Source organism: Thermobia domestica, chromosome 6 (genome assembly GCF_964235325.1).
Source record: "Thermobia domestica chromosome 6, izTheDome1.hap1.1, whole genome shotgun sequence".
NCBI lineage: Eukaryota > Metazoa > Arthropoda > Insecta > Zygentoma > Lepismatidae > Thermobia > Thermobia domestica.
The window spans coordinates 8,794,996-9,064,774 of NC_137459.1; the positions used below are offsets into that span (position 1 = coordinate 8,794,996).

The following is a 269,779-nucleotide window of genomic DNA, read 5'->3' on the forward strand; positions in this document are numbered from 1 at the left end:
GTGTTTCGTAGACTTCTTCCTGCTATGCAGTAAAGAGATTATTAATTTGTCTCAGAGTCATATACACCTTTAAGAATTTTCAGTTTTTATCATATCGTGCATTTGCAATTGTTAGACATTTGAATCGGACTTCAAAAGTTCGTTACTGACTTCTCTATGCCCGTCAGTGTGTGTTTCCTATTTGTTACTCTTTTTTTTTTAATTTTCAGCCCTCCATTCGATAGAACATCAAAAACTACCTGAGAAAGTGATGGAATTTTTCGCGTCAATCTTTCCGTTCCCGAGATATTGGCCAAAAATGGCCGATATCTGGAGATTTAAAAATCCATATCTCGGTAACCATAAGTTATACACTGAGAAAAATCTGTTCTTCTGACAGCATCATATAGTACAAATATACGGGATCCTCTTGGTTACTACAGAAATCAGTATGGAACATACGTTATTCATATGCTAAATACGCACTGCCATTAGGCTAGATGTTACATCATGTGTTGCAGGATGGCTGACATCTAGCAGTTTTCCGTATATCACATGCATATATTTATGTTACATTCCTCAGCTATATGTTATATACGTTCATTTGTATGTGAGATACTGACCGCCTACATTGTTTCATACGGAAAGTACGTATAGAGGGAACATTTATACGGAAAGTATTAAAAAACACGCGTTTTCAGTTATACGTCTGTTATACGTTACGTACAAAATCTACAGGAATTACACATGTAACCTACCTTTTTAAGTACTCCACCTACATTTTTTTTTTCTCAGGGTAGAGAGTTGATATTGGTGTTTATCAATACCTAAGAGAATGATTAACATTTTGGTACCAAATAGTATTCGGTGGTTACTGGCCAACTGGGCACTGGTTTGGCCAGTGGCCGCCAGTTAATATTGGTTCCATAATATTTACCATCCTCTTAGGCATTGATTAACACCAATATCATCTCTCTATGACTTACTGTTCCGGAGATATTGGTCAAAAAATAATTTCGAAAGAGATCCTATTGGTATTGATCAATATCTAAGAGGATGGTAATCATTTTGGTACCCAATAGTAACAAGTGTTCACTGACCAACTGGCCACTGGCTAACTGGCTACCGTTTCTCAGATATTGGCCAAAAAAGGCTCGAATTTCGGGAGATTTATGGAGCCATATCTCTAGATTAGGTCATAGAGAGATTATATTTTGCGATTTTTTGCAAGAAACAGAAGGTATGGATAAAAAGATTTACTTTTATATATAGGAACAATCACAGTTATCCTTCCCGCCCCATCTCTCCATTTTTTTAAAGTTCGTTCTGGCAGTGCTCTTGGAGCATTCTCGACATTCTCCCGATTTTCCCTGTTCAAGCACATTATGGGCCCCAATACATAGCACCTCTGGAAAGCTTGTTTCATGCTGAAGAGAATAAACTATAAACCATGACTTTCCCATGAAAAGTGTTGATGCAATAGCTATTTCACTGCGAGTCTACGATTTTCTTTATACTAACAGGGCAATGGGCCGCAGGGACTTACTCCGATGTCCATGGCACCTAATTTTGTTGTGCATGAACATATCTTTGTACTGTTTATCGCATGGACTAGGTTTGATTCGGATGACATGTTCATGTCCTTTCCTTGTCAGTACCAATAAATGTCTAGCCGATGTAGAGTAAGCATTCAGCTGTTGGCTAATCGTTGCATCGGAAAGTTGAACATTTGCATATACAGACCTTCAACATTATCAGTTGCGAAATCTGAACAAAAGAAGTAGATCTATTGTTGGAAAATTCTCTTTTGTCTCAATCTGTGGTTTCTACGGAGTCCATGAAAGTAATTCCTTTTCTTATTTTGAACGTAGGATATTGCGCATATTAATGGTGACGAATGGTAAGTCATACTTAAATTAGCTTAACGTTTCTCGAAATATCAACCCCTGCTATTGGCCAACTACTATTTATTTGTTTCAGAAAGACTCGGCTAGGAGAGAAACATTGTAGAAAATTCTTGCAGAATTTGGAATACAGAAAAAGCTAATTAGATTAATTAAGATAAATTTAAACGAATTCCAAAGTAATGTCCGGGTACCAAAACTCCTGATCACGAGCTTTTCAGTCGAGAATGGCCTGAAACAAGGAGATGCGTTGTCGCCATTATAGCGTTATTATTCAGCTTTGTTCTAGAGTATGTTATAAGGAAAATCAAAGATAGCAACCAGGGCCTAGAGTTGAACGGTATTCACCAGGTTATGGCATATGCTGATGATGTAAATTTAATAGGGGATGACAGGAGAACAATAGAAAGAAATGCAGAGATCTTATTAAACGTTTGCAGGGACATGGGTTTAAAAATAAATGCAGACAAAAATAAATACATGGAAGTTCGTCGGGCTCGTAATACTGCAAATTATGAATGCGTTAAAATACCAAATAATACTTTTGATAAAGTTGATACTTTCAAATATCTAGGATTAATATTAACAGACAAAAAACATATTCACGAAGAAATTAAATGTCGACTAAAAGTAGGGAATTTGTGTTATTATTCAGTTCAGAATATTTTGTCGTCTCGAATTCTGTCGAGCAATTTGAAGCTTAAAACACGTAATTAGGATTTATTGCTCTTTTAATTCCGTTCCAGTAGGAGGTAGTTATTCAGAGAACTTTGTTTAATGGTAACCATAAATCTCAGGTAACTTCAATTTTGTTTTATTATATTAATGTTCTATAAATTTTATTAGCATTTTATAAAATATTTAATGTGTTAAAATATAGTATATTGATTATATAATTTAATATAGAAAGTAATATATAATTATATTAGAATATTTCATAAATTTAATTAAATATTTATTCTTTCTGAATTAAATCAAGTATTGTCTGAGAAAAGTTTTGTATTTTCACTGGCTTCTTCATGCATACAAGACAAACATAAATATGATATTGCAAAAAAAAAAAAAAAAAAAAAAAAAAAAAAACCTTCCCATTTCCCATTTTACGTGCAAATGAGGAGGTTCATTAGCTTATTTTTAAGTAAGAAAAAAGCAACATAATTAACCTTGGGCTATTGCTTCCCTTTCGTAAGTTGTGTGAAGTTATTTAAGAACAATCTACTTCCGCATATTCGTGTGGATTACACGAAACCTCATTGTCATTCAGTTGTTGGAGGATCATGAAAGCGTATCCAACGGAGGGGACCTCCTCTTCCTTGGTACGTACCCAACACCACTCAATGCTCTCGTGGCACGCGAATAAACAAAAGAAACAACACAATTATTGTATCTCCATGTAAACAAAATTAAAACAAATAAATGCATATGAAAAACAAGGAAAAAATGAATTTTCATTCATGAAATTTTTGTTTTGGTGCTGCTCATATGCAATTAGTATTTTCTTTTAAAAAAAACTAATATACTTTCTCTCCAAGTCCAAACAAAACCGCTAATTTTAACATTTGAAGCAAAGTGCTAATAGACTTTTTAAAGTTAATTTTTGCTAACAGTATGAAAATCCGAATAATTCATATAATCAAATACTATAGTTTTATGTTTTAACCCAATATTTTCTAAGATTTAATTGTGCAAAGATACCTTTCCTTCCTTTTAAATTGAAGAAGACAACAAGAATTTTAGGAAATCCAAAAATGGATCAAAAGATTGCGATCTTAGCCAATAATTAGTTTTTTTTTTTTTTTTTTTGGATCAGGGTCCCTAAATCGAGTTTTCGTATTTCTACGGAATAAGTGCATCATATTGAGTTAAGTGATAGTTTGGATTTGCTTACACTATATGTAGTTCTCCAGATATAAGACCTACAAGAAAATCCAGAAATCTTGTAAGTATAACGTTCCACGATAATGCTCGTTAGGCTAAGGTAAATGATTGATTAAAGCAAGTGAATGATGATGGAGGAATCGGTGGAATGAGAGTGTGGGAGAAAACAGGAGTATCGTGAGTAAACCCACGGAAACGAAGTTGTCTACCACAAACTTATTTGAACCACGGATCCCATACACCGTAGGTAAACATTCTACCACTGAACCACCATGTCCCCCAAATTGAAGAAGGCATCTTAACCAAAATTGAAATAGCACTGACCCAGAGACGTACGCAGGAATTTATTTCGGGAGGGGTCCAAACACAATTTCAGGCTAAATTATATTAAAAAATGTGAAATAGCCCCTAAAATTAGACTATTTTTTTTTAAAAAAGTCCCGATTTCGGGGGGGTCCGGACCCCCAGGACCCACCCCCTGCGTACGTCCCTGCTCTGACCTTATTATCATGGATTAATGTAACATATTGCCTTTGTCTTTGACATTTCTGATTTTAAAAAAAAAATGACCTACAAAGGGGACAAAAGAGTTAGCTGAAAGTATTATTCCCATTGCATTGACAAAGACCACAGGATATGGCGTATTAAGAAATAGACAAGTATAGCTGTGATGGACCATCATCTCCGTTCCCTTCGCGCTCTTTCTTTCTGCATCTCGTGCTAAGAATGCTAACAGAACCTAAAATCAAGATACATGTGTTCCAGATTTAAACATTAGAACAACAGAGATACAACAAGCGTTCAGTAACTTTGGCACAAATTTTTATAATATTGTTATTAGTTGCTTCTTTGTTGATTTGCTGAACACGCAGCCAAAAACTAATGAACGTGGAGAAAAGGAGATACACACCGTAGAACCGTATATTCCAGAACCTAACCGAATAGAAATAGAAACCGCTATAAAGAAATTAAAGAAACACAAATCTCCGGGTGTAGATGAAATTCCGGCTGAATTAATTTTACTGGAAGCGAAAAATTGTGGAACAACATATACAAACTTATTCTCCTTATCTGGAACAAGGAAGAATTGCCACAAGAGTGGGAAGAATCAATCATTGTTCCAATTCACAAGAAAGGCGACAAAACTGACTGTAATAATTATCGAGGCATTTCTCTTCTGTCAACATCCTATAAAATCCTTTCAAATATTCTATTAGCAAGATTGACCCCCTACGCAGATGAAATTATTGGAGATTATCAGTGCGGATTTAGACGGAATCGATCAACTATCGACCAAATATTTACCATTCGCCAAATACTCGAGAAAAAGTGGGAATACAATACCCCGGTACATCAACTATTTATTGATTTTAGAAAGGCTTACTCCTCAATTAAGAGAGAAACATTGTACAACATTCTTATAGAATTTGGAGTACCGAGAAAGCTAGTTAGATAAATTAAGATATGTCTAAATGAATCCCAAAGTAAAGTTCGGGTAGGAAAATTTCTGTCCACGAGCTTTCACGTCGAGAATGGTCTAAAACAAGGAGATGCGTTGTCGCCATTATTATTTAACTTTGTTCTGGAATACGCTATAAGAAAAATCAAAGATAGCAACCAAGGCCTAGAGTTGAATGGTGTTTACCAGGTTATGGCATATGCTGATGTAAATTAAATAGGGGATGATAGGAGAATAATAGAAACAAATGCAGAGGTATTATTAAATGTTTGTGAGGACATGGGTTTACAAGTAAATGCAGAGAAAACTAAATAAATTGGGAAGTTCGTTGCGATCGTAATACAGGAAGTTATGGATGGATTCGTTAAAATATCAAATAATACTTTTGATAAAGTGGATACTTTCAAATATTTAGTATCAATATTATCAGATGAAAATCATATTCACGAAGAAATTAAATGTCTACTAAAAACAGGGAATTCATGTTATTTATTCAGTTCAAAATCTGTTGTCGTCGCGAATTCTGTCGAGGAATTTGAAGCTTAAAATATATAAAACGATAATCATGCCTGTTGTTCTGTATGGTTGCGAAACATGGTCGCTTACTCTGAGGGAAGAACATAGACTGAAAGTATTTGAGAACAAGATCCTGAGAAGAATATTCGGACCCAAGAGGAACGGGAATGGGGAATGGCGGAAACTTCATGACGAGGAACTACATAATGTATACGGTTTACCCAACATTGTTAGGGTCGTCAAGTCTAGGAGGCTTAGGTGGGCGGGTCATGTAGCTAAAATGGAAGAAAGTAGTAACGCTTTCAAAGTCTTAACTGGAAGACCAATCGGAAAACGACTATTAGGAAGACCTAGGCGCAGATGGGAGGACAATATTAAGATGGATCTCGCAGAGATTGGAATACAAAGTAGAAACTGGATGCAGTTAGCTAAGGATAGAATTCAGTGGAGAGCTTTTGTGAACGTGGCATTGAATCTCTGGGTTCCATAGGCCATAGAGTTAGTTAGTTAGTTAGTTAGTTATTGTTATTAGTTGCAATATGATGAAATTTTAGATGAATATACTTTGGTCTTTTGGCTACAAAACCATGTCACTCAATGTAGCCCTTTTGGAGCTCATCCGTGGCTAAGCGGTTAGCGTACGCGCCTTTGGCGTGGAAGACCCTGGTTGGATTCCCGGCGGGAGCTCCTGTGGTTCGGATTCCACGTTAATCAGTAGGTCCACGTGTCATATAGCCTCGCTGCTGAACGGGACGTTAAAACCAAAATCAACTCAATGTAGCCCTCCTCTGCTGTAACGCATCTCGTCCAACATTCTTTCCATGCATTGATTTCACTTTGATAAAATTCAGGTGGCTTACTTTTACAAAATTGTTTCACACATGAAATGAGGGCTATTCCCCTTGGCTCGGCCTACGAAACATGCGTGAAGATTTTTTTTTTTTTAAGTCGGTGTACACGTTATGGGATAATACTTAAACACACATACAGTACTAACGATAGGAGATGTTTAGAAATTTCACGGTCTAGCTGTAAAGACAGTCGTAGATCCATATGCAATTTACATGGATTCACTGAGGAGGTATATATATATATATTTTTTAAACGGAAACAGAATCATTTAAATCATTGTAACTAATGTCGAAGTTACGTGCAAGGGCGGCCCTAGGCAATTTGCCGCCCCGTACAATGGCATCATTTCACATCCCCTTTTTCCCAGAAAGAACAAATCTTAAAAACCATGATTATAGGTATGCTACACCATCATGAACAACGAAGGAGTGTGAAAAAGTACTCACACTCAGAAAGGCCTACACACTACTAATACAATCTCGTTGTGTCTGATTTTTTCTTTCTTTAAATAATTTGTTATGTTAGTGAAAGATAAAGCAAATACACCTGCAGAGGAAAGATGGTAATGTTTTTTTATAGAATTCAATATCGAACTTCAATTTCAATATATCAGTCTGCATTTCCAGTCCAACTAGCTCTTTTATCTTTATTTCTTGATTTTCTTTCTACATGTTAAAAAATTAAAAAAAAAAAACTTGTCCCCACCTTCAATGATAAGGAACTTGTTTGGGACAAAGACAAGACTAGTTTTCATATAAAAACTGTGATAACAAACTAAATGGAACAGGTGTTCGCTACTGTTCGAGAATTGTGTTCTTGTATTTGACAACAATCAATTAGTTCATCGTAGGATTTGTTTGACCATTTCCTTTAGCACTGTCCATGTGACCTTAAACTAACGCGACCTAAACATGATTTTTGAATGTAATATTCAAATAGAAGGTCAGGTTCGAAAATTTAATTACAATCATGATGTAGTCTGTTTCCAACAAGAAATATTTATTTTAAATAATACAGTTATGACAGATTTTGTCGCTCCTCGAAACTTGCCGCTCCCTACAAATGCACGTATTGCACATGTGGTTGAGCCGGCCCTGGTTACGTGCAAACATGCCGACAGCATATTAGAAACACGGAAATGTGCGACGTATTCAATAGAAGTTAGTTCATGGATTAGCACAGTTGGAAACACTGCCTGTAAAGGCAGTATGGATGTAGCACAGCAAAGCACGTGAAGAAAAAAAAATGTGCGGATGTTTTTCTGTTAAGCTTAAGTGGATTGTGAAGGAATTATATAATGTCTCTTTATGGCATATTGAAAGTGGTATTTTTTCATGTAATATAGAGAAGAATGTGAAGTCATCATTCAGAAAGAAATGCGTCACTGTTCAATTTTCACTAACGCGTTTATTTTTTTCTTATATATATATATTACGAGAAAATTACTCTGTACTTCACATTTGCATCATTCTTTTAGTAATAATGGAAATAAAGTAATTTTACTTCAGGAAAGAGAATCTGCGCTCAACGGAACCTTGAACAAGCCTTCGTCCTCTTCGTTGATACCTCACTTAGAGTCGATTATTAATGAATATATCCAACATGACGCTTATCAACTCCTAGGACTACAGTCTGAGATGTGGTCAGCCAGATGAGGTAAAGCAGCACACCGTCTCCCAATGTCGTTCATTCCAGCTTTTTAAACCAGCTTTAGCTACCTCTTAATTTCAAGATCCCCCTTCTCCCGATATTGTTTGATGATTTGGAAATCGATCTGAAACAAAGACTTGTTCTAGCCATTTGGCTACACGGGACATTCATATTGTAGATAGATTTACACAACTTGAAAGGGAAAAAATGAAATTTTTAAGTTTTACGTCCCACAATTATGCCGACTAGGCTAAAGGAGACGGTGATAATGAGAAAATGAATGAAATGGTCCAATGAAGAAAATGGGAGGAAAAGGGAGAACTCCGAGAAAACCCAGGCACACGGTGTTTGTCCACCACAAATCTCACTTGGCGCGAGCTGGGTTTGAACCAAGGACCCCATGCACCAGAGCCACTGAGCCACCTAAGCGTTTTTTTTTTTTTTAAGATTTGTTCTTTCTGAAGAAAGGGGGCGGCCTAGGAAGTGTAGTTTTTGGTGCTCAGAACGGGCACTAAACTTCAACAAAGAACATCGTCTGCGAGGAACAGATTTAGTAAGAGCTCAACTAGGTTTAAAGAAAAAAAATCATACTCAAGCCCAACTTGGAAGTTGGGAAGTGTCACAAAATCGATTAAATTTAAATTTGTATCAGTAATTATCTAAGCCAGTGAATTCAACCTGCTTTACATTATAACTTTTGAGGGACAGGCAAAATTAAAATATTAAATATATATACTTACGAATTATAACGAAAAACATATCTACCAAAGAGAGTTTTTTTTCATATTGTTATCACGTGCCTCGAACTGGATTTTTACTTTGTCACTTTGTTTTCTGTCGCAATTTAACTGAAGGTTTGTGTCCTCTACGCCATTGTTCACGAGCCACTGTCAGTGAAATGTAGAAAGAATTAAAACTAAGTCAATTGTTGACGTTTTAGCTGATGCCATGGCTGTTTAACGGTCATATAATTTCGCTTGAACTGTGTATGATTTTTATACACAAGGCACATATTAAAGATATCGCTTGTGTATGAAATAACATACACTCAGCCCACAAATAAGGCGCCATGTGTATGAAACGTCACACACATGGAAATCAATGTGTTAAAATGCGTGGGGAAAGGGAGTTCAAAACTTATGCCAAAAACAGCATACCTCTCGAGCCCTTCAACATGGGAAAATTAAATTTCGCAAATACTCCTCGTTAAAAATAAAAGGACACGTTTTTCAACGTTCTGAGCTCTCTCGTGGCTAAGTGGTTAACGTACGCACCTTTGGCATGGGAGACCCGGGTTCGATTCCCGGCGGGAGCTCATGTGGTTCGGATTCCACGTTAATCAGTAGGTCCACGTCTCATATAGCTTCGCTGCTGAAAGGGACGCTAAACTAAAATCAACGCAACTCAACTCAACTCTGAACGTTTTGAAAAATTTCGCTTTTGAGGACGTAAAACAATCAATTGATATATATATCACCAGTGTTAGAGCTCTTGCCTCTGGTGCCTGAGGTCCTTGGTTTGATCTCGGACAAGTAAGTTTGTGGTGGGCAACATCGTGTCCGTGCGTTTTTTTCGGAGTACTCCCGTTTCCTTCCACATTCACATTCCTCAAATTCTTCCATTATTATTTACTTGCTTTAATCATCATTTCCCTTAGCCTGAATGGCATAAACGTGATGGAATGAGTAGAATGTGCCGATATTGGTAAAAATCTTCGAAGTACAGCTCACAGATGACGAGAAGAACGCTAAAACAGGGAAGCGGGGAAAGGTTAACGACACGGTCAGTCCATTTTCGGTTTTTGAGGTGTGGTCTATACTTAGATGTCGTCTGTTACTCCGGGTAGTTATCTGTGTGCTATTCCGTGGTCTCATTTGAAACCCCCGTGCGAAAAGTGGGCGAGCCCATACCTACGTCACACTACTTCTGCTAGGGTTCTTTTCGTCATCTGTGAGCTGTACACTGTAGTACCAATCATTTGATGAAAACCAACGAAGATCCATATGTACTCAATAGACATCCTATGAATATAATTCTCGTTCGTGTTACGGATAAAGTTATAATTTTCGTAATGAGCATACGATCGATGAAATGTTCACTAGGCTTCCGTTGGTGTTAGGAGTTTTTCAAGTTTCACGAAATAAGATTAAAGTTCTGGTTTTACGTGCCATAATTATGCCTTTTCAGGCTAAGGAAGACGACGATTAAAGCAAGTGAATAATAATGGAAGGATTGGTGGAATGAGAAACTGGGAGGAAATGGGAATACTCCGAGAAAACTCACGGCCATGATGTTGTCCACCAAAAGCTTACTTGGCCTGGGATTGAACCTAAGGACCGCACGCATAAGAGCTATTCGCCTTCGATATTGTATAGAACTGAATCATATAAACTCGCCAAAATAAATATTTAAGCCTCCATCCGCCATAAAAATGCGAAATTCCCAAAACTTTGTCTTATTTGCAGTCTAGGATGCACGGAGGACATTTATACAAAATTTCAAGCTTTTACGTCTGATTATCTTGAAAATCTGCCAAACGATAAAAGAAATTACTTATCCCCCCACCTACCCTTAGGATAGGTAGCCTATTTCCAAAACCTCGCCTTATTTCCAGCCTGAGGTTTTTATAAAATTTCAAGGTTCTGCACCTTATAATTTTGGAGATTTGACAAATGCAAGTATTCAAATCCGCTTATTCCCCCTTAGGATAAGTATTTCGCAAAACCCCGTCAAGATGAACATTTCCACAAAATTTCAGTTTTTAAGTTGTGCCAATGAGTGAATCAGTGAGGTTGTCAATGGATCTACTCTTTTATATGTACAATACATAGATTTACAATTTACCATGCTATAAACATTGACATCGAAACAGGAAAGACCATAACGGCCGTGTGCATCATCGAAGTTCATATGACTGTTCGTGTAAAGAGTTCAAAATTGAAATTTCTAACATCAACGTAGTTCAAGGAATTTTCTTGCACCATTAAAACTCTAACTACAGCACATTTTAGTTCAGCACTGTACACCAGTGGTTCTCAACCTTCTTGAGACGAGTGCTGAATTCGATTGTTCTGAGCGCCCCACCACAACCAGCATCATCTTAATTCAATTCAACCATATACAAGGGTTTGGACCAACCAGTCTAAAAAAACACAAAAGGTTTCAATTCTTAAAATCTCCCTTGAAGAATATATATATATATATATATATATATATATATATATATATATATATATATATATATATATATGTGTGTGTGTGTGTGTGTGTGTGTGTGTGTGTACTAGCAGAATATCCGTTCTTTGCACGGCAAGAATATGTTCCATTTTTGACATAAAGGCTGAATTTGGATTTAAACGGCTTTGTTGGAAGTGTCACTGTTCGTCTCAACAACCCCGAAAGCTACAAATTCGACACTAATATTGATCATATTCGATCACTTTTATATATGTATCTCCCCTTCCCCAAATTGCGGGATTGAATTTGGATTTAAACGGCATTGGAAGTGTCACTGTTCATCTATGTGACTCCAAAAACTTGAATTCGACACTAATATCTGTCATTTTCAATCATTTCTAGATATCTATCCCCCCTACGTTGTACCGTCAAAGTGAAATGATAAAAAACATCCCCAGACACAAAACTCATCTACAGTGGCGTATTTACGATTTTGTTTTGGAGGGGGCTTCGCTAACTTTATTCTTGGAAACGAAGATTCTGCAGATATTTCATTTACTTTATTATAGTAAATAAGATTTCGGGGGCTTAATCCTGGAAGCCCCCTAAATACGCCGATCGAGATCGGTCGGGTGGTTCAAAGAGTTATTAAGTCACATAGTCACTTTTATATATATATATATATATATATATATATATATCAAGCGAAAGGAAACTTGTTTCTACAATTTGTATTTCATTATCCATCTTTTCCCTTACTTTTCCCTTATATCTCTTGGGGTTCTCTTCTATCAAACGCTCCCCAAATAGTCTGTCGTCTCGCGCCCCCATTCAAAATGAGACTGCCCCCCCTGGAGGGTCACTACCAAGGATGTTATAAAATAGAGGATCTGCCCATACAACAAAATCGTGAAGTCATACGTCACAGCTTCGCCACACCTACTCTGCTCACTCCACGCCACTAAGATCAGAATGTTTCGAGCCAACTCAGACGATGCTCGTTTTTTTTTTCTTTTTTGGCTTCATTGAATTCATATGATGAAGATACGTATGGTCAGATTCTCTATTTTATAACATCCTTGGTCACTACTGCCCACGTTGAGAGACTACTGTAGAAACAAAGATGAACGAAGTTAAACCTCGAAAATCAGCATACACCACTTCATCGACAGTTAACGTATAACGTTGTTCAACAGTTAAACCTCGTTGGTGCACACAGCCGTGGATATTGTGGAAAAAGAGATAAACGATGAAGCTAATGTTCCTGTCTTTTTTCAAGAACTTTTCAAGAAAACAGTTGTAGGAACACGATGACTCAGAACGGATCGCCTTCCTGACTAAGCAGTTAGCGTACGCACCTTTGGCGTGGGAGACCTGGGTTCAATTCCCGGTTGGAGTTCATATGGATTGGATTCCACGTTAATCAGTAGGTATCGTGTCATATAGCCTCGCTGCTGAAACGGACGTTAAAATTAACTCAACTGTGACTCAGAACGCTCACCTCTGGTGCGAGGGGTCTATGGTTTGTCCCCGGAACATGTGGACTTACAGTTGATAACCCTATACCTGCGGGCTGTCCCGTTCTTCTCCTGTGTCCTTCCATATCTTCATTGGATCGCTTATTTCATAATAATTTACTGCCATTAGGATTTTTTTTTTTTTTTAGCGTACAGAGTATAATCCTGGAACATTAAAAAGCTCATGTTAAGAAGATTTTAGTGTTCAAAATAGTATTTGGTCTAGGAATTAATTCGTGCGGTTTTACAAAAGATGGCGTAACTAGCTTATTGTCCCATAGTTTCGTTGATCCAAACATGCGTTGAAAACTACTGTCATTGAGCATCTTGTTTAGTATATGTCAGTTGCTTGAAGCGGAAACAACAACATTTTTTCTTCAACTGAAAATGGCGCATTTTGTGCCTGATAAAGTGTTTTTGCGGGGAGTTATTCTTCATTGCTTTAACATGAAGAAAAGTGCTACCGCAAGTCATCATATTTTAGTGGAAGTGTTTGGTGACCATGCTCTAGCTGAGCGAAACGTGTCAGAAGTGGTTTGCACGGTTTAAAGGTGGTGATTTCAGCTTGGAAGACCAAAAGCAATTTGGACAGCCAAAAGAATTTGAAGATGAAGAATTGAGAGCATTGCTTGATCAGGATTCGTGTCAAACGCAGGACGAACTTGCAGAAGCATTTGGAGTTGAGCAAACAACAGTTTCCAAACGTCTCAAAGCCATAGGAATGATTCAAAAGATGTCTTATTGGGTTTCACATGAATTGAAAAGAAATACGTTGAAAGAAGAAAAACCGTTTGCGAATTGCTGCTTCAAAGACAGAAAAGGAAGGGATTTTTGCATCGAATTGTAACTGGTGATGAGAAGTGGATTCATTACGAGAATCCTAAACGAAAAAAGGCCTGGGTGAAGAAAGGTGAACCAGGTCCTTCACAACCGAAACGAGATATTCATTGTGCAAAGGTTATGCTGTATATATGGTGGGATTTGAAACGTGTGGTGTACTATGAACTTCTGAAACTTGGTGAAACTATTAATGGACACCGCTATCGACAACAATTAATGCGTTTGAAGCAAGCTCTGGCCTGAAAACGACCAGAATGGAATAACAGGCATAATAAACTTATTTATCAAGATGATAACGCTCGACCACATGTCGCAAAACCGGCCAAAACCTATTTGGAAAATGTCGGATGGAAAGTGTTACTCCACCCGCCATATTCACCAGACACTGCTCCGTCTGACTACTACTTGATCGATTGCATGAATAACGATTTGATTGGACAGCGGTTCACTTCTTCAGAAAATATCGAAAAATGGATCTTTGATTAGATTGCGTCAAAAGATGAGGAATTCTTTCGACACGGAATCCGTAAATTGCCTGAAAGATGGAAGAAAGTAGTGGCTAGCGATGGACAATATTTTTGTTAACGTATTCATTTACTTTGTTTTTGAAATAAAGCTTCAATTTTTATTAAAAACCGCACGAATTAATTCCTAGACCAAATACATTTGTTTGATAAATTCCTATTTTTAAAAATCCACATGCATTCTTGTGGTTAAAAGGAAGCATTATTGTTTAGTGTGACTGTTTTGAGTACTAGCATAATTGAAAATTAAGTAGTGATGTAGCTGTTTATACAGATCACGTAGTTATTACTGTGTATCACGACCTGTGTATTTCGGCTTGTTTCAAAAGGGAGAAAATATTGTAAAATTAATACTAAATTTATTATCACTGTGTTGTCAATTAAAACAATAAAATACGTTGGTAAATTCCTTTTAAATCAGCTATCTTCTTTCTGATTAGATTAAATCGAGAATGAAGTAATAAAACAGAACCTATCATAGACAGCTGGTAGTTGTTCTTCCTCCTAGTGCGCGAGAAACCGGAATTAGCGTGGGAGACGAAATATTCATCATCCACCAGTTATGAACAAAGTTGTCAGACCTCACCAAATGAGTTTCGTATCGGAGTTTTCAGCGTATAACGGAAGATCTTTATACAAATCTCAAAAGAAATAAAACGAAAAACAGCAAATTTTATTACAATTTCATATAATCTGACTTCATACTTAGTTCTTGTTTAAAGTTTCATGTTTTCGACTACGAATTCCGTTTGATATTCATGTGAAGATGTAACAACATATAAATCCGCTGCAAACGAAATTCAGAGACGAACGTGATCGCACTTGGCTATAAAAGTAGTGAGTGTGCTACACTGTAAACAATCAGACTAGCTCCACCTCCTGCTTTAGACTACGTCTAACGCAGTGTTTCAACGAAAAACAACGAATCAGATATATATTTATTACTTTCTTTTTAAAAGCAAAATGCATTATACTTTCCACACATATTTTATTCATGTAAAGCGTTAATCTGATGATTTTGTATCGAAAATAATATCGAACATACAGAAGAAAATATTGCTGGAAAAATCAATTTGGCAACGTTGAGTCGCCATATTGGTATTGCGAAAGAACATACACTTGTTGATCTCAAAGCAAGCAAACTCAAGGTGGAGTCTTGTGAGTGGTGAAGGAGCTTCGACAGTGTGAAAATGTCGAACGGGTCTGTGTCACCGTCAGACGTAGCTGTAGCAAGATTATGCCATATTGTGAAGTGGAGTGATTTTGATGGCTATGGGTTTAATCTTCACGCGGAAAAAGGCAAACCTGGCCAATACATAGGAAAAGTCGACGAAGGATCACCTGCTGAAGCTGCTGGTCTAAAACAAGGCGATCGTATTGTAGAAGTGAACGGCGTCAATATATCAAACGAAAACCACAAGCAGGTAGTGCAGCGAATAAAGTTAAATCCCGATGAAACACGGCTGTTAGTAGTTGATTCGGAAGCTGACAAATATTTCAAGTCCAAGGGAATTGTCATTAAAGGTACTCTACCAAATGTGCGCTATATGAAAACCCCACCGAGGGAAGGTGCCGTAAACGGTGATTCGGAAGACACACATTCACAAAAGTCAGCCAAGAGCAGGGGCTCAGGTGAACGTGGGGTAAGTTTTGTATATGTATATTATGTTAAACAATGTTATTCAGTAAGTATAAGTTTGTGAAATTTCGCAAGTTTTTAATAACGTGAAGATTGGTGCAAGGACGATTTTGTAGGTTAGGGGTCAATATTTTTAAAAAGGTCGTCAGTCCAGTCACGACCTATTTTCCGTGTTAATATTCCAGGAATCAAAGAATAACAGAAGAATTTGTGTAACTTTACAGTGCATACAAAATGCCACTCAATATAAATTGAATATTTTTAAAATAATCTTCATTTTTGCTCAATGCGTCATTCAAAGTTTTCGTCGTTGGGATTAACTGAATATGTATTCGTTGACAGGAACATATAAACAGTGACAATTTCATTAGTAGTACACAAATACTTTGACCTTTTTCGTGGGTATATGGTTAGCATTCACGCTTTCGATGCGGAGAAACTGGAGTTCGATTCTAGGTGATCTGGATCTCACATTAACTTCAGGTCCACGGCTCATATAGTATCCGTGCTGGAACGTTAAACTCGACGCCAGTAACTAAAGCTACAAAGATGTTTTAATCTTTGGTTTGCAGGATATTTTCAAACTTGAAAAATGGAGGAATGATTGTTGAGATTGACATTGTCACCGGGGTCGAGGACTGAGCTTGTATCTAGATGCAAGGGAGCGATATCAAATAGATAAAAATTACTATCGTATTGGATATTAGTGCGTGGTAACTACTATTCGGAATTTTATTAATATTAATTCATTATCTTAGAATCAGATAGCTCAAGTATTATTACATAATTGATGTAGAAGGAGCTTGTTATTAACGTGACAATCGTAATATTGTGCGTTACCCTTCAAAATTTTAACTGTATGCTTACAGCAGTTTTATAATAGCTAGACACACACACATATATATATATATATATTCTTTATATAATGTAGCTATAAAAAAAAATGTTTCCTTCTAATTGTCTTAAAGACTTATATTCTATAACCAACGTAACACACAAGGCAATACTTATTGTGATCTACCGGTGGGTATTAAAACTGCAGGGAGTGGAGGCAGGCGAGAGGGTTGATATCCGGGAATTCAAGGGAAGGCGTTATTTGAATTTACTTCATTTGAAACCTCTTCATTTGAACATGCAATCCTCTTTTGCAGCAGAAATGTTATTGTATTATACAGTATGCACTGTTTCGGGATGAATGATACTGTTTATAATTTCTTTACTTCAGTCTGTTCGTAAGTCCAGGTTGTTTCCTTCTTTCCTGGTGAATTTATGAATGTGGGCCGTAAATTTCGCAGATTTGTATTCCGAAAAAGTAACGTACAGAAATATTTTTTTACTGAGTTGTAGGAAAATTTTGTCTGATTTTGAACCAACTGTATAATAATTTTAAGGTAGATGGGAGGCCGCAGTAACATAGTAACAGCGCTCACTTCTAGTGCGTGGGACACCTGCTTCGATTCTAGCTCGCACCAAGTGGGCTTTGTGGTGGACAAATACCTTTTGTGTGTTTCCTCGAAGTTCTCCCGTTTCTGTCTCCTTTCCCCGTTCCATATTTTATATATTATTGTCACCACAGTCAACCATAAACATAGGACGTGAAACTAAAATAATAAAATCGACATTGTTTAGAAGAAAGTATTGAAGGAGGAGCGGAAAATAATAGATGGGTATAATTCTCCGAGGCGGAGAGTTATATCTCGCCGAAAAATCCGTTCACAAAGTAAGACCTTTTCAATAATAGGCTATTCGTATAATACTTGTTCTCAGTAATAAGCTGTGCTCTCACAAATCGTATTGTTGGGATCCACTTGTTTATCTTTTTAGGTCGAGGTTTTTGATGTTACTTTAGTAGGTTATCAGTTATTAGACGGCTTGATCTATCGAACATTTTTTGGAATTTAGTTGTAAATTGCTTAGCTATACTAGTCTGTATGTATTATACTACTCTGTAATAATTGTAATGAAGCTGTTTACTTCGTAACTACAACCATAACAAGTCTTCGGCGCAAGAGAACTAGGTTCGATTCCCTGTGGAAATCAATGATTCGGGTTCCATGACAAAGTGTAGGTCCGTCTGTCAGGTTCTTGGCTTACACGGTGAGTCAATCAACCAACTATTATAGTGAGTTTTGTAATGATGATAACTCAGTTTTTTTTTTTTACTGAAGCTGGTAACCCTGTTAGAAAACTTACGGTGCGACCCGGTTATTTTGGAAGCAATACAGTTATTAATCGTTAATTTAGTTACTGATCGTGAAGCATATGGAAAACGTCAAACTGAGTAGACCTAATCAAACGCGACGTCCATAAACAAAACTATGCAGGTTTTTGAATAATACCTACTTTCCACAATTTAATTTTGAAACTTGCCCCCATCTCATCCATTTGGATGGTGACTTTTTTATTTTTTATATATAACCAATATTTGGACTTCGCAATTGAAAGTTTTAAGATAACCACACTGTTATTACTTCGTAGTATACTATATTTCACCATCTCAAGTCAGGAATCAACGCATAGTTAGGATTTGATGCAGCTTTTTACCTTTCTTTATCCTGGGCCTGACTTTTAATTTCTTTGTGTTTTTTCTATTTTTATCTTCTGCCATTTGGTCCGTATTACTTCAATCGCAGCCTTCCGGCACTGTGTTTACAATCTATACTGTACTTAAATACGCAAAAATAAATGTGATTTTGCTTTATTTTGCTAATTCAAGTAAAAAAAAAAAAAAAAAAATCTCCATGGGAATTTTGATCCATCGGCATCTGATTAGATGTTTGTTTTTCCTGTCTCCTGTTTGCTTTTCTCGATTCACGGTGCGCTCCCTGAAGAATGAATGATAGTAAGTTCGGAACTCTCTCTAATGTAATTATCCGTTCCACTAGATTTGGAATGTCGTGGCAAAGCCATACCATGAAGGTAATGTTTTCGTAAACAGCTGTGACAGAAGCTTTGACCTTCAAACTACGCGTTGATAGTTCTAATAGCCAAAATCTCCTTAGGTGACCGAGAGATAACACTTAACCACAACATTTTAAGCACTTACCTTCGTTTACAATGTTCTGTATTTAAGAGCGTTATGTATAATACTGCGTACGTAGCATGAATTAGACTTTGAATGGACTAAGCCACGTTTGTATCATAAATTTTTACGCACAGAAACGTTTTAAAAACAATACGGATTTATATTTCTACAAAGGAAGATAATTTTTGTTGAACCTCAGCTGCTTTCTAACGCCTGTTCAGAGTGAAACAATAACATAATCATGTATGTTTTTCAACATACGTTATCTAACCCAAAGCATATTCATATGATACCAAAGAAAATACCTGCTCCGTTAATGACAGTTTCATTTGTAATCATCAATATTTCCCACAGCTTTTCTTTTTACGACGACTCACATTACCACTTTATTGCATCTCTCTCTAATTTATGTGATGGATGTTATGGACCTCGCGTGCTCACGATATTAACAACTTCGTTCCTGAAAGCAACCACACAGCTACGTTTCCACATCACTTCTTTAATGTTATTTTCAGGATTTTATATATTGATTTTATCCTTATATTGTGAGTTTTAGTGGTTTTTACACGCGCACCTTTTGAGTTAGGTTAATAACTAGTTAGGTTAATTTTGATTCAACGTCAAATAAGAAAATTGTTAGATATGTGCAATAATTAGTTTTTAAATTGTGGTGGTTTTTGTTTAGAGTAAAAGTTCTAACAATGCAAGATTAAGTTGCTTTTCAGATAGTTTTAATAGGCTGTATACAGGGCCGGATTTACCCCCCCCCCTCCCCTTCGTTGTAAATATACACTATTAAAGTGACAAGCTAGCAGTGAAAATAGCAAAACTTCTCGAAAGTTTCTGCTTTCTTGTTTTCGTTTGGAGCTTAAGAGAAAGATTAGTTTTGTAAAAACAATAGTTTAAGTGAATTTCCTCAAGGTTTGAAGGAAAATGATTTACCGAGACCAGGCACTTAGCATTTCCAGGACAATATCTTATTCACACCAGATACCTCAAGGCATTTATAAAAAAAATTCAAATGTACTGGTATATATATATATAATTAATTGTCTTACATAAAATAAACGTGTCATGTTTGTCCTAAACTAAAAGAAATTTTCTATATTTGAATCAGCTTGAATTTATTAAAGATAATTTCGTAGTTTCCGAGTGTTGAAAATTGTCACTTAACACTGCGAAATTAAAACCTAAATAGTAAAGAGGACGTATCAAATGGTTTTGCTGGTAACCAATTGTAGTGTAATAAATGAGCTCTTATATATTGTTTATCAAGCACCGTTTCCTGGATGGGATACATAAATTGGAGATGATGTACAATCTGTGCCAAAAGTAGTTGCACTTGTAATACTGTTACATGAGTAATATAGGTCTATCTTAGATTAATCAAAGCACATGTACTGTGCAAAGGAATTTGGTACTGGTGGCATATTGAAGGTTGTTCTCGAACGTAGATTCAGTAACGGGTAGAATTTTGGCGCCAATAGTATGAATACTGAAAAATAGTGGTAGATTACATTTGTAATTTCCTTGTGGAGTCATTTGTCAATATAGTATGCCCTCTTGCTATAAAATAAGTAATTGGGGAACGTAACATCTCAGAATTAACAAAGTGCCCTGAAGTAAGAACGGTAAAATGTGTTGAGGTCTTGATTCCAGTTAGAAATCGGTGAACACACTATACCATTATGTGTTAAGTGGGTAAACTTAAGTATACTAAGCTTCTTAAAAGCGTTAAATAAAATCACAGCAGAACATCACTGAAACACTCACAGAAAATGAATAATAATCGAGAACTTTTCCTCAGGCGTGCCTTCTGTGAATCAAATTAAATTTTGTAAATATTGCATTAAATACGCAACAGTCGACATGTACGTCATTGAGAATAATTACTTTGTGTGGTAATGTTTCATTATTTTGTGACTGATGTATGAAAACAATCTTGTGTATGAAAGCTGCAGCATGATATAGTTGGCCTGTAGCTTACATGTCATAGAGCTGAAATAATTTGCTTTGCCAGCTCGTAATAATGTTAACACCTGTTTCTGAAAAATAGTACGCTTTTGTATTTGATGTTTTATAGTTGTTTGATATGTGCAGCAGCTGTGTTTTTTAACGTTCTTCTTTCTCTTTCCTAATGTTAATTCTGAATTTGCTTTTTTCTGCTTTTCAGTTGTCTTCATTTTTCTTTGCCTTTGAAATCATCATTGTCCTAGTGGTCACCTTTATGCTATATAGATTGGGTTTTCTGTCAGTTGTTAGTTGTATGGCTTGTTGTAATAGAGATTTACATTTGTGTTGTAAAACTTGAATATTTCGTGTCGGGTAGTTATATTTTATGTTTTGGACACATACTAAGTATAGACACTTTGGTTTCTAGTGAGCTCCTTCTTGGCTAGGCGATTAGCGTACGCACCTTTGGCGTGAGAGACCCAGGTTCGATTCCCGGAGGGAGCTCATGTGGTTCGGATTCCACGCTAATCAGTAGGCCCACGTCTCGTATAACCTCGCTTCTGAACGGGACGTTAAACTCAAAATTAACTAAACTAGAAAGCCTCGAACCGAGGAGAGAAAAAAATATGAGACAGTGGATGGAGGTCTTCCGACAGTTTTTTTTTTTTTTTCCTCAAGTATTGCTACAATATATATATATATATATATGGTTTACCCAACATTATTAGGATCGTCAAGTCTAGGAGGATTAGGTGGGCGGGTCATGTAGCTAGAATGGAAGAAAGTAGAAACGCTTTCAAAGTCTTGACTGGAAGACCAATCGGAAAACGACCATTAGGAAGACGTAGGCGCAGATGGGAGGACAATATTAAGATGGATCTCGCAGAGACTGAAATATAAAGTAGAAACTGGATGCAGTTAGCTAAGGATAGAAGTCAGTGGAGAGCTTTTGTGAACGCGGCGTTGAACCTCCGGGTTCCATAGGCCATAGAGTTAGTTAGTTATGTATATATATATATAATATGCATTCTAGTTTAATGTTGGAATTGGGTGTCTGGGGGGGGGGGGGCACTGGAAGGAGCACGGGAACGGCCCACAGAAAGTTGAAGCATATAAGTCTGGGGAAATAAGACCTTGAGGGCAGAAAAATGTTAATTTCCCATCTCGGTACATTCCAATTTATTAAGCCTTTGGCGTGGGAGACCTGGGTTCGATTCCCGGGGGAGCTCATGTTCGGATTCCACGTTCGGTCCCGTGTCATATCGCCTCGCTGCTGAAAGCAACGTTAAACTCACAATCAACTCACCTCAATTTATTAACGTACATCCGTATTAGCCCTTTGAGGACTTTGCATAAAAATATATTCTAAAATCGATTCTTGGCTTCTATCTTACTAAGATTATAAAAAGGGACACGGCGGCTCAATGACAGTAAGCTTACCTCTGATGCATAGGGTCCCTGGTTGGATCCCCCTTCAAGTAAATTTGTGAACAACATCGTGTTCTTAGGTTTTCTCGGGGTACTCCTGCTTTCTTCTAAATTTTAATTCTGTCAATTCCTCCATCATCCGTCTGCCTTATGCTTAAAAGGCATAATCGTGGTACGTTAAGCTGAAATATTTCACTTCCTTTCATTTTCTAATTAAGATTATCATCAGGGTTGGCAAAAACCATGGTTTTCATTGAAAAAAAAAGTTTTTTTTTTTTTATTTAAACCCGGTTATTTTGGTTTAAACCAGGGTTTTTTGGTTTAAATAATTTACTCTATGTATTTATATTACATATGGACAGAAATTAGTTTGTTTCGTCTTGGTGTTATTATACAACAACAAGGTTATGCTGGAAGGGATCACATAAGGTTAAAACGGAATCCAAACCGCTTCTCGGCTTCATCCAAGAAAAATTGCCCATTTCGACACGAAACCGGGACAAATTGGTCACAAATGCGATTGCCGACTCATTCACGAAGGACTCCTGATAAAAATACGTTGTACTGATCTTTACATAGGCCTAGTTGTTAATATAATTGTCAAGAGTCATTTCAGAAAAAGATAAACAGCTACACAAGTAAAGACATTTTACAATTATATATAAATCGGGAACTCCCGCCTTAGCCATTGAGAAAATCCTGTTATTACTTTAAATGTCTAGTGTTAAGGTCAACGTATCATAATCACTACGCTAAAACTGTGGTATTAAATTACAAATTCGGTATGTAGATATCATTCAATAAAATTAAAACAAAGTCAAATCGAAGCTGATGTTGGAAGCTGCGTAGGCAGTTGATAAATTTTGCCAATTTCTATCAATATATTTAAGCAACCCTGGCTTCTTTATAAAACAGGCATTCAGGCAAGTAGAAGTATATAATTTGGTTTCGTTTCGTATGTTTAGGCTTAATATCCTTATGAAATACCAAGGTTATCACGGAGAAGACTTTTGCTTAAAGGGACACCTCGAATCGCTACTTGGTTTACACTTGAAGGATGGGTTGTGGTTCAACCGAGAATTGAACACGGGACCCTTTGATTAAAAGGTGAAAAGTACATAAACTTAATGCAGATGGTTTCATATGTGGAGACGTCACCATGAAGTTCACACGATTTAAAGCATTTTTCGCTTTTTTGAAAAACCAGCCGGTTTAAACCAGTCAACCCTGATTATGATTAGACTATTCCCATGTAAAGATCATTGTTTATAATTTGTCACTATTGCTTTTGTTTATGGTTTCATTTTGAAACCACTGATACTCGTAATGACTAATATTGGGATGAACGTCAATTGTTGAGTATAGAATTGTATTGAAATGCTTGTAAATTATTTTTTTGGGAATCCATATTCACTTATTTTACATATTATTTACTCCAGGAAAAACCAGAGGCTATTTGCTGTTTATGGATTATTCTGCATTAGGTGCTATGTGCTCCTGAAACATTTTTGCTATGTGCTCCTGAAACACACGAAAAGTAAATAGTTCGAAAGAGGAAGAAACAATGTATGTTTCTACAAATTGGATGATTGAAAGGAATACATAATTTGTAAGAATAAATGTGGGCACTAGACCTACTTGCTACACAACACTATAAGAGTTAAGTAAACTGGAGTCTAGTGAACTAGGTTAGTTGAATTTCTGTACAGTAGATGACACCCGTAATGAGTGTTGGAACATGGTTTCATGCCGTAACCACTTGGATACAAATGCTTGATTGTACAAGAATGAAACGAGCAACATTGACAGTTCTGTATGATTTATAACTACAACCAATATTCCTTCTTTACTTGATTTGAATTGGGTGGTTGATTCGATTACAGTTAGCATCAGTACCGAGTCTATTTGAGAGTAGGATGTACAGTTAACATGAAATCCAAACCACATGAGCTCCTACCGGGAGTCAAAGCTGGACCTCCAGCGCTAAAGGATGCTACATGAATCATGTAGACACAAGAGAATTCTGTGTTTAGATTTGATCTGACAAGTTGTAGAATAAAGCATTCCCTAAAAGGTGAGTCTGATTTTAACTTTACAATTAATTTTCATATTTCGTCATGGATTCGTTATGGTAAAAGTCATTGTGAAAGATCCGAGAATACTCGGTGCCAGGGCTTCTAGTATATCCCCAATTATTAATAATAATTATTCAGTAGCAAAAGTGGATTTCTTCCTTTTTTTCCATCAATCAGTAGGTCCCGTCTCACATAGCCTTGCTGCTAAAAGGGACGTTAAACTCAGTCAACTCAGTATTGAACGATTCTCGGTGAAATCTAAAGTTAGGATAATCCATTTCTACGGATCTAGCTTTCTCCTTCGGAAGCGTGTATATATATATATATATATATATATATATATATAGGGGTTACGTTAAATATGTGAGAGTTAATGTTTTCTGTAGGAATTAAGATCACGTGATAAAAAGACAGATCCGAATCTACGTACAGAAAATCATGGTAGCATATATATTCTGGGTTTGGAACAAAACTCATAAATGCAATGTGATGAAGGTAGAAACAAAAGAATAATTCACTAGTCTTTGAACTCGCAACTAGGCCTACCAATTTTTAAGTTCAGTTTCAAACGTAATTAAAATCTTTGAGGACACTCGCTTCTAAAAATGAAACAGCTTTTTCAGGACAGTCATTCTGAGTGAGGTTTTTTCCTGGATTTGGGGACACTCGGCCAACCAAGCAAATGCCAAGATGGTAACTAATAATGTCTCAGACCGTTTCCTTTCTTCTTCCCACTTTTCCCGAATAGCGTGTTTGCCGAGGGACATCATTCCTCGTACTTAAGGCCATGTTCACAAATATGTATAAATAAATGAATGAAACCTGTGATGTGTTTGATCTGTCAGAAAAGTGTTACGAAATTGCTTTTTTGTTTTCTGATAGATATTTCCAAAGTGCATAGTATATTTTTATTAAGTAATTTCAAATGGACGTTTGACTAGATTTGATTACAGCTATCGATATCGCACAGAATATTGTTTAGACGCGCAAGGAAACTTTAACAGATAGATCCATTCATTACAAAGGTATATTGTACGGGACGGGTAGGCACTTTAATTGGTAACCAGCGTATGTCCCGCGTGTTATCGCGGTCATTGTCATCTCTTCCTCTGCCTGTGTTCCATTTCTATTCCGTCTTTGATATTGAATGCAAGTGAATAACACAATTTGTTGGTTGTGCCGTCAATAGTTTCGGTGATCTGGTAATAAAACTACTACTTCCCTGTTAGGGTTTGCTGTTTCAAAATTCCGTCTAATCTAGATCCTACGATGCAACAACATTTATACAGAGTTTCAAGGTTCGCCGGTGTATAGTTTCGGAGGTCTGGTAATATATATATATATATATATATATATATATATATATATATATAATAATAAATAAATAAATAAAAACTCCCTCCTCATGCCATTTTAGACAGCACAGTTCCCAAAACTAGTCTTATTTGGGGTGTAGGCAAATTATCCCAATACATACATGCTGCTGAAAGCGACGCTAAACTCAAAATCAACTCAACTCATACATTTATTCCAAAGTTCTGCAGTTTCGGAGGTCATAATTGTAATAAATAAATAAATAAATAAAATATTAATTATGATAATAAGTAAAAGAAGTCAGTCCTGCTTATCCCCTTAAAAGTGCAATTCTCAAAGCCTCTCTTTAAGATAGACATTTCAATCAAAATATAATGAGAAAAGAATTGGTCGACCCAAGTGCTATGTTCCTTTTTCTTTTTTTTTAAAGTAGTTTTGAAAATTTCCTCACTTTATCTATTTTATGAATACTAAGTGGGAAATTAAAATACATTAGAAACGGAAAATACAGTTTCATGTGCTGAAGTTGAGGGACTCTTGAGATGGCCCAGGGCCCGCGGTGGCTCAGTGGTAGAGCGTTCACCTCTGGTGCTTGGGGTCCCGCGTACGATCCCAGCCCCCGCCAAGTGAACTTCGTGGTGGACAGACACAGTTTGCGTGGGTTTCCTCGGTGTTCTCACGTTTCTTCCCACTTTCTTCATTCGACCATTTCGTTCATTTATCATAATCACCGGCATAATCGTGGGACGTAAAACGCAAAGATTTCATTTCATTTCTTGAGATGGCCTATGTTTCTCATATTTTAAAGCCCCCACTTTGTTACTCAGGATATACATCTTAAAGTAATGTAACAAAAACCCAGGTCAAGCGAAATGTAACTGTTCTCAAAAATGTGAATTCTGAATAGGTCAGTTGTGGATTTGTATACCGGACAAACATACAAATCTATATTCTGCTTTATAAATAAGATTTTACTATGTAGTTGTTACCATTTTCCAGCCTGTACTTAATTCGTGATTCTGTAATGTATGTTTCATTTTCTTTTAGCAGGATAATGAAGAACAAGGAAGTAGTGCAGCTACAACTCCATGCAGTGAGCGCAAAGGAAGCGTAGGGTCTGGCCAGGATCAGTCTGATTCTACAGAGCAGGTTAGTAAATTGAAGTTGATTCAATAATGAACCACAAATTATTATTTAAAATACTTAATGAATCTGTGCAACGGACGTGATCAAATGATGTTTTGTATATATATATTCGTAGTCCAGTGTATTTAATATATTAGTTTTATATATTTGATTAGCTTTTGGCTAGAGGGGCTTCTCCCCCAGGCTCCACCATTTGCTTGTCCTATGGCCTCGCATCCCTTATGTATCAGCTTTTCCATCAAGAATGGGTTGCATGTAGATTTCATGTATTTGTTTTTAATATTTTCTGAATTTGGCCAGATGGCTTGGCCTACGGCCTCGCACCTCTCAAACCCACAATTCTACCGAATATCAGGTTCCTTTTACTATTTGAACTATCTAAAAGATCAGATTTTGTATCCCAAGAAATTTTTACCATTTAAACAACATAGGAATTTCTCCATCCCCCTTTAGGCCCCTTGAAAACTAAAACTATTCACTTTTGACAATTTTCCTGTCGGTTAGTCCCGAAAAGCTACAATCATGTCAAATTTCAACTTTCCACGTCAACTGGAAGTACCCTTTTATGTTATGTCAGTTGATGTAGTTTTATATGTAGTTAGGATTTTAGATAAACTTTCATTAGTATTTTGTATGTATGTTTCTTTTCCATGGGGACGGACAAACACACGCCCGCCCATGCCAAATTTCATCACAAATCAGTTGAGCTTAATTTCTGTTAACGTCTGGTATTGTCCAAAGATACGACATATGTCAATGGATAGAACACATCGGAAAAGGTGAATTCTTACGCGTAATTTTTGAGAAAACAGAGAGAAAGGAATTTTTGTGTCGTTAAAATTTATACCATTCGTTGGCAATCGCATAAAGTTACTAGCTTTTATTCCCCTGGAATAATTTTATTATTTACTAGCTGAAAATACCAATTCTTTACATGGGTGCTGTATTAGGAAGTCAGCGCCTGTAGAATTATCACCATTCACCTCAGCGACCGCGAAAACTATGAATTTGACACTAATATCGTTCATTTTGAATTATTATTACATGTTTCGGTCCCCCCTGTCGGAAATGACCCTCGGCCCACAGTCAAATGGGGTAAATTTGGAAGTTAATGCAGTCGGAGGTTTACCATTGATCTCAGCGACCGCGAAAACTATGAATTCGACACTAATATCAGTCATTTTCTACTCGTTTTTCATGTCACGGTAAACTCCCCCCCCCCCCCCTGAGACTCCCCTGGTTCGAATTTTGAGAAGAAAAAAAACGCTTCGTCTTGGTCTGGGACCTGGACCAAGGTACTCGTGACCCAAATTTGGTAACCTTTGGTCCGCTCGTCTGGTCGCTAGGCCGCACAGAGACATGGACACAAACACACTTTATTTTATTTATATTAGATGTTTTATTTATATTAGATTTATTTATATTATACTGTATAAGAAAATTAGTGCGGTAACAGATTGTATGTAAGGGTTCTCCGGACAGTGACACATATACTACTTATAGGTACACACGCACTCACACTCTCTCTCCTGAGACAAAGAAATCATAGAATAGCTTTGACTGCTGGTACATTAAATATCTGGTACGTCAGTGGAAATTAGGAATAGTATTGATTCTTCTCTATAATAAATAATGGATTGCTGTGTAAAATGCAATTAACACATTACGATTGTACACCGTGCTATGAAGTAGTCTTCGAGAGTCATATCTGCGAATGATAGTTCCACGTTCCTCAAAAGTTTTTAACATGATTTTATGATACATGGTATTGCAACTTACGAACAGGTTCTTATTGCTAGGGAACACCTTAATTTCAGTTTCTGCAGCAGATAGAAAAAAAGTGATCATACACAATTTGAACTAACTTTTCACAAAATCAGTTGAATTGTTCAACAGATTTATATATTCCTATCATATAAAAACTGCCATCAATGTGATTTGAATCACTTTTAATAGCTTCATTGAAAGCATCGATGCATAAAAATTGCCTCACTCAAAGCCAATCACTTAATTTAGTAAAAAGAAAGTCTAATAGAACCGTGTCTTGGAAAGAAGTTGTTATTGTAGCATAGGTGTATAATGGCTCATAATCACCTGTCGATCAGCCGGGCGCAGCGTCCTGATTCTTTTAGTGATATAAACCCTGTTCTTTATTTACAAATATAATCGATGCGGATCTGTCACTTGCGAGAAGTAATCTGATTCACTGTCATTCTCATTTGGCCGGTATTTTTAAGCGCACACTGCCTCTATAATGAACTTCATACAGCGTCTTACTTTCTGAACGTAGTGAGTGACTCTTATGGATAGGTAGTATAATGTGTTTTTAATCAAGAGCTTGAGTTTGCGTCATTGTGTCAACGCACGATTAAATGACCCATCACCATGACACGCTACTATGATACAATCGCCTGAAGAACAGTGTGCATACATATCTAGTGTCAGTAACTTTGGAACAAATGAACCAATCTGGATATCTCCGTAACTGTAACTTCATTCTTTTCTAGGTCGAAAGTAATTCAAGAGTTCAAGTATTGTAAAGTGTTGAATATTCCTTATTTGTTTTAAAGCTGTTTGCGACAATTGTTAGTGGTGGGGCAGCGGTGGCTCAGTGGTAGAGCGCTCATCTTTATTGAGTCCGGTCCCTTGTTCGGTTCAAGCTGCCGCCAAGTGGACTTTGTGGTGTACAAAGAATATGTACGTGGGTTTTGTTGGGGTTCTCCCGTTTCCTCCCACTTTTTCCATTTCACAATTTCGTTTACTACCATTATCTCTGTTGACTTCTAACTATAATCGGGGAAAGTGTCTGTGGTGTTTTTTTGTATGTTTTTCTATAATTGTTTTCCAATGAGTTCAGTTATTTACGTCATTTAGTCCGAACTTGTTTTCAGTGCCACATTTTTTCTCTTCGTGAAAATTGTTTCCATTGCCCCGTAGCGGCCGCTAAATTCAGTACGTAGGGGGATACTTTTAATATGAAGTGTGTTAGATTGATGTGATGCGGCTTGGGATACGTTAAGTCCTATTTTGAAGTAACTCTAGTGGAGTTTACCAATCACTGCAACAACATATGTTGTATTAGCTGCAGTATTGAGTCTTTAGCAACTGATAGTTATTAAAATGGGGGACTTGAGGGAGGATTTCTGTATTTTAGAAGTAACGGGGGAGACATTGGAGAGATCTCATGAGTTGTGAAGGACCAGAAGAAAAAATCTTATTTAAGAATGGGGGCGAGAGAGAGAGAGGGGGGGGGGGGGCAGACAGGCAAGCATGGTTTACGAAAACAAAATCTTTAATTTTGAGGCCCATGCTTAAGTCAAAAGAGACTGCTGTTTGAAGTGCATGAACCTGTATAAGGAGAATGTGGGATGAAATTGGAGAACTTCTTGAACAGATGCTCAGAATGGTAATTCTTTTTGGAATGAATTAAAAATTGGCATATAATACATCTCGAGAAAAGTTACAAGTATCTTTCCAGGAAGAAATCATTTTCAATTTTTGTGTTCAGAGTTCTTTGCAGATAGAAAACAAATAACGAAAAAGGCAATGTTTTCAAAACACTTCCTGTGACCCTAGAAAGTGTGGAAAGAACGATAAAGTTGGAGTTGCCAGTGTCGATACACTAAGTTGTTTCAGAGAAGTAGGAATGGATTAACGTAAGAAACGTTGGAAATTAATTGAAAAGATGTGAATCGTGTTAGCTGTAGTCTGCTTTTCGGATCGGTGTCCTCCGTGTTTCTGTCTTGTCATATCCACTGTAACACCACATAGCATCATAACGGCTTCTTTCGGCGGCCTCGGGCTCGTTTCCCATTTATTTCTGTAGCATCTACACGGTGAGCTACGTATTTTGAAAGTGGTGTTCTACTACTTGTATTATCGGTGGCTTTGTGGTAGAGCGTTCACCTCCGGTGCGTGGGGTTCCTGGTTCGATCCCAGCTCGCGCCGTGTGGACTTTGTGGTGGACAAACCGTGCTCGTGGGTTTTCTCCAGTTTCCTCCCACTTTCTTCATTCCACCATATCACTCATCTCTCATCATCACCGTCTCCTTTAGCCTAACCGGCATAATCGTGGGACGTTAAACTTAAAGATTTCATTTCATTTTTTCTACTACTGGTATAATTATTACTATTCCCCGATCACTTCATTCTTAATTTTTGTCCTCCCGCCTCACTTCACCCATCCACTGCAGCGACTTCATCTCCGCAACGTTCAACTTCTGTTCCTCTCTCTCCTTCGTCATCCAACATTCTTCTCCGTATAATAAGGCAATCTCACTACTGTTTTGTAAACTCTTAAGGCGTATTAGTACCCAAGGGTCATACAGTACTCCTGCAGCTGCTCTCCATGTAGTCCAACCGTTGCTAATTCTGCTGTTGACATCTTCTATTTCTGCATTTTTCTCGAGTACTGATCCCAAGCACTTGAATTTCTTTGTCATTACCGCCACTTCCTCGTTCAGTCTTATTCTTGCATTTTCGATTACATTTTACCTGAAAGGACAATATAAATATTGTCTTGGTGTTACTAATTCTAAGCTCTCTGCAGTCCTTTGTATCACGTAGGTTTTCTCACCTCAATTAAGATAAAGTATGTTTCAGACCTGAGGTGCCACTATTACTTGTAATAAGGTGTTCTTTCTTCTTGTAGAAAATATTCAGGATAGCGGATCGTATGCTTCTGACACTTGTAGGATGTTCTTGCCTTCCTTGTTTCTGTTTTCCAATCCATATATTCCATATATTCTTTAATATCCTGATCTTGATCGTTCTATATAACCATTTAGGTCTCCTGCTAGAACAAACTTCTAATGTAATGAACAATTCTTTAAAGTACTATATTTAAACTCCTTAAAGGAAGGGGTCCCGGGTTCGATCCCAGCCCCCGCCAAGTGAACTTCGTGGTGGACAAACACCGTGTGCGTGGGTTTTCTCAGGGTTCTCCCGTTTCCTCCCACTTTCTCCATTCCACCATTTCATTCATTATTCATCATCACCTTCTCCTTTAGCCTAACCGGCATAACCGTGGGACGTAAAACTCAAAGATTTCATTTCATTTCATTTCATTTTTCCTTAAAGGAAAACTTAGGAACTTATCTCCTTATCTCAGAAAGTAACTGCTGTGACAAGTTTTAGATTTTGTAAAGCAAATATTTTATATTAATTTAGAGCTCATTTCCAAAGGATTGTTTATTTCTTCCCGAAATACATTCTTCAACGTTATCTTTGGGATAAACTCTGTCGATTATTTAAAAAAAACCTGGGTTGTTTCATAGTTGTATAAACTTCTTATTAGACTTGAAACTGGTATGAAAATATAAGAAGGCCAAACAATTGAGTGCTGCTAAAGTTTGAGCTTTTGCTGTCGAAAAAAATAAATATCCTCTTCTGAAATCAACCTTACTTTGAAAATATTACTTGTTTAGCATACACCTTGCATAATATATTTTCTTCTTGAATTGTTAACGTCTCTCAGCTTCAATCCATTGTTTCAGAAGGTAACTTTTAGAAGGTTTTTCGGGCCCATTTAGTTGTAGTGCGACATCTTTGTCCAATTTTTGTCCATTTTTATCCTGTGTACTATTCAAGTTAACAAAGGAGGACCATTTCAAAATTTCGGCCACTTCGATCACCTCTAGTGCGACATCTTCAAATTCGAATTTTAATTAGCTCAGGATTTGTCCAATTTCCGTACATATTTGTACCATAAAAAAAATTTGTACCATTCAAATTAACAAAGGAGGACTATTTCAAAATTTTGCCACTTCGATCACCAGGAGTGTGATATCTTTAAATTCGAATTCTAACTAGCTTAGAATTCCCTATTTTTTGTAGACTTTTGTACCACCAAGATAATTGAAATTCGAATTTGAAAATGTCTCACTACAGGTGATCCAAGTGGTCAAATTTTTAAATGATCGTTCCTGGTTTATTTCAATGGTACAGAATTGATTCTTCGTTGTACAAAAATGTTCTAAAATTCGACACAATTCTGAGCTAGTTAAAATTCGAATTTGAAGATGTCGCGTTACAGATGATCGGAGTGGCCGAAATTTTGAAATGACCATTCCTTGTTTATTTGAATGGTACAATTTTTTTGGTTAAAAAAAAAAAGTCAAAAAATTGGACAAGATTCTGAACTAGTTAAAATTCAAGTTTGAAGATATGCACTACAGGTGATCGAAGTGTCCAAAATTTTGGAATTGCCCTCTTTTGTTAATTTGAATGGTACAAAATTTTTTCATGGGTGAAGAAAAATGGGCAAAAAATGAACAAAATTCTGTTCTAGTTAAAATTCTAACTTGAAGATGTCCATCACCTACAACTAAATGGACCCGATTTTTCTTTTGGTATTCTTATACTGCCACACGACCACACAATTTTAAATCCACACACACGCAACAGTAGCAACTTTAACTGCCGAGATGAGTGTCTCGGAAATTTTGTTGTAGGTGATTTGACATCGTTATTTACATCTTCTTCCAAAAAGCTGACATTCATGCATCATTGCCGGGAGGATGAATCACTTACCCTTTTGTTATTCTCCTTTCACACGACCTTGGAAAATATTCTAAACCCACAACAATGAACCATTTAAAGATCTTGAGTCTATTTATATTAGAAACTTGAAATTCTATTTATAAGAAAAGTTGTTGGACGTTAAAAATTATCAATTTGGTCGTTCCTTTAAATATGCATTTATATGCAATAACAACATAAACATGCACTAACCTCCGAAATATGCAAATATATGCACTATAAAACTCGGCTCTTTTACCCCAAATTACCTGAAACGAATTTCTGTTTAAAGATCATATCCAATTTGTGGTATATAGACTGTGAGTATAATCCAAGTTTCTCTTTCTCGTATGAAATTTTGACTATGACTGTCGCTTACTCCCTTCTTCATATTCTTAAATAAAGCAGTTCCATTGGTCAGCGCGTCGCTTCTGAGGTACGTTCTATCCTTTTTCTCACTCATATTCCTTTTTCGATCCATATTTGATTTGTCATTTTTATATATATATATATATATATATATATATATATATATATACAACCGGCTGGTAACCTGACGCCAACCCCCAACATGCAGGATCAGGATTGCGTATCGAGGGTGTTCCTATCCTAATTTGAAAGTACTATTACTACTAAAATTTACCAAAACTATTATTAAAATTACAAAAATTACTAAAAGTTAGAAAACTGCTACTGAAAGTTAGTAAATTACTTGTTCTAAATTTGCTAAACTAATAAGTATAATGCAAGATTCCCACCTCCGATGCTGGTGCACTTCACGTTCACCTCTGGTGCATGGATTCCCTGGTGAACTTTGTGGTGGACAAACACTGTTCGTGGGTTTTCTCGTGGTTCTTTCGTTTCCTCCCACTTTCTTCATTCCACCATTTCATTAATTTCTCATCACAGTCTCCTTTAGCCTAGCCGGCATAAGAGTGGGATGTAAAACTCAGATTTCATTTTCTATTTCAATTGCACCATAGGGATTATTAGAACTTGAATATTTTCTCGGAAACCGTTATGAACCATTGCGTTATTAGAAATAGTTCATCACTGCCTTATAGTGATTAGTTTCTCCTTTATGTCCAAGACCGCTGATTAGTGATGGTATAGGCGGAAGGGGGACAACAACAAAATAATTAGAATTTATTATATAACTTTCAAAATGGGTAATTAAAGTTGACAAAATTCGTGAAAAAAATTGAATATGCTTTGTCTTTATATGACGGTTGATTTGCCACTATGGACGTAGTACTAGATAGATAGGAGTTTTATTTTAATGCTTAGAATTAATCGTCCTGGCAATTCGTTAAGACTCAAAAACATAAGCTGTACCAATAATATGCTGCTCCATGTAAGTATAAAATGGAAAGCTAGGAACTGTAACCGCTTACCGGAAAATAGTGAAAACATTCACAGCACAAGGGAAATATTCTAACCAAAAATTTTTATTCACTTTATTTTTACTTTCTCTTTTCTGCCAATGACTGGCCTTTAATTCATGGTTAAACAGTATTTATTTATTTATTAAATACTGCCCAATGAATTGATTTAGAAGTTGTGATTGTGCACAACCTGGAACGCCATATTTCAGACGCTTGTATAAGAGGCCAGGTCTACCATCGTATTAAATTTGATCTCGATTGAATGAGTTTTGTTGGACGCGTACGACATACAGAGGACATTAATTCCGAAGTTGATCATCCACTTGGTTTTCGACCTTAACCTTTGTTTCTTAGGTTATGTACAGATTAACTTTAGGGGGCTTCAGTCTACGTACACGATAAGAAGTGTTGTGCAAAAGACACTAACCAACTTGTGTTAGATGACCACTAAAAAGCACGAATGCTATCTAATCAGGGCAGGAGCGCAATAAGGGAGGCCTGAGCGGTAGCGAGGGGGTGCGTCCATAAGAAGCAGGCGCGTCAACGAAGATGGGTATACACTTAATCGAGGATAGCGCAGAACGTTTTGTATGACATAACATTACTTACCTTACATGTTGAATTATATATTTGTACGTTACTAAAGACGATATAGTTATTATCCCGATGTTTTTATTGCCTTGCATATTTCTGTTCCAAAGTAACGTAACACATTACTAACGTAAATTTCGCGGTTATGTGGATCTCGTAACTCTTGAATTTTTCTCTAGTTGCGCGTCCTGACTTAACAGATGTGACTTTAGCTACTTCCACTTTGCACACTGTGATTGTCAGCTACCTTATGGGCGAATCTGTGCTTTCGACTTTTATTAATGTATTTACCATGCGGTTACCTTGCGCAACCCTTCCCTTGCCAAATAGTTCCATGTTTATAAACGCTTATTAAAAAAAACAAAACAGTAAATAAATAAACACACTTTTCTATCCCGTTACATATTATCAGGCACACAAACAAGCAAATTATCCATTGTTTTCCGTTTTTCCGTTAAATTTTTCAAAACTTTGCTAGAAACGGACGACCAACTTTGAAACTTAACCCATACAGTGTGTTAGTGAACTATACGGACAAGCTGTAAGAGATGATTCTTCACTTAAAAAAACCTCATATGAAGAGAATGTAAAGTACGTAGTTTCAGAGCTATGGCCATACAAAAGCTTGGAAATAATACATTGGAACACGTATTTTGAACGCGAGGAACTTTGGAGTACGCATCCATATCAGCGTAAACGAAATAATACCTATGCAGTCAGATACATATTTTTCAGCAGTGTACAGTGAATGCACAAGGGATTCTCCACAGGGCATATTCTCAGACATGCTCCGAACAGAATTTCGAGGTATGCTCGGGTTTTAAGATCGGTCAGAAATAAGCCTTGACAGCAACGATCAGAGTGCGTCGGCGGGAGGTTGGAAGGGTTTGGGAACGGATCCTTGTGTCCACAATGTATTATTTTCATGCTTTTGTACAACCGTACCTCTGAAAATATGCACTTTTCGCCACGGGTCCATGTGAACTTTTTAAATTCTGATATGAAGAGTCACCTCACACTTTTCGCGATGTAGTTCATTAACACCCTGTATTGTTTTTGTCTTTTGATATTTCAGATGACAAATCAGATAAAGAACAAATGTGAATAGTGGACTCCTTCGCTAAATGCTTCATCAGACGAGGGGGGGGGGGATGGGAGAAAGGAGGACAATATAAAAAATTGGGAAGTACATAAATAAGGTGTCCAGTTCATAGAAAATGTAATGTCCTGACACTGTTGCCCACTTTCTTCATTCCACCATTTCGTTCATTCCTTATCATCGTCTCCTTTAGCCTAGCCGGCATAACCATGGGACATAAAACTTAATTTCTTTTCATTTTCTTCGTCAAAAATTTTAACCCGCCTTTGAAAGAGTAGTTGAAAGAAAAGTATAATACAAATGAAAGAAAATGAAGAATTAAAAGTATGTTGTAAAAAGCAAATATTCATGAAAACATAATTTACTCCTGACGTCTTAAGTTACAAGTTGTGCGAAGTAACTGTACATGGCCTAATGTAGTTTGTTCATTCTTTCCAGACGAATTCTAAAGTGTCTGCAAATGGAAATAGCAATGGTGTTGCAAACACAGGAACTCAAAATGGCAGCCTAAATTTAAATATGTCAGCCAAGGAATTACGTGCCAAGTTGGCAGCTCGGAAGAAGTATGACCCGAAGAAGGATACAATGGATTTCAAGAAAAAGTACGACATTGTACAAACACTTTAGAAAAGAACTAAAAGCATTTCTGCCAGCGAAAAGTAAACAGAACAGGCGGTATTCTGTGTATGTATCAATCGAACGATTGTATAAAAAAAAAAATTGAAAGTATTTTTTTATCAGGTACATGAAAACCGTCCATATTTAATTGTAATACGCTAGTGTGTGCCTTTATACATATATATATCCATTGTCGTGTTGCAGAACATAAAAGTAGCCTAAAGAACGTAGCACACATTGTGCCAAACCACTTTTAAATGACGAAAATCAGGTACTTCAAAATTTGGACCAGAGCTATTGCTATCGTTTCTGGAATTTAAAAAGACTTACTTTATCTAAATGTATATTCCATTCCATTACTGTAATTTTTGATAATCTGTATATTTTGCTTACTTATGACTGTGCCTTACTTGGAAATCAAAGACAATTAAAAAAAAAGTTTACAGATGTTTGTATATAGGAATAAATATAAGTTCATAGACAGAAAAAAAAATGAAAGTTTGGTTGCCAGTGTTCAGTAATCCTCCTCAAAGAAAGTTTCTAATGTACGTGCCTGTAATGCTAGAATGTACATAGAATTAAATAGAAGTCTTTTGTAGGATGTGTTTTGCTGGCATATAGTGTGTACTGAGTTCGTAGGTTTGACTGAATGAATGTAATATTTCTATTGTTTTTATATAAATATATATATAAGTATGTAGACACCGGTATTTGATCTGATTTTTAAAGAACTATTTATAGACCAGTTTTCTGTTGATGAAATACCGGGTTTATAAACAATGACCTTGAAAAACAAAACTTGTTTTTTCTCTTTCTTTGCTACTAGTAACTCCAGAAGTAAAGTATTCACTTAGGTTTCAGATAGTAGTTTGGTGTTCTAATTTGTTACCAGTTCCAAAACTAATTGGGAATTGAATTCGTAGTGAACGTCGGATTTTTCCACTCAGGAAATATTTAAATTCTAGTTTCGGTAGTTTATCCGTCCGGTGTCTATAAACGAAAGCGCTAACTCATAAGATTGTTGAATATGAGGGATTTACAATATGATACCTAAGTCAGATGCATTTATTCACATAGTGCGCATAACATAAAAATGGGTGTCGAAAGTTTCCCGATTGAAATTTGGTTAACGATCCACTTTGTATAGCAACCGTAATTTCAAGTAAAATAAAACACGAATGTGCCTTAATCTTTAATCTATAGGTATCCTATAGTATTTTTGGAAGTTTTTTTTATTTTTTTATTTTGAGGAACTTCGTTAAATACACTGATGTTGTGCCATATAGGTACAAATTCTCGTATCTTTTTCCCTGTTCAATGATGGGCAGGTGATAAGTGAATTAAAAGTGTTATGTACGAAAGCCGTTGTTTGTCTTAAACATTACTGGGTTTCAGGGTTTAAGAGAAATTAGTTCACGATAAAGCAAGCACAAATTCTTCCATAAAAGGTGTCTCTTTTGATCTGTAATGAAAGTAAGTAGATATGTACGCATTGAAAATCAGATGTAAAAGTAGCCAAAGCACTGACTTAAGTGTTTGTAAACCGTAGTGCATGGAATAAATTTCAAACACACAGACTTTTAGTTAATAACGTTATTCGTTACAACGAAAATATTTTGTTTTCTTACGTTTCTTCAACATACTTAAGATCATGAACGTGGTAAGTATCCAAAATCATCAGTCAATAGACAATAAGCCGTTGCATTGTAATAAGTCAATAGACGTTGTAGAGCAGCTACTCTTAATAAGTAAATATACAGGCAGCTCCTGTGGTACATGGGGACAAATTATTGCTGTGACAATAGAACTTCGTAGGGTTGGGTCTCAGTTGTTCTCAGGTTATGAACATGTTGTAAATGGTGACGTTGTTTTTCTTGTACAGCAAGGCTGCTGTACGTGATAACATGTAAAACATGAATTTCTTTCGTTGAGTAATTAGTTTTTTACAGTTTAATTTCCAGAAGTGAACATAATGTATAACTAATGTAAAATTATAATCATGAATATTTTTAAGAGATCACATTTTGCAGTTGACATCTCTTTTTCATCTGTTATATGAGGGAAAGGCTACAGACACAAGGAAACAAATTTTAGTTTGAGTTATGGTAAGCATTTCAAGTATAAAGCATTCATAAAAGCCGAATTTTGTTTCCTGCGTAGTACGTCGTGACATTTGAAAAACCTGCGATATTTCGTTGAGTTTATTCCTGTCAACTTCGATGAGCAACCTGTTGCTCAGGGATTATTTCTTGCACTGCTTGTATTCCATATGTAATTTTTCTTTTGTTGTACAAGAAAACTGATATTGTCATTGTCAAAAGCAGTATCTTTGTAAGGCATTCTGTTTCTAAAACACTCCCTGTCACAGTTGGTTAAGTGCTTAGAAGAAATCTTCATCCATCAAATTAGATGATGAGACGTCAGACACTGTTGATGTATGCTCTGGCTGCTTGAAACTGATCAATGAAATGTTTAAGAAGCAGACTGGCTTATAGAGTTATTAATTTTAAGTGATAACGGCATCCATTTTCCTTGATAACAGAAGAAAAGTTAAATCTGGAATGGAAGCAGTTCAAGAAATCAGAGAAATAACATGCCCTTCAGTGCTGTCAGGAATAACGTCAACGAAATGTCGCAGTTTTTTAAAATGTTTCAACAAACTGTGACTCTTATGGTTTAAGGGTGTTAATTGTATTAATTTTGCGTATGACAACACATTGTCTAGTGTGGAATTTCCTTATTGATATGATACCGAATTTCCATATGATACTGAAACAGCAGCTCGATTTTGTAAAAACAACTGTTTTGACAGTATTCTTTCTCTTGTAATTGCAATAATGCTGTTAAGTCATTTTTGCTTCAAATGCTTTGTAATTTGTATAAGTACATCCACTTCAAAATTTTGTGAACGTAGCTAGTTTAAGTGAATTCCATATAGTATAGAAAAATATTGTGACTTTTCCCTTCTTTGGTATTGTTGTGTTTTGTATGCGAACCCGTATGAAAATGAATTCCATCAATCTCTTTAAGAAAAGTAGTACTGCAAATTTCAAGCCTAGCTTCTATTTTAAAGAAATGTTTGGAAGACACTTTGTTTCGTTGTAATTGTTTATATACTTGAAATTTGTTATTGCTACATTCTGTTCCTTGAACTAAGCATTTTTGTATTATTCCTTAGTTTAGTATGTAAATACAAATCTGTTTTCGAAACAATTACGTCCAAGTAGATTTTTTTTTTTCCTTCGGGAATCTGTTTGTGTTAGTCATCTGTTCCGTATTGCTCAAATCATAAAAAAACTCTTTGGAACAAGCATACATAATTGTTGTTATACGTTCATTTTTGTTTCTTCAATGTCATACTGGGACAAATCAGTAACTTTCTTTTCTATTGTGAATAAGAAAATTTAGTATTGTATCTAAAACTTGCCAACATTGTGCCACATCTCTGAAACTTGTAACTAACTACCCATTGTAACCCGATAGGTTTGTGTAGATAGCTGAAAATGGTTACATCAATCTCTGAAATGTGGTATTATTAAACGCTCAATTTCTAGTATTTTAATGCTTTACGGATAAGATACGTAGAGGTTAAGCTAACTCTGCTAGAACATATAGGGGTCTTTAGATGTTTGTTCACCTTGGGATTACACTTAATTTCAGATTTAGTGCATGTTATAATATTCGGTCTTGTTTCTTCAAGGTCATTGTAGTGAGAAGACTGTCCAAGTCTCTTTTGGATTTTTTTTCTTTCTTTTAAATGCTGCATGGGAATTGTAAAGTAAAATACGCGCATCTTGTACTTTGATAGTTTATAACTGGTGATAATTAGTTCATATCTAGGAATGGTTGGAAAGGGATTACTTTCTTTCTTTTCTGTGGGTACTTTCAGGGGGGGAAAAAATCGTTGTAAATCAAGTTGTCACTGTTAAGGTTTTTTTTGTGTAGACACACATAAATGAACAGAAATTTGTATTGCCTGTCCGCTAAGCTAATTAGTTTTGATAATTTGACTGTTCTGGTGTTGAGATGTTATCAGGGAACTTTTGCGCCGTAATTTTTCCCTAGAGCACTTACAGTACTTCGGCATTTTCGTAGAACTTTTTCTTGATGTGAACTTGGAGAGTTGTACTCATGATGTTTAATTAGAAAATTGGAAGTTACAGGTTTCCTGAAAGTACACGTACGAATTCTAGTGCCTAGGATTTTTTTTTTTTTTACACACACACACACACACACACATTATGTAGCTAGTGCGTTTGTACGTATAAGTACCATTTTTAGTTTTTTCTTTCCGTTTCTATGCCTCAATTACTGCGCAACAATTTAGTTGACCTTCCAAATGTGACATAAACGATTTGCTTTCCAATTTCCATCCAAGAATATGTAGTTTAGCAAAAGAAAAAAACTCCAAAAAAGATGTTCCGTAAACGTAAGTTATTGTGCCTTCTAGTTTTATTTTTTATGTGCATTTGAAAAAAAAAAATTCTCAACACAACGATAATTCTTTGTACAGTTTACTGTGATTGGAACGCACATCACTATTTTTTTTTTTTTTCTTTGTAAATACATAAATTTATATCACAGTGAAGACGTACGAATGTATTTTGTAAAAAAGAAATCCTTTATAACTAGTGTCGTACAATATTATTAACGAAGCCAAATATATAGAGTGGAATAAAGGTGTTTTGTCACCAGCCATGTTACATAAATGTACCATTATACATACTAACGACAAAATAGTATTCTGGGTTTATAATTAGTAGGATAGTCGTAAGTTTCTCGTAGTGCTGTAGATCCAAACTCATATATTCATTCAGCTTTTTATGTAGATACTTGTGTACATTGTAGCCGTTATTGTTCTAGAGAATTCCCAGGTTCTACACAATCCAATTCGTAGCTTTTTTCAACAGAAATTTTTTGGGTAGAAGCTGGTAATTTCATGTTCAAATATTTGACAAGTATTATTTTCTTAAAGAAATGTGATTATTGTATATTATCTTGTAATTCAAGTTGAATTTTTTCCTTAATTACGTAATAAAGTCCGACATTATTGTAATTTGACTTTTAATTTCTTGTTTACTTAACCCTCAGGTCTGCCCCAATACAATTTTTTGCAATTAAAAACATTCTTATTTGTGGCATCGATAATATTGGTATGTTAGTTTATGTTGGGTGGTGCTTTTTTAGGCTATGTTGGTTTTATAAGTGTAGATTAGTTTAGGGTAAGTTTAGGTAGGTTAGGGTAGCGAAATGGAAATGTGTTTATAGGCTACAGAACTGTATTAATTTCGTAATATTTTCGTTTCAGGAAAGATTGCAATATTGCAACGATATATTGCAATAGGTTCTAATATTACGTGTTTTTCATTTTGCTATTTACAATAATAAAATACTTGAAACAAATATGGTAACACAGATACCCAAGGGGGGTACAAATGTACCTCAGTGTAGTTTTAGCCACATGCGTAAGCAGACCACCTTACAACATGATTGTTATTAAAGAAATGTTTTCTCATAGTACGAGCCACAACGTAAAGAACGCTAATCAACCTCGGATGTCTGTGACATAAAATATACAGTAAAACATATGCATGGGGTACGTTTGTACCCCCCTTGGGTATCTAAAGGTTAACTTATACCAGGTTGATACAATAATAATTGCTGTTTCTTGTTAATTTAAACTTTGATCTTAATTTTTTTGAAAAACTTAACAATGATCAGTAATATACCATTTTAAAGAGCAAAGTATTATTGTAATTGATTTTGTTCTGTTTTTGTTTTAGGCTGTCTTAAGTAATGATGAAAAGAAAGCATATTCGAGCCATTTTACTGTACAAGTTCAAATTGGGACGTAAATCTGCACAAACTGCTTGCAACAGCAACCAAGCGTTTGGTCATGGGACCATCAGTGAAATATACAACTGAACATTGGTTCCAAAAGTTTCGTCAATTGAACGAGAGCCTTGAAGATTAGGAAGATCATAGACTTCTTTCTCCGACCAAGAACTATTAATTGAGGGTCGTTATCGAAGCAAATTCACGCAAAAGAACTCGAGAGGATGCAGAACTACTTCACTTACGTCAACAGTTGTACGTCATTTACACAGGGTGGGAAAATTAGAAAAGCTCGATAAATGGATGCCTAATGACCTGAACGCAAACTAAAATCTGTCGATTCGAAGTCTGCCCTGCCCTGCACGTCTTGAAACAACAACATACCACTGCCTTCTGTGCGAGCGATCCGGGGTTAGATTCCCGGTGGGGGCACTCGGTCGACAAAGTGTAAAACGCTTTTTTAAGGCCAGCCATCTTCCTGGGTTTTCCTCTTTCACATTAGGCAAATGCCGGGGTCGTACCTAACATACATATCTCAGGCCGCTTCCTTCCTTCCCTTTCCCCGGATAGTGTTCTCGCCGAGGGACGTCATCCCTCAAACGTGACGGGCCAAAATGGCCATAAATGCCAAAAACCCAGAAATCTAATTCCTAAAAACCTAAACAAACACCAGTGTCGTCACATGGAGGAGTGTAGTTGTGTGGTATGATAATCTCAATATTGAAACCGGACGTGGTAGATTTTTTACCACTTCCGGCTTTAGTAGGGTGGACATCAGAGATATTCTTGGGACGCTTAATAGATTGCAGGAAAGCACTTCATGCTATTTGTAACCGTGTTTGCTATATAGTGATCACCGCTACAACCGGAAGTAGTTTTTCTGACCGTTCCAGTTTCAATAAAGGTATTAGAATGAAAACTAAATATTTTCTTGAAACGCTGAATTGATCGGAGAAAACTGCAATTTGATACCCTTTATACTCTATAACGATCAACGTTCAAATCTGAGGTGATTGATTTCTCCCAGCTCACTTTTAGTAGATACTAGCTGAACCTGCGCTCTCTACACAGCGCATCATTAACATCTGAGCATGAATCTCTCTGTCGTTCGTCACATCTGTACCTGTCCCTTTATAGACACAAGTGAGAGACGTCTTGATAAAAATCGGCAAGGGGTACCATAAAGGGAAGATTTTTTTTTTTTTTTTTTTTTTTTTCAATTTCTCGCACCGTATGCAAGATTTGAGCCTACTTCCGGTTGGAGTTTAAAATTCGTGTATGACCAGTGCTTTCTTTCTTGCATGCAGTATGTAGTAAGCAAATACATTATATAGGGTATACACAATTAATCAATGTCAGTGATATATGGTGTTCATTGGGCAAAACACTGCAAACAAAGATTCATCTTACAAGGGAGGGTCACGAAGTTGCTCCGCTGAGATCCGAACGAGACAATTGTGTTTGCATTTGATACGTTATAACTAGACGGATACCAAAGTTATACGTGCCACCGGACGGGATATCGTGAGCTACAACATATTTTGTAACGTAAACGTTACAACAAATTACCTGGCAGAAAAGTTTGAATCGAGTTATTTGTTCTGAAACAGTTGGATAAATGGAAAACTCGGCGAACACATATCCCATCATTTTCAAGGACACACTTTTTGTGGTAAAAAACTTTGCCTCAGGGTCCAGACGAAGTCCAACTCAAAATTTTCAAATGGCAAAGGGGGTTAAAGTCACATTGTTTGAAAGCTGTTGTAAATGAAAGAAAATGAAGCAAGTCTCGACTCTCTGGACAACCCTGTGCAAAATGGCGGTGGGTCAAAATGTAAACAAAAACTTAATTGAAAATTTATAGGCACCTTGAATCCAGGACTACCGCATAAAACCTATATCGAAAGGATAGGCATACCAAACTGCTGAAGCTAGGAAAACCAAATTTAGCATGAATGTTGACCAGTAGGTGACGAAAAGATGCGAAATGTTCAAAAACGCGACATCTTGAGTTGAAAATGCCACACTATGTATCGAACGCATGTCCAGCTCAAACCACTGGTGTTGCAGAAGCGAAATGTAGTATTTACGTTTATGATTAATAGCAGATATCCTCAAAATATCAGAGTATCATCTGTAATCCAATGTGGCTGCCAATTGAAATATAGGCCGCACAAGAACACCCCCCAGCACATCTTAGAAGCTTGCCATGACTCACTGTTACATGCGTTGTCACACGGTGACGTCATCCTATTGGGTGATTTCAACCTTTCCATCACATGGCAGGACAGCAAGCATGGCGTCACTAAAGATGGAAACGACAGTTATTTCATGGACAATTTTATTCATGGACTTGGTCTAGGTCAACATAATATGCATAATACCCGCAATAATAGCAATCTTGACTATATTCTCTCTAACTTAAAACCTCGTTGTGTTGTCCCATGCAGAAATCTTTTTCCCTCGGATCACGATTCCTTGGATGTTTCTTTCGATTTCCTCCCCTCCACTACTACAAACCAGCCCCTCAAAAGTAGGTCACAACTTCTTTGGAAGAAAGCCCCCTGGGGTGACATCTGCCGGGCTATTGATCTGTTTCCTTGGTGTTAGAGGTAGGAACTGTTGACGACGCTGTGGACTTATTTACATCTGTTGTCCACTCAGCCATAAAGGACTTTGTGCCGGTGAAAGCATCAAAATCGAACAGGTTTCCGGTCTGGTACGACAATGAACTTCGTGAACTTCTTAAAAACAAAAAGCTTGCCTGGACTCTATGGAAATCACATCCGAGTGACTACACATACAAAAACTTTGCTAGAATTAGAAGTCTTGCCAAGAAGGTACAGCGGCGTAAATATTTTGAATACATGGACTCAATTGGTAATTTTACTGTTAGTAACCCTAAAGTCTTTTGGTCTGTAATTAAATCTAGAACAAAATCTCCGGGCATACCGGCAACAGTTCAAGATGAAAATACTGAAGCGAGTGATGATCAAAGACCCGACTTCTTCAATAACTACTACTGCAAAACATTTACTTCCCTTCCCTCTACAACCCATCTTCCCTCTCTCCGCTCCATCTGTTCGGACACCTTATCCAATCTCTCTACCACCCCGGGCGAAGTTCTGGCTCTCTTGCTATCGTTATCTCCACACAGATCACTTGGACCTGATAAAATTAGTCCTCTCTTTCTCAACAAAACTGCTTCAGTTATTGCGGTTCCTCTATCTATCTTATTCAATAGATGCTTCAAGGAAGGGTATTATCCCACCAGTTGGAAACTAGCTCACGTGACCCCAATATATAAATCAGGACTTAAAGATCATGTATCCTCCTATAGGCCAATATCTCTTCTTTCTGTAATATCACTTATCTGCGAAAAAATAATCAAAGACAGGCTACTTAAATTCACCTCACCTTACATCCATAGTTCTCAGCACGGTTTTCTACCGAAAAGCTCAAGTCTCTCAAACTTAAGTACTCTTCTTTCCTGTGCAGTCAAATGTATGAATAACAATACTCAATTAGATTTTATCTACTTTGATCTCTCGAAGGCCTTTGATTCTGTCAGTCACATTCATCTTCTTCATAAACTCTCCAGTAGATTTAATGTACATGGCAAATTTCTCTCTCTAATCACAAGCTACTTGAAGGACCGTAAACAGAGAGTTGTTCTTTCAGGGGCGACTTCTAACCCCCAACCCGTGATCTCAGGGGTGCCTCAGGGGAGTGTACTTGGGCCTCTGCTGTTTGTCCTGTATATGGATGATCTCTACACGCACTTATCAGCTCAACCTAGTGGCCTTCTGCTTTTTGCTGACGATTGTAAGTTATACAGAGAAATATCGTGTCTCCATGACACAACTGCTCTACAGGAAGACATAAATCACCTTACAGGCTGGTGTGAAATGTGGCACTTGAAACTCAACAGTAAGAAATGTGACAGTATTACTATTACTTTGAAAAAGTCTCCTGTTCCCTCCACATACCATATCAACGATTCCCCTATCACACATTCTGCTAGTCATAATGATCTTGGTGTCATCTTTGATTCAAAACTCACATTCTCTGACCATATCTCCTCAATACTAAAGAATTCAATGCGAATGTTGGGACTTCTTTATCGATTCACCGAACTACGCACTGTTTCTTCATTAGCAACTTTTTCTAAGACTTTAATAGCGCCCAAGATCGAATACTGCTCTCCCATATGGGCCATGGCAGCACCTACACATCTCTCCAGACTTGATTCTGTTCTCAATTTCTTCATTGCTATAGTCCGTTTTCGTGTTCCTGCACTTCGAATATTATCTAAGAAGGAGCTCTTGCGACATCTTAATATTCAGACTCCTGAAGTACGCAGAACTATCTCTGACCTGAAATATCTACATAAAATAGTTAATGGAAACTTAAGATCGGAAATATTACTTCAGGAACTATCCTTACGTGTCCCTTCCCGCATCACCCGGAATACCCACCTATTCCATCTTGCCCGTCCTAGGTTGGCTGTTATACAGAGGTCTCTTTTTTATAGAATACCAAACTGTTATAATGAAGTAACAACTGATGTGGACATTTTTTTCGAGCTACCCAGTGTTTGAAAGAGCAATTAAGCGACCTTTGACGGAATAGTTTTACTCTTACACTCTTTTTTCTATGTTGTTGTTATTGCTATCTTGTTTTTTTTTCTTTCTTTTGTTAGCATGTCCCTGTGTAAAATGGCAAAGTTATGCTGTATCTGGGAATTCGTTTAATAAATAAATAAATAAATAAAATATGAATTTGTATATAAATATGCTGCTACTTTTAATATTGTGACAAACCAACAAAGTTTGCGCAGCTCGATGCTCTGAAGTGATTTACCCGTAGTTTGGTACTGCTCGGTAATCTTGTAAATGAATGTTTTGTATATTTGGTATTGCTTGAAATTTTATTTTCAAATCAACGAATGATATACAAATGTAACCATCATGAATACGTTACAATAGAGCCCCCAACCTACTGGTGCAGCAAGTTCTTTCTGTATGAATTACGTATGACAAAATTAGAAAAATACCCGAAGGTATCCAACTTCTGTTTAGCAGTATGAATAGGAAGTCAGAGTTGTGTGTTCATCGCATATTCGTTATTTTCACGTAAAATATATAAAGAGAAACGTGACGAACGTGCATTAGGAACAAAACATGTGTGTTGTTACTGAATGGAATAATAGTTAAAGTGAATCGAAATTGTTCTTTAGTCTTCCTATTGTTTCTAAATACATAATAGAGAAAAATGTAGATTTGTATTTGTATTGGTAGGAATGACACAGGTTTTAAGTGGCTATCTTGGATTCAAGGTAGCCATAGATTTTCAATTAAGCTTTTGTTTACATTTTGACCCGCCGCCATTTTGCAAAGGTTTGTTGTAGAAAGTCGAGACTTGCTCCATCTTCTTTCATTTAACAACAGCTTTCAAACGATGTGCTACTTAACCCCTCTTGTCATTTGAAAGTTTTTAGTTGGATCCCACCTGGGATCCTGTGGGGACCCCGGGATAAGGCGTTTTAAGTTAAATCGTTGTACTTTGAAATTAATGCCTTTCCTGTTTTCACATTTGTCTCACCGTTTTCGATTTATAAGGGTGACCATGGAGTCGAGACTTGCTAAATGATCACGAAGCTAAAAAGATGGAACAAACGCCCCTCGTAAGCTTTTGCACAACTGAACACAAACAAAAGCGGGCCTAATTGCTGAACCATGCATAGTTTTTGAGGTCTAGCATGAAACATATCAAACCATTTAAACTTTTCCGGGCTACGACCATCCTCATGCGCGTGCTTTCTTCGCGCTTTTAACGTCCTCACTTTTTTCTCCATGTAATATTAGTGATTTTTTTTTTTTTTTTTTTGCTATAGTTTATTCACATGCAGAATTACTTTGTGGCCTAAGCAGCAACTTTTAGCACTTTGCCCTCCTGAGATATTACGCCCCAAACATGGCATCAAAATCACAAACTTCAAGTTTCGGACCCCCATAAATGTACGATGCCAGTAGTATAATAGATGTAGATATTTGTGGAGACTCTTTACATGCGATAGTATTCAGCACAAAACTTATGATCCTCCGACCTAATGCCATTCCAAATTACAACCCCTTTAAAAGTGTAATTTTCTGTACTTTTTCGTGTTTTGGTTTGCAACCCTGCATATTTATTTAGAAGCAAGAGTATGTGTTCTCCGTGTACCTCAGTCTCTCTTCTAAACAGCCTTGTGTGTTTAGTGTTCGAGTTCGTCTGATTCGTACGTCCTCAGCAACTGTAGTTTTCGTAAACGCTTGCAAATGCAAAAAATGGCACTCCACTGACAACAAAGATGACCGCCATTCAGGAACATTTGTACATACGACAACGTGAATAATGCTATTGACCTTCTCATACACAAGGTTCGTCACAGTGAAGTTTTTATAATTTTTGGAGATGGTCGAGCAACCACCTTTGGACCATTTCGTATGGATTGGCCCCCTAACAAGTGAGACCACGATGGCTCAGTGGTAGAGCGTTCACCTCTGGTGCGTGGATTCCCTGGTTCGATCTCAACTCGCACCAAGTGGACTTTATGGTGAACAAACACCGTATGCGTGGGTTTTCTCTGGATTCTCCCATTTTATTCATTCCACCGTTGCATTCATTTCTCATCATCACCGTCTCCTTTAGCCTAACCGGCATAACCATAAGACGGAACACTGAAAGATTTCATTTTAAACTCTAGCGAGACCATCACATCAGAGAAGTATTGACAGAATGCGCCAAAATCTGCAAAATTTGACGAGCATTGGTCAATCGAAAGGATCTATAGTTCTACTACACGACAAGCGCACGACACATGTCTCAAATGCCTACACGAACGCTGAATGAACTGAGATACGACCCTAGCTTACTGAACAGGCCTTTCTGCCACCGATTAGTACTTTTTCAATATCTAGACACCTTGCAGAAGGAAATCTTCACCAAAAAGTAGCAACCAAAGTGCCTTTAAAGAGTTAATCACTTCTAAAACTCCTTCCGCCTTATGCAGAGTCGTTTTGATGCATGATTAGCGTCGTACTAAAGGCCTGACTACTACAGGAACCATATGTTAGTCGAACTCTTTAGTATGGTACTAATCACGCGTCAAAATCACTCTGCATACGGCCCCTTATTTTTATGCTGCAGGAATGGACGTTATTCTTGTTGGTAAAAATGCACCGATTCTAATTGTTATCTTGAAGAATAAACTTAATTTTAAGCTTAGGTATACTGCTTTAAAGTTAATAGTTCAAAACCAAAATTATTTTTGCACCAACCTGATATTTTTGTGTAAAATGTTCCATGTTTGATTAACTTTGAAAACTATTCATGTCCACTACACATGCGAAAGATTTGGTATATGTCGTAAACATCACCTCTTAGAAATAATTCCGAACTTACAGTTTTGAGGAAAATAACTATACTGGGTGCGTCAAAAAATGTGCATACACTTTAACTGTCCTAGAAAGCTTATTTTCCAACCTACAAGATTAAATTTGTGGAAAAAGGAATGTTATGCTTCCTCAACAGGTGTCACTAGATTCGTCGGTCTAGCTGCGCAACCCAGTTAGTTGCAAGAGAGCAACATGGCGGACGGATGTTTGAGCTTTGAAGAGCGTAACCAAGTTAAATGTTATTAGAAGTTTGAGAATGTTGTTGCGGTTCAAAGATAGTGGTGACGTAAATGTGGGACAGATATAGATTCAACGGTAACAATTACACGTCTACGAAACAAATTCGAGGTTCATGAAACGGTGTGTGATGGGCAAGAAGGTCGATTAGGGCGACATCACACGGCTACAAGCGCTAGAACTGTTTCAGCGTCCATTACAAAAATCTTCAACGCAAGGGTTACCTGAGAGCGGTGTAAGTGCTAGAAGTGTACTACGCATAGTAAAGATAAGTTGCGTGTGTACATTCCAAAGCTGGTACAACAGCTAAGTGACGACGGCCCAGACCGCAGGATACAATTTGGTGACAGGCGATGGTTACACATGAACCCTGATTTATGGGTAGTGTTGTTTGGTCGGATGAAAGACACGTCAAACTTAATGGAACTGTCGGTAAGTGTAATTGTCTGTGCTGGACTGAAGATAGTCCTCACATTACTGCTGTAAAGGGTGAGAATTTGCCTGCTGTAAATGTGTGGTGTGGTTTGTCTTCTAGGGGACTGATTCTTCCTTACCGTTTTGACGGTACTGTAATTGGAGGAAAATACCGAACAATACTTACTGATACCATTTTCCCTGCCGTTCGTGGAATGTACGGTAATGACAAGTTTTACTATTAATGACGATAGCCGCTCTGCACTATCATAGAAATGTACGAGGATACCTGGATCAAAATCACTGTTGCCAACTCGAATTGGCAAAATGTGACTAAATTCAGGCACAAAAGTCACTGAAACAGGTATTTGTCGAATTTAAGCTTAAAACCAATCTCTCTCTCCTTTTTTCTTTTTATGTGAAACACAACAATCATGGTTGCCACAAACCTTGAAAGTCAGGAAATTTAAAAGAGGTCAGGGAAAGTTAAGAAAATTTTAAGAATTGATCCGAAATTCAGGGAAAATACTAAAAATATAAGTAGTAGTCAGTGAAATTTTTGAGCTTTTGAATTGTTTATTTACACAGCATAGAAGATGGTTCTGAAGTACTGACTATTGTATATTTATTTGTACACGTCAATGCAAAATTCCAATCTTAAAAAGTTGAGATAATGAAATTATGTGCAACTACGAATGTAGCGGCACTTTTTCTGATGTTGCACGTCCTTTATGACATGCGGCAAAGAAGAAGAAAAAAATGGCGTTTTTAATGCAAACAATGATGGCTAGTGTATATATTTGTATATTAATTTTAAACACGATCCCTATTCTTTGTTTTCACACCTTATACTCTTAAATTTTAGAGCCCTAATATGTAATTCGCCATTAACATAAATGTAGCGTATGTTCAAAAGTGGCAATGCTAGAGATTATTAGTAGCGGTTGCATTTGTTTTATTATATTAAATATTAAATATTCTCCGAATCTGATTTTAGCTTCCAGGTAGAGACTCTATTAATGTATTTTCTGTACGATTTTCCGTATTCAAACCAACCTGGAGTTTGGGGACTGTGATATTGTATCTCAGCTCACTTACTGTTGCTGGCAATAGCAAATGTCATATGAAGACAACATTTAATATCACTTTTATTATCATGATTTATTATGATTTGCATTTTGTTTCGTTACAGAACTTTTAACACCGACTCTACAGTGATGGCATCAAAGAAAACGATATTTAGTGGGCACTGGCTTGATTAATCTCTAAATCCGCAGTTTTATGAATGGCTGCGTCCAACTTCCGACAAATTCTATGCTTATTGCGCAGTATGCAAGAAAACTATGTCTGACACGTATGGGATGATAGGCTTTGGTATCACATGCAAAGGGGCAAGGTCACATAAAGCTGATGGAATTGAAGAGCTCCCAAATAACTTCGAAAACATTGTTTCGTGTTATTAGTGGTAGAAAAACTGAAGAACTTCGTTCGTCTAAGGAAGAGAACAATATTAGTGTTCGCAAAGGTGTAGATGACTCTGATGCAGGACTTTAACCAGATCCTTCCCAAACATCTCCTATTCAGCAACCAATAGAAACATATTATTCTGGACAGGACGTAACAAGTGCAGAGGTGATTTGGGCACTGAAATTGATAGACAGTAAAATAGACTGGAAATCCGAAACAGTAATCCCCTTCAGAGTAGTCTGCTTGGTAATGCACACACTTCTCCCACAGCTCCCGCCATTATTGCAAAGACTTCTGGAACGCAGTGGTTTCCAGTTGAATATCGCCAAGCTTTTGACAACATTTGATGCAATATCGATGCTCAAGTATTTCTGTCACTTTACAAAAAGGGTCATTCCATTTCAAATCACCAAATTTTAAAACATGAAAGTGCTTCAATGTCTCAAATTCTCTTCAAAATTTTTTCATACATTAACACCAATGAAATTATGCTAAATTATTTTTTTCCACTTTTTGGATGAGAAATGGACCGGGGAGAAATTTTTGAAAAAATGTGAATTTTGCTTCAATTTCACTTTCCGGCACTCAGCATCATGGAACTAAAATTACCATAGCTTCCTTATTTTTGAAGTTAATTGGCTCATCCAGATGTCAAATGAAAGCGTAAGTTTTGCTCTTTTAGTAGATTCTAAGTAACCTTGCAAAAAGTTACACTGTCAAACATTAATGGTCATACAAAGCAAATTTTAGTTTTTATTTATTTATTTATTTATTAGAAGTAAATGCAGAGAAAACCAAATACATGGAAGTGCGTCGGGACCGTAATACGGCAAATTGTGGAGGCGTTAAAATATTAAATAAAATCTTTTGATAAATTGGATACTTTCAAATATTTAGGATCAATATTAACAGACGAAAATCATATTCACGAAGAAATTAAATGTCGACTAAAAGCAGGGAATTCGTGTTACTATTCGGTTCAAAATCTCTTGTCGTCGCGAATTCTGTCGAGGAATTTGAAGCTTAAAATATATAAAACGATAATCATGCCTGTTGTTCTGTATGGTTGTGAAACATGGTCGCTTACTCTGAGGGAAGAACATGGACTGAAAGTATTTGACAACAGGATCCTGAGAAGAATATTCGGACCCAAGAGGAACGAGAATGGGGAATGGCGGAAGCTTCATAACGAGGAACTACATAGTTTATACGGTTTACCCAACATTGTTAGGGTCGTCAAGTCTAGGAGGCTTAGGTGGGCAGGTCATGTAGCTAGAATGGAAGAAAGTAGAAACGCTTTCAAAGTCTTGACTGGTAGACCCATAGGAAAACGACCATTAGGAAGACCTAGGCGCAGATGGGAGGACAATATTAAGATGGATCTCGCAGAGATAGGAATACAAAGTAGAAACTGGATGCAATTAGCTAAGGATAGAAGTCAGTGGAGAGCTTTTGTGAACGTGGCACTGAACCTCCGGGTTCCATAGGCCATAGAGTTATTTATTTATTTATTTATTTATTTATTTATTTATTTATTTTTACAAATTGTGCCCTTGCTCAAAAGTTACAACTATGAAACTTTTGAAACTTTTTTGTACTTTCATCTTAACACGTACATGGTATAGGTAAAAAATAAAGAGGGTGTTTTTTGTATATTTGTAATTATTATTTTTTGTGTATGTAAATATACAGCTTTAAGGTTTGTTACAAATTGTGTCATTGCTCGTAAGTTACAACTATGAAACTTTTGATACCTTTTTAATAGAATCATCTTAGCACATAAATAATATGGTTAAAAAATAAAAAAGGTGCATTTGGTATTTTTGTAATTTTTTTTATTTTACGTGTACGGAAATATATGATTTTAAGTTTTGTTACAAATTGTGCCACTACACATAAGTTACAACTATGACACTCTTGAAGCTTCTTTTTATAGAATCATTTTATCACATACATGATGTGGTTAAAAAATAAAAAGGGTGCTTTTGGTATTTTTGCAACTATTATTATTATTATTATTATTATTATTTGTGTTTTAAATGTACTGAAATATATAGATTTACTAACAGATTATGCCTTTCCTCTGAAGTAGTAATGGCCAATTCCGGAATTTTTACTTTCCGGATTCCGGAAAGTAAAATTGGAAAAATTTCGGAATTCGAAAAATTCCGATTTCGGAAAAATCTGGAATTTGGAAAAATTCCGGAAAGTGAAATTTCCGATTTCGGAAAATTTTGGCCATCCCTACTCTGAAGTGACAACTGTCACACTTTAAAACATTTTCAAATAATCATCTTAGCAAATATTAGGTATACTTAAAAATAGAAATGGTGTAATGTGTAGTTTTGGTATTACTATAATATTATATTTTTGTACTTTAACTATGACTTTCAGCTTTTTTCCCAATTGTACCATCGCTTACAACTATCAAACTTTTGTAACATTTTATAGGATTAGTTTGCATTTACTAGATATGATTAAATAACAAAAAGGGACACTTTTTTTTTTTTTTTTTTTTTTTTTTTTTTTTTTTTTTTTTTTTGTAATAATCTTGCGATTTTGTGAAGGGAAAATATAGGCCTAACAATGTGAGGGGTTGAGTGATTATTACAAACCCTATCAACAGAAATAAGAAACTAATGTACATAGATGAAAACAATAAACATATATACCGGTAATACTTCTCAGAAATACATAGATTTACGTACAAAATGTTGTGCTCTATATTTCACAGCTCATTCTTTTCATTGATTATATGATGTCTTCTTTTAATTTTGCTCTCAGTTGCATAAATCCGATCTGATTGGCTTGTAAGAGATGAAACAGGAACTTCCCAGATGATGTTTTCAAAATGTATCCATCACAAGTCTTCATTTTCTGTCCAGTAGAATATAGAAAGCCCAGAGCGATTCATGAATTGCACTCTGACGTACAAAAATAATAATTACAAAAATACCAAAAGCAGACTTTTTATTTTTTTACCATATCATGTATATGCTAAAATGATCCTATAAAAAAGGCTTCAAAAGTTTCACAGTTGTAATTTACGAGCAATGACACAATTTGTAACAAAACTTAAAAATGTATATTTCCGTACATGTAAAATACCAAAAATATAATAATTACAAAAATACCAATAATTTTTTTTTTTTTAATTTTTTAACCATATCATGTATGTGCTAAGATGATTCTATTTAAAAAGTTTAAAAAGTTTCATAGTTGTAACATACGAGCAATGACACAATTTGTAACAAAACTTCAAACCGTATATTTCCATGCATGTAAAATACAATAATAATAATAATAATAATAATAATAATAATAATAATAATAACATAAATTACAAAAATACCAAAAAAAAATATTTTTTAAAATTTTTTAACCATATCATGTATGTGCTAAGATCCAACTATTTAAAGTTCCAAAAGTTTCATAGTTGTAACTTACGAACAATGACACAATTTGTAACAAAACTTAAAACTGTATATTTCCGTACATAAAAAATAATAATTACAAACATACAAAAAACGCTCTTTATTTTTTAGCCATTCCATGTACGTGTTAAGATGAATGTACAAAAAAGTTTTCAAAAGTTTCATAGTTGTAACTTTTGAGCAATGGCACAATTTGTAAAAATCCTAAAATTTGATTTGTATGGTCATTAATGTTTGACAATGTAATCTTTTGCAAGGTTACTTAAGATCTACTGAAAGAACGAAAATTAAGCTTTCATTTGACACCTGGATGAGACCAATAACTTCAAAAATAAGGAAGTTATGGTAATTTAGTTCCATAATGTTGTGCCAAAAAGTGAAATCGAAGCAAAATTCACATTTTTAAAAAAATTCTCCCTGGCCCATTTCTCATCCAAAAAATAGGAAAAAACTTAATTAAGCATAATTTCATTGGTATTTATGTATGGAAAAATTTTGAAGAGAATCTGAGACATTGAAGCACAGTGCTCTAGGTGATTTGACATGGAATGACCCAAAACTGAAATGCGACGACCACTCACTACACGCCTTCACTCGTTGGCCGACTGCCAGCGACTGACAGTTTTCGCGGTCAGGAAAAAAAATCGCGATCGCGCATGAGTGTCCCCTCTACATCTACACTGAAGAAAATCTCCCTTGCTTCATTGGTTTACACGGGATAAAATAAGGTTTGATACCTTTTGAACATACCTTGTATATTTTGTTTATACTGCATAAATGTTTCAGTAGTAAGTACAGCATGATATGATTTAAGGAATAGAAGCGAGAAAGTTTACGTATTGTTTTTCACTATCATTTATTTTTTAAGTACTATTGTTTTAAGTCAAAATAGGGTTTCGAAATTAGCATTTCAATTAAAATCAGTATAATTAAAAACAATGTTTTATTGCTTTATGTACAAAATAATTCACAGAAGAAAATACTATGTTTGAAATAAATCTGTGAGTTGAAGAAAGTAAGTTTCACAAATAAAACTGAAGACGAATTTTGTTTAGAAATAAGTATCTTATAGTACTTCTTTCAAATCACAGATTTAGTTGTACTTTTCTTTCTATGGAATGTCTGTTCAAAATGAACAATCTTTTTAACATATTCTACACTAACTTCGGAATAAAACTGTCCAATCTGAAATTTCTGTACCTTAAAAACAAGAAGTTCTAATCCAGCCAGAACTTATGAATTCATTCAAAAGTTGGAAAAATGAAGTTTTGATTTCAGTGTAAATTCGTGTTCAATGTTGCATTTGCTCTTAATATTTCTTCTAACAATTTCAGAATGTACTAATTAAAAGGAGTAAACGGTTCCTTGATTAAATTTGCAGGAAGCTCTACAAAACATACTATCTATTAGATGGATCTTTAGAAAAAAATTATTCGAGGGAACTAGATTTTGAACGTGGTTCTACTAATTAACTACATTAAATTTACCGTATCAGATTTCTTTCTTTTTTTTTTTTTTTTAATAGAAAAACACTTATCAAATCACATCCATACTTTCTTCATTTTTCTGTAAAAAAATATTACATACTTTACAGGAACAATTTAGATAGTATTGTAGTAGAACACAAGGCCAAAAGGTAAGTTGATAAGCAGATGTTGAAGCCAGCAGCATCACTCAACATATATCTGACGTTGCTCCATGTTCCATTATGAGGCGCTGGAGGAATCTTTAGTACATAGGTCATTATCTGGTAGACGTCTACCATGTCGATTGGATCCACCACAAGTTTGTCCTCAAAATCTGAAATTGAAATTGCTTCTGTAGTTGTTCGACTTCTAATGAATGTTACATTCCTGTACTTGCGACAATTAGCAACTTGGCTTCAAGCTTGTGTTGACATTCACTTTTATTGACTTTATAATAAAAAAAAAAAAAAAAAAATCATAATGGTAAAAATAGTTCATTCATCCTAAGTTCATTTTTACTAGTTATAGCTCCAAAGACTACCTGATTATAGAAAGTACATAAATAGCACTGAAAGATGTTAGATAATACAGGGTGGCTACAAAGTCCCGGTGCCCCTTGATAAATGCTAATGTAAGTTTTCCCGTTACCTCCGTATAAATGCTAATGTGAGATTTCTCATTGTTTCAGATTGTGTGAACGATGGTTGATACTTCCAGTTACAGTATCCACTTGCCTGGCCACCACGAAACCCAGACCTCACCACATGTGATAATGCTCTATGGGAATTCATAAAGGGCATCGTTGCACAAAACCTTTACGATACCACTGCCGAACTGACAGAAGTTGTGAAACAAGATTTCACTCAAGTTACACCTGCAATGCTCCGCAAAATGTTGCACAGAACCTGGTGGCGTATTATCCGTTGTCATGAGAATGACGGTCGACAGACTTATCTTTTAGATACTTAATGTTTTCTGTCTCAATAAAACTTCAAAGCTAGAAAATCATAGAATATGGAAACTTATATACTAGTGACTTATCAGTGATGGAATAAAACCATAAATAATTGTGCTGATGGAGGTAGAAACCGGATCTCACTGTCTCTGAATTCAAGTAACTTCTCATTTATCCCACGATTTTGACGCAAATTTTATTGGAGTCCATAAGTATTTTTGTTCTAGTCGTCTTTCTTAATTTTTGTATACCAGAGACGCCCGTGTTAAAACTCATTCTTTAATAACAACACAACAGAACGAAAGGAAATAAATTTACGTTAGCACATTATGGCATAAGAGTACAGAAACATAAAAACTTCCCAAGTGATCTCCAGTACAAACAGTAACTGCCTGGTAAATATCCAACAATGAAACCATATCGACTAATCACAAAGTAAACATGAGTGAATTTACTTTTTCTGGTTTTGATCCCGTTCATTATTGGCATTATTGCTCATTGTTGACATGCACAAAAAATATTTGATTTTTTCTTTCAAATGTAACCAATTTCTTTTAAACACGATTATCCAAAGCGACGTAAACCACTTTAAAGTATTACAGTATTTGAAACCTTGAACTGGATCTATTTCAGTTTCTTGTTCAGCCAATGCTGCAATATGCACAACACATCAGTTTCACACAATTCCTTTTCCAAAAGAACTTTTAATTCAGTTAATTTGTTTCCTAATTGTTAGACATTATGATGTAAGATTTGAAGATTCATTTCTCTAGACTCATTTACATTTATCCTTCTTTGTTGACCAACTTCAACCCGAAAAAGATGGTCCTGACTGGAGAGCATTAAAAAAGGTACAAAGTTTCATTATACTACAGTAAACTGCCATTATCCGCAGAATATGTGTGGCACAGCTCAGCAACCACGGATAAGCAAATTCCGCGAGTAATTCGCAAAATTGGCGAAAAAGGACACAAATCAGCGCAAAAATGCTTTTCAAGAACTTTTAATTACAGTAGGGATCCTACACAGTTATGACTTAATAATCAGTAGTTTTGTGTATTTAGAAGTTTATTGGTTTACTATTCCATTTAAAAAAATCGTTCACCTACTTTTTTCGCATTAAAACACCTATCTTTTATTTGTGATTAGCAGAATACCCGTTCTTCGCACGGGGAGAATACATTTCTTTTTGAAATAAAGAGGTGAATTTGGATTTAAACGGCATCGGAAGTGTCACTCTTCACCTCAGCGATTCAAAAAACTATGGATTGGACACTAATATGAGTCATTTTTGATCATTTTTATATATCTCCTCTACGTTGTATCGTGAAAGTGGAATGATAAAAATTATCCCAGATCAGAACCTCATCTATGTTTAAAATTTGATAGAGATCGGTCGGGTGGTTCAAGAGATATGAAGTTACAAACACGGCCTTTTTCATTTTTATATTTATAGATTGAAGATTTAAAAAAAAATCATTTAATATTGTAGTTTATCATCATACAATCCGACCGCGGATAATCGGAAGTTTACTGTATTATTATTTTTAACGAACATTATTTTGGAACATATACATGGATATCATTTGAATGGTAGAAGATTTTTCATTAAGAACTTACCTGGCCCCCATGCCATGAATAAAGCATTCATATCAGCGTACGTTGGATCGTAACCGTGCAGACCAGGCCAATTGATGTTCGGATTATCACGAGGTATTTGTTTCGGACTTTGAGAGCCTTCCACTACATAACCTACATAAGTAAAAAGTAAATGATAAGAATGCACTTATTACTCAAAAGAAATTGATCTTATATAACAATATGACAAGTCGTACTTTTCATAGTAGTTTTCACCAACTCAGTCCCCACATTTTTCAAAATATTTCAGAAATCAGAGAATAATCTTAAAATAAGTAACACTAACGCCACTAGTAAAATGTGCCCACGCCTGGATAATTATTTGATTGCACTTTTTACACTAATTTGAAGTTCCTGAATCCAATCGAACTATTTTCGAATTCATCCACTGAGTGAAGAGTAAAATTACCTTAAAATTGAGGCATTTATATTTATTTATACCCTACATTTGAGATGTTCGATCCCAGCTCGTATCAAGTAGGCTTTCTGATGGACAAATATCATGTGCGTGGATTTCCTCGGGGTTCTCCCGTTTCCTCCCTCTTTCTTCATTCCACCATTTTATTCATTTCTCATCATCACTGTCTCCTATAGCCTGTACACCATAACTGTGGGAAGTAAAATCAGGGCCGGCCCTAGGTAATTTCCTCCCCCTTTCTCCAGAAAGAACGAATTTTGAAAGTCACGATTTTAAGTATGTTACCCCACCATGAACAACGAAGGGGAGGGAAAAGCACTCGCACTCAGAAAGGACTAAACACTACAAGTATAATCTCAATGTGTCTGGTTTTATTTAACCCTTTCACTGTGGAAGGCGACGGAAAAAAATTTCCCTAACCTGCGAATGTCGATTATAGTCGACGTGTTAAAATTTGTCTGTATCTTGGGTTTGTCGATTGTAGTCGCCAAAGGTTTTCTGTGTGATTTCTATTGTTTATCGAAAACAATAGAACACAAACAAAAATGAACGGTACAACTTTGGCGACTACTCTCGACAAAGCCAAGATACGGACAAACAAAGTTTAACACGTCGACTATCGTCGACATTCGCATGTTAAGGAAATTTGGTTCTGTCGACAAAAGTCGACTTCCTCTGTGAAAGGGTTAAATAATAATCTATTATGTTAGTGAAAGATAAACTAAACACTTCCGCAGAGAAAAGACAGTAATCCTTCTTATAAAATTAAACATCTCGCTTCAATCTCAATATATCAGTTTGCAATTCCAGTGCAACTAGCTCTTTTTATCTTTGTTTCTTGATTTCCCTTCTACATCTGTTAAAAAATAAAAGAAAAAAACTTGTTTCCACCTTAAATGATAAGGAAGTTGTTCGTGACTAGTTTTCATATCAAAACAGTGATAACTAACTAAATTAAACAGGCGTTCGCTACTCTTTGAGAATTCAGTTCTTGTGTTTGACAACAATCAAGCAATTCATGCTGGGATTTGTTTAACCGTTTGCTTTGGCGCTGTCCATGTGACCTTAAACTAATGCGACCTAAACATGTTTTATGAATATAGTATTCAAATAGAAGGTCAGTTTAGTAAATTTAACTACCATCATCATGAAGTCTCTTTCCAACAAGAAATATTTATTTTAAATAATATAGTTATGACAGATATTGCCCTCCCGTGCAAGTGCGCATGTTCCACATACAGTGTGGCCCAAAAGTAGGTATACAGTACCGTAGTGATCAGCTCATTGCATTTTATATCATTTCTTATTGCTATCCATCAGGTAGACTTAGTTTCCTTATTGTCTTAATATCGTTTTACTTATATCTTAAGCTCGGAACAGCCAAAGTAAATACATCCATAAACTAGAATGTTATACTTGATCAATGCAGGGGTGTATACGTATTTTTGGGCCACCCTATACAGTAGAGCCGGCCCTGGGTAAAATTGAAAGATTTTTTAGAAGACATTTCTGTCCATTTCATGGATGGATATCACATAATAATTTCATTGAATTCAGTGTCCCTAAATTAGTATAAAAAGGGGAATTGAAAATTTATCTAAACATGAGCACTTTTATTATTGCGGTGGTTTTTTTTCTGTGTAATTTTTTACAAAGTATAAAACTCTAGCCTACCGAGAAAACTAGTCAATGTTTTTGAGATAGTCTTCAGTTCTTTCTCACACCTCTAAGCCCACGGAGTCCTAACTCATTGAAGACGTATTTTTTGACAATGGAAAACAAACAAAGAAACACAAATAATTTCACTATGGTATTTTCTAAATAATAATTACGCATATAAAATTTTATATTTATTCTTTGATTTCCAAAGTAGTTTGAAAACAGACAACATTGAAGAGCTTTCCCATATAAAGTTTGACTTATTATTAGACAAGTTCAAATATGAGACTTGAAAGCAAAGATATTATTTTTTAAAAAAAGTTATTTTATGTAATTCGTATCATTATATTTCCAAAAATCAGCCAAGTAATACTATCCAAAACATAACTTGTTGTTTTTCAAAATTTTTGTAACCAATTGTATATTTTTAAAAGATAACAAGAAGTCTTTTTTTCTACATGTTAGCAACATAGAACAACGAATCTTAACTGTACTTCAGTAATAACTTACCAGGTAATGCTTGTACAGTGATTTCCTGGGCATATTGTGCATTCTTGTAATGAAAGAATTCAGGGATATCTCTCTTTCTGTAGATCTGAACACCTCTCATTTTACTAAGATCTCTATATACCTGGAAAGGAAGAAAAATATAGTTCAACACAAGCTACTTATGGATTAACATGTATATCAGCCTTTCCCAACCTTTTTCAACTTGCGGCACACTATGGGTGTTACTTCGATTCTCACGGCACACTTATAGATATTATTATTTGTAAATATAAAACACAGTGGTATTTTTTCCGTGATTATTGATCTTGTCACAGAGAAGAAAGCTCTATCACTGTTTTTTCCCGTGGTAAATAATTATGCTTATTTTTCATTCTAATTTAAAAATAGAAAAAAAAATGCAATGAAAAATTGGACTCAGGTTTTTAAAAATACGATTTTCTTTAAAAAAAAAAACTGTATCCAACCTTTTTACTAAGAAGGAAGGTCACTAAATAACGAACAAACAAACAAATCTCTCTTACTTTTTAAGCACAAATGTAGGTAATTTTTTTGAAAGGATTGAATGATATTTTAAATTTTCAAGTTGCGAAATAGTCTGCAACAATAAAGAAGCAATAATGATCATAACAATGATAACCATATTTTTTCAACATTAGAAATGTACAGAACAATAACCCGGTACACTGAGAAAAAAATGTAGGTGGCGTACTTAAAAAGATAGGTTACATGCGTAATTCGTGGTTTTTGAGCTTAACGTACAGCAGACGTATAACTAAAAATGCATGTTTTATAATAGTTTCCGTGTAAGTGTTCCGCCTATACGTACTTTCTCTATGAAACAATATAGGCGGTCAGGATCTCTCATACAAATGGACGTATATAACATATAGCTGAGGAATGTAACAAGTGCATGCATGTGATATACGGAAAACTGTAAGATGTCAGACATCCTGCAACGGCATGATGTAACATCTAAGGGCAGTGCGTATATAGCATATGCCTCGTACTGATTTCTGTAGTAAGCAAGAGGATTCCGTATATTTGTACAATATACCGCTGTCTGGAGAACGGATTTTTCTCAGTATATGAAACTTAAAATTGTAGATTCATAATAGAGATTCATAGTAATGTGAAATACAAATATACGTTTTTCTCTACGTTTTGCAATTTGATTGCTATAAAATTAATAATTTTGTTTTGATTTCTCGCGGCACACCGGTTGGGAAACGCAGACGTATATAATAGTTTGTTTATTTGAACATTGCGCACAAGGAATATGCGTAATCACTTAAAGGATTTAAATGTTCTAAATCCAAATATTTTCTCTATACGATATTTTGGGAACAGGTTTCTCACTTCCAAATAGGAAAAAAGTTCACATGGACCTCTGGTCGGAAGTGGATAGTTTCGGAGTTATAGAGTATCGAAAACGTGAAAAAAAAATGAACGTTAAAGGCCCATAGCTCCACTACTGAAGGACCGATTGCAGTCAGGTCAAGACATCACTGAGGAACTAGTATGTGAAATATCCAAATACCCATTTTTCAGAAGCTCATGTACTTGCACAGTCATTTTTAGGGAGGTTGTTTGGGAGTACGTGATCACTGTCCACCTACCTCTCTAAAAATTGGTGTGCAAGCACTGGAGCATTCTTAAACATGGATATTTGGATAGTTCACATAGCAGTTCTTTAGTAATGTCTTGACCCGACTGCAATCGGTCCTTCAGTAGTGGAACTATGGACCTTTAACGTTCATTTTTTCACGTTTTCGATACTCTATAACTCCGAAACTATCCATTTTTGAGCATAGGTCTATATGAACCTTTTTCTTCTTATTTTGATGTGAAGGACCTGTTCCCAAAATATTGTCGCACATTTCTGTCATACCCTGTATAGAAGAAAGATGAAAATCGTTTTATTGCAATCAAATTTAATATATTTTACGCAGCTTTTGGAACAGAATTATACAAAATAAAAAATTACATTGATAGGTTGTTTTGTGCATTCATACTTGTATTTGTAAATGAAATTTAACATCAACGATCTTCCTTAGAATATACGAAGTTATTTATGATAGCAGTTTTCCAAGTCCAGAGGAATACACAGGTAGCAGCATGGAAAAGTGAAATTGTTACAGAATTATGAAAACGCAAATAACAGTGGGATCTGGTGTCAAATATAAGTATTATCATAGATTAATCTATGGAATTGTCTCAATGAAATAAATGATTAGACAGAAGTAAATTACCCATATATATGCATTTACGAACATAATTCCAGATACAGCTGAACGCCAGTTTACAAAATCTAAAAGATAAAAAATAATGCAATAATAATAATAGTAATAGTAATAAAATAACAACATGTGATTGATAACAAAGATTGACAATAGCTGACTAAAGTTTATCCACTAAAATGACGTTGTAGTGGGGAGTTAAATGCAGCCTCAGAATTAAGTAAGTCTATTGGTGTTTGTGACATTTCGGTGTATAGTTTAGGAAGCCTGTAAAACAGAGAACGTTAACTATTGAAAGTCTAGGCCGTACTGCATGAAAAAGGTATGTGTTACGTGTTTGCCTTAAGGAAATTCGGAGGTATAATTCTGAGAGTAGTAGCTTTTCGGACCTCAGTTGACCACGTGAGAGTTTATACAGATATTTGAGGTCACTGATTTTATGACGAGTGTCAGGTAGGTGAATATTTAATGTTTGTAATAGTTCGTGTTTTGTCATCACACATGTGCGACGTACTCTAAAGCGTTACTATTGCAAGGAAGAAATTTAGAACTGAGTTTAGCCGGGATAGGTTTGTAGGAGCTGCTATTGTCTAGATAGGTGAACAATATTCCAATATTCCAACTTAGGAGAAATTTGCTAAGGAAGAGATGTTCCGTCTGTTAGTCTATACAGAAATCCTAGAAGACGCTTCGAATCCTTAGTGATAGTGATATTGAATCACCCTATATATATATATATATACAGGGTGGTAGGTAACTCCACCGACAAACTTTGAGAGGTGATTCCTTAAACATAGGTCGAAAAACGTTTCCTTTCAGAGTTATGAACCACCGAAAATTCGAAAAATCATGTTCCGAAACGCCCTGCCTGAGAAACTATAGAGCCTATCCTAAGCAGTTTAAGGAATTACACAGGAACTGGTATACACTCTATCTAAATATCGATGTTTCAGAATTCACCGGTACCAGCGAAACGAACGCACCACTAGTACTCAAAGGAGTATTCCTATACTGCAACTTCCTTTGTACAGTTCCTTTCACTGATAACGGAGGATGTTAAAACATGGATATTTAGATAGATCGCATACTAGTTCCTTTGTAATTCCTTAAACCGCTTGGGATCGGTCCTGTAGTTTCTAAGGTAGAGCGTTTCGCAACGTGAATTTTCGCCGGCTCATAACTCTGAAAGGAGACGTTTTTCGTCCCATGTTTATTCGGACTTTTTTCTTTCATTTCATATAAGGAATCACCTCCCAAAGTTTGTCGGTGGAGTTACCTACCACCCTGTATATATATATCGAACATTTCTTTCTTTCTTTACGAGGAACAAAGTAGAAAATAGGATTATGGATTTGACAAAATACAATGAGACTGACCACATTGCGAATGAAGAACCAGCAGTACTTTGAAGAGAACAAAATTACAATAAATTGTCAGTTTTCACCTGAGATCCAAATACATTTTTTTTTTTTTTTAAATAATAACTATTTTCTTTTTCTACAAAATGAACATTAGTAATGTTCATATTCAACAAGACTATTAGATAATAAATTAATAAAGTACTTCCAAAATTTAGAGAAAACGATGTCCTCATTAGAGAATGAATTAAATCATTATCTGATATTGAATATTTGACGTTTGAAATGCAATATTTTTGTACATGGTTGAACATGTGACAATATTTAATTTCTTTCCGTTGCACTGTTTCCAAAGTATTATATACACTCTTTCTATAAGAAAGATATGATTTGTTTTTTTTTCTTTCTTTCTTTTACTAGTATTCCAGATTAATAGAGTGTATTACAACTAAGAGTTTATTGATTCCTTATTCACCTTACTTCGTTACGTACACAACGCCTTAATCAATACATTGATCGCATAGTAACTTTCCCAAGACTATTACAAAGTATCAACATGGAATACACTCGAAATTATAATAAAGAATACAAATTTAAGATGAAGATAAAAATAAAATAAGATAATTATAAATTAACATTGAAGGGCAATTATAGTAAAAATTTAAGTAAAGAGAGAATATAAATATAAAATAAAGACGAAGGAAAATAAATGCAACAAAAGAAATAACAACCAGTTTCCATAGCTAGGATCGATCGCAAATTTAAAGCCAGTGAAGAAAGACAACAAGAACGCTGAAAATAAAATAAGGGAAACTAAACAAAGCTTACCAGCAAAGGAGCGAAAGCCATTGTTCAACTCCCAGCATTGCCAAAAAGTGATAGTGCAAATGAAGAAAACATCCAGTATTCCAAATAATCCTGTTGAAGATGCAATCATAAAGTGAACGACTCCAGTATAGTGTGTGTGTGAGGTAAATTAAACTTTTTTACTACACGTCTGTTTGAAACTTTTGATAGATGCAAAGTCTCCCACCACAACGCTATTCGTCTTCTAATAGTTGTAGAAGAAGCTTTCAAAACGTATTTATAAATCATACTTCACTTCAGAGTCGAAAGAAATAATTCAGGAACAGAAATTCAAGAAAAATTTAGTGTAGCAAATTTGAGAACTCTGGTTTCGCATTGAGATGGCATATTGCTTCTAGCTTTATCTGCCACGGAGAAGATTAATAGATATGTCATTACCGTTGTCTTTCGCGGAAAAGAATATTTGTTAGGTATAGCGGAAATCTCAACATCTAGAGAAGACAAGGTTGTTGCCGTTTACAAAGCGTAGAAGAAAAAGTACAGGTATTACCTCTGGTAGGGTAAGTGGTGCCTGTAAGAATATTGCGAAAATATTTCATTGTGATTTACTTTACCTTCCATGTCGACATCACATCTTCGAATTCCAAATTCACTGCTAAATTAATGGAATTTAGGCAAAAAAAAAAAAGTCATTATGGTATGGTATTTTACCGTCCTTCATCTGACATTGCATTCTTGAGTTATGACTATTTATATCGTACTCACCTATTTTTGGTGGGGTATAACTCTGAAATGAGGCATTTGAGCAAACATGCTGGTTTATATTAACGAATTGAGAAACAATTGATTTTTAATACATCAATCATTTATATATGCGAATTCGATGTTACACAATGCAGTAATGTTGGTCTATAATTACTTTCATGTTTTCATGTGAAGATTCATTTCCCAAAATTGTTTGGTGTTTTTCCGAACACGCTGTAAATATGAAAGTAATACTCTGATTAGTTAATAGTATGTAATTAAAAATATCAGAATGCTGCGCAAAGAAACTTAGCTGAAGATATCCCCTACTTTCTATGGAAACCTTATTTTGCAGTGTCCCCAAGGCTCTAAATAAGGTTTTGTTCCTTAATAGACTGAAATAGTGTGACGTCACATTCTTTTTATGCCATGGTTGCCATGGTGATCGCCATTTTATTTTCTAAACAAGTAGCTTAAATACCTAAAGGATCTAAATGCAAAGTGGAAACAGTGATGAAATATTTCGGAGATGCAAACATTAGAATGAATTAAATATTTATGTTTCTAAATATTTTTAATCAATGAAACTTAAAAAAAAAAAAGAAAAAGAAACAGAAACCTAAGAAAAGAAAAAGAGAAAACAAATGTACTCATCTTGTTCATAATCAGATATTAACCTTAAGTAATTCTGTAAATTTTTTGACTCATTAAGATAAGTATCATAACATTGCATACGTGTACAGGATTAATGTTTAACAGTTGTTTAGAAAATATGCTCAACCATTCATGTTTTCTTATTGTAGTGTTTCTAAATGCTTTTAAAAATTTGATAGAGAATATAAGAAAAGATCTGACCTATATCCACTGATGGTCCGGATTGAAAATTTCCAAAGGCTTGCTTTTTTCCCCTTTCTTTTGTAATATTCTAACATTCTGTAATTCTGTAATTTTGTAACAAGATAGGTTCATTTACGTATAAGGTATGCTGTAGTATTGGTATAATGATATTTCAAATTACTGTAATGTATAAAATTATGAATTATGTTTAACAAATGTGTCTAATATATATGTACTGCATCAATTAACCATGACGAATCCCATGTACTATCGGAAAATTATTTCCAAGTTTGTACAGAATGGAGGATAAATAAAATGAAATGAAATATTGTAGACATTAATATTGTGCACTTCCATAATCAAGAATGGTCACAAGAAAAATAAATGTCCCAATAAAGTTAATATTATTCTAAAACAACATTTTTTTCTTAAATCGTATATTTTTACATTTTCCTTGTGCCGACAGTTTGTCAATCTGCACGTTAGTGAATTTATATTGTGTATAATTGCTTCTTAAGGTGGATTACATAATAATCACGTTTACATTAATTATTTGATTTCTACCTTATCACTTAGAAATGTGGCGCTTTTACAAATAAGTTCCTTACATATTACTCTTTCTTTTCCAATTTTCTTGATTTTATTCGTAGTTTCCTAAACGCATTTCCATATTCGAAATCTGCATCCTTTCCCACCAACTTTATAGTCGTTAAAACATTTTATAATTGCAATTATTTTACAGCCGCTGTTCTTGTTTGTACTAGATTTTAAAATACACCATTTGCTTTATGCGTTTGTACAGAAAAAACATGGCGATCACCATCGTAACAGAAATAAAATGACGACATCATTATTTCAGTCTATTACTCTACTACTCTTCAATTTTCCACATCCTAACCATGAAGCCAATCGTTTTTGTGCTATGTGGGCTCAATATTCACTTTCCTATATACTGCGAAACCATGCAATTGGAGCAAAGGAATTCCGAGTGAACGTCCGAAAGTGAATTATCACACAGCACTACCTCATTCACAAAAGCCATTGACTTCTGTCCTTTGCCAACTGGATCCAGTTTCTACTTTGTACTCTTATTTCTGCGAGATCCATCTTAATATTATCCTCTCATCTGCATCTAGGTCTTCCTTATGGTCGTTTTACAACTGGATTACCAGTTAAAACTTTGAAAGCGTTCCTACTTTCTTCCCACCTGCCTGACCCTCTTAGACTTGATTATCCTAACAACGTTTAGTAAACCGTATAAATTATATAATACCTCTTCATGAAGCGCCATTCCCCATTCCCGTTTCTCTTGGATCCGAATATTCGCCTCAGGATCTTGTTCTCAAATACTTTCAGTCTATGTTCTTCCCTTAGAGTAAGCGACCATGTTACGCAATCATACAGAACAACAGGCATGATTATCGTTTTATATATTTTAAGCTTCAAATTCGTCGGCAGAATTCGCGACAACAAGATATTTCGAACTGAATAATAACATGAATTCCCTGCTTTCAGTCGACATTTAATTTCTTCGTGAATATGATTTTGGTCTGTTAATATTGATCCTAGATATTTGAAAGTATCCACTTTATCAAAAGTATTATTTAATATTTTAACGCATCTATAATTTGCTGTACTACGGTCTTGATGCACTTCCATGTATTTAGTTTTGTCTGCATTTATTTCTAAACCCATGTCCCTGCAAGCGTTTAATAAAATCTCTGCATTTCTTTCTATTGTTCTCCTATCATCCCCTATTAAATTTACATCATCAGCATACATCATAACCTGGTGAATACCATTCAACTATAGGCCCTGGTTGCTAGCTTTGATTTTCCTTATAGCGTACTCTAGGACAAAGTTAATTAATAATGGGTTCTCCTTGTTTCAGGTCATTCTCGACGTAAAAGCTCCTGAACTAGAATTTCTCTACTCGGACTTTAGTTTCCTATTCATTTAAATATATCTTAATTAATTAATAAAATTAGGTATTCCAAATTCTATAAGAATGTTTTATGTTTCTCTTGTAACCGTGTCGTAGGCTTTTCTAAAATCAATAAATAATTGATGTACCGAGGTATTGCATTCCCATTTCTTTTCGAGTATTTGTCGAATTGTAAATATCTGGCCCATAGTTGATCTATTTCGTCTAAAGCTGCACTGATAATCTATAATAATTTCATCTTGGTATGGGATCAATCTTGCTAATAGAATGTTTGAGAGTGACAGAAGAAAAATGCCTCGACAATATATATATCATGGCAATGGTGTTTGACTTAAAGTAAATAGAAATAAAACTTATGGGACGAGTTGGTCGTTTGGAATAGTGGAGGGAGAAGAACCAATAAATAATGAAAGAAATTTATGTACGTATATTATGTTAAAAAATAGAGAAGAATAAATACAACTAAAAAAATATAAAATTCGGTGACAAAGAAGAAATTCTGAAGGATAATTAAAAATCGGTACTAGTCCTGTAGTGCCCATCTCCCTCTGCTTGTCGCAAAACACACAAATTATCACGATAGTATATATGCCCACATCTTCCTCTCCCACGTCCTTCCATGTTCCTTAGAAAAAGAAGGAAAGATAGCTATAATACCATCTTATCCGTGAACCACTCTCCTGGTTTTAATATCCAACTTCCGTACATTCAGTCTGTTTTCTGTTTCTATTTTTGACATGAATTTTTCTCTTATTTACTACTAGCATCAAGTACCCGCTTCACTGGGTTAAACTAAGAAAAATTCCGTTAGTCAGTCACTTTTTACTATTACTGAAGCGCTCTGGATTTAAACGGCACCGGATGTGTCGCTGTTCATCTCAGCGACCCTGTAAACTATGGATTCGACACTAATATTGGTCATTTTCAATCATTTTTATATATCTTCCCATCCCCTTCTCTTAAGTTGCACCGTCAAAATGAACTAACAAAGAGCATCCCAGATCCGAACCTCATTTATGTTGAAAATTTGATCGAAATCGGTCGGCAGGTTCAAGAGTTATTAAGTCACTTCATTTTAAGCATTTATATAGATTCAGTTTCTCTCTCCAGTGCCTATGCTGCTCATTAGAATTATCTCCGTCTACTGAACTTTATTTTTGACCTGGCAACACTATCACGTGATTGTATTCCAAGATGGCACCCACTTAAATGCTTCATAGCTACTTTTCTGTTGTTTATGAAGCTTCATTTTTTTTAAAAAAAACTTTCTACTGTTTCTCTTATTTGATGAAGCATATAGCGAAAGTGCTCACATTGTGTTGTTCAATTTTATTTACATTCTCTATCAGCAACGAGACTATACATGACAAGGCATGCAATCATGGGCGGAGCTATGGGGGGCGTAGGGGGCATTGCCCTTCCAACTTTTTGACAAAAAAAATGCTACTTATAAGATCCTTCAATTCTCATTTGTATTAACCTTCCCCCCCCCCCCAACAACCAATTCCTAACTCCGCCTATGCGTGAAATATATAGTGGGATTGAAAAAAAAGCATTGTATTACCTTCGATGCACTCCCATCAAGAATCGAACTTAGGACTCGTGCACGAAAAGCACGCACGGTAACAAGGGAGAAGTACTAGTTATTTTGTCCCAGTGCTTTGTGAGTGTGAGTGTCGCTAGTTTATGGTAGTATTTAGGCTAAGTCTGTAAGTTTTGTTTACTTTCTACTATAAATGACATTTTTTTTTTTTTTTTTTTTTTTTTTTTTATTCTTATGATCTCCAAATTGTTTGAAAGTAATCAGAGTTAATGATTACCTTCTCTTCTCGTCCAGGGAAAGGAATTACAGAAAAGAATGACGCTCTGTCGAGAATCATTTGAACATCTTTGACATCAAGATAATCATCTAGACGGTAGTAGGTTGCTTCTGCATTTCTTCGTGCTCTAGTCATTCCATGGTCCGATAACACAATAACATTCACCTGTAACGGAAAGAAAAATCATACCTATTAGCTAATTGCATAGTGTTCCTTTGTATTATATACAAAGACCGCGTTCTAAATAAACTGTTAAAGCTTTCTGAGTATCTGTAGATCGTTTTAAGCAACAGAAAAACATATAAAGTTATGAAGAATGACACTTATCAACAAATTGCCACATGGTCTCGAGTATACAGGGTTTTTCAAAATCATTGTCGGTTTTACAGAAAAAAGATGAGTTGTATATAATGAAGATACATATAAATACATACAAAAAACTCATCAAGATACCAAACAAGAAAAAAAATATTTGGTATAGAGAGCCTGGATAAAGAGAATAGTTCGGAAAACAGGGATTAGGACATACAGGAAAGGAGGAAGCAGAATAATTAAAGTAGTCAGAAAAACTAAAAGAAATGCAACGGCGGGAAAAGATCAAAAAGATGGAAGAAACGATAAAACAGCACAAAGATGATGTAAAATTGAAAAGGGAAAACAACGAAATATATAAGCATTAGAAAAAGACAAACTACAGGATAGCGTGAGAAGGAGCAGAGGTCATAGAAGTAGGGAATAGGACATTGGTAAGAAAATGGAAAGAAGCCAGGGAAATTACGAAAGGAGGATACAAGGTGATGAATTGGAATGCAGGATTCACGATAAATAAAGAATGGGAGAAGATTCTACTTAAAGAAGAAGAAAGGAAAAGGAAGAAGAAAGAAAGAGAATAAATTAATAAGGGAACATAACAAGGATAATTAGAGGACAAGAATGTATCCAGCAAACACGTATATTTTTAATTGGACAAGTGTGCACCTGTACAAGTAAAAATGAATAACACAAAGTGTTACTTTTTAATGAAGGGGCGGAGTCTAATTAAAAGTACATTTCCGGGAAGTATATAAGAGGTAACCAACTTCCAAGTAGCCAGAAGGAGTATAAGTCTGATGAAGACGCAGTTATTGTGTTGAAACTGTTAGTGATTGTATGTTTTATATACATTATCACATAGCCTTGCTCAGTGTATTGTGTTTCGTTGGCAATATGGAAACAAGGCCTGGTAGAATAGAAAATAGTAAGTGTTGTAAATAGTCCCAAATTCATCTCCATCCAAGTACCGCTTAAAGACATTTAATTACACAAGAATTGACGGTCAAGTGGATTATCAACATTGCTATTGGATAATGAAAATGTAAAAACGAACAGGAAAAGAGAACGTCTGATTAGTGCCACAGGTTTTCTTTAGCAAACCAGGGTTTGGAATAGAAGACATGAAGAGGGTAGGGAGTCAATGAACAAAAGCAACTACATTAAACTGCTAAATTCCATTGTAAAATATAATTAGAAAGAAGTAAACCATTTATTCAACGCAAGTACATTTACTGGAACTTCCGATAGCAACTCTGATCTAAGCAGCTCTGTAGCAGAGGAAATGTTTAACGAAACAGGGCTAAGGATGTTCAGTTCCTACTTCGTTACAGTATTAGTTCCAAAATAACAGACATGGCGACTTTGAAAACTGTTACACTATGTGACAAAAGGATGTCAAGGTGGAGGAAAGAGTTCCGTGATTCACAAATGTTATTGGAAATTGGTCAGCCGCAGTATTGGCTGTGCATGTATAAAAATGAAATAAAGTCTTTAACTTAACGCCACACGATTACGCCATTTAAGCTAAAGAAGACGGAATATTTCGTAGAACGATAATGTGAGAGGAAACGGAAAACTTCGGAAAACTCATGGCCATGATGCTTCCCATGTAACTAACGCATGCTAATATTTCCTTGTGTTTGACAACGCCGAAGGGTGTATTACCATTCATGACCTGTTTACCAATCAGAAACAGCAACGCACGCCACTGATTCTGTTTAATCCTCGAATATATAACCACCTCAATAAACTCAATGTTACTCACATAATCCCATTTTTCTTAAAACGTCGTCTTATTTAACCCGCAATATCACGTTAACTCACCTCACCACAGCATCTCAAACTACATATGTCAGAGTTCCAGTACTTCATTCAAGGGCAATCTGATTCGACGCCTACTTTCTGTGTTATCGCTAAATCATCACTGTTATTAGCTATCGTGTCAGAGGTTAATGTTTAAAATGGACAGATTGTATGTACAATAATTTCACCATCTACCCTTTATGAAAACGATGGAGAATTGTAAACTACTATGTATGTATATTAGCATACAAAGGGCCTATGCGGTTTTCATAAGGACCTGATTGTGTCGCGTGATCAGGTCAAAAGTCACGTTGCGTGCTAAACCGAGTCTAGCGATTATAAATCCAGATGTAAGATATTTCAAGCACGTAACTTCCGCGTGGGGCGTCAAACAACTTGACTTTTGACAATGTTCTATCCATATTTACCTCATGTGCTATACATCGTTTGTAAGCTCTTCATTATGTATTTGCAATAAGCTTTCAATCAGCCATCTCTTTATTATAGTTTTTAAGATGTGTGGATAACTTCATTTTTTCCACTGATTTTCCGTTGACTTCAACATTCATGTTTCGTGATTTTTTTTTTATTTTTATTTTTTTTTTATTATTTTTTTTTTTTACTACGTTCCACCTATTTTACGATAATTTGCCTTTAAAATATAAAATCTCTTCTATATTTAAGCTGAGTTTCAGCCATATCCCTTTTTAAGTTTTGAGGTAAGGGGAGAAATTATTTGTTTTTGATTTATTTTTCCATTGACATTAATGTTAATGTTTCTTGCTTTGTTTGACTATGTTTAATCCATTATAGGACAATTTGTTTTTAAAATATAAAATCAACATAGTCTCTTCTATATTTAAGCTGAATTTCATTCATCTTCCCCAAAGTGTCTCCACATCATTGCAACCAAATAGGCCGTTTATATAGATTGTTTTTGAGTAACACCATTCCGTAACGCCACTTGCAATGTCATTGTATGGAGCTCCTCATTTGTAAAGTTTATTTTCGTGTGAATGTATCGAGTAATTATTTTAATGACATCCTATGTAACAATAAATGGATTATTTTGACAATAAATAAATAACGATTTTACTTGAACCATACTTACTGTTTCATTTAAGTTCCTTGCTTTTAATTTCTGAATGAATCTAAACAATACCCTGTCAATGTCCCGTACAGCTTCTTTCACTGCAATGGAATCTGGACCATAATCGTGACCAATATTATCCACGTGGCTCGTGTAAACCTGTGTAGAAGGGAAGTAAAGTACTCTGAGAAATGGTTAACAATAAATCATTAGGAATTAATAAAGAAACATCCATTCGAAATGCGTAAATTACTGTACTTTGGTAAGATATAAAGTTGGAAAGGCCAAATTAGTTTAGGTTATTAATTGATTTAGTAAATATAAAACGATTTACAAACAAAAAAAGTCGAAGTCTAGCTGATGTACAAACATGCATATTAATTTTAATTCCTCCTGTAACAATAACTCCGGAGCCGTCACTGGAATTGTGACCACTCAATCACATCATTAACTGCCTGTGTTTGTTTAATTGCTATAAATGTAAGTGAATACGTTGATTTACAAAATGTTACGAACTTGTGCACTAATCTAATATTTAATAACAGCAAAGAAATTTTAATCTTAATCCAAGAATTAGGAGAAAAAATTAACTGTAAATACAGTCCGCCAGAAAAATGTATACACTCTTTGTCATTCTGTATCAGGATACTAGCATTGACAATTGTTCTGAAATTTAAGTATGTTGTAGTATGGTTTTTCGCCCAGCAGATGACGGCATTGTTAATTGTTTTCAGTTAAAATTATGTTGTAGTACGGCTTCTTGCTCAACAGATGTCGGTACTATCAACACGGTTACTGAGATAAGAAAATTGCAAGAGCACGCTTGACGTTCGAGCAACGTAACTACGGTTTGAAGTGTTTTATCAAGTTTGGGAATGCCATCGAAGTGCAGCGTCAGTGGAGAGGGGAGTTTGGTACTGAACCACAAACCCACCTAACAATCAAACGCATTGTTGAGAAGCTTGAGGCCCATGGAACGATTTGCGATATTCACAAAGGAAGATCGGAAAGAACGCCTACAGAAACAAGCCCTGCCTGACAGTACCGACATCTGTTGAGAGAAAAACCGTACTAGAAACATAATTTTAACTGAAAACAATTGACAATGCCGACACCTGTTGAGCGAAAAACCGCACTACAACATACTTTAAATTTTATATACATTTTTCTGGTGAACTCTGTAGTAATGGACACATGAAATACGTGAAGGAAGATTAAGCTCCATAGAACAAAACAAACAAACAAACAAAAATTAATAGTAAAATGTACCTGTACAAGATCAAAACCATCTTCTATTCTTCTAAGGGCTTTATCCATGTATTCATCAAACGTATACCATCCATCGATAAACTGGAATGGTTCACAAACTTCAGGAACAATCCCATTGATAGGAACATCACACCTTTAATATAAAAGAAAACTGCATTTTCGAATCTACGATAGGTACAGTATTTAATATACCTAGGTAAATAAAATAAAGAGTTTGTTTGTGTGTCTGTCTGTCTGTCTGTCTGTGTCTGTGTGCGGCATGGGGACCAGAAGAGTGGACCGAGAGTTACCAAATTTTGGTTACGGGTACCTTGTCCAGGCCCCAGACCAAGACGAAGCATTTTTTTTTTCAAAATTGGAACCAGGGGGGTCTCAGGGAAGGCGTTTACCGAAACACATAAAAGTAATAGAAAATGAACGCTATTAGTATCAAATTCATAGTTTTCGCAGTCGTTGAGATCAATGGTAAAACTCCGATCACATTAACTTCCAAATTCACCCCATCTGGCTGTGGGCCGGGGGTCACCGGGGGGGGGGGGGATACCGAGACATGTAAAAATAATCCAAAATGACCCATATTAGTATCAAATCCATAGTTTTCGCGGTCGCTGAGATCAATGGTGATACTCCCACAGGCGTTGACTTCCAAATACAGCCTCCATCGGCTGGGGGCCAGAGGCATTTTTTTTTTTAAATTTCGAACCAGGGAGCTTTTACCGGGGTATGTAAAAGTAATAGAAAATGACAGATATTTTTCTTTGCTCGTTCAGTTTGTTAACATAGATATTTTATCTGACCCATGCGAAGAATGGGTATTTCAGCTAGTATATGAAGAACAATGTATGATGCCTATTGATAAATTCATTGTACCTATTTCAAGATCATGAAATTTGGCGGGAAAGGTCGACATTTAATTAATTTACTAGAAACAGAGTTCTGCTTTAATCAACGTTTAATTTATATTAAAAATTTTATTTAAACGAATGTGAAATTAAACCTTAAACATGGCGGACTCACGAAACCTTAATTAAGCCCGTACAAACCATATACACACGAGAAATCATTTACACGGGAAGAATATCGTGTTTCTATCTTTACACGGGAAGAATAAAGATTATGGGAAACATTTGAGATGTATATACAAAATTCTTCTGATTTCAAAATAGTTATAATTACAAGTTCAGTTTCGCTGAAATTACGCTAAGAAGACCGAGTCAAAATGGTTTCTAGCATTCGGAATCCAATCCAATCCATTAGGCAAATCCTTTCGTCAATCTCGTTATCCCGAATATATATATATATATATATATATATATATATATATATATATATATATATATATATATATATATATATATATATATATATATACAGGGTGCGAATTACCGGGGGGGATGAGGGGGATTTTCCCCCTCAATCACATTTTGTTCCCCCCCAAAGAAGTCAGCTGAAGTATCCCCACCGGGGATGCTCGCTTTCTCCCTCAAACTATGCTTAGTATAACTCCAAATTTCACTGATTTTTGTTATTTCTTGTAAATTTAATCTTCTAGCTGTATTTCGAAATGATCGATGTAAACTGTTCAGTTTTGGTCATTTCTACTTACCACCTAATTACCCACTATTTTCAACGTTGTTTAGTAGAACTATATTATTATGACTACGGTTGTTACTTCCAACTGTACCTTCGTACCCTTCAGTTCGTCATCGTTTGTGAATTTGAATGTATTAATTGCGTATAACAAAGCCACATATAGATTTATAAATGTTCTTAGCGGTTGGCCAAGAAGAAGTAAACAAATAGCGTCTTCTACCATACTTGGCGAAGTTCGGATATGTCATATTCATCCTCTACATTAACGATTATCATCTTATTTTAATTTTTGTTATAACATGTTATTTCATTTTCCAGTGTACTCTTTGTTAGCACATGGTCTTCATTCCCTAGTAGGTTGTGTGTATGCAACTCAAAAGTTGCATTTAATTTGTGATAATTAGCATAGTAATCACTGATTTTACAGTTTACGGAAATGAACTTTTGAAACTACTCAAAATCTGAGATATAGGTATTCTCTCGTAAGTATATGTTAACGTACACGCTGGGGGATACGCTCCTAGTGAGCAGACATGTTAATGAAGGTGCTTTTTAGGTGAATAAGCGAATAATTCAAGATTTGTTTCAGCATTTGTTAATACGACCGGTTCTCCGTGTCATTGTCCGTGGCTGTATAAGCATTTCAACTGGAGCGGGCTTTTTAAAGTTAACCGTTCATTTTTCCATCTTTTCGCTGTACAGTTTGCTGTCCACGCAATTAATGTTGTCTGAAAAACTTCAGTGTAATGTTTTACTTTATTTGAATAACGTAGCCCATAGTGAATCAACTCATCTTCAACCTAACAGTAAAGTAATTTTTAAGTGTTGACTTTCCGTGCCCATCACGGAATCGATATTTGGAGAAAAAAAGTCGTGATGAGCACAGCTTTAGCGGGAAGTAGAAGCACAAGCTCGGCATTTGAATCGAGAGATTTTAAATATTTGGCCTTCGATTTGACCTTGATGTGAGAAATCGAGACCAGCAACAATCCATTTCTTATTTGATAGGCTAATATCTAGATTTTCTTAAAAAAAAATTAATTAATAAAATAAAATAAAATAAAAATGTCCGGTTTAACTGATAATTTTAGTGGTTTTCACAAGACTGAAGTAGGTTTCTTTTCGCAACCTGTATGTATTAATGCAAAGTGGAAGCTTTCAATATGAGTGGAAAAATTAACATATGCTTGTGATCATGGCTATCGCTCGAGCCGAATTATTAACTAAATAAACCTTAGAGAGCTACGGGGACAAGAGTGAGTACAACATTAAAACACGTTCAGAAAGGTTTAGTGGGGTGTGTGTATGTCACACAATATATATGTACATAGTTATTGTCGGTAGATTTATTAAATTAATAAATCTCTTATTTATTACACATGCCACACACACACACACACACATATATATATATATATATATATATATATATATATATATATATATATATATATATATATATATATATATGGGGGTAAGGCATTTATTGTCTCATTTTGAAATTTGAACCTTCAGACTATGTCCTTTGGCCTAATTTTATCCCCCCCAATATAGGTTATCTAATTCGCACACTGTATATATATATATATATATATATATATATATATATATATATATATATATATATATATATATATATATATATATATATATATACTATATATATATATATATATTAAGGTACCTTTGAATGTATTTTGTCAAAAGTGTGACCAAGTTTAATCACTTTCTTTCTTCCCAAATACGAAAGTTTTCTGCGTTTCTTGGAAATTGTTACTCAAAATTTTGTAAATCTCAAACTAAATTTTCGTGAAATCACCCTAAAGATTTTTTCTCGCATCAGTGTTGATGCTCTATCCAAATCGTCTTCTTGCATGAGACATTCACATTGAATATGTCAAACTATATAGTAGGTGTATGTACACATTTAATGAATGCTGAAGATTTAAGTAATACAGAATCTAAAATTGCATATGATGAGAGTCCAGAATGTACAGAAAACGTTTTTTCCTTTCAATGTGTCAGTCCTCTAATAGTCATAAAGGCCATCAATAGAATAAAATCAAATGCTACTGGAGCTGACCAAATTTAGTATTAAATTTATTTTTAAAAAATGCCTTTTATACTAAATCCCATCACCAATATTTTCAACCGTTCTCTTATGAGCGGCACTTTTCCATCTGCTTGGAAAACAGCTTAAGTCCTAGCGTTTCCCAAAACAAGTATTAATGATTTTCGGCCAATTAGTATTTTACCTGCTCTTTCAAAAACATTATAATACATTGTTATTGATCAAATACGAACTCATCTAATGAAATACAATTTTTTTGATCCGTTTCAATCAGGTTTCAGAAAGTACCATAGTACTGCTACAGCTGTTTCTTATGTCACTGACGGCATTAGACTAGCAATGGATAGAAAGCAAGTAACGGTTCTTGCTCTACTAGATTTCTCTAAAGCTTTTCAATCAATTATACATACAATTCTCTTCCATAAATTGGTGACGAGATTTAACTTCTCCAATGGTGCTGTGAAATGGGTCAAAAATTATCTACAGGGACGGAAGCAGTTTGTAACCGTAGCCGATACTTCTTCTGCACTGCAGAATCTCACTCACGGCGTCCCTCAAGGAAGTGTCCTTGGCCCTCTCCTTTTCTGTTTGTACATTAACGACCTTTCTTCTGTCTTACAATACTGTAAGTATCACCTATACGCAGATGATTTTCAAATATATATCTCAGGTCAACCCGAAAACTTGGACAATTCAATTCAACAAATGAATGACGATTTGCACCGCATTTACTTATGGTTAATTGAAAATGGGTTAACCATAAATCCACTTAAATCGAAGTGCATCTATGTGTGCATGTGATGTGATGCGTGTGTGTGTGTGTGTGTGTGTGTGTGTGTGTGTGTGTGTACGTATGATTGGGAGTGTTTTATATATTTTATTATTATTATTGTATTACTAATTATGATACTATTGTATTGCATGGTCAAGTGGGAGACAAGGCAGGAGCCTTAACTTCGCCATGTAAAATAGGACTAAATAAATAAACAAATTCGTAATAATAATGGAAGACTTCTTAATAAACTTACGTACGGCTTGAAATAGAATTACTATTTATATAACACCTAGAGCGAGAATAGGTATAGCCCACCTTTGCTCTCTCTCTTAGATCTTGAATTTTAGAAATTTCTATCTTGTCCATGGTCTAGAGTCTGAGGAAAACATTTGTAGAAAATTTCAGTTACTTATGTCCAACTGTTTCGAAGAATTGGTGAACAGCGAAAAGCAATCCAAACCCGCCTCTCTCCCACCTTAGGCCAGTGGTGTTATTCTAATTTTCTAACAACCGGTTCTATATTGCAACGATAATGTTTATGTATATTAAGTTATAGGACAACAAAGACAACAGCCTGGTACCTTATGATAACAAATCTTGTGGTCAGACTTGTTTGAGCTTGTTTGATTTATGCTGTTAAAAATATAATAAGTGAGGAAGCCGTAAGTGATTGAAGTGTGTTTTTAATTTCTGTGAAATGAATGAGAAAAGTATTAATGAAATACAAAGTTTAAAAGAAATAAAAATAGTTTAAATTGTAGAAATAATTATCGTGGTAAGTTTTGGTGATTATTAAAGCAATTTTAATCCAACTGGGACAGCAATATTTAATTATATACGTGTGTTACTATATATATATATATATATATATATATATATATATATATATATATATATATATATATATATATATATATATATATATATATATACAGGGTGGTAGGTAACTCCACCGACAAACTTTGGGAGGTTATTCCTTATACGAAATGAAAGAAAAAAGTTCTAATAAACATGGGCCGAAAAATGCCTCCTTTCAGAGTTATGATCCATTGAAAATTCGAAAAATCATTTTTCAAAACTCCCTAACTTAGAAACTATAGGATCTATCCCAAGCGGTTTAAGGAATTACACAGGAAATAGTATGTTCTCTATCTAAATATCCATGTTTTACCATCCTCCGTTATCAGTGAAAGGAACTGTACAAAGGAAGTTGCAGTATAGGAATACTCCTTTGAGTACTAGTGGTGCGTTCGTTTCGCTGGTACCGGTGAATTCTGAAACATCGATATTTAGATAGAGTGTATACCAGTTCCTGTGTAATTCCTTAAACTGCTTAGGATAGGCTCTATAGTTTCTAAGCCAGGATGTTTTGAAATGTGATATTTCGAATTTTCGGTAGTTCATAACTCTGAAAGGAGACGTTTTTCGACCCATGTTTATTAGAACTTTTTTCTTTCATTTCGTATAAGGAATCGCCTCCCAAAGTTTGTCGGTGGAGTTACCTACTACCCTATATATATATATATATATATATATATATATATATATATATATATATATATATATATATATATATATACAGAGAGAGAGAGGGAGAGAGAGAGAGAGAGTAGATGGATAGGTAGATAGATAGATATAACTCTCTTAGGGAACAAACCATACAAGATAGACAATATATATAAAAAAATTGATATTAGGTGCTGGAATGTTTCTTGGGGAATGGAAGCCCATTCTTCACGGAGTGATGAGCTGAGGAGAGGTATCGATGTAGGTCGGTGAGGCTTGGCACGAAGTTGGCGTTCCAAAACATCCCAAAGGAGTTCTATAGGATTCAAGTTAGGACTCTGTGCAGGCCAGTCCATTACAAGGATTTTATGGTCATGTAACTGCTCCGCCACAGGCCGTGCAGTATGAACAGGTGCTCAACAAAGCAAGAAGGTGCTTAAAACATCAATGTAGGCCTGTGGTGTAAGAGTGCCACGCAAAACAACAAGGGGGCAAGCCCCTTTCAAGAAAAACACGACCACACCATAACATCACCACCTCCGAATTTTGCTGTTGGTACTACACACGCTGACAGATGATGTTCACCGGGCATTCGCCATACCCACACCCTACCATCGGATCGCCACATTGTATACCGTGATTCTTCACTCCACACAACGTTTTTCCACTGTTCAATTGTCCAATGTTTACGCGCCTTACACCAAGCGAGGAGTCATTTGGCATTTACCTGCGTGATGTGTGGCTTATGAGCAGCCGCTCGACCATGAAATCCAAGTTTTCTCACCTCATGCCTAACTGTCATAGTACTTGGAGTGGATCCTGATGCAGTTTGGAATTCCTGTGTGATGGTCTGGATAGATGTGTGCCTATTACACTTTACCCTCTTCAACTACCGGCGATCTCTGTCAGTCAACATACGAGGTCGGCCTACCCGCTTTTGTGCTGTACGCGTCGCTTCACGTTTCCACTTCACTATCACATCAGGTACAGTGGACCTAGGGATGTTTAGGAGTGTGGAAATCTCGCGTACAGACTTCTGACACAAGTGACACCCAATCACCTGACCACGTTCGAAGTCCGTGAGTTCCGCGGAGCGCCCCATTCTACTTTCTCACGAAATCTAATGACTACTGAGGTCGCTGATAATGAGTGCTTGGCAGTAGGTGGCAGCACAATTTACCTAATATGAAAAACGTATATTTTGGTGGTGTCTGATACTTTTGGTCATATATATATTGCTGGATAACACAAGTGACAAGTAGAGACCTACACATAATCCTACTACAAAGTAGTGTGACGAAATTAGGCAGCACTGCTAATATCTTGGGAACGAATTATCCAAGACAAGTTGTCAAAAAGTACTTTAATCCAGCAGTGGATTAACAATTATTGTTGATAATGGTATGTATGCGCTTCCAATATAAATAACCCTCACCACTACACTCATGTGAACCAAGTTCTCATTCTTGATATCTGAACATTTGAGAGTAAGAAATGAACGCTTATACCTTGTTCTGAGAGATCATATGTTTATCACTGTAGCTATAAGAATCTCTAAAAACAGGGTTCAACTAAAATTTACTGTTTCTGTGTATAAATGGTAAAAATTACTGCTATGTCTGGGTATAACAAAAGGTTCTGCAAACTCGAAATATTTTAAAAACTGGTTCAAGCAAACCGGTGCGAAGCGGCTGAATAGCACCACTGCTTTAGGTTCATATTTCGTATAAAACTCCGTCAGTGTAGGATTTAATGAGCAAATTTGTACAAACTTTAAAGTTCTATTCCAAAGAGTTGTAAAGATCTGATAGAAGTTGACTTAAAGGTTCAAAGAGCCCCCTTCTCACTCATAGGACTGTCATTTTGTAATATGCTACCTCACTCTCTGCCCAGGGTTGAACGACGACATTTGCACAAACTTCAAGTTCTTGTGTCCAAGAACTCCGAAGATCTGGTAAAAGTCGAAAAAAATATTCAAGACACTCTTCTTCCCCATAGAAGTGGCATTTCGTAGAACCTCTTTTTTCTTCTTCAGTCTAGGGTTCATGGGAAATATCTCTGGTCTACCCCCTAAAAACATCACTCCTTATAGACATGTCTTTCCATTCCATTTACAAACATATCGTTGAATTTTACCTGTAAATTTTGCAAAACTTGGTGTACTTAAACTTGATAAGCACCTGGACTTGTTCACCGACAAAGCTTTATTTTTTTTTCTCATAAAAAGGGAGCGAAGTTCTTAGTTTAGAATAAAATATGAGAGAGCACAGTAGATTTAAACAATATCATGGAAATTTGTTTAATTGAATAGTTAAGAAAATTGCATTAATATATCTATAGACTGATTGTTCGATGTTTTATTAGTTTAAAGATATATGCTGAAACAGTGGCGTAGGGAAGGGGGACAGAGGGGCCGGGCCCCCCAAAGAGGTCCGACAATGTACTTTGGTACTTTGATGTTTGTAATTTTTTTTATATATTTTTATGCTTATATATTTTTTGGTTTGTAATTTTTCTATGTGTACCTATAACAGCACTTGCCCCCCCCCCCTCAAACACACATCCTGGCTACGCTACTGTGCTGAAAATACTCCGTCGAAATATTTACGTTTGTAAACTAGAACCTTTGTATTTCAAGTGTGGGCCTTCTGGCGATGCTGTCGATGTGTGTTTTCCCATACGTCCCTCGAAAGAGGAGGGACAAGTTGCTGTGGCCGAGATCCTTGAATGGTTGAATGCGGACAGAGTTGTCACATTGAATTACTTTACAGGTTTCGCTGTGCATTATCTTGTTAGCCATTTTAAATAGCCCACAATCTTCATTAACCAAGACTAAACGACTGAATGACAAGTTGGCAACACATTCGAGGTCATTCACTTCTTTCCCCGAAGCAAAGGGAAGGTTTCCTCCGTAAGAGAGCGGCGGGGGTGGGTCCGAAGTATATTTCACATATTTTCCGAGGACACACTTGAAACAGAAAGGCTCTAGTACTATATATCAGTATACAGACCATAATATTTCGAGTATGTAGTATTGACTAATAGGCCATAGATCACAACTTCTTGGATGCAAATACTAACCCTGGGCGTACATCTTACTTCAACGTAAGAAAATGTGTCTGTATATAATCAACATTATAATGTTAGGAAAACCTTTGTTGTTAGATTACCTTGCCCAGAAATACACTGCAGCTTTTAAACCATATTTCGTAGCTGTTGTCCATATAGGTTCCCCGTTTCTCCACCAATGAGCAAGCTCTGTTGTTTGTGGATCAAACAGGTTAAAAGGAACTTGGCGCTGGTTGTCGTAAAAGTCGTTGCCAACAATACCATGGTTTTCCACGTGCAAACCTGCAAAGAAATAATATTTCAATTAGATTTTCTTCAAATATTTCATTAAGCAAAATGATGGAATAATCATCAAGACCCAACTTGCAAACTTCCTACATATGTTATGCTTTTCTTGTTTTATATGGAGTTTGGCGTCCCGTTCGGCACCGAGGCTGTATGAGACGTAAGATCCGAGTCACACGAGATTCTGCTGGAACTCGAACCCGTCTTTCGCGCTTTTGGGTCGTGCGCTAAGAGTACATCACCGAGTGAGTACTTGTGCTATGCGTCCCATGAAAGTTTATAGTTAATATTAATCAACGGTTTTGCAAATTTGCAAGTGCAAAGGATAATGCCTTATTGTCTTTTGTTGGCAAATTATATTACGTTGGTTGACCACTACGAAAAAAATTGGGCCGCCCGTCTCCCTTAGTCTAAAGGGCATAATCGCGGGAAGTTAAAAACTGAAAAAAAGAAGTACACCATCACAAAAATGTAGCTGTTTTCTTTTTAAAGGGCATGAAATGCAATTTTTGAGTTGGAAGTTCAAAGAGAAACAAACGTCAGTTGTCCACTTATACAGTATATTCCCGGACCCCAAGACCCGTAACCACCGCGATGTATACGTATACCGTCCTATTCCCAGTATATACGTAATTGAATTAAGAGGGGGTGTTGCTGAATTAAAAAAAAAAGTGATTGTAGGCCTGCTATAAAAACTCGAAACTTTCTCATGAACTTTTTCATGAGTTGGTTACTTGGTTCAGTCTAGAAGATAAGATCCAGACTGTTCAGTTACAAAATGTTATATTAATATTGTAATATTTGCGTGGGTAGAGACAATGACAGTTCGGGATTCTAGCCCTTCACCTAATTCATTTTACAAAATATTACAAAATAGTCTACAAACTTAATATCTTAGACAGTGTTCGAAGTGGAAAAAAAGCAGAGCGGTATATTTTATTACCAATTTGACTCGACATATCGGCTATCTAAATGTTGAAATACAGTGATGGTATGTTGCCTGAAGGATTACATTTCTATTTACATAATGACTGTAAACCAATGGAGAACTTCATTGTAGTTACGGGAGACACGGAAAGACTTTCTTTAAAAAAATAAAAATATCCCCTTAAGTTGTATTATAGAGAATTATACACGAAAATGCTCAAAACTGAGTTTTATATTAACAATTTCCTGTGGGAAAACTCCCGAGCTCCTCACTCGACTTAAGGGGTAATCTAAACTCCCGGAAGATCCGATCCTCCGCAGCAGACAACCCCTAAATCCGCCCATGCTCAAAATACGACATTTATATGCATTAAGGCAAGACGACACATATGTATAAGAAAGAAAATTCAATATGGCACATCAATATATAAACTAGATGAATTTCTTTGAAAACATCTCATTTTAAAAACAAAAGGTAAGAAAATGACAACATAAATGTCTGGGTTGTCAACTTAGAAATTATTTCTATATAAAAAATATAAGTTTTACGTGCAAAGCTATTCGTTAATTACTGTTTAAAAATGGATTTATTAAAGGTATTTAGCATCTACTCTCCAGTGACGGTATGTCTTGATTATTGTAAAACCAGAGGCGGCGTGCCTTCGAAACTGCAAAACCAGAGGCGGTATGGCGTACCACGGCATACCATCTCACTTCGACCACTGAATGACCAGAGAGGTGAAGGAAGGAAATGTTCTATACGGGAACCCCTTTAGCTCATAGCAGCCTCCAGGGCGTCTTGCAGCGACTTCAGGATATAATACTTTTGGTAACCTCCTTAGCTCATGGCAGCCTCGTCAGATACGATTTGTGGTTAGGAATCTCCTTCACTCAAGGCAACCTCCAGGGATTTTAGGCAGGGCAGTACTCCTTCGTCCAAAACGACCTCCGGAGTAGGTATAGGTAAAGCCAGCGTTTCCCAACCGGTGTGCCGCGGCACACTGGTGTGCCGTGAATGGGCCGCTGGTGTGCCGCGAGAAATCGAAACAAAATTATTAATTTTATAGCAATCAAATTGCAAAACGTAGAGAAAAATGTATATTTGTATTTCACATTACTATGAACCTCTACTATGAATCTACAATTTTAAGTTTCATATACTGAGAAAAATCCGTTCTCCAGACAGCGATATATTGTACAAATATACGGAAACCTCTTGCTTACTACAGGAATTAGTACGAGGCATACGCTATCCTTATGCTATATATGCACTGCCTAGATGCATCCTAGATGCTATATATGCCTTAGATGTTACATCATGCCGTTGCAGACTATTTCGTAACTTGAAAATTTAAAATATCATTCAATCCTTTCAAAAAAATTACCTACATTTGTGTTTTAAAAATAAGAGATATTTGTTTGTTTGTTCGTTATTTAGTGACCTTCCTTCTTAGTAAAAAGGTTGGATACAGTTTTTAAAAAGAAAGCGTATTTCTAAAAACCTGAGTCCAATTTTTCATTGCATTTGTTTTCTATTTTTAAATTTGAATGAAAAATAAGCATAATTATTTACCACGGGGGAAAACCAGTGATCGAGCTTTCTTCTCTGTGAGGAGATCAACAATAACAGAAAAAATACTACTGTGTTTTATATTTACAAATAATAATATCTATAAGTGTGCCGCGAGAATCCAAGTAACACCCGTAGTGTGCCGCAAGTTGAAAAAGGTTGGGAAACGCTGGGTTAAGCGTTCAGTGGTCAACTGATGCCTTCCTCTTCTTTGGTTTCACTTTTATAGGCCACTAGCAGCGTTCACCCCGCTTCGCTGCGGTCACCCCGGAACGCAATAAACTTTGTTACTTAGATAATTTTTACTTTTTCGCTTTCAAGTGATATGATAAAAAACATAGAAGATTGCAGTAAATGTTAACATTATATCGCCTGTCATTTATGTTAACCCGCCCCGCTTCGCTGCGGTCACCCCGGAACGCAATAAACGTTGTTACTTAGATAATTTTTACTTTTTCGCTTTCAAGTGATATGATAAAAACCATAGTAGATTGCAGTAAATGTTAACATTATATCGCCTGTCATTTATGTTAACCCGCCGAGTGACACGGTCATGCGGGTTGCATATAAATACGTTTATTTTTACCTATGATGAACTAACAAAGGATTTGTACGTTATGGACACTTGAATGGTCAATTATCTCAAGACACTGGTAATTAAAAATTAAAGTGATATGATAAAAACCATCTAGGGTCCAAATCCTAATAACCCCCCAAAAATGAAAGAAATTGGTTCAGCCGTATTAGCGTGATGAGGGAACAAAGGATTTGTACGTTCTCTTTTATATATAAGATTTCTGGGTGGCTCGTTCCTCTTCGGTTACTGTCGTGCTGTTCTTCGTGTCTTCCTGGTTTTGTGTGTCGTCTGCTGCTTATAAATAATATCATGTGTTGCTTGAATAACATGTGTTCATGCTGTAAGGTGCGGATCACAATATTATACCTGAGTAGCATTACTACTAATGATATTAAATGTGAACGCGAAATAAAAACAAGGATAGGAATGGCGAAAGTAGCCTCTAGGAAGAAGAAAATACTATTTTGTGGGACTCTGAATGAAGAGTTGAGAAAAAGACTCATAAAATGCTTCGTGTTGTGTATTGTACTTGTATGGGGCAGAAACATGAACATTACGCAAAAATGATTAAAATAACGACTGGAAGCCTTCGAAATGTAGATGTAGAGAAGAATGGAGAGAATTAGTTGAGTCGAGCTGAAACAAATGAGAGAGTCTTAGAAATGGTGGCGAAGAAAAGAACAATTTTAGATATTATTAAAGAGAGGAAGAGAAACTGGTTAGGACATTGCTAAGAAGGAATTGTATCATGAGGAAGTGCTAGAGACTATGGTGGCAGGAAAGAGAGGGAGAGGACGAAGGAGACTACAATTGATTGCCAATATCAAAACAGAAAAATCGTAGTGAAGACGAAGAGTTAATGAAAGACCGTGGGGCATGGAAGCTACTCAGTTGCGGCATGTGACCTGCCAATACCTATGGTGATGTTGGTATATGAAATCAGTCAACATATAACTTGAGGACAAGAAAAATCAAAATAAATATGTATCAAATGGGAAGATTACAATAATTTTGCTTACTTGAGTACTTAATTCAAGCCAAATTACGCTTGACCTCACAGTCAAATATCTAGCGCCTTATGCAGAGTCGTTTCGACGTATGCTTAGCGTCATACTAAAATTCTGACTACTGCAGGAGACTTATGTTAGTCGAAACCTTTAGTATAGCACTAATCGCGCTTCAAAACGACTCTGCATAAGGCCCCTAGTGTCTTTTGGATTGATAAGTTGTGTATTTAAGTTACCTGTTGCTATCGTCATCCAACTTGGACACGATATGGAAGGAAAAATTGCATTCATCCATTCAGCCCTCACTCCTTCTTCCATCAAGGTGGCAAATCCAGGTAGCCTTTCTAGTGGCTGTTGATGAATGTAATCCCATCGGAACCTGTTAGGGAAAAAATTAAAGCGTTGATGTCTTTCAATGATAATAGGCCTACATTTGACAATAATTTAGTTCTTATTAATCATTTTACGTAGTATAACGGAAATAGAAAGCGGCTACTGTGCACTAATTGTAGGTAATGGATATTTGACTGACAGTAAATGTTTGGATTCATACTACAAAGTGGCCAGAAAATCCCTCTACACCTGCACTTATTTCATTCCACATAAATACCGTTATAATGCGCAATAAACCATACCCTCCTAATTTCAATAAGACTCCCGCCAAAATTATCGAACCACTCGCAGGTGCTTCAACATGTGCCCTAGGTAATCAAATGGGGTATTTGAGACTTAAGGGCAACTTGACGCAAAAATGATATGTTCTTCTTAAAATCTTGTGTTGGTTTCATTGTTCTGAGTGGAGACATTTTGTGAAAGCAGTTTCCTTCTGAAAGGTAGTGAAGAAAACAGTAAGTAATTATATTACCCAGTTAATACGGATAATAATTACTTATTCGTATTTTCCAATTAAGATTGATATGGATATATAAATGAGCTTTTGAGAAATCTATTTTCATTGTTTGTAACTACTCATTATATTCCTACGGAATTTATTAAACTTTGAAAATTTATTGCTTCGAGCCTACCCTAGTGTCTTTAATAGGTGACTGAATTGGTGGCCAGTTCTTTCTCACATATAATTTCATTTTAGCTTGATGAGGGGGTAACTTCAGACAAAAAAAATAGGGTAAAATGGTACACTTTAATATTTTTAATTCGAAATTAAATAACTAATGAGAACAAAAGCGAGGCAAAACTCGAAATATAACAATTCCTTATGTTGATTTAGAGCTAAAAATCGTTACGTGAAATCTACCGACGAGTCAGAATCTACTTCATAACCCAAATTCTGATTACGATATTCATGATATTCTCTTAGATGACAGTAGCCATGAAGGTTTGGAATGTAGAATTCCACAACATGATTTTGACCAAGGCGAAGGAGCTCTTTCTCTGGAAGAAATTACAAAAGAGAACTTTGTCGTTGTCAAAACTAATAGCCTATATGACTTGAATACCAAAAGGAAAAGGGGAAAAGTATTTTGTAGCCTAAGTTACGGGAAAACATGGTTATGGTTAAGTTCATGCGAAAATATCAAAAGGGTAACAACATTTATGTTTTTCCTGGCATTGACGACAAAAATGAGGTTAATTTTGAACTTAATGTTCGTAGGATTTTCCTGACAAAAGTTTCAAGAGGGAGATACTATTTCGATATTACTCTATAGACGTCTGAGTGCAAACGTTTGATTTTTTTTACTTGCCTCTGTATATGTATTTTTTTTTAAATAAAACTCTTTTCCTATTTCCTACTGTGTCTCAAGCATCGCTTTCAAGTGTTTGATTTCTCATGCTTAATTGCAAAATTTTGTTCCTTGTCTCAAATTTCCCCATCTTGAGATATAGTTTTCCTGTCCCTATGAGATAACTAAAAATATAACTTATGATAGTCTGAATTCTGGGATAGTTTTTAAGTAGCTTTAGATCGAAAATTTTAAGTGTCTCAAGTAACCCCATTTGACGGTAATACTTCATAATATTTGTAACTGTTTGTCCAAAACATCCGTATGTGCACCTGCATTATCCCTGCACAGGTTAATACGTTCATGGACTTACACATATGCCACTAAGCACTCCTCCAAAGTGAAGTCATTGGTATCTGCCATTGTTGTTTACCAACCACGGGAAGCCGAGACAATGAACTGCTCAACGCACAGACTTTATTATCCTCCCTCTAGGGCGGTTACGCGACAATCACGTAGCAATTCACGTGAGGAGCACTGTTGCCATAACAATGATCAGGATGGGAAGTTCAAATCTTAAATATCTTAACATCTTACACTGTTACACACATTTAGTTCGAGTGTAAAGGAACTTTCTGGCCACACTGCACATAGGTGAAATTCTATACTGAACTACAAGCTATTTACTTTTGCAAGTGTATGGTGTTTGTTTAAAACAAGGTGTCTAAATAAATAGCATGAGGCTACATTAGTAGGCTATACATTATGAACATATACAACAAAGGTAATCAAGAAAGTTCTCTCGCTTTTTTACCCACCACCTTCGAACATCGCTATGTCACGTAAGACGTATCTGGAAGATCAAAAATAGTTCCCATCAGCATCGACAACCTGCTACCAACGATCTGGAAGGTCATGGATTCCATCGCTGTAGAACTTGGTGGACCGTGAAGCGAAGAAGGTATCAAGTGCATTTTGCACCTCTACTAGGGATTTAAACTGGTGTCCTCTAAGGTGATTGTCAAAGGAATGGAACAGGTGATAATCGGAGGTTTGAATGTTCGGGGAATATGGCGGATGCAATAGTGTTTACCATCCAAGAAGTAGAATGGTGTCCCGGGTCATCCTAGCCACTTGGGGCTTAGCATTATCCTGTAACAGGAAGACCCTTTTCCGATTCAGAGGTCCTGGCTCCAGAGTTTTGAGGGTTTCTTTTAACACGGCCCTACTGCTGACAGTACACAGTTGCATTGATGCTCTGACCAGCTGGTAGCTGTTTTTGATGCACGATGCAGCGAACAGTCCACCAAACACACAAGAGGACCTTCTTCTGTCGCAGTGCTGGTTTCGTCTGTTTTGAAACCAGTTCCTGGGATGGTAAGCAATGACGATGGCGCCGTGGAGCCCCATACAGGACTCACTTCTCCTGAATGTCAACACACTGTCCAGAAATGGCTCCTTCCTCAGACGAGACAGCAAAGAAACACAGGTGTCTGCTTGCGTTGCCTTCTGGCCCGGAGTAAAATCATGTGGGACCCATCGACTCAACTTGTAGTGCTTCCCAAGTTGATGGAGGTGCTGCCGAATGGTTTCTCCACTCACACTGAATTTTACTCCCACTTCCTCACATGTCTGACCACTGTTCCCTTCAATTGCTGCCTGAAGAGCTTCATTTTGTACATGTGTTTGTCTTCCGGCACATGGTACGTGTTTGAGTGCTTTGTTACTGTCCTTGAACTTGTTCAAGCACCGCTGCACTGTTCGCGTAGTCAAGACACCCTTACCAAAGGCCAGGCATATCTTCCGCCCCGCTGCAGCGGCGTTTGAGTCCAGTTTGAACTCATACAGTACATACGCCCTTATTACGCTCTATGGAGTTCCCATGTTCACTCTGTCCTTAAGAAGGTTCACGGTATAACTGAACTGCTACAACCAGGTAGTAGTTGCCCACACCAACAACTGACTTTCGCCTTATCTCCATACGCATTCAACTCACGGTGTGAGGGGCAGACCTCCACAAAAAACGACAGAACTGTCTTGGTTATCTTTATATTATTCAATCACTACTACTACTACTACTACTACTACTACTACTACTAATACTAATACTACTACTACTAATAATAATAATACTTTGGCCGTGGTGGCTCAGTGGTAGAGCGCTCACCTCTGGTGCATGGAGTCCTTGGTTTGATCCCAGCTCGCGCCAAGTGAGCATTGTGGTGGACAAACATCGTGTGCGTGGCTTTTCTCGGTGTTCTCCCGTTGTCCCGTTTCCTCACAGTTTCTTCATTCCACCATTTCACCTATTTCTCATCATCACCGTCTCCTTTAGCCTAGCCAGCATAAAAATGGGATGTAAAACTTCAAGATTTCATTTTATTTGGCAATAATAATAATAATAATAATAATAATAATAATAATAATAATAATAATAATAATAATAATAATAATAATAATAAGTAGAATGAGAATGTAGGAATAAGTAGAATGAGAATGTAGGAGGAAATGGGAGTACCCGAGGAAATTAACGGACGCGATGTTCTCCACCAAAAGCTTGCTTGGCTGGGGATCAAACGGGAGACCCACGTACCAGAGATGAGCCACCGTGGTCCCTAGTTCTACATTTTGTAAAACAGAAGGAACAGGCAATTCTGTTGAGAGTCTTCATCCCGGCGAAATTAAAATACCGCTAATTTTACAGTAATTATGTGATATCTTCAAATAGATAAAAGATAATTGAAATATGGAACAAGAGCGCCCTAGACAATATTATTTTGCGTGAGGTACCGTTATCATAAGTCATCTAATGGCTTTCCGTTTTCAGCTGTTTAGAAACGCGAAAATAAATGCCGATTTTCAAAATGGCTCGAAATCGAAAGCAGATAAGTGAGTCGTGATAACGGTTTCTCATGTAAAATAATATTGTCTAGCGTGCTCTTGTTCCATATTTCGATTATAGTAGTAATGGCGGTACTTCAGGAAACTTTTTGGCCCCTGGGTCCCTGCCTTAGGACCCATGGTCCCTGGCCGGGGTCAATGACCTAGGGGTACCTAGGACCACCCCCTCTAAATTTTGGCAGGGGTACCATGGCCCACCCCCTAAATTTTGGCAGGGGTACATAGGACCACCCCCCTTAAATTTTGGAAATTGCCAAATCTAAAAATTGGGTGTGGTAGCCTAGGACCATAGTATGTACCTCTATCAGTATTGGGGGTCTATGTCGTTCCCTTTTATGGGTAAAAAATTGCCAAAAATTGAATTTTCGGAGGTTTTTGACCTAATTTATCCCCTTGGATGAGGTATTATTACCCTATATAGTTATATGGGCGTATACAGGGGTCCATTCCCTTTCATAAGACATGGGTATATTAATGCACCCCTTGAAAAATTTGGGAGGGGGTACGTTGGCCCACCCCTTAAATTTTGGAAATTGCCCAATTTAAACATTTGGTATTTTAGTACTGGACCCTAATATGTATCATGATAAATTTGGGTGGTCCACCTCATTCCCTTCTAGGGTACAAAATTGCCAAAATATAAACGTAAGCAATACGTTGTACCACGTGTTTGGTCTTTTGGCCCAATTTATCCTCTTGGATGAGGTTCTATTACCTTATATGGTTATATGGTTATGTATAGGGGTCTATTCCCTATCATAAGACATAGGTACATTTGTGCACTCCTTTAAAAATTTGGGAGGGGTACTTTGGCCCACCCCTTTAATTTTGGAAATTGCCAAATCTAAAAATTTGGTATGGTAGCCTAGGACCATAGTATGTACCTCTATCAGTATTGGGTGTCTATGTCGTTCCCTTTCATGGATAAAAAATCGCCAAAAATTCAAATTTCGGGGTTTTTTGACCTAATTTATCCCCTTGGATGAGGTGTTATTACCCTATATAGTTATATGGGCGTATACAGGGGTCCATTACCTTTCATAAGATATGGGTACATTTGTACACTCCTTTAAAAATTTGGGAGGGGTACTTTGGCCCACCCCTTTAATTTTGGAAATTGCCAAATCTAAAAATTTGGTATGGTAGCCTAGGACCATAGTATGTACCTCTATCAGTATTGGGTGTCTATGTCGTTCCCTTTCATGGATAAAAAATCGCCAAAAATTCAAATTTCGGGGTTTTTTGACCTAATTTATCCCCTTGGATGAGGTGTTATTACCTTATATAGTTATATGGGCGTATACAGGGGTCCATTACCTTTCATAAGATATGGGTATATTTGTGCACTCCTTTAAAAATTTGGGAGGGGTACTTTGGCCCACCCCTTAAATTTTGGAAATTGCCCAATTTAAACATTTGGTATTATAGTACCGGATCCTAACATGTATTATGATAAATTTGGATGGTCCACCTCGTTTCCTTCTAGGGGTACAAAATTGTCAAAATATAAACGTAAGCAATACGTTGTACCACGTGTTTGGTCTTTTGGCCCAATTTATCCTCTTGGATGAGGTTCTATTACCTTATATGGTTATATGGTTATGTATAGGGGTCCATTACCTTTCATAAGATATGGGTATATTTGTGCACTCCTTTAAAAATTTGGGAGGGGTACTTTGGCCCACCCCTTAAATTTTGGAAATTGCCCAATATAAACATTTGGTATTATAGTACAAGACCCTAATATGTATTATGATAAATTTGGGTGGTCCACCTCGTTCCCTTTTAGGGGTACAAAATTGACAAAATATAAACGTAAGCATTACGTTGTACCACGTGTTTGGTTTTTGACCTAATTTATTCCTTTGGATGAGGTCCTATTACCTTATATGGTAATGTATAGGTGTTCATTCCCTATCATAAGACATAGGTACATTGATGCACCCCGGGAGGGGATTCGGTATCATAGTACATGACTCAACATGTATCATGATAAAATTTGGGTGGTCCACCTTGTTCCCTTTCATGAGTAAAAAAAATTGCCAAAATATAAAGATAAGCAATATGTTGTATCACGTGTTTGGTTTTTGGCCCAATTTTTCCCCTTTGATGAGGTTTTATTACCGTATATGTTTATATGGTCATGTATATAGGTTCATTTTCTATCATAAGATATGGGTACATTGATGCACCCTTTAAAAATTTGGGAGGGGTATCTTGACTCATCCACTCGGTTTTAGAAATTGTTTAATATAAGCATTTGGTATCATAGTACAGGTCTCCAATATGTACCATTATAAATTTGGATGGTCCACATCGTTCCCTTTTCATAGGTAAAGAACTACCAAAAATCAAATTTCGGAGGTTATTGACCCCTATTTAGCATGTTATATGGATATGTACAGAGGTTTATTACCTTTATATGTTTATGTTCCCTTTTAAATTTGGGAATTATCAAATAACAAAATTCGGTAAACGTTTTCTAAGCCCCATTGTAGATGTTGATGTTCCTGTTATGGCCAAATATTCAAAATTTAAATGTTATTGACCGGCTTTATTATTGAATAAGTACAGGATTTATTACTTTTTCATAAGACACAGGTGTATTTGTGTACCAATCTTAAATTTTGGAAGGGGTACATTTCTTATTGTCGTATCAATAATTGGTAATTGGATAGTATCTCATTCATTGGGTAAATCATTGTCAAATATGAGTATGATCACGTGATCAGTTATTGACCTATGATGGGATTAGGAGTCCAGGACATTGGTACATTGAAACTTTGTAGGATAATTTGAGAATGCGTCATTGGTTTTGATTATTCCCGCCAAATATAAACGTAAGCAAGACGTTGTACCACGTGATTGTCCTTGATGAGGTAGTGTACAGGGATTCATTTCCTTTGTTGTGGTACTTCTTAAGTTTGAGTACACACACACTTCTAGAAAACAGTTGGTTCTACTCAGGTAAACAATTGACGGACATTATTGACCTTATTGAACATATAATGATATGATTAACTCTAAGACTTAGGTATATCAAGAGAAGTATTCTTTAAATTTGGGAATGGTGATAAACAGAATTTTAACATAAGGCTCGAAATTTGAAACAATACATTGAACTTTAGTCACAGCTCATAGTCTAAGATCATTGGTGGTGATTGATTTGAAATCTGATAGCTAACCTTATTGAATCTTATGACTCATAGACGAAAGGCAATACATGCTACAACACTGGCAAAGTTATTGTTAATGCAATTTGATTGGTTGATCACTATTTTTCCTGCAATCTGATTGGTTGATCACTATCTTTCGTGCAATCTGATTGGTTGATGAGTTTCAAATCTTTGCTGTATTCAGTTTTAAGTTTTGTTTAACATTTAAAAATCTTGGTTTCGTTCAACATTTTGCACTCACTGATAAATATGATCAAAACCGTTTATTTGTTAATCGAATAGTTAAAAACCGGATAAAGTTTGACGGTTAATCGTGAAACGTAAAAATTTTTTAGTTTGAAATTTTTTTGCTTGAAATTTTTTGTTTGAAAATTTTTTCGTTTCCAAATTTTTTTGTTTCAAAATTTTGTTTGAGATTTTTTCGTTTGAAATTTTTGTTTGAAATTTTTTTCGTTTGAAATTTTTTGTTTGCAAATTTTTGTTCGAAAATTTTGTTTAAAATTTTTTGTTTAAATTTTTTCGTTTGAAATTTTTTTGTTTGAATTTTTTTCGTTTCAAAATTTTGTTTCAAAGATTTTTGTTTGAAATTTTTGTTTCAAAGTTTGAGTTGACATTTTTAAAAGTTTGTGCACTCATTAGTAAAGAACTGGAACTGTTTAGAACAAAAACCTTTGACAACATTGTGGTGCAATAGTACACGTCAGAACCTGGGGTTGTACTTGAAATGAAAAAAACACAATTCATTGAAATGGATCATTTTATTACACTCCACATACATCCATACCAGATAGTGGTTCTGGATATTGTCGATACAATGTATTTTGAACTTCTTGCACTAGTTTGTCTTTAGCATATAATTTTAATTCCAATTGAAGTCTTTTAAGGTCTAATGCAATATCAATTGGTGGAAACTCAATGTCCATTTGATCACAAATAAACTGTTTATCAATACAGGTATGCACCCACGAACGATGTTGACAACCATCACAATATCTAGATACATGTTGTACAATATGCATAACACATTTTTCAAAATAGTACTTTTTCAGGAATATACTTGTTTTGTTGCACACTTCCACTGCATGTTTCACACACTGAAATACGCTGATGAATTTGTTCCATTCCGTTTGTGTTAGATACACCATGTTGCGAGGGACATGCAATGTACTCTTTTTACGTAACAGCACCATCTTCTCTTCGAGGACTGTACGCAGCACCACTTCATGATTTGAGCCTAATGATTTGACTATGGTCACATTTAGCTCATCATAAAATAATCGTTCATTTGGTCGATTCGTGAACATAATATTTGCCATTCTTCACAGGTCAGTTGTACACCAAATTGTTCTGCTTTGCCCAATCGAATTACTGGTTCAAATGTTCTAGCACTGATACCAATCATCACATGTTTTGTTTGAAATATATTTATTGGATAATAGCTTGCGAAGATGAACTCTTTATCGTTAGAAGTACACATCTTTCCTCCTGAAAAGCACTTGCTCAAATGATTTCGTGGGATGACACTGTATTTGCTGGTTTATAGTTATTGCTGACGTCATTGGAAAGGAATGTGCTGACGTTTGAATTCATGGTTTCATCACAGTTGCTGACGTCATGCTGACCAACCAAATTCATACAACTATGTCTAATGTGCTGATGTTTGAATTCATGATTTCATCACAATTGCTGACGAATCCGGCTATGTACTAAATTCAAATTGATGACTTCGACCCAAGAGTCTTTTATAGCATAAAGATACAGATCCAGTATTTAAGAAACGCAGCAGTTCTTCTTGTTTTGATGCCTCCATGGGAAAATATCTTGCTGGTAAAATTATATTCTTATCATTTTCAAGCTTCACTACGATTCTTAATCCAAACTCTGTAGGGATCATTTGGCTAGCTAAGATTCTATAAGGTACATTCTGTTGTAAATCAGTAATCTTGGTAAATGATTTCATCACATCACGTGTGTTTAGAAACTGCAGACAAGTAGCCATGATGATGTTATCATGAATACTAACTCGAACGATACTTATATATGATGCAAAACTGATGACGTTGCATTATCATGTTCTGACGTGTACTATTGCACCACAATGTTGCCAGAGGTTTTAGTTCTAAACAGTTCCGGTTCTTTACTAATGAGTGCACAAACTTTTAAAAATGTAAAACCAAACTTTGAAACAAAAAATTTCAAACAAAAATCTTTGAAACAAAATTTTGAAACGAAAAAAATTCAAACAAAAAAATTTCAAACGAAAGAAATTCAAACAAAATTTTGAAACAAAAAAAAATTTCAAACAAAATTTTGAAACAAAAAATTTCAAACAAAAAAATTTCAAACGAAAAAATTTAAACAAAAAATTTTAAACAAAATTTTCGAACAAAAATTTGCAAACAAAAAATTTCAAACGAAAAAATTTCAAACAAAAATTTCAAACGAAAAAATCTCAAACAAGATTTTGAAACAAAAAAATTTGGAAACGAAAAAATTTTCAAACAAAAAATTTCAAGCAAAAAAATTTCAAACTAAAAAATTTTTACGTTTCACGGTTAACCGTCAAACTTTATCCGGTTTTTAACTATTCGATTAACAAATAAACGGTTTTGATCATATTTATCAGTGAGTGCAAAATGTTGAACGAAACCAAGATTTTTAAATGTTAAACAAAACTTAAAACTGAATACAGCAAAGATTTGAAACTCATCAACCAATCAGATTGCACGAAAGATAGTGATCAACCAATCAGATTGCAGGAAAAATAGTGATCAACCAATCAAATTGCATTAACAATAACTTTGCCAGTGTTGTAGCATGTATTGCCTTTCGTCTATGAGTCATAAGATTCAATAAGGTTAGCTATCAGATTTCAAATCAATCACCACCAATGATCTTAGACTATGAGCTGTGACTAAAGTTCAATGTATTGTTTCAAATTTCGAGCCTTATGTTAAAATTCTGTTTATCACCATTCCCAAATTTAAAGAATACTTCTCTTGATATACCTAAGTCTTAGAGTTAATCATATCATTATATGTTCAATAAGGTCAATAATGTCCGTCAATTGTTTACCTGAGTAGAACCAACTGTTTTCTAGAAGTGTGTGTGTACTCAAACTTAAGAAGTACCACAACAAAGGAAATGAATCCCTGTACACTACCTCATCAAGGACAATCACGTGGTACAACGTCTTGCTTACGTTTATATTTGGCGGGAATAATCAAAACCAATGACGCATTCTCAAATTATCCTACAAAGTTTCAATGTACCAATGTCCTGGACTCCTAATCCCATCATAGGTCAATAACTGATCACGTGATCATACTCATATTTGACAATGATTTACCCAATGAATGAGATACTATCCAATTACCAATTATTGATACGACAATAAGAAATGTACCCCTTCCAAAATTTAAGATTGGTACACAAATACACCTGTGTCTTATGAAAAAGTAATAAATCCTGTACTTATTCAATAATAAAGCCGGTCAATAACATTTAAATTTTGAATATTTGGCCATAACAGGAACATCAACATCTACAATGGGGCTTAGAAAACGTTTACCGAATTTTGTTATTTGATAATTCCCAAATTTAAAAGGGAACATAAACATATAAAGGTAATAAACCTCTGTACATATCCATATAACATGCTAAATAGGGGTCAATAACCTCCGAAATTTGATTTTTGGTAGTTCTTTACCTATGAAAAGGGAACGATGTGGACCATCCAAATTTATAATGGTACATATTGGAGACCTGTACTATGATACCAAATGCTTATATTAAACAATTTCTAAAACCGAGTGGATGAGTCAAGATACCCCTCCCAAATTTTTAAAGGGTGCATCAATGTACCCATATCTTATGATAGAAAATGAACCTATATACATGACCATATAAACATATACGGTAATAAAACCTCATCAAAGGGGAAAAATTGGGCCAAAAACCAAACACGTGATACAACATATTGCTTATCTTTATATTTTGGCAATTTTTTTTACTCATGAAAGGGAACAAGGTGGACCACCCAAATTTTATCATGATACATGTTGAGTCATGTACTATGATACCGAATCCCCTCCCGGGGTGCATCAATGTACCTATGTCTTATGATAGGGAATGAACACCTATACATTACCATATAAGGTAATAGGACCTCATCCAAAGGAATAAATTAGGTCAAAAACCAAACACGTGGTACAACGTAATGCTTACGTTTATATTTTGTCAATTTTGTACCCCTAAAAGGGAACGAGGTGGACCACCCAAATTTATCATAATACATATTAGGGTCTTGTACTATAATACCAAATGTTTATATTGGGCAATTTCCAAAATTTAAGGGGTGGGCCAAAGTACCCCTCCCAAATTTTTAAAGGAGTGCACAAATATACCCATATCTTATGAAAGGTAATGGACCCCTATACATAACCATATAACCATATAAGGTAATAGAACCTCATCCAAGAGGATAAATTGGGCCAAAAGACCAAACACGTGGTACAACGTATTGCTTACGTTTATATTTTGACAATTTTGTACCCCTAGAAGGAAACGAGGTGGACCATCCAAATTTATCATAATACATGTTAGGATCCGGTACTATAATACCAAATGTTTAAATTGGGCAATTTCCAAAATTTAAGGGGTGGGCCAAAGTACCCCTCCCAAATTTTTAAAGCACAAATATACCCATATCTTATGAAAGGTAATGGACCCCTGTATACGCCCATATAACTATATAAGGTAATAACACCTCATCCAAGGGGATAAATTAGGTCAAAAAACCCCGAAATTTGAATTTTTGGCGATTTTTTATCCATGAAAGGGAACGACATAGACACCCAATACTGATAGAGGTACATACTATGGTCCTAGGCTACCATACCAAATTTTTAGATTTGGCAATTTCCAAAATTAAAGGGGTGGGCCAAAGTACCCCTCCCAAATTTTTAAAGGAGTGTACAAATGTACCCATATCTTATGAAAGGTAATGGACCCCTGTATACGCCCATATAACTATATAGGGTAATAACACCTCATCCAAGGGGATAAATTAGGTCAAAAAACCCCGAAATTTGAATTTTTGGCGATTTTTTATCCATGAAAGGGAACGACATAGACACCCAATACTGATAGAGGTACATACTATGGTCCTAGGCTACCATACCAAATTTTTAGATTTGGCAATTTCCAAAATTAAAGGGGTGGGCCAAAGTACCCCTCCCAAATTTTTAAAGGAGTGTACAAATGTACCCATATCTTATGAAAGGTAATGGACCCCTGTATACGCCCATATAACTATATAGGGTAATAACACCTCATCCAAGGGGATAAATTAGGTCAAAAAACCCCGAAATTTGAATTTTTGGCGATTTTTTATCCATGAAAGGGAACGACATAGACACCCAATACTGATAGAGGTACATACTATGGTCCTAGGCTACCATACCAAATTTTTAGATTTGGCAATTTCCAAAATTAAAGGGGTGGGCCAAAGTACCCCTCCCAAATTTTTAAAGGAGTGCACAAATGTACCTATGTCTTATGATAGGGAATAGACCCCTATACATAACCATATAACCATATAAGGTAATAATACCTCATCCAAGAGGATAAATTGGGCCAAAGACCAAACCCGTGGTACAACGTATTGCTTACGTTTATATTTTGGCAATTTTGTACCCTAGAAGGGAATGAGGTGGACCACCCAAATTTATCATGATACATATTAGGGTCCAGTACTAAAATACCAAATGTTTAAATTGGGCAATTTCCAAAATTTAAGGGGTGGGCCAACGTACCCCCTCCCAAATTTTTCAAGGGGTGCATTAATATACCCATGTCTTATGAAAGGGAATGGACCCCTGTATACGCCCATATAACTATATAGGGTAATAATACCTCATCCAAGGGGATAAATTAGGTCAAAAACCTCCGAAAATTCAATTTTTGGCAATTTTTTACCCATAAAAGGGAACGACATAGACCCCCAATACTGATAGAGGTACATACTATGGTCCTAGGCTACCACACCCAATTTTTAGATTTGGCAATTTCCAAAATTTAAGGGGGGTGGTCCTATGTACCCCTGCCAAAATTTAGGGGGTGGGCCAAGGTACCCCTGCCAAAATTTAGAGGGGGTGGTCCTAGGTACCCCTAGGTCATTGACCCCGGCCAGGGACCATGGGTCCTAAGGCAGGGACCCAGGGGCCAAAAAGTTTCCTGAAGTACCGCCATTACTACTATTATCTTTTATCTATTGGAAGATATAACATAATTACTGTAAAATTAGCGGTATTTTAATTTCGCCGGGATGAAGACTCTTAAGGAACATTTTCATGAACAAATTAGTTGGATGACTGGTTATTAGTTTAATAAATAAACAATTGTGTGAAATATTAATGTCCAACGCAACTAGCGCTTCTGGTCACCAAACATATTCCGTGAGAAAGGAAAATGGCATCAATAAAAATCTGACTTGATAAATTCTGCCAAGAAAGAGAATGAAACTATAATGTTGGGATGACATGTGTGTGCTTGACCTTGGAGCATGACACAAGTGTTTCAGTTTTCTGTCACTCAAAAGATGTTTGCATTAACTTATTTTCAACGACCTTTATTACAGCAAATTTCTATTGTTTGTAGTCGCGGACGTGTAACAAAGGTCAAAACATCGAGCCATAACTGTCGACTGAATTGCTATCATTTGAAATAACATCTATCAAAGCATTAGTGTTATAGAATTGGCCACTGTTTAGCATCTTCTTGCGTTCATTTCCTGTTGAATGAAAAGCAGGGGAAAACTTTCAATGGAACTTCCTTAGCTAATCTACACACTAATCTTGCCTTAACACATCTGATTCTTAATTTAGAAAAAAAAAAGAATGTTTATTTTTCAATGTTGTATGCGTTGATCTTTTATTTCTAGAATTATAAAGTATGGATCATCTGCAAAAATTGTATCGCTCAACTATGATTGGTTATCCTTTTCTACAATAGCAGGACCGGCTATACCATTTGCACGGGACGGCAAAATTTGTCATAACTATATTATTGCTGGAAACATACTTCATGATGATGGTAAATAAATTTATTAAGATGACATTCTATTTGAATACTACATTCATAAATCATGTTTAGGTCGCATTAGTTTAAGGTCGTATGGACAGTGCTAAAGCAAATGGTCAAACAAATCCCAGCTGAATTGCTTGATTGTTGTCAAATACAAGAACTCAATTCTCGAACAGTAGGGAACACCTATTCTATTTAGTTAGCTATCACTGTTTTGATATGAAAACTAGTCACGAACAACTTCCTTATCATTTAAAGTGGAAACAAGTTTTTTTATTTTATTTTCTAACAGATGTAGAATTAAAATCAAGAAATAAAGATGAAAGAGCTAGTTGCGCTGGAATTGCAAACTGATATATTGCAATTGAAGCTCGATATTGAATTCTATAAAAAGGATTACCATCTTTCCTCTGCAGATCTGTTTGCTTTATCTTTCACTAACATAACAGAGTATTATTTAAAGAAAAAACAGATACAACGACATTGTATTTGTAGTGCTTAGTCCTTTCTGCGTGCGAGTGCCCTTTTCTTCCCCTTCGTTGTTCATGATGGGGTAGCATATTTAAAATCGTGTATTTTAAGAGTTGTTCTTTCTGGAGAAAGGGGGAGGAAATTGCCTAGGGCCGGCCCTGACCAGAACTCAATTGTAGAATTAAATACATGGATTGAAAACTAGTTGATAAATGAATTGTACCGTATTGATTCACTGGTAGGTGAATCAAAACATTAATGAAGTATTTATTTCTTGAAAGATCGAAAACAAAAAAACTCCGATGAAGCACGGACAAGGAATTTCGGTCCGATTCGTTCCTGCAAGCTTACCCGAGACCACCAAGGGCTCGCGGACGCCAATGTTGGAGACATCGTTTTAAGAGCCCAAGCCGCAGATTGGACCCAGTATGAGAGCTATTCACAGGAAACGATGTATTGAAAGAAATGAACTTTTCAGAGATGCGATAGAGTGTTTAGCAGAAGGGAAGAAGGAGGAAATATCGAATTCTTGCTTCCACATTAAGAGATTAACTGAGAACAATAGCTCTTGGAAGCCACTTTAGATTTAAGGAGCCATATCTCGGGAACCGTACGTCATAGAGAGATGATATTGGTGTTGATCAATATCTAAAAGGATGGTACCAAATAGTAATCGGTCGCCACTGTCCAACTGGTCACTGGTTTGGCCAATGGCCAGTTGGCCAGTGGCCACCAATTAATATCGGTACGAAAATGTTTAACATTTTATTAGGGATTGATTAACACCAATATAATCCCTCTATGACTTTCCGTTCCTGTGAAAATCTGTCAGTTTTACGTCCCACGGTTATGCCGGTTAGGCTAAAGGAGACGGTGATTATGAGAAATGAATGAAATGGTGGAATGAAGAAAGTGGGAGGAAACGGGAGAACCCCGAGAAAACCCACGAGCACGGTGTTTGTCCACCACAAAGTCCACACGGCGCGAGCCAGGATGGAACCAGGGACCCCGAGCACCGGAGGTGAACGCTCTACCACTGAGACACCGCGCCCCTTTCCATTCTTGTGATATTGCCCAAAAGAGTTCGAATTTCTGGATATTTAAGCAGCCATTTCTCGAAAACTGTAAGTCATAGAGAGATGACATTTTGCGAATCTTTGCGAGGAAGGGAAGAAGGTGCGGATAAAATGATTAACTTTTACATCTAGTTGTCCTTCCCGCTTCATCTCTCCATTCTTTTTAAGTTCGTTCTGGCAATGCTCTTGTTTTGAATTTTCAACCCTATATTCAATAGAGCATCAAAAACTATCAGAGAAAGTGATTATTTTTTTCGTGCCACTCTTTCCGTTCCCGAGATATTGGCCAAAAAGGCCGATTTCCAGAGATTTAAGAAGCCATATTTTTCGGGAACCACACTGAGAAAAAAATGTAGGTGGCGTACTTAAAAAGGTAGGTTACATGAGTATTTCCTGTAGTTTTTGGACTTAACGTACAGCAGACGCATAACTCAAAACGCATGTTTTATAATACTTTCTGTATAAGTGTTCCATCTATATGTACTTTCCGTATGAAACAGTGTAGGCGGTCAGGATCTCACATACAAATGGACGTATATAACATATAGCTGACGAAGGTAACATAAGTATATGCATGTGATATACGGAAAACTGTTAGATGTCAGACATCCTGCAACGGCATGATGTAACAGCTAAGGGCAGTGCTTATGTATCATACGGATAACGTATGCTCCGTACTGATTTCTATAGTAAGCAAGAAGTTACCGTATATTTGTACGATATACCGCTGTCCGGAGAACGGATTTTTCTCTGTGCATAAGTCATAGAGAGATCATATTGGTGTTGATCAATATCTAAAAGAGTGATAAATATTTTGGTACCAAATAGTAACCGGTGGCCACAGATTAGCTGTCTACTGGCCAACTGGCCACCGTTCCCCAGATATTGGCCAAAAAAGTTCGAATTTCTGAATATTTAAGCAGCCATATCTCGAGAACTGTAAGTCATAGAGATATGATATTTTGCTAATATTTGCGAGAAAGAGAAGAACGTGCGGATAAAAAGATTTATTTTACATCTAGGAACAATGGCAGTTATCCTTCCCACTCCATCTCTCCATTCTTTTTATGTTGTGGCAATGCTCTTGGAACATTCTCAACTGGTTATTTTTTCATCCGTAAGTGTAAAAAGTATTACAAAACAACCCTATGTCCATGTGGAAGAGCCTACAGATTTAAACCCATTACTTTTGTGTTTCATCTTAAACTAACTTCGTGCCTCATTATAGCATACATAGCCTTTGTGCTCAAAGTAATCAACTAATGCTATGAAAATTATTCTCTCAAAATAAACTGTTTACTACGGTTAATATTTTTCCTGTCACACATATTAAAGTCGTTCAAGCAGACTTGTGGAACGCATTAGTTGGTTGATTGAGTAAAAATTAGCGTCCATTTCAACAGCAAGGCTATATGAGACGTTTACGTACAGTTTACACATGAGCCCCCCTTCGGGAATCGAATCCGGGTCTCCTGCGAAAAGACTGTACGTTAACCATATAACCATGGAGGAGCTCTGTGGTTCATTCCAACAGTCATCAGATAATGTGTGGGATTTCTTCATCTCCCCTTTAGACCCCCTGAAAATTAAAAATATTCACTTTTGGCAATTTTCCTGTGGGTTAGTCCCGAAAAGCTACAATCATGTTAAATTTCAATTTTTACGTGAACCGGAAGTACCCGTTTATTTTATGTCAATCCATGATATTATATATAGTTCGGATAGGATAGGAATAATAGTTTGACTATGAGGATGGAAGTAAAACTAAAATCGAATCACAAGAACAACTCCATAATATTTTTTTTAAAATATAAGTACTAGTAGATATTAGTTACATTTATCTTTTTTCACCTACTTTTGCGACCACTAATATTTCTCTCGTGACCTCCAGGTTGAGAAATCCCGGTCTCAAATTTAAGAAGAACAACTGCACGAATTTCAAATTCTTACACTCGATAGTTTAAAGATCTGGTAAAAAGCGTAGAATATTAAACACATTCGTTTGGGTTCAATTTTCAGAGAGAATCATATTTTATGTAGAGCCCGTAGTTCAAGAAGAACATTCAATATAGATTTTCAAGTTTCTATTCCCAATGGTTTATTTTGGCAGTAGTTCTCAACCTTTGTATAATGTCTGTATGTAGCACTGAACATGATTGCTACCTCTGAAGGTTTTGACTGCTGCAGTTTGTCTCGATTTTAACTAATTATTATTAAATTCTTCATGATTTTTAAGTTATAAAATTTCGCGACACACGTTAGGGGACTGCATGACACACCAGTGTGTCGCGACACATCGGTTGAGAACCACTGGCGTAGGAAATCTGCTAATGAGTGAGTAAATTAGTGGATGTTCTGTCTTTTCAAGATATTGATTTAGAAAATAAACACATGTGCTTATTCTTCTGTTTATCCGGGTCTTGTAGAAAATAAATATTGTGAAAATTGTTGACAGATAAGTTAATATGTGTGACGCATATTGATGCTCTAAATCCTTAATTTTATGTGTGATTCACAATGAGTACATTTGAAAATACAATTAGATCATTAGTCATGCAAGATACCCATACAAAAAGCTGATTCAATAGAAACATATAGCTAGGAAATATTTTTTTTTTCATTTAATCAGACTGACCTTTGAACAAATATGATTCATAGTGGCAAAAGGTTCTGTTTATATGACGTCCACGTGGTCAGGAAGTAAAATTTCAAACAAACCACTCCATAATTGTTGTTTCTTAACTTTTCGTATTTTTAAACAAAAATATAAAACACTTGTTACGGCATTAAGCAGTTTGACGTCATGGGATTGTACAGTGGTGGACACTTCTAAATGGTACACCTTAGCCGTAAATCTCCATATGGCTGTACCATTTAGAAGTGTCCACCGCTGTACAGTCATTGATGAAAGAAGGTAGTATGTGTGTGTGTATACTGCGGAGTGTTTCAAAACAACACCGACAACGTTTGGGAGGTGATTCCTCACCAAGATAAGGCAAAAAGTGTAGACCAATCTGGGTGCACAAATGCTTCCTTTCGGAGTTATAGGCTGCCGAAAACATGAAAAAATGAATTTTGAAGGTCCATGGCTCCAAAACTATGGAACCTACGTAGTCGGATCAAGAGTTCATTTAGGAGCAAATGTATGCGCTATTTAAAAATTCATGTTTCAGAATCCTAAGGTACTCACACAACAATTTTTATGAGGGACTTTGGCTACGGCAATATAATCTGAAGTACTTACCACCTCCCTCTATAAAAATTGTTGCGGAAGTATCACAGGATTCTGAAACTTGCATATTTAGATAGGACATATACTACTTCCTAAGTGAAGTTTTGACCCGATACAGTAGGTTCCATAATTTCAGAGCTTTGGACCTTTAGATTTCACTTTTTCATGTTTTTGGCTGTCTATAACTCCGAAAGAAGCATTTGTGCAACCAGATTGGTCTATATTTTTCCTCTTATCTTGGTGTCAGGACTCACCTCCTAAACAAGACCGGATCTAGAATCCTGCGAACTACACGTTTGCAGGAGGCGCCAGGTTGAGAGGGCGGCAAAATTGAAAAGCAATTTTGTGTTTTAAATATGAATATTTATTAGAGAAAATCATATGATGAAGACTTCTCCAAATAGATTCAAATAAATATTGTACAGACTGAGATACAGATAAAATACACAAAAAAGACAATAAAGTCGAATCTCTGCGTATTTGGCTGTAACACAATCTTTTGCAATTGAAATGGACTCGTACATCAATTCGCGCCAATGCCGCACTCAGAAGTTATGCTAGTTTTAGGAAAGTTTCTCGCGGTGCAGGGAGATTAAGGAAAGATTTTTTAAAGAGAAGAAAACAGGAGATTTCACAAATATGAGATAAAATGTAGGGAAATTTAGCTTTTCAGTAGATGTAATATTAAACACTACGCAAGTACGACTAAAGACAGTGGAATTCTTTTCACAGTCCCACCATACGTAAAAAATACAAATATAACATACTCTTCAGTCCTCTTTCTATAACTCCTCCAGAACCTTGCTAGGGAATGTGTTTGCCAAATGTCTTTGAAATAAGAATGGATCAACAAACAAAAAAGTCAGCTGCACGTGTTGCTTTTGGACTGAGTAACATTATCACAGTAGAAAGAAATGTCTTCAAAGATGCTCTCTTGTCATAAACAGTGTCCCTGCATAGAGCTTTGTTTCAATGACCACAGCTAAGGGTTGAGAAAGTTCAGCGTAAATGAAATGCACAGTATCGAAGTTCAAGCGACTAGCTTTTGTTGTCTATTGGTCCAGGGACGGGAGCGAATACTAAGAAAACACGGGCGGTACAAATGGAATTTTTTACCATTTCTGAGGGAAATTTTAACTTAAGTTCCTGATATCACTGGCTCACAATCGCTCCTCACTTTGTTAATGTCTATTGATCGATTGTCACTCGTCTACATTTTCGTTTCTACCCTGAGTCGTATTATTATTGTTTTTTGTATTTATAATGATGTGTTTTCAATATATATATATATGCTATTTTCTTTTGTAGGAGATTGCATCAGCAGTTACGAAGAAAAACGGAAAGTTAAAGAAATAAAACTGAAATTAGGAAAATTATTCTAAAATAAAATCTTACAAATTAATTAGCGTCCTTATGATAAAACCAGTTGAAAATGCTCCAACAGCATTGCCAGAACGAACTTAAAATAAAAAGAATGTAAAGATGGAGCAGCAAGGATAACTCTGATTGTTCCTAAATGTAAAAGTAAACCTTTTTATCCTCACCTTCTTCTCTTTCTAGCAACATATCATCTCTCTATGACTTACGGTTCCCAAAATATGGTTCCTTAAATATTCCAAAATTCAAACTTTTTGGGTCAATATCTGAGGAACGGTGGCCCGTTAGCCAGTGGCCAGTATTTGGCGCCAAAATGTTCACCATCCTCTAGGTATTGATCTACACAAATGTAATCTGTCTATCACTTATAGTTTCCGAGATATGGCTCGTGAAATCTCTGGAAGTCGGTCATTTTTTTGTCCAATATCTCGAGAACGGTAAGAGTGACGCGAAAATTTCCATCACTATCTCAGATAGTTTTTGATGCTCTATCGAATGGGGGCCGAAAATTGAAAAACTCGCAAATAATAGACAGATACACAGACATAGAGAATTCAGTAACTAACTTTTTAAGATCGTTGAAAATCCAACGAATTTATATTCGTTATTCATTACCTAAACGATTTTTATTATTATTATTATTATTATTATTATTATTATTATTATTATTATTATTATTATTATTATTATTATTATTATTATTATTATTATTTTAGTTTAACCCAACGAACGGGGGTACTTAATGCTAGTAATCCATATTAACAAGTGAAACTTCAAATAACTTGGAGTTTGATGCTGCTATTTTGTATTTCTAATACAGGTCAACAGTATATATATATATATATATATATACATATATATATATATATATATATATATATATATATATATATATATATATATATATATATATCCTCTTCCCTTCGCCAAGCTACGGGGCTGAATTTGATTTTAAAAGCATCGGAAGTGTCACTATTTGACTCAGCAACTCCCAAAACCATAAATTCCATTTTAATATCGATCATTTTCGATCATTTTAAAATATCTTTCCCCTCCCCCTTCCCCCACGTCAAAGTGATATGAGAGAAATCATCTCAGGTTCGATTCTCATCTATGTTGAAAATGAGATCGAGTTCGGTCGGATGGTTCATGAGTTATTAAGTTTTATTTTATATATATATATATATATATATATATATATATATATATATATATATATATATATATATATATATATATATCCCCTTCCCCTCCTCCACCCCTATGTTGCTCCGTCAAGGTGAACTGACATATAACATTCCAGGCTTGAACCTTATCTATGTTAAAAATTTGATCGAGATTACTCGTTTTGTTCAAGTTATTAAGTTTTATTTATTATTCTATAACTCCCCTTTTCCCCTCTCCTGAGTTTTAACATCAAAGTGAAATGATGGAAACACTCCCAGTTACAAACTGCATCTATGTTGAAAATTTGATCGAGATCGGTCGGGTGGTTCAAGAGATTAGGAGTCACAAAAATAGTCACCTTCAATTTTATAATATAGGTTTATTATTGTAGTATAACGTTATATCGCTGAATCCTCGATGTGTCGTATACCTAAGGAGGCTAAAAGTTATATTGATAAACAATTATTCAACGTGTAAGCATCCGCCCATGAAATCAAACTTGCGGTCACATGTACTAAGTTTTTGTCAATGTCATGAAAATGTTATTTTGATATTAATTTTATGAGCACACATTAAAAATTTCCAACGGATGCTTGAGTCTGGAAGCCAAGGCCATACCCATGTAGTCAACACCTATGGTGTACGGTATTACCGACGTTCATTACTACATTTCTCTTTAGTTTTGGAAGAAGAACACCACTAATATACTTTGAAATGAAATGAAGTATCCAGTTTAACATCTCACGATTATGCACCAAGCCTGAGGGAGACGATAATGTTGAGAAATGAATGAAATGGTGAAATGAAGAAAGTAGGAGGAAACATCAAAGTCCCGAGAAAACCCACGCACACGGTGTTTGCCCACCAAAAAGTACCCATGGCGCAAGCTAGAATCCAACCAGGGACCCGTATAACCACACGTGACTGCTCTACCACCGAGCCGGTACTTGTGCAAGACTCTTGCGCAAGAGTCTTGGTCTTGGTCTTGTAGGTATGGTCTTGTTCTTGCATGCAAGACTTGCAAAAACTGCAAGACCAAGACTCTTTCGCTCAACACTACTTTACACTGGAAAGATGGAAACAAATTCTCAAAGGAAGTCGACTAGTGGTACAGCCTATATTTAAAGCTATTCCAGCACTCACATAGTGAGTTTGATATATATATATATATATATATATATATATATATATATATATATATATATATATATATATATATATATATATATAGTTTCAATCCAGGTGTATATATATGTGTATGTGGTACTGTATTTCTCGGTAACTAATGGCCGAATGTGAACAAAATTTGTTGCACACATACAGTGTTTCTTCCAGACATGTTTTTGGGGGGCATTGCCACCCCCTAGAGCTCTGATAGTGCCCTCGGAGGAGACTAAAATAATATGTCTATAATGTAATAATAAATAGAATAGTACCGTGTGAAAATAATATGAAGTGTAATGGAAAAAAAACAAGGAATGTCCATGTGTGTGCTTTATCAGGTACTTTGTCCTATCTGTTAGTGACTTTTGGTACTATTTGACTGTATATGCCATGCATGCGTAGATGTAGAAATGTCCATGTAAAAAGGGGCGAAAGATTTAATAACCCTATTCTTTGTACGCGGTTTTCAATATTAAAACACCGTTTTCTCGAAGATGCAGTTTTGTGACATTCCTTCTTTTTTCCCCTTACCCTTCACATATGCCCCTCCGAATACTAAGTGTGCCCCCTGAAACGTTTTTTTTTTCAAAGAAACACTGCACACATAGCCCAACGTCTGACGTATAAAGCTCGCTACATTTGGTGGTAAAGCTCCGCCATGGACAGACTTGCCTCGCCGTTAGAGTCTGTTTTGCAGCTTTGCACGCTGGGAGCTTCTGAGTTTGGTTAACCTCGGCTTGCTAAACATTTTGAATTTACTCCCCAGACCCATTATATCATCGAACTCAAAAAGAACTAATTTGTGATCATCAGAGACGTATTTACGATTTTGTTTCAGAATGGCGGGGGCTTTGCTAACTTTATTCCTGGAAATGTGAAAATTCTGCAAGATATTCCGTTTACTTTAAAAAAGTAAAGAAAATATCGCGAGTGGGCTAAACCCAGACGCCTCCCTTAAATACGCCACTGGTGATCATAGTTCTCAAGGATATCCCTTTGCTCAACGTCAGAGCACTCATTTCTTATGCCAAAGGACAAAGGACCAATCTTAAGCCATACAGATTGTCAGCCAATAAAAAACCATGCTAATGCACTGAGAAGAAAAAAGGATGTGACCTACGCAAAAACGTAGGTTACATGCGTAAATCTGTAGTTTTAGGACTTAACGTACAACCCTATGTGACATCCTGCAGCAAACGTATAAATGAAGAGGTATGTTTTATACGTACTTCCGGTAGAAGTATTCCGAATAAGCATATATTCTGTACGAAAGAAAGAACTGTATACAGGTGATCAAGATCTCACATACAGTTGGACGTATATAACATATAGCTGACGTATGTAATATACGGAAGACTGTTAGATGTAATGATGTAACATCTAAGGGGGGAAATGGCAGTACATATGCAGCATATGGATAACGTATGCTCCGTACAAATTTCCGTAGTAAACATGTAGATGCCGTATATTTGCACAATATACCACTGTCCGGATAACAGATTTTTCTCAGTATGTTTTTGTTAGTTAGTTAGTTTGTTTGTTTGTTTGTTTGTTTGTTTTGTCATGCACTTTTCTCTTATTTCATCACTAATGTATTAACGTTTTATTATTATTTATATCCAACTCTCTCAATCACCTTTAGGCAAAGGGGTTAACACTTCATTTCATTGAAATTAAAGCTTGTTGTTTTCTGAGTATCTGTGGAATTTTCTGATTACAGTTTTTTACCCAAGGAAATAATTCCTGCTTCTTATATTTTCCAACCACAAAAAAGAAAGTAGAAAGAATTTTTAAAACTATAAAAAAGTATTTAATTAAGCAAGATCCCAATCCTTGAAAGGGCAGTAGTATAAAAATCTGGACTTTTATAGTTCACTTTTTCTTTTTTCTTTTTTCTTTTCTTTTTGTTTTTGTAAGTGATGGGGAAATTAAATGTTTTGAGTAACCTAGCAGCGAACCCTAAGTGAGAACCTTGAACCCATCTTCCTCTTTATATGAACACTCACGTAAAGTTTCAGTATAGTTATTGGAACCTTCAAGGTAATTGTAAATTTATATTTTATTTAAAAAATAGTTTTATGTAATTAATGAATGCATAAAAATATTACTCAAATTAAACTAGATAAGAGCTAATTTTAATTGCTAATAAAAGAACTGTATGAAAAATGTTATTCACAAACACATTAAATAGTTTCTGTAAACCACATCATTTATTTTTGGATCAAAAGATCCAATATATTTCATTCAATCAAAACGCCTTATATATGGAGAACTACATGTACTGTAATCAAACCCAAACTATCACTTAACTCACAATGATGTGCTTATTAAGTAGAAAATACGAAAGCTCGATTTAGGAGCCGTTCAAAAATTTTGTGGCCTTGTGACCCCTGATCCAGAAACTAATTCTTGGCTAAGATCGAAATCTTTTGATGCATTTTTCGATCATTCCTAATAAAATTCTTGGTCAAGATCGCAATGTTTTGATCCATTTTTTGGAACATTCCTAAAATTCTTGTCGTTTGATTAATTAATATGTTCATATTAAACTTCACCTATTCCATCAAGTTTTTCTAGCTTTTCTTCAAGAGGAGCATGCTACTGTAATTGAGTCTAATCTCCAACTTTTCTTTTGCATAATAAATTGGATGTGTATATACCGTAAAATGCTATCAATTGTTCATATTGTTGTGTAAGTATTTTTTGTTTTCCACATATACTTCACATAGATATCTTGCTAGTACTACTCCCTACTTGTTACTTGAGGAGGGAAGTCATACAAAAGTGTGAAAACAAATTTCTTCTGATATACGAAGAATGATTTATCTTCTGGTTATCTTTCACAGCAAAGTAGTAAACAAGGAACGTGTCAAGGGGGCGCGGTGGCTCAGTGCTAGAGCGTTCACCTCCGGTGCTTGGGGTCCCTGGTTCGATCCCAGCTCGCGCCATGTGGATTTTGTGGTGGACAAACACCGTATACGTGGGTTTCCTCGGGGTTCTCCCGTTTCCTCCCACTTTTTCATTCCACCATTTCACTCATTTCTTATAATCACCGTCTCTTTTAGCCTAACCGGCATAACGTGGGATGTAAAACTCAAAGGAACGTTTCTGCAGTCTTTGTGTTTGTTTGTTACACATATGAACTCTTGAAATTATGATAATAATTGTGGCCAAGCGGTTAGTGTACGCGTCTTTGGCGTGGGAGACTCGGGTTCGATTCCCGGCGGGAGCTCATGTGGTTTGGATTTCACGTTAATCAGTAGGTCCCGTCTCATATAGCCACGCTGCTGAAAGGGACGTTAAACTCAAAATAAACTCAACTCTTGAAATTATAACTCTACCATTGTAGTGCCAAAAGTTTGAGACTTTCCTGACTTCTAAAGTTAAATTATGTCTGGTCAGCACGCCAACTTCCATCGTCGTCATTTCTTGCTTTCTGCATTAAAGTTCATTCAACGAACCTTCTGATCTTGATGTAAACATTGTAGAATGGTATTACTCCGCCAGTCATCGGATGATTGGCTATCGGTCACCGCTTCTTTCGAGAAGCACGTGCTTGTACCCTGTCGGCGTGTTGCATATTTCCCGCACGCAACCATATTGTAAACTGTGATTCGCGCATAAGGTGGGCCAAACCCAGTTTCTACGCATGCGTATTCTCTTTTATTGCATTAATTCAATTTAGTTCTTAGATAGAGTGCTGTTTCTGTTATTTCACTGTAAGTAAATTGTATTTCTGGTAATGAGCCTTATAAGCAACAAAAACCTTGAAAAACAGCTTACTTGACAATGGACTATTTTCTTCTGCCGCATGGATGCGACAAGGCTCTTTAACCAATAAAATGAAACAATCACCACGTGTATTTGTTTACATGAGGTACTGAACGTTCTTTGAATGAACTATAGTTCTTACTACCTCTTGATTGAATAGCTTCCGATTTCCTCACAATGTTAGGCCTAGCTTCATACTCTTTGCTTTCTCAAAGTATTTAACTGAACACTGTGCGAACCATAGGAAGGCACCCATTCAATTCACCTACACTGAAGGACTTATTAAACGGGAGACACGGTGACTTAGAGATGCCCTACCGGCTGGTCTAGTGGGTAGCGCGTACGCTTTTGGTGCACGTAGTCCCGGGTTCGATTTTCGGCAGAAAGCCTTTGGAATTTCAACTGTCCTCGATGTTTGTGTCCCTGTCCTTATAGGTTAGGGGAAGAACAAGTAAAAATGAAGTAAAACAGTGATAATTAGGAATTAAGTTAGTGAGGAACGTTCAGTAAATCACTTTAAAAAAGTGATAGAGCGTTTACCTATGCTGCGTACGGTCCTTGGATTGTAGCTCGGCCAAGTAAATTTGTGAAAGACAACATTGTTCTCGTAGGTTTTCTCGGGGTACTCCCGTTTCCTCCCACATTCTCATTCCGCCAATTTTTCCATCATTGTTCACTTACTTTAATCACCGTCTCCCTTAGCGTCAAGGTATAAATGTAGGATGTTAAACTCAGAGATTACATTTCATTTTGCACTCAGTTAACAAATACTACTAAAATTTGAAGCATCAAGCACTTCATATGATGCATTTTTCATACCTTTCATTATAATGAGTGATCTGAATGAAATAAAACAAAATCGTATTATTTATGCTGAATGAAATAAGTTAATATTACATGTACTAAGAATTAAACTCTAGTACAAACAAAACAGAGTCACGCGAAATGAATATGTGTTAACGAATAGGCTTGCGTTTATAATAAGGATTGACAATAGCTAAATATTTGGCCTAGCTATTTATGCAACCCGTAACTCTTAAATGGTTTGAGGTTTGCATATTAGCGTTATACGACACATGGGGGGTACTCACCGTCACCCTTGAAATTGTTACGGATTAACTCCATTAACGAACTCGGCTGAGATGCAATAAGCCACTTATCATTGTAGTATAGGCAACCATGATTTCTTTGCTACTGTGCGGGTTGCATAGAATCTAGGAAGTGTTTTGATTTTAAACGGGATAAAGATATTCACCGTTATCCGTGAAGGTAATAACGGATAACGGTAAACTTAATTAACGAACTAGGCCAAGATACTCACTCTAGCTTTCTATTGCGTTAACACAATTCAAAAATTCTCTTTCGATCAAGAGTTATCGTGGGAAGTAACTTACGCACTAATATTACAATCTCATGAGGCTCACTAGTGTGATCCTAATACAAAAGCATGTTTGATTCAGTATCAAATTCACATATTCAACCACATGTTTCATGTCATAGATTTCAATATTGGACTTACACGAAATAATGTGGCAACAAAGTCTAAAATGAAAGTTAGCGGCCACTGCTAGCAATTTTCACGCTCTAATTTGTTAAATTCAATTATATCGTACTAAAATTCTTAGAGAAACATTCATTTACGAAATATGAACAAAACTATAATAAATCATTTTTACAAACTCTTAAAAATTATATTTAACCGAAGAAAACTCACACCAAGAGCAAACTACGCTTTGAGACTTTTTTAAATTAAAAATTATTCATACCATATTATAGGTAGAGTTAGTTTTTCCTGGAATATATGAATAACTAGCAAACGCGCACGTCCTGCGCAAGCGCAGGAAACTATTGTTATCTGAATGATTGAATATGATACAAAATTAAAAATATTAATGGCTAGCATTGTAGTTTTAATAACACGTTAATAATATCTTTAGTTAAGAATTTCTCGATTATTACTCGAATTTAAGACGTCCTCGAATCTAAGACGCACCACGATTTCGCTGGGTTAAATTAAGGAAAAACAGTAATATGTTCCGTTTTTACTATTACTAAAGCGCTCTTTGATATTCGCCATTTTCGGTGATATTTATATATCCCTCTCCCCTCCCTATGTTGCGGGGCAACGCATGATAAAAATTATCCGAGGCCCGAATGTCATGTATGTTGAAAATTTGATCGAGATCGTTTGGGTGGTTCAAGAGTTAAGTTATATTTAATTTTATATATTAATCTCTCCTCCCCACCCCTATGTTCTACCGTCTATATATATAAAACTTTCCAGGCTCGAACGCCATCTATGTTGAATTTGATTAAGATCGGTTCGGTGGTTTAAGCATGATAAAGTCACAAAGACAGTCACTTCTATTTTAATTTTTTTTCTACATATATGTCCCCCTTCCCCTCCCCTACATTATGCCGTCAAAGTAAAATGATGAAAACATCCCAGGTTCGAACCTTGTGTGTGTTGAAAGTTTGATCGAAATCGGTGGGTGCTTCAAGACTTATTAAGTTTTATTCATTTCCATATACTTCCCTCCTCCCCTCCCCCTCCCCTAAATTCCACCATCAACATGAAATTATAGAGAAAATTCCCAGGCTTGAACTTCATTTATGTTGAAAATTTGATTGAGATCAATCGGGTGGTTCAAGAGTTATTAACTCATGAACATGGTCACTTTTATTTTTATATTAATTGATTTTTATATGTCTACCCCTCCTCCCCATCCCCTACGTTATTCCGTCAAAGTGAAATGGTAAAATCCATGCCAGGCACAAACGTCATCTATATTGAAAATTTGATCGAGATTGGTCGTTTAATTCAAGAGTTATTAAGTTTCATTTATTTTTCTATAATTCCCCCTCCTCCTCCTTCCCTAAGTTCTACTGTCAAAGTGAATAGCTAAAAACACTCCCAGGCCAGAACTACATCTACATCAAAAATTTGATCGAGATCGGTTGAGTGGTTCAAGAGATTAAGAGTCACAAACATAGTCGCTTTCAATTTGGATCTGAATTTTTTTGTTCACAGACATCGCTATTGATATATAGATGACACTTATCTAATATCTAATCTAATCTAATACAGTGAAACCTCCCTAAAGCGGACAGCCGTGGGGAATCAAAAATTGTCCGCTATAGAGAGGTGTCCGCCTTCAAGAGGTTTCAGTATTTTTTATGTAAATTAGTGAGCAAGATAATATACAATTAGAAAAAAAAAATTTTGCATGAATCACGTATTTACGAATATCACATGCATTATCCCCTGTCATCCAATACTCTATGTTCGAGGCACAACATGCAAATAGCATGTTATAGTTCTGTGCACTTTATACTTATCAGTACTTCCTTCGTTTTCAGTATGGCGCTTTAATTTGTGGGGTAATTGCAGTCCTGAAGTGTCCTTTTTGAGACAATATACATACCTGAGTGCAAAAATTACTAAACTTGTCTTCTGGTTGGTTAGAGACTCCAACGGGACAGTAGCATAACGTGTCATCCCTAACGGCGGGCAACTGTCAATCACTTTTATGTCTAAAACAGCTTGGGTGAGAGTGGGATGCAAGCAAAGACATAAGAATGTTGTTAAACAGAGACGATTCGTCTGGGTTGCTGAACAGACAGTTGAGGGGGCAAAATGTTGTCACAGTGCTTCCTTGGTGACACATGTATGAATTTCTAAAAATGTATTTTTACAATACTTTTCGACTTATTTCTAGAGAAAGTGTCCGTAATACGGAGGTAAATAATACATATAAAAGACAGAAAAGACTGTTAGTGTCCGTACTAGAGAGTGTCCGCTTTAGAGAGGTTTGCCAATATGTTTTTTTCCTATTCCAACGTTTGAGGATTACAAAACATGTCCGTTAAGGGAGGTGTCCGCTTTATAGAGGTGTCCGTTAGTAGAGGTTTCACTGTATAAATAAATAAAGAGTTTGTTTGTGTGTTTGTCTGTCTGTTTGTATGCGGCCTGGGGAAAAGACGAGTGAACCGAGAGATACCAAATTTTGGTCACGGGTACCTTGGTCTCGCTAACGCTCTCGCCTTCGGTGCGAGCGGTCCCGGGTTCGATTCCCGGTGGGGTCACTCGGTCGAAAAAGTGTAACAGCTTTCTCAGGCCAGCCACCCTGAATGAGGTTTTCCTGGGTTTTCCTCATTCACACCAGGAAAATGCCGGGGTGGTACCTAACTTATAGGTCCCAGGCCGCTTCCTTCCTTTCCCAATCCTTTCTTCCTTCCTTTTCCCCGGATTGTGTGCTCGCCGAGGGACGTCATCCCTCAAATCGTGAAGGGCTAAATGGCCTTAGATGCCGACAACCCACAAAGCTAAATCCTAAATCCTAAAATCCTACGGGTACCTTGGTCCAGGCCCCAGAACAAGAGTAAGCGTTTTTTAAAAATTAGAACCAGGGGGTCTCAGGGGGGCGTTTACTGGGACATGTAAAAGTAGTAGAAAATGACCGATATTAGTGTAAAATCCATAGTTTTTGCGGTCGCTGAGAGGAATGGTGATACTCCCACAGGTGTTGACTTCGAAATACAGCCCCCATGCAAAGAATGGACATTTTCAGCTAGTTCGAAAATAAAATCTCAGTCAGAATTTCGTATTATCTTTTTGCTTTGAGTGATTGACTTTGTTTTTTGTTCTATATATATATATATATATATATATTACTGTTTAAGAAACTTAAATTTCAGCAAACTGATAAGAAGTTTATTAACAGTAGTAGTAATTTATGGACATAAATAAATAAAATTAACATTATATATATATATATATATATATATATATATATATATATATATATATATATATATATATATATATATATATATATATATATATATATATATATAGCCTATACCTAGATATAGTGAATTCCTGTGAGTTTATGCAAAACCCTAAAATTTGAAAATGATCACATTTTGGATCATCTGTCAGTATGCCTCGTTGAAGAAAATTTCAAAATCTCTCACTAATTATAATTTACATTTGTATATTACTATCATGGTTACTATTGCTACATATAATGAATTTCTTGATCCCCCTTCAGTCCAATATAGATTAAATCTGAGGTGGAACTTATTTTAGAATTAAGATGTCTCAAGTTGTTATTTTCCTAATGGATTAGTCAACAACTTAACTACAGTCCCGCTCAAACCTCCTGGCGTTTAAGCCGTGACCTCCTTTTCACAATATCCAATGTTAGTTTGGCGACCTTGTCTAATAGCTTTGTTCCTGGATTAGGAGAAAGCAATTTCAAAGGTACGTCCTTATGATAAATATCACTATAGTGTTAATAAACTTCTAAGAACGAATTAGTTTTTCAATATCCTAATTTCTCGTGTTAATGTTTCACGTTATGTCTGTTCACGAAAGGAAGAGAAATTTGACAATGTTGCACGTGCACACCATTGGCTTTCGACAGACGTCAAGAGGTTTGAGCCGGACTTTAGTCAACAAATGTTTACAGTTTAGTGTCTGTTACTTCCACACCAGACTTTATTTCATAAACAGTGGTAAGCCCAGGTTTTGCGTAATTTTCTCACCACATGTTTTTTTTTTTTTTTTTTTTTAACTATACAGGGGATGACAGAAACACATAATATCAATATCTTTCTACTATTAATTTTATAATAAATGTAATATACTAAATATAGGTAAAGCTAATGCCAGTGGCGGATCTAGCCTGGGGCCGGGGGCTAGGGCCTCCAGGTTTTTGAGTGACAAAAATAATTGAAGCTATTATTTATACATTTTTGAACGTTTATAGTAAGCATTGCCTTTTATTGTTTATTGGATACTTCTAGAATAACATTATTACTGATGAGTTGTTTATTTATATTCAACACTTATTTTCTCCGACAATTTGTAACTTGAATGTTATTACAATGTTTTGCCAGATAAAGCGCAATGTCTTGTGACTTTCTGTTTAGCTACCGCACCTGTAAATATCTACAACTTATTAATTGCTAATTCATACTTCATGTCTAACTGTAACCGGTGAAAGGATTCACGTTTTATTCCAAGTTACTGTTAACGAAGTGCGTAAACTAAAATCATTTGCGTAAACTCATGACATACCTATCATGGTCTGGTTCTGGCTGCCCCAATTTTTACCTTCTAGATCCGCCACTGGCTAATACACTCCTACAACTTATTCTCCTTGGTCCTTAATGCAGTTACACGGTGGGTTAATTGTGCTATCCATAGCTTTTCGATAAATATAGCACCAAGAACCTCTGATTATTGTTCTTGAAAGTATTTGTTTTGTGGCATACGTACGTTACTTAAACATTCTCCTTAACCAGAAACTAAAGACCCGGGTGATCTTATACAAGTCAGAGGCAATACTTATGAAATCTAAATCCTACGAAACATGTCCAATGATTTTCAAACAAGAAGATGGTAGTATACAAGTGTACCAAGTTAAATGTAAGTCTTCACCAAAATAAGCAAAAAAAAATCTTATTGTTTGAAAGTAATAATAAAATTTTACACTCACCCGTCTAACATGATCACAATTAATTTATGTCTGTCTTCAAAAAATGGTAATCCAACGGATACCGACAGAAAGCAACACACAATCCAGTTAATGGACAATTTCATTGTGAGATTTCTTTCTGAAAGAGAACAAAAAACAACGTATTACAGAAAGAAGTAGGCTTAATTTACCAAACAATAGTTTTCTTTGCACAGTATGTTACAATTCACTGTAAGCTATTCAAAAATCCTTCAGCTTAATGTCGTACCATTATGCCCATTAGGCTAAGAAAGACATTGATTGAGGCAAGTGAATGATGATGATGATGGAAGAATTCATGGAATGAAAACGTGAGAGGAAACGGTAGTACTCCTATAAAACCCATGGACATAATGTTGTCCCCCACAAACTTAGTTAGCTGGAAATCAAACCAGGGACCCCCGCACCAGAGGTAGGCACTCTACCACTAAGCCATTGTGCCCCCTAGAAGTAATTCGAAACAATAACAGAAATATTAATATGAGTGAGACTGAAGGAGGACTCATATACTTTTGAAAGAAGAATGCCTTCATATTGAGGACAAAAACGGCAATAGTTAATACAATTTTTTATCAGAAGTATTTTCAGGAGCGATGAATAATATATAGCCTGTACAAGGATAGAAGGTAATAATTGAAGTAGAAACAGCAGTTCAGAAAAGGGTTAGACAAGCATGCCCATTGTCATTAAAACGGCATGACAAACATCTTGGCATTTGAAGGCGGCGCTCCAAGTTCCCTTTAAATGCTGCTAGCAAATGACAGGACTGCGGTATTGCGACGTTCATTTTGTATACACTCACCCCCTGTCACCTGATCGCGCTGTAGTTCGTCTACTTAGCCATAGCCACACCCCTTTCTCACTCGGCAACGTCGTTTCAGAGCTTGCGTTTTATTCGTTTAGCTGAAATGCCAAGATGTTTGTCACAGGCTTTAATTGTGTTTAATCTCTACATTGAAGAAACAATAAATCACAGACACTAACAGCTTAGAAATAACACACACGATTACATTTGCGGACGATATTGTAATGTTGGCAGACAGTGTGAAAAAATCAGACAAGTTTAAACGATATGCAACAGATACCACTAGTTAACAAATTTAAACTTTTTGTTTGTTACATGAGAAAAATCACCTGATATTAAAGGAACTTTTTGCGCTGAATTCGAATATGCACTCGGTTTCTCTCCATCACGTACAGTTTTCCCGTAACAGAGGGATTTTCTGGAAATTCCCTCAAAAATTTCCCTTTTTCAGATATTTTATTCCCCTAGCTCCTGTCCCCTTACATATAGTAACATAGAAATTATACCTAGGTATACCTTGATTTATATTTAATAAACCCTAAAAGTTTCGTAAAAATCGCTTTGTTCTTTCTAGAGAAATAAATATATTTGTATGTATACTGTGTGCACTGTTTATTGCACCTGATAGTAATGCTTTCAGATCTCCTGAGTTGGGGTAAAAACGATTTGCTTTATTACTACAAACACAGACATAAAAATGAATATTTACAATAGTCAACAACACACTTGTATTGCTCTCTGTAAATACTTCCAACGTATATTTTTTTAAACGTACAGTATATGTATATCTTAATACATATATATACAATTCTCCAAGTTTTTTCGTTTTGTTCATGAAATGGTTATCAATATTTGTTATCAAATGTAACAGAATGCAAAAGAAAGAAAGAATGGAATACCGACTCATTGTTGACAACAATGAACTAATGCAGTCTGAATTTTCCACTACGGTATCGTTTCCCCCCTCCCCCCGCGCATTTCTTTCTTTCTTGTGTTCTTGACACCTGGTGAGGGAGTTTTGTACATTTTTATATTGATGTGTGGTTTAACACTACTTCACTTTCAAAGTTGTCTTTGCTGCTAAGAGTGCTTTCATATTTGATCTTAACGGCATTATACCCAACTAAGACCAGAAGTTTAGTTTGTGATCAGTACAATGGCGTCAAGAGGACGGCGTTCGTGTGTTAACTCACCAAATAGTTTTTGTTATGTGTGTGGCCAGTTTGTAGTTAAAGGACAGTGTAGATCCATTACGCCATCGGTGAAACTAGCATATTATATATATTTCGGATGTCGTGTGGGAGATCAGGACAAAACTTGGGCACCCAACATAATTTGTGCGTCGTGCTACGTCACTTTACTTGCATGGGCCAAAGGGAAACGGAGGTTCATGAAATTTGCTGTACCAATGGTGTGGAGAGAACCCACCAACCATCTGGATGATTGTTATTTTTGTCTCACAGTAGTTAAGGGACATTCTAAAAAAAGCAAATACACAATAAGTTATCCCAACGTTAAATCCGCAATTAGACCTATTCCGCACGGGGATGAACTTCCACTTCCCGAGCCCCCTACCAACTGGGAAGAGATATGGCCAAAAGACTCTGATGATGATCATGACCTTGATGAACCATCGACATCAACATGTACATCCAAGGATCCAACGTTCATCCCTGACTGTGTTCGCGAGCCACATTTCATCCGGCAATGTGAACTTAATGACCTAGTCCGTGATTTGCACCTGACAAAACAAGAGGCGGAACTTCTGGGATCAAGGCTCCAGCAGTGGAACTTATTGGATGCAAAAACGAACATATCAGTGTACAGGAAAAGGCATGTTCAATTTTCAAGCTATTTCTCAATGCAAGATAATGTGTGCGTATGTACGGATATAAATGGGTTGATGGCGGAGCTAGGAATTCCTTACGTTCCAGAAGAATGGAGGTTATTTATCGACGCGTCAAAGGTCAGCCTTAAAGCTGTCCTTTTACATAATGGAAATAAAAAACCTTCTATACCACTTGCACACTCAGTGAAGATTAAGGAATCCTATGACACCATGTCAACTTTGCTAAATCTTATAAATTACAAGGACCATTGTTGGCAAATATGTTGTGATCTCAAAGTAGTTGGTATTTTATTAGGACTGCAGTGCGGTTACACCAAGTACCAATGTTTTTTATGTTTATGGGATAGCCGAGCTGATGACAAACATTATGAAGTGAAGGAATGGGAACCTAGAGTGAATTACGTACCTGGAGAATGCAACGTCAAATACGCTCCTTTGGTAGATCCTAATAAGATATTACTACCACCACTTCATATCAAGTTAGGACTTATGAAAAACTTTGTCAAAGCCATGGACACATCTGGTGAAGGTTTCAAGTATTTGCGAGATAAGTTCCCTAACCTGAGTGATGCTAAGATTTCAGCGGGAGTGTTTATTGGTCCCCAAATTAGGAAATTAATGCTTGATGATAGCTTTGACAGCAAGTTAAACAGTGCTGAGCTAGCTGCCTGGACAGCATTTAAGTGTGTTGTGCGCAACTTTCTGGGCAATAACAAAGCTGAGAGTTACACAGAAATCGTACAGGACATGATACAGAAATACAACGAGTTGGGTTGTAGGATGTCTTTAAAAATCCACTTTTTGCACTCCCACCTCAGCTTCTTTCCTGCTAACCTAGGTGCTCTCAGCGACGAACAGGGGGAAAGATTCCACCAAGATATAATGGCAATGGAGAAAAGGTACCAGGGACGATGGGATCCTTCAATGATGGGGGACTATTGTTGGGGTCTTGTTAGAGAATGCAACATTTCTTACAAAAGAAGGAAGTAGTGTACGTTTTTGTAACCCAATGGAAGTTTCATATATTGTGATAGTTTTGATTGTCTTTTCACGACCTTTTGGTACATTTGTATTATTGTTTATTGTAAATTGTCACACTTGTAAATTATATTGTATTATATTTTTTATATGTGTTTGTGGTAATAAAGCAAAACGTTTTACCTCAACTTAAGAGATCTGAAAGCATTACTATAAGGTGCAATAAACAGTACACACAGTATACATACAAACATATTTATTTCTCTAGAAAGAATAAAGCGATTATTACGAAACTTGGAGGGTTTGTTAAATATGAATCAAAGTATACTTAGGTATAATTTCTATGTTAGTATATGCAAGGGGACAAGATCTTGGGGTGTAAAATAAACGAAAAGGGAAATTTTTGAGGGATTTTCCCGAAAATCCCTCTGTTACGGGAAAACCGTACGTGATGGAGAAAAACCGAGTGCATATTCGAATTCAGCGCAAAAAGTTCCTTTAAGAACAGGTATTTCCTTTTATGTAACAAAACCTTTGTTAACTAGTGTACTTAGCAGCTAATTCAACATGAAGATTAACAAGAGAAAAAGAAAATTTATGACATGCCACTAGAAAATAAGTAACAGGAAAAATGAAGATTAAAATAGGAAATCATGTGGAGGAATAAGTGCAGGAATTCTATTAGGCCTACTTCGGTAGCAAAGTAACGAACAATGATAGGTACCGTACAAACAAGATGTAAGATCCAGAAGAGCTCAGACAAGGAAGAAGTTTGGAGAAAAGCAGAAGCTTCTAGCCAAAATCGCCATAGAACTCAAGACAAGAATTTTAGGAATGACATAAAAAGGAATCAAAAGATTGCGATCTTGGCCAATAATTACTATTTGGATTAGGGGCCACAAAATTTTTGAACGGCCCCTAAATCGAGTATTCGTTTTGTTTTTTTTTTTTTTTTTTTTCGGAATAAGCACATCATCCTGAGTTGAGTGATAGTTTGCATTTGGCTACACTATATGTAGTTCTCCAGATATAAGGCCTACAAGAACATTTTTGATTGAATGAAATATATTGGATTTCTTGTATCAGGAACCACAAAACTTTTGAACGGCTCCTAAATCAACTTTTCGTACCTTTTTACGGAATAAGCACATCATACTGAGTTAAATGATATTTCGACTTTGGCTATACTGTGTAGTTCTCCAGTTACAAAGCGCAGAAGAAAATATTTGATTGTATGAAACGTATCGGATTTTTTGGATCAGGGGCCACGAAATTTTTGAACGGCCCCTAAATCGAGTTTTCGTATTTTTTACAGAATAAACACATCATACTCAGTTAAGTGGTAGTTTTGGTTTGGCTACGCTATATGTAGCTCTCCAGATATAAGAGCTACAAGAAAATTTTTCCCTTAAAGATATTGGATCTCTTAATCCAAAAAGCAAGAAATATATTGTAGAAATGTAAAACTGACTAGAAGGTTTCCCTATTGAAAAAATAATTCTACATTCATTTTTTGAACAAATTGTTACTGTCAGCACACACTGTATTCATATCATAGCTAATCAACCACCTGTTTCATAATTTACTTTCCTATGTAGGAACAAACCATGGTTCGACCAGGAATGTACTAAACAAGCAGAGAAAAGAAAACAGGCAAAATTACGTTGGCTACGAAATCCGAACGAAATAACTACACGAAATTTCGTAGACATGTGACGGAAAACTTCCAAAACTTTTAGAACAAAGAAACGCGATTTTTCAAAACTAAAATTAATGAACTTATAGATAATAGTAAAAACAAACACATTCGGGACATATATATATACACATTTGACATCAACGAATTTAAGAAAGGCTATCCGCCTCGCTGTTATATATTAAAGAAAGCCGATGGAACAATTCTCACTGATACAGGTAGCATTTTAAATAAATGGAAAGATTTCTTTGACGATGAGCTTAAGAGGCCTAATCACTACGAAATTAAAATACCGCTAATTTTACAGTAATTATGTGATATCTTAAAGTAGATAAAAGATAATCGAAATGTGGAAAGAATTATAACCTAAATCAGTGGTGCCTACCCCCACTTATGTCCATGACGCACCCCCCCCCAATTGTCTACCCGTAGGTGTTCTTCCATGAAAAAATCTTCTTTTCGATTAATGTTTACACTCCCTCAAACATATTTATACAGATTTTTACCCCCCCCAAATATTTCAATGACGCACTTTGCGTCATAGCCCCCCCCTTGTAGGCACCCCTGCCTAAATGTGGAACAAGAGCGCGCTAGACAATATTATTTTGCATGAGGTACTTATCACGAGTTACCTAGCAGCTTTCCGTTTTCAGCCATTTAAAAACGCGAAAATAAATGCCGATTTTCTAAATGGCTGGAAATCGAAAGCAGATAAGTGAGTAATGATAACGGTACCTCATGTAAAATAATATTGTCTAGGGCGATCTTGTTCCACATTTAGATTATCTTTTATCTATTTGAAGATATCACATAATTACTGTAAAATTAGCAGTATTTTAATTTCACTGTGATGGGTCCTGTCAAAAACTAATGCTTGTGGAGAAAGGGAAATGTACACCGCAGAAATGTATATTCCAGACCTAACCGAATAGAAGTAGAAATCGCTATAGAGAAATTAGAATATGAAGGTCTAAGTAAGTCAAATTTGGTCAAGATTAGATAAATTTCATAGATTACGTACGATGTAGGCTTCAATACTACATTTTTTTTAAAAACAAAAATGAAATGAAATATGTCAAAATTCAGATTTGTAAAAAAAAAAAAAAAAAAAAAAAAAAAAAAAAAAAGTTCTCTCATTGTTTCATCTGATGAGAAATAAGATATTTGTTTATAGTAAAGTGTAGGGTCTTATTTATTACAAATCTCTGTTGTGCATTGTACTTGTCAACTTTTTAATTCTCGGATATTTCGGTGTCTGGTATATGAGCAAAATGTTACCTGAAGTAGCAGTCCTTTTCCTCAACAGTTGACAATGGTAAATGTAAGGGGAAAATCTTTGACAGGAAACGAGCTAGTCAGGTGCAACAAAATGGAAGAAAATCAACAAAATGGAAGACATTTTCAAAGAAAGCGGAAGAATGAAAAAAGGGCAGTTGGATAATGAAGAAAATACGAAGAAAGCGATTCACTAAGGACAAAAAATTGATTTTGTAGCCCATGCAATGCACTGTTTCGTCTATTAGGGAACAGTTCTCTTTACTTCTTTCTTGTCAGATTCTAGATAATATCTAAGTCAAAAAGATCTGAATTATGTTCAGACATGTTAGAAAATATTTTCCATAAAGAACGTTGCTTTTAGACTGTGCAATAGAAAAAAAATGTTTGCTCGCACTTGAAGTAAAAATATAACTAATTGGTTGTTATTTTTAAAGAAATGAAACACGAATCCACCACGTAAATATGACATACGCTCCTTATGACGTAAGCGCTCACAAGTTGCGTGACTCCTGCGAATAATTCACACCAGTTATTATTCTTTTTTGTGGGAACTTGTAATTTCATGAGAGACCAAACTAAAAATAATGGATTTCTCTTTCTATATAGTAAATACACTAAAAAAAATCATTACAAATGTTCATATTGTAAAAAGAAAATATAATAAAGTATGATTAAGGTAATTTTAGAAATGTGTTGTCTAGATGATACAGCGTTTTGATAGCGGTGCTTAAATATGTATTTAAGTAATTCACTTACATTTAAAAAAAAAAAAAAAACTTGGAAATTATACTATGGAAAAGTATTGCAGTCTTATAGAACAGGCATCAGATCAAAAGCAGAAAGAGATATCAAGATGCGGTTTTTTGCAATCGATTTAGCGTCTCAACGATGAGATAGGTTACAACCTCTTTGCAAACTTTCTATGCAAACCGGAAATGGTTCAAATTAACAATTTCCGGTTTCAACCTTTATCACCATAGAACAGAAACGGCAATAGATAACGACAAACGCTTTTCTTCAACTGATAAAGTATCTCAGATATACATATCATGGCAACCCGCAACACTCTACGATAACTTATGTGGTTGAAATTTACTAGTACTTCCGGTTTCAAATCTGATTTCCATAGAGTAAAAACAGTAAATAATATTTATCTAGAAGCAGTTTTTTGCAATCTATTCACCGTCCTAAGAATAGGTTCTATCTCCTCCCTTAGCCCTCTATTAAAACAGGAAGTGGTTCAAATTAGAGAGGAAAAAAGAGAGATGAAAAATATTACTCGTGTTAGGATAATACACGTGCACATATATAAAAATGGAAGGAAAAAATAATAAAAAGTGCTGAAAATCAAGGAAAAGCAAAAAAAAAAAAAAAAAAAATATTACGCTTCGCTCCAAATATGGTGGCGCTTTGTGGCTGATATGTCAATCCCACTCATATGTACAGGGCGCCGTCGTATACTTTCCCTTCAGGAGCTGATTTTTTACAGCACAGCATTGCGAGAAACGATTCGAATCCTTTGAAATATGAGAATGTGGAAGGAACCAGAGAATTAGTTAAGTGGACGCGAAACCAAAGATAAAGTGTTAGGAATAGTAGGAGAGAAAACATAGATATTTGAGGTAATGGAAAGAAACAGAAGCTGCACATTAATGGAGAAAAAGATGTAGATTATTGGAGAACTTGTATTCTGAGAGAAGTGAGAATCATTTTAGTCGAAGGGAAAGGAAGGAGTGGCAGAAACTGCAATTGACGGATACTATTGAAATAGATAACATCCTAGTCACGAAGAAGTTAGTTCAGAATCATGGTTCATTTAATCTCCTTAATTTCCAATAAGTGATCTGCCAGAAATCCAAAACACCTAATGACTAGCTGAACCTGCATTGTTTCCACAGCGCACAGTTCTAATATGAGCGCGAATCTCCTCCCTATTTCTCACTATATCTGTGCAAGTCCCTTTACGGACACAAGTAAAGGACATGAAGACTATACAAAGGGAGTGAATTGCTATAGACAAACATATAAATGTAGTATTTTAATATAAATATATATAATGTTGGGGTGAGTTTGTGGCAAACTTGGATAACTGATAGATGATACCAAATGCATTTTTTTCCTTATAATTCCATTTCCGAGTACGCCTCATTGTGGGTCCACAAGCCTCCGAAGTTGCCAGCTTGCAAAAGGTTTTGTCGTTCAAATTAAAGCAGAGCGCCTGAAATTCCGTCAACCCGCTATACGTAGCTCCTCTACGGGTTGCCGTTCACAAGGGTATCAACCTTAACGTCCTAGTGGCAATATTAAACTAATAGGGTCAAAACGACACTTAAAATTGGAATAGAAAAATAAAGACTGTTTTTTTTTTTTTTAAAAAAAAAGTGAATGAGAACTGGCAAATCTACACAAAATTTGAAATCGACCAATGAAAACGGCACGTTTCTAGCACTTGTGTTTTTTTAGATCTCATTCTCAAAAGGATTGGAGGCAAACATTTAAACTTTTCTTTGGAGACAAACATATAAACCTAGCATTTTAATATATGGACAGATGATGACCAAAAGAAATAAAACATATATTGATTGCTTTCGTCTGCATTTTATTAAAGTCAGATTCCTGTTATATTTCTTTAAGCGTTTCTGTCGCTGTTACAGAGTGACCTTTTATGCCCCTACGGCTAGGGATGAAATGAATGCATAAGGCTAACCTGTAAATTAAAATTTAAGAAAGGATTTTCGTGTAACCACCTTACGCTATACGAGTAGATAAATGGTGGATATACACAATACATTTGTCTGTTTGAAAGATAGAATTTTTAGAGGCTATTACAATCACTGGAAAGAATGGGGGAACCAAAGTTAGTGTTTCTACTAAACGTACCCAACTTACCTATTGCTCACCTTTATTGAATTTAGAGAAAATCAGAATTTACAACGACGGTGGTGAAATATAAATTTCTTTTACTTATTAGTGTGTTTTGATAATCAACTTTCCTCTAAACCGGTCTCTTCTGATTTCAGCATTTGTCCCTACAGGGCGAAAGTGGTAAGAGATATCGAATATTTTTTCATGTGGATTCAGGATCCAAAGGATACGTTCCATCGCCTCCTATTGATACCGGAAGTGGAGCATCTGGAATTCCAGTCAACGAACCTAAAATGTTCGTTACTGAATTCTCTATGTCTGTGTGTCTATCCCTCTTGCAACTTTTTCAATTTTGAGCCCTCCATTCGATAGAGCAGCGTTTCCGAACCTTTTTCAACTTGCGGCACACTACGGGTGTAACTTGAATTCTCGCGGCACACTCATAGATATTATTATTATTATTATTATTATTATTATTATTATTATTATTATTATTATTATTATTATTATTATTATTAGTTGCAAATATAAAATACCATGATAATTTTTTTCTGTGATTACTGATCTTCTCACAGAGATGAAAGCTTGATCACTGCTTTTACCCTATGCTAATTCATTATGCTTATTTTTTATTCTAATTTTAAAATAGAAAACAATTGCAATGAAATATAGGACTCAGGTTTTTAAAAATACGCTTTCTTTTTCGAAAACTGTATCAACCTTTCACTAAGAACGAAGATCACTAAATAAAGAACGAACAAACAACTCTCTTGTACTTTTAACTTTGCTGTTTTAACCAAAACGGTGCATATTATTGCAGTCACACAGCTTGTGATGCGTCGAAGTCAAAACACAGCTGTTGAACAAAGTGTTGTTCTGTCATTCACGTGCGAATTAGTGTTCTATGAACGTTCACTTGACGCATACCGTACAAGTGCTTCCATTTCTCGGTGTTAGTATGACTCTCAATTGAAGCGTAACATAGCAGCTAACCGTAGAAATGTATACGAGCCAAAATACTGTCTGCTACACAGTAATAGATGTAGAATAATATATTACAATTACAGTAATTTTTCCATGGTAGAAATTCATAGTAATGTGAAATACAAAAAGATACATTTTTTCCCTATGTCTTGCAATTTGGTTGCTATAGAATTAATAATTTTGTTCCTATTTCCTCGCGGCACACCGGTTGGGAAACGGTGCGATAGAGCATCAAAAACTATCTTAGAAAGTAATAGAATTTTTTGCGTCACTCTTACCGTTCCCGAGATATTGGCCAAGAAATGTCCAATTTCGGGAGATTTAAAGAGCCATATCTCAGGAGCCATAAGCTATAGAGAGATGATATTGGTTGATCAATACTTAAGAGGATGGTAAACATTTTGATACCAAATAGTATCCGGTGGCCGCTGTCCAACTGGCCACTTGTTTGGCCAGTGGCCACTAGTTAATATTCATACCAAAATGTTTACAATCCTCTTAGGTATTGATCAACACAAATATCATTTCTCTATAACTTAGCGTTCCGGAGATATTGGCCAAAAAAAAGCTCCGATTTCGGGAGATTTAAGGAGTCATATCTCGGGAACCGTAAGTCATAAGGAGATCTATATTGGTGTTGATCTATACCTAAGAGGATGATGAACATTTTGAAAGATATTTTGCGAATTTTTGCTAGAAAGAGGAGGTGCGGATAAAAAGATTTACTTTTACACGTAGGAACAATCACACTTATCCTTCCTGCTCCATCTCTTCATTCTTTATAAGTTCGTTCTGGCAATGGTCTTGGAGCATTCTCAACTGGTTTTAATTCTGGATCCCCATTGTCTGGAAATCTATACTTTTACATTCCTTTGTTTCTGTTATCTATTTATAAGCGGTGGAGAAAACGGAAAGTGATTCAACAGTTTCACTTTGCTTAGCTCATCATGATAACTAAAGCAACGGAAATCCATTAAAAATCTGTCCTTTCTCATCACCTGCTGTTTTGATGGTTTCTTTCTTTTTTATGTTTTTTTTAAGCGACATTTGGAGAGAAAACTCTTGTGATTGTGAAAAAACATATTAAATTCAAGATTTCAACAAATTTACAAGTGTCATGACTTCTACATACCGAAAATTGTTTTCTTGATGACCATTCGTTCGTCTGTTTCTCCGTTGGCCCATTCGTCCTGACATATTTATATGATTTTAGATGTCTCCGTAAAAACAGAAACCGCGACACACGCTTCCACCCGACAGATGCTTTCGTGTACTAATTGCGTGTGAGAAGAAGCATGTAGATAGATGATTGATGCTTTTGTCAGGACACGGGCCTTCCTGAGGGGCGTCTCTTTTTCTAACTTTTCTGTTTCTGTTTGAACACACTGTCCAACATATTCGGTAGGTTTTATAAAATTCTCTCGGGGGTAATTTTCGAATTTCCTTTCTACTTACCAAAATAATGGTGGTTTACGGGAGGATAAAAACCAAAAACAATTTTCTTGATTTATCTTATATAAATATTTCATTAACAACCCTATAACGTCACAGGTATAAATCATTTCTCTTGAAAAAAGAAAAAAAAACAGAAGAGGTGATTTACTCTTGGAAATGAGCTTTCTTCGGACAGAAGTTTCCGAAAATGCCTATTATACTTTTGTTTATGTTTCATGATTTAAATTAACGACCCTGGTGGATCAGTAGTAGATCGTTCACCTCTGGTGCATGGGCCCTTAGTTCGATCTCCGAAACCGGCAAGTGAGCTTTGTGGTGAACAATCACCGTTTGCGTGGGTTTCCTCGGGGTTCTTACATTTCCTCCCATTTTCTTCATTCCACCATTTCATTTATTTCTCATCTTCACCGTATCCTTTATCCTAGCCGGCATAATCGTGGGATGTAAAACTTAAAGATTTCATCTCATGATTTAAATTAAAAAATGGTAAGGAGAGAGTTTAGTATAGTCACCCGTACCTTATAGTCATATGTGCCATAAGCAGAATACCGAATTTTTGCACTGAGAAAATGGTTTATGGATATCTGAAAGATATACAGAAACTTTTGTTTTGACTTTATAACGCTTAATGATGCAAATGCAATGTTACCAGAATAAAGTAAATCGTGACACAATCGTTCCTAAATATCTTCTCACAACACCCATATCTTGTCATACCGCTTTCACACACCTCCATAGCTGTGAGTTTATTTCAATTCATGCAAATAGGTAGGAACATTTTTTTACTCATTTCCTATTGCATCTTTCTTTATTTTAGAAATTTTTCTTTAAAATTCCTATTAATGTGAGTTTCCAAAGTTGATGCAACGTTAAAATTGTTTCTTGCAAGTGAAATCCAAAAATTCTCTCCGGTTCGTGGAAATTATTAGACAAAATTCTTATCCCTCAAAATGCATTTTCCAAAATTTTCAGAGACGCCTTTTCGTTGTTTTGAAACTTAGCCAAATCAACTTCTCGTATAGAATACTCATATTCTTCTGCCAAAATTTATGCTACACAAATTTCGTGGTTATCTAATCAGCATTTCGAAAGAAATTGGTAAAAAGAATGGAAAACCTATTAATGTTCCCTCCCTTTATGGAGACAACTCTGAAAAATTCGTCTTAATAATTAGAGACCGTTTTTAACAAAATTTTAACTGTTTGGAGCGAGAAAGTAGTATAACCATGCTTTTAAATGTTGATTTTTTAAAAAAATCCCACAGTATCTGTAGTCTCAAATTTGAGAATATTTGACGAGTTTATTTTCAAAACCGATTGTTTCGATTTCCAGTTTTTTGGTAAAGTGACTCTTAAACGGTTTTTGAATCTACAGGGTAAATTCTGTCGAGTTACGCTATAAGGTTTATGAAAACTGGAAGATTTCTGGTTGAGATGGGAATGTAAAGTTAGTTATGTCTATATTTAAAATAACAGGAATATATACACCTCGTTCACCCACTTCTGTAAAATTACTAATTGTGGAATATTTCATCCCAAAAATTGAGAAACCGTTAAAGGTTAATTTCGAAAAAAAATAGTGATACAATTATACTACGTTACGCCATTATTACGATTTACGTTGTCGCCATTATTATTTAACTTTGTGCTGGAATACGCCATAAGGAAAATCAAAGATAGCAACCAGGGCCTAGAGTTGAACGGCATTCACCAGGTTATGGCATATGCTGATTATGTAAATTTAATAGGGGATGATAGGAGAACAGTAGAAATAAATGCAGAGATTTTTATTAAACGCTTGCAGGGACATGGGTTTAGAAGTAAATGCAGAGAAAACTAAATACATGGAAGTGCGTCGGGACCGTAATACGCAAATTGTGGAGGCGTTAAAATATTAAATAATGCTTTTGTTATTATTCAGTTCAAAATCTCTTGTCGTTGCGAATTCTGTCGAGAAATTTGTAGCTTAAAATATATAAAACGATAATCATGCCTGTGGTTCTGTATGGTTGCGAAACATGGTCACTCACTCTAAGGGAAGAACGTAGATTGAAAGTATTTGAGAACAAGATCCTGAGACGAATATTCGGACCCAAGAGGAACGTTAATTAGTGATGAGCAAATGCAAGACCAAGACCAAGACCCGGGTGGTCTTGGTCTTGGTCTTGATCTTGCACATCCGGTCTTGGTCTTGGTCTTGCACTGGAAAACTGGCTCCTGGTCTTGCGCCCCTAGTCTTGGTCTTGGTCTTGCTTGCAAGAGTCTTGCAAGTTTTGTTTTTAAGAAATCTTATGCTTTTTATAGGTTAAATTTTACTCTGGACATGAGATAATAAATGCTACAATGCGCCAATAGTAACGGAAATACAGTTTACCTTCGTATGATGATAGTGTACAACATAGGCAATGACCTTTATTATTTTTCAATTGGTGCCCAAGCTTATGTATAAGATAAACCACAACGTTTCATAATCCTTTCATATTTTTAACAGATTCAATACTCCACTGGTTTCCAAACTGGGGAGGCTAACCCTGAGATACATGAAAGAAAATCAAAATGGCACATATTACTGAAATACTATGAATTGCAAAATTATTTTTACACACTAAAGGAGTCAGATTTTTTAAAACCACGATTAGCTAATCTTTGTATCGAACAAACTTTCAACAAAATATTGAAATTTTGTTTTACTGATCCCAATATGTACTCTATGTGACAGAAACATGGACATTACGCAAAAGTGGTTTTAAAAATGGAGGCTTTCGAAACGTGGCCATGGAGAAAAAAGGGGAGAATTAGCTGGGTTGAACGGAAAATGAATGAGGTGTTCGAAATAGTAGCAGTAGGGAAGAAAAGAATAATTTTAGATGTAATTAAGAGGAGGAAGAGGAACTGGTTGGGACATTGGCTGAGGAGGAACAGTATTATGAGGAAATTGCTAGAGGGTATGGTAAAAGGAAAGAGAGAGAGAGGGGGGGGGACAAAGGAGACTGTAGTTTAAGGAAGGTACTAAAACAGAAAATTGCTGCGTCAAGACGAAGAGACTAGCTGAGGACCACCGTACATCGAAGCTTCTCAGCTGCTAAGCGACCTGCCATAAATGACAGAATAGCTGTGATGAAGATGATATGTTTAACAATATTGACCAAAAAAGAGAGAGAAAGTTAAAATAATAATGATTATAATCAAACCTCTTAATATTTTAGAATAATTTGAGTGAAAACTGAAAACGACTCAACTGTCTATGTCTTTTGTGTAAACTCAATTTATATTTTACTTCTGACCTGTTTTAGAAATACAAAATAACGGCATCAAACTCCAAGTTATTTGAAATTACTGTACAAAATCACTCCCACTTGTGAATATGGGCTATTTATTGTTGTATAATGTTATTCTGCTCAATCCTCGATATGCCGTATACCTAAGGAAACTAAAAGTTATATTGATAAACAATTATTCTACGTGTAAGCACCCGGCCATGAAGGCAAGCTTGCGACCACATGCACTGAGTTTTTGTTAATATCATAAAAATGTTATTTCGATATTAATTTTATGAGCACACGTTAAAAAAAATCCAACGGATGCTTAAGCCTCGGAACCAAGGCTATACCCATATAGTCGGCATATATGATGTACGGAATTACCCATGTTCGATACTACATTTCTCTTTACTTTCGGAAGAACACCAGTAGTATGTTTTGGAATGAAATCAAATATCTAGCTTAACGTCCCACGATTATGCATTGAGACTGAGGGAGACGGTGATGATGAGAAATGAATGAAATGGTGGAATGAAGAAAGTAGGAGTAAAGAGGAAAACCCCGAGAAAACCACGCACAGGGTGTTTGCTCACCAAAAAGTTCACATGGCCCAAGTTGGGATCGAACCAGGAACCCGATGCACCAAAGATGAATGCTCTACTACTGAGCCGATACTTGTGCAAGACTCTTGCGCAAGAGTCTTGGTCTTGGTCTTGGTCTTGCAGGTATGGTTTTGGTCTTGGTCTTGCACCTCTTGGTCTTGGTCTTGTATCGGGATTCCTGGTCTTGTTCTTGGTCTTGCGTGCAAGACTCTTGCGCTGGGAATGGGAAATGGCGGAAATTTCGTAACGAGGAACTACATAATTTATACCGGTTACCAAACATTGTTTGCGTCATCAAGTGTAGGAGGCTCAGGTGGGCAGGTCATGTAGCCAAGATGGAAGTAGGAAAGCTTTGAAAGTCTTAACTGAAAGACCAATCGGAAAACGACCATTAGGAAGGCCTAGGCGCAGATAGGAAGACAATATTAAGATGTATCTCGCAGAAATAGGAATACAAAATAGAAACCGGATCCAGTTGGCTAATGATAGAAGTCAATGGAGAGCTTTTGTGAATGCGGCATTGAACCTTCGGATTCCATAGGCCATAGAATTAGTTAAAGATACCCATTTACAGTATACATAACAAAATAACATCAAATAAATACCTAACATACAAGTGATAATTTTAATAACTGGTTAATCAGCGATTCTGTCACTTAGAGAATGTATTGCTTCTTTTAAATTTAGTGAAGGACATTCTGAATATAGCAGTATTTGAATCAACCACACAAAGTTTGTTGTAGAGGTCACATGTGCTCCAAATATGTGAGTTTTTCATTATATTGGTTTTCAGTGTTCTACTGTGAAATAAACCAGCTTTTTTGACATCTTCTGACGTTGGGAACTTTAAATTTCAGAGTAATTGCGTCACTTAGTTTTTATTGTGTATAGTTTTATATAGAAGGCAGAGTAACCGAAGTTTTCTTCTGTTGTCAAGGGATACAATGTCCACTTGTTTAAAGAATATATATATATATATATATATATATATATATATATATATATATATATATATATATATATATATATATATATATATATATATATACAGTGGCGGATCCAGGATATGATCAAGGGAGGGGCTAAACCATAGTTTGCCTTTTTATCCAGTGTAAAGCAGGATTGAAACCCATTTTATCCAGTGTAAACCTGAGCGTCAAGGGGGGGCTATAGCCCCTATAGCCCTCCCCTTGGATCCGCCAATGTATATATACTTGAAGCATAAGTACCTTACAAATATTGGTTGTATCATTTCTATTTTGCGGCTATTATTTTTTGCTTGTACAGTTCCAGATTTCGGCAGCATATTCAAATTTCGATTTAATGATTGCATTACATATCGTTTTTAATGTGCCTTGTTTCTTAAAACTCTTCCACTTCTTATCGTATACTCTAGGTTTCTATAAGCTTCGCCCACATTTTTTTTTTAACATGGTAGGAAAATGTTAGTTTGGTATTAAAGGTGACCCCGAGGTCTTTAAACTCTTCGATCCTTTTAATATTGACGTTACCAATGTAATACTTATATTTTAGGGATGTGTTCTTACGCGAGTATGGCAGTATAAAACATTTATTTACATTGAAGTGCAGATAATTGAGTTGACGCCATTTGGGAACAGCGTTTTTGTAAAGATACCGAGTTATTGTCATCACTAATACATCTTCCAAATTTAGGTCATCTGCATATAGAAGGCTGAATGAATTTTGCAGGCAATTGGGAATATCAGTAATTAAAATTTAAAATAAAGGTGAGGTTGAAAAGAAAACGACTGCAAATTTTGGTAGTCTATTTGCTTGTCCCGTAGTCGAATCCATGATGAAACGCTAGAGTTCTGCAAAAAGCAAAGTCGTGAAACTATCCAGAATGGTTGATTAACTGGCCTTGAAAACGGTGTTAGAAATTCCCACCATTATCGCTGAAGTTGTGATTCATATGAAGAACCTTTTCCTCAAGTAACAAACAACATAAAAGAAAAGAATGAGTCAATACTTGTTTTCCATATCTTACATAACATATGAAAGAACAGAAGTTGCTTGTAATTGTTTCTTTTCAAAAGTGCATACATATATGTTATTAATTCTAAAACACAAAACGTATCGTACGTTCTGCATAGCACACTGAGCTAACCCGCGTTCTACAGTTCTAATGTTTTTTTTTTTTTTTTTTTTTTTTTTGAACCTAATCATCTTCCATTGATATTATCTAGCATTATGTTTATTTACATGAAAGAACTATTGTACGAGGAGGTATCCGAAAAAACCGGACTGAAAGCGCGCGGGCGTTCGTATATAGGCATGGTAGAGAGTTCTTCCGCTAGGTAGGTCTAGTAGAGACCTTCTGAAATTAGTTGCTCAAGCGGCGACTGCGTAGGAGGTTGATGTTTGATTGTAATGTTGTTTTTCTCAACTGTTCTCGTTTGCCGTCTGGTGGCCCCATGTAGCGTTAAGTTGATTTTGAGTTTAACGTCCCGTTCAGCAGTGAGGCTATACGAGACGTGGACCTACTAATTAACGTGGAATCCGAACCAAATGACCTCCCGCCGGGAATCGAGCCCGGGACCGTGTAGCGTAGTCGCTAACGCTCTCGCCTTTGGTGGAGGCGGTCTCAGGTTCGATTCCCGGTGGGATCACTCGGTCGAAAAATTGTAACATGCTTTTTCAGGCTGAATGAGGTTTTTCTGGGTTTTCCTCATTCACACCAGGCAAATGCCGGGGTAGTACCTAACTTATAGGTCCCAGGACGCTTCCTTCCCTCCCCAATCCTTTCTTTCTTCTCTTTCACCGGATTGTGTGCTCGCCGCTCGTCATCCCTAAATGGCCTTAGATAACGAAAGCCCACAAATCTACATCCTAAATCCTAAATCGTTTGCCGTCTGCGAAATCGTGAGAGATTTAAAGGATCAAAAACTGTTAGAAAATTTGCTTCTTGCTTGCAACGGAAACTTACCAAATGCATTAACAGGCTTTCAATAAGGTTGCTATGAGCGTACACAAGCTTTCGAGTGGTTTGAGCGGTTTAAACATGATGAGATCAATGTTGGAAATCATGCTCTTTCTGAGCACTCTTCATCATCTCAAAACGACGAAAACATTGAAGAAATCCGCCAAAAGATCAACACGGATCGTTGTTTTACGGTCGACGAAATTTCAGAACAGACAGGAATGAGTTGTAGCTCATGTCAGCGGATTTTCAATGAGGATTTGCAAGAGAAGCGCGTTGCCGCTAAGTTTGTTCCTCGCCTGCTTAGGATCTGGATATTTGGGCTCTCACGAGTAGGCTATCGTTTCCTGTCCTCCGTATTTGCTAAACCTGGCACCGTGAGACTTTTTTCTATTCCCGAGAATGAAGAAAATCTAAAACAGACGCGTTTTGATGATGTGGAGGGTGTACAAAGAGTTTAGCAGAGAGCACTGGAGAGTTCCAAAGATGCTTTAAACAGTGAGGTAGAAGACGAGAATTGCATCGCATCTAATGGAGATTACTTTGAGGGAGATTGAAAGTATTTTGTAAAAAAAAAAAAAAAAAAAAAACTTAATAAATTAATGTTTTAAAACAAAAGTCCGGGTTTCTTGGGTCCCCCTCGTATAGTCTTTGTGCTGAGAAAGGAAATCAGCTAACAAGAAAGAACTGTTGGTTAGTATCTTGAATAAAATATTTGATTGTCTGTGTCCAAGGATGAATGTAATTTTAGAAAAAATCAAGCTAACATTTGAAATACAATTATTGTGTAAGCAAGCATAAACCACAATCAATCAAATTTCTACAAGCAAGTACTCTGAATTTCAGAATACTAAGCATGATATGTCAATTTGATATACTTTTATGTGTATTTGCTGTGGTATATACACCATTACAGCATTTGGAGGTTATACCTTTTAATACATTCGAATGTGTCGACCATACTGAAGCAAATGCATTTTGCTATAGCACGGCCAACAAGAGATGGTCTCTGACGTTTCTTACCACATGCGGTGGGACATCGCAGCCCATACTTTCATACCAGTGTTACCAACCACGATCACTCTGTCTTATACCATTAATTAAATTGCCACTACAGTTGCACCGAAAAAAACCTTAACATGCGAGTAGTGGCAATGTCACTGCGAGTTGTCAGAGACGTTCTCTTACTGGACGCACTATAGGTTATATTGAAAAGTGAGCTATTTGGTTGGGTGGTTGCATTGGAATTTATTGTTTATTTCAGCACCTAGGCTATATGATACGTAAACCTACAATTTAATGCGGGATCTGAACCACACAATCTTCCACCGGTAAACAAACCCGAGTCTCCTGCTCCAAAGGCTAATACGTTATCAATATAACCAAAAGGGAGCTCTAAAGAGCTATTTGGTTTACGCAATGAAATGAATACTAAACTATTTTTGTCATAAGTAATATTTCCAAAAAAGTTTGCATAGTTTAACTAAAATTGCAAAAGAAATAATTTTCAGGGTGCTTTTTGAATGAAATATTTAGCGTCCCACGTTTGATCTAAGAATCAAAATAAATTAATGCTTTTTGATTAGGAATTTGTAACTTTTCAACGTACAAGAAGTGAATACACAGTTTAACACCCTAAAGATTAAGATGTCTAGATAACTATTAAAATTACTGCATATTTTGAGTTGTTTTATTGTTTTTGTTTGTTTGTTTGTTTTCGTTCTTCATTTTTTATTTTGTAAAGCAATGAACCACAAGAATAGTGTATACTGTATGCAATTGATGACTCTCGTTCGATCTGGATCAAACTTGGCACGCTGCTAGACCCTGACAAGTTTGTGAATTATGAGACGCAGTTCTTTGGTTACTGTGACACGCGCCATCAAGTTGAGCTTTGGACTGACTAGATAAATAATGTTGCTCACGAAAAAAGATTTGGGACTGTCTCGTCTCAAAAAGTATCACGAGAGTACTGTCCCGTCTCCCGAGGTATATGTTTTTATGTTGTAAGAATTCAGTCTCGTCTCGTCTCGTGAGCAGCACAAAAAATATCTGCTGGTCAATACAAAAAATATCTGCTGGTCAATACAAAAAATAACTGCTGATCAATACAAAAAATATCTGCTGGTCAATACAAAAAATATCTGCTGGTCAATACAAAAAATATCTGCTGGTCAATACAAAAAAGTATCTGCTGGTCAATACAAAAAATCTGCTGGTCAATACAAAAAATATCTGCTGGTCAATACAAAAATATCTGCTGGTCAATACAAAAAATATCTGCTGGTCAATACAAAAAATATCTGCTGGATCCATGAAACTTATCTGATTTGGACTAAACTTAACATTGTGATAAAACCTAACAAACCTAGTACGCAGATGAAACGTTATGGTGTGGAGATTTGAAGGGCCTGAGGGGAAACAATCGTAACCCTCATTTTAAAAATAGGTGAGTTCAATGATAACACTCATGTGAGCTGAATTGTGGGTAGGGTTGAAAGTTTTAACCGCAAATGCAATTGGAAAACGACCATTAGGAAGGCCTAGCGCAGATGGGAGAAATATATTAAGATGGATCTCGTAGAAATAGGAATACAAAGTGGAAACTGGATCTAGTTGATTAAGGATAGAAGTCAGTGGAGAGCTTTTGTGAACGCAGCTTCGAACCTCCAGGTTTCATAGGCCATACAATTAGTTACTTAGTTCAAGTCTGAAACTACAGCATATCAGGGGCGGATCCAGGACCGACTTCTGGGGGGGCGGTGGTTTGTCATACTGTTACTTTTAAGGGCTCCAAACTTTGGGATGGGTTTTATTTATATATATAAAATAAGAAAGTTTTCTCTTCTGGGGGGGGGGGCGATCGCCGCGATCGCCCCCCCTGGATCCGCTCCTGCAGCATATTCAGTATACTGTTACTTCTAACTTGAATCGCTTCCATAATTCAGCTCACATGAGATTTAGTCTTTTCGAAAACGTTTTTGCTAAAATTTTCGCAAAAGATCCCTAGTCACTTTTTAGAATAGAAACACATGCAACAAATCTTAATTTCAAACATAAGAAAGTAAGCGTTGACAGAGTTTTTTAGTGGCGGTGCATATCGGGAAAATGGATGAGCAATCCCCCAAGACTCCTAGTATATTAATTCTTTCCCCCAAACTTAAGAAGGAACCTTTGACACAAGGAACTCAAAATTGAAGTGTCGAATTTTTGTGGAACTCTGGTGCTGTCAGGAAGGCATAGGGCTGACACATCATGGAAAAATATACGTTTCCGAAATAAAGTAATTATCATGGCAGACAGAGGCAAAATATCAAAATATTCTATAATGGAGTATGTGGGAGACCTCATGTGACAAATGGATTTTTTTTAGACATCTTGAGTTCAGCCTAGAGAGCTGAGTTTTGGAGAGCATGCAAAGCATAAATACCAACGCGACTACTGTGCCGGACAAAAAGTGAGAAGTCGAGAATGTTTACGTGCGGCGTGTGGGAGAATATGTTGCAAAATATAATGTAAATAATGTTCCTGCGGGTTCATATTTTGCAAAGAACCTTTGGGCAGAATATCATCAGATAAGCAAAATCATCATCGCAGCGTAGTGTATAGGTAATGTAGGGAGAGAGGATAATTGCAAGCCTAATTAACTGGAGCAACGAAAACCACCAATAGACAGCGTACCGGTCGATTGCGTTGCTTACTGCGAATCGTATTTGTGTTACCGCTCATTCACGTAGCGGCTTAGAGGAATGCTACAGAATCTCCATAGTGTCTGTATACAGGACTGTGCGTCTGATTTATTTCAATCTTAGAGTGACCATTTCGGAGTGACATTGCTGTGATATGACCGTCAGTTACCGAGAATGTTCCATCGCTGATTCGTTTCGTACAATTGTTTGTAACATTATTGTTGTCGTGAGAATGGCAAGTGTTCAGCCATCAGGGTGTGGAGTATGTGAAAAATGGTTTCGAGGGAAACGGAAACGAGCCATTGCAGGTCAAATGGAGTTACAGGCTGTAAGTTGGTTGCGTGGTTCGCTTGAGAAATCTTTCTGTTTTGTAGCGGAAGTTAATTATGTCTGTACAAATTGTTGGTGCAAAATCAGAAACTTGCTTAAGGAAGTTCCAGTGGCTAGTGGTGCTTGTGACGAAACTGTTTCGGCTAAAGCGGATATAATAGGTTGTACAAAGTGAACCCTGTTCATATGCTATTGATGTCACCTGTGTTGCAGAAAATGAACTATTTGGTTTCACTGGTGTTAAACACGAACAGTTTACCCATCCTCACCAGTTCTGTTCCCAATTTCGACCAAGTGCCAACACGAGTGTCAAAAACAGATTGTCAATGCTCCTCATGAAACTAGACATGATTTGTCAAACAATTTTCTAGCTGCACTATTTAAATACAAAGACGAAAGTGGGGTATGTAGAGTAGGGATCAGTGGCAGCGGTTAGTCGTTAAAAGTGGGGGGGCAAGACATGATCTGAATATTTGATATCAATGTTAGTTTTCCTGCTTGCTTGTAACACTTTGTTTGACGAAAGGTTGTATAACTATTAGGATACTGTCCTTTTCAGTTAAAATACCGTATATCGTGTTTCATATTTTATTAAGTAAATTGACAAGAGCAACGCAAGTAGATACTATCCCTTTGTACTCTTGAACAACGAAGGTGTAAGAAGAGATTTGATTCCTTGCTCATGAACACCTTAAAATTCTGTGTGAAAAATTGTGTGATCAGATTAGGGGCCTATTTAATAACAAATCTGCAAAACAAATAAACAGAAAGGATAATATTAATCAAATAATCATAGTAATGAATAATGAGGCTTGTTTTGCAAAAGTTATATTGAAACTGGAAATTAATGAACAATTTATATTTTTAATTTCACGCATGCTAATATATGTGCTAGTACGACATTTAAAGAAATATTTTTGCAGCTTCCCGAAACATGTTCGCTGCCATTAGTTTTTCACTTTCTTGGAATATATAAAAACTCAGCAATACTTAGAGTCACTCCATATTTCAGTTATATAAAATAATCCTAAAACCTAGAATTATGCTGAATTCACTAAATTTAATTGTATATACAAAACTGTATATGTACACCCCTAAACTCGTATATTACACTGCAAAATTATATATTCTTTACTGAGCTCCTTCGTGGCTAAGCGGTTAGCGTACACGCCTTTGACGTGGGACACCCGGGCTCGATTCACGTGGGGAGATCACGTGGTTCGGACTCCACGTTGATCATTAAGTTCACGTCTTATATAACTTCGCTGCTGAACAGGATCTTAAACTGAAAAAAATCAAATCAAAATATTCCTTACTATTAGAAAGAAGAAAATACATTTTAGGAACTGTCAATTTTTGTGCAATTAAAGAATAACTTGAGAAGGACTTCTTTTCTTGCGAAATGTTATCTCAATTAGTTCCAGAGCTGCTGACTAACATATCGAGCACTTGCAAAAAGAAATGAAAGTACGCTCGAATTGTGGCGCTCCAATAGGTTAATTTTTGGGTCATTTTTAGTTTCAGTCCAAACGCAATTCCTGTAGCTTTCTTAATTCCACGGGAAGACAACCAATACGTGCTCATCGAACGACGAATATTTTATGCCACCATTTTTATGCTAAGAACCAATAATATTATACATACAAAACTTTATATTTTCAAATGAAGCTTACTACATTGATGGGTAATTTCAAAAAGTGGGGGGGGGGCAACTGCCCCCCTTTGCCCCCCCTAATCGCCGCCCATGGTAGGGATGGTCAGAACCAGTCGCTGGCGGAACCGGCTTTCGGCTCTGAACGGATCCGCTTCTACAAGATCCGGTTCCGAAACCGGTTTTTCGGATCCAGGTCTGGAACCGGTTCCTAAGATCCGGTTCTAGAACTGGGTTTTCGGATCCAGGCCTGAAACTGGTTCTGAAAATCGGATCTCCAGGAACCAGTTCCGCCGGAACCGAAACTTTGTGGCCATCCCTAATGTAGAGCACTGCAATCTGTTCGCTAGGTCTTGGTAGAAAGGTTTGTTCCCACGGTTCGAGGTGTTAAAAATATAGATCGCAGTCTCATTCTCACCAAATGGAATTCCGGCAATTAAACTTGTGTCAATTATGGATAATACTTAAATATATACTGAAAAGTCAAATAACCACAGTGTTCAGGGACGCTTATACAGTGCATAGAAATATTGTTCTCTTTTGTAAAGCCAATGATGATTGTCATACCGTCTGGGTTTATTGTCCATCGGCGCAAATCTGTCTTCAACATTGGGGGGGACGGGTAAGACTATTCCCATATTATACATACATACATATATATATATATATATATATATATATATATATATATATGTATAATATGGGAATAGTCTTACCCGTCCCCCCCAATGTTGAAGACAGATTTGCGCCGATGGACAATAAACCCAGACGGTATGACAATCATCTAGAACCGGATATATATAAAATCGATGTTCAAAATATTTATGAAGTTGAAAAACAATGCTGTGAAGGATCAGGGAGCAGAATTGTCTTCAGTGGCGTATTTAGGAGGCTATCGGACTGTGCTCAAGCTCCCCCCGAAATAAATTTGTTAGTTTTTCGCATTCCACGCACAACAATAATCCTTCTTAACATTTCTAAGAATGTCATTGACTTTCCATTTTCTTATGCTCTTTGTTCAGAAATAATACTGTATTTGTCAAATTTCATTCCATGTAAGAACTGCGTCCTTTTGTTCTTTCTTTCGTCCTTTCTACTTTTCTGTTTCTTTTTCTTGATGTTACTTTCTTTCATTTCGCTTATCATAATTTATCGACCGTTGTCAGTTGTGATTCAAGTCGGCCATCATCAGTAACACCAAAACTAAGAGGAGTTGATAAGCGAAACTGGTGTTCGACACCAACTTGCGCGAATATCAACATGACAGGACTTTGGTTATTATAACAAAGGAAAAATTATATCGGTTAGCTATTTTTAAAAGAAGGAAATGTTTGAATTAAAGAAAATCAAAACGGGAGAATAATTATCCTGGGAAATTAGGAAGGCCAAGAGGATGCTTTCTTTTTCTTGTATGAATAGAATAAAGGGTTAGATTCACTTCTAAATTTTTGTATCATATCATATAGGATTTATCGGTCTACAATTCTTGCAATTATAACTTCAATTTATGCATAAATTAAAATATATTTAATTCTCAAACTCAGGTGGGCAATTGCCCACTTCCTTCCTTGTGTTGGACAGCCCTTCGAAACAAAATCCTAAATACGCCATTCGTTGTTTTCAACATTGGGTGGTGGGCAGATTTGAAATGTAAGAGAAAATGGCTATTATGCTATCAGGTGGTATTAATTCGCCAAATCATCTGCAGAAAAATCTTACTGATTCAGGAGACATGGCTAGGTGGACATCGCAGGTTTGGATGCCATGTGATACTACTTCTCTCACTTAATTTCCTCGTCTAACTGCAGAAACAGCATTCAGCATCTAGTAAATCGAGAATGCTCAGGCCTATGCGGCTGAGCACGTGAAAAGTGATGCCAGATTCGACCTATTTTATAATACAGTTGCTCCGAACATTTTGAGGTTTAAAATACAGTCCTGACATGTGCAATCCTTGCGTTCTTCTTGTAGAATTTGATAACATCCAAGTTGGGTCAAAATCCATTACTGGTTGGTATTGTAAGTGCCCAAGTGGAGCAAGGATTCTTGGCTGTTGTTCTCATATCGCCTCTGTTTTATAGTACTTGGCAATAGGCAGGTACATCCCATTTACTTTTCCCGCTGCCCACTTAAATAATCTTTTCGTCGACACCAAAAACTTGTGAGTTTGTCAGCACCGAGTTGGTATGCAGTGTTCCACATCTTTGCAGTCAGCATCATTTTGTTTCATTCATATGTCGTAAGGGTTATACAATGCTTTCCTCTTTTTACGTTTCGTTTGAGTTCGATTAGTCAGATATATATGACAACATCTCAAAGAAAATACTAATTTCAGTTGGTGTAAAATATATGCATTTTTGAAGTCAGTGTAAGTTTGTTTCATCCATGTGTCATACGGATTATGAAATGTTCTCGTCTTTTTTTTTTTTCGTTTAGTTTGCTGTCAATTAGTCATATTTTATATGTACGACCAGAACCCAAAGAAAATAGTAATTCTAATTGATGTCAACTGCTACGCATCTTCATGGATAAAATGCACCATTTCACACTGATTGCCCGGCACAGTATTCGGGAACTATAAAAGTCTCCACCGTGGTTTTTAACTATTATTTGTCGGTATTTACACTTTACACGCTTCCAAAATCCAGCTCCCTAGGCTAAACCCAAGGTACCTAAAAAATATATATATATATTTGTCACATGTAGTTTCCCTATACACCGTTATAATATATTTTGATATTTTGCCCTCGTCTGCCATGATAATTACTTTATCCCGGAAACTATATAATTTCGTAATTTGTCTGCCTCTATACCTTCCTGATAAAAACGAAGTTTCAAAAAAAAAAAAAAAGTGACACTTCAATTTTGAGCTCCATGTGTGAAGGGGCCTTTAGATACTTTCTTCTTAATTATGAAGCTATTCCTTTCGGTAAATTATATTTGTATGATTGTGCGTCCTTGAAAACTCAAATGTAGATATTAATTAAAACTTTGAAACGGTGCAAACAGAATGGTTCCAATGTGGTTCATTCATTGGATTGCATCCGCAGGGCTGGCTCTACCATATGTGCAACACATTCATTTGCACGGAGCGTCAAAATCTGTCATAACTATATTATTTAAAATAAACATTTCTTGTTGGAAATAGACTTCACGATGACGGTAGATAAATTTACTAAACTGACCTATTTGAGTACTACATTCATAAATCATGTTTAGGACGAACTAGTTTAAGGTTACATGGACAGTGCTAAAGCAAATGGTCAAACAAATCTCAGCATAAATTTGATTGTTGTCAAATACAAGAACTCAATTCTTGAACAGTAGCGAACACCTGTTCAATTTAGTTTATCACAGTTTTGATATGAAAACTAGTTTTGTCTTTACTAAAAAAAATCCTTATCATTGAAGGTGGAAACAAGTTTTTTAAAATACTTTTTAACAAAGTAGAAGGAAAATGAAAAAAAATAAAGATAAAAGAGCTAGTTGCACTGGGATTGAAAACTGATATATTAAGATTGAAGCTCGATATTGAATTTTATAAAACGCGTTACCATCTTTCCTCTGCAGGTGTGTTTGCTTTATCTTTCACTAAAATAATAGATTATTGTTTAAAGAAAATTCAGACACGACGAGATTGTATTTGTAGTGTTTAGGCCTTTCTGAGTGCGAGTGCAGTTTCCTTCCCCTTCGTTGTCAATGAAGTAGCATACTTAAAATCGTGGTTTTTAAGATTAGTTCTTTCTGGACAAAAGGGACTGCAAATTATGCCATTGCACGGGGCGGAAAATTACCTAGGGCCGGCCCTGTGCATCCACTTCTTGACAAAGTACTAGTTGGCGTTCTATGAATTACTCTAACTGATCGTTACTTCTTTGACAATTCCAGCCTTCACTGCCGCATGTGAAACAAAGTTTTCTTGTCTAAATGATTGCGGCATTTGGCATATTTAACGCATTTGGCTCTTCTGGCGAAATAAAACGAAGAATTCCAACTTTATCAGCTGTTCAAGTTGATGGATATATTCTCTTCAATGCACAGCAACAAAAGAGTTATGCTTCATTAAGGAAGGTACACTCTAGTTCTTTCATTATTTCCATAGACAGTAGAAATCTGACAGTCTTGCAGCGCACAATAATCACATGTCTTTACAATAATATTTTTTGTCTAACTTTTGAACAATTAAACAAAATAAATTATTATTACGTATGATTGAGAGGAATGTATTGCCTATGGCAAACACAAATATTGGTTTGTTAGTTGGTAGGTTAGTATAGAATTTAGCCTTTTTAGAATCGAGGCTGTAAGGGACACGGACTTCTAGCTTAAAATGAGGTATGAACCATATGACCGCCCACCGGAAATCAAACCCGGGTTTCTTGCACTGAAGCATACACGAAAAATATTCAATCATGTTTAGTTATTCACAAGTTACATTGAAAAATATTTTGTGTGCAGGCGACGTTTATGTAAAAAAAAAAAAAAATGTTTATTGCGCACTTTACATAAATTATCCTCTTGCAACAATCAGTGTTATGTAAGTTTCAGTCTTTCCCATTCTTCGATTTTAATGCTTGTTTCTAAACCATTAAAATTAAAACAATTGTTCTTCGTTCGTTTCTTTGTTTCATGAGCAATTAATCTTGCACAGTTTATTTAAGATCATTGACATCACTTTGCTTTCGACATTTTTTACCTTTTGAGGTCAGAATGATGATAATAGCATACATCTTTCCATTGTATTGTTTATGAACTTTACAAGTATGGTATCTCAAACTAATTGCCGTGATTGATGCCTAACGAATAAAGTTCTGAAATTTGAAATTAGGGAACCCTGAACTTCTTGACCTTTGTAAGGAAATAATGCAAAAATATCCCCTTTCAAATAACAAGGAAAAGCGATATGTTTTCCTCTAACGTGCAGCCAGTCGAAAGGAAAGTTCAAATGCTTTTCTCATGTTCAAGTAGCATAAAGAAGGAAAATAAATAATTGAACTCAGTAAGCGACGCTATATGTCCACTTAAGATGTTTCTTTGTGGTCATTGGATCAAAAGATCCAATATATTTCAGGCAAACATTTTCTTGTATGCCCCATATTTTGAGAACTACATATAGTATAGCCAAACCAAAACAAACAATTTACTCAGTATGATGTGCTTATTCCGTAAAAAAAAAAAAAAAAAAAAAAAAACGAAAACTCGATTTAGGGACCGTTCAAAAACTTTGCGGCTCGTGATCCACAAAATTCAATATATTTCATACAATCAGACACTCTCTTGTACGCCCCATATTTTGAAAACTACATATTGTGTAGCCAAACCAAAACTAGCAATTTAGTCAGTATGATGTGCTTATTCCGTAAAAAAAAAAAAAAAAAAAAATACGAAAACTCAATTTAGGGACCGTTCAAAAATTTTGTGTCCCCTGATCCACAATATTCAATATATTTCATAAAATCAAATATTTGCGTGTATCCTCATATTTCGAGAATTATATACAGTGTAGCCAAACCCAAACTATCACTTAACTCAGTATGACGTCCTTATTTCGTAAACTCGATTTAGCAGCCGTTCCAAACTTTTGTGGCCCCTGATTCAAAATCTAATTGTTGGCCAAGATCGCAATCTTTTAATCCATTTTTTGGATCATTTTTAAATTTCTTGTTTTTCTTTAACACTGACATGTGAGATAGAGTCAAAAAGTTTTGTTCGTCATCGTGATCATGGTGCAATGGTTTCAAATCAAGAGAATTATCTTGGTCATGTTCTTCAGGATTAGTGGCACAAAACTGTCCTCTACGAGTAATGGCCAGAAACTAAGGTCAGAAGGCCGATATTTCTGGAGTTTCGTCTGTTATAGAGGAACGAAGAGTGTGGGATAATTTTAATAGATGGAGTTGGCAACTGTGCAGAGTTTCAGTCACTCGCCACCTACGGCGCTAGTTGCAGGTAAACACAAATGGCGACTCGTTTGGAAAACTGGTCTCGCGAAAAAGATCGCTCAGTTGTTCGATTTCTGCGAGCGACAAATGTAACCGCAGCTGAAATTCGTCATTAGGTGGTAGAGGTTTACCTAGAGACTGTAGTGTCTCATCAGCATGTCGCAGAATGGTGTCGAAAGTTTGCAGTTGATACAGAAGACATCACCGACAACGCGCGTCATCATTCTGCTTAGAATACCACCACACCGTTGAAGCAGTTTCGCTGGGATATCATCGACCGTCCTCCCTACAGCCCGAACCTAGCTCGAAGCGACTTTCACCTGTTCCCGCACTTGAAGGACTACCTAGGAGACCGTCGTTTTGCTTCAAACGAGCTGATGAACCATTTCGTGACAACGTGGCTGAACACGCAAGAACAGGATTTTTACCAGGATGATCTTCAAACTCATCCCACGATGCGACAAGTACATCAACAGATATGGAGACTATGTCGAAAAATAACCTTATGTATGCACTAACTGTTGGTTGTATTGACTGTGTGCAATAATATATACACGTTTTACTGCAGGCTTTGTTACCTTACTTTTTGATCATACCTTGTATATTAGCACGTCATTCCTTCCTCTTCGAACTATTTCAAAAGGGTTGCAACCACATTGACCAAAATTTGCATGTCAATGTCGTAGTATAGATGATTTTAGAGCAAGGTTATTACCCTTCGGTTGGTTGAAATGGAATTTAGCGTCCTTTTTAGTACAGAGGTTTTACAAGACTTGGACCTACATACAGTTACAAAACATAAGTGCTCAAATAAATATATGATCACGACTATTATCGTATCTTGATATAATTCAATTGAAACAATACAGTTTTTAATTTGCTGGGCCGCGGTGGCTCAGTGGTAGAGCGTTCACCTCTGGTACTTGGGGTCTCGGGTTCAATCCCAGCCCTCGCCAAGTGAACTTTGTGGTGGACAAACACCGTATGCGTGGGTTTACTCGAGGTTTACCCGTTTCCTCCGACTTTCTTCATTTCATTCATTACTCATCATCGCCGTCTCCTTAAGCCTAACCGGCATAACCGTGGGACGTAAAACTCAAAGATTTCATTTCATTTTTTAAAAATTTGCAATTCAATAGTCACAATAGTTTTAAATAGGCATATTCAGCGCTGGTGCCGACATCTGTTAGTGTGGCTGTTTACTATTATTAATTATCATGATGCACAAACGGAGAAGTATCCCGTTTATAGTAGGATTCTCTGATTGAACTTAGGTATCCATGGAAAATAAATGAAGTAAAATCTTTTAGTTTAACGTCTCACGATTATGTCCTTTAGGGCAAGGGACGCAAGTGAATGATGATGGAAGAATTAGTGGAAGAATAAGGTAGGAGGACACGGGAGTACCCCGAGAAAATTCACGGGCATGATGTTGTACACCACAAACTTACTTGGCTGGGGATTGAACGGGTCGTTAAAGATGTATGTGGTCTGGCTTTGTCACGTGGTATAAGTCACACTTTTTGTTAACCAGTTTCGTCCATTTGTTTTCAATTACTAGATGCACTCGTGTTGATTATAGACATATCGGAGTCTAACGTAGTGCCCTGCTGCAGCAGTTTGTGATGCACGATGCCCTTCAAATTCCACTAAACGCACAACATAACCTTCCTGGGCGTCAGAGAGGGCTTCGCCACAGACTCTGGAATTTCTCCTCGCTTCGGTCATGGTATTTTTCGCACATTGTGGTACGTTACTCACTTTTCAACATCCATAATCAACAAGTTCAGAAATGGCTCGAGATTGTTATCTTTCAGTATAGATCCACAGATACAAATTATGAGGCGCCCAAACTTCGAAGTTCTTCTTATAGCCAGCTTTCTTCAAACGCTTTAACACCAGGATCGGCTCTACTAGACCCACATGCAACACGTACATTTGCATATGATGGCAAGTGTCGAGCGGCGGCAAAATCTGTCATAACTATAGTTTGTAATTAACTTAATGCTTGTTTTGCATATTTTATATGTCGTTATAGCCCTCAGTCCGTATATTTATATAATCTAGGTTACTGTTTTATCAAAATCCATCTAAATACTTCAATTAGATATTACCTTTTTTATTGTAGTACGTAATAAATTAAACATTTACACACTGTTAAATATTGTGTATGTATATATCACAAGATGGATTCTCTATATATTGTATGTTTTCCGTTGCCATGACGACCTACAAAACATGTCATATCACTATCACAACCGAACATCAATTATAATAACAGAAAAGAAATTACATCTATTTCTCTTTATATTTTCTTCTTTCTTTTGAACAGCTTGTGCATATTTTAAAAGCACATTTTGCCCGTAAATACAAGTTATTATATAAAAATTACACAATACCGTTACACATTTACATACACTGGTGGAGCCTCTGCAGGGTGCTTTCTGCAATTGTCTTGCTGTCTCTAATTTAACTAGTGATCAGTGTATATTTGTGGTCAATTCCATTTATATGTTTCTGACCAATTCCTTCTGACTATGAGATCTCGGAAACCAAAAGCTCTAGAAAAGTCCTGTTTTCAGTTGTCTATTTAAAATTTTGTGTAGATCTACCAGTTCTCATTGAAAAAAAAAATAAAAAGTGCCGTTATTGTTCTATTCAACATTTTATGGGTCGTTTTGAGCCTATAAAATTAACATTGTTGTTAAGGGGAAGCTGAGGTTCATGGCCTTGTGTTAGGCAACAAGTATAGGAGTTACGTGTGGCGGGTTGACGGACATTGCAGGCGCTTTGCTTAAGTCCGAATGGCAAAACCTATTGCATGATAGCAACTTGAAAAGCCTCAAGATCCGCAATGAGGCGTACTCGGATGGATATAGATTTATAAGGGGAAATTTCATTTGACATCATCTATCCCTTCTCCAAGTTTGCTACAAATTCACTCCAATATCTATACATTAAAACACTACGTTTATATGTTTGTCTATAAGAATGCACTCCCTTTGTGAGTCGTCCTGTCCTTATCTTGTGGGTGTAGAGATATAGTGAGAAAGTGGGAAGGAGATCTATTGTCATATCCAGTGTTTCTTTTAGAAGACATGTGCCGGGCACTCTAAAACTGCGTATTAGCAAAGACTACAGCACTTGTCTTACGTTTTTCTGAAGTACGCGCAACAAGACGTTTAATTGTCACTTATCGGTTCAAAGTTGGTAGTTACAGACACAAGGTACTACCAATCTCAAAAATAAAAAATGAAAAAAAAAGAAAGCAATAACTTCAGTACGAGCTTTAGAACACTTGTAAATTGCCAATAATAAAATATTTATTTATTTATTTATTTATTGTATTATGAAACTACTTCTCTCCCACTGTTGGTACTATTCTAGTACATATTACCCTTATCTCCTACGGGAGGCACTGCCCCCCTAAAATATACCTGATAGAAATACTGGTCACATCAGAATGATGCGCTGAGCAGACAGCGCAGCTTAAGCTAGGAACTCCGAAAAAGGACTTGAAATAGCTAATATCAATGTATTTGAAATGGCTGTACATGTATATTCATTGGTGTACAAAACTTAAGAACGAGACAAATGAACTAGCACAAAATATTGCTTAGTCGTTGGAAATGAATGAAAGCTGAACAGCATCTCTCACACGTGCACAGGAAGCAAATCGTTGCATTACGTGACATCAGCGTTACCGTATAGCTGAACGGATCTGCTTCCCCAACACAAAGCAGTTGAAGGAAATGGAGGAAACAATGTGTGTCAGTCAGAGACCATTTAAGGAGCATCGTGGTGTTGTTACTCACAACAACATGGTCCGGAGATAACATTTGAATGAATCTACGAGGGGAAGAATCATCGGGAAACTGAAAGAAAAATGAAGTGATAAATGTGGCCTAGGGGTTTGGTATTGCTCACAGTTATTTGATATGCAGAGGGGGCGTTTCAAAACACAAGCAATGCTATGCGAAGAAAGTGTGGTGGTCGACCATACAACAGCAGCCAGCAACCACTATATTGTAAAACAGGCAAGAAGAGACTTACGTGAAGCATCACATCTCGCTCAAACTCACGCTCGACACTGACACACCGTCTACATGTGGGGTGGTATCTTTGCCTGAAAGTCATTACATTGTGTTGGCGGTACCGTTTGCAGTGGTGCCAAGAACATCAGGCCTGGACCGAGAAGAATAGGATCGCGTTCTCTTCTCAGATGAGAGCAGATTCAGTCTAATAGCGATTATAGGTGGGAACTCGCAATGAATCCAATAACCTTGCTGAACATGATCGTTCTGGTGCTTCAGTTTTTTTCCTGTAAGGAAAGCATAATGTTGCATAGGTATACAGATATCTAAATTGTGAACGCGGTATACTCACGGTTCAACGTTGTTATGACACTGTACTCCTTTCCCACATACATCTTTTCAGAGGTGCAACCGGCTCCAGCTTCATCTTTATGGATGATAACGCGCGACAGCATCGAATATCGCAGATAGCGGAGCTTTTGGAACAACAAGATATTCGACGAATGGACTGGGCTGCCTGTTTCCCTGACTTTAGGATACTATTAATTGTAGTAATGAATAATGAGGCTTGTTATGTAGAAGTTATATTGAAACTGGGGATTAATGAACAAACTTATATTTTAATTCCACACATGCCATTAAATGTATGTTATTACTCTTAGAAAGTGAAAGACAGTAAATACTATAAGCATATGCTAGGACATTTAAAGAAATACACAATTGCAATATTAATTGCTTTGAATTGCAATTAATACACAATTCCTGTAATTTTCTTAATTTCACTGGATGAAAAATAACCAATACGTGCTCACAGAACGGCAAATATTATTTGGCAGCATTTTTTTTCTATGAACCAGTAATAAATACAAGAACTTTATATTTCCAAATGAAACTATACATTAAGGGGTCACTTCAAAAAGTGGGGGCAACTGCAGCCTCTTGCACCCCTCCTAATCTCCTCCCTGCATGTCACTCTTGTGCTGAGCATATCTTTTAGCAAATAGTGTCCTACTGCATAGGCGTCTCTGGCGGGGGAACGAGGGGGTCGCGTCCCCCCCAATATTTTGAAGTAGAAAGGTAACAAATGGAATCGAAGATAATAAATAGGTTGCACTAGGTAGCACCATTTTAATCACTTTCTTCGAGCCCCCCCCCCCCCAATTTTACATGCCAGAGACGCCAGTGTCCTACTGGTAGAAAGTCCGTTCGTCTCGTGTGCAACACTACTTAAGTTGTTCCATCCTAGAGTGTTTTTTTTTTTTTTTTTTTTTTTTTTTTTTTTTTTTTTTTTTACTAGTTGCTAAAGAAGTTGGCTTGTGTATCATTATTATCTTTTCATGACGACGAAGTGATATTAAATTGAAACAAGATTCTAATGTGGCTTATGTCTTTAACAGTGTCAAGGTCTTTGGCAATAGCTGAAAATTAACCCCTTTCTTGGCATCTTTGTTGAAGTTTTTAACACGTTGAACATTGAATTCTTAATGAGTCATTCATTCAGCAAAATGAAGCAAAAATACCATTAAGCCATAAGTTGAACGTTAAAAAAAATCTCCTACTCATATGCCATAAAAATAATGCGAGTTATGTAATGAATTTTATGAAAGCATTGCATCAGGACTGAATCCTTCATGCGGCCGATATCTTTCTTTGTTTCTTTTCAGATCTCAAGTTTCCTGTTGCATAACTTTAAGTAGTCAAATTATAGTTACTAAAGGTTTATTTTACGTATGTTGAGCTTTTATAGTTCATGGCAGCTTAGTTTGGCCACGAAAAGTGATTCATACGACGCGCAGAAACAAGGATTATCGGTAACCATCGCTTTAGATTTTACAGTCAAGGATAACATTTCAAACGTTTTATAATAACCACGCTTGTTATTTTAATGTATTAAATAGGGACATTCTTTAACTGTCGAGAAAACATTTGTGCTCCTAAAGGGTTTCTAGATAGAGGATACCAGTGGGGTTCAGTTCGTTCCGCGATCACTTTCAATTCCCATTAAATTTTAATTTCTTACGTTAGGTAACTACATTAGGTTGGCGCAAACAGTGTCCACTCCAGATATGTCACTTCGAAAAGTTAAAATACGAAAAATTTCAATCAGGGTCGGACCTAGGCAATTTGCTGCCCCGTGCAATGACATCATTTTTCGCCCCCTCTCAAGAAAGAACAAATCTTAAGAACCACGATTTTAACTTTGCTACTCCATCATAAATAACAAGTGGAAGGGAAAGGGCACTCGCACTCAGAAAACTCTAAACACTACAATCTCGTAGTGTTTGTTCTTTTAAAATAATAATCTGTTATCTTCTTAAAGATAAGGTGAAAGTGCGAAGTGCACATTTCTAGTATGCACACTTGAAGCCTACAAATGGAGTGCACACTAGTATACACTTCGTCAAATTAACTCTGATCCACACTTCGTTCCAGCGCCTCATCGTGGTAGAACATGGAACATTTATATAGCAAAAGAAAGGTGAACTTCGCATGCTAGAAAAAATAAACTAATGTTTATTATTTTGTTTATTTATTTATTTATTTATTTATTTATTTATTTTTTAGATGAACGACTTTCCAGTTATATTAAAGAGAAATATATCCTACAGGTTGACAATATGGGACAACCATGAAATGACTTAAAGTGTTTCTTTCATTCTTGCCAACAGCTTCAGCTTTGCAGTACCTACAAATATTTGCAATTTCGAATCTCTCAGGCATGCTTGAGCGAGGGAATATTTATTAATCCACAGAAAGGAGAGTAGCACTGCTGGTTAGGGTGCTGATAACAATGTTGCGGATGGTATTTGCAAGTAATGCGACTTAATTTCTTAGTCCCTAAAAGTAACTTGGAAATTCATTGCAAGTGAAAGAAGGCAACATGCAAGAGCGTTAGCACACCAAAGGTACTGAGTGGAGCACTATTTACCAGTAGCGTAGCCAGGATGTGTGTTTGGGGGGAGCCAAGTGCTGTTATAGGTACATATAGAAAAATTACAAACAAAAAAATATATAAACATAAAAATATATTAAAAAATTACAAACATCAAAGTACCAAAGTACATTGTTGGACCTCTTTGGGGGAGCCGGCCCGTCTGGGCTCCCCTTCCCTACGCCACTGCTATTTACAATAATGTGACGCAAAACTACTTTGGGAAATACATAATGTATCAGATCTTACAGAGTTCCTATTGTGTAAAATTACTTCCTGACGGTAAATTACACAACAATGACACTGTAATTGTACTAGCTCTACCGTATTACTTCAGTTACAGGCATACTGATTGGACTATTTCCACCATAATGTAGCTAATTATTAAGTTCCTTTTATGTTACTCTTTCTTTGTGAATAGACTTTACCCGTAAATATTCGAAGTAGTGTCTCCATATTCTTAATCTGCATCAAAAGTTAATGCTTACAAGAATGACAAGGAAAGAGGTGGTGCAGTTGAATAACCTGAGAAACAAAATTATTATTATGTTATTACTATTATGTCACTATGAAATATCAACGTGTAAGGGTCACATACGCTCTAGGTGGATAAGCCTAATTAACGTAATATGGTAAAAATAATAGAAAAGTAAGATTATTATCTTATAAGTCTGCATAAAGGGAGTCCTTTGTGTCGTATGCACTCCAATACTTTTATGCTCTACTCTACGCTTTCGGCACCCCGTATCTCTCTTGATATGCACCTGCTGTCTTTCCCGTATGCTCCCCACTGCGAAAATGATCACTCAGCTACGAAACATATCACCATGTCCAAGAATAAATAAAAACTACTAATATAATAGAAATTTTATAAAAAAAAATAGGAGACGGTCTTATGAAAAAATAACAGTATGTATATTATGTGGCTCTCATTTCTCAGTTACACGGAAGAAACAACTACACTACTTGTCCATAATGGTTTCATAGTGGGTACAGTAATAGGATTAGGTGAATTAAGAGAAATTTGTGAAATCTTTGATAAATGTGTAGAAAGAAGTTTTTAACTTGTATTTCACTTTTTTTGTCAGCTTTCGAAAATGCAAAGCGCACGGTAATTGGCATATTACGGCCCCTCACACAGACAAAGTGCAAGGAAATATGATAGTTTTGAAAGAAATTTGTTTGTTTCAAATAAAAACTAGAAAAAGAAGCCTATCTGCCATTCTGCCTACGAATGAATCTAAGTATTTATTATTCTATCCTAAAGCTTAACATTTTAATTCATGTGTCTTTTAAAGTTTATAATTTAGGAGCAAATAGCTGCATTACTGACAGTCTAATTATCACAATTAAGCTACATAAACCATGTAATACTTTAAGCACATATGTCATCATAGCACTATTAAAGAAATTACGTGGTTGCTTTCCCTACACTATTTTAAATTCCATTGTATACTCAGAGAACATAATATATATATGTTTATTATTGTTGTAACATTTTGATAGTCTATACTTATAAAATCACTAATTAGTATATTGGTCAAGTAAATTATAAGATCAGATCACAAAAATATTCACCTCAACAACAAAACTATTAAAAATATGACTTTTAAAATGTTATTAAGTCATTTTGAGAGTATCGTTGTTCCTACTACGAAGAACTGCCATCTTAAATATCCAAATGTAGTAATGTAGTGTACAGCTTCGCACACTACGCCACGCAGACTTGTGTACTTAGAACTTTTGAAGCACACTATGTGACATGAGTTCCGGAAATAGGCGCACTTCTATCTTTGGGACATAAACCAAACACATCTGCAGAGGAAGTATTGTAGTTTTTTCTATAGAGTTCAACATTGAGCTTCAATTTCAATCTCAGTACATTAGTTTGCACTTCCAGTGCAACTGGCTATTTTCTCTTCATTTCTTCATTTTCCTTCTACATTTGTTTAAAAAAGTAAAAAAAAAAAAAAAGAAAAAGAAACTTGTTTCACCTTCAGTGATAAGAAACTTGTTTGTGACAAAGACAGGACTAAATTTCGTATCAAAACTGTGATAACCAACTAAATACAACAGGTGTTCGCTACTGTTCGAGAATTGAGTTCTTGAATTTGTCAACAATCAAGCAATTCATGTTGGGATTTGTTTGACCATTTGCTTTAGCACTGTTCATGCGACTTTAAATTAATGTGACCTAAACATGGTTTATGAATGTAGTATTCAAATACCATTTTTACCTTAGTAAATTTAACTACCATAATCATGAAGTCTGTTTCGAACAAGAAATATTTATTTTAAATATTATAGTTATGACCGATTTTGCAGCCCCTCGAAACTTGCCGCTTCTTGCAAATGTACGTGTTGCACATATAGTTAGAGTTGGCCCTGTCAATATACTGAGTTTAATGAAGATAGTGTGAGATAATGTCAGGAGTCGATATATACCGTTCTTGTAATTTTTTAAAAAAGGAAATCAGACAAATAATGATAAAGAAGGAGCTTTAACAAAATATGGACAACAGAACTAAATGGTAAACTTTTATTAAAATTTCTGTGTTTTTCCGACAGTCTGAAGGTGAGCGGTAAAAACCCACGGTCCAAGAAGCTGGAATTTTAACTTGAACAACTTATGTTACTTCTGCAATGATTGTTGTTAAGAGTCTTCATTCCGGCGAAATTAAAATACCGCTAATTTTACAGTAATTATGTGATATCTTCAAATAGATTAAAGATAATTGAAATATGGAACAAGAGCGCCCTAGACAATATTATTTTGCGTGAGGTTCCGTTATCACAAGTCACCTAGCGGCTTTCCGTTTTCAGCTGTTTAGAAACGCGAAAATAAATGCCGATTTTCAAAATGGCTCGAAATCGAAAGCAGATAAGTGAGTCGTGATAACGGTTTCTCATGTAAAATAATATTGTCTAGGGCGCTCTTGTTCCATATTTCGATTATCTTTTATCTATTGGAAGATATCACATAATTACTGTAAAATAAGCGGTATTTTAATTTCGCCGGGATGAAGACTTAACAATTACACTGGTAATATTGACAACCGTTACACAAACCTTCCCTGCCACTCCAACTTCAGAAACACCAACGTTTCAGTCAGTACATTTTTGCGTGTAAAATACCATGTGTTCTAAAGTTTGAATTATCTTTCCAAAACAATATAACAAAAAAAAAAAAAGTTTTGGTTTTATAATGAACTTGGTGTTTCGTAAAGTTCTAACCTTTGATAAATAACACATCTTATGATTATACTGGAAATCACAAAAAAGAAAGAAAAGAAAAAGAAAGAAAGAAAGAAAGAAAGAAAGAAAGAAAGAAAGAAAGAATGTTAAGCATGACGTAGACGGTTCTAATCTATGACCATAGAAATAAATTATGTATTATTTTTTAATTGGTCGTAGGTCGCTTTCCTTTTTATTGCTGTTATTAGATTAAAACTTCAAAGTCACAAGCAAAGAATGGAGTTGAATATTCCGTTCTACAGTCACACAAAGCACAGATGTTTAGTAAGATATTCAAAAACGAAACAGTTCTAGAAGTAATGTGGCTAACAATTTCCCCCGATCAGGGTTCAGAATCACCTAGAATCAGATTAACACTAACCATACAACATCTTTGTTTATTGTCATATCTCTTTCGTGAACTGAAATATAAATAAATTTATAATCATTGTATTTTTTCGCAGTTAGAATCATTATATTTTAATAAATAAGCTCTCTAAATTGAGCTAATGACTGTGAAGCAGTGGGTTAAGGGTAGATTGTCCATCTTCGATATGAGGAGATCCTTATTAGGTTCCAGAACATTCAAGTTAGTGAATGGTGAAAGGAATTAGGAATTAGGAATTAGATTTCTGGGCTGTCCTCAACTAAGGCTATTTAGCCGAAACCGGATGACGTCCCTCGGCGAGCACACTATCCAATGAAAGGGAATGAACAAAGGAATGGGGAAGGAAGCGGCCTGGGACCATTCTGTTAGGTTCCATCCCGGCATTTCCCTGGTGAGAGTGAGGGCCTGGTAAAAACCTCACTCAAGATGGCTGACCTGAAAAAGCTGTTACACTTTTTCGACCGAGTGGTCCCACCGGGAATCGAACCCGGGACCGCTCAAACCAGAGGCGAGAGCATTAGCCACTACGCGACTGGGGGCCACCGAATGGTGAATGAATAACACCATTCACTAACAACTAGACACAAAATACTTCAGTTATATATTTCAAGAAAACTACAATTGGTGGGAAAACAGCTGGAAATGCTACCCAAAAGTACAGTCACCGGTAAGAGGATCTTTTAGTAAACACATGGAGAAATCGATCTATTTAAGTGGCAGCTTCCTTTAACATAGAAAGGAAGTCATTTCCTAAAATGTATTTTACCACTCAACAATATATTAAAATCTTTGAGTTTTACGTCCCACGTTTATGCCGACTACGCTAAAGGGGACGGTGATGAGAAATAAGTGAAATAATGAAATGAAGAAAGTGGAAGGAAACGGGAGAACCCCGAGGAAACCCACGCACACGGTGTTTGTCCACCACTTGGCGCGAGCTGAGATCGAACCAGGGACTACAAGTACCAGAGGTGAACGCTCTACCACTGAGCCACCGCGGCCCCTTTCAACAATATATTGAAGTGAATTGTAAGAGAGATGACTGAATTGTTAACATAGAGTCCGACTGGCTCTTTTTTATTCGTCAGAACAAAGCGAAGAGATCTCCTTCGTGGCTAAGCGGTTAGCGTACGTGCCTTTGGCGTGGAAGACCCGAGTTCGATTCACGGGGAGCCCACGTAGTTCGGATGGCACGGTAATCAGTAGGTCCCGTCTCACATAGCCCCGTTGCTCAAAGGGATGTTAAAATGAAAATCAACTCAATAAAGCGTAGACCGTTTTCTGCTAAAAAGACCTATTAGACAATGATAGAAATAAAGAACATTGCTTCCGTTAAATTTGAGAGAAACTCTTAAGGAAACAATTAACACCAAGAGGCTAATTAGTTCAACTGATCTGTATTCAGCAATAATTCCATTTAAATTGCAATATTCTCTTTTCCCTCCCGCCTTTTTCTTCCACCACCTCTGGTGCTTGGGGTCTCGGGTTCGATCCCAGCTTCGGCCAAGTGAACTTTGTGGTGGACAAACACCGTGTGCGTGGGTTTTCTCGGGGTTCTCCCGTTTCCTCCCACTTTCTTCATTCCACCATTTCATTCATTACTCATCATCACCGTCTCCTTTAGCCTAACCGGCATAACCGTGGGACGTAAAACTCAAAGATTTCATTTCATTTCATTTTTTCCTTCCACCGTATCTGTATTTACGTCCCTCAGTATACAAACTTTTTCCTAAATGACCACCTCACCAATCCATATATTCTCCAACATTAGTTTTCTGTTATGACCATTTTATCTTAATTCTTCTTAACATTCACATTTAAACACTTCTATTCGTTTGTCGTCGCTTCTGTTAGTAGCTATATTTCTGTGCGATACTTCACACCAAATAGCTAGTGTGTGTGTGTATTTGGTGCACGTTGTCTCAGGTTCGATTCCCAATGGGAAAGCACAGAAAATTTCCTTCACAATCATTCAATCATTCATTTCACTAATCAGTCATCTCCTTTAGAGTATAGGGCATAAACGTGAGACCTTAAACTATTTTCAATGAACTTTAAAAAGTTCGTTACCGAATTCTCTATGTCCGTATGTCTGTTTGTTATTTGCGATTTTTTTTTTCAATTTTGAGACCTTCATTCGATAGAGCATCAAAAACTACCTGAGAAAGTGATTAAATTTTGCGCGACACTCTTACCGTTCCCGAGATATTGGCCAAAAATAGCCGATTTCTATAGATTTAAGGAGAAATATCTCGGGAACTGTAAGTCATAGAGAGATCATATTGGTGTTTATCAATACCTAAGAGGCTGAATGAATATTTTGGTACCAAATAGTAACCGGTGGTCACTGTCCAACTGGCCGCTGGTTTGTTTTCTGGCTAAATAATACTGAAAAAGGAAGGATAACCATTCCTCCAGTCTAAGATGAATCTTTATTTTTGGATTGTTTTGCCCAATGAACACCATATATTACAGACATTATAATTAATTATGTGTGTAACGTATTTGCTTATTACATATGCATCCAGGAAGAAAGAAAACAATGGTCATACGTGACTTAGAAACTCCCCAGGAAGTAGGCTTACATTTTGCAAACGGTGAAAGATATTGAGAAAAAATAATCGAAAAAATCCCTTTGTGATACTCCTTGCCGATTTTTTTTTTTTATCAAGACGTCTCTCAATTGTGTCTGTAAAGGGACATGTACAGAAGTTGTGAGGAATGAGAGTTAGATTTATGCTCATATGCGAATGATGAGCTGTGTAGAGAGCGCAGGTTCTGCTAGTATATTAAAATGCTATGTTTATATGTTTGTCTCCAATCCTTTCGACAATGAGATCTCGAAAACCACAAGTGGTGGAAACGTGTTGTGTTTACTAGTCGATTCGAAATTTTGTGTAGATTATCCAGTTCTAATTGAACATTTAAGAAAAACATGGCCGTTATTTCTTTATTACATTTTTTTAGGAATAAACTAGAAGTGTTGAAATTTTAAAAAAGTAAAGCAGCATATCCTACGAGTTATACATTTAACACCACATAGATGTATGCGGGGTCGTATATCTCTTAGGTGTTTGTTTCTTGGGCAAATGATAATGAAAAACGAAGGATAACCATTTCTCAACTCTAAGGTGAATCTTCATTGTTTGGAGTGTTTTGCTCAATAACCACCATATATCACTGACACTATAATTAATTGTGTGTGTAATGTATTTGCTTATTACATACTGCTTGTAAAAAGAAAGAAAACACTGGTCGTACATGAATTAGAAACTCCAAACGGAAGTAGGCTCAAATCTTGCAAACGGTGCGAGACATTGAAAAAAATCTCCCCTTTGTGGTACTCCTTGTCGAGTTTTATTAAGACGTCCTTCAATTGATTCTGTAAAGGGTCATGTACAGATGTGAGGACTGACAAGGAGATTCATGCTCTTATGTGAATGATGAACTGTGTATATAGCGTAGGTTTAGCTATTACTACTACTAATAGTACTAAAGTAAATGCTCACAGTCACATGATTGATAAGCTATGCAGTAAATGCAGTGTGATCTTACAATAAAGAATAGGCTTTGCCCACCTGGGGGCCCAACACCCAGACCCCAGCTTTTGCTTGGCTTATGGACTCGCATCTCTTATGTATAAGCCTTTGCATTAAAAGTGAATTTTGTGCATTTACTTTTAATATTTCCTGACTTCGGCCATATGGAGTCTTCTCCCCTAAAACCCCGGCGTTTGCTCGGCCTAAGGACTTGCACCTCTTTAACCCACAATTCTACCAAACTTCAAGTTTATTTTCGTATTTCAACTACCTAAAAGATAAGATTTTGTATCCGAAGAAAACGCCCCTTAAAATAAAGTAGGAATTTCTATATCCCCCTTTCGACACCTTAAAAATTAAAAATATTCACTTTTGACAATTTTCATGTAAGTCAGTCCCGGAATGCTACAATCTTGTCAAATTTCATCATTCTAATCCTGCTGAAAGTGCGTAAAGATTTTGGTGTGTAGAAGATATTCCATATAAACAACAGGGGAAAAAGTTTTCAATTGCTCATAAAACCCCACTAAACTTGAAAACTTTTATTTTTGGTGACTTACTTAAATATCGCTAACGAAAACTTAAAAGCATACCGAATTTCAAGGTTTTATTGCAATTCCAAGTACCTAAAACATGAGATTATAGGTTCGAAAAAAGGTGCATTTTAATAACATGGTGAATTTCTTCACCCCCTTTATATCCCCTAAAAATTAAAAATATTCACTTTTGACAATTTTCTTCAGGGTTAGTCTCGGAAAGCTACAATGATACCAAATTTCAACCTTCCACGTGGAAAATAACCTTGTTATATATATTAGAATTTGGTAAGTATAATCACTGAAGCACGCAATTTTCCCGCAATTTATGCAGGCTTCCTTCCAGAAAACCTTGTCCGGTGGGGTAAGAGGCGAAATTAAAAACTGAATGAGTTACATTGGGACACTATTTGCTTAAGTACTTGCCCTAGACAAGAGTAACATGCAATCGCTATATAATTTATTTTAATTCGGGGGGGAGGGGGGCATTGGCCAACCCCGCGTGAAGCCTTTGTAGGGAAAGGTAGTTTTGTTTACATTTAGTTTTTCATCAAAACAAAGCCTAATATAAAAAGAAGTTATACGAAAACCTTCCAGGGAAGTGTCATCAAGGCTAGAATTCAGAATGCGTAAAGTGAATACGCAAAAGAGAAAATAAAGTTGACTTCATGTTTATCAGAATCATCCTTCTTTGCCTTCGCTTGAAATAGCAATTACACGCCAAGTTTCTTTTTTTTTCTTCCTTAATCACAGAGGTTGGAGGTTGTTCGGGCGTCCCCTTTCTGTCACGCCTGAAGCTTTCTCCATAGGTGACAAATCAAACAACCGACACTCATTTCAAACGCTGGCTTCAGATGGGCAAAAGGAATTTCAGATTGTATTTCCTTGTAGAAGAATCAAACTTTAATTTTTGCTATTTTTCATAAGAACTAAATCATTACATTTCCCCTTCATTTTCAAAAAATAATAAATAGAAGTAACGTCCCACGAATATGCCTTAAATGAAAATGAATCTTTGAGTTTTAAGTTCCATGGTTATGCCGGTTAGGCTAAAGTTGATGATGAGTAATGAATGAAATGGTGTAATGAAGAAAGTAGGAAGAAACGGGAGAACCCCGAGAAAACCCACGCACACGGTGTTTGTCCACCACAAATTTCACTTGGTGGGGGCTGGGATCGAACCCGGGACCCCAAGCACCAGAGGTGAATGCTCTACCACTGAGCCACCGCGGCCCTGCCTTAAATGACGTCAGAAAATACCCATAAAAAACAATATTGTTCACCACAAACTCACATAACCTGGGATTGAAGCCAAGCCTCTCGCAACAAAAGCCTACGCTCCAGAGCCGGATCAGCACGTGTAACGTGCAACCATGTGTGCATGACGTGCATTTGCACAGGGTGGTAAGTTTCGAGGGGCGGAAAAATCTGTCACAACTATATTATTTAAAATAAATATTTCTTGTTGGAAACAGACTTCATGATAATGACAGTTAAATTTACTAAGCTGACCTTTTATTTGAATGGTCAAAGCCCACCATGAATTACTTGATTATAGTCAAATATAAGGACTCAATTCTCGAACAGTAGCGAACAACTTTTCCATTTAGTTAGTTATCACTGCTTTGATATGAAAACTAGTGTTGTCTTTGTCACAAACAATTTCCTTCACATTAAAGGTGGACGCAAGTTTTATATAAAGGATTACCATCTTTCCTATGCAGGTGTGTTTGCTTTATCTTTCATTAACATAATAAATTATTATTTAAAGAAAAAACAAATTTGAGATTGTATTTGTAGTGTTTAGGCCTTTCTGAGTGCGAGTGCTTTTTCTCTTCTCTTAGTGTTCATGATGGGGTAGTATACTTGAAATCGTGTTCTTCTTGAGAAAGGAATACTGCAAATTGAATAGGGCTTCCTTGTATACAACATTGTGTTGATGATAATCCTTGCGTAAGCAAATGATAATGTTGATGCTAGGCAAACAATTAACGCAGGTTTGCTGGGAATTTAGCTGGGTTTCTATTTATTGGGAATTAGTGTGACGTATAGAATGAAAGGCTGAGACTTTTGCTGTGTGTGTTATTAGCATTTTTTCCGCAAATTTCTATGGACAGTGGAAATGGACAGTGCAACGGGCACAGTGGATCAGTGGTACAACATTTAATTACAGTATGAAGAATCCCTGGTTCGATTCCAGATGATGTGAATTAGTGGTGAACAACATTGTGTTCATGAGATTTGTCAGAGTTCTTTCGTTCCCTCACATATTCTGATTCTATAAATTTCTTTCGCAATCATTCATCAAGTGTCTTCTTTAGCCTAAGATATTTCTAGTGGCAAAGCGGTTAGCGGACGCGCTTTTGGCGTAAAAGTCCTGGGTTCGATTTCCGGCGGAACCTCATGTGGTTTGGATCCCACGTTAATCCATGTCCATGTCTTGTATAGGTCCATGTAGGTCCATGTCTTGTATAGCCTCAGTACTGAACGATCAGCTAACTCTAAATCAACCAATTAACCACTTCATGTATTGCACGCGATGACAATTTGTTTCAGTCTGTGATACAAATGAGACATTTCGTGCCGTAGCCCAAAATTCTTTAATATTTCTCAAAAAAAAAAAAAGAATACTCGACGACACAACATATACACTCACACACACACTAAAAAATATAATCGCGCGGCATTCGACGAATATTTACGCTTCATTAATGTGCTAATTTGGTACTTACGTGTGCAGAACTCAAACCACTGTGAATGCAATGTAATTACTTTTGGAACTGTTGAACAACTGAAATGTATGTAACTACTTTCGACTTCTCACACTGTCACTTGTTTACGTTCGTTTACTACTTAAATATATATTTTTAAAAAGTAGTTCAGTGTCATCAACCTCTGAAAAAAAAAAAAAAAATAAGGAACTCATGTCAATGGACATAGTGGCGATGACCACAGAGGTCAAATTCTCTCTGAGTAATTCGTTAGATAACAGCCGATCCACTTCTAGGTTATACATTTATATATATAAATCATGTTTCATGCAGTAAATGTGTGGTGTGCTTTGTCAACACACAAATTTTTTACACTCCGTGAGGCTCAGATGTAACCCCAGTGAACTTACGTTTTTGTCCACAGCAACATTATTTAGGGCAAGATCTACAGTGTAAAGACGAATCTCGATCCCTGTAGTGTGTTCAATGATTTCTCACCGGGAATTGAACCTGGGTCCTCGTGTACAAGAGGCACGCACTATAGACCTATCTAAGAAGGGAAGTTTAAGCTTAATATAAAGTAATTAATTTCTCCTTATTTATCGGGATTAGCACTACCCACTAGCAAACATGCACAGTGAGCGGCAAAAGTTCTTTACGTTTGATGAAATTAGTAAAAAACTTCAGAATGAAAGGACGATTTGAGTGCAGTTTTCAGTAAATTTAAAACAATTTAATTTTCTGTACTTTCCTCCGTTATTGCCAAAATAAATTCTACCAAACGGAAATAACTTTTGTAGCTGGCTGTAAACTAGTATGCCCACTCCCGTAGCCTCCTGGCTAGCGCGTTTGCTTTCGATAAGAGAGATGGCAATTTCAAACCCCTTTACATGTAAAACTCTTCGGACAAAAGTCTAAATAGTGGCTGAAGTCCCATCTTGCGGCATAAGAACATAAATTACACGCAAACACGAATATGATCTTTTTACAAATTGCAACGGACAAAAGTGCAATGGTATACATTTGTCAGCTGGAGGTGAAAACTCACGAGAGCAAGGAAACGATCTAGGCGTTTGGGTGACAGCGCCTTCTATAGCGTAAAGTGAGAGAGCATTTTCTCAAACAACTGTACTTGCACTTTTTTCTCAGTTATAAGTGACATGTCTAGAAAGTTTCGAATTACCAGATTTAGTATTTCACTTAAAGGATTTTTTCCTAAGGTTCACCATATAATAATCCGTCAAGCTTCTACATTGAAATTTACTTTCATGCTATCATTACAACAGTAAAATGAATTTAATTATCAATTTTATTGGAACTTAGGAATAACGTAAAACTGTCCTAGATCGTTGTTAGATTATGACCTTCAGGAACATTGGAAATGCATTACGGAACCGATTGCATTATACAAGGATTAAAATATATGATTCGTATTCCTGTATCAATTTTCCTTTTCACGCAGTTCGTGTCATATGTTGATGCATAGACAATTAAATATTTTGTTTAATATCCCACAGTTATAAAAAAAAAATGAAATGAAATCTTTCAGTCTAACGTCCAACCAGTGACGTAGGGGGGAGGCATCCCCACCCCAAAGAGGTCCGACAATGTACTTTCGTACTTTGGTGTTTGTAATTTTTTTTTAATATATTTTGCGTACGTGCCTTTGGCGCGGGAGACCCGGGTTCGCTTCCCGGCGGGAGCTCATGTGGTTCGGATTCCACGTTAATCAGTAGGTCCACGTCTCATATAGCTTCGCTGCTGAACGGGACGTAAAACTCAAAATCAGTCAATCAATTAAATATATTTTTATGTTTATATATTTTTTGTTTGTAATTTTTCTATATGTACCTATAACAGCATTTGCCCTTCCCCCCCAACACACATCCTGGCTACGCTACTGCGTCCAACTAATATGCCTGTTAGGCTAAGGGAGACATTGATTAACGCAAGGGAATGATGAGAGAAGAATTGGTGGAATGGGAAAGTAGGAGGGATCCCGAGAAAACTCACGGACACGATGTTGTCCATCACAAACTTCCTTGGGCAGGGATCGAACCAGAGAACCCATGCACTAGAGATAAGCACTCTATCACTGAACCACCATGCCCGCCCCCAGGGTTATAAATGTACAAGTGAACGATAATGGCAGAATTGTAAAATTAAAACAGGAGAGGAAACAGCAAACCCTAATAAAAACAAGAAACACAGCCCTGTCCACGAAGAACCAAGAACCATATGCAGGGCAAATATTTATTATTATTCGCCATTATTACAAAAATACTATCCGATTGTCGGTACTCTTCTTTTGGAGACAACATTGACAGGATTACTAGCTCCAGAACTCTATCCCGGTACGTTCTGTTTTCAAGTTGAAGAAGTCGCTACTCATATGTTCCTAGTGTCAACTAAAAGATAATATAATTCAGATTAATGTATCCAAGGAACAAAGTCATTTAACAATAATTTTAGGAATGATCCCCCCCAAAAAAATGGATCAAAAGATTGTGATCTTGGCCAATAATTAGTTTTCGCTAACGCTCTGGCTTTCGGTGCGAGCGGTCCCGGGTTCAATTCCCGGTGGAAGCACTCGGTCGAAAGAGTGTAAAACGTTTTTTCAGGCCAGCCACCCTGAATGAGGTTTTCCTGGGTTTTCCTCATTCACACCAGGTAAATGTCGGGGTGGTACCTAACTTATAGGTCCCAGGCTGCTTCCTCCCTTCCCTTTCCCTGGATTGTGTGCTCGCCGAGGAACGTTATCCCTCCAAACGTGACGGGCTAAATGGCCTTAGATGTCGAAAGCCCAGAAATCTAAATTCTAAATCCTAAATAATTAATTTTTTGATCAAGGGCCACAAAATTTTTGAACGGCCGCTAAATCGAGTTTTCGTATTTTTTTACAGAATGAGCATATACTGAGTTAAATGGTAGTTTGGGTTTTGTTACACTATATGTAATACTCCATATATAAGGTGCAAGAAAATTTTCGATTGAAATATATTGGATCAAAAATCAGTTCAAAGGAAAAATTTCCTTATATGCCACACTTAACATGAGCTTCTGATGATCAACCATCGTATTCGTGACTTTGCTAAGAATTCTCCTGTTTCCCGCAACCATCATTTTATCATCATTTAACTGCGTTCTACATCCTTCTCTTTTTACTCTATAGGAATTAACCGCGGAACACTCAACTAAAAATTTATTTTGCAAAATACTGATCTCTAAACACATTTCTTCCAATTTCTCCAAAATGTAGGGTATACTGTATATTAGACTGAGTCTTATGTATCAATATGCAAAGTGGGAATCAATGCCATGACTTACCAATGCCGCATTCAATAGATAAGACTGGTTCCAAAGTATCCAATAGAGAGTCACACTAGCGCTAGAATCCACTGGATCTCACCAGCAAAGCCTTACGCGAGAGAATGCATGGAACTCGACAGAAAGAGGCAGGATTCTGACCTTCTGAAGGCTCCTGACGATTGCGTCAGGGAGGAAGAGAGTTAATTTGTTTCGCTTGAGATATTTTAACTTTAAAAAAACTTTGGGATGTTACTATTTCTTCTGGTACGTACCCATGTATTCTGATGTGAGTAACCGATAGAGTGTGTTAAGGTTTTTCTTCAAACGTTCGCATATGAGTGTTGTGTAAAAAAAAAAAAAAAAAAAAAGTAATAAGTGATGTTATCACAGTCATATTTACGACGTTTCCCTGTGCTAATTCTCACGACTTGTATTTTTCCAAATATTTCCCAACTATATGTGCGACAACGTCATTTCATAAGGACTTCTTGTAAACCATTGTATGTATTATGAATATACCTTCTTATGCGACAACAGATCTCTCTCTCAACTGTTCAGGAAGAAAGTGTTGTCCACTTGAGCTCCTGTCTAATAGAAGAAAAAGTAATGATTAAGTTGAGTGTCAGTTGTTTCCTAGTTTCATTATCTTAAATCTTTCACTTCATGAAAGTTCCAAATCTTAATTTCCATCACTTAACTGGTCTCTCCCATATTTGAAGTACGCCATTTTTTCAGTTATTAGTAGGGCACTTCTCGGGAAATTAATGTAAAAAAAAAAAAAGACACTGTCCTTAATCTTATGAGTGGACACTACAAGAAAGGTGGGGGAAAAGGCCACTATTTAATGCTTTCGCATCATACAGAATTCCTAATACAAAACATAATTTTAAGCCGATTCAACATATTTTCAATTAACTGAAGAAGTTCGTTACTGGATTCTCTATGTCTGTGTGTGTGTCTGTTATTTGCAAATTTTTCAATTTTGAGCACTTTATTCCATAGAGCATCAAAAACTATCTGAGAAAGTGATGGAATTTTTCGTGTCACTCTTACCGTTTTCGAGATATTGGCCAAAAAATTTCCGATTTCGGGAGTTGTAAGGAGCTATATCTCGGAAACCGTGAGTCATAGAGAGATGATATTGGTGTTGATCAATACCTAAGAGGATTGTGAACATTTTAGTACTAAATAGTAACCGGTAGCCACATTGGCCAAGTGGCTACTGTTCAACAGATATTGGCGAAAAAAGTTTGGATTTCGGGAGATTTAAGGAGCCATATCTTGGGAATCGTAAGTCATTGAGAGATGATATTTTGCAATTCTTCAATTTTGAGCCCTTCATTTTGAGCATGTGCCTTCGTAAAACAACATATCATAGAACGTTTTAACAGAAGTCTTGAACAAAACACGTGAAAAAATAGTATTGAAGAAAATTATAAATGGATAGATATATTACAAGAATTGTTTCATAAGTATAATAATAAAATACATAGAACAATTGGTATAAACCCTGTAGAAGTTAATAAGAAATAAATCTTTTTAAGCTCGTTCTGGCAATGCTGTCGGAGCATTCTCAACTGGTTTTATCTGAAAATTACCAAGTTATGCGAATCACTCCTAATCAACATGCGCGATAACGCACCCAGCCAATCCGGCCCGTCAAACTAGCTTTACACGAGCGAATATATGCACCAAAATGGTCATTTTCAAAACATCACTGCTGAGTAATGACTAAAATGGTCATTTTCAAAACATCACTGCTGAGTAATGACTAAAATGGTCATTTTCAAAACATCACTGCTGAGTAATGACTAAAATGGTCATTTTCAAAACATCACTGCTGAGTAATGACTAAAATGGTCATTTTCAAAACATCACTGCTGAGTAATGACTAAAATGGTCATTTTCAAAACATCACTGCTGAGTAATGACTAAAATGGTCATTTTCAAAACATCACTGCTGAGTAATGACTAAAATGGTCATTTTCAAAACATCACTGCTGAGTAATGAATAAAATGGTCATTTTCAAAACAACACATCAGCAAAGCCAAATTATGTATAAACAGTTACTAGCAATGGAATGTTGTACAAAAGTCAAATCTTACGAGTGGAGGAAAATGAGAAGTTGAGATATGAACCCCTACAAATCGCGTCTTTCGTGACTGACTGACTCACTCACTGGCATAATGTTTGCTATGTTCCCAACCAGCTAGAAATGCAAAATTTTGCACATTGACATCAGTACTATTTACATATCCAGAGAATTCCATGTCGGGTATCATTGCTAGGAGGAAGGATCACTATCAGCCTCTCAGAGTACTCTTTTGTAGAGTCGAAATGAGAAAATGATATAACTAATTCCCACAAAAATATTTCTGCCTCAAAGTGAAGCCAACACTTTTCTACTCAAAGGATTAAAAATATACATGCATAAAAGTAATATGAAATGTAATTTTCGGCTGCAATCTTGAAGAAATGGTGCCAAATTAAAAAAAAAAAAGTATGAGCCACCACACTAAACTTTCTTCTTCCAATTTCTTAAACTAAACCATATTGAGCTGCAGTTGTTAATGAAATATTTTCGTATGAAATATGAACAAAGTTGTAAGACGTTTTCGGAAAACTTTGCTCAAATTTAACTCACCCCCCAAAAGTATACTGACCCTTGTAGATTTTTCCATAAGAAAACGACACAACATATGTTGGAGTTTTCTATGAAATATTTGTTTATAAAATAACATTAAAATCTCATAAGTCGTATTGGGCCGAGATTGCTCAGTGGTAGAGCGTTCATCTCTGATGTATAGGGTCCTTGGTTCGATCCCAGTTCGCGCCGAGTGAACTTTGTGGTGGACAAACGCCGTGTGCATGGGTTTTCTCGGTGTTTCCTCCCACTTTATTCATTTCATTTATTTTTCATCATTACCATCTCCTTTAGCCTAGCCGGCATAACCGTGGGACGTAAAACTTATAGATTTCATTTCATTTCATGGGTCGTATTTTACAAAACTCAAAAAATCCACCTTCAAGAGTAAAATACCCCCTTTTGGTTTTTTGTAAGGTGTAATTTATAGAGTTATTAATGAAATAAAAATAAAATCGCCTGAGTCGTTTTTCAGAAAATGGTCTGAAAAGAAGTCACCACTATGAGTAAACTCAATTTTTCTTAGAGAAATGACTTATGATGGAGTTGCTTTTGAAAAAAAATTTATGAAATATAAATAAAATTGTTAGAGACTTTTTAAAAAGAAATCACATTTTTTATTTTCACCGTTCAGTAAACTACCCTAATTTTAGGGGTAGGAAAAAATTGAAAAAATAAACCTCTAGAGAATCACATGAAAACCTTAACTTTAAAATGTGGTTGAGATACGTTGAACGGTATGGCCTCTAGGCATCAGGACGAACGGATGAAGGAACGAACAGATGGACAAATGTCGAAATAGTACTCTTTCGGTATTTATGGCTATGGAACGTGCAAATCCTAATCCTTTGAAACTTCGAATTCGATTTTTTTTCTTTTACAATTACCATACTTTCTTCTTTCGTCGCTCGAAAGTAAAAAAAAAAGAAAGAAAGAAAGAAAGAAAAAAATTTATAGGGTATTATATTACAGGAAATTTAATGCTGATCGCAGCTTTTTCAAAATCTTTTCTTAAACTATTTACTGCAAAGTATACTGAATCAGGCTATATGGAGTACAGAAACTAGTCAAGTTAAATCTACAAAAAGTTATGATACCCCAATCCAAAACACTCTGTTCTGAAAAGAAGCCAAGTTACGAACGAGTACAAAAAATAAAGTTCTGTATACGACCACATTATTCAGCTAAGGAAAGTTATGATATCAATTCTTCCAAGTTGTTGAAATAAATTTTCTCACTCTGAAAGTATTTGAAGAACTTTTCTAACTGGTTATAACAGATCCTAACTTTGGCTGAAGAATTTGACTGTGTTGATAACGTAAATAGTTGACGTTAGTAGTTGGTGTTAGTAGTTACGTAAATAGTAAATAGGAAAGTTCTTCAAATACTATCAGAATGAGGAAATTTATTTCGAGAACTTAGCAAATTCGATATCACAACGTACCTTGGCTGAGAAATTTCGCTGTCTTGTTAACTTCACGTTTTTGTACTTGTTCGGAACTTGGCTTCTTTTTTAATACGGAATGTTTTGGATTGGGATGGAAAGTACTGTAACATGCTGTTCTCAACATTAGATACTATTAACTATTCAGCTAAGGAGAGCTTGTAAAAACTAGAAAAGAGTAAATCAAATAACTAGGTCCTTAAGTTCTAAACCTCCTAAAAGATTACACAACATTCAGGAAGGTATTTAAAATTTTTGTCGCCCCAGGCAATTAGAAAATGACGGCCCCTTAATATTAATGTTTGCCACTAAACTTCTGTAATTGCCAGAACTGGAGTATGAAGAGAAACTTGTCCGAGAAAATTAGTCTATTCCCAAAATTGCCGCCCCAGATCATGGCTCATATTGGCCCATGCGTACATACGGCTCTGGTTACACTATGCAATGCTACTTAATCTATGTAGAAATCTTCTTCATTTTTCTGTTGTTCAATGACTTTACATGTGCTTTTTCTGTGTGGGATCTTGGATTTTGTCGCTGGTAAGAACGTAAAAAATGAAATCTTTAAGTTTTACGTCCGACGGTTATGCCGGTTAGGCTAAAGGAGACGGTGATGATTAGTGAAATGAAGAAAGTGGGAGGAAACGAGAGAACCCCGAGAAAACCCACGAGGACGGTGTTTGTCCACCACAAAGTTCACTTGGCGGGGGCTGGGATCAAACCCGGGACCCCAAGCACCAGAGGTGAACGCTCTACCACTGAGCCACCGCGATTTCCATGGAAACAGAATTTTGTTTAAAAACTTAATATTTCATACTAAAAAACTAGTTCAAATACCGGACTTTGTACACGAATATATGGAGCTTCACTGCACATTTTGCGAGAGTACTCGAAACTAAGTGAAATGGATGTGGCGGATTTTGATATTAGGCGTCTCAAATCTTAATGAGTATGGCATCAGATCGCATATCATTTCGTATGTTATGAACGATCCTATGAGATTTCTCGTGTTTAGAGCACGCCGTATTTCGGAAAGTAAGTTCGTAAGATTTCGATTAAAGCGACATCAGGTAAGAGAAGGTGAAAACAAGTTTGTTTTCTCCCCGCCAGCCGTATGTCGGTGAAAGAGCAAAAATACACGACAAAATGAAAGTGGTGCAGAGACTGATGAAAGGTATGTTTCGCTAATTTATTTTCTTCTGATTTTTATGCTTTTTTTAGAGGTATTAATTTAATAATAATAATTTAATTAATTTAATAATATAGCGCCTGGTATAAATATCAGTAGGATGTGCAGTGTAGTTACGTGTAGGATTTTCTACGAGATATGTCCCAAAAAATTTTCCTCACATAAATCCTAAGATATTTCCTAGGACTGATCTCATAGTGCAGGACTCATAGGACTTATCTTATAGCAGACGTAACTGTCGTAAAACTTACCTGATCCTAATGAGACTTGACATGCTCTTCTCCTTAACCTTTCAAAAATAACTGTACAGTTTGGAGTTGCAATGAAACAAGAATAAGGGGTAACAGGGGGTAAAATCCACTTCGTGTGTGCAAATTTGCACATACAGGCTACACAAATAATTTTCCAGTATAAACCACGTATACTGTAACTATCCCATTTTGATAAAACATAGTATATATTCCTATAATTTCTATCCTTCCCAGTGGCTTAGTGGCTAGTGGGTGTGCCTTTGGTGCCCGCTGCCCTGGGTTCGATTCCCAGTGGGAGAGCACAGAAAATGTAATTTCCCAATCATACATTTTCATTGGTCATCCGGCTCCTTTAGCCTAAAGGACATGATCGTGGGATGTTAAACTAAAAGAATTGATTGCATTTCCCAATCATCGCCATTGGTTGCGGTTGGGATGGTATAGTCCTCACAATACGGACGATTAGCACCGTGCATTCGATAGGAATGAGTTAGATAAGACTGTCAGATACGTAAGCGAATTAGGATCACTTCATCATTGTGACTAGCACGCGACGAAATCTGCCAATTTCCCATAGGAGATCTGCCAATTTGAGAAAGAGACCTTAGGTAAAGCTAGAAGAAGGTAGGAGAACAATATAAAGCAGGGTCTTAAGGAGATGACTATTAACAATACAAGCGGGACCAGGGGCGGATCCAGGACCGACTTCTGGGGGGGCAGTGGGTTGTCATACTCCTACTTTTGAGGGCACCAAACCCTGGGATGAAGTGAACTTTGTGGTGGATAAACACCGTGTGCGTGGGTTTTCTCGGGGTTCTCCCGTTTCCTCCCACTTTCTTCATTCCACCATTTCATTCATCTCTCATCTTCACCGTCTCCTTTAGCCTAACCGGCATAACCGTGGGACGTAAAACTCAAAAATTTCATTTTCATTTTCAAACCCTGGGATGGGTTTTATTTATATATATAAAATAAGAAAGTTTCCTCTTCTTGGGGGGGGGGGGGCAATCGCCCCCCCCTGATTCCGCCCCTGAGCGTGACAGAATAGAATCCATGGACAGTATTCAGACATAATTCATTAATCAAGCGTTAGTTACGTGATTAGTTAATGTACTAGTTCTGTGCTAAGAAGGGTGTACTTTTTGGTATTCAGAGATTGCTTGGAGTTCAGCTAATAAGTTGATTTGGATATGATTAACTAATATCACCCCAATACATAGGGTGAGAAGAAGAAATGTGACAACTACGAAAATCTAAACGTGTTCATGCGTAGTCTGTAAAAATGAAAATATATGATATACGAAACTCGAAATGTTTCCATGGTAGTTTGACATCACAACAACTTATAAATTTGTTAAGAAATCGGGGTATAATTAGCTTATTCATTTCTGAAGGATGTATTTATAACAGGAATAAGTAGAAGCCAATTAATATTAGCGACAATAGAATGATTATGTTGTAATTATAAGGGAAGATAATTTATTGATCAGTTCTAGGTATCCTCCAGGACATTTTCTACTCATCTCTCACTGTTCACTTTAAGAAACAGTTCTGCTATTGTAGAGAACTCGGCTAATAGCTGCGTCATAGTTAATTCAGCCGATGAGGTGAAAGGAAGGAAAGAAAGAAAGAAAAACAGGTAATTAATTGCCTTTGCAGTCTCATAATATAAGTTTATTGTGGCTAAATCAAGGTAAACCCTCTTCTCTAAATTAATTAGTCACATGCGGTCAAATTAGTAAACTACTACGTGCTAATAAGACATTCTGAATACACTTATGATAACAATACATTAGTCAAACCCATAGTATTGCGCTAATCATATATCAAAACGACTCTGCATAAGGCCCCACGACTCTTGTTTCTGCGGCTATGAACATTTGTGTTCATATGTTCATATAGGGAAGTTAGAATATAATAGAAACTTACCTGGGAACTCGTTATTTTTTTTATACCAATACAAATGCAACCTTCAGGTGTGTTACCTACTGACAAGTAACCCATTTGGAAGATTGCGAAATTGTCGAGAGAGAGAGAGGTCAAACTAAGGGTTATAAGTTGTTTCTTTTATTACATCTTGAGAAGCCTGCCACTCTTTTGAATTTGCTGTGAATGCAACTCGCATAATGAATGGTTGCGAAACATTTGTTCATAAGACAGGAAGATCTCTTTCTATTTAGGAAAAGCATATTTATTTTCACAAACAGAAAACCGAATTCTCACGAAGTGTGTTTGTCATTGTTGCTGTAATTTAATTTTTTCCCCTTTACATTAGTTGTTTGTATTTTCATGAAAATCAAGGCAGTAGTTTGATACTGGAAATTCCAAGCACTTCCTGTTAATCCTTGTATCACGGAGTTTCCGTCTCTTATTCTTCATGTAGAAAGACTTTGTGTTACGAAACATGCAAGTTGACCAGTTAAAGTAATTCCATGAAACATATGTGGGCTATGGAGATGAAATTATATTCTTTTAGATGCGTGAAATAATTTCCAAATTCTGTATAATAGTGGGTTGGCCAAAAACTTGTTTGGTTTATTAATCGTAGAACGTACAACGTCCTTCCAGCACGACGTAACGTCCTAAAAGTCCTGCCATGTTTATCTATAAATTAGAGTACTCTATGTACGTCCAGCAGGACAAAGTTATCCTGGTGGAAAGAGCATGGACTCTAGTTTTAATGCAAAAAAGAATTATGTTGGTACGACTGTTAGTTCAATAATGGCGGCATGTTTTCTAAAGCTGATTGTGTGTACGTTTACGGTTCTTATTTTGATCCACCAAACACAAGTAATGTGTGGAGTAGAGCAAATTTCGGTGATAACTGGGAAACACTAAACCTTTTCTTATATTGTTTATTGTATATTTTAAAATTCATACTGCTGAAAGGCTTCCGTCCTTCCGGAAGGACAAACTCACATTCTTTCCATTGAGGAGGTGCGTCCTGTCAGCAGGACGGAGGCTCGTGTACAGAAGTCCTTCCGGAAGAGTCTTCCAGCAGGACAGAGATTTGTACGTTCTATCATTAAAAGTGTTGTATAGTATTCATCGGTTTGTTACCCAATGGATAATACTTGTTTTCCTTGTGTGGATTCTGGGTTCAATTTCTTATTACGGTATCATGCATCTATTTTAAACCGATTTCAAAACAATAACAAGGTTCTCAATTGGCCCTTTTTTATATACGAGGTATGATCGAAAATACGGTGAATAATTTTATGGAATTTGATTTAATCTCCTTCAAAGTACTGTCCTTGGCTAGCAATGCACTTATCGCAACGTTGAATCCATGACTGGAAGCATTTCTGGAAGGCTTCTTTTGGAAGGACTTTTAGCTGCTCTGTCGGGGCTCTCTTAATGTCAGGAATGGTATCAAAACGTTTTCCTTTAAGCGCCATTTTAATTTTTGGAAAGAGTTAGAACTGACATGATTCTATATCTGGAGAGCACAGCGAATGTGAACAGACAGGAATGGGTATAAAAGGAAAGTGTGTATTGGTATACAAACTTCTCCCTTATATCTATTCCGTCTATCAATACAAAACTTGGTACACACATTTTTATCCCCTATAATAATTTTTGAGATACATTTTGATTGTGTGTTTTTAGCGGAGGCCACTCTAGAGGGGTCCAAACTTGATGGGAGGGATTTCTGGAGGGAATTTTCCTGATATTCTCCCAATTTTCCATGTTCAAGTACGTTATAGGCCCCAATACCTAGTCCCTCTGGAAAGCTTCTTTCATGCTGATGAGAATGAACTATAAACCATGACATTCCAATGAACAGTGTCGATGCAATAGTTATTTCACTGCGAGTCTATGGTTTTCTTTATACTAACAGGGTTAATGGGCCCCAGGGACTTACTCCGTTGTCCATGGCACCTAACTTTTTGTGCATGAACATAGTATATTTTTGTTATATTTATCGAATGGACTAGGTTTGATTTGGATGTCCGGCCGGATGACACGTTCATGTCCGTTCCTTGTTAGTCTCATATCAAAATGTGTGTGCATAATGCACGAACAAAATAATGCATTTTCTTCCCAATTGGCTTCAATTTTAATAAGTTAGCATTTTTGCTAAACATACATCTAATAGTTCCAAGTGAAAAACCTTTTTGTAAACATGACTTCTAGTCATAATTTCATTCGTTATTCTTTTGTTACTTCCTCTTGTTTCACCTCTTACACTATCGAGAAAATTGAACACATGAAATGAAACAATATGGAAGCAATTTGTCCGTCTGCCAACAAATATCAGAACCAAGATATTATATATATGCTATGAATGAGGAAATATTTGAACATGTTTCGAAAAAAACAATCAAAATCGTAGCCGCATTAATAAAAATAACCTTAATGACTTGTTGTAATTGGAGACAGGGCCAAAAAAAAACAAAAAAAACAGTATAACATCTCTCAAGTAGGGAAGAAAACAGAATCCAGGAGGAGAGGAGAACGCTTTTTTTTTTTTTCTGCGTGCCACTTGCGACCATCTTTAAAATACCCCCTTTCGTTCTATGCATCAGCGTTGTCAGGGGTAAATAATTGTCACATGTCACTTTGAAGAGTTTAATTCGGAAAGTTGTGGGTTCGAGACCAGACAGTGAGCGTTTCCAGAGCAATTCGTCATTCACAGCAAAGATGCCTACAAACATTTAAAAAATCAAAATTTAATTCAAACTTACTGGTAGTTATTGGGACACCCCGTCAAAAAATCCTGGATCCGGCCCTTGTTGCAGGTGTGTATCTTTGCAGGCAATGAAATAGAAAAATGAAATGAAATCTTTAAGTTTTACGTCCCACACTTATGCCGGTTAGGCTAAAGGAGACGGTGATTATGAGAAATGAATGAAATGGTGGAATGAAGAAAGTGGGAGGAAACGGGAGAACCCCGAGAAAACCCACGCACACGGTGTTTGTCCATCACAAAGTTCACTTGGCGGGAGCAGGGTTTGAACCCGGAACCCCAAGCACCAGAGGTGAACGCTCTACCACTGAGCCACCGCGGCCCCCGGCAATGAAATAGAAAAAACGAAACAAAGCAACGCCAGTGTGTGTGTGTGTGTGTGTGTGTGTGTGTGTGTGTGTGTGTGTGTGTGTCAATGCTGACATCATTGTGTCGCCTGGAACGAAAATGAGCTTTAAAATGAGTCTACATTCTTTTAGTTCCACCAGAAACGCAAATTAGGTGAGGTAAGCAGAGGTTTGATGGCATGATAAGTTTCAACCACGCCCGAAGTTTTTGATATTGTGTCATGAAAAGCATGATACAATTCGTTCGTAGGCCAAAAGGTGTGCATTTATAATCATCAGAAATATTCTAACATCAGTGTTAGACGATTGTCGATCAACAAGAAGTTTTCATACAATATTTTGTTGTCTACTCGAAGACAACAAGACATTGAAATCTTTCAACTAAGCATGTGTTGGTATTACTGTTTACTTAGGCCTAGATGAGTGACATATATAGCTACTGAAATTGGACGACGGTGAAAATAGGTGAAGCAGCAAGAGGAGGTGACCTAAATGTCCTTAAAGCGGTAGTAGGGAATAATCGCCCTCCATGACACACCAGAGTTTTTTGCTTTTTTTAAAAAAATAAAGAAAAACACATAAGAACATGAGAACTACCCGTTTACTTTATTATTCCTATGTATAGGGTATATATAAGATTTGCATTACATTGAATGTCTGTATCCCAGGGTATGAAAAGTAACAGAAAAATCTGAGTATAGTTGGCAAATAAATATTTCAGTAATAACTGCAGCACAATGTGATTTAGTTTAAGAAAATTTAGTGCAGTAGTCCGTAACTTTTATTCGGTATGTAGAGGCTATGAAACGTGTAAATCCGTTAAAAGCCGGATCACAATACTTTCTTTTCTCCTATCGTTGCTCGATGGTAAAAATAGGAAGTCCCCCGGACATCCCTAACGGACATCTCTTTGTTCACTTACTTTCAGTAGCGGATCTAGAAGATAAAATCTGGGGAAGTCAACCAGAACCCAGACTATGATAGGTATATAATGAGTTTCATATAAACTTTCAAAAATATGTAAATAATAGATTCATCTACGAGGGTCAGTCAGAAAGTTAGTTGCACTCCTTCGTAAATATTTTCGGTCAAAGGCTATTTTGATGAAGCTGTGTAGCAACACTGCAGATATGTAGCTGTATTGTGTGACGTAGCGGTTTTCAGGAGGCAAATGGAGGTGTTTCAGTCGTAAACATGTCTCGACAGCTGCAACTGGCGTCCAAGTTGGAAATGCATGCAGTGATTCGTTATTTTGTGGGCGAAAAGGTGCAACTGCGCTGAATTTACATTTACATGTATTACTTTTACATGTTCCGGTAAACTTCCTCCCTGAGACCCCCTGATTAGAATTTAAAAAAAAAACGCTTTGTCTTGGTCTGGGGCCTGGACCAAATTACCCGTGACCAAAATTTAATAACACTCGGGCCACTCGTCTGGTCCACAGGCCGCACATAAACAGACAGACAAACACACAAACAAACTCTGTATTTTATTTATATTAGAAGCAGTACAACCAGGTCCGTGCCGTAGGGGAGCGAGCGGGACGACGGCCCCGGGCGCCGAAGTAAGAGGGCGAAAAATTCGGGAGAAAAAGAAAAAAGATAGGAAAATTTCCTTGGAATATATGTATGGGGGCGCCGTCGTATACTCTCGCCCCGGGCGCTGATTTTCCACGGCACGGCCCTGAGTACAACTAACTTTTTGACTGACCGTCGTATTTTTGTCACTGAAAAAACTGGGGCCCCTTCGCCCTGCTACCCCGGGCTATATCCGCTACTGCTTACTCTTGTATTATTTTTCCCGATTTAAATATTCCCCTTGTGCTTACGTTGCTTCTTATCACTTACTTTCAACAACAAAAGTTAGCATATTCACGTCACTTGTAAGTAAAATTCTCGCATTTGCTAAAACGAAATTTACTCACCTTTATATTTTATGTTGTTGATTCATCTTTTAATTTTACCTTCAAACAGTGGGAATATCTCTGACATCTAAGCTATTAGCTGCCATGAAAGCTTTGATTTTGTCGGAATTACGACATTTGATGCTCTGTTCACATCATTTTCTCTTCGGGCTGTTACCTACGCAGGTCGAGGGCTCCCTCAAGGTTTTTCTTCTACTTTCTTTCTTCCTTTTTTTCTTTTCTCATCCAATTCTCTTTCTCAACCTTGACAGTACGTTATGAAAAGAAGTCACACATCCGTGTGAAATTACAAATGTGACACTAATAAATAATTTCTCTACCAAATAATAATAATAAAAAGAGTTGTTCATTTCATACATTGTACCATTATCTTTCTGGCAGAAATAACTAAGTCCAAAATATTAGTTTAGATATTTAGCTTTTATAAAGTTTAACCTTTTTAGGATTTAAGATAACTTTGGTTACCATTGCATAGTGTTGTGTTTCACCGCTTATTAAGATTCTATAACAGGTATTTAAGCCTTTTTTTATTGGTCAAGTCAAGCATGGATAAACCACACCCCAGATGCGTTTTGGAACCGGATGGTCAACTTGGTTGCGCCAAGTGGAGGCGAAAAGGCGTAGATTTTATCTTTTTTCTTAAAGCAAATTTCAAAAAAAAAAAAAAAAAAAAATCACGCCCTTAGTTTTCAAGATATCAGATTGACATTTTGCATACGGATTATGTGCACCTTTAAGTATTTTTCACTTCTTGGAGATCCCTACGTGAACCCGGGCCAGGGCCCGAGGGGCGCAATTATTCCGCGGGGTGATTTCTGTTTTTTCCCAAATATTTCGGTTCAGTAATATGATACGAATGTGTGAGTGGTATCATTGGAAAGAGCTCGCTATACTGAACAAAATCGCTTTTAAACCATGTCTCTAAGCCAAATAGCAGTGACGCAGTAAATTTTATATATACAACGTGTTAATGAACTATACGGACAAACTGTAAGAGGTGATTAATCGCATCAACATAAGAGAAAAAAAATCATATGGACCTATGGCGAAAAGTACATAGTTTCAGAACTAGGGCTGTCCAAAATCGCGAAAAAGCTAAGTTTCAACAGACCCTATTTCGAATTCCGGAAACTGTGTATAGTGGTCCTCATCAGCGTAAAGGAAGCTACGCATACATAACCCAAAACTGCATATTTCATCAATTTTCAATAAGTGTACAGGGTATTCCCTACGGTGTAATTTTCACATATGCTCTCAATAGAATTTTCAGATATACCCTGATTTCGAGGAGGGTCCAAAGTAGGCAGGAGGTAAGCCTTGACAACACAAATGTTATGTCAAGAAAATCGAGAGAGTTCAAAACAAGTTCTTACGGCATCTGTATTACAAGAAGCACAAAAAGTCCTCGTACAAAGAAAATATTTCATATAGAAGTCTGATTAAGGAGTTTAAATGTGATGAATTAATTGCTAGAAGAAAAATTGCAGACCAGATGTTTCTGTTCAAAATGGTAAATGTAATATTTGATAACGAAGAATGTTTACAACAATTGAGGTTTAATACTAGGAGAACTAATTTACGAACTAGACAAATGTTCTATCAAAAAAAAAATCAAATTGAATTGTACACTCATGTCCAAAATGATTGTCGCCTATCTATAACTGTCTTCTTGTAAGAATATAATTTGATAATGATTTTGCAGGGTACTTTTAATACTGATACCATGTGTGTGATCGGGAAATGTATATTTGTGGTAAATTTTATAGGAAAATAATTATAAATACGAAAATTAGAATGAGTAAAACAAAATGGACAAGAAAGTTTTATTTTCTTTTTATTCTTATTTATTGCTTTTTTGACATGGAATTTGACACATACATGTCTTTGCCGATTATACAGATACTAACATTATAAGAAATACCGGGCGAATTCGTTATCAAATTATATTCCTACAACAACATATTTATAGACATGTGACAATAATTTTGGACGTGAGAGTACATCTAAACTCACCACTAGTGAGAATTACAAGAGACTACAATGTTTTAACTAGAGAAGGTAAATATATATATATATATATATATATATATATATATATATATATATATATATATATATATATCGATTCTAATATATAGGGCTATACTTCAGTTGTATATATGCGTGTATGTTTATGCGCATGAATGTACGATAGGCGATATATGTATTTCTATTCAAGTATGTGTATATATACATGTAAGTACATGTGAGTGTGTGTGTGTGAGAGAGAGTGTGTGTGAACATATAAGTTTTGCTGCATTTCTCTTTATTGATTGATTGTATAACAGTTGTTTCTCTTTTCATTTTTATAATAAGTCTTGATATTTATTTCAATTATTGCAATGCCTATTGTAAAAGGAGCAATAGCACTGTTATAGGTGGATGATAAATAAATAAATAAATAAACAATTGACACCCAATGCTTCGGAGGGAAGTCGGAAGTGTTAAGAACCGGCAGTTCCATTAAAAAAAAAATAACGTGTGATACCATGTATTTCGACATGGTATAATTCACGTTTTCTACACTTATAAGCGTGAAAGCAAACATCCTAGCATGTTTTCCCGAGTACGAGAGACCGTACTGTTGACGATCCTTAACACTTCCGACATTGCACCAAATAATTTCGTGTTCACTGCTATCAAGGCTTATCATTTGCCTATTTTGGACCAATCATAAAGTCAGAGCATATCTCAAAATTCGGTTGATGGCATGTCTGAGAATTTCACCCTGCATGGAATACTCTGTACACCAATTGACCATTAATGAAATATGCATTTTTGGATTGCGTATGACTGACTTCCTCTACGCTAATAACGACCACCACCCACAGTCTCTCGAATTCAAAATAGGGTTTCTTGAAATTTGGTTTTTCGCGATTTTGGACAGCTCTTACTCTGAATCTATGCACTTTTCCCATAGGTGCATATAAACTTTTTCTCTTACTTTGATGTAAGGAATTACCTCTTACAGTTAGTCGGTTTAGTCCATTTATTATATATATATATAGGGTGTTCACTTATTATGTAACCAAAATCCACTGGTGAAGTCCTCATACCTAAACAATAAAAGGTCCATATGAACATAGGGGGGAAAACGCGTTGTCTCAAAGTTACGAGATGCCGAAATCGAGAAAATTGTAACTTTAAGGCTGCCTATGTTCAGATATCAAAGGCGGTTAAAGAAATATTAGCGGAAGTAACACATTGTCTATCTAAATAGCCATGTTTCAGAGTTGGGACGTATCAGCGCAACGAACTTCATAGAGGGATCTGCGGTATAGGTTCCGCTCTTCCACCTCTCTTTCTCTCTAAAACCATGTGCGCAAGCACAACCCATTCTGTGACTTTTTACTACATAATAACTTACATAGTATTTTAAATACATAATAAATCAACACCATATATATATATATATATATATATATATATATATATATATATATAATGGGTCACCTTCAAACTTTCAAAACAATTTCCCGCCCTTAGTTTTTAAGATACAAGATTGAAATTTTGCACACACATTGTGTATATAGCTACGTATTCAAAACAAAATCCATGATTTTCACGTTTTTGATGTATAATACGGACAAACTAGTAGTACTCTTGGAAAGGATGCTCTATTATGAAAAAAGCGGGGTATGAACCATGATTTTACGATAAATAGTAAGGAAGCAGTAGCTGTTTGACTGAAAGTCTATAATTTACCTTAAAAAGTGGAAATCCTGTAAACCATCGCTTAAATCGGTTTGGCAATATTAGGACTAATTAATGCCAATGCATGTTTTATGTTCTTTCTAGTCTTATGTTCTTACTTCTCACATAATGAACTCCCTCATGGCTAAGTGGATAGCATACTCGCCTTTAGCGTGGGAGACCCAGATTCGATTTCTTCCGGGAGCTCAAGTGGTTTAAATTAGGGCCGGCCCTAGGCAATCCGCCGCCTCTTGCAATGGCATAATTTCACGCCCACTTTCTCCAGAAAGAACGCACCTTAATAGCCACCAACTTAAGTAAGGGAAAACGAAGGGAAGGGAGAGTGCACTCGCACTCAGAGAGGCCTAAACACTATAAATACAATCTCGTTGTATCTGTTTTCTTTTTTTAAAAGAATAATGTATTACTGGCTGAACTTCCGCTCTATACACAGCGCATCATTCACATATGAGCATGAGTCTGCTTGCCATTCCTCACAGCATTTGTACATTTCTCTTTACAGACACAAGTGAAAGACGTCTTGATAGCAGGTGCTGTGTAATAAGGAAATACATTACACGCATAATTAATCATAATGTCAGTGATATATGGTGTTCATTGGGCAAAACAGTCCAAACAATAAAGATTCATGTTAGATTGGAGAAATGGTTATTCTTCGTTTTTCATTATCATTTGGCCATGAAACAAACACCTGAGGAATATACCACCGCTGTATGCAATTATGTTGCGTTGGAATGTATAACTCATAGGATATGATGCTTTACTTTTTAAAATTTCGACACTTCAGGCGTACCCCTAAAAAATGTTATAAAGAAGTAACGACCACGTTTTTCAAATATTCTATTAGAACTGGACAATCTGCACAAAATTTGGAGTATACCAGCAAAAGCTTCACGTTTCTAGCACTTGTGGTTTTCGAGATCTCATTGTCCAAGGAATTGGAGGCAAACATGTAAACTTTTCTTTAGAGACAACCATATAAACCTAGCATTTTAATATATAGCTTGTTTCCACCTTCATTGATAAGAAACTGAAGCGTATACAGAAAGAAGTGGATAATCGACATTTTACATTTTTTCATGAGAGGCAATTTTAAATGTTCATGGACGCCTTCTCTCCTTGTATGGCTGTTGTTCTTGTATAAGTTCCTCTCCAATGAGTCACTTTTTTCATAATATTAGTAGTGCATTTAGAGTTACAAACTAGCACCAACAGGTAGTGCCAATATCGGCTTTTCTCAAAAATTGCAGTGAGCCCCTTTTTTTCGTGTACCCTTCAACGTGTTTATGACGAAGACAAGACTAGCTTTTATATCATAACTGTGATAAGTAACTAAATGGAACAGGTGTTTGCTGCTGTTCGAGAATTGAGTTGTTGTACTTGACAACACTCAAGCAATCCATGCTGGGATTTGTTTTACCATTTGCTTAAGCGCTATCCATGTGACCTTAAACATGATTTATGAATGTAGTACGGTTTTCAAATAGGTCAGCTTAGTAAATTTGACTATTACCATCATGAAATCTTTTTCCGACAAGAAATATTTATTTTTAATGATTTAGTTATGATAAATTTTGCTGCCCCTCGAAACTTGTCGCCCCATGCAAATGCACGTGTTGCACATATGGTAGAGCCGACCCTCGTTTGGACCCCCATTAAGTTGTGGGTCCATGTCTCATATAGCCTTTCTGCTGAACGGGACACTAAGCTCAAACCCCTAATCCCAAACTTCTTACATAATTTTACTGTTCTTAAGCTGGATTGTCATTTTACAAGAATCTTGTAACTGTCATTTAAAAAATCTTGCAACCCTACAATATTTCTCCATGTAAACAGTCTTGAAAGGGACATACATTTTTTCTATCTTGCAATTAGTCAAACCATGTGCAACTTTCAGAATCGTTTTGCTTGCTACCTGCTACCGACCTCCCGCTGAAATAAAGAAGAAAACAGCTTTGTCGCTTCCGAAACGACGGATTCTTTTGGAAGGGGAGAGGAAGCGCGGCAAAATACACATTTTTAATGAGGAGATTCACTATTTGTCCACTAGAGCGCAGCGCTACATGGATGGAGAAATCTTTCTTGCTTTCAGAAACTTGTAATGGGTAAATAGAAAATAGAAAGATGGGGTTGCAAGATTTTTTAATGACAGCTACAAGATTCTTGTAAAATGTCAACCTAGCTTTACACTCTTCGGTTTTCTGTATTAACTTCCAAAATCTCAGATTCAGGGAATCAGTGGTTTCTGCAGAATGATGATGATCGTACAATAGGTCAAAATTGACTACGATGTACGAGTGTATATACGTCGTTTAAGATCATATGATGGACAAATGTATTTCGTACTCCAAGAATAAGAGTGTCGTATCTCAAAATAGGTTTTAAATTATTAACAATATTTTGTGTGTAGTAATTGTAATTTGTGTGTTTAAGAAAGATTTTCTCTAGAATAGTTACGCCTTGTGTATACATTGGTAGAACGTTACAATTCTCAAAAACGGAAAAGATAATCAAGTATTATATATCCTAAGGAGGTAGGTAGTATTATATATCCATAATATCCTAAGGAGGTAGTGAGGATCCGAATTTTTGCGAAAAAAAAAAATGAGTATCTCGCAAGCCGTTAAACTTACGGAGCTGAAATTCAGTGTATTAACTCTTTATTGGAAATAAACAGAATGTGTCCTAGCATTCTTTAAAATTCTCCTTTATGTGGGGGGAAGGGGCACTTTCTATATGTGGAAAATTGGTAGTGAGTTGGTTTGTAAAAATGATCGAAAACGATCGATGTTATTTAAGAAAAAAATCAGAAACAAAAAATACAGTGCTTGGCTTCATATATCTATTGCTTTCTGCTATAATAATTGCTGAAGCTTATGTTTATTATATGGAGCGCCACAGCACAGGGCAATCAACCCATAAAGTTGTGATAAAAATAGGCATAAAATTCGTACTGTAAGCTTAATTACACGGAAATTTTAAGTTTGGATTGTACGCATAATTGTATGGAAAATTTCACACTTTTTTTCCCCTTTACGTTGGTCTACTTACTTTGATTTGGAACTTTGAAATTTCATCCTTTTTTCCACTGAAAAGTATTGATAATTCAACAAGGAAATAATTATACTATGATAATTTAATTGAAATTCATCGTAATTTGGCACATGGCAAACAGCAGTGTGGTAATTGAACTTGAAGAAGGAGGGAAATTCCCATTCACCTCTGAACACTTTCCAGAAACCTCGTTCCCTTTCACTTTCTAGACGGGGGAAGGAACTTGGTAATGGTATCAAACCTTCATGTGTAATTACAAAAATTAAATTTATAAACAAATACACTGAGAAAAATCCATTATCCGGACAGCGGTATATTGTACAAATACAAGGATTCGTTATGTTTACTAAAGAAATCTGTACGGAGCGTACTTTATCCATATGCTACACAGGTATTGCCTTTTACCCGCTTAGATGTTACATTATGCTGCTGCAGGATATCTGACATCTAACAATCTTCTGTATATTACATACGTATTTTCTATACGTATGTTTCATACGTCAGCTATATATTATATACGTCCATCTGTGTGTGAGATCCTGACCGCCTATAGACACTCTTTCTTTCGCCATGGCTGACGTCATTGAACTACCGTCTTTTGCTTGCGAAACGAGGTTGTTTACAAACGGAAAAGAAGAGAGGAAGGAAACAAAAGCCTGGGTAAGTACAATAGTTAACTATTATTTTAGTTAAATATTCCATTAATTATATATTCTTTTAGTGTAACTTGCTTTAATATAATACAAAGTAATGTAGTTTATGACAATTCATACTATTGTAACTCGTTAATGATTGAGGAGAATGGAATGGGTGTATCTGAATTTTGAGAAATCTTTGAATATTAATGTTTTGAAACATTTTACGTTTCAAGGTAGCAAAATGAATGTTATGTGTTTATTCATTCCGTTTTATATGTGACGATTTATTACTTGGTGCAGATTTACTACAGGACTGCTTAACATAATTGCTAATAAACCGTTTTCAGCTCGAAAATTTCCTTGTGTAGTGAAGATTTAGGATTTAGATTTCTGGGTTTTCGACATCAATGGCCTCGTTATTCCGTCACATATGACGAATGACTTTCCTCGGTGAGTACACTATCCGGGGAAAGGAAGGGAAGAAAGGATTGGGGAAGGAAGAAAACGGCCTGGGACCTATATGTTAGGTACCACTCCGGCATTTGCCTGCTGTGAATGAGGAAAACCCAAGGAAACCTCATTCAGGATGGCTGGACTTAAAATCTTTTGATACTTTTTCGACCGAGTTCTCCCCCGGGATCGAACCCGGGACCGTTCGCACCGAAGGCGAGAGCGCTAGCGACTACCCTACGCGGGGCCACTTGTGTAGTCTAGAAAACTCATTTTTACTAGGATATTTGCAAGATTTTTTTTCTTTTAGTTTAACGCCCCATGATTGTACATCAATGTAAGAGAGAAGGTGACAATGAGATACATGATAATTGTGGAATCAAGAAAATGTAAGGAAACTGGAAAGTCTTAAGAATAACCACACCTACAGTGTTCACCAAAAGCCTATTTGTCGGGAGCAGGAATCGAACCAGGGACCTGACGCGTCAGAGGTAAGCGCTCTACTACAAAGCTTTCTTTTGTTTAAAGAACTTTTTTACATTGAAATATATATATTTTACGAAGATATTGACATATTTTACAGCCTCACTAAAATTTAAAAAAAAGTAGTCAGGGAGAGTTTACTTGTCAGATTTTTATTTTTTAATTTATTTTTATTTATTTTTGCTTTGTTATGTTCCCTAGTTAATTAATGTTTGGGTTACTGAAAATTAAAACCTTTTTAGTATTATTGTTATGTCATCACGTTGGAACCAAAAAAGTTAGATTTTTTTTCTTGTGTTTTCATATAGGAAGTTGGTAAGTTTGTGCCTTAGCATTGGTTTGGTTTCTAGAACGTAATTGAAGGTCATGTTCAGTTGAGTCTTGGCGGGTTTGAGTTCGTAAAGTGTCAGGCACTGCTTGTGCTCCTGTCTTCTGTCTGTGATGTTTCCTGGCTTTGGGCTGTGAGGTACTTATGTTGAGGAGTACCAACGCAGGCCGCGTGATATACAGGTAGCTACAACACAGCTTCAACAGCTACGAGTGCCAGGTGTTTGAATTTCAGCTTTCGTTACGGCGTGACTAATGCAGTATAGTACTAGGTTCAAATTCTATGGGTGGTAAAAATGGTATATTACTTTCGTGGTGTGGTAAGAAATACAACGTAATTGTTATTAGTTTATTAGTGTTTCTTCATAGTATAGTTTCACTATTTCTAGAAGGAATTAAGTATTAACGAAGTAATGAATAAGCAAAAGCACACTTTGATTGACGTTAACTATTTCTCATACTCCATTGAGAATGTTTTGATCCTCAGTTGCGCAAACATCCAGTGTGCGTTTTTTTGTTTGCTTACACTGCCTTACAGATGAGCTCCCTCGTGGCTAAGTGGTTAGTGAACACGCCTTTGGCGTGGGATACCCGGATCCGATTCCCGGCCGGGGGCCGCGGTGGCTCAGTGGTAGAAGGTTCACCTCTGGTGCTTGGGGTCCGGGGTTCGATCCCAGCCTCGCCAAGTGAACCTTGTGGTGGACAAACACCGTGCGCGTGGGTTTCTCGGGTTTCTCCCGTTTCCTCCCACTTTCTTCATTCCACCATTTAATTCATTACTCATCACCGTCTCCATTAGCCTAACCGGCATAACCGTGGGACATAAAACTCAAAGATTTCATTTCATTTTTTCGATTCCCGGCCGGAGCTTATGTGGTTCGGATTCCACGTTAATCTGTAGGTCCACGTCTCATACAGCCTTGCTGCTGAAAGGAACGTTAAAATCAACTCAGCACTGTTTTACAGATGCAATTGTTCGATTCCGAGTTCGAATGAAGCTTTTTACGGGCAGGGGGCGACTTTTATATATACAATCCAAGGATTTTAGTTATCAGTCAGTGATACAATATATAGACCTATATATATTACAAAATTGAAAGTGACTATGTTTGTGACTCTTAATCTCTTAAGAGCTGCGGTGGCTCAGTGGTAGAGCGTTCTCCTCCGATACTTCGGGTTCAGGGTTCGATCCCAGCCCCCGTCAAATGAACTTTGTGATGGACAAACACCGTGTGCGTGGGTTTCCTCGGGGTTCTCCCGTTTCCTGCCACTTTCTTCATTCCACCATTCCACCATTCAAAGGTTTCATTTCATTTTTTCTTAATCTCTTTGGAATCTTGTACTTAGGTTCACAGCGGAAGCGACGAAATAACTCGACTCATCCATTGTAGCTCTCTACGCAACCAGTTTCCAAAATGTTGGCAATAAGTTTGCGAAACGAGAGGTGACAACTCCAATTTTGGGTGAAAAGTAGCTATAAAAAATAATCGAGAAATTCATTGTCTATAAGCATTGTTTTAAAGTTGTAGATGTAAACTAAACAATATGTTCTACTCACTGGCGCAAATCCGGGGGGGGGGGAGGATGACGGATACATGTCCCCTCCAATCCTGGAACTGAGGGGGACTTCTCCCCAATAATCCGATTTGAAATGTGTTTTTTGGGAGAAATTTGATTATTTTTGTCCGATTGCTACAAAGGAACGTGAGATAAAATAGATGTCCCCCAGAATAAGCCTCAAATCTGCAGCCTCCCAACGCTGAAGACAACTCTGATCCTCCACAACATTGTTTTTCAACTTCATAAGTATTTCGGACATCGCCAAAAAATGTATGGTAACGGTCTAACCCCCTCCTCCCCCCCCCAATGTTGAAGACAGGTTTGCGCCGCTGGTTCTACTCACATCTTTGTAAACAGGGCGCAACCAATCCTTTAATTCAGGGATCATTTCAGGTTGTTTCGGGTACTTTTGTTCATATTGTGGTCAAAATAGTTCCGAAATAATTAACACTACAGTACTTACGTTAAGCAATTTTTTTGTAAAAGAAAAAGTGCAGAATAATTAAAAGACCCCAAAGGGCAAATATAACAAACATCTTCTTCGCCTTTATTCACGCATCTATAGCTAATCTTGTTGCTATCGGTAATGATGTATTACGTGTGTCTCTCAACGGAAACTCTGCGAACTAAAGGACATCAAGTTTGTAGTTGTTCTTCGTTAGAGGGCAAGGGTAACATAACAATGCAGGATTGTGGGGCAGTGAGTACGCTCTATTTCCAAACTCTTCATCAGTTGCGCTGATTAAAACAAACAAACAGAAAAAAAGGATGTAAAAACTGTTTTGAACTAATAATGCTTCTCTACAGATGAACATTTTGTTTGCAGCAAAAAGTCGCTAAATGTGTAAGTAGGTAAATCGTCATTTAAAAATCACCCAAAAAAAGTCTCCAATCGGAAAAAATATTTTTTGTCGCTATCGTAGGGCGACCATACGTCCCGTTTTGACCGGGACAGTCCCGTTTTAGGGGCGTGTTCCGGCCGTCCCGTCAGTAGATGGAAAAAACTAGTATTCGTCCCGTTTTATGTAAATGAAAGAAGTAAATAACAAACCCAGTACCTTTACTCCTTTTAAAAGTATTAATAATTAATAATAACAAAGAGGCAAAAATTGAACTGAAATTCCCTATATTAAACATACTCTATAGTTCGCAATACTGCTCGAAAGGCAGCAGAGGTTTTAGCAGTTGGTTGTGTGTTGAACAAATTTCAACGTGTCTTTCCTTTTTCATAAGTACACGCTCTGTAACAAAGAGAGAGAGGAGGAAATCTGATATCAAGGCACTGATAAGAACAAAGGTAGATCTAAAAGTCTAGGGTTGCAAGAACCTGTCCCGTTTTTAACTGAAAATTTTATGGTCAACCTACGCTATCGTTGAGGTAGAATTCCCCTTATTTAGCGACTTTACCCAAAATTGGCAACATTGACCCCCACCGAACAGCATCCCGTTATCTTTAGCCTAGCCAGTATAATAGTGGGACGTAAAACTTAAAGATTTCATTTCGAACAACCCTCCCAGAAACCTATTGTTATACCATTCCCAAAACACCCTTTTGTACAGTTCTCCCTATTCGAAAAAAATTGTAAATAGCAGTGTTCATAGATAAATATGGAACTCAATTTCCCTGAATTTTCCAGGTTTTCCAGGTATTAATTTTGCAAATTCCAGGTCTAGTGGAAGAAACTAATAGTACGAGAACACATAAATTTTAAGAATACTATATTTATATATTTGAGAATGGCCACCCTTCTACCCAATGAACGATTGCAATTAAATATTGAGTCACAAGAAAATAAATAATTAAAATAAATAAAATTTAAGTTGAAAAATATTAAGTTGAGAAGCCTACTAAGGGAATTATATAATACTTTTGTTCCATACTTGAATACATTCAAAATATACAAAAATATTGGCTTGGGGAAGAAAAAAGGGCCCGCGAGATTTTAACTGATTCTTATAGTACTCGACGATAGAAATAAATTACTGAAAGAATTTTCAAAATCGGCGCTGGTAAACATGGAGAAAATCGTATTTTCATGTACCGGTTCAAAATGGGGAAGAAAAAAGGACCACGAGATTTTAACTGATTCTTGTAGCATTCGACGACAGAAATCGATTACTGAAAGAATTTTCAAAATCGGCGCAGGCAAACATGGAGAAAATCGTATTTTCATGTACCGGTTCAAAATGGGGAAGAATAAAGGGCCCGCGAGATTTTAACTGATTCTTGTAGTACTCGTCGAGAGAAATAAATTACTGAAAGAATTTTCAAAATCGGCGCAGGTAAACATGCAGAAAATCGTATTTTCATGTACCGGTTCAAAATGGGGAAGAATAAAGGGCCCGCGAGATTTTAACTGATTCTTGTAGTACTCGTCGAGAGAAATAAATTACTGAAAGAATTTTCAAAATCGGCGCAGGTAAACATGCAAAAAATCATATTTTCATGTACCGGTTCAAAATGGGGAAGAATAAAGGGCCCGCGAGATTTTAACTGATTCTTGTAGTACTCGTCGACAGAAATAAATTACTGAAAGAATTTTCAAAATCGGCGCAGGTAAACATGCAGAAAATCATATTTTCATGTACCGGTTCAAAATGGGGAAGAAAAAGGGCCCGCGAGATTTTAACTGATTCTTGTAGTACTCGACGACAGAAATAAATTACTGAAAGAATTTTCAAAATCGGCGCAGGTAAACATGCAGAAAATCATATTTTCATGTACCGGTTCAAAATGGGGAAGAATAAAGGGCCCGCGAGATTTTTAACTGATTCTTGTAGTACTCGTCGAGAGAAATAAATTACTGAAAGAATTTTCAAAATCGGCGCAGGTAAACATGCAGAAAATCGTATTTTCATGTACCGGTTCAAAATGGGGAAGAATAAAGGGCCCGCGAGATTTTAACTGATTCTTGTAGTATTCGTCGAGAGAAATATATTACTGAAAGAATTTTCAAAATCGGCGCTGGTAAACATGGAGAAAATGTTATTTTCATGTACCGGTTCAAAATGGGGAAGAAAAAAGGACCACGAGATTTTAACTGATTCTTGTAGCATTCGACGACAGAAATCGATTACTGAAAGAATTTTCAAAATCGGCGCAGGCAAACATGGAGAAAATCGTATTTTCATGTACCGGTTCAAAATGGGGAAGAATAAAGGGCCCGCGAGATTTTAACTGATTCTTGTAGTACTCGTCGAGAGAAATAAATTACTGAAAGAATTTTCAAAATCGGCGCAGGTAAACATGCAGAAAATCGTATTTTCATGTACCGGTTCAAAATGGGGAAGAATAAAGGGCCCGCGAGATTTTAACTGATTCTTGTAGTACTCGTCGAGAGAAATAAATTACTGAAAGAATTTTCAAAATCGGCGCAGGTAAACATGCAGAAAATTGTGTTTTCATGTACCGGTTCAAAATGGGGAAGAAAAAAGGGCCCGCGAGATTTTAACTGATTCTTATAGTACTCGACGACAGAAATAAATTACTGAAAGAATTTTCAAAATCGGCGCAGGTAAACATGCAGAAAATCATATTTTCATGTACCGGTTCAAAATGGGGAAGAAAAGACGTCCGCGAGATTTTAACTGATTCTTGTAGTACTCGTTGAGGGAAATCGACTAGTGAAGGAATTTTCAAAATCGGCGCAGGCAAGCATGAAAAAAATCGCATTTTCATGTACCGGTTCAAAATGGGGAAGAAAAAAGGGCCCGCGAGATTTTAACTGATTCTTGTAGTACTCGTCGAGAGAAATCGATTAATGAAGGAATTTTCAAAATCGGCGCAGGCAAGCATAGAGAAAATGTTATTTTCATGTTCCGGTTCAAAATGGGGAAGAAAAAAGGACCGCAAGATTTTAACTGATTCTTGTAATACTCGACGAGAGAAATCGATTAGTGAAGGAATTTTCAAAATCGGCGCAGACAAACATGGAGAAAATGGCATTTTCATGTACCGGTTCAAAATGGGGAAGGAAAAAGGTTCGCGAGTTTGAACCGCTACGATGTATGTTCACGAATGTGCCCGTCTTCTCAAATTTAGTTAATTACTGTGACACTGAAACATGTGACACAGAGTCACATTGTGGATGACTCTGCAATCGGCAACCACTGCACATATACTCCTCCCGCCCCACAGTTTGATTATTTCGATCCATTCCTCACGTGCTAACGGCATGGTTCAACATCTGCAAGAAAGAGGTAAATGTAACGTTCAATTGGCAATAGCTTTTCACCAAATTAAGCTGCATGAAATCTGATTGCATATTTGACATACTGAGAAAATTCTAGCCCGTGGCCATATGTATCACATATCCCATCAGTTCATAAAAATTTTGAACACAAAATTACGGTCGTCCGTGTAACGTACTCCCAAAAGGCCTAATGTGTATCACCCACCTCACATTCAATGAAACCACATCCGTGTAGAATTTAGAAAGGAACTTCTTATGATGTATACAGGATGTCTCAAACGTTCCCTGATATAGGGTAACTCTGTTATTATCAGAGTTACAACAAAATGTAAGAGGAAAAACATCTCGAAATATGACGTTTTCAATCTAAAGTGAACACTTTTTAAAAAAATCGGACGAGATGTTTGTGCTATATACTCTTTATGCACCCAATTTTAAATGAAAATGCAACGTTGTCATTTACCTGGACCCACAACATAAGTGAATGAAGTTACTGTTTGAAACGGGGGCTGGCCATCGACATGTTAGCGTAAAAGACAGTAACTTCACTCACTTATGTTGTGGGTCCAAGTAAATGGCAATGTTGCATTTTCATTTCACATTGGGCGCATAGAGAGTGTACAGCGCAAACGGGTCATCCGATTTTAAAAATTCCTTCACTTTAGAATGAAAACATTATATTTGGAGACGCTTTCAAAAGTAGTATAATTTAGTTTGTTTAAATTTACAATTTAATACAAGTAGATTCGGATTTACATGCGTAGGATTTAGTATGCATCTAACTAATGAATTCTTTATTTTCATGCTTAACTTAGTGACTTGGCTTTGGACTGCAACTGATTATTGTAACCCATTATTGCTTGAGAAGAAACAAGATATCCGAATCTTCATTTGGAGAAATCAAACGTCTATTGGAAAGCTGGGGATTACAATCATTAATTTCTACATTTCAAGGTGCGTAAATTATATATTCTGTGTTTATTGTTAAATTACTATTACTATTATTGGGTTTAGAATCAATCAAGCACTTCATGATATTTTATGGGGATCAAGATGGGTGCCGGATAGATAAGTATTTGAGCGTCAGGCTCTTATTTCTTTTCAATTTAATATTTAATCAATGATTATTTTTCTCCCTCATTATTCCACCAAATCGTATTCCAAGATCATATATCCATTTTTGATCGATATATCTATATTTTTGATCTCTTTCATATTTCTATATTTTCGATTTTTGATATTGTTTATATTTCGATATTGCTGTATTTTTCGATATTTCGAACAAGTTTCGATAGTTTGTCGATATCGATTATCTATATCTAAATTCGGATATCCCAAAGCCCTATCGAACCCCCTCCGAAATGAAGTTTTTGGCTATGGACCTGATTAGGGATGCGCACGAGACAAGACGAGACAGAATTTTTGTTACGAAATTCGAGACAAGATAGAGCTCTTCCAATAGAAACGGATCCAGTTTTCGAGACGAGACATAACTTTCGCGGCACCTTTTCGAGAGGAGACAATCTCAAATCTTTTCTCTTGCGCATCCCTACACTTGATCATGAGGTATCAAAAAAAAAAAAAAGAAAAAGAAAAAAGTTAATGAGAAATACCGGTAACATGTAAATACAATATAGGTAGCTAAAACATTTTTGTTTTCATTCTTCAGTAATGCATTGTTATTAATCTCAGGGGGGCGCGGTGGCTCAGTGGTAGAGCGTTCACCTCCGGTGCTTGGGGTCCCTGGTTCGATCCCAACTCGCGCCGTGTGGACTTTGTAGTGGACAAACACCGTGCTCGTGGGTTTTCTTGGGGTTCTCCTGTTTCCTGCCACTTTCTTCATTCCACCATTTCACTCATTTCTCATTATCACCGTCTCCTTTAGCCTAACCGGCATAACCGTGGGACGTTAAACTTAAAGATTTCATTTTTTATTAATCTCTGTATTTTATAGTGTATTCTCAAGCTTAAGGTGATGTATAATTAAATTTTGAATTCAGTTAACTTATTTTGTTTCTCAGATTGTTTTTAAAATGTATGTACAAACGTTTATTTTCATTCTTGAGAGTTTAAAGTGACGTATAGTTATTAAACATAGTATTTAATATTGTACTCTTAACGTGGAAGTGATATACAGTTAACTTTTGAATTCAGTTAACATTTTTCTCTCTGAAATTGCTTTAAAACGTATGTAAAAACGTTTTTATTTTATTTCTTGAGTGCTAAAAGTGATGCAAAGTTATTAAGCTTACTACTTTATATTGTATTCTTAACCCTAAACTGATACACAGTGCGTTTTTGAATAAATTATGTCAAGTTATTTGAATGACGAACACTGGTAGAAAATACTGACTACTACTGGAACATTTTGATTTTAAGGTGACGACTACTGGTGCAAGGATTTTAAAATATTGTTTTTCCTCCAACGGCTACTCCTTTTTTAAATTCTAACTACATGGTCATTATAGGAAGGATCAGTGAGTCTTTCCAACTATGGTACAGCTCCGACAGATTCACGATGCTCAGAGAAGAGACAAAGTAGTGTTTTCAACCTTAAAGTGAGAACCACTGGCGTTTTTACCCTGCTATGCAAAAGTAAGTGAGTACTCCAATGGGGTTCCAATGCGGTACTTAATTTCTGCGTTTTAGATATATGGAAATACATGTCTCTAAAATGTAAAGAACTGATTTTTTTTTTTTTTACTGAAAACTGCAACTCGGTAAGCCTTACGGATACCGAGGTATGGGAAAATAAACTATAGGTATGTGGGGCTTGCATACTTGACGCTACAATTCGGAAATTGAATTAAAATATGTTGAGTTGATTTTAGTTTAGCGTCCCTTTCAGCAGCGAGGCTATATGAGACGTGGACCTACTGATTAACGTGGAATCCGAACCACATGAGCTCCCGCCAGGAATCGAACCCGAGTCTCCCACGCCAAAGGCGCGTACGCTAACCGCTTAGCCACGAAGGAGCTCTGAATTAAAATATGACTAACGGCTATCAAGATGTTGTCAAATAAAGGGAGGACCAACACAGTTAAGGGGTTTTCGTGTTAGATGCTAAAATTTCCGAAATCGGTCATGGAAAGTTAATAAACACCAGTAGCAATTTCATCTTAAAGTAATTAGATATCTTCATGGAGTGTTAGAACATCATGGAGTCTACCAAAATTAAATTTTAAAAGCTTTTGAAAATATAATCTGACATTTGTAAACAGTATTTGAAATATGTGTTTACCCAAAACTTCCAGCTAGTACATCTAACATCTGGAGAAACACTGTGAAATAAAAGCGCACGAGATCTTGAAATTTCGGAAACAATTATTGGTGGCAATAAAATTAAATAAGATGGTACTTCTATGGGTTAAATGAGTACCTCAGTACAATTTCGATCGAAAGTTTAGTTCAGTCCTAGGTTTTCTCCAGGCAATTCCAAGGGTTCATCGAGCTGTGCAAAAGAATGAAAATTCGCTGTCAATATCTAAGATAGTAACCAAGATATAAGGAATTATATATTTTATGACGTAAAAATAGAGATCTTTACTGATTTGTACTTTTGGGTCTTTCCTATAAGAAAAAAAAATCAGAAAACTACTGTATATACCTTAATAGACAATTCAGTGGGCGGGGACACAGTAGCTTAGTGGTAGGGTATTTAACTAATCTTTTTTGCAGAAACTATTGGAGTATTCACTTAACCCGTAGAGATACGATCATACTTAACTCCCTATTTAATTTTAAAATTAAATAAAAAGAAATATTTCAGTGTAGCGACCCACGATTACGCATTTTAGTCTCAGGGAGATTATGATTAAAGCAAGTGAATGTTGTTGATAGAATTGATGGAATGCAAAGGTGGGAGGAAAGAGAGTACCTTGAGAAAACCCACGAATACCATGTGCACTACAAACTGACTTGACCGTGGATCGAACCAAGAACCCAATACACCAGAAGTAAGCACTCTACCACTAAGCCCCCGTGCCCCCGCCCATTTAATTGTCTATTAAGGTATATACGGTTGTTTTCTGAAATTTCTTCTTCTTACAGCAAATACTCAAAAGTACAAATCCATGTGGGTCTCTATTTTTACGTCATAAAATGCATAATTCCTTATATCTCGCTTGCTATATTAGATATTGACAAAAAATGTTCACTTTATTTCAGAACCCGATGAACGCTTGGAATTGTCCAAAGAAAATTTAGAGCTGAATTAATCTTTTGATCGAAATTGTAATGACGAGTCTGAGGTACTCACTTAACCCATATAAGTACCATCTTATTTAAATTTTGATTGGATCAATAATTGTTTTCTGAAATTTCAAGATCTAATACGCTTTTATTGTCTCTGTAGCTGCTAGATGTACTAGCTGGAAGTTTTAGGTAAATACATATTTCTAATACTCTTTACAAATGTCAAAATATATTTTACAAAGCTTTTAAAATTTAATCTTGGTAGACCCCATGATGTTCTTAAATTCCATGGAAATACCTAATTATTTTAAGATGAAATTGCTACTGATGCTTATTAACTTTCCATGACCGGTTTCGGAAATTTTACCACCTAACACGAAAATCCCATAACTATATGGATCCTCCCTTTATTTGACAATATCTTGATAGTCATATTTTAATTAAATTTCTAAATTGTACTGTCTAATATGCAAGCTCCACGTACCTAGGGTGTCGCTTTTTATTTCACCATATTTCGGTAACTGTTAGGCGTACCGACTTGCGGTTTCGGTAAACACACACCTCTAACGTTCTTTAAAACGTTATTAAGACATATTTTAGAATATTTAGAAATGAGAGTTCTGGGAATATCATGGTACCCGAAAACCCCCATCAGGGCGTGTGTGTAGTGTATTTAATTGAAACTACTTTTGAGGTTGTTGTAAGCCCTCGTAATTACGTTTCCGAAACTGCACCACCTAGTACGCAAACCCCACACTTCTATGATGTCGCTCTTTATTTTCCCATATCTCAATATCCCTAAGGCTTACCGAGTTGAGGTTTTAGGTAAACAAATGTCAGTTCCTTACATTTTAGAGACATACATTTCCACATATCTAAAAAAATACAGACATTAGGTACCCCATGGTACCCCAAACAGCATTGGGGTACCCACTTACTTTTGAATAGTAATACATTTTGAGTTGTTCAGCATCAATAAACACTTTAGTTTTTCTACGTGCAACCCAAAAGTCCATACCTGACCGAATAGATTTTGTCCATTTAATCTCAAAAATGTTAAGATACTTTGTATTGTTAAGTACAACCAAGTTAAGCACACTGAATTTAATATTTTAAATATTTTCTGATTTTTGTTTCGGGTATTTCGTGCATCAAAACAAAGCCAGGATTCTGCTTGGAAGACAGTGAAAAGAAGCAGTGTAGGTTGTGGCTAAAAGTACGTCCTTTCTGAAGACAGACCCAATTGTATTTACATTCTTTTGTACGAATATATAACCCTAATAAAGATACTGTACTACAAATTATTTCTTTCTCCCATAAATTAGAATAAAATATTATCTCTGTTTAAAGAAAATGTTTGTTAGTGTTAAGTCATTTCAACTCTTTTTCTCTGTAATAAGAACATTATCCTTCGCAATATTTTTTATCTTTATGCTATTACGATTGGATGAAGTAAAATTCTATACGAAGCACTATTATTTCAGACATGCATTAATAACTAATGTATTGTTCTGTATGTAAGGCAATGTGTATACTGAACATGTCTAGCGAAGGTGTTGTTTTATTGGGAATCCCAAGAAAGAAAGAAAAAAAGTTGGACTTACCAACGTATACGTCTTCGAATTCTGGACTAATCCAAATTATCCAGAGAAAACATTATATATTTCTTTGTTGCTATTTCAGATGTATCCTTTATCCAAGTCATATGAAACGGAGACTTCATACATCGCTATACTTTGTATGAACTATGTTCCGTATTTACTTGATCACTTTGTAACTTTATCTAGTGTTGACAAGGCCGCAGGTGTTAATCGAATAGTTTAGTGTATCACTCATGTCACCTTGTGACTAAGGTACGTCCTGTCGGTATATATATGGTACTGGGTTCAATTAGCGATAAAATACATTTTTAGCGTTAAACAAATGCAAAAATCTACACGAAATGAGATACCGTGATCTCTGACTTACGGATAACACCAAGCAACTAATGGTACTGAGTGTGATTGAGTTTACTAATTACTATTTGGCTAAAATCAGTGTTCCTTTATCTATAGTTCTTTTCGTGCTTTGAATTGCAAAGTTTGAAATAACCGTTTTAAATTATTGTGTATATATATCTTCCGAGTAATTCTGAGAATCATTGCTCTTTCTTTAAGCAATGTATGAGACTGTTAAACTGCTCGTTGCTTAAAATGTTGCACTAAGAAGGATGCATCCAGGAAAGTCCAAATTTTGCAGAATGTCTAGAGCAGGGAAAAATAAATATGTTTAGTCGATGGCTGCACAACGCCTCCGCTGTCACCACGTTGTCACACAGCGAATACAGCGGACGTTTAAGAATATTCTGCACTAACTATTAGGTATCTGCCTGGGAACTTTGGTGCAGCTACCCAGTCTCCTTCTTGGTGTTGCATTTTTAATGGCGAGTACTGAGTAGGAATCATCTTGTGAGCGAACACGTTTTCGGCTGTCAGCATACTTTTAATTATTGTGACATTAAAAAAAACATACCTGTTAATTAAAATGTACAGAGAAGTTATTTCTGGAAAATTCTATTCAGGCCTCTTGTGGTAACAACTGCACTTTAGTAGAAGATACTATTAAGGAAAGGAATGAGGTAAAATAATCTTTATATCGTACAAGCAATGGATGATAACAGCTTAATAAATGATTGTACGTAAATCTTGTTTGAGTTTGAATATAGGATTGTATATGACTGTGCATTTTGCATTATTATTGAAGTGCTGCAACTAACTGCAAACCATATGATAAATTCTTACAGTAATATATCACATATTGATTTACTCTGTATGAAAACGAAAATAGTTTAACATATGGTTAACCTTCTTTGTGCCCATAATTTTAAAATTAACGCTTGTGTCACTTTTCAACACTTGGCTTTGCAGTAGCTTTCCAACGAATTAGCAGGAAGCCCAAACTTACAGAACACCCTGCAGGTAAATACATTTCTTTGGACAGTTTCACTGCTCTAAACTAAGATTTGAAAAGTGTAGCATTGTTAATTTTATTATTATTGGCACAATGGAGATTAACCATATTTTAAGCTATTTTTGTTTCCATACAGAGAAAAACAATATGTGACAACATTACAGTAAGAATGTATCATGCATTTCTCAGTATGTTGCAGCACTTCAATAATGGTGCACTATACGTACAATCTAGATCCTGAATATGTCCAATCCATATATTACAACAAGGGCAAAACGTATGCGATACAGGTAAAATCCGTATATTTCATATGGACAATCTATAAGCTACATACATCCAATCCATACATTACATATAGCCAACCTGTACGCGACATACGTATAATCTATATGCTGCATGCAGACAGTCTGTAAGCTACATATGTGCACTCTGTATGATGCATACGGATATTCTGTATGCTGTATCGGGACAAGCTGTGTGCGACATAAGGAAAATCTGTATAATACATGCGTACAATACGTATACTGTATCTAGTCGTACGTACGGGGCACAAGTACAATATAGATGCTGTCTCGGGGTTGAACGCAAGAAACACACGTACAGAACGTATATTGCATACTTCTTGAAATTATGCTCCGTCCTGATAGTCAGTGTGTGTCGTCATTATTAACCCACATGCTACATACGATCCTGACGTCACAAAGCTAGATATCACCTCCGTATATACTTGTTATTGAAGATTACGTCATACGAATGACGTCATTGCACTTATGCAGACAGTTTGTATAATACATACTTCTTCAGCTATACGTTTGCTGCAGGATGTTATATACGGTTGTACGTTAAGTCCAGAAACTACAGGAATTACGAATGTAACCTACGTTTTTAAGTATGCCACCTACATTTTTTTTCTCAGTGTAAGAAATCATCAGTTTATCAGGCTTTAATTGATAATTTATTCACAAGATTCCCTATCAAAGGCGTGGTAGATGAAGTTTCTATTCTATATGGGTCGACATTGCCAACTGACATGGTCGATATGGAAAAGATGTTGTATGGTGATAGAGAGATGATACTTCTTGCTGAGTATTTCAAAACTGACCAACAAAAATCGTTATCAGACTTAAGTCTAACAAGTAGATTGTCGATGAGAAGTTGCAGAAATCGGGTAGAAGTTGCAGAATCAATTTCCACGACAGAGTACGAACGGGGATTTCCCCTTATGAATTTACAGATGACTGATATTAGAAATAGATTAAGCCTCAAACATTGTCTAACTTGTTGTTCATCAATGTTAATGGCCCACCGCTAGACAAGCTCAAAGTAGACGAGCTAGTTATTTCTTGGCTGAAGGATAGACATCATTCCACTGCGGATGAATTACCGCCAAAAAGTTACCAACAGGAAATAAATCCGATTTCAGATTTGTTTTAAGGTGGAAAATTACGAGTTGCGGAAAATGTATACTTGTATTACTAATGGCTTATTTGTGTTATTCAACTTTGTACCTACTTTTTAGTAAGTCTCTTCTTTGCTTTAGGTAAACTACTTTGGAATAAATATTCATAATAATTGCAATTATGCATATTTGTAACGTGGTGTTTTAGTGATACACAAATTACAATTAGACCCTATGAGCATACTTTATGGAGATGTCTCACATAGGGTACCCCGAGCACCTTTATACTCTATGAACAACTGATTTTTCAAGTCTTTTGTGAGAAAAATACTGTGAATTGAGAAACCATAACCTTTTCCATATTGTACAGGTTTATTTTCCTGCGAATAGAAGTTTCTTGTGGAATGCGTTCAGAAATTAACACTTGCAAGAATACTCTCTTAGTACAAGTATATTTTAGGCACACACTAATTTCCCCCCACCTCGAACTGTTTCAATTTTCTCACTGACAAACACTTTACCATTTTATATCGTAAAGGTCAGATCCACCGTTATTGTAACAGAGTGGGGGTGACATCCAGAAGTCCTAAAGTGCAGAAGTCCTAAAAGGCAGAAGTCCTAAAAATATGGGCACTAGACCTAAATTTTAGGACTTCTGCAGTTTAGGACTTCTGCAGTTTAGGACTTCTGCACTTTAGGACTTCTGCACTTTAGGACTTCTGCCTCGGTATGATTTTTAGGACTTCTGCCGTTTAGGACTTCTGCCTTTTAGGACTTCTGCCGCGATATGATTTTTAGGACTTGTGCCTTTTAGGACTTCTGCCTTTTAGGACTTCTGCCATTTAGGACTTGTGCCGCGAAATAATTTTTAGGACTTGTGCATTTTAGGTCTAATGCCGTTTAGGACTTCTGCCTTTTAGGACTTCTGCCGTTTAGGACTTCTGCCGCGTCCCCGTGTAAACTCTTTAGTCAGTTAAGAAGAGGCCGTGGATCGTGTTCGGAGTTGATGACGATGGATTTTGGTGAGTCAGAGTAGGTCAAAGTGGATGAGAGTGGTTCATGGTGGATGGTGGGTCACGGTGGGTGGTGGATCAGAGTGGGTTGTCGTGGGTGGTGGGTTACGGTGGGTGGTGGGTCAGTTTGTCATGGGTCAAGTTTTCATTGACCCACGCCAACTCTGGGCTGTGCTATGACGCAAGCTGAAAATATGCGATTCTATTCACAATATAGTTTCATTTTTTATTGCGGAGACTGCCTTTGACTAGGCCAGAGACAGGCAAGGAATGAGGAAGTGTGTTGCTTGGTTGCCTTTGCAGAAACACATTTGAAACAAACAGTTATGTTTTAGAGATTCGAAATTTTAACTTCAACCTTAATGTTTTAATTGCTTATTATTTTTTGATAGTGGCAAATGAGAAATATTTATTGTATTTTGTCTCTTTAGACTAAAAATCCTGTGGGTGTGGTGCACGAACAAGATTATTTGTTTGGGTGCTGGACCCCGGAGCTCCCACGTAGTCGGTGCGCATGATGATCTGTATGAGCAGAAGAACCATTCCAAAGACATTGCAATCAAAGGAGAGGAAGAGGTGGATGAAGAAGAAAAATGACCCAGTATATTGAAAAGTGAAGTACTACAAGCAATCAAAGACATGCAAAGGAGAAAGGCCCCTGGAGACTACGACATACCAGTAGATTGCTCAAGGAATTAGAAGACAATGCAATGAAAGTGCTGTACTGAGAAAAAAATGTGTGTGTGTCTTGTACTTTTTGGATTTAACATACATAACTGAAAAAACATGTTTTATAATACTTTCTGTATAAGTGTTCCATCTATACTACGTACTTTCCGTATGAAACAATATAGGCAGTCAGGATCTCACATACCAATGGACGTGTATAACATATAGCTGACGAAGGTAACATCCATATTTGTATGTAATAGGGCTATAAGGAAGACTGTTATATATCAGACAGTCTGCAACGGCATGATGTAACATCTAAAGGCAGCACCTATGTAGCATACGGATAACGTATGCTCTGTACTGATTTCTGTAGTAAGCAAGAGGATTCCGTATATTTGTGCAAGTTGCCGCTGTCCGGAGAACAGTTTTTCTCAGTGTGACTTTACTTATTAACAAAATCTATCTGAGTGGAAAATGGCTAAAAGATTTTCTTGGTGTTACAATGATTGCATTGCTCACGAAAAAGCAATCGAGAAAGTGTAGGGATCCCAGAAGCATTAGCCCTATTTCCCACACTGGAAAGATTATTGTATGCGTACTGAACATGCGGCTCGAAAGTAAGGTAGAAGAGATGTTAGAAGATCAGTTTGGATTCCGGAAAGGAAAAGTCACCAGAGATGCTATTGGGCTGATGAGAATTATCTCAGAACGAGTTCTTGATGTAAAGGAAGAGTTCTGTTTGTGCTTCATTGACTACAGTAGTAAAAAGCTTTCGACAAGGTCAATTGGACCAAACTTTTGAAAATACTGGAGTGACAGACGGCTCATCCGCAACCTGCATAAGACAAAGAAGGATGCCTTGGAAGAGAATCCAATAGTGCACCTGAAGGCTGCACTTGAATGAAGGAGAACCCAATAGTGTGGAGATTGGAACAGGAGCTAGATGTCGCCCCAATTATTCAACATTTACACTGAATGTTTAATGGGAATTCAAGATTGGAAAGCAGATCATTAACAAGATTAGGTATGCAGATGATACGATTATAACAGGTAGAACGGAAGCAGGATTACAGGACATCATTGACACAATAGTTGACACTGGAAAACTATATGGAATGGAAATCAACATCCAAAAATCAAATCATGAGAGTATTCCATACAAACGCACCCTTACAGGTCAGAGTAGAACAAAGAGAACTTGAAGAGGATGATAATTTTAAGTGTCTGGGAAGTACTTGGATGAGAGACGCTTACTGTATCAAAGAGATCAGGTCAAGAATTGCTATTCCCAAAGAAGTATTCAAAAAGAAAAGATCAGTCTTAACTAGTAAGCTTAATATTGGACTTAGGAATAAGTTGGGCAAGTGCTGTATATGGAATATTGGACTGTATCGCTCAAAGACTTGGACATTACATAAATTAAAGAAGAAATATTCAGAGAGTTTCGAAATGTGATTTTGGAAGAAGATGGAGAAGATAAAATGAACTTAGAGAAAAAGAAACGAAGATTTTTAAAATGTATAGGAGAGAAGAGGACGCTTCTAGCCACCATCCTCCGTAGAAAGGCCAACTGGATTCGACACATCTTACAAAGAAATTGTTTTCTTCATACCGCCATAGAGGGAAAGGTGGAAGGAAAGTGAGGAATACGAAGAACACAAGTGATCGATGATTTGAAAAATAGAAGAAAATATTGGGAGTTAAAAAGATAGCTGAAAATCGAGAAATGTGGAAGAAACATCTTCAAGGCCAATAGTAATAATAATAATAATAATAATAATAATAATAATAATAATAATAATAATAATAATAATAATAATAATAAGTGCAGGAACTTAAATTCTACAATTTCGTAACTAAAAGGGTTTGAAAAGCAGGAGTAGTACTTGATAAGACAAAAAAGGAAGAAATTCATTTTTCAAGTTTTAAGAAGTGTATACGGCAACATGTATACGGCACACGAACATTCTCCTGCCATCTAGCGAATACAGAATGAACTTCGTTCATTGCTGTATACGTATACGCTATCATAATAGTAGTGAGGTAGAAAATTCAAATCATGTACGATTTATCAAGTATTACTTCCAAGGCATTTAAATTACAATTGTCAAATTTATAATTTAAATTATAATCCTTATGTGGGAATTTCTCGCAACATCTATGCAATGTAGTTAGTAAAAAAGACCTGCAACAGTAAGAGAACTGAGATCCCATGTATACAGAGTAAGGTTCAAAGGACACATAATATTTTTTTATTTGACTTTCAGCTTATCGCAACTTTCAGCAGCGAGGCTATATGAGTCGTGGAATCCGAGCCACATGAGCCAATGTTTAACAAGAGAACCACATATTCTAATAATTGTATTTATGAATATTTTAAAAGTCCTGTGAAATATTTTGTTCCAATTTTTTTTACATGCTTTTCTTTAACTCACAACGATTGGGAATGTCCTCAAATCTTACAGCATTAATTTAGCTCATTTTCTGAGTCATGGATTTGAATCGATTTCTGTTAAAAGGACGTATGTGCAGTAAACATAATTTTCGGGAAATGAGAAAAAACTGTTTTTTCACGAGTGGTTCGGTTGATGAAAAAAAGAAAAATATGTGTAAATGTACCTATTACGTACAAAAAAATATTAAACTTCTGACACATACGCCTTTTTAACAGAAAACATTGTGACATAACATGTGAAACCACGGTTTTTCTGAAATATATCTAAAATTTTAGACACTGTTACATTGGTAGTATATTTATGAAAGACAGAGATGCTAATAATAGTAATTTGAAAGCAAATGTTTTTCTTCCAAACATTACTTTAAAAAAAAAAAAACTCTGTCAGGATAAGTTCTGAATTAACACTTGTCGTTACTGTTTGCCTTACTCCGACTTGCAGGGGTGTAGCCAGCAGGTTTGTGTAGGGGGGCCGTCGTTTTTTAGGGGGGCCAGCTACAAAGTACAAAGTAAAAAAAAAAGTGTTGCTGTTAATGTTTTGGGAGCCTGAAAGAAAGGAAAATTTTGGTTTTCTTCTGGAAAACTAAAAACACTATTTTAGCTTCTTCTTCTTCTTATTATTATTATTATTATTATTATTATTATTATTATTATTATTATTATTATTATTATTATTATTATTATTATTAATAATATTATTATTATCCATAAATTATATTCAAGATAGTTTTTATTATGCTTAATCAAGAACTACTGTCCGGGACCAAACGCTATACTTTTGTGCATAACTATAAAGGTAACCAAGAAAGTTCTGTCCCTTTTCGTGGAGGTATGTGTTCAATTGGACCTCACACCGTGAGTTGAATGTGAGTGGAGATAAGACGAACGTCAGTTGTTGGTGTGGGTATATCCAACATACTACCTGGTTGTGAATATTCAGACACACCGTGAACTTGCGTAAACACAGAGGGAACATGGGACATCCACAGAGCGTCATAAGAGCATGTGTGCTGAACGAGTTCAAATGGAGGTCAAACGCCGCTATAGCGGGACAGAAGATATGCCAGGCCTTTGGTGAGGGTGTCGTGACGACGCGGACATTGCAGCGATGGTTTAACAAGTTTAAGGACGATGACGAAACTCCCGAAAACACCACGTGCCAGAAGACCAACACATGTACAGAGAGGAACTGGGGCTACAATTCAGTATGTGGTGAAACCATTCGGCAGCACATCCATCAACTTGTGAAGCACTACAAGTTGGGTCGATGGGTCTTACATATTTTGACTCCGGGACAGAAGGCAACGCTGCAGTCGCCTGTCTTTATTTACTGTTTCGGAGCCATTTCTGGACAGGGCGTTGACATGTGATAAAAAGGGTGTCTTATACGAAGCTCCACAGCGCCGTCATCATTGGTTAGTGTAACGCCCCATTGTAAATGATTCTACAATTGTATTATTAGTACAAGTTATTACTTACCTCTTGTAATCCTTTTGTATTTGGCAACCCTGCCGAAGCATCATGTTCGCGGGTTCGCGCAAGGGATTCTGGGTACTGAAAATCGAACATGAAGACATCATGGCATGATTAATTTGGTGCGCGTTGATAAACTATGTCAAATCTCTAATTTACAGCCGCCATCGTCACATTTAATAGTGTGTGTGCTTCACTTTATGCTTCAAGGAATTGTTTCACAGGTTTTGGCAAGTGTGCCACTATTTAGCATAGTATGAAACTCCGAATGTAGTTGGGATATACTTTTTAGCCCAGGCTGCCACGTGAATCATCTTTGTGTAGGTGTATGTTTTAAGTTGGCTCTGTTTGGTTGCTTCTGCATATTCAAATATCTAGTGAATAACATTCTCAGAGTGGACTGCTCATCATGTTTTTCAGTGAACCATATTTTTACTTGCAGTCAGAAATAATGTATCTAATGTCCAACTAAATTTTTAGCAGCGGGGCCCCCCAACTCATTCACAATGTCCGTGAAGCGTATCAGAAGTAAGTACTTTCCTCATCTATCCCATTTAGAAATATCCGTGCCTTTATGTAATATGGAAGCATCAGGAGTTTATGGTAAATTTGCCAGTGAAAATATGACATTCCGGAAATGGAATCCAGAACATTGTCATCATTGTGATTTATTCGAGTGGCAAGTACGGATACAGGTTTATCACTCGTTCCTGCTAATTTTGCTTGTGCTGTTTAGCCATGTGATTGTACGTAACCTGGTGACTTTTGTGATCCAGTACTCCCGAGTGACTATTTAAGAAGTCGAGAATTCAGCATTCTCCCAAGAAGTTGGAATGGAACTTTGTACATATGCTTACAGTTTGAAGTGTCTATCCATAAGAGTTAATATCTACACGTTTAACTCTCATCAATACACTATTTGTGTCTCTTACGAAGCGTTCAATTAATATGTTCTCAGTACGATGTTATAATAGTGCTATTTATCATTCAAATCTCCATTGATAATCATAGTAAATGCTTTATCTTCATTGTCTGTTAAACTGTCCAGTGAACGTCATGGATTGTTAGCATCAGGATCGGTGTGTTTATTTTTGGCGACCATGCCCCCCAGCTCTCGCCTACCCAGATCGGGTTGTGTGCAAGACGAGGAATTCTCTTCATGTCCTATCTTCTAGACGTTATAGCTTAATGGAAGTTCTCCACAACAGTGATCAGTTATTCTGTCTCAGTTTCTGAGCATCGTATGCGTTTTGAATAGCAGTTAGTGTGTATTTCTTTTGTGTCCAGTTGGAAATGTGTTCCGTTAATAGTGCAAGTGCATTTAGGGAAGGTATAGTAGTCTCTGCTTGTTTATACCTGTCAGAAGGGTAAGTACCCTGTGTTGTGTGTGCCCGCCTTCGTAGCAGGCTGACCATAATTCTGCTTTGTACAGAATTATCTTTTCGGTTGCTGATTCATTGGAATCGTAATTGCATAGCGCCCGTATGTGGATTTGCTGATGTCCGTCTTAAGAATGTAATTTCGACGATTGTCCATTTGCACTTATCAATGCTGATGTAAGCTATAGGAACGCCACTAGCTACATGATTGTTTAAGTAACTGCTGTGTATTGAGTTTATCACTGTCGGAAGCAGGAGTGTGCTTTCCGTATTTAGGAGACACCTGGCCGTCTAGCACAAGTTGATTCGATATGTGATCCTTTTGTCTCTCCACTTAAAGTTAGTGTGGCATTTACTTTTGTCAACTTATATGGATCACTTTACAGTCGTTTCCTTTCAGGTTTTATCCAAACACGCCACTACTTGAAGATTACATGGGTTTTGTTAGTCAGAGCATTACGTCTGTATAATTATGATGCTCACTTGTACCTAGCATCCTGATCGGCGCTGACGTTCAGCAATGCATTGTCCGTTTTACTTATAATGTCTAATATTTACACTTGTCTAATTTGTCCACCCTTTTATTTACATTCATGTCCTCATTTGTTTAGGACGAGTCACTTGTCTTATGTTTACATACGATGTAGCGAGAACCTATCTAGCATGATGTTTCTTTGGGGTTCCTTACTCCTATGGTGGTTACTAGTAAGTGCATCCTATTATACTTCTGAGTAGTACATAATTAGTGTAAACCCGACTAGTCGTGGTAAGTAAATCTACGTTTGCTCGAGCCATTTATCCTATTATCTGTTAGTGTCATATTACTCGTTATGCAATTTTATAAAAATATATATGTATATGTTCTAATATTTTGTTTCATATGAGTGTTGAATCCCATATCATTATTTTCAATTACAATATAGCAATATGATGGGTGTGAGTTTATTCAGTTAAGTAACTGAGCAAGTCACTAAGTATAACATTGCAGGGTTATCTCAGAAAGCAGTCACAATGGTAACTTCAGTATAATTTTGGTGTAATAATTGGTGAGATCCATTACTCTTAATCTGTGGATGTTTTAAGTCAAATAAAATGTTGCAACACCCTACCATAAGTGTTATGTTTTGCAAAATTGACTCCGCAGTCTTGTATTTCAGCTTTGGCATTCTCATAAGATTCAAATAGGTAAGGAAATCACAACACAAGGGAAGGGCTGTGTTCTGTGCATTCGTAGAGTGTACAGGGGGCAGTCTCGCACAGGTTGGATTCGTTTTACCGTTGTACTAAAAGTTCTTTTTTTCTTTTTTCTCATTCTTTTATTAACGCATGGATTTAGCGCAATCTTATACAGTGTTAGCATCTTTTGCTATTCTTCTCCTGTGTCATAGCATGATCACAGGTGGCGACCCTTACCATATATTTATCATCTCAGTGCTCCGGCACTGGGCAATCAAGCTTAGCTGTATCCCGCCAGGGATTGGGCCCTCTGGGGCGCTACATTAGCATCCTATGAACCGATTTCAAAACAGCCGAAATCAGCACTGTACCAAAATAAGGTCCTTCTGTGTGTTTGGTGCATCGTGCATCGGGAACTGCTACCAGCTGGTCAGAGTATCAATGCAACTGTGTAGTGTCAGCAAAAATTCAAAACTCTGGAACCATCACTTCTGAATTGCAAATGTGTCCTCGTTTACAGGACAACGCTAAGTCCCACGTAGCTAGGATGACTCAGGACACCATTTTCCGCCTTGGATGGGAAACAATATTGCAACCACTATATTCCCCGGGTATTGCACCATCCGATTATCAGCTGTTCCATTCTTTGGACAATCACCTTAGAGGACGCCAGTTCAAATCCCTAGTAAAAGTCCAAAATGCATCTGATACTTTCTTTGTTTCACGGCCCACCAAGTTCTACCGCGATGGATTCCATGGCAGAATGTTTTCAAAAGGTCGTCAATGCTGATGGGGACTATTTTTAAACTTCCAGGTTAGGTGACATATCGATGTTCGAAGGTGGTGAGTGAAAAAGCAACAAAACTTTTCTTGGTTACCTTTATATTTAAATTTAAGACCTTGTATACAGAACCTATTTACATAAGATTGATTTTCTTTGAAATTTCACTTAATTTCTTTACGGTTTCCTGACAAAAATATTTATTTATTATTCGTGACTAAGAAAAACATAATTATTTTATTACACTGAGTAGAAATAAAAGAGAGAGCGAATGAAATTCAAATTGAATAAAATCATTGTTTCTCACCAAATTTTCCATCCTCTATGTCTTTTAAAACACTTGTTAAAGCATATAAAAATAGTACCTTTGTTTTATGGCTGTATTTGTAGTACCTTGTTAAAATGTTTGTCTTCAAACTGTCAAATATAAATCGCAATAAATTGTGTAATCTGCTGTCACAAAAAAGTATCCTATTTTTCGATCGGTATAAGGAAGAAATACTATACTATTTTTCGATGGGTATGGAAAAAGCAATATTTTTCCATACTATTTTACCATAAATTATTAATTGTCAATAAACTTTGTTACTTTTAAATGAATGAAGCGAGATAATTTTACTGTGATGTTTTAAAAGTTGGTCATTTGTGGGGGCAGGAAACCATTTGGGAGGGCCTGGCCCCGATTGGCCCCTCTTGGCTACACCCCTGCCGACTTGTAAAGTACTTTGAATCCATATCGGAAAATACTGAGGTTAATGCTGGAATATACCTTGGCTACCTACATGCTAAATAAAACTCCTCCACACCTTAATATTGTGCCAGAATAAAAGGTAAAATTTTCTCAAGTATGGCAAGATAGCCCCCCCCCCCACACACACACACTTTAGAAAATTGAAACACTGACTAGGTCATTCGTTTGTACTACGTTTGTACCGTTTGCACCGAAAATGTTTCTAAAACTTAATCTAAAACTAATCTAAAACTTAAAACTAAGATTTCATTTTCTCCTCGTCCGCTTAGAAACGGGAATTTTCTACAACGATGGGTCAGGTGTTATTCAATGAATTTTCCAATAAAGAAGATATGTTTACACCAATCTTCATTCTCCTAAGTTGAGAGAATCATGAGATTTTCACTCTTTTACGTCTTCTCTTCACCTTGACGAACTGTAGATTGGTACATTAGACTGACACTTTGTGAAAATGATAAACATTATATATTTGAAACTAGCTGAAATGCCCGTTCTTCGCACGGGGAAATATGTTTATGGTGCCAAAGAGCATTAAGTAATTTGAAGATAAAACTGACATGTATTTAACTTTTTGTCAATGTACCTCCCAAAAAAGTTGTTTCTCAGTAATCTATAATTTTAGTTAATTATGCTTCTGAATAAGTAATTCTTACCATAACTCTGAAACGCGTTTCTTTGTGGAAATAGCGTCACTACTCTATAGATATAGACTCTTCTTGTGTTGGCGCATGACGATACTCAAGCTGGAATAGGTAAACTTCAGGGACGCCATAGAGATAATTGTGTTTAGATATGGGAGGCAGCCTTTAGTAGAAGTAGTAGTACAGATGGTAAGACTAGTAGTTGGTAGTAATAGTGGTAGCAGTGGTAATAGTAGAACAAATAGTAGTAGTAGTAGTAGTAGTAGTAGTAGTAGAAACAGTAGTAGTGGTAGTTGGCAGTAGTAGTAAGTAGTGCTAGTAGTAGTACAAATAGTAGTAGTAGCTCGGATTCGATTAGGTTAGGTTAAGGTAGGTTCTTTTGTCTAGCTTCCATCATCTAGACATAACCCCACCATTTTCCTTTCAAAACATTAAATAGGTTGAGAACCTGAAAATAATGATAATGATACCGGTAAACTTTAATAAAAATCTGTGGTGTAGCGTGGTATTCCGAAGTGGGGATGCGAAAGTTAGTCACTTGCACGACACAATACTATTGCAATCAGCAATACATAGCTATTCCGAGGGGAAATATAGGATTATGAAAAATTTAGAAGGGAGGCCTTCCTAATTGGTGGCCTAGTGGGACATACAGAAGCAAATGCGTGGATTAGGGTAGAAGCCAATAAGCAATTGTTTCAGCTTCTTCTTGCCACAACCGTTGTGACGAGAAAACTCGACCCCCACTGTTGTATAAACATTTTTTCCAGTATAGTTCCCTTGGGTAGCTTCTTTCTCCCCATACCATACTTCAATCTCGTTCTTCAAAAAGTCGCCCCTACAAATTTGTCATCTTGGGTCCGGAACTCAGGCCCCCATTCGTGAATATGGGTCTTAGTGTATACGTATATCATTTGTAGATGCCAATAAAAAGTACTTAAACCAACTCTGGGCGCCTGTTTCTGCGTATGTATTTCGTTGTCAGATATCCAGATACTGAAGGCAGTTGAGTAAATCTGTCTCCAACATTCGGGAGACGGGTAAGACCGTTCCCATATTTTTTAAAAAAGCGATGTTCAAATATTTATGAAGTTGAAAAACAATGCTGTGCAGGATCAGGGGAGCAAAGTTGTCAACATTGGGAGGAGGGTAGATTTGAGGGAGAAGGGCATATCTGAGGCTTTTTCTGGGGGGAGGGTAGATGAGACTCAAATTACAGTAGATGAATCTGATTTCTGAGATGAACCTGTTGTAGGCGATGTAGATGAAATTGTAGTACATGTCAGTATTAAAAATCAGTGCCATGAACACAATCTGTAATCTGAATACATGCATATTTATAATTGATATGTTTTTACTTATGTATCACAATGATCCAAATTAAAATTTTAGAACACTTGTTTTGTAATAATATAAATAATGACTTCCCCAAAAGTATGGAAGAAAATTAACTATGTATGGCGCAACAATACTCTTATTTGAGCAAAATTATTATGATCACAATACAGGAATTAAACAAATAGTTGAAAATAGACTAACAATAATTAATGACAATGAAGTATTAAAGAATACGATTTTTTAAAAAATGAAACAAGTCAAGGTACGTACATCAATTTCATCTAACTTTCCTTGTAGCAGTCGCATACAAATCTTCACAATTTCAAATCGGATTACAATTACGATGCATTTCATTACGATTAAAGCATAACTATTCTTATACTATTATTTACATAACCGACTTGCTTAAAAAAGACAATTAACTAACTATTTCTGTTTTGATCTATCTCCTTGATAGCGCTCGTACGTTCTGTACAGAAACTATAGCTTAGTTCAAAATAGATAGAGTTGGAAATACTTGAATATGCCACCGTATATCTAAAGCAAAATGTAGAGTTGCAGGGATGTGAAAGGAAGTAGTTGGGCATGCGCATTCGGCAGAAAGCAGACAAAAACCCCGTTGCTTGCAGTAGGCCTGAAAGCCCAAGGAACATAGCATTCAACAACAGGAAAGACAGAAAATGTGCATGTGAGTGACGCGCATGAGTAGGTTCCGCTTGTCACAGTAAGGCGAGACGGTGAGAGAGCGCATCCAGAAGATTGTAGTGGGAATAATTGTGATAATAACACGGAAACAATTTATATATAATGAAATACGTATTTTTTTCTTATTAACAGGGGTGCGGGCATACCGGCGTTCCCTTACGCTACGCCCCTGATAGAAATGACCCCGTATTCTTAATGTGTACCTTCCTAGTGGTGCACATTCTAGAACATTTTCGAACCTATAGGAAAATAATATAACATGCTGGCACATTCTACAACAATTTCGAACATTCTGGAACATTCTAAAACTTCCTGGATCATTGTAAAAGATTCTAAAGCACCCTGAAAATTCTAGAACATTCTCGAACCTTTGGGAAACTTCTATAACTGTCTGTAACATTTTCCAAGATTGTTGGTAATTCTAGAACATTCTGGAATATTCGATCAATAATGATTTGTGTAGAAAAAAAAGCAACATTAAAATTAAAAATATAGAAATGCACGCATTGTTGTTAAAATTTAACCCTTTTTTTCACAGTAGCACATTTGGTGGGGCGTTTTCTTCCTCTAGGACCCTTGCTGGCCCAAACCGAAACCTTCATGGATGGGAGATACAGGGCTACAATACCATATAACTCCCATGGGGCTCCGGGTCTTGGTTTCGGAGCCTTTGTAGCACGCACGGATAAACCACACTTACTTTTATTATATAGTATATTGATTACGGACATGAATTTTCTTTAGGTCTTACCAAATTGATGTTAATATTATATTCTAAATTCTCATTTCTTTCAGTTCATTTATACTCTCACGTCAAACAGAACGAATTTCTACATTGCGTTGACTCTTTCCTTTCATGTATTTCTTAATAAATAAACATACAGATTAGTTTACATTATGTTCCTATATTACTCAGTTAGATTAGATTAGTTTGTCTATGAAGTACACGAAAAATCTCCGATTCTCCATTCTTTTCCGTAAGTTACATGTATTTTTCATCTCTGCACATGTATCTCTGGACCTACTTCCTGTCACTTGGTCCGTTTTCTTTCTGCATGTTGTTAGTTGTGTACAGAATGATATGTCTGGAAACATACGCAACAATCATTACTCGTACAAATCGATGACGATGTGTTTTGGTGGGTCAGTGGTTCATGGTGGATGATGGGTCGCAGTGGGTCATAGTGGGTGGTGGGTCAGAGTGGGTCACGGTAGGTGCTGGGTCAAGTTTTCATTGACTCACGCCATTTCTGGATTAACTGGTTTGGGATCGGTTTAAACTTGAAACAGAATGTGTCCGTTTATTTCAGAAAACGAAACGTAATTTGGTTCAGTTTTCCTTGAAAACGGACACTATATTGCCACTTTTCAGACTATCCGTATATATTTTGGAAAAGTTCCAAACGATATAAAATGATTTCGTTTTAGGTTAAGATATTATGAGTCTGCTGTTTCACTTTTGAATGGAATTACGATTCCCCATGTGTTTTCTCTATGTATTTTTTTGTTAAAACACGTTAATGAGCAATAGAAAATACAACTGTCTTTCGCTTCAGATTGGTTTGGGTTAACAGCTTGAAAATGAAATATTTACGTTTAATGTCCAACGATTATGCCTGTTAGGTTGAAGAAGACTATGATTGAAGCAAGTGAATTATAATGGACGAATTGGTGGAATGAGAAACTGGGAGTGTCCCGAGAAAAACCATGAGCACGATGTTGTTTGTCTCAAGCTTACTTTCCTTGGGAACGAACCAGGTACTCCACCCATAAGATAGTTTAGTAGGCGGGGTCTCAGTTTTGATTCCCGGTGGGAGAGCATTTGAAATATTAAATGTCCTCGATGTGTCTTTGTTCGTGTCCCTGTCGTTCAAGGTTACTGGAAATAACTGTACAGCGAGAAAAAAATGAATATAAGTTACGGAGATACTTTCGATCCTTTTTTAAATTTAAACTTGAATTCTCTGGACTATAATTTTACCATGACCGAAATCCATCTTTCATCGTTAATAAAATATTGGGATCATAAACGTTTGCAATTTGCTACATAGATGAGAGTTTCTTGACTCTTACTTAAAAGAGCAGTCTTAGGGTATTGGCTTTTTGCATTCGTTTCTTGAGTTAGGGGTCCACGGTTCGATTTCCTACGAGGATATTAAGAAAAAAATTATAATTTAGAATGTTTAATATAATAACATGAAAAATAGTCAATTTCTGTCGTTCTTACAAGTTAGAGTTAAAACGACTTCCTTCACAGGGGAAAAACTAACAACATTACGTCACAGTCTACAATCTCGATTGATATTGTCTGAAAACTTCGTGTGTTTCGCAAACAATTCATGCATACAAATGGGTCATCCTTCAGGCCTAGTATGAGTCATAAATTTGTCTGAAACATCATTGTGGAATTGTTACTAAGTTCTTCCACTCTTACTAGAAATAATAATAATATTTTCGTTCGCCATTTTCAACACGTTCCACATATTCGTTCAACCAAAATTGGTAAGCTTGTCTTTTTTATATTTGTTAGTATATTTTGTTAAAATATCAATATAACGCATACATAATTCAATGTCTTTTACCCAGAGAAAGGGTGTTACTATATATCGTGATGAAGACAAATCCTACTTAGTTTCTGTTAAGGCATCCGAAGGTTCGATTTTCATATTGTCCAGTAGCTGACACCTTATTTTCCCCCTTTTTTCCTTCCAAAGTATCTCTTATAAGGCAATTCATCCTTATAAAGGGTCAAAAAAATTCCTTTTCATTTTTCTTAACCTCAGTATGCTTATTTTCATCGGAATAGGACGTAATGTTTAGGTCTCAAACATTCAGTATTATTATTATTATTATTATTATTATTATTATTATTATTATTATTATTATTATTATTATTATTATTATTATTAATAATAATAATAATAATAATAATAATAATAATAATAATAATAATAATATAGAAGACAAATTCCATATGAGGACACATTGAATTAAAATCTCTAAAATCGCCCCTAGCCATAGGCAAAAGTTAAAAAATTGTCGGGATTGGAGAGAAGTGTCACCATCAGGACATACCCTCAGCATACGTTCCTACAACTAGCTAAATGTTAGACGGAAAGTTTCCAGGCAAATTTCATGTAGAAAGTAGGGATACTGAACTCACAACAGCAGTAAGAAACTTTGTTTTTAAGTAGTGGTTATGCCGGCTAAGCTACAGAAAACGTCGATGATGAGAATGAAAGAAATATTGGAATAAAGAAAGTGGGAAGAAGCGGAACCCGGAGAAAACCTACACTCAGGGTGTTTGTTCAGCACAATGCCCAGCACAATGCCCACTAGGCGGGAGATGGGTGGAACAGGGTGAACCATTAAATTAACGGTGTCACGTCAGAAGGGCCCGAACAAAAGGGCGGGGACAAAAAGGCCCGAGTCAAAACGGCCCCACGTCAAAAGGACCCCGGTCATAAGGGCCCGAGTCAAAAGGGCCCCACGTCAAAAGAGCCAAGAGTCAAAAGAACCCGAGTCAAAAGGGCCCCACGTCAAAAGGACCCGAGTCAAAAGGGCCCCGCGACAAAAAGGCCCGAGTCAAAATTGCCCTGCGTCAAAAGGGCCCCGGGCATAACGGCCCGATTCAAAAGGGACCCGCGTCAAAAGAGCCCCGCGACAAAAGGCCCCGAGTCAAAAGGGCTCTGCGTCAAAATATGCTGGGTCAAAAGGGCCCCCGGCAAAAGGGCGCGAGTCAAAAAGGCCCTGCGCCAAAAGGGGCCTCGAGTCAAAAGGATCCCGCGATAAAAAGGCCTCAAGTCAAAAAGCCTGAGATATAGCCTGAAAAGCATGAGAAATATAAAAATGCTTATTATATTAAAAGTATTCAGTGGACACCACCTGATTTGTGTTGAAAGAACGTACATGTGGATTTGTATACAGTGTTAGTTAAAGTTATTACGACAGCCCAGTTACGACTCATGTGAACAGAGAAAAGTGTTGCAGGTAGGTATTGATCAGTGCCGTGTTATGGTGCGGGTGAGCGGGGCAACGGCCCTTGTTGCCGAAGTAAGGTGGGGCAAAATTAGGGAGTAAGAAATAAAAGAAAAGAAGGAAAGAAAATGAAAAGAAAAAGAAAAGGAAAAAATACTTGGAATATTTTAGATCAATAGCAGATAGTGTTACTCGTGTTAGGAAAATCTATGTACACCCAACCACAAAAGTCTCTCCCCCCTAAGTGCTCTAATTCCATAATTTGGGGTCCATGTAATTTGCAGTTGTGAGAACGCCTCGACAGATGCAATCCAATTTACACGTAACTTTTCTCGGCACTAACAACAGTTGGTAGCACTGAATCCAGTCTTTATGCAAGTAAAATTGTGAGTAGAAGACGCACGAAACATTTCTCCATTCTGAGAGGAACCTCTCTGGTTCAGAGCGTGTTGTCCAATGAACATCATATGTTAATCTCAATATTGTGTATGTAATGTATTATTTCAAAGAAATAAAAACACTGATCACACATGAATCAGAAAATGCTTGAAAGTAGACGAAAACAACTGCTCGAAATAATTTAGTAAATGATTGCCTTCATTGAGAGACCTTCTCTAATTCTCCTCATTCCAATATTTTTTTCTTTCTGGAGGAGAGAAAATCTTGCTTGTCACACTGAGTATGTATTGAAATTGAAATTGAAACATTTGAAAAAGTTAGAATCTGACCGGGATTTGAACGCGGGTCCGCCGAATATAAGTTCAATGCGCTAAACACTTACCCACCTCGTCACTTCATTTTCCGCCTAAACTATTAGCTAGTTAAAAACATTGCATGTAAGACTATACACAAAATACTCGTACTAATACTCGTATAAGGAGTCGTTCCTTATGAGTGTCACAATGACTTACTCGAGGTTTCCTTCTTTAACTCAAAAACAACTGATATAGACTTTCGTCAATGAGGAAAATATCGCGAAGCGTTCTTCAAGATGAGGCTACCTCTAGGGATGCGCACGAGACCAGTCGAGACAGGATTTTCCTAACAAAATTCGAGTCGAGACACGGCTCTTCCAATAGAGAAATATACATTTTTCGAGGCGAGACAACACTTTTACAGCACCTTTTCGAGACAAGACAGACACAAATCTTGTCTCGTGCGCATCCCTAGCTACCTCATTGTTTTTAAGTGGTCCCGATTTATATTACTGCAATTTTTCCTCGCCGTAACTTCTAATTTCTAAAGAAGAAAAGCCGGCAGACATTATTTTTGCATTCTTTGAATTGCATCAACACTTGTAGAAATAGTGTGTGCTATGTTTATGTAACATAGCTACTAGTTTATTTTCTTATCTTTGTATCAAGTGTGAAAGCAGAGAACTACCATTTCAGTGACCTGGGTTCGAATACCAGCGTGACAGTTATTTTTTCTTTATTCGAAGGTATTGTTTACGTAATTGATATTGTAATTCTGTTATTATTATTATTATTATTATTATTATTATTATTATTATTATTATTATTATTATTATTATTATTATTATTATTATTATTATTATTATTATGCGTATAACTGTATGAATTTCGATGGCAACTGTCGCCGAATATTAAAAAGTGAATAAGGTAGAACTATGAAATAAAGTAAAGAGATGCGCGTAGTTTTATCATAAAATTATATGGCGCAACGAATTTTATCTTATCGCAAACGGTTATCGTCGAACATACACGGTTAAAGGAGCACTCTGTTGATCAAATTAATAGAAGTTGCTAGAGAAGTATTGGCCACCGGCAGAAAAAAATACAGAGTAACTGCAAGTCGAGTACGTACTATTGTACAGGAGTATGCTCAAAGACCTTTAGAGAACTATCTTCGTGGCTTGGCTCACAATTTTAATTTGCAATCCACGTAAGCAGTTTGAGACAAATGTCAATCGTATTTGGCATTTGGAAAGTTAAGAAAAGATGATAATAAACTTATGTCCAATATAAGTTGGAAGAATTTCAAAACAGATTAAAGTAGCCAGAACTTTTCAATGTAAGTTCACATACTTTATATATCTGCGACTTGGGACTAAAAGGGCTAATGTCAACACGAAGTAGTTTGGAGTATATATACTATTCATATTAACATTTGCTTTTCTTGCAAAAGAAAATATTCTTTTATAGGCGTTAAAATTTGACGAACATCTCATTTTTTTTTTGCCAAAAAGTGACACTGGCCCTTTTAAACCCGAATCACATATTATATATATATGTATATATATATAATTTAATCGACAAGATATGAAGATTTTTCTTTGTTTGCAAGGATTCATGTTAAATAAGTACTTTTCAAATATAATAAATGTAATATGTTTATCTCAAAAATACTTTTTGTTAGTAATGTCTCTTTTTCACTCTTTTTATCGTATTGTAAGGCTTTATGCAACATTGGTACTTCTAAAATATAATGATCATAATGTAATGTTAATCAAAGTCAAGTTGTTCAAAAATATACTGTAATGTAAAATAATTATATACGTATAAAATTTGATCAGATGCAACAGAAAATACAAACAAATGCTATTTGTTTGTAATGTTTGTCATTTGTCTTTCAGCCGTTTTTAAATCATTCTTATAAGGCTTCGTGTTATGTTAGCACCGTTAATATATAATAAGAATAATGTAATGTTCACCGAAGTCAAGTTGTTTAGTGGAAAAATATATATAATAGTTTTTAGTAAGGATTTTTTGTTTATAATATACTTCTTGTTTCATTATTTTTTATTTGATTCCATGTCAGTAATAGTGTTGCCACGAGACGAGACGAGACGAGACTTCAGGCTGTCTCGTCTCGTCTCGTGCAAAACATGTCTCGTCTCGTGTCTCGTCTCGAAAAAATGTGCTCGTCCCGTCTCGTGTCTCGTCTCGAGAGGTTCTGTCCCATCTCGTCTCGTCTCGTTTTGTCTCGTCTTGTCTCGTAAAAATATAGCAGCATACAATGGGAACGAAAGTAAAATGTAGCATGCTGCACCATGCTAATCAAGATACAACTAACAAGGGAAGAGAGGGAGATTATATATCGAAGTGGAAGATGGTTTATATACCAATCGAAAGCACTAATGACGCCTATTACAAAACTGTAATAAAAATTTTCCGAATGCATATACTATGCGAGTTATATGAATATACAGGGTGTCCAGAAAATCCATTTCCACCCCTTGAAATCGCAAACGATGAGACAGATGCCAAAACTGGAAAACACGTTTTTGTTCATTATAAAAGTACAATGTATCAAAGCAAACATTGTTGTCCCAGGGCCACCCGCAGAGTCCCTGGCGGGATCCAACTCAAAAATTACAAAAGGTAAGGGGGTCAAGTAGTATATCGTTCGAAACTTCTTGGGAAATGAAAGAAGACGAACAAGTCCCAACTCTCTAAAAATACCCTGTGCAAAATGGCGGCCGGTCAAACTGTCAGCAAAAACGTCATTGTAGAGTTTATGGCCACCCTCCAAAGAAAGAAAAAAAAACTGAAACGGTAAGACAGAAAAAGATGCGTGTCATCTTTTCAAAAGTACAATGATTGAAAGTAAAAATGTTTGTCCCAGGGTCGTCCACAAGGTTCCAGACGGGGTCCTACTCAAAATTTTCAAATGGCAAATATGGTCAAATAAAACTGTTGAGAAATAAAAGAACACGGAACAAGTCTCGATCCTCTAAAATTACTCTGTGTAAAATGGCGGCCGGTCAAAATGTACATCTTCATTTCGATTTTCTGAGCACGTTCACTTTCCATTTTGCAATCGGCACTTGTTTTCATTCTGAGACATTTGTACGTATTTACTCTTCCTGGTGCAAGGAATTCTTTCGTTTGAATCATTTTATAATTGATAAACCAGATAACGAGCATAAGTACCACTGTTGTGCAGTCATAAACATAAATAAGTAGAGGTAAGAGTCTTTACTTCTGATGGCTCCAACCTCTACTTATTTATGTTCGTGGAAGTACATTATATGTTAACTAGTCAGTTCTATACTCAAAGATGTCAAATGTTGTCGTTTCTTATCTTTATGTCTTAATTTGCTTTTATTTTATTATTTTTTTTCTTTATTTAGATATTATTGGGCTGAAAGTGCAGAATCTCACAGTAGGGGCATTTCCTTTCTTTCCGTTGAGTACAAGAATTAAAGTGAAAATAAACTAAAAACACGGTTACAGAAAGAACAACTAAAATGCAAGATGTTTGCACAGTATTATCGTATAGCGTCCATACTTGTTCTTTCTGCTTTCATTTAATAACAGCTTTAAACGATGTGCTACTTGACCTCCCTTGCCATTTGAACAATTTGAACATGACCCCGCCTGGGACATTGTGGAGGACCCTGAGACAAATATTTTTACTTCCAATCATTGTACTTTTGAAATGATGACACACATGTTTTCCTGTTTTGACATCTGCCTCACCGTTTCAGGATTTTTTTGGGGGTGGCCATCGACTTTACAATGACGTTTTTGCTGACAGTTTGACCGGCCGCCATTTTGCACAAGGTAATTTTAGAGTATTGAGACTTGTTCCGTCTTCTTTCATTTCCCAAGAAGTTTCGAACGATATACTACTTGGACCCCTTACCTTTTGTAATTTTTGAGTTGGACCCCGCCCAGTACACTGCGGGTGGCCTTGTGACAAGAATTTTTGCTTTGATACGTTATACTTTTAAAATGATCGAACACATGTTTTCGAGTTTTGGTATCTGTCTTACCGTTTGCGATTTCAAGGGGTGGTAACGGATTATCTGGACACTCTATATATATCCATATAACTCGCATAGTATATGCAATCGGAAAAGTTTTATTACAGTTTTGTAATAGGCTTCATTAGTGCTTTCGATTGGTATATAAACCATCTTCCACTTCGATATATATTCTCCCTCTCTTCCCTTGTAAGTTACAAGTATTACCCAGAACACACAAGACAAGAAATGTCACGGTAGCTACACCGTGAAGCCTTCACCTCTGGTGTATGTGGTAGTCGGTTCGATCTCGGTTAGTGCCATGTGAGCTTTGTGGTGGACAAACATTGAATGTGTGTGGGGACCGCGGTGGCTCAGTGGTAGAGCGTTCACCTCTGGTGCTTGGGGTCTCGGGTTCGATCCCAGCCCCGCCAAGTGAACTTTGTGGTGGACAAACACCGTGTGCGTGGGTTTTCTCGGGGTTCTCCCGTTTCCTCCCACTTTCTTCATTCCACCATTTCATTCATTACTCATCATCACTATCTCCTTTAGCCTAACCGGCATAATCGTGGGACGTAAAACTCAAAGATTTCATTCCATTTCATTTCATTTTTCAAATGTGTGTGTTTTCTCGAAGTTGTCTAGTATCCTACCACTTTCTTCATTCCACTAATTTTCCCATCATCATCCATTCGGCCAAAGTTGCCTAAAGGTCTTAAAAATAAATTCAAATAAGCTCACAAGGCAAGGACAAATAGTTTACAAGATAATATATCTCTGCTGTTAGTTGTCTGAGGCTTCTCGACCCTGGCTTTTTTTTTTTTTTTTATTCTAAAACATTGAAATTTGTTTCACCAGTTTCAATACACGAATATACAGTAAATTGCTCATAGGTATGTCGAAGATGAAGACACTAATGTTAAATAATGTTTACACGACAAGCAAAGTTCGATGTAAAGGTGTCATCATCCCCGACACTATCGTATACTATCAGCCCACTTGCTTTATAGTGTCTGTATATATATATATATATATATATATATATATATATATATATATATATATATATATATATATATATATATATATACAGAGAGAGAGAGAGAGAGAGAGAGAGAGAGAGAGAGAGAGGGAAAGATATATAGATAAATAGAGAGATATATATGTATGTACACTTTGATTTCATATATTCCAGCCTTTAGGTTTCACAGTGTTAACCCATAAAAATCCAAAAACTACTTTCCATTTTAGCATATATAGATTTGTTGCAATTATTATTTTTTTTTAAAGCTCGGAACCAAATAATTTTATTGAGTAATGGAAAGTATTTGATTGAAATTTTATATGTTACTGCACACTAAGCTCTACTTAAAGTGCCATAGTAATGGGAGCTGAACGACACATCGGACGAAAGAATGCTTGGGGCCAGTCTTCATCTCCATGGTTCAAATCTGTTCCCATAACCGCGGGGTGTGTGCTACTATGTGGTGCTTGCCCCGTTTGTGTAACAAACTCATGACAGTACACCCAGATTAGCTAATGGCTTAAAAAAAAAAAGTTGATTTTTGGGTGGCCATTTTGGATTAAAGTTCCTTATATTGTCGGGATCTATTCGCAATCCTACAACGTACATCTTCATACCAAGCCGAGCGGTCTGCGGCGATAGACCATCGGCTTGAAGGTCCCGGGTTGAGTCCCGGAAGGGTCATGTGTATGGATTTTAACAACATTTGTTTTTTCGTACTGTCAGGGGGGGGGGGGGAAATCGTACGGGATAAAAGGATTTCAGTCTGAAAAAAATGGAGAGAATATCCTCCCCAGGATACTTTCATGGGAGTAAGGAATTGGTAAAAATATAGGATATATATTTTATAGCAAGTTTAAAAACATGGTTTGGGTATCCTATTTCTTTTCTGTTAATTATATTCTTCAGTGTTCGAATTTTGATCATTCTCATGATATTTTCTGCTTCCAACGGAGTTCCATGAATATTATACCAAATGTTCTTTACACTTATCAAGTTCGAGAGGTTTAGTGCGCCTGTAAGAAACAATTTCTGAAGATAATTCAGGTCCTAATGAATATTATTCACTAGGAAAGGAAAGTATTCCCCTCCTCTCGAAGCAGAGGGCAATTTCGCACTCTGGTCAGATCAAACATTTCCGCGTAACAAAACGAAGGTCCCCTTGTAAAACCTCTTCACCTAAAGTGTTATTGTTAGTATCATAAATTTGCTGAAACCAAACAATTTAAAGGGTTCGTCGATAATATCTTTGCTTGTTTTGTCGTCCGCCCGCCTTCCAAACGAAGAGGTGAATTTTACAACATGACTGCTGTATAATAAGCGAGCGATTGGTAAAATGGTATTTTATGTGTGTGTGTCTGTGTGTGTGTGTGTGAGAGAGAGAGAGAGGGAGAGAGAGAGAGAAAAGACAAAAATTTAGTTGCAAGATGACATACTTCAATTGCCGTTTTCGGTTCATATAGCAAAAAGAATACCGCCACCAGAGAATAAAGACAAGTGTAGACCTTACCCAGTTTTCAAATTGAATAGATGGTGGTGGTAGTTCGGTTTCTTGACCTTGTAAAAATCTTCCCTGTCTTTGATTTTGTTTGTCATCATTCCAGCCAGAAATAAAAAAATGAGAATTCCTCAGTTTACAGCAAGGGGAATTGGGGACAAGACATTAAGGATGATATTCCTGGAAGCTCATGTATCACGATTGTTTCATTCAATAGACAGAGGACACTTTTCTATGAAGGCTTTTCAACATGTTTTCTCACAAAGGGGATTTTCCTCTTGCAATCTATATGACCACTGGCAATTTCAATCTTGGCCATTCCCGCCAGCGTTTTCATTTTCGAGACACGAGACGAGACGAGACATTTCACGAGACGTCCCGTCTCGTCTCGTGTCTCGTCTCGTTTTCGAGACGGGACAAGTAGCCTGTCTCGTCTCGTGTCTCGTCTAAGAGGGTTTTGTCCCGTCTCGTGTCTCGTCTCGTTTACGAGACGAGACGAGACACGAGAAATGTCTCGTCTCGTGGCAACACTAGTCAGTAAGGCCTAGACAAAGAACGACGTGCACAGAAGGGGTCGTCCTCAATGCAATATCGTATGTCAGTGGCTCCCAATCATGTTTACCTGGCACCCAAAATGCAAGCCCTTAATACTTCACACATTTCTTACCGCTTGTTGGCTACACGTACTTTTTTCTGATCTTTTACCTGATTTCAGATGCACCATTGAATTTTCAATTCGATAATAATAATAATAATAATAATAATAATAATAATAATAATAATCTCAATATATTTATATTTCTTCTAGCAAGACTTCTGAATACCTTTGTAGTCCAATATTACTATTTACCAGCTGTATTCCTAATTAAACCACAGTTCGTATTCAAAAAATATTTTGCATTCCTACTTTTAATTTAACATCTCTCTTGTATCATTCGTAATATTTCTAATTAAGAATGTAGTTTATTTCTGTCAGTAGCTTCTGCACTTCTGTTCTTGGAAATGACACCCCATCAATGTAGGTTTTCATCGCTCCAATAGTGATATTTTTTTCGGTTCACCAGATCATATAAGGTAAATATCACTTCATCAAAGAATACCGGAGGGAGGGGCACGGTGGTTCAGTGGTAGAACGCTTAGTTCTGGTGTGTAGGACTACTGGTTCGATTCCCGGCCAAGTAAGGTTGTGGTGGACAATATTGTATACGTGAGTTTTCCCGGAGCACCCTCATTTCCTTTTGATTTCACCCGTTCTTTCATCATCATTCACTTGCTTTAATCATCGTCATCCTAAAGGGCATAATGTGGGACGTTAAACTGACAGTCTGAAAGTTACTAGAGAATACCATGTCATTTACGACAATATTGCTGTCATCGATATTTCATATCATTACTTCACAAAACTCAATGCTGTGATCAAAGTCGTCTTCCGTTATTTCATGCACTAAACGCATTCTCCTAGGATTTAAACTTATGCAAGGTCGTTCTGACGTATGATTAGCGTCATACTAAAGGTGTGACTACTGCAATTAACATATGTTAATCGAACTCTTTAGTATGGTACTAATCATACTTCAGAATGACCTTACATAAAGAGCATAGCGTACAAAAATTCATTGCGCTGAACTCTGGGAAACACGTAGCTTGTTAGCAACTCTGGTTATCAATGAATGCGGAATTTCCACAAAAGATTGTAAATTCAAAGAAACTGCCAAATTGCTACATTGTTTCGGCCTTCCTGATCGCATGCGGTACCTTTCTGCAAAACATTCAATGGTCTCTTAGGCAGCTGACTTCGAAATTGGGTTACGTTCGGAAAATGTAGCATTAAATAACTGTTGTACCTCTGTATATGATCTCTTTTTATCCTACAACTGGTGTCACGTCAGAAAGGCCCGAACAAAAGGGCGAGGACAGAAAGGCCTTAGTCATAAGGGCCTGAGTCAAAAGTACCCTGGTCAGAAGGGCTCCGGTAAAAAGGAACCCCTGACAAAAAGGCCCCACCTCAAGAAATCTGAGATATAGCCTGCAAAACTTCAGAACTATAAAAATACCTATTAGATGAAAAATATTACGTGTACATACCTGTTTATTTGTGTTGAAAGAACATACATGTGGAAAAACATATAGGGTTAGAAAATATTACGACAGACCAGTAATAACGATACGCGTGGACGAAGGTAAAGTAAATATTGCAGATGGTGGATTCTGCGATATTTGATATCAAACAATATCTTTTGAATGGAAATAGGTGGGTTTGACACATCAATTTAGGCTAGAATGTTGTTGATTTAAACTCATTTAAAAAATCTATCTTCATTCGTTTGCGAGATAGGATGCTACCTTTGACATTTGTATCTAGTAGACCAAAGTATCTAGGCAGGCAAAGAGACACGTAGACGTAGAAAAGTAAAAGGTTGCAGGTGTGTTGATGCGAAAACTGCACTGAGTCAGGGCGTGGACATAATGACCGCCATCCCAGATTCCGCCATATTGGATATCACATAATATTTTTAAATGGAAAGAAGTATGTTTAGCACATCAATTTAGGATTGAATTTTCCTACAAACGAGAATATGATTCATTCTTTACCAATCCTCATTCTTTTACGAGGAAAGTTTGCTATGTTTGACATTAGTGTGTAGTAGACAAAAGTATCAGGACAATAAAATAATAATGTGGCGGAGGAAAAGCAAATGTTGCAAGTGTGTGTTGTTGCAAAAACTATTATTCACATACTGTTGATTCACAAACTATTATTCAACACTGTTGATCACATAAATATTCAGATATTATTAAACAAACTACTATAAAATGTCCTCCAAAATTATTTTATCCCTCCAAGTTAATACAGTTAGTATTTAATAGCAAACACACAACGATTTATAACTTTCTTGAAGCATTTCGGCATCGTTGTTACAATTTTCCTGGTGTAGTGTGGGGAAATATTGTTCCAATCTCTACGTAATGCTTTTCTCAAACCTTCTTTCACCGTAACTCGTATATATTGACCTTACGTTGCAATTCGTTCCAAAGATTCTCAATGGGATTAAAGCCGGTACTGTGTGGTGGGGTTTAGCGCACTTTTGGGCAGTTTTAAAGCAATCTTTTCTTTACAACATATACTTTGTTTGGGATCAATATCTTGATAAAATTAGAAGTCCTTCTAAGAACGTTAAGATATATTTCTTCTGTATTTTAAAGTAGGCTGGAAGTTCTTGACATTTATTTCTGTATTTACTTGTCGAAAAACTATTATTCTACCATCATATTCATGCAGGTTTAACTTAAATTCGTCGATAAAAAACATTCCCACCAGTTTTTGGGTTTAATTTCAAAAGCTCTAGAAAATTTAAGTATCTTATATTTCTTAATTTGGGTAATACATGGTTTCTTTCTAGCAATTCTACCATTATATCTTTCCCGTATTAACTCTACATGGTACAATACACTGACCAGAAGAAACATCGTTATCACCTACTACTATTTGAAAGACGTTGTTGAGCTCTACCAAATATTCGAAACTGCAAATTAAAAGCATTCTATTGCTTTATAGTCGTAAAGTAACAATTAATCACAAATATACTTACTATTAAAATATGTTATACGCATGTGGTAACTTCTCAATATTTTAGAAACGCAAGCAAACGAACAGAAACGTTAAGAACACAATGAAGTACTATTTATTAGTTACTTGTCTAAATACTTTCTTCTACTAGAAACAAATGTCAAACTTAGCACACACTATCGCGTAAATGAATAGAGATCGGTCAAAAGTAAGGGATGCGCACGAGACGAGTCGAGACAGAATTTTCCTGAGAATATCCGAGTCGAGACACAGCTCTTCCAATAGAAAAATACACATTTTTCGAGTCGAGACATCACATTTACAGTACATTTTTGAGACGAGACAGCCTCAAATTTTGTCTCGTGCGCATCCCTAATTCAGATTATCGTTTGTAGCAAGATTCTAGCCTAAATTTATGTGACACAGGTACCCCTGTCTATTTGAAAATATTTTATGGTATATAATATGCGGAATTCAAGTTGGGTGCCATGATCATTTAACGCAGTTTTAACACCAATACCAACCTGTAACATTTACTTTTCCTTTGTCCATTTGTCTCTTTGTTACTGCCCTGTCATGATACTTTTTTCTATTAAGATACATATGTCAAACACCCTGTCTCATAACCTCCTCAGACCTGAGGTTGTGATAGCAGGTAAAAATTTACACCACTGTAATTAAATTGGTCATTCATGATCAAAAAGTAAGAAAATGTGGTCATTTGGTGTATCAAAACTGTGGGTGCATCACACAGTAAGGTATCATATTTGATACCTTAGGTTTTAACCAAGCAAATACAAGAATTCCTTGCCTCCAAGTTAGATGAACAGTTGTGCATGTAAATGGTGAAAATATTAAGAAACAATGTTATGGTTACACGTCTATACAATATTTAAATTTCGATTACAATCTAAATAAATAATATAAACAAGTTAAATATTACAATATGCATTTATTGTAATAGTATTCCAATAATAAATCCAGAAAATTAAGCAGCTTTCTTATTTTTAAAACCTTACACTGAATATTTTAAACTGTTGCCTTAGTTATAATTTCAAGTTTTCTTCGTATGTAGTTTTACATTTTTTTGAAATACAGCAAAGCAATTTCTTCCACTGGCAAAACAGAGGTATATGTGACAAGATGAGCATCGTACAAATGTTAACCCCATGCAATTTTCCATCCTGCATTTTGACCTACTAGCCTGTGCCCGGGATTATATTCTGGCATATGTTCTGCATGGCGTATTCTTGCTTTCTGAGGAGGCACAGGAAAAATTTGCCTCTGTTTTCTTTTCGCTCTAACGTCTTTTTCACCACTGGAATCCTGTGTTGAACTTGCTTCAGCGGCAGAATGCGTATCAAATATCAGATCTTGTGCAATTTATAACTTGAACTCATTCTAACCAAAAATGTATTTTCTTGACATTTGGTGGCGTTTAGCCTCTTTACGGTATTCAATCCACGTTGCCGCTGCCACGAAATCGAAGTAAAAATACATCTTACAGTCCATTTTTTGTCCTTGATTTGATGCGAAACTTGGATATTACACGATCTAACATTACAACACTGCCCAAATAAAGGTTGTACTTCTTGATAATTGCTGGTCTTGGAACCTGTGCATACTTCTTCTTTTTATACCAACATTCATCTGCAGGATTCACCCCAATATTCGAAGAAACAAAGAGCATAGATCGATTGTCGAACCAATTTACTATTAAAACTTTATCATCGTTTCGAACCACCTGATTGTAGCTGCCTCTATCTCGGATTTTAGTTGCAAGTCGGTCTTCAAATGCACATATTTTGGAATGTGAGATTTTATTATTGTTCCTGTTGCCAGACTATTTCTATCAGATAACATGTCCAATAAAGGGGGAGATGCAAAGTATATGTCGGTGTATAACTCTATGTTAACTGGTAAACTGTCTCACAATTTGAGAACAACACGTCCACCAACATCAATTGTCTCTGGATTTTGTAAAATATTAGGAACAATATTGCTCATACGACAATACAGATCGAAGGGCAAACTATTCCGTGAACAGACGACAAATACCTTTAGTCTAAATGGATTTGACTATCCTCTTATGTATTGTTTCATAGTTATATTCGCATGAAAAGGAATCATTTAATCGTCAATCGAAACCTGTTTAGATCTTGTGTTTTCTCTATACGCATTCGCAATTTGGGACACCATTGGGGGTATTTTCCATAAAGTGTTCTCTTCACGTTAGTGAGGTGTAACTAAATCATCGTCCACAGCTTTGAGATTTTTTCTGAGCTGGAGAAAACTGTCTCTGCTAATATTGTCGGACACAAGCGATAACTTAGTTCATCTATCCCGGAACATTTTGATGCTTGTTAGTCCGAATAGGTTCATTGCAATAAAACAACCAATTAGTTTTGATCTCTTGTGGCGTTATATTGAAAGATTTTCCCGGACACCTCGCAGTCCAATACTTCGTTACATCTTCAAAAAAGTAATCCCCGAAGTATCTACTGAAATACTCAGCTGGATTCTGTAACTACATTTGTAACTTCAAAACACCTTCCTGTAACTACATTTGTATCGGTTGTGACCTAAGGTATCATATTCTATACCTTTACTGTTCGTTACTATTATGATGAAATAACTTATATATCATTTCATAAAAACACATGGTGTTTCTTGTAACACTATAGAATGTAAATATTATCCAATGATATCAACTACAAATAATAAAATAAGTGAAACGTACCATGAGAACTCCTCACATGTGTTCATCCAGAGATTCCTGCCATTCTTATGCCTCTTGCAGGGTTCACAACCACACAAAACAATAGAACAATTTACAATCACAGAGCGCACGCCGAATAGTTGGTGATACCACAGGCACAACTTCCTTCGTTGAGAACGTTTCAAAACACGTCGCAAAATCCAAGGTATCACATATGATACCCCAGGTCTGAGGAGGATAAACAAATGGTAAAGTGTCAAAAATGAGTTCACATTCACATTTGTGGAAATATAAAGCCTAAACTGAAGTGTAAGATCATAGCCTTTTCCATTAAAAAATATACGATCCTCAATATAGTGTAATTCAAAATGGCTTCCACGGTGACCACACTCCAAGCCAATGCAGTTTTTGCAATAACACCAATGCAACATTTAATTTTCCTCCATCCACGCGTGTCGTTATTATTGTTCTGTCCCAATACTTTCGACTAATCCTGTATGGAGATCCCCATGTATGTTCTAACACCAATATTAAAGAAACGTTTTCAAGATAATATTGTTCATATAATACGTATTTTTCTACTTTGATTCAAGGGCAGAAATTGAATTTCAGAACTAAGGGAACAGTCATTAATAGATAGTCTGATTGGTTAGGTCTCGAGAATACAAACTCAGAGATATGATATGATATGATTTTCACTTTAGCATCCCTTTCGGCAGCGAGGCTGTATGAGATGTGGACCTACTGATTAACGTGGAATTCGAACCACATGAGATCCCGCCGGGAATCGAACCCGGGTCTTCCACGTCTACAAACTCAGAGGAACGCGGTTGAAAGCAAACTTAAGCGACTTAAGCGATAGGGATTGTTGCAGAACAAACAGCAACCAAACAAAATTAAGATCACCATTCAAGTTTCCTTTTTGTCTCTAATAACCACTGATATTCTTCCTTCTATTGGACAATCACTTCTACTTACTAAGGTGGCACTATCCCCTCGTGCATCTTTGATTTCCACTTCTGTTTTGATTTCAGGCTTTCTGACCGTGGGACTATTTTTACCCGGGCTCTTTCCACTCAAGCCCTTTTTCGCGGGGCCCTTTTGACGCCGGGCCCTTTTGACCCGCCCCTTTTTTCGCGGGGCCCTTTTGACCGGGGCCCTTTCGACGCGGGGCCGTTTTGACTCGGGTCTTTCTGTCCTCGCCCTTTTGTCCGGGCCCTTCTGACATGGAATCAAATTAACAACGCTTCAGTAATAATAATAATAATAATAATAATAATAATAATAATAATAATAATAATAATAATAATCAGTGGCGTATTTACGATTTTGTTTCGGGAGGGGCTTTGCCTAAAAATGTGAAAATTCTGTAAGATATTTCATATACTTTACTATAGTAAGTAAGATTTCGGGGGGCTTAAACCCGGAAACACCCCCTCTAAATACGCCACTGATAATAATAATAATAATAATAATAACGGTATTAAAAGTTGTAAAGTTGCCCTAAAATTTGGCAAAACTTACTCCGCCTTATGCAGAGTCGTTTTGACGTATGATTACCGCCATACTAAAGGTCTGACTACTACAGGAACATTAAGTTAGTCTAACTCTTTAGTATGACTCTAATCATGCGTCAAAATTACTCTGCATACCGCCCACTTAAACTTAGGGATTTCGGGGAAAGGGTTCGAGAAAGGGAAGGGGTTTCGAGAAAAGTTTACGATACTTTTCGTCTCGTCTTGATTCTCATCTCCAAAGCGAGAGAAATAATTTGAATAGCCTTGTCCCGTCTCGAATGTAAAATGTTAAGTCTCATCCCGATTTTGTTTGGTTTGTTTTAGAATCGAAATTAGAAATTCCTCATTGCAACACTAAACAAAACCGAAATATTTTTTGCCTAATATCACGTTTCTGCTTGTAATGGTATGACCTGAGCGATAATAAGTTTCTAATTTTTAATCTTCTACGAGATAATTATTATTCCTGAAGATTTGATAGTTCAAATATTGAAACATCCGAGTATTCAAATATTTGAACATAATAAAACGTGTGTCATCGCCGATCAATTGCCATCAAAATTCCTAAAGTAAAAAAAAAAATGACCGACGTGGATTCGATCCAAGAAACTCCAGATTACTGGCCACGCGCCTTGACCACTGAATCACGATCACTAAGCTGTGAATGATTCGGCTTTAGTCTGGTTACGTTAGGTTTCTTTGCCTCCGCTTGCAAAGTTGTATGTTATTTTTCTTCGTTTTAAAAAGTCTTTCGTATTTCTTTTATGATGATATAATAATCTTCGGTAAAGTTTATATTAATAACATGAGTTGTTCTTAAACCTTTAGTTCATAAGTTTGTTTGTTCTCCACACGAAACTACAGATATAACAGATTTAATTCTCATACTCTGCATTTGTTTCAAAGCAGTCGCCATTAGGTGGTCAAAGACTTATGTCTGCCACGATACAGTAAGGCCCTGCTATAGAGTATAAGTCCTAGGAAATATCTTAGGATTTATCTGAGGAAATATGTTACGACATATCTCGTAGGAAATCCTATCTTTTTGTGCCATAGACCCTACAGGTAATTACACTGCACATCCTACTGATATTGATACCAGACGCTATATTATTAAATTGCACACCACTTTAAAGAACACAAAAATCAGAAGAAAATAAATTAGCAAAACATACGTCATCAGTCCGTGTACCACTCTTCATTTTGTCGAGTATTTTTGCTCTTTGACCCACATACAGCTGGCGGGAGGAAAACAAATTTGTTTCCACCTTCTCTCGCCCGATGTCGCTTAAATCGAAATCTTACAAAATTGCTTTCCAAAATAGAGCGTGCTCTAAACACGAGAAATCTCATAGGATCGTTCATCTGATGCCATGAGATTTTCACTCTAGGAAAAATCGTAAGAGATTTCCAAGGATCTATCCTGTAGTGTATAGGGGTTTAACAGTCTCTTAATCTCCACATTATTTCTGTTGGTGATCAATGGGAATAGCGGGTGTATTAATATAAGGCCACGCATACGTTTTCTTTTATTTCAATACGGAAAGATTTGAAAATAAAACATAGTACTACTCATTAATTTCTACATACGAATGTCTTGACCTAACAACGAAGGGAGTAACCATACATTATTTACTAGAATTGCCATTACACAATATTAACTGCTCCTTAGCACAAAAGTGGTTTGTTTTTCAACGAGAACACATCAATGTGCACGAATTGTCTTAATAGTTATAGAACTTCACCCTTGCATAATATGACGTAAAAAACAATCAGATTTTTCTTCCAGGTCAATGTCTGACAGAGAAACATCAAGCGAGAATGGTAATCATATTTAACGAAACGGCAATGAGAGAGGAAGAAATTAAATCTTTCAGTTTAACGTCCCGTGATGATGCTCTTTAGGCTAAGGGAGAAGGATGATTAAGACAAATGAATGATGATGGAAGAATGGGTAGAATGAGAGTGTATGGGAAAACGGGAGTAACGCGAGAAAACGTATGAACACGATGTTGTCCACCACAAACTTACTTCGCCGGGGATCAACCAGGGACCCTCAAAGGAAGTTGCCTATAGTAGTAATGGCATGACCTGAGGACACTTTTTGGCCCCTGGGTCCCTGCCTCAGGACCCATGGTCCCTGGCCGGGGTCAATGACCTAGGGGTACTTGGGACCACCCCCTCTAAATTTTGGCAGGGGTACCATGGCCCACCCCCTAAATTTTGGCAGGGGTACATAGGACCACCCCCTTAAATTTCGGAAATTGCCAAATCTAAAAATTTGGTATGGTAGCCTAGGACCACAGTATGTACCTCTATCAGTATTGGAGGTCTATGTCGTTCCCTTTCATGGGTAAAAAATTGCCAAAAATTCAAATTTCGGGGGTTTTTGACCTAATTTATTCCCTTTGATGAGGTGTTATTACCCTATATGGTTATATGGGTGTATACAGGGGTCCATTACCCTTCATAAGACATGGGTATATTGATGCACCCCTTGAAAAATTTGGTAGAGGTACCTTGGCCCACCCCTTAAATTTTGGAAATTGCCCAATTTAAACATTGGGTATTATAGTACAGGACCTAATATGTATTATGATAAATTTGGGTGGTCCATCTCGTTCCCTTCTAGGGGTACAAAATTGCCAAAATATAAACGTAAGCAATACGTTATACCACGTGTTTGTTTTTTTGACCTAATTTATCTCCTTGGATGAAGTCCTATTACCTTATATAGTTACATGGTCATGTATAGGGGTCCATTCCCTATCATAAGACATAGGTTCATTTGTGCACTCCTTTAAAATTTTGGGAGGGGTACCTTGGCCCACCCCTTTAATTTTGGAAATTGCTCAATTTAAACATTTGGTATTATAGTATAGGACGCTAATATGGATCACTATAAATTTGGATGGTCCACCTCGTTCCCTTTTTAGGTGTACAAAATTGCCAAAATATAAACAAAAGCAATATGTTGTACCACGTGTTTGCTTTTCGACCTAATTTATCTCCTTGGATGAGGTCCTATCACCTTATATAGTTATATGGTCATGTATAGGTGTTCATTTCCTATCATAAGACATAGATACATTGGTGCAACCCTTTAAATTTTTAGGAGGGGTACCCTGGCCCAACCCTTCAATTTTAGAAATTCTCCAATTTAAGTATTTGCTATCATAGTACAGGACATTACTATGTATCATGATAAATTTGGATGGTCCATCTCGTTCCCTTTCATGGGTACAAAATTGCCAAATTTTAATACAACCACGTGTTTGGTTTTGGCCCAATTTCTCCCCTTTGATGAGGTTTTATTACCTTATATGATTATATGCACATGTATAGGGGTCCATTTCCTATCATAAGACATAGGTACATTTGTGCACCCCCGGGAGATGTACCTTGGACCACCCTTTAATTTTGGAAATTGCTCAATTTAAATATTTGGTATTACAGTATAGGACCCTAATATGGATCACTATAAATTTGGGTGGTCCACCTCGTTCCCTTTTAGGGGTACAAAATTGCCAAAATATAAACGTAAGCAATACGTTGTACCACGTGTTTGGTTTTTCGACCTAATTTATCTCCTTGGATGAGGTCCTATTACCTTATATGGTTATATTGTAATGTATAGGTGTTCATTCCCTATCATAAGACATAGGTACATTGGTGCACCCCTTTCAATTTTTGGGAGAGGTACGTACCTTGGTCCGCCCCTTAAATTTTGGAATTTTTTTTGATTTAAGCATTCGGTATTATAGTACAGGACCTCAATATGTATCATGATAAATTTGGATGGTCCACATCGTTCACTTTCATGGGTACGAAATTGCCAAAATATAAACGTAAGCAATACGTTGTTTGGTATTTTGGCCCAATTTATCCTCTTGGATGAGGTCCTATTACCTTATATGGTTATGTATGTTGGTCCATTCCCTATTATAAGAGATGGGTATATTGATGCACCCCTTTAAAAAATTGGGAGGGGTACTTTGGCCCACCCCCTTAAATTTTGGAAATTGCCCAATTTAAACATTTGGTATAATAGTAAAAGACCCTAATATATATTACTATAAATTTGGGTGATCCACATCATTCCCTTTCATGGGTAAAGAACTACCAAAAACTAAATTTCGGAGGTTATTGACCCCTATTTAATACGTTATATGGTTTATTACCTTTATATGTTTATGTGCCCTTTTAAATTTGGGAATTATCAAATAACAAAATTCGGTAAACGTTTTTCTAGGACCCATTGGTATTCCTCTTATGGCCACATATTCAAAATTTAAAGGTTGTTGACCGGCTTTATTATTGAATAAGTACAGGATTTATTACTTTTTCGTAAGACGCAGGTGTATTTGTGTACCAATCTTAAATTTTTGGGAGGGGTACATTTCTTATTGTCATATCAATAATTGGTAATTGTTCATTGGGTAAATCATTGTCAAATATTAGTATGATCACGTGATCACTTATTGACCTATGATGGGATTAGGAGTCCAGGACATTGGTACATTTAACCTTTGTAGGATAATTTGAGAATGCGTCATTGGTTTTTGTTTATTCCAGCCTATGGACCAAATATAAACGTAAGCAATACGATGTACCACGTGATTGACCTTGATGAGGTAATGTACAGGGATTCATTTCCTTTGTTGTGGTACTTCTTAAGTTTGAGTACACACTTAAACAGTTGGTTCTACTCAGGTAAACAAATGACGGATATTATTGACCTTATTGAACATATAATGATATGATTAATTCTAAGACTTAGGTATATCGAGAGAAGTATTCTTTAAATTTGGGAATTGTAATAAACAGAACTTTAAAATAAGGCGCGAAATTTGAAACAATACTTTGAACTTTAGTCACAGCTCATAGTCTATCATTTGTGGTGATTGATTTGACCTTGAGTTTTAGAAATCTGATAGCTAACCTTATTGAATCTTATGACTCATAGTCTTAAGGGAATACATGCTACAACACTGAAATTTAGTCACACGGTGATGTAATCTGACTCTGGCAAAGTTAATGTTGATGCAAGTTGATTGGTTGATCACTATCTTTCGTGCAATCTGATTGGTTGATGAGTTTCAAATCTTTGACGCATTCAGTTTTGTTTTAACATTTAAAAAGTTTTTGAAAATTTTTTTGTTTGAAACTTTGGTTTGACATTTTTTTTCGTTTGATATTTTTTAGTTTAAAAATTTTTGTTTCGAAATTTTTGTTTGAAATTTTTTCAAAATTTTGTTTGAATTTTTTTCGTTTGAAATTTTTAGTTTGAAAATTTTGTTTCTAAAGTCGTTTAAAAATTTTTTTGTTTGAAATTTTTGTTTCAAAATTTTTTGTTTGAAAACTCTTGTTTCAAATTTGTGTTTGATTTTTTTTGTTTCAAAATTTTGTTTGAAATTTATGTTTCAAATTTTTTTTGAAATTTTTTTTGTTTGAAAATTTTTTGTTTAAAATTTTTTGTTCGAAATTTTTGTTTTGAAATTTTTCGTTTCCAAATTTTTTTGTTTAAAATTTTTTTGTTTCGAAATTTTTTTTCGTTTCAAAATTTTGTTTGAATTTTTCGTTTCCAAATTTTTTCGTTTCAAAAATTTTGTTTCAAAGTTTGGTTTGACATTTTTAAAAGTTTGTGCACTCATTAGTAAAGAACCGGAACTGTTTAGAACAAAAACCTCTGGCAACATTGTGGTGCAATAGTACACGTCAGAACATGGGGTTGTACTTGAAATGAAAAAACACAATTTATTGAAATGGATCATTTTATTACACTACACATACATCCATACCAGATATATGATCTGGATATTGTCGATACAATGTATTTTGAACTTCTTGCACTAGTTTGTCTTTAGCATATAATTTTAATTCCAATTGAAGTCTTTTAAGGTCTATTGCAATATCAATTGGTGGAAACTCAATGTCCATTTGATCACAAATAAACTGTTTATCAATACAGGTATGCACCCACGAACGATGTTGACAACCATCACAATATCTAGATACATGTTGTACAATATGCATAACACATTTTTCAAAATAGTACTTTTTCAGGAATATACTTGTTTTGTTGCACACTTCCACTGCATGTTTCACACACTGAAATACGCTGATGAATTTGTTCCATTCAGTTTGTGTTAGATACACCATGTTGCGAGGGGCATAAAATGTACTCTTTTTACGTAACAGCACCATCTTCTCTTCGAGGACTGTACGCAGCACCACTTCATGATTTGAGCCTAATGATTTGACTATGGTCACATTTAGCTCATCATGAAAATAATCGTTCATTTGGTCGATTCGTGAACATAATATTTGCCCACAGGTCAGTTGTACACCAAATTGTTCTGCTTTTCCCAATCGAATCACAGGTTCAAATGTTCTAGCACTGATACCAATCATCACATGTTTTGTTTGAAATATATTTATTGGATAATAGCTTGCGAAGATGAACTCTTTATCGTTAGAAGTACACATCTTTCCTCCTAAAAAGCACTTGCTCAAATGATTTCGTGGGATGACAGTGTATTGGTTGATTTATAGTTATTACTGACGTCATAGGAAAGGAATGTGCTGACATTTGAATTCATGATTTCATCACAGTTACTGACGTCATGCTGACCAACCAAATTCATACAACTATGTCTGACGTCAAAGGAATGTGCTGATGTTTGAATTGATGATTTCATCACAATTGCTGACGAATCTGGCTGTGTACTAAATTCAAATTGATGACTTCGACCCAAGAATCCTTTGTAACATAAAGATACAGATCCAGTATTTAAGAAACGCAGCAGTTCTTCTTGTTTTGATGCTTCCATGGGTAAATATCTTGCTGGTAAAATTATATTCTTATCATTTTCAAGCTTCACTACGATTCTTAATCCAAACTTTGTAGGGATCATTTGGCTAGCTAAGATTCTATAAGGTACATTCTGTTTCAAATCAGTAATCTTGGTAAATGATTTCATCACATCACGTGTGTTTAGAAACTGCAGACAAGTAGCCATGATGATGTTATCATGAATACTAACGCGAACGATACTTATATATGATGCAAAACTGATGACGTTGCATTATCATGTTCTGACGTGTACTATTGCACCACAATGTTGCCAGAGGTTTTTGTTCTAAACAGTTCCGGTTCTTTACTAATGAGTGCACAAACTTTTAGAAATGTCAAACCAAACTTTGAAACCAAAAAAAAAATTCAAACAAAATTTTGAAAAAATTTTGAAACAAAAAAATTTTAAACAAAAAAATTTGGAAACAAAAAATTTCAAAACAAAAATTTCGAACAAAAAATTTTTAACAAAAAAATTTGGAAACGAAAAATTTCAAAAAAAAATTTCGAACAAAAAATTTTAAACAAAAAATTTTCAAACAAAAAAAATTTCAAACAAAAAAATTTGAAACAAAAAAATTTTGAAACATAAATTTCAAACAAAATTCTGAAACAAAAAAATTCAAACACAAATTTGAAACAAGAGTTTTCAAACAAAAAATTTCAAACAAAAAATTTTCAAACTAAAAAATTTACGTTTCACGGTTAACCGTCAAACTTTATCCGGTTTTTAACTATTCGATTAACAAATAAACGGTTTTGATCATATTTATCAGTGAGTGCAAAATGTTGAACGAAACCAAGATTTTTAAATGTTAAACAAAAAATAAAACTGAATGCAGCAAAGATTTGAAACTCATCAACCAATCAAATTGCACGAAAGATAGTGATCAGCCAATCAAATTGCACGAAAGATAGTGATCAACCAATCAAATTGCATCAACAATAACTTTGCCAGTGTTGTAGCATGTATTTCCTTAAGACTATGAGTCATAAGATTCAATAAGGTTAGCTATGAGATTCTAAAGCTCAAGGATAAATCAATCACCACAAATGATCTTAGACTATGAGCTGTGACTAAAGTTCAATGTATTGTTTCAAATTTCGCGCCTTATGTTAAAATTCTGCTTATCACAATTCCCAAATTTAAAGAATACTACTCTCGATATACCTAAGTCTCAGAATTAATCATATCATTATATGTTCAATAAGGTCAATAATGTCCGTCAATTGTTTATCTTAGCAGAACCAACTGTTGTCTAGAAACGTGTACTCAAACTTAAGAAGTACCACAACAAAGGAAATGAATCCCTGTACACTACATCATCAAGGTCAATCACGTGGTACATCGTATTGCTTACGTTTATATTTGGCTATAATAATCAAAACCAATGACGCATTCTCAAATTATCCTACAAAGTTTAAATGTACCAATGTCCTGAACACCTAATTCCATCATAGGTCAATAACTAATCACATGATCATACTCATATTTGACAATGATTTACCCAATGAATGAGATACTATCCAATTTTAAGAACAATTATCAATTATTGATATGACAATAAGAAATGTACCCCTCCCAAAAATTTAAGATTGGTACACAAATACGCCTGTGTCTTATGAAAAAGTAATAAATCCTGTAGTTATTCAATAATAAAGAAGTATCAAAAAATATAGGTCAATCAACTTCAAATTTTGAGTATTTGGCTATAAGAGGAACACCAACGGGTCCTAGAAAAACGTTTACCGAATTTTGTTATTTGATGATTCCCAAATTTAAAAGGGCACATAAACATATAAAGGTAATAAAACCTCTGTACATACCCATATAATATGCTAAATAGGGGTCAATAACCTCCGAAATTTGATTTTTTGGTAGTTCTTTAAACATGAAAGGGAATGATGTGGATCACCCAAATTTATAGTAATATATATTAGGGTCTTATACTATTACACCAAATGTTTAAATTGGGCAATTTCCAAAATTTAAGGGAGTGGGCCAAAGTACCCCTCCCAATTTTTTAAAGGGGTGCATCAATATACCCATCTCTTATAATAGGGATTGGACCAATATACATAACCATATAAGGTAATAGGACCTCATCCAAGACGATAAATTGGGCCAAAATACCAAACAACGTATTGCTTACGTTTATATTTTGGCAATTTCGTACCCATGAAAGTGAACGATGTGGACCATCCAAATTTATCATGATACATATTGAGGTCCTGTACTATAATACCGAATGCTTAAATCAAAAAAATTCCAAAATTTAAGGGGCGGACCAAGGTACGTACCTCTCCCAAAAATTGAAAGGGGTGCACCAATGTACCTATGTCTTATGATAGGGAATGAACACCTATACATTACAATATAACCATATAAGGTAATAGGACCTCATCCAAGGAGATAAATTAGGTCGAAAAACCAAACACGTGGTACAACGTATTGCTTACGTTTATATTTTGGCAATTTTGTACCCCTAAAAGGGAACGAGGTGGACCACCCAAATTTATAGTGATCCATATTAGCGTCCTATACTGTAATACCAAATGTTTAAATTGAGCAATTTCTAAAATTAAAGGGTGGTCCAAGGTACATCTCCCGGGGGTGCACAAATGTACCTATGTCTTATGATAGGAAATGGACCCCTATACATGTCCATATAATCATATAAGGTAATAAAACCTCATCAAAGGGGAGAAATTGGGCCAAAACCAAACACATGGTTGTACTAAAATTTGGCAATTTCGTACCCATGAAAGGGAACGAGATGGACCATCCAAATTTATCATGATACATAGTAATGTCCTGTACTATGATAGCAAATACTTAAATTGGAGAATTTCTAAAATTGAAGGGGTGGGCCAGGGTACCCATCCTAAAAAATTAACGGGTTGCACCAATGTACTACCATGAGCAAAATAAATGACGCGTCTCTTTATTTTGAAGTTTTTTGAAAATATCTCCGTTTTCTTTATATGTTCGAAATTTCGGAAGGTTTCCCCAGCAGGACAGGTTAATAACAAACCCGTTTTTAATATTTGTGTTAGATATTAGCTTAAAATAAAGAAATTAGAAGCAAAAAACATTAAATCGACAGAAATCTCGAGAATTACCAACTCTGCTAAAGTGGGAAATTTTCAAGAACGCGAGGGAATTCTGCAGTTCAACACGAAGCAGCGACATCTATGTCATTGAGAGAAGCGTGGATTAGATCTACAAACGAAAATTTTAACGAAATATTTCTAGTATGTCTTATTATATGCATTATCAGCGAACTCCAAATATATGAATCTATGCTAAGTATTAACGTATAGATAGTGCAAATAGTGGAAATTACCTATGGAAAAAGACGAATTGTTAGCCCAATCGTAATGAAAAATCGTCTTTACTGTAGAACAGGTTCAGCTTACGTAAGAGAGCAAATAGCTAATAAAGAATTAAAAAAATTTAAAAAAATAAAAAAAATTAAAAAATTTTAAAAAAAATTTAAAAAAAATAGCTCAGTTAGGTAAAGCAACGAGTTTGTATACCGAAGGTAGACGGTTCGAATCCCGTGGAAGTACTGTTGTCATTTTTATCACTAAGGTTATTTTATTTATTTTTTATTTGGGAAAGAATCAAATTGTAACATATGTGTAAAACTCATGACGATACCAAAAAAAAAAGAGAAAATATCGTCGCATTTGCATTAGTGTCTCTAATTTTTGTTTGCAAACAGATTCGTAATTATTTCCCCTGTGCTCACTGATGCATAACGAATGTTTTCCAGTAAATGTTAATTCTAATTTGGAGAATTTTATAGTTTCACAATGTTTCTCACTACATAGTCTTCTATCTATTTGTTTGGATATTTTGATAACAGATTTCCCTCTCTATAAATATTTGTCTTACATTGAAATTGTTTTGAATTTACTACATAAGCAAAGTTGCCCGAAGGAGGGGAGCTCAAGTAATAGATATTCTACGTAAAAGCAACCTATTGTAGAATGATGATGCTTCTTACCTTCAGCACATAATCTTAACGTTAGAGAGTCAGAGAGAGAAAAATCCTGGTTTTTCCTCCTCTATGACCACCCATCTTAAACCTCTACATATCATTGTTCGTCTCACATAATTTCGGCTCTCCAAAGACATTCATATTTATTATTATTATTATTATTATTATTATTATTATTATTATTATTATTATTATTAATGAATATGCCACCCTTACATAATGTTCTAACTTTACACATCTTAGTTTAAAGTGCTTTCTTTAGTAATAATTTGAGCAACCACGTCACAAAATTTAAAATGTATGAGGGGGCACGACGTTTTATTTCCCCTCCTCTCTTTTCAGCACCCTCCAACAGAAGGTATATAATTTCTGAGAAGCAGGGCAGACAAAATGAATAAGAAATATATTTAGAGCATCCTTTCCTCCTTCGTGAATGTAATATCACGTAGCATTTTTTATTCTACTGAAGACGACCCTAGGCCGTTATGGTTAGGTAACAAAAGAAATACCTAATATATTTATAGCGCCCCTTAACTGTAATATTCCCTCTTCTTTATTTGTTCGAGGCTTCCCTACACAACCAAAGGTGACAAAAAGAATAGGAAAAGTGTCTAAAGATTACAAAAGACTTTATATTTTGTCAGAAACAAGGCAGTATATACACAACATTGCTTTCGTTAACAAGTGTTTCACCCTTGAGTCGCTTATAAAATTATGCAGAATAACTTTTGCCGATCATTGTTCTAGAGGGATTTGTCCAGGATGGTTTGGTGTCGAGCTAATAACGATAAGTATATTTATTTACATCACTGTTAAAGAAATAGCAAACTTTCTGAAAGGAACTTACTTAGGAAACAGATCTTCCTTCTACTTAGCCAGAGCCCACTCTGAAAAATTGCATCTGGCATTCTGAGTGAAAGTTCTATGGGACTATTAGAAAAATATATTCCCGTTTTCACGCTGATGGTAGAATTTCTTAAAGAGTTATTGAATTACATTCGAAGGGTAGGCGTAAATAGCGCCCCCGCAACAATGTGGCGTGGGGACCGCACAAGCTGCAAGGCCAAAAAATATACAGAAAGTACGCAGGGGCGGAGCAGGCCAAATTTTCACACGGGCAAAGTGACTTTTTGGCGCCCTTCCCCTAGTAGTAGCCTATATTTTACATTTTTTCATAGTGTTTTTAATAGTTTAAACCAGGAGCGTCATTTCAGATTTTGCTTTGGGGGGGGGGGCAAAACCTCTTGATATAAGTAAAATTTCGCGTTTTCCACTGATTTACTACTATTCTAATGATAAAATCTATATACATCTCAAACTCACGGGGGGCAAATGCCCCTCCCTGCCCTCCCTAAATGACGCCCCTGTTTTAAACCCATTTTCAAAAAGAAATCCATTACCTAGGAAAAGTTCACCTGCCTTCTGTGGTACCGGGTCAAATTCCCGGTGGATTACTGTTGAACGATAAAAGTGGTTCGGATTCCACTATAATTAGTGTCCACATCTCCCTTGCCCATTAAGGCATAACCGTGGAACGCTAAACTCAAGCAAACAAACAAACAATACTTAATTCCCGGCACTCTTTATTCTACATGCCATCTCTCAATTTTTCGATACAGCCCCCTTAGTACTATGAAACTCTCTTCTTCCATAGTGAAATGGAAAAAGATCATATAATTGCCACTACTTTACAAGAATATAAACCAAAAACGTCAGTAGAAAGCACATTATAAAATTTACTTTTTGAGGCTCGTTTTGGTGCCCCTCTTTCTCTGGCGCCCCGGGCAGTCGCCCAGCCCTTAGTCCGCCCTTGAAAGTACGGACGCATAACTAAGGACTGCGGAGGAGAGGTTAACCTTCATGTTATGCCACTGGTTTGACGTGTTTGAAATGTTCAGTAAGTGATCAGTTGGTGAAATAATTTCGACGGTTACTGATGTTTAAAGTTTAGCTAAGACAAAGCTACCTAATCAAATACATTTGATATCGCGATGTCACAATTTGATTTTTCCTCACATAAAAAAGATAAAAACAATAGTAATAAAAACCCTTACTCGTACTGGGCTCCTAACTAACTAACAACCTAATTCTTACAGACTAGTTGCTCTGACCAACTGAGTTTCGATTTCTTACGCGAAAGAAGTCTGTTATATTAAGAGGCATGCTTTTCATTATCAAAACAGTTCGAAGTAATACGAACATGGCTTAAGAACAGAGACGGAACTGAATTACCACTCGATTGACCTTGAGGGCAAATCACCAAAGCGTAGCTATAAACGTAAGTTCAGCATGCATTTCTCTGGAGTTGTGTTCAGTATTCCTATCTGCCAGTCATGCTTGTTCGTAGGAGTAATATGTTACAAACCTAACCTTTCGATAGAGCACAATGACAGAGAATCAAAATTAATGAATTCTTGCCCTTGTGAACTTGGGATACCACCATGTGCAATAAAACTGTCGCGTCTTCTGAAGTGATATTTTATCGAAAATAACTCGTTTTCCTTTATATATCCGAAGTTTTTGAGGGTTTCAAAATGAGGAAACGTTACTGACAAACAAGGACGCATTTAGGGGTGGGTCCAGGTGGTCCGGACTCCCCTCTGAAATCCCAACTTCTCTGTAAATTTAGCCTAAATTTAAGGATTATCTTTTAAATTTTATTATAATTTATCCTAATATTGAAGTCGGACTTCTTCCGAAATAAATTACTGCATACGTGCCTCCTGACAATTTTCAATATATTCCTTAAATAAGTAAAATAACTAAATTAGGAGCAAAAAGCTTCAACACGGGCTAACTTTTGTCCACTGCCAATATTGTTAGAAGGGATATTAATAGCAAAAACTGCTAGGCAATGCTGAACCTTGGAACTTCACTCCGAACAGCAAGCTTATTATTGAGAACTACATATGAAACATTTTATCAAAACTTATCTAGCTTTTACCTGGCATGAAATTATTATGTACACCAAAATTCACTCTCCTAAAATGTGTATCTAAACATTACTTTACGTATCTACGAAGCAATGAAAATTATTTATCGAAATATGTGAGCAGGGAATTCTAACAGCCAGCCATTTTATTTAAATCGTAGTAAACCCTGTAACCGGGCGTTAACGTGAAGACGAAGCTTGGTCCATTGGTAAAGTGTTGGAAGAATATAAACTCAATGTTCGTAGGTTCGAATCTATCCACTCACCATAACATTTTGTTCTTATGTGTAACGATGAAATAAGAAAGAAAAAATGTATAACCGTTAAGACAAAACTTCAACCAAGTCTGAAGAGAACAATACTAAAATAGTAATACAATGACGTCAACCAAAAATTATTTCAGGTAGCGTTTGGACGAAATTACAGCTGTTAACAATTGCAGAAATAAAAACAGGCTGTAATGTAGTCTAGACTTCTGAATGCATTTACTTCCTGAAAACTTCCGTCTCGTCATTGGTATGCCGTTAATCATTGTAAAACCTTACAATTGGAAGTGAAATGACACAAACTAAAACAGTTTTAAATCAATAAATGTCTATGTGTAAAAGTAGGTGTCTTTTATCTGTAGTTCTGAGTTTCTTTTACTTTGAAGTGACAAATGAGAGAAGAAAGTATGGTGTTCGAAAAAAATCAAATTTGAGATTTCAACGAATTTACACGTATTATAGCCCCTAACACCGAAAAAGTTATTTTTCGATACATGTCCATCACTTCGTCCGTCCGTTCGCTACACTTTTCTGTGCACTCGCCTAGAAGCCATACCTGAAGCCATACCTCGTCTGGAAGCCATACTTGAACATTCCGTAAATTAGTTGAAAAATTTACGGTATGTTCAACTTATCTGCACCAAATTTTAGTTTAAGATTTTCATAGTATTTCCTATAGTTTTCTTTTTTTATTTCCCTCCTACTCCCAAAACAAGGGTAGTTTCCTGTACGATGAAAATAAAAAAAAGATATTTTCTCATAACTGGCTTTAACGATCTTGTTTTCTTTCTTTTTTTATAAATCAATATTTAATTAGCAACCCTATTTTGTGGTATAAGGCATTTATCTGAGAAAAATCTACAAGGGGTAGTTTATACTAAGGGGGTGAGTTTTTTCTCAGTGATTTTTTAAAATGGACTCAAATGTTTTCGTTCATATTTCATAAATAAAGATTTCATTAATAACTTATCAATATGGCATAACTCGTTTGTCCTAAAAAAAATTCGAGGGGTAGTTTATTCTTGGTGGAGTGTTGTCTGGGCGATTTGCTCAAAAACGACTCAAAAGAGTTTATTCATATTTCAAAAATAAATATTTCGTTAATAACCGAACAATATGGCAAAACTTGTTTGTCCTGAAAAAATATGCGAGGGGTAGTTTACTCTTGGGGGTGTTTTTCCTCTACGGTTTTCTCAAAAATGAGTCAAGCAATTTTGTTCGTACTCAGAAATAAATATTTCATTAAAAACCTAGTAATATGGAATAACTCGCTTACCCTGAAAGAATCCTCAAGAGATAGTTTATTCGGGGAGTTATTTTTCTCTCACGATTTTCTCAAAAATTACTCGGACAATTTTATTGATAATTCATAAATAAGTATTTCATTAATAACCCTATATTTTAGTATAAGTCATTTCTATGAAAAACAATTACAACGGATAGTTTATTTGTGGGGTCAAGGTTTTTTCCCCGACAATTTTCTCGAACAACAGGCGATTTTGTTCAAATTTCGCAAATAAATATTTCATTAATAACCAAAAGTATATCTTAACTCATTGTTCGAAACAATTCACAAGAGGTAGGTTACTCCTGACGTGTTCTTTTTGAACGACTTTCCCAAAGTGACTCATTTTATTTTTTTCATTTTTCATAAACAATGATTGCATTAATTGGTCTATTATATGTCTAATGAAAATGTGCTCAAAGTGTGAGTTAGTTTTGTAGTATGGATTTTCTTCAATCGAAGTTTTTTATTCGATAATCTGACATTCGATGTATTTGAATAATACGATAATTTTATTCGTATTATCCAAATACACACTTCAGTAACAACTGCGGCCTAACACAGTTAAGAAATTGAATTGAAAAAGTTTAGTGCGGCGGCCCTGTAATTGAATATTTTTTTTTAGAAACTCCCTAGCTTTTTGTGGTAAACTCAGGCTTTTCTTTTTCGAGCGACAAAAGAGAGAAGAAAATATAGTGATTGTGAAAATAATATCAAATTCAGATTTCAACGGATTTACATGTTTCATGGCGTCTACATACCGAAAATGTGACTTTTCGACACCCGTCCTTCCGGTCCGTCCGTTCGGCACACTTTTATATGCACTCGCCTAGAGGCCATACCGTTCAACTTATCTACACCAAATTTTAAACTTAGGGTTTACTTAGTATTCTTACAGGAGCTTTTCCATTTTTTCCTACCACCTAAAATAAGTGTGGTTTACAAACAGCCGAAAATCGAAAAACGCTATTTTCTCAAAAATGGTTTTAACAATTTTGTTTATTTTTCATTAATCAATATTTAATTAACAACCCTATATTGCAGTATCAGATATTTCTCTTAGAAAAATTTACGAGGGGTAGTTTATTCTTGGAGGTGACTTTTTCTCGACGATTTTCTCAGAAAAGACCCTGGCGAATTTTGTACACACTTCATAAATAAATATTTGACCTTACAACATGGTATAAGTCAATTGACCTGAAAAATATATGAGTAGTAGTTTATTCTTGGACTTGAATTTATTCCCAGTGAGTTTCTCAAACACGACCAGTTGGCAACCCTGTATTTCGACAACGAAGCTGAATTCGAAAACTGCAAGAGGACCATTTGTCTTTTTTTGATGTCACGAATCACCTCCCGAAGTTTGTGGACATCTTTCAGGTTCACCCTTAATGAAGCTTCTTTTCGAAAAGTTAACTATTAACTTTAGGCATTGTTTATCTTTTTTTAAATCACAAATGTCGTTATTAATTTTAAGGCAGAGAACTACCTCTGAGAGAATAGATCTTGAAAAATAATTTTAAAACTTAGACTTTTGTTTTCGAGACATTCCAGACAAGACGAGACATTTTACAAGCTATCTCGTGTTCAAAACATTTGCCTCGTATTATCTTGGATGTCACAAAGCGCGTATTGTCTCTTTCCCGAGACATGTCTTATCTCGTGCGCATTCGTTAACACTTGGAAAGGATTATCTTTCTACTCAAAGCATTGTTTTTATAATGGTTGCATATTTATGATAATTGCTGTCCACATAAATTACAGTCCTTTCAATTGAATTAATTTTTATTATTATTATTATTGAAATTGCAATATCTAGTTTAACGTTGGACGATTATGCACCTACGCTAAGGGAGAATGATGATGAATGAAATGGTGAAATGAAGAAAGTGGGAGGAAAACGGAAAATCTCAAGAAAAGACATACCCATGCACACGGTATTTGTCCACCTCAAATTTCACTTGGCACGAAGTGGAATCGAGCCACGGACCCCCTGCACCAAAGGTCCCTGCAATGCTTTATTATTATTATTATTATTATTATTATTATTATTATTATTATTAATAATAATAATAATAATAATAATAATAATAATAATAATAATAATAATAATTGAAGCGAGCTTAACGAGTTTCAACCGTACGACTCAACCAACGTTTGGGTGCCTATTCGTTCGTCTGCTCCTCTCATAAAAGACATTTCATTTTAATGAAACTAGTAAGTGCCTTCTTTTAGCTCTGCGAAGTAACTATTGCTTGGAATGTCAATCTGCAAAACATAAGAGGTAAAATTAACCAAATGGTGCAAGTTTCCACTTATATATACAAAACAATTTTGCAATATCAACTACGTGAATCTTGTCCCATAAAGAAGCCGAAACCCCTACACCGAAGAGCCCTCCGAGATTTGATCATTGTCCACACGGACTGAAATTGTCATTTGAAGCCAAGACTTTAATATGAAGCCAATAATTTCTTTAAAATAGACGGATAATTCGGAAGTTATAAGCATTTTCATATTTTTGCCTTTTCCCATAAGGGAGCCGTAGCCCCCTATACTGAAGACCCCCCGGAGATCTGATCATTGTCCACTCGGACTGAGTTTGTCATTTGGAACCAACACTTTAATACGAAGCAAAATATTTCTTTAAAGTAGACGAAAAATTCGAAAGTTATAAACATGTTAATAATTTTGTCTTTTCTCATAAGGGGGCCGTATTAGCCTACACTGGAGCCCCACGAGATTTGATCATTGACCACTTGGACTGAAATTCTCATTAGAAACCAAAACTTTAATATGAAGCCAAAAATTAAACTTTAACATCAATTTAAACTGACTGGGTTCCGGTTCCCCCCACTATTGTTTAGTTTAGTTAAGTGGTAATTTGTGACAGCTTCACATCATCAAAAGAATGTTTCACTTCCCCTCCCCTCCCCCAGGAGTTCGTGCTGGATCCACCACTGGAATCAATAGACACTCTTCCTATTCTTTTTGTCACCCTTGATTGTGTAGGGGCTCCCTCGCACAAATAAAGAAGCGGTAATATTACAATCAAGGGGCGCTATTATATTAGGTATTTTTTTAGTTACCTACCCCTAACCGCACAGGGCCATCTTTCGTAGAATAAAAAATATTACGTGATATTCCAATCATGAAAGGGGAGAGGATGCTGTAAATATATTTCTTATTCATTTTGTCTGTCCTGCTTATCAAAAATTACTTTCTGTTGGAAGGCTACTGAAATGAGAGGGGCAAAATAAAAAGTCGTACCCCCTCCTACATGGTTGCTCAAATAAGTACTAAAGAAAGCATTTTAAACTAAGATATTTAAGATTTAAACTAGGAAACTAAGATATCCTACATTATGTAAGGATGGCATATTCAGGATTATTATTATTATTATTATTATTATTATTATTATTATTATTATTATTATTATTATTATTATTATTATTTGAATGTTTTTGGAGCACCGAAATTTTGTGAGACGAACAATGATATGTAGAGGTTTAAGATGGGTGGTCATAGAGGAGGAAAAACCAGGATTTTTCTCTGTCTGACTCTCTAACGTAAAGATTATGTGCTGAAGGTAAGAAGCATCATCATTCTACAATAGGTTGCTTTTACGTAGAATATCAATTACTTGAGTTCTCCTCCTTCGGTCTACTTACCTTATGTAGTAAATTCAAAACAATTTCAATTCAATACAAATACATTCTAAAACTTTTCCGTAATTAAACATCTAGGGAAAATTAAACATTTAATAGGGAAATCTGTTATCAAAATATCCAAACACGTAGATAGAAGACTATCTAGTGAGAAATATTGTGAAACTTTATAAAATTCTCCAAATTAGAATTAACATTTACTGGGAAACATTCGTTATGCGCCAGCGAGCATATGGTGAGCAGTGAGCACAGGGGAAATAATTACGAAACTGTTTGCAAACAAAATTAGGGACGCTAATGCAAGTGCGACAACAGCATTTTTTCTTCTTTTGGTATCGTCATGAGTTTTACACATACGTTACAATTTGATTCTTTCCCAAATAAAAAAATAAAAAAATAACCGTAGTGTAGTGATAAAAATAATAACGGCACTTCCACGGGATCGAACCCGCTACCTTCAGCATACAGACTCGTTGCTTTAACTAACTGAGCTATTTCTTTTTTTTTTACGTGAACTGAGCCTGTTCCGGTAAAGACGATATTTCATTACGATCGTCCTACCAATTCCTCCTTTTCCATAGATAATTTCCACTATTTGCTCTATCTTTATGTTAATACTTAGCATATATTCATATATTTGGAGTTTGCAGATAATGCATATAATAAGACATACTAGAAATATTCGTTAAAAGTTTAGTTTGTAGATTTAATCCACATTTCTCTCAATGACATAGATGTCGCTGCTTCGTGTTGAAATGCAGAATTCCCTCGTGTTCTTGAAAATTTCCCACTTTAGCAGAGTTGGTAATTCTCGAGATTTCTGTCGATTTGATGTTTTTTGCTTCTAATTTCTTTATTTTAAGCTAATATCTAACACAAATATTAAAAACGGGTTTGTTATTAACCTGTCCTGCTGGGGAAACCTTCCGAAATTTCGAACATATAAAGAAAACGGAGATATTTTCAAAAAACTTCAAAATAAAGAGACGCGTCATTTATTTTGCTCATGGTAGTACCTATGTCTTATGATAGGAAATGAACACCTATACATGACCATATAACTATATAAGGTGATAGGACCTCATCCAAGGAGATAAATTAGGTCGAAAACCAAACACGTGGTACAACATATTGCTTATGTTTATATTTTGGCAATTTTGTACACCTAAAAAGGGAACGAGGTGGACCATCCAAATTTATAGTGATCCATATTAGCGTCCTATACTATAATACCAAATGTTTAAATTGAGCAATTTCCAAAATTAAAGGGGTGGGCCAAGGTACCCCTCCCAAAATTTTAAAGGAGTGCACAAATGTACCTATGTCTTATGATAGGGAATGGACCCCTATACATGACCATGTAACTATATAAGGTAATAGGACTTCATCCAAGGAGATAAATTAGGTCAAAAAAACAAACACGTGGTATAACGTATTGCTTACGTTTATATTTTGGCAATTTTGTACCCCTAGAAGGGAACGAGATGGACCACCCAAATTTATCATAATACATATTAGGTCCTGTACTATAATACCCAATGTTTAAATTGGGCAATTTCCAAAATTTAAGGGGTGGGCCAAGGTACCTCTCCCAAATTTTTCAAGGGGTGCATCAATATACCCATGTCTTATGAAGGGTAATAGACCCCTGTATACGCCCATATAACCATATAGGGTAATAACACCTCATCAAAGGGGATAAATTAGATCAAAAACCCCCGAAATTTGAATTTTTGGCAATTTTTTACCCATGAAAGGGAACGACATAGACCTCCAATACTGATAGAGGTACATACTGTGGTCCTAGGCTACCATACCAAATTTTTAGATTTGGCAATTTCCAATATTTAAGAGGGGTGGTCCTATGTACCCCTGCCAAAATTTAGGGGGTGGGCCATGGTACCCCTGCCAAAATTTAGAGGGGGTGGTCCCAAGTACCCCTAGGTCATTGACCCCGGCCAGGGACCATGGGTCCTGAGGCAGGGACCCAGAGGCCAAAAAGTGTTCTCAGGTCATGCCATTACTACTCCTATCATTGAGCCGCCATGCCTTCAATGAGAGAGAAGGGAATCGTGTTTTTTTAGGATTTCACAAAAGAAATAAAAATCTTGCGAAACTCTTACACAATTATTATTTTTAATTAAAACTTGCTTTGTCCAGAGATTTTTATTTCCTTTGTGAAGTTACTGGAATGAAGTAAAGATAGTAACAACCAGATAGTTGTTTTAAGATTGCATTAGTAGCCTCACATATATCCCCCATGCGTATGACGCCGTTTCGTCTTCGGTCTTACTGGATTATTGGTCTGTGCAGGTCACTGGGTCTGGTGGATCATGGGCCTGATTCCCTCTGGGTTTACTTAGTCACGAGTTACGAATTTTGTGACTCAATCCATCACTGGTCTATATCACTTTTTCATCAAATTTGCGGACCGCAACGCTAACTGATGCAAAATATGCGTTAAACGCATTCTTCTGTGAAAAAGTTCGCAATCGATAGATGATTCAAACTAAAAACTTGTTTCACTCACGTCCTTGGCCAATAGCAGTTGGGGTCAAGAGGGCGCAGTTGCTCTCCTGAATGTTTCATGGTGTTCTATTCTTGGAAATACATCTCAAAACATACTAATTTGCTCTTACCCACCGTAGTACTTAATGCGCCTAATGCAGAGCCGCTCTGTCGTGTGATTAGTGTCATACTAAAGAGTTTGTTTAACATATTTCCTGCAGTAGGCAGGCCTTTAGTCTGACGCTAATCATACATCAAAACGACTCCTCATAAGGTCTTTTTTGGTGACATGAACTGAAGCTGTAAACTGTATATACAATTGTTGAATGCTCTTTTCAGTTGGTGGATCTTTTTTGAACTTGATTCGCAAGTGTCATTGCAGTATTAGGCTGATATGAATGAAACTCGAGCACAACATAAGCTTTATCTGCATCTGTCGCCATCTTGAATAAATGGATTAAATGCTCATTGGTGCGATCTCGTGGCAGAAATCAGAAGCGAAACTTTTTGGGCCCTATGCAAGGACTAGCTTGGGAGCAAGGATGTTATAAAATAGATGATCTGCCCATATGTATCTTCATCCTATTAAATCAATGAAACCAAAAACGACCGAGCATCGACACGTCTTGATTGGGAACCCTCGTTTCCGCCATCGTCTGAATTGCTACTTTCGTTTCCGCCATAATTGTTGGCTCAAAACGTTGTGATCTTATTGGGCGGAGTGGGCAGTATAGAGGTGGCGAAACTGTAAGTATGTATTCAAGATTTTGTCGTAAGGGCAGATCCTCTATTGTATAACATCCTTGCTCGGGAGAGTAACGCTCCAGTAAGTACGAACGAAATACACAGTTCTGATTGGTTGGCGTTATCCATTTCTTGCCATGTAGCATTCATAGAGCAGAAATCAAACGCTTGCTGCTGTCGACCCTCGTGGCCGAGCGTGCTAGCGGTAGTAGTATTTTGGCGTGGGTTCAAATCCGGCCCAAGAACTTTTTTAATTTTTTAAAAAATATTCATAACACTTTTTATATTAAAATAAGATGAAAACAATACTCAAAAAAGTGATTTACTTACTTTTGTGCAGATAAGTAGTAGTAGTAGTAGGAACAGGTTAAAAGCCCCTCAGGGCTCGTTTTGTTCCATCTTGACCCCCATTATATACATTCTGTAACAACTTACAACAGCTGGCTAGAATTGCACGTAAAATAGCTGGCTAGAGTTGCGCGCGGAAAAAAATTTACTCCCGGGAGCATTACTCTTCCAAGCGGGTCGTCCTATGCAGAGTCGTTCTGACTCATGATTAGTGCTATAGTAAAGCGTTCGACTAACAAATGTTTCCTGCAGTAGTCAGGGCTTTAGTAGGATGTTATTCACACGTCAAAACGATTCTGCATAAGGCGGTTTGAGTTTTTCAATACGTTTGCAAAAGTTTTGTAACAATATGTCCAATAATAAAGCTTCAGTGAATTTGTGAATCGTGTCAATAATATGTAGTAACCCGGTATTATGTGCACGCGCGCATCGAAATGCTTGTGTGTATTCTCGACTGTGCTTATGTGCCAGTGTTTTGATTCCTCTTGTAAAAAATCCTACGATTGTCTCTGCTCGCATCATATCACAAAATCGTATGCAGTATCGAATATCGCAAGCTAAACGCAAAGTGTACGTTGCGTTTACGCAAACTGGTGCGGAATGACTCCCCTGATTTAGTATTGGGATTTCAATGTAAAACGATATCACTTCGTTTTAGCCCTGATTCGCTTTACGTATCTTTTAAGTTATTACGTTATTATAGTAAACATATCAACTACTAATTTACTGACCATAAACATGAATTGCATCCAAAAATCTTCGATTTATTCCTCTGTAGTATACGTACATAAAATGTCAGCAGCAATCATAGCAAATAATGATCTTGATAATACCAACATGTCCTACCCATCATAAAACAATAATCTTACTCATGACAACGAGTCAATAACAACGTTCTTTCTTTTAATTATATCTAAGTTATCTGTTTAATTATTGCGCCTCTGATCAATGTTGATAAAATGGGTACAGATTAATTATAGTATCGCTGTAAATGTCGCCCAGAACGGGAATTCCGTAACAGTATTCACAGAGAAGGAAAGAACCCTGGATATTTTCAAAACACTTACCTTTTGAATAGCCCTCGTACTAATCATTATTACATCAATCCTCGTATTAATTATTATTATTACATCAATATAAATATTTTTCTTTTCTCTTCTTTCTCCATATATATATATCAATTCATTTATAACAATATTTTTCTTTTATTACTAATTACATATCATAAACGTCGATTCATTACAAATATCATTTATGGGTCTATCCAAAATTATAGGTAATTGATGACTTACGCAGAGTTACTACTTAACTGTTCCTCTTTTACATTGAGCAATAACATCCATTTACAAACAATATTATTTATAATTAAGATTGTCATCTTATCAAAACAACAACAAGATCAGAAGGCAATAATTACGTTTAAAAGCTTCAATTTAAATTCACTGTCATGGATTTCAAGTTAATACAATCGAATCTCTTTTGAACATGCAAAATAAAATAAAGAAACATAACATTCAGAATTAACACAAAGATAAGATAAATTAATCACATGACAACATGTCGCACAAACATAAAGTTTAAATGAAGTATTCACAACACAACTCGTAATATCTGAGATAATAAATTAAGAATTGTTATCTAAGTTTAATTTAGTTAACATATCAGGTTTAACTAAAGCTTCAACTAGTTTCAACCATTTGTTTTTCGTGATTTTCGAAGGTTGCCATACCTTTAGTTCGTCAATATTGCGCAACCCTATAGATTTGCCTGTTTTAGCATCAACTAATTCAAACACTTTAGGATTGATTTCCTTAACACATAGGTAAGGACCAGCATAGACATCACAAAACTTATAAATTCGCTTTAAACTAGCATTGCTTTGCGGATGGAGCTTCAGAAACACCATGTCGCCAGTTCTGATCTGGTACTTATTCTCCTGTTCTTCCTTTACTTTTTCATTGCGTCGTTGGAATTTTCGAGATCGACGAGTTTGTACCATACTTATCAAATGTGAGGGTTCCAAATCCTCCGAATCTCTTAACTTTATATCAAAATGATGTTCAATGGAGTATATTATATCTGTTCCGTTATGTATATTTGCCGGTGCCACTCCGAGCGAATCAGAGATAGAATAATTTAAGAAATAAGTAACTTGAGTAACATATTTTACCCAATCCGAATGTTTGTCTTTACACAAGTGTCTGAAAAGTGTGCCAAAATGGCGATGGATATTCTCCACCACGGAACTGCTCGGATGGTATGGGGTAACAAAATGGACTTTGATACCCGCATTAGCCATTGATCTTATAAATGAGTCGCTACGAAACTGTGGACCATTGTCGCATAAAATATGTTCTACTGTTCCACAATGAGGTATGTATACGTTCAATATACGGTATATAATGGCTGAAGACGTCGCTTTTCTCAAAGGATAAGCCACAACATAACGGGAAAATATATCCATCACTGTAAGCAAGTAAGATTCTCCAGAAGATGCCCTTGGTAAAGGACCATATAAATCTATCGACAGGAAGTAGTGAGGTCTATCAGGTAGTATTGAAAGCATCGGCTTATTGACAGCACGGTTATTATGTTTAATACGCATACACTCTTCACAATCACTAATATACGTTTTAATAGTACGTCTGAGGGATTTCCAATAAAAGGATTTATTGATTAGGTCAAAAACCTTTCGATAACCAAAATGCCCAAAATCGTCGTGATACGCCTTCAGTATCTTAGGAATTAATGCAGGAGGAACGCAGATTTTCTTGCGATTTTTAAATTTAAAGTCTTTAATCAACAACACATCATTTGAAAGCACGAACGTGGTATTCCACCCTTTAGGGCAATTACAACCTGGGGCACATGACGACAGATGGTTGATAATTTTTATATAATCCTCGTGATCTCTTTGATTCTTTATCAAGTCTTCTAAATCTACATGAACAATTTCATCCTGAAGAATTTTAAAGACGTTGATACTTAAGATGCGCTGTTCTTCACCAGGGAATATTCTTGACAATGCATCCACGGGACCATTATTTATCCCTTTTATATGCTGTACTTCGAAATCGAAGGACTGGAGTTCTAGCGACCATCTTAATAATCTATTGTTGTACCCTCGTATACTGCGAAGATATCGTAACGAACTGTGATCGGTGATTATCGTAAAATGGCACCCACTAATATATGGAGCAAACTTTTGGATCGAAAAACGTATTGCTAACAGTTCGATTTCAGTAGTAGTATACCCCTTTTCTGCTTTCTTGAGTGTCCGACTCACACAATGTATGACAGCGGGACTTTCCATTGAAGGATTGGGTTGCCAAAGAATTCCAGATATTCCCGCTAGAGAACCATCACACTGCACAAAAAAAGGCATATCATAATTCGGATGATTTAAACGAATATTTCGCATTACACAGTCCTTCAGTTGGTTGAAACTTCGTTCCTGCAACACACCCCACTGCCATGGTATTCCCTTTTTGGTAATAGTGAATAAAGGTTGTGCAATTTCAGCAAAACGGGGAATCGATTTTCGAAACCAATTGAACAATCCTAGAATTTGACGAGTTTGTTTTACATTGGTTGGCGGAGGCAGATCGTTAATAGCCTGAACTTTGGACTCGCTGAAACACAAACCCTCTGAATCGATCTGATAACCAAGAAATTCTATTGACGTTTTGAAAAACTTTGATTTTTCCAGATTTAAAGTAAACCCAGACACTTCTAAACGTTTTAACACAATATCCAGATATTTCAAATAATTTTGATAATCTTTTCCCATAATTAATATGTCGTCAGCATACACTATTACATTACTCCTCAGATCTTGACCCAGAACTCGATTTAAGCATGATGCTAACGCTGCACTTCCATTGATCAGACCAAAAACTACTCGATTATATTCGTATAGATGTCCTTCGAAGGAAAAGGCCGTGTAGGGTCGTGATTCCTTATCTAGCAGGATTTGGTTATACGCCATGACCAAATCGAGATTCCCAAAAATAACGTTCCCTTGTAATGTACTTAAAATTTCTTCTACAGGTGGGTATCTGACTTGTTGTAATTTTATACACGAATTCAATTTACGCATATCTAAAACAATTCTCAGGCGTCCATCCTTTTTCGGTACAACATGAATGGGGTTTAAGTGAACACTTTGGGACGGACTAATTATCCCGTCACGCAACATTTCTGAGATTTGTTTCCTTACATTTTCCCTGAACCTGTAGGGAATTATATAGGGTTTAGTAACAATTGGGTTTTTGTTATGTACCTCAAGTGAATATAGGAAATCTTTACAACAACCTGGGCGGTTAGAAAATACCTTTCGGTGTTTATGCAAAATCTGTACAAATTGTGAAGTTATATCTGGGTCTTTAATTTCCAAATCATGTGAAATTTTTTGGACATAAAGATCGAACGGATACGTCCCCTCACCTTCATCAACTAAATTATTTACCATATTGCATTGAAGTGAGCTTTCTTCCATATGAGAAATTAATTTTTGTGTTATTCTGTCAGTTAACCCAGGTAAGGTAAATGTTTGGTTCTCAAAGTTTAAAATTACACGAAATTGTGTTATGAAGTCGAGTCCAATCAAAAGGTTTTCATTTAACTCATTTATTACTAGAATAGGAAGATTAATATCCCGTTCTTGCACAGATAAGACAATATGAGTTCTGCCCATAACTCGCTTTTTATGTTTCCCTGTATAATCAACTAGTATCAAATTTTCAAGCTTTTCCAATCTGGGATTTGAATATTCTTTAGCAATCTTACTCCAAAATGAAAAAGACAACAACGACGCGTTAGCTCCCGTATCAAGTAAAGCGTTTAGAGAAATTCCATTAACTTTCACAGGAATTCTTGCCGTACAGAACGACTTCAAAAATACAAAATCATTGTCATAATTATATGCATCATCAATGTCATCATCGGTTTCCCAGTAACAATTTGCAATGGGTAAATATTGATATACACAACGTCTATTTACTACATCAAATTTATATTTATCATCATAGTTATCCTTAAATAAATTACCGTCGTTCGCAAGTAAACTATTAGATGAACATTGAGATGAATAATCGTGAGAACCTTCAGCTGATATGGGATTAACCCCAACCATATCAGCGGGTTTTAGTTTAAATTATGATTAACAAATGAGTCAATTAAAGTACATTGAACACCACAATCTTGGTTATTCTCTCTTGATCCATTTCCCGTTTCATTTATTACTTCGGTCCTATTCCGACAGTTCCTGCCATCTCGAGATCTCCAATTGAATCTGTTTTGAGTCACACTGGTATGCATGACATTGTTACTGTAATTACGTCTTCCACGAAAGTTTCTTCCGTTCGTCCAACTGTTCCTCGGATTACCATAATTCGTTCCATTTCTGCCGCTAGAATTGAATCTTCCATTAGCCCCAGTTCCAGTACGTATAACGGATCTTTCACTAATTCCAATGCCA

The 269,779-nt window shown here is 36.2% G+C and overlaps 2 protein-coding genes across 4 annotated transcripts; one reads left to right on the top strand and one right to left on the bottom strand.

The window, feature by feature from the left end:
• Positions 1–15,186: 15,186 nt before the first annotated feature.
• LOC145687837 (uncharacterized) lies at positions 15,187–42,144 on the top strand. 2 transcript variants are annotated; one of them, XM_081761292.1, is made up of 3 exons: positions 15,187–15,939; positions 26,781–26,879; positions 36,909–42,144. In XM_081761292.1, exons 1-3 carry the CDS (start codon positions 15,487–15,489, stop codon positions 37,095–37,097), a joined length of 741 nt encoding a protein of 246 aa, XP_081617418.1. In that variant the 5' UTR covers positions 15,187–15,486; the 3' UTR covers positions 37,098–42,144. The 2 variants fall into 2 exon arrangements, with proteins under 2 accessions (XP_081617418.1, XP_081617417.1); XM_081761291.1 differs by having other exon boundaries at positions 15,188–15,939; positions 26,778–26,879.
• Positions 42,145–56,838: 14,694 nt separating this feature from the next.
• On the bottom strand, positions 56,839–174,966 carry LOC145687838 (glycerophosphocholine cholinephosphodiesterase ENPP6-like). 2 transcript variants are annotated; one of them, XM_081761293.1, is made up of 10 exons: positions 174,815–174,966; positions 123,772–123,889; positions 90,399–90,541; positions 85,898–86,078; positions 76,783–76,915; positions 75,535–75,672; positions 72,309–72,473; positions 62,561–62,681; positions 59,956–60,087; positions 56,839–57,714 (listed from the first exon to the last, which is right to left on the bottom strand). In XM_081761293.1, the coding sequence occupies exons 2-10, from the start codon at positions 123,873–123,875 to the stop codon at positions 57,503–57,505; spliced, it is 1,329 nt and encodes a 442-aa protein (XP_081617419.1). In that variant the 5' UTR covers positions 123,876–123,889; positions 174,815–174,966; the 3' UTR covers positions 56,839–57,502. The 2 variants fall into 2 exon arrangements, with proteins under 2 accessions (XP_081617419.1, XP_081617420.1); XM_081761294.1 differs by lacking the exon at positions 174,815–174,966 and adding an exon at positions 171,509–171,630.
• Between the last annotated feature and the right edge of the window lie 94,813 nt (positions 174,967–269,779).

Excerpts from the sequence above, each read along its gene's own strand:
- LOC145687837 (XM_081761291.1), top strand. The coding sequence starts at position 15,487 with ATGTCGAACGGGTCTGTGTCACCGTCAGACGTAGCTGTAGCAAGATTA. Across the intron at positions 15,940-26,777 it reads GGGGCTCAGGTGAACGTGGG|CAGGATAATGAAGAACAAGG; the intron begins GTAAGTTTTGTA and ends ATTTTCTTTTAG. Across the intron at positions 26,880-36,908 it reads AGTCTGATTCTACAGAGCAG|ACGAATTCTAAAGTGTCTGC; the intron begins GTTAGTAAATTG and ends CATTCTTTCCAG.
- LOC145687838 (XM_081761293.1), bottom strand. The coding sequence starts at position 123,875 with ATGAAATTGTCCATTAACTGGATTGTGTGTTGCTTTCTGTCGGTATCC. Across the intron at positions 72,474-75,534 it reads CAAGGAACTTAAATGAAACA|GTGAATGTTATTGTGTTATC; the intron begins GTAAGTATGGTT and ends TTTCCGTTACAG. Across the intron at positions 62,682-72,308 it reads TCCCTGGACGAGAAGAGAAG|GTATATAGAGATCTTAGTAA; the intron begins GTAATCATTAAC and ends CTTCCTTTCCAG.